The 288,358-nt window shown below is 37.4% G+C and overlaps 2 protein-coding genes and 1 long non-coding RNA gene across 4 annotated transcripts; 2 read left to right on the top strand and 1 right to left on the bottom strand.

Annotated features, from left to right (window-relative positions):
• The first annotated feature begins 81,549 nt into the window (after positions 1 to 81,549).
• Positions 81,550 to 92,173, top strand: LOC115430751 (uncharacterized). Its single transcript, XR_003936978.1, has 3 exons — positions 81,550 to 81,563; positions 81,967 to 81,970; positions 92,071 to 92,173. It is a non-coding gene; the product is annotated as an uncharacterized LOC115430751 (long non-coding RNA).
• A 2,928-nt stretch (positions 92,174 to 95,101) lies between these two features.
• ntf3 (neurotrophin 3) lies at positions 95,102 to 140,411 on the top strand. The gene is made up of 2 exons (XM_030150126.1): positions 95,102 to 95,225; positions 136,134 to 140,411. The coding sequence occupies exons 1-2, from the start codon at positions 95,208 to 95,210 to the stop codon at positions 137,019 to 137,021; spliced, it is 906 nt and encodes a 301-aa protein (XP_030005986.1). The 5' UTR covers positions 95,102 to 95,207; the 3' UTR covers positions 137,022 to 140,411.
• A 38,866-nt stretch (positions 140,412 to 179,277) lies between these two features.
• On the bottom strand, positions 179,278 to 280,366 carry ano2b (anoctamin 2b). Of its 2 annotated transcripts, XM_030150482.1 has the most exons (27): positions 280,122 to 280,366; positions 274,050 to 274,246; positions 272,826 to 272,867; positions 265,991 to 266,386; positions 248,777 to 248,875; positions 248,446 to 248,597; positions 248,292 to 248,346; positions 248,152 to 248,203; positions 244,298 to 244,353; positions 242,552 to 242,599; positions 241,708 to 241,772; positions 240,306 to 240,440; positions 238,737 to 238,897; positions 238,390 to 238,472; positions 236,501 to 236,587; positions 233,858 to 233,941; positions 223,823 to 223,897; positions 223,411 to 223,612; positions 222,559 to 222,670; positions 220,862 to 220,919; positions 220,673 to 220,773; positions 218,920 to 219,062; positions 211,744 to 211,896; positions 209,734 to 209,786; positions 205,574 to 205,752; positions 182,389 to 182,494; positions 179,278 to 181,579 (listed from the first exon to the last, which is right to left on the bottom strand). In XM_030150482.1, the coding sequence occupies exons 1-27, from the start codon at positions 280,156 to 280,158 to the stop codon at positions 181,226 to 181,228; spliced, it is 3,285 nt and encodes a 1,094-aa protein (XP_030006342.1). In that variant the 5' UTR covers positions 280,159 to 280,366; the 3' UTR covers positions 179,278 to 181,225. The 2 variants fall into 2 exon arrangements, with proteins under 2 accessions (XP_030006342.1, XP_030006343.1); XM_030150483.1 differs by lacking the exon at positions 233,858 to 233,941.
• Positions 280,367 to 288,358: the final 7,992 nt, after the last annotated feature.

Genomic DNA, 288,358 nt, shown 5'->3' with positions numbered 1-288,358 from the left:
TATACCTGTGTGTGCGTGTGTGTGTGTGTGTGCATGTGTGTGTGTGTAATCTCTGTGGGAGAGAGGAGCTGCTGTGTCAGGCATATGAATGGTTCGTGGGCTTGGTGTTACCAGGCAGCACTAAGCCAGCAACTCCACAAATAGTCATCTAATGCTGCACTGACAAAGCATTGGGAGTGTTAGAGGTATACGCACAGAGATGAAGCCATGTCATTTGCGTCCAGTCTACGAGGAGGATTTCTTTAACATGGCCATTTCATATTAGAATAAAACAGTCGGTTGTTTTATGGGTTAATTCGCTCTGGTCGGCGATAACTTGGCTTGGCCAGCTCTGTCTTTGCCCTATCATGACTGAGCCTGTCCCTCTCTATCTGATTAGCTCTTCCTCATTAGCAAGCTCACAGTAATCCTCTGTCTACATCACATATGAAGCACTGGAACCACATGCATGCTGAAACACACACACACAACCCAACAGGAACCCAATGACCCAAATACATATAAGTGTCCGAGTCTGCAAATACGCATTTATGTCTTATGGCTGCTTTTCTTTTCTGTAATCAGACGTGCATTAAGTCTTTCATTTTCTTGTAAAGACACATTAATTTGCACATTCTTTCAGGGGCGGATCTAAAAGGGGGCAAGGTAGGGCACGTACCCCCCTAACTTTTGGTAAAAACGAACCACTGCTATTTTGCCAAGTAATATTTTTTACAGAGCAGGATTTTTATTTTTGCTTTGTTTTCACTCTGGTCTTGTTGTTTTTGGTCATGTTATATGGGTGTGACTATAGCTGCTGTGATATAAGACATTAACATGGGTCTTTGTTTATTCCAGTAGCTACTTGTTTTTATTGGTTGACTTTCTTGAGTGGCCTGATTTGTAGTACTAACACTGGTCTCCACTTGTGCTGTATGTAGACAGCACTTATCCTTACACTCCACACCACTACATTTATTCATGTATTTATCCATTTATTTATTTATATACAGTACTTTATGGAGCAGAACTTTTACTTGAAGTGGAATGTTTTCATTTTTAAAAGCTGCCAAGTTTTATTGTGTTTGAGCACTGGTCTTGTTCTTATATTAAGAAAATATAGCCAGAGTGTTGACAGAGTGCATGATATAACAATAAACAGTTTTATTTCAACATTTTATTGGAACCATTTACATATATCTGGGGATTTTATCATGCTGCATCGCAAAGACTCCATGCTACGTCTTTGCCACTACACCTAAAATCTTCCAGACTGGCCACTACATTCCTCTTCTTTATATCAAGAAGAACTAAGGTGTTATTTTTTTCCATTTAATATTGTTCTTGCTGTTATTATGTAATATTGGCAAAATAAAAGTTGTATTGTGTCTTGGCATCAGATCCAGATCACATTTGTAGAAACTATTGGCGACCATAAATTGACAATTTTACATCTCTTTTTGTTCCAACATGAACCAAGGTACATCATATTCATAATGGATTTAGGACTACCCATTTTTTAGTGTCACATTTAGGGCAAAAGTGGCTGTTTTCACTCCTTAAACCATATTGTAACTGCAAAAGAATGAAATAATGCATTTGCTAAAAGGTAGCCCTGCCATTCTGAAAACTTTGTAGAGTATTACATTATCCAGAGGCATCAAGAGGGGCAGCGTATTGTTTGGGAAATCCCCCGAGAAGCTGAGCACCTGCCCTAGCCTAAATTCCTTCCTGATTTTTTCTCAGAGTGAAGTACTACATAATTGATGATGCAGTTTGTAGTCAATCATGATCAGTGTACAGGGAAGTTCCACAGAACTTTTACCTCTATTAAAGGTTTGAGTGTAAAGCAGTGTACTGCAGAAAAAGACTACGTGCACATGCTAAGGTTGACCTTATGTCTTTTGTTTCTGGTCTGTAAAGAACGCATTATCTTCTCAGTTCGTGCCGTGGAGTGAAAACTCATCCCACTGTCTTTGTGCAGCAGCCACTGACGGGGAGATTTTGAGCTCAATAGGAGGGATAAGGCTTTCAGCAGACCTTGAATGGAGCAGAGCAGATTAAATAGACCATGTGGTATCCCTGATTACAATGACGCTGAAAAAAAAACCCCTTTTACGTGATCTTCTGCATATTCCCATCAGTGACACAGATCCAGGTAGATTCCACAGACTGACTCTATTCTCATAGATTAGATTTTTAAAAGAGTAAGCCAATGTACAATATATGACAGGGTATATACAGGAGATTTACCTGATATCATACAATAAACATATCCATTTGAAATAGAACTTAGTAAATGAAAGCAGAGAAATTACCAAGTGTTGACAGCTAAAGGGAAGCATTTTTTAAATTGACTGTAACCAGCTGTAAATCAGACTAAACTTCCACTTCCTCTCTTGTTTTATATGTGTTATTCTCTGCACCCTGTCATCAGAGATCAAATCACTTTTCTTGACTCCTCTTTTTAGCACTTATTTAATTTTTCTTTACTTAAAAAACATGGAGAAACAGCTGGAAATTCAGTCAGTAACAGTAGGTTTGATCCCAAGGCGCTGAGATGAAAAAGGAGACTATTTTGGGTCTATTTTCCTTGGCCATGTTATATGGGTGTGACTTTAACAGCTACAATGCTGGAAATCAACAGGGATCAGTGTTTTTATTGGCTGACATTTTAAGTAACTTACTTTATAGCATTAAACATTGGTCTCTACTTATATCGTATGTAGATGACACTTACCTTTACCAGCTCTGGTCACTCACCTCTGTCCAGTTTAGGGTACAATCTCCCTGTTGTTAGGGGGTTGATGCTCATTGCAGCTTTGAACACTTTAAGTTGATGCAAAGGGGGTAAAGAGATTCAGGTATAGAGACACACATCAGTTATTGTACCACTTGGGGAGAAATGGAGATGTTTGTACTGTTTTAATGGTAAATCCTTGGAGGCAGATTGAAAATTGGACAGCAGTGATTAAAAGGAAATGTTATAGAGGAAGAAGGAGAAGAAGAAGGATCAAAGGTCCCTGATTGGGTTCTAAAGCAGGATGCTGTGGACACATGGGATCTGTTTTACTCTGCAGGGAGCCCAGGATACATGTAAAAAAGCTAATAACGAGACATATTTGAAAGAGCAGATGACTGGCTGCACTGAGAAAGGAAAATGTTGTGATCTGCTATGACATAAGGTTTTCTGAGAATAAATGGATGGAATAATATTAGTACATTTTTGTACATAGTACTTAGTGAATGAAGTAAGATTCTATGCCATCATTAGCATTAGCATGATCGGGTATATGAAAGTTAAGACTTACATTATAAAACAATGTATAGCATTCTTTAGAACTCCACTAATTCGTTCCAAAATAGATCCCAGTCAAACAGATGCATGCTCGGGGAAGTGTGGGGATGAGTCTGCAAACCATACAACCATTGGAAGTGTCCATGTTTAGACAATTTTGGGAGGGAGATATTTGATCTGTTGGACAAAATGTTTGCTTCTCAGCTGCCGAGGAACCCATTGCTGGCCATCCTTGGAGCCATCCCTGAAACAAAGATGAGCAAGAAAAAGACATATGTATTGCATATACTACTTACGGCAGCTAGGAAAGCAACAACTCTAAACTGGCTTAAAAAAGATCCCCCAACATCAGTAGTTAGGAGAATTTTCATTATGGAAAAGATAACTTTTATGTTGAGACTCCAAAACACACAATTTGTGGATCGATGGGCACCGTGGCTGGAGGTGGTAAGTGAGGAATGGGGTTGGGTGAGGGTGGAAAACCTGTACATCTGGGCTAGGAACTGTGAAAAATAGTTTATTTTACTTTGTCATTGTTGTCTTTGTCTTATGATCCAGTAGAATGTAAAAAAAAAACAAAAAACAAATGCAACAACTGGAACATGTGTTTTTCTGTGGCGGTGTTCAATAAAAATATAAAGTTGAAAACAAAAACAAAACAATGTATAGCATGTTTTTAATTAAAACTCTTTGGCAGCTTTTTGATCGTGCAGTCATCCTACGAAACTCATCAGCAGTGAAGCAGAAATCTAATTAATCTCTCAGACTTGATGCATGTTCCCATATCTGACACATTAACTTGAGCTGGAGAGGTTAGGGTTAGTTGCCACGATGGTCAAAGTGCCAAAGTCCTGTTGACAGTAAAAGCAGACAACGGCTTACTGCCCTTTTATATCAATGGCCAAGGATTTGCCAAGTTAGTGGGTTAGAAGTAGTTGACTAATAGGATCGTCAGACACACTACGTCAGGATGGAGAAGAGGAGGAGGAGGAGGAGGAGGAGGAGGAAGGACAGTAGACGTTTATAGAAATGTAAGAGGAAGAAAGAGCACAGAGTTGATGAAAAGCAGGGTAATAAAATTAAAACGGAGGAAACAGTGGAAAAGACGGAAAACTTTAAGTGTGAGCACAGTCACGTCCACCTGAAAACACCCGACTCACATCTGCCCTCCTCCGCCAGCCTCTCTCTTCATCCTTCTCCTCCTCCTTTTTTTCCTTTCCTCTTTGCTTGAATAATTGATGCCAGGGAGTGATGTGTGGAGCCTCACGTAGTCACAGCATGTCAGAAAATAACTCTCCAGGGCAGAGTAATACCACTGAGAGGATGAGTAAAAAGTATAGTCAGCAGTGACATGACAAAGTTAGACTACATGGTGGTATACACACATCTGTTTCCTCCTGGGCAGAGTCAGGGACAGTCAGAAACATACAGGATTTTGAAACACATGGGAGTAATGTACGACACACATGCACATTTATCAAAGGCAGAAATAACTGATTTCGTCCTAATTTGATGCAGCTCATGCACAGCAAAAACTGAAGAGTTGAAATTTCAGGGTTAAACATTTGAGAGTCAATTTTCACTCTCTAAGTGTAGTTTTAACTCACTGTGAGTTAAATGTCACGCAGAGTTGTGGTTAATGGAAAGAGTTAGTCAAGCCTGTGGAAATTAACTCAGGAGAAGTGTTGTTTTGCGTCTCTCCATAGTTAATTTGCCTGGCCCCTGCATTTCAAACCAGGTGAACTTCTGCAATTTCTATCAGACTGTCACTGTCAGAGAGAAAAAAGAGGAAAACTAAATTTTCTAAAAAAAAAAAAAAAAAAAAAAAAAATGCATCTGCTTTCTTTGAATCATCCTGTTCACGTTGAATTTTAAGTCATTTTTAATGGATTCACTTTTTTATGATTAAAATTAACACTACTTTCAGAGTGAAAATTAAGTAAAATGAGTGTTATTTTTGTTACTTTCATGGTGTTAATTTAACTCTGTTTGAGTTAAAGGAGAAACTCTGACAGTGTAAATAATAAATCCATATGGGTTAATTTACCCCAGGTGAGTGAGATTATGAAGGGTGGCTGTGGCTCAGTTGGTAGAGCAGGTTGTCCAATGACCAAAGAGTCGGTGGGTCGCATCCTGGCTCTGACTAACCATGTGTTGAAGTGTCCTTGGGCAAGACACTGATGTCACTGTATGAGTGTGTGTGAATGTGAGGAATTGTATAGCACTTTGGGCACTATGATGATGATGTAGAAAATGCGCTATATAAGTTCACTTCATTTATCGTTTATGAACTCTTGTGAGTGTTGGTAGTTAACTCAGTCAGTGTTAAGTTAACTCAGGTTTCTGAGTTAAAAAGGCAACTCTGGCATAGTGTTAAATAATTAACTCCAATGAAAATGTTAATTTAACTCTGTAAAGTGTGGACCCATATAAACTCTGAAAAAGAGTTAAAATCAACTCTGTGGGAGTTGATTCAACTCTCCAATTTTTGCTGTGTATATGAACTTTTTGCTGACTTTATGTTTCTGCTTTATTTGACTATTGGGAGCAATAGCAACTTATCATTGACTAACTTATGGCCACCTGAACAAATAAAGTTCAGAATACATTGTACTTTTACCTCTGATTTGGTATAAAAACAAATCCTGAAAGGTGCTAAAATGTTCAGTGGGCCAGACAAAATATTTGTGTCATGTGACTCACTGCCAGTTGACAAAAAAAAATCATGCTTATGTGGTTTTAAGTTGTCCATATTTTTATCATAATACATAATAAGACTAGAAAAAAGTAGTAGTTATGTTGAGCAGGTTGTGAATTACTTTTTTTGTTTTTTGTGATGTCTACTTTTGACAAGGGAAAGTGACAAATGATTTAGCAATGTTACCATGACAGCCAGTTCCACAACATTTAGGGAAGGAGCTGCCCAAGTCATGCAATGAAATGTCAACCAGGTGTTCCAGATATGATCCAGCCCCCCAACAACCGGACAAAAGCAATTACAGAAAATGCATGACAAAATGAGTGATGATGAGAAGTAGGGCTGTTATTTTTACCCTCAGCCACACTGGCCACAGGATATTGTCATCAGTTGGTCATTCGTCCGTCCGTCTGTCCAAACACTTTGGCATGCACTGATAAGTCAGACTGAGGGCTTTCAAGTGCACACATGTTATGTTTTCTTTTATAGTGGACAGGGTCTTTGGGTTTTCTGTACAGTGAACATTGCTGAATATGAAAAAGTGAAAATATGATACATTAGCATCTTTCTGACCACTTGACCACACATCTGAAAGTGAACATCCATTCTTACTCATGCATGTTTTGGTTTAAAGAGCAAGATAGTACTCAGTCAGATTATTTATACGTCTAAAATATGCAAGAATATCCAAAAGTACAGTTGTTGGTGACTCATTAAATATTCTCCAACTTCTTCTTTATTTCTTTTAATAAGGTGACTCTTGGTACTGGCCTATATAAAGAGACATTGTAAAGTACCACCTCTTCAGAAAGGCTCATCAGATTGTCTAGACTTTGAGTCAAAGCGAGGACAAACTAAATGTGGGCAGTAATTTATGTTTGGACAGGAGCCTCTGTGCGCTCACTGAGAGGAAAAACACTGGAATGAGCTGAATTCGTCTCCATCGGTGGCCCAGACAGACAGGGTGACGTTTCCTCAGTGCATTCTAAGAGGCCTCTAGCTGTTGTTTCTGTGTGTCTGTATGGGGCTTTTGTGATGTGTGTGCTGGAGTCCAGTCTCAACTGGATGACATGACAAGCCCGTTTAACAAGTATTTTCAGAACCAGCAGCCAAAACTATGACTATTACTACTATTATTTAACAAATAGGTATACAAATTGTCTACTTTAACACTTGTTATCCTGCCAAAGCTTAACTCTGACCTAGTCTATAAATACAGAAGTCTGTGAGTAGCACTCTTGAGTGAGGCAGATTGGCAGTGTGTGGTCTTATGTCACAGATCCAAAGCACCCATGGGTCCAAATGTGCCACCCGGTTGGTTGTTCTTTGTACCATCAGTGGCTGGCTGTTCATGCTTAAGAGTTAATGATCTTATGCAATAGGAGACAGACAAGTCTTTGAAATTGTGAAATTAAATTATAACACAGCTTAGTTAACAAGCAAACTGAGTAAGGTGATCATGCAGGGGCTGAAAAACTACCATTTTAAAAGGCTCCAAGTTATTGAGACTCCACACTCCTCAACCTCAGGGCAACTTCTCTGCAACGAACGCCTTTTTTGTTTTGACTGCTGTAATTGCACGTGGAAGACCAGTTGTTAAACTTCCTCCACATTTTTCTGAACATAACATGACGTGACATGACATGACATGATGAATAAGAAGGAGTCTGAAAGACAGCTGTGACAGTTTAGACAGAAATTTCAGAGGCTAAATTGTGCCTCTGAAGTTTTTCTGAACTGACTGTACTAACTGAGTGTTCACATTTCATTAAAGGATTATCACTCAGAGGAGTCATGTGAGGGAAACAGAAACTAAACACGTCTGTGATTTAGTGCAGCGGATTAACTTCAGAGATGCTTTTCAATCAGAAGGCTTTGAACCAAACACTCAGATTTGTAAAACTGTGTTTCCCATGTCTGACACAACAATACCTGATACCCAGCTTGACCTCTTGTTCACTGATGGCTCCTGCGTCAGTTGTGCTAATCCCCAAAATAACGTGATTCCTTTACAACTGAGTCTTATTGTTCCAAAGTACAATGCATCATTATTTTTTAGGAAGTGAAAAAATGGAACTGTGTGAAACACTTACCCAATGTGATGACTAAAGTGGAACCCTTTTGATGCTGATGTAATGATGATTCTGAATTCACAGATTCTTTTGTAACAGATTGACAAAACTAAATGTTCACGCTATTGCAACAAAGAACCTGCAACTGCAATGACAAATATAATTTAGAAATTTCACTTCACATCCTACAAGACCTTTTATAGCTTCCTTTTTTTTATCAGCTCTGAAATGCTTGTCTGATGTTTTCCTGTTTATCTCAGTGAAAGAATGAACTATTCTTCTATGGTGGTGAAGACCCTTGATTCTTACACCGAATACTAAAGTAGGGGCATAAACATCCAAAAAAGTGCTGTCTTTGGTTGATGATGGACTCTCAGCTGCATGGGAGCTGAGTCTTAAGGATCCTTTATAAACCTGCTAACAATCTGAATTTCCTGCTTTATCCCTGTCTAGTTAATTACCACCATGATTCCAAAAAACTTGGTACATTGTGTAAAGTGTGTTCACGGTAGTGCATAGAAAATATTTCACATAAGTGAGAGAATGTATCATTTTAAGAAGATAAAGTCACTTTGTTATATAAGTGAAACTGGTGAAAGGTATGAGAGTTTCAGTGAGAAAGTTTGGTTAAATGCTCAACCACTGAAAGCTAGACTGTGTGTGATGTCACTCCTGATGCTCTCCATTCATTTTCAATGGGACAAAAATAATGCTTAACATTTCAAAAAGGACAAAAGGTGGAAGTGTCAAAAACAAATAGTACTAATGTTCTAAATCTCCAAATTTTGGTGTTTGAATGATTTAAATCACACAGTGCATGCAGGAGGAGTTTTGTGCCAAAAAAAAAGAAAAGTTCTACAGTCAGATGAATACAAATATTAAGTTATTTTTGGAAACCATAGATGCCATGTTCTCCAGATTAAAGATGAGAGGAATCATCCATCTTAAAAAAAAAAAAAAAAAAGGAAAAAAGCACATTTTCTCAGTTTAAAAATTTGAGATATTCTGTGCTCTATCATGAATACAATATGGATTTATGATATTTGTAAATCATGTTATACAGCATTCTAGCCTTTTTTTCAAGGTTGTAGTTAGTCTATAGAGCAGGGGTGTCCAATCCTGGACCTCTAGAGCTACTATCCTGCATGTTTTAGATGTTTCCCTCTTCCAGCACACCTGACGGTTGTTATCAAGCTTCTGCAGAGCTTGATGATAGGCTTATCACTAGAATCAGGTGTGTTGGAAGAGGGATACATCTAAAACACGCAGGATAGTAGATCTGGAGGACCAGGATTTGACACCCCTGCTATAGAAGCTTCAAGTCTTATTATTATTATTTCTTTAATAAGAAGAAAGGATAGTAAGGATGTTCTGTTTCATTGTAAATATAGAATATGGAAATATTAGGTTATGATTCAAAGTGTTTGTTGCATGCAGCTATTTGACAGATATCTTAAACTCATATTAAAATCCACTGTTGATATGAACCATAAATTCAGAAACTGCTGCTGTACCTTTACATCCTCACAAAGTGCTTAAACGTGTGGCCTGCTGTACGGCTGCTGAGCGGAGACCTGTTCCGTATAAACACTGCTCTGGACATTGCGGTGATGGAGCTCCCACATCTTCATCATATTTTCAACAGCCACCGGATGAAGACAGCATCATGACAGACTCCAGTAACCGTGGACACTCACTGTTTGAGCCACTGCCATCTGCCAGAAGGTTCAGGATAATAACACTGAGGAACAGCTTCTTTCCTTGAGCTGTGACCTTCATCACTGCCCATAAGAGCCCCTCCTATCACAATTACTCATATGATTAGTGAACTTTGCCCACTTTTGCACCACACAGATTTACCACGTGTTATATTGCATCTCATTATTTATGTTTTGTTTGAGTGAAATTTTGGATTTTCTTTATACTTCGACACAAGTATAGTAAAGTTGTAGAGTAAAGAATATTCTGAAAAGAAGATAGAAGATATTTTCTTAGATTTTCACTCGGTGTGGTGTGAACTGGGGTTCTGTATCATCAAGTAACATCTTGGCTGCTGCTGTGCAGTGCGTTCTAAATGCATGTGAAACTCAGAGCTCTGCCCTGTGATTACATAATATGAAAATCTCTCACATTGCAGGCACAACATCACAGCAGATCAGTGAACATTCAGCAGTTTACCACTGCATACTGCTGGGTTGTTCCTCATCGTTATCAAGAATATAATAAACATAAAGGATAGTAATGAGAAAGATCACTGTTTCTGTACGTGTGTAAGGAATGTGTAGACATACAATAAATCAAAGCCAGTTAAATACAATTAAACTGCGAAAATGATGGATACAATATAGCTTCAGTAAATCCTTCGTCTACATACACAATGCTCCCAGACTAAAAGTAAAAATAATGTATCCACTGATAAAGAAACATTCAGTCTAAAATGCCCACAGGTTACAGTTTTAAAGATATATTGCTGGAAGAAAATGTGAAATTCTTTGAATTAATGGGAGACTGGCTTTTACTCAAAGGGAATTATTGTCTCAGAGCTACCAGATCTACTTCAAAACACTGTCTGCACATTATAATACATTCACTGTTACATAATACATCTATAAATCTGAATATATAGTCTATGCACTCACTCTTTATTGCATATCTTGAAAACATGCACTGTTTGTGTTAAGTGAACTTATCAAAGTGTGTAAGATTTAGTATATTTTTTATCTCTGGAGCAAATAATTTCCAAATTTAGACCACTGTAATTACTGAAATGCCTACCATGTCTTACTTTGATCAAAAACAAATGAAATGTAATATGATTTTGTTTATCTGTCAGGGATTCCATTTTTGATAAAATTTCCTCCGTTTTTCTTTTTTGTGCTGTATTTCTGTACATAACCGTTCATTTGTGGTTGGTTGTTATAGAGACGCCTAGATTCTGTTAAACCTGATGATATCCCTCATTACTATGTGATACAAGGTTATCTGTCTTGTGTGTGGGCTGTTGCATTTGACAGATACATGAGAATTTGGGTGACTCATGAGAAACATGTGCCTGCTGAAGTGTTGGATGGTCACCCACTAACAGCACCTCTGTACCAACTGTTTTTCCGGTCCATTTATTTCTTAGTTGCTGTAGTTAGTAAAATACAACACCTCACTCTTGAAGCTGCTTATCACATTAGATTGATCAATGTGAGTGTAATCTAAAGTGATCTGTTAGTATCTCTCAAAGATAGTGAGAACTGTTGTGATCAATCTGTAAATGCTTTGTGTCTCTGTGAACTTCACCTATACAGATATACATACAACAAAAAGGACCTTAAAATGTACCATAAATATAAAGGATTTTCCTAGAGAAAAATGTGTAATCAAGTATTAATGTCAGGGAAAAGCATTTTGTTATAAAGTCTGAATAATGTAATTTAAAGGAATAGATATGTTTGAAGAGATACGTTACGCAATCTTTTTTCCCCACAACAGTAATTTAATTTAATTTAATTTAATTTAATTTAATTTAATTTAATTTAATTTAATTTAATTTTGCTCATCACCAAATACATGGTATGGAGCACAAACACCGTATCATAACAGAAAAAAACAATACACATTCAACAATAACAAAATTCATTGAAAAAGAGGTAAAACTCTTTTCAAGAAGGTGCCCAATTTATGGATTGTCTTTGGTTGTTCAGACTGAAGAAGCATTACAAGTTTATTCATTGATGGATGCTGCAAGTAGTATTTTGGCAAATACTTTAGCCTAAATTCAACAACCTGGACAGAAAATGGAAGATCACTTTGTCAATCAATACACACAGCAAACAACTTAATTTGTATTCAATTTCAGCACTAATTTCAGATCAGATTTTGTTTATTTCTCATCAGCAGGTCAACACACAGTCAACAATGCAATGAAATGTTGTGGTCAAGAAGAAACCAGTCAACTCATCGTTTATAATAATATAGGAACACTTAATACACATGTAAATATTAAGAGAAATATGACTATGTGCATGTGCAGTGTCTGGAGCTACAAAATGAGAATGGAGACATTAATACAGAAGTGCAGATCAGATAAAATTGCACAGATAATAAGTAACATTACAGGTGGCTGAGTTGAGTTTTTGGTCATAATTAGAAAGTAGATCTACAAGGAGATATTATTTTCAGAGATTGAATGATTTGTAGGCGTTTATATTCCACAGATGACACGACTGGACTATTGACACACACAGAGGAACATTAAACCTGCTGCTCTGTTGTATCAGACACACATACATCAATCAGAGGAGGCTGATTAAACCAAACTGTGGGTCAAGGTGCACTTTATCTGTGACCTCAGTCATTTATGTGTGTCTAGGAGTGGCCGTGGTTAATCTGTGTGTCTGACTGTCAGATGGTCTGTCTGTGTTGAGATCACTGTGTCCTGTTAAATTCATAATGCTGTCTAATCTGAACTGAAAGCCTCACTCACTGAGCTCCTACTGGCTGAAGATTAAAATCTAATAACATGAGTGGGGAAAAAAAACCCACACATAGATGTACTTTTGGAGAAATTCCGGCATGACTCACTTTCACTGACCACGAGGATGAGTGAGTCAGCGTGTCATGTGACAAGAGGGGCTCCATTCTTCTGATTTTTTCCCCGGTATGCTTGGTATGCAGGCACTGGACGCCCTCTTCAGGAAACACAATGCAACACGGAAAACTCAGAAATCTGACTTCCTATTGCAAACTGAAACCATGCAGTACATAACAACAACTAAATAAACCATCCTGCACGTCAACAGCTCTAACTCTGCTTTGGTTTGTTCTGTATATTAAGATGGTGTCTTATGATGATTCAATTAATTAAAAAAAAAGGATAATTAAAATGCATTTATGACACCTGCAAGGACATAAAACCCAAAATCACGCTGAGGCCAGGAGGAGCCTCGGTGTGACTTTCACTTCCTTGAGTCACGTCTGCAGCTTCATTTGGAAACAAATGCAGAGAGGCTGCGGTTGCTGTGGTTGCATATAAAGTCATCATCAAGGTGACTGTGCAGCACCTTGACTGCAGACAGAATTTACAAAGGCAGACAGCAAATGTTCTAAGAGGATAAGGGGTCAGCTGTGTTGAGAACAGTGTCTGGTGCAATGATGTGCAGTGTTCAGTCTCCCTAATGAATCGAACAGAAGGACTTTTCAGCATAAGGATGTCTTTTTCCTTGAGGGAATTCAGAATTGTGGTTTCATTTTATTTTATAGTAAAAAGTTTAGTTTAAAGGTAAACTCTGAGGCACTGATATCCTTCTCCACTGTTTTATCCTCTCATGCAGATTCACCGAGACACATATGGTTTTTTACTCCATTACTTCTGTTCACTTATACCTCAGAAATGTTTAATTATCTGACTTTTGCTTTGCTATTTAAGCTGTCCTGCCAACAACAGCACCATCACTATACTATACTATACTATACTATACTATACTATACTATACTATACTATACTTTATGTGAGCTCAACAACTTAATGAATGTAAATATGAAAATTTGGACTCGCACCTCAAATACCCTTATTTGCCACAAAGTTAACTGCTGAGACACATCCTCCAGATTGCCTTAGAGGAAAAGCGTCATGAACTCAGTAACCCACAGTATGAGGACTTTTCCAACTGTAAGACAATCATGCCACCTACTGGACACACTATGAATTACTACTACTACTAGTGATATTTTTATTTACCACACTTTCACTGTGTTGCTCCAGAGCAGGGGTGTCAAACATATGGCCTGTGGGCCAAAACTGGCCTGCCAAAGGGTCCAATCTGGCCCACAGGATCAATTTTCCAAGTGGATAAATTGCACTGTAGACAGTCAAGGGTGTCACTAGCCCCTTCTACACAGCACCTCTGTTATGGGAATATTTTGCCTTTATTCTGGAATGACGTCTGTGTAAATGAAATGGTGGATCATTTGGTCCCACCTTTGTCACAGTTCTGTAACGCCTCTGAAGGTAGTAATGCCGTGTTTCCGCTGCGTGGTACCGACTCGACTCGACTCTACTCGGCCTTTTTGCCTTTTCCATTACGAGAAAGGACGTGGAATCTGGTACCCGGTACTAGTTTTTTGGTATCACCTCGGCCCAGGTTCCAAGCCATACTATAACACTGCAGATCACTGATTGGTCAGACAGTTTTCTCTGTGACCCACCGTTTTACTAAAAAACAACAGATGCGGAAGTGGACAGTAAATATAGCGGTACATTAATCCACATGATAACAGCCCCAAACTACACCATGGTCGGTCGAGGAGATTCAGTCTTTGGTGGCCGACGTAAAAATTCAGACCAGACAACACGCAACGAGCGAGTTTTCAGCAAATCTCAGAGCAGACGACACGGAAATAATGCGCCGCATCGCTATGACGTCCAGGTACTGTAAAGTCAGTAGTATCCTGTAATGGAAACGGTCTGCAGGAATACCGAGCCAAGCCGAGTCGAGCTGGTTCCATGTAGAGGAAACGCGGCATAACAGAGTCGTGATAAAGGTGGAATCGTGATTCTGGAACGCTATTTAAAAGGAACACCTCTCATTCCGCAACCAAGGTGTGACGTTTTGATGACGTATTGCGTGTACGAGCCCCGCGCGCTGTGGTGATTTGAAAAAGAGCGTGGGCCGTGTACAGTAAACAAACATATCAACGCGACCAGAAAGACGTTGAACTGGGGAGACACAGAGATCTGCCAGCTGTTGTCACTTCAGGCAGAGGACTCTATCCATGCTAACATTTGTGGAACAGTGAAAGACTCTGGAGATGTTAGCAACACCGCTAAGCTCGGGTATGTCCAAGGCGCAAATTATACGTCACACTGTAGAGGGTATGCCACGTGATGTCACCGCGGTTCCGCCCACTGAGTGGCAGAGAGAGGGAGTAGAGTAGCAGTGTTGGCTTCAATACCGTCTAAACTGAAGAACAATATTTAATTTTAAAAAAAATGGGGAAGAGCTGTTGTGCGATTGAATGTATGAACAGGTTTGAAAAGCAGTCAGAGCTGTCATTTTACAGGCACCAAAAGACAAAGAAAAGAGAAGTAGATGGATCCACAAATCCAGGAAACCAACCTGGATTTATGGATCCTGTTTCATGTTAGGTAACATTAATTCATGCTGTATTTTTGGGTAAAATCATACCTTAAATTACGTATTGTTTTGGCTAACGTTACTTCTTAGTAAAGCTCTTGGTTTCATGATCAGATCTTTCATGGTTTTTGTCTTCATTTTGTGATTCTGAACCTTGTGCTCCTACATGATTTGTAAACCAACTTAAACTGAGGCTGACCCAGTTTTTCAAATATGGGGGTTCTTGAGCACAAAGCTACGACGGCGTATTAGGGCCACATGAGAAAACAAAAACACTTGTCACTACAAGTATAAAGTCATAAAATATCAATATAAAACCTGTAATTTTATGATAATAAAGTCAAATACAAAAAGAATCACAATGTTATGAGAATAAAGTCGTAGTTATAAAAAAAAAAAAGCTCATAAAAATGTCAATCGTTTATGAGATTAAAGTCATCGTATTCCGACAATAAAACCATAATATTATAAGAGTAATGTCATAATTTAAAAACAGGTGGGAAAAATATCATAATTTAAAAGAATAAAGTTGTGCCCTGCTGGTCCACAGCAGTAGTATCTGTGTTGTATAAAGTACTTGATATTAACTAGACCTAAATCTCCTCAGTACCAGTAGATCATGCATATATTCACTGGGGTCAGTATACAGTCTATTGTAAATGGACTTTGAATCAGCTGGTTCTGGGCCCTAGTTTTGGACCCTGGTTGTCAGTAATGATGAAACCATGTATATTTATTTCAGGTAAAAATAGCGATGATACTTACCCTGGACGTCCAGATACGCCATTTCAGGTCACATGTCAATGCTCATGGACCACTTGTTCTTTGGTAGCTCGTACGGATCCATGTCAAGTCCAACTGTCTTTAATTTAATTTCATATTTCACATTTTCCTGGTCTTGCTGTGTTTAGTGCTATACTCCATCATGTTGAGCAGGTTGGTTTTTGCCACTCAGTCTGACTTAGAGGAGCGTGCCCAGGGGGGGAAGTAACGTAGGTGCATACCCTCCATACGCTGCTCTGTGTCACCGCCCCTTTGATTCTGGAACACAGGTCCACTGTGTAACAGTCCAGGCTGTCGCACCTCTGTTACTCCTTTGTCTTGGCTGTGGAAATCAGTCAGTGGTGGAAAAAAGGTGGGATCACCATCTCACCTTTTTTTTCCAGGATCTCTGTGTAAAAGTGGCTGTTGAGTCTTGACAAGTGGTCTTGATCATAAACTTAAATCTTTTTTTTTTTTTTTTTTTTTTTTTTAACAGATGTCTGTTACTAATTGTTTTGTGTCTTTGAAGATCCACTGTGATCTGTGAGTTGTAATGAGCATATGTAGAAATGATAAGATGAGGCATAATATTGTTAAATTATCCTTAATTTCTCATCTTATATAAAATTTCACCAATTTTTCTTAAAAATTTCAGGTTGTTCATGGATGTTCAGGTTATTCACATTTTCATAATGTTATTTAAATTTTTTCCACTTTTCAATGGTTTTACTGCCCATATGCATTAGATGGTGCTATAAGCTAGGTTTGGCATGTGAGCACCTCACATGACTGTACATTAAATGTCCTATCATGTCCTGTTTATAGAATATATCTAAAAATCATGGTGATGAAATAAGTGGATTCAGACTTCATCCAGATGTAAATAAATGTTTATTTAAACAATGTACTTATTTCAAAAGTTTATTTTCAATGGGATCTTAGTAGAAATCCTATTACAATTTGTTGCTTTCATTCATGGGATCTTAACTTTAAGGACTTCAGCTTTTGGAGCTGCAGTCCTTGATGCCAGTGTGAAAGTATCTTAAAGTTATAACACAGCCAACAGCGGTGGGGTCAGCTCCTAGTCCTGGATCCCATTGACCTGAACACTCAAGATGTCTCCAAAAAAAAAAAAAAATTAAGTCAGTGACTTTTTTCCAAGCGTCAATACAGTCTCATCCATTTTATGTGGACCCTCTCATAAGTGATCTGACGGTCCAAAGATAAATTATTGCTTCACTGAGGAAATCTGAGGTCAAATAAAAAGCTTTGATTGTAATATTTACTCTCCTGCCAAGTTTTCTTTTTGTTTAATAGAAAAAACATTTTTACAGACAGCTCCACTAGTTGGGATTAATCAATTCCACTAACATGACTGTAAAATTACTTTGTAACACACTGACATAAGACTGTATTCTTGAGTGTGTGCTGGCCTGCTGAAATCTGAAATATATTATCAAAGATGACTAACCCTTTCAGAGAACATTAATGTTATTTGGGGATCTCATCAATACTCTAATGTTAGAATCATTTACAGAACAACAGAAATAATAATCTGTATAAAGTGACATCTCTCTGGTTGTCTAAAACTTGGATTTGCTTTCTATGTTTTGTTTTGATGGGAACACATATGTTCTTTGTTGAGAGAACAATAATAGACTTTAAGTGATACCTAATATTTTTTTAAGTGATGCTTTGATATTCCTTTTTTTTTTTTTTTCTTTGTTTTTGTACATTTGTAGTTGATGTTTCAAATAAAAACACATGTACTTACTATTATTTTGTGGCATATGTGTCTGAATAAAGACTAATGATAATGTCATGAGTTCAAAAACTTATCCTGAACATTATGTGTCACATTCAGTATTACGTGTTTCTGTTCACTGAAATGGTTCCTCATCTCAGCTGCTTGAGAGTGACAATGTGATGCGCAATAAGTTTTCAGGTTAAGAAAAAAGTAGTTTGTTAGAAGTTAATTTTCACCAAAGTTTCTATTATATTAATTTGTTTGTCCACTTCCATGTCATAAAAACACTGGATGTACTCTCACTTTGCATAATATAGTCTGTCCAATGTTTTGGAAAATGCAGAACTGCTCCATTACAGCTGCTAAATGTCCTATTCCTGCAGACGTAGTAGCGTTTCAGTTCACACCCAAACCTAAGTGGTAGAATTTTGCTCTAATTTTAAGCTGTGAATTACAGTTTTTCCCAATTGCTAAAACACAAAAGCCAATTCTCTAAACCAAATGACCAGTCCTATTAACACATTTAATAAAAGTAGCCCCTGTTTGCCAAAACCATAAACACATTTCACATGAAGACACAATTCACAAAACACACCCTCCTTTTTTCATAAATCTAAACACATTTTGTCTTGCTAAAACACAAGTTGCAAAAAAACTCAGAAAAAAGACAGTGCAGACCTCCGCCAAGGCAGATCAGTGGGCCCCCCCCGTGGACCCCCCCACCCCTGATCATCACCAAAATATAATAATTTCTTCCTTGTGCCAGTATCAACATTTCCTGAAAATTTCATGAAAATCTGTCCATAACTTTTTGAGTTATCTTGCTAACAAACAAACACGCACGCACACAAAGCAAAGCGATCACAATTTTTACCTCCACCAGGAGATAAAAATATCACACCCTGAACATTGTTTTCAATGAGTATTGTTGTGTGTACTGGATCCTCTGTAGTGTTTGCATAGAGTTGTGATCCAGTACAGTAGTGTACATATTGTATTTTCTGTAGATTTACGTACTGTTCATATGAAACACACATCTATGAAGGCCCAATACTTTACAGTGATATATTCTGAGAACAGATGCTGTAAGGTTTCTAAAAAAATATGCTTTGGCAGTTGTGGAAAAAAGAGAACATTCTCACAGACTGAACACTGTGTTTTCAGTTGTTTTTTTGTAGTGTGAAATGATGTGTAAAGTGTTTAAATTTTTGCTGGCTTGAGCAGCTGTTTTGGAGTGAAAGTTTGAATTTTAAAGAGAGAAGGTGTAGTTGTGTTCATGTATCTTTAGAAAAGTGTGTTGTGTTTAGAGTTTTGGAAAAATGGAGGAAAATTTTGTGAAATGTGTTTTAGCAGTTGAGAAAAACTGTAAATGCACATGAATCATCACATTCTTCTCAACACAACATCCTTTACAAAGGTAAAAAAAAAAAAAAAAAAAGGAAGAAGAAAGATGAATCCTCTGTACCCTTAAATCACAACTGTTGATTTGTATCTTGTACATAAATAAGATTCAGAGTACATGTAGACTAGGGAATGTCTTAAAAGTACCAAAAAAAGTTAAATGATTATTTTAAATGGGCCAGGCTGTAATTATGTATCTTTTGACTAAAAAAACTGCCACATAAAATTTTAAACCATTTTTTCCACTACATTTATTGGTGTCGCAGTTGGATGTTATTTTGGATATGCATATACTTGAGTATGTAATGGATGTTGTTTTTTCCTTTATTACTACAAGAGTACAAAATAAATGTCATAGCCAGTGTAAAACATTCATGTGGATCTATTGGGAGCTGTGGGAGATCTGTGGAGGTGAAGCAGTAGCAGTAATGACAGCAGTAGTAGCAGCAATAATGACCCAGCACCACCCTGGGGCACAGGAGCCCCTTATATGGGGCCCTGATTCAGATCTGCTCCAGGTGTGGTGCCAGCGGGTGAAAGTCATTGTTCAGGATCTCAAAGTTGTCAATGATTGTGCAGAGAGGGCTATAAAGCTGATTCAGGATTTCAACCCTAAACAGGAAGAACGGCCACAATACATGCTACAAGTGGTTGAGGCCTAGAGGCGCCAGTATCCCGGTGTAACAGGGGGAACTTATCCTAGGACCCCCCCCACACCCAGATAGAAGACGATAGATAGGATAGAAGATAGGTAGATATTACATCAAAATTATATTATACTGATTACAGTGTACATTCCATACATAAAGACATGTACCTCCTAAAGAAAAAATAAATGAAAGGTGCCTTTAGTTCATCGGGGTATGATCCTGATGACAAGTAGTTGTGTACTTCCTGAATCTTCTCAGAAAAAGACAGTGCACTATGCCATGGTGGAGGGTGGGTGGGTGAGGGCTTGTCCAAGGGGAAAAGTTATTCTGTTACACCAGCACGGCAAAAGAGAAGCCCACCTAAACATTTCCAAGTACAAACATTTTGAAAAAAAAAAAAAAAAACTGTTTCAATGACACTAATTATGTTGTGCAAAATAATTAACTTAACTCTTTCATGCATGAATTATGAGAACCTTAGTTGAGTTTTTGGGTTTTTGGAGTGTTCTTATTCCTCCTTAAGCATGAAAAAAACAATACAATTGAGTTGTGTTTTTTTCATGGATTTACAAAAATGTCCATGCTACCCCATTCATTATATTCTTGAAGCAAAGACACAAGTATTTAAAATCCAATATCAGAAAATTATATGAAATCAATGAAATAAAAACATGTTTAATGCTGCTAATCTGATGTTTTCTCACATTTTAACATGTTCTAATACTAGTTATTACTTCATGGAGATAATATGCAAAGAAAACTGTTTAGAAAAAAAACAACTGTTAATTACAGTCTAACAATTAACAATTGATTTACACTCAAACATGTCAGTGCAGATCAGGTTTATCAAGAACAGCAAAGTTACAGTAATGGTATGGATTGCGTGTTAGGGATGATGCATAAGCGTTCACAGTGTTGGCTGATATGAAACTAAAACAACAAAATATAAAAATATAATAGACATATAAAAGTTTTTCCTCGCCACTGTCACCAGTCACAAGTGTTTGCTCCTGGAGGATTCTGTTGGGTTTCTGTAAAGTGGCTCAGAGTCTGGTTTTGACCAACTCTATATGTAAAGTGTCATGAGATAACTTTTGTTATGATTTGGCGCTATATAAACAAAATTTGATTTGATTTGAAAATATACATAAAATAAAGTATACAAGAGAACAGCTGTAGAATAACTGTCCACTAGAGTAACCATTATGCATGAAAGGATTAATAAAGCTACATACATTTTGCTTTATGTAAATCAAGCTTGCTGTGTGGCAGCACTTAAACAAATAGTGGTGCTATAAATTTTTATAAAACATGTGTTGTCATCATTTGAAACATTTTTGGTGATGACCCATAAAAAAATCCAGACTTGATTTTTAAGACACACTCCAATGTAGACTCTGCCCTGTGGGTCTGACATCTGATCAACACCATACTTTAACATTTTCTGGGAAAAATAATATCAATAACACTGTTGATTTGTTTTCTGTTTAATCATAAACTGTTAGTAGTAGTGTGTAATCTGTAGTCTGTCTTCATCCAGCCCATGCTGTTATAGAGGGTATGCACATACACTATAATGCCAAAAGTATTGGCTCACCCATCCAAATAATCAGAATCAGGTGTTCCAATCCCTTCCATGGCCACAGGTGTATAAAATCAAGCACCTAGGCATGCAGACTGCTTTTACAAACATTTGTGAAAGAATGGGTCGCTCTCAGGAGCTCAGTGAATTCCAGCATGGAACTGTGATAGGATGCCACCTGTGCAACAAATCCAGTCGTGAAATTTCCTGGCTCCTAAATATTCCACAGTCAACTGTCAGCTGTATTATAAGAAAGTGGAAGTGTTTGGGAACGACAGCAACTCAGCCACGAAGTGGTAGGCCACGTAAACTGACAGAGCGGGGTCAGCGGATGCTGAGGTGCATAGTGTGAAGAGGTCGCCAACTTTCTGCAGAGTTGATCACTACAGACCTCCAAACTTCATGTGGCCTTCAGATTAGCTCAAGAACAGTGCGCAGAGAGCTTCATGGAATGGGTTTCCATGGCTGAGCAGCTGCATCCAAGCCATACATCACCAAGTGCAATGCAAAGCGCCGGATGCAGTGGTGTAAAGCACGCCGCCACTGGACTCTAGAGCAGTGGAGGCGCCTTCTCTGGAGTGACCAATCGCGTTTCTCCATCTGGCAATCTGATGGACGGGTCTGGGTTTGGCGGTCGCCAGGAGAACGATACTTATCGGACCGCATTGTGCCAAGTGTAAAGTTTGGTGGAGAGGGGGTTATGGTGTGGGGTTGTTTTTCAGGAGCTGGGCTTGGCCCCTTAGTTCCAGTGAAAGGAACTGGGAATGCTTCAGCATACCAAGACATTTTGGACAATTCCATGCTCCCAACTTTGTGGGAACAGTTTGGAGCTGGCCCCTTCCTCTTCCAACATGACTGTGCACCAGTGCACAAAGCAAGGTCCATAAAGACATGGATGACAGAGTCTGGTGTGGATGAACTGGACTGGCCTGCACAGAGTCCTGACCTCAACCCCATAGAACACCTTTGGGATGAATTAGAGCGGAGACTGAGAGCCAGGCCTTCTGTCCAACATCAGTGTGTGACCTCACAAATGCGCTTCTGGAAGAATGGTCCAAAATTCCCATGAACACACTCCTAAACCTTGTGGACAGCCTTCCCAGAAGAGTTGAAGCTGTCATAGATGCAAAGGGTGGACCCACGTCATATTGAACCCCATAGACTAGGAATGGGATGGGACTGAAATTCATATGTGAGTCAAGGCAGGTGAGCAAATACTTTTGGCAATATAGTGTACGTCACTTCCCCCCCGGGCCACGCCCCTATAAGTCAGACTGAGTGGCAAAAACCAACCTGCTCAACATGACGGAGTATAGCAGTGAACACAGCGAGACCAGGAAAATGTGAAATATGAAATTAAATTAAGGACAACTGGACTGGACATGGATCCGTATGAGCTACCAAAGAACAGATGGTCCACGAACACTGACATGTGGACAGAAATCGCGTATCCGGACATCCAGGGTGTAGGGAATCATCACTATTTTTACCTGAAACAAATATACACGGTTTCATCATTACTGACAACCAGGGCCCAAAACTAGGCAGAGAAACAACTGATCCAAAATCCATTTACAGTAGACCGTGTACTGACCCCGGTGAATATATGCATGATCTACTGGTACTAAGGAGATTTACGTCTAGTTCATATCAAGTACTTTATACAACACAGATACTACTGCTGTGAACCAGCAGGGTACGACTATATTCTTGTAAATTATGATATTTTTCCCACCTGTTTTTAAATTACGACATTATTCTTGTAATATTATGTCTTTATTGTCGGAATATGATGACTTTAGTCTCATAACATTGTGATTGTTTTTGTATTTGACTTTATTATCATAAAATTTTTTTATATTGATATTTTATGACTTTATACTCATAGTGACAAGCGTTTTTAGTTTCTCATGTGGCCCTAATACTCTGTCGTAGCTTTATGCTTGAGTTCCCCTGTATTTGAAAAACTGGGTTAGCCTCAGTTTAAGTTAGTTTACTAATCATGTAGGAGCACAAGGTTCAGAATCACAAAATGAAAACAAAAACCATGAAAGATCTGATCATGAAACCAAGAGCTTTACTAAGAAGTAACATTAGCCAAAACAATACGTCATATAAGGTATGTTTTTACCCAGAAATACAGCATAAATTAATGTTACCTGACATGAAACGGGATCCACAAATCTAGGTTTGGTTTCCTGGATTTGTAGATCCATCTACCTCTGTTTTCTTTGTCTTTCGGTGCCTGTAAAATGATAGCGCCATCTGCTTTCCAAACCTGTTCATACAATCAATCGCACAACAGCTCTTCCCCATTTTTTTATTAAATATTGTTCTTAAGTTTAGACGGTATTGAAGCCAACGCTGTCACTCATCTCCCTCTCTCTGCCACTCAGTGGGCACAGCCGCGGTGACCTCTGCTAGCGGCAACGTCATGTGCATACCCTCTATTGAATATGTTAGTGTTTGTTATATTGCTCTTAAAATACATGTTCATCCACAGTGAATGTATGAGTGCTGACAAACAAGGAGACTCCTGCATCCCAGATATGCAGTATACAGAATAAGTCATGACAGAAAATAAATAAATACATAAATAGATCAGGTTGTAGGGGTGCCCCATGTCATATCAGTCCCCGGATTTTTGTCCGTCTTGTCTGTCATTTCCTGTTTTATTTTGTTAAGTTCTCCTCTTGTGTCATGTCTGGTGTCTTTGCTTCCCTTCCCTGATTGTTTCACCTGTTGCGGATTACCTGTCCCCGCCCTGATTTGTTCCACCTGTGTCTCATTGTCTTCCCTCCCTCTTGTGTATATAAGCCCTGTGTTTCTGTGTGTCTGTTGCCAGTTCGTATTCGCCCTTTTGGTGTGTCTACTTACTAGCGTTTCTTCGGGTCCTGTTTGTTTGCCTGCCTGCCTGCCTGTCTGTCTGTCTGTTTTTGACCCGGATTGTTCCTCGACGCCTGAGATTTTGCCTGACCCCCTGTCTGTGCTTCAGCCTCTTTGTCCACTCCCGTGTTCGACCTTTTGCCTGGATTTATGGTACGTGAGCTTGTTTTTTCCCCAATGTCCTGTTGCCTGTCTGCTTGCCTCACCGTGTATGACCTGGTCTGTCTCCTGACGCTCCTCTGTTTTTCCCTAGTCGGGTTCCCCTCGTGTGCTCCCGACCCGGGCTGTGGGCTTTCTCGTTTGGGTTCGGACGTCGTGACGAATCCGCGAAGAAGTTCCCCTGAGGACTCACCCAAGATCTTTTTGTGTGAAGTGTATCTCCTGTCTGTGTTTAATAAACACAATTATATTGTATTTTTGTCTGCGGGTCATGCATTTGGGTTCAGACCTCATACTTTCAGTTCTAACACCCCAGCGGCTCACCTGGAAGTGTACCACACATGGCTGAGTCTTTACTGCACAGGGACTTTCCACCTTCTAGTGTCTAGATCTTGTGATCCGTTAGTAGCTCTTGGCCACTTTCATTTTTATCATATTAGCTATTAAAGGGAAAAGAGCAGGACACCCCTGAATTGGAGCATTACATCAGTTTTATTACTGTGGATGAGGATACAGGGTGAGGACACATACTGAATATGTGTCTTACGTAATAATCCTGATAAATTAATCATTATCATTCCCCTGTTATTGCCTATCATTTTACTTAAACATTAACACTCCATTGTGGTTGTCTCCATGCAGGTGGCCTTTTTAAAGTGAAATTCAGTCATGACCCAGACGAGTACCCCTCCTCTTATACAGTTGTGCATGAGGAATAAGCAGTAGAAAGAGCTTATGCTGTGATGGATGTATTTTGTTTGGCTTTGAGCCCTCAGCTTCCTACTATGTCCCCATTTGGTGGTAACAGTTCAGAAATAGTTGAATGGCTTCCAGTGGAGATGGTTACTATCTCTTTCCTCTTCTCTCTTCATCACTTCCAAGACAAGGACCCAAACAAATTCGGGAAAAACCTCTATTTGTTATTTTCAGCATTTGTTTGTGTGCACAGTGGGCCAAAAACAGATACTTCCCACAACTGGACCATCAGGAGTATACAACAGTAAATAAAGCACATTTAGAATAGCGACAATGTGAAATGTAGACATGACAGAGGTTTAAATAAAGAGAAACCAGAGAGGTCGCAAACACACTGATGTTAGTTTTTGCTCAGAGGTCGAAGGTTATTGAATTCACATGATGAGGAGGGATGAGTTGTATCATGTAAATCAGTGAAACTTAATGGCACGAACATGCTACCGCTCAGACCAGGATGCTTCAGCTGTTTATCGTTGTCCAGGGAAAAATGCAGCACATGTAACAGCCGACATTGTATTGATGGTTTTGACATATGGCTGCATCAACTTATTTATAACTTATTCATAAACAGTGAAAAATACACATAACAGTTAGGTGTTATTGAATCTCAGTGTTAATGCTAATGAAGCATATAATATGTAGTTTCTAATTAATATGTAGAAAATGAAAGAAAATTAAAACATGGATACAGCAATAAATATGTACAGAATCATTTTTCTGCAATAATCCCATCATTTTGAATGAATGAATAAATGATTTATTTATTTTTTAAAATGGGACAGTTTGTATTGATGAACATATACATGTAAATAAAAGAAATTATAGCCATGCAGCTAATTTCCATCTCAAGTTCCATTGGCAGGTAAAAGAAAAAAAAAAAACCCAAACCAAACAAAAAAACCCAAAACAGCTTACAGATAACATAATACCATAACTGAAGTAAGATATACACAAAGAAAAACAAGCAACAATGCACAGTGCACACAAACAGACAAAAACAGGGACCAAGGCAGCCACCAAGCAAAAATTGATTTAAGTTTGCTCATGAATCATGAGTATCCCATTGTTGCTATTACACATGATTATATTTTAAGTATAGGGCTGTCAAAATTAATGGATTAACATGGATTAATCTATCATCATGATTAATCTGATTAAAAATTTTAACACAATTAACACATCTGCAGCACAGAATGACTTTGAATGTCTCTGCCAACGCATTTGGGGCAGTTTGTGCAAGTAGAGTTAGCGTCGCACGTGTGCAAATGGTCAGTTGATCCGGTAGAGACAGACAGCAGAACCAACCCATAAAGATGGAAGACACTAAACGGCACGATGGACCCTGGATGGAAATATGAGGACAAAAAAACCCCAAGATGGAACAGTTGTTTCAAGTCGTTTTGATTAAACTGTTGAGGGTGCTTAATAAGCACACTAAGTGCATATACATTCCCTTCTTTCTTGAGTCTATTTGCTCATACAAAATGAAACACGATTAATATAGATTAACAACAAAAGCACTCGGAGAGTGCAGACCTCCGCCAAGACAGATCTGCCCCCAGTTGCTATAAGACATGATTTTCAGTGATTTAAAGTTACTGTACATCTGCTTGTACATTGCAGTCCACCTGCAACCTATGCAACAACAGCTGCTTGAAGGTTCAGATGTTGCTAGATGCGGCTGCATATCTGTTTGAACTCCTCTCTAGAAATAAGTCATTCATTTTTTCTTGGAGTCATTTGTTGGAGACATAACCTGGAAATCCCCGTTTCAACAAAGGGCAGCTTTAATCTCAATCAACTTATGCCCTGGACCAAAATGGCTCATAAAGAGTAACAGTTTCATATTTACTACATCTCAAAGACCGTCCTGCCATAAATAACACACTTGTTTATCAGCTGGTGTAACCACTAAGCCTCAGTCTGCATTCCTGAGAAACACTCCTCAATTACTAACTGTAACCCTTGTTATGTAAGAGACGGCTACTTTTCTGTGCAGCACAGTCTGCACAACTCGTAGCCCCTGCAGACTTTGACCGTACAACATCAAATATATGAGGTCACGGATCAAAAGCCTCTGACATGTTACTAGTGTGTTAACCTGTGGGGATCCACGGGTTGTAGATGTAGTAGTTTTAATGCTGTTGTGTATTTGTGCTGCATTTGTCCAGCAGTCATCACTAAAGCATGCTGGCCATAGCAATGTGACTGTAAGGCTATTGTATTCCAAAATTACTAATATCTCCCAAAATGTTGGTCCTATCAACTTGCCGTTTTCACTAGCCTCTTTCTTGACCAAAAATGTATATGAATACCAAACTGCAACAGTCAGCTCTTTCTGGATTTTTTGTGAATCTATGGACACACACACATACACACACACACACACAGACACACACGACTTTTATAACATAGATTGACTATTTGAGCCAAGCTTTAGGACAGCTCAGCAGAGTCTCTTCACCCTAATCTAGAGTAAAGCATAAAATAAAATTGCACTATTTTTGATCAAAGGCTGACCATGTTAAAGGTCATTTACAACCCTAATGCTTGAATATTTCAGCCTTAACCCATCCAAATGGTGTAGTCTTTCTGCCTGATTTTTTGTTTGACCCTGAGAGAAACACAAACAGTTCTAAAATAAATGATTCTTCCTTGAATTGTAATATAGCACATGTGTATGTAATCTCTGATAGTTTTCTACTCAAAAAAAGGGTAAATGTCATAAAGCCCTGTACTGTAAGGGTTGGTTGTTTTAGCCCACAAATGGAAATATTCTGTGGTTTTGTAATTCCCAACACTTCTAGAAGGTTACTGGAAAATGTGGTTAAATTAACAACATTCCTTTTAATGCTGCACACAACTCAGTTACAAGAAAAGGAAAGTACACAGTCTTCCAATGCTACAGTTATACATGTCAGGAGTTAACACAAATTCATCTGGTTCGTACCAGTTTCTAAAATTATTTCAATCTAAACTTATGAGTAAAACAACACACGACAGATTTGTGTCATTACTGATTTAAGAAAAATTAAGCTAAAGATGAGAAGCGGTGAAAAACACAGTGCACCCCATGGTTCGGTAGGTGTCAGACAGATGGTCTCACATTAGAATCTGGACTCTATGATGGACTCGGTTACAGCCTGGGTCCTGTGGCTGCAAAACATGTCCTAATCGTCGACCCTCCACCACTGTGCCTGACAGTCAGTATGAGGTGTTTGTGTTGTGATGGTTTTGGTGTTCTGTGCATTATGACCACTTATCCTGCCTGTTCAAACATTGCTCCATAAGTCTTGTAGTTTGTTCAGATGTAACGAAAATGCTTCCATGTTCTTTTTAGTGAGAAGAGGCTTTCTCCTCACAACCCTTCCAAACCAGCAGTATTTGCTCATTCTTTTTCTAATTGTACCCTACTGAACCTTATCATTTAACATGCTAGCTGAGGACTGTCGAGTCTGAGATGTAGCTCTTGGGTTTTTTACAGTTTCTCTAAGCATTGCACTGTCTGACCTTGGGGTGAATTTGGAAAAGATCCAGTCCTGGGAAGAACTGCCTTAAAATGTTTTCCCCTTGTAAATAACACTGGTCTACAATTTTTTGAAATGATTTGCTTTAGAGATTAAATGTGCTAAATGTTACGTATTTTAATAAGATTAATTGGAAAATAAATGACAAAAGTGCCGGTTTGCTGATGTTTTCAAGGTATATGATTAAGTGTTATTACACATATATATTGGTTTATGTACATTTATATAATAGTTTTATAAATCTTCCACTAAATAGAACCCGTAAAGGGATTGTATTCTAATGTGCAGACAGTGTTTTGAAGTAGATCTTGTAGCTCTGAGACAAATATTCCTTTTGAGTCAAACCCATTCTCTTGTTAATTCTTGAATTTCACATTTTGACCCAAGGCTGTATCTTGGAAAGTTCAGCCAACCAGCATTTTTTACTTGATTTTTCTTTATCAGTGACTCTCATGTGGTAAAATTTCATTACTTTTATTCTGGAAGCATTTTCCTTGTAGACCAGTGCAATCTTTCTCACTATAGAATGATGGACTTCAAATTGTTTGTTACTTCCCAGATTGATTGCTTTTCTAAACTCACTGCTCATCAGTGAAACATCTACTTGGTCATACTTGGCTGATGATCAATAAATCAAGGGCAGCACCTACTTGCCCACTTTCTTCCTATGGAACCAGTAAGGTTGTACTTAGGTTTTCCACGTATTGCTTCTCCATTAAATCTTAAATTTTGTTAAATAAATAATGTCACAAAATTTTAGATCCTGCCCATAGAATTCAGTTTAATTTCTTTTTCTCATGATTGTATTTCGTTTATAACGCAAAACAAGGCAACAAAAAATATGCATCCTGAAAATGGATAATTACACATCCTCCTGAGACCCAGCAATGCATTTTTGTCCTCTGTAGGGGACAAAAGTTGCAGTTTTACTTAAAAAATAAATGCTGTCCATCGCAAAAGACATTCCATAAAAAAAATAAATAAATAAAAATAATTCTCCATTTAATCTTAATTTTTGTTAAATAAATAATGTCACAAAATTTTAGATCCTACGCATAGAATTCAGTGTAATTTCTTTTTCTCATGATTGTATTTCGTTTATAACACAAAACAAGGCAACAAAAAATATGCATCACTAAAAATGTATAAATGCACATCCTCTGTAGGGGAAAAAAATGCTGTCCATTGCAAAAACGTTCCATTAAAAAATAAATACATAAAAATAATTTTTAAAATGTACCTGAAAAAATGGTTATATAGTTTCCAATCAAGACAAATTCTTAATTTCAAAAACATCAAACTTTTACTTTCCTGGGTCTCATTGTGTTGCAGATGAGCAGTTGCATTTTTGTCTCTAAAACTTACCTAAAACTTCAGATTCTGTAAAATATATTGAGCTTTACTGAAGTTTAGATTTAGGAATGCACCGTCACAGAGAAGCAACAGTGTAGCGCTAACATTTCCTAACGGTACAGTTCTATGTGGGTCAGTCAGAATATGGTGGCACCTTCACTGCACTGCTGAAGCCACAAGCAGAACCAGGGCTTTCAACATCCATACATATGAACACTGCTATTTCCTTTCGTCTCCATTCTCATCCTATATCCTTGCATTTATTATAAGGAAAATCCGTCTATACGTGACAGACTGTCTGTGCAGGACAGACTTGTTGACGTCAGGTTATGGCGGCCCCCACTGGAACAACTGCTAGAGGATATTGCTGTGACGTGCAAACCACTTTATGAATGGATGTCCGTTGTTCAGCAGATGAAAAGGCCTCGTAATCCACATGTCCGATTTTAAACAGATCTGATTTTAAACCCACCCACATCCACTTGATCTCCCTCTTCTTCCGCCCCCCCTCCACGCTGTGTTCTTCTTGCTGTGTTCCCCCTTTGCTGCCCAGTTTTCCTACTCCATCAGATTGGCAGGAGCCAGAGTAAAGCCTAAACGGATGTATTCACTCCAGTGGTGCGGGCTTCCCTATGATGATGTTGGAGGAGGATTAACGGCCCACTCTGCCACCTCTCTGCTAGATTATAACCTTTGGATTATGTCTGCATCTACTCAGAGGACAAGATGAAGTGACTTTTAACCCTAAATTGTAGCACAGCTGTAACTTATTAAATCCAATTGTCCAGATGTTTAATGGTCAGACAGCTGTATGGAAATCACATGTTATAAATGTCGTGTTGTTTTGCAATTACAGCCCAGCCAGATTATTTTTTTGGCCACACACAGTTAATATATTGATTTATATGCCTCATCATTTTATTATATAAGTAACATCAACTATTTCTATTCATAATGTCTGACATTAAAAACCCCAAAAATGAACATATGCATCCTTGTGTGTGATTATGTCTGAGTTGGCGTATGGGTGTGTAATCTGTGCGTGCAGTCAGAGGAGCAGTGATTAACGCTCATCTCCACTTCCTGGTGGATTAGTGTCTGTACATCATGTGTATCGTCACGACAACAGCCAGCGAGATGTGACCTGTTATAGGGACAGAGCCACACCCCTTTCCCCATTTTTCAATCTTAAAAACATAAAATATAACTGTTTGGACAATTTATTAAAAATGATTTGCTTTTTGTCTACTAGTATTAAAGTAAACACACATCAAAAAGAAATTAAAAATATGGGCAGTATGGTGTAGGTGGTTGTCCAAGAAATTTCCATGAAATTTTCATTTCATGACTTTTAGATGCCAGTAAAAATTCTACTATCAACCTTCTGGACAAAGTTGTACTTTCTCAATAATTCTCAATCACTCTTGTTCTCTACTTTTCCTTATTTGCAGTTTTGAACTGAACAGAGAGAAAAGCTCTTCAGAGATGTTTCTGTCACTGCCAGAATTTATATTCTACAAACAGTTGATAACATCAGAGGAAAAATTTCTGTCATCGTGGATATACAGTGTCTTTAGGCCAGAAAGCCTGTTTAATGACTGTTCGGCTCATCATCCATAACATAGATGTACAGTGAGAGACTAGTTTGTTCAGGCTGGAGAAACACAGAAATAAGGATGGCTATTAAAATGCATGTGCTTTGGTTCAGTAAATGATTCAAAGTAATATACATTTTAAATGGGAAACAAGAAGTCTGAAAATGAAAAAGACACCAATTCCACAAAATTTGGGACACTATTAAAGGAAAATAAAAATTAATGAAATGACTTGCAAATCTCATTACCCTGTAATTTATTCATAATAGAACATGGGAATTATATCAAATATTTAAGACAAAATCTAAAAATTTAGGAAAAAAAGGGTCATTTTGAATTTGCATCAAAAGGCCTTCAAAAAGTTGGGACAATATCATGTTTACCATTTTGCAGAACCCCCTATTCTTTTAACAGCAGTCTGTAAACATCTAGCTGATGTGATCAACAAAAACTGAGAAACTGCTTAGACTTAAAGACTAAATTTTAAGTCACATTATCTTTGGTGTATTTTGGACTGTTTTATGGTTTTATGTGGAATCAACTTCCTCTCTGATGTCTTTATGTGTGATTATATTTTACAGCCAATGTAAATAGGCACTTGGCGCGACGGCAGCCTGAGGACAACACTATGTGGTCATGAAAGACACTTCTCTTTGTAATTGTAATTATGTAACACATACTCCATTAATGTCAACTGAGCCCTCCACAGGCACCAAATTCATGCCAGAAGCCTCATGTGGTGTGAAGATGGCATTAAAAACAGTCTTGTATTCATGTGCTAAGTGAGTGTCCCTGTAAACATCAGACAGCTTTATCATCTGAAGAGCTATAGTCAGCGGAAAGACACTAAATCAGGTTGGAACAGAGAAACAGAGAGGTCATCTTTGTTCTGCATTATGTCAATAGACAGAAGAGCTCTAGCATGCATTCTCAGTTCTCTACAAATTTGCTTTGAAGGAGTTGCATTCTTCAATAACCGTATTATATTCAATGACACTGCATCCACTATATGAGAAATTAAAGTGACACCACATAGTCAGCAGTACAAGTTTAAGATGTCCCTGTGATATTTTACTGTTGTTGTTACGAAATTATGAGCCTGTTTTGACACCTAAGGTTAAAGTGGGATGCTTCTCACGAGGTTCAGTAATGGTTGATAACAGTGTTGTGTTGTAATAAATGAACAGTACACTGGTCCACTGTTTCAAACCAACACTGAAGACAAACCGAGCTTTAATGTTATAATTTAATTTAAGATGGTACTTATCTTCATCTTACTTTTTTGTGGGTTAATTGTTGCCTGGCATTAAACAAGCTAGAAATTGAACTCCTCTGTTCTAATGACCTTACTCTACTTTAAAATAGTCAAAACACTAGACCATATATGTCAACTACAAGTATCAGAGAGCAGAGTGACAAATATTCAAAACTTATAGACTTACCTGGAGAAAATTATCAATGACAATGAGTGCACTTATGATTAAGCAGCAAACTGCTGTGAAAATGTTTAAGCCTATTTCGACTATAATGAAGGCCATGGCTCAGATGGTAGAGCAAGTTGTCCGATAACTGAAGGGTTGGCGGTTCAAATCCCGCTCTGTCCCAGTCATGCTGTTGTGTCCTTGGGCAAGACACTTAACCCTCCTTACCTCCAGTGCTGCTACTCACACTGGTGTATGAATGCGTATGAATGTTCGGTGGTGGTCGGAGGGGCTGTAGGCACAGATTGGCTGCCACGCTTCCATCAGTCTGCATCTACAGATGTAGTTTACCACCACCAGAGTGTGAATGTGAGAGTGAATGTACACACTTTGAGTTCGTAGAAATGCGCTATATAAAGTTAATCCATTAATAATGAAGCGTTTCCACTACGTGGTACCGACTTGACTCTGCCTTTTTGCATTTCCATTACATAATAGAACCTGGAATCTGGTACCCTGGTACCTGGTACTACTTTTTTAGTGCTTGCTCTGCTGAGGTTCCAAAATGGGTGAAGAGACACTAAAATGTGATACTAAATGTGTAAATACTGCAGACCACTGCTTGGTCAGAGAGTTGTCTCTGCATCATTGTGTCAATAATGCACGACATGGCATTTAAAAAGAAACAGATTTGGAAGTTTACAGTAAATATAGTGGTAGGCTAATCCATGATGACAGCCTACAAAATGACACTGTGGTCGGTCAAGAAGGTTCAGACATTTCTGTCCTTGGGTGCTGATGTAAAGATTCAGCGTGAGCTTGATGGGGCAACATGCAACGAGCGAGTAAATCAGTAACTCTCTGAACAGACATCATGGAAGTTACGCGCAGCATCTCTATGATGACCAGGTACTCGAAAGTCTTGGAACGGTCTGCAGGAACACTACCTGGTACCCGAGTCAAGTCGAGTCAAGTCAAGCCGGTTCCAGGTAGTGGAAACACAGCATAAGACTGTAGGCTAACAATCAGTTTACATTAAAAAAAAAAACAAAAAACAAGATGTTTTTGGCATTTTCCCCTTTCTGAAAAGATGCAAGGAAGACTGACAGGAAAGTTGGGGCAGAGTGAGCAGATGTTTTATAGCAGGGGGCCTCGGTCAGGTCCAATCCAGGTGTTCTACTGGCTGATCCACTACCCCAGATTTTTACATATTGAAAACTCAAAAGTGCTTAAAGCAGCGTATGACTTTCTTTACATTTTTTTTTTTTTTTCAAATGTCTAAAACCCCAGTAATAGCCTAATTATCACTAATCTATTAGTCTTTCCGTGTTTACACACCTGATTACTTCCCTCACGGTGAACAACTTTGAAGATGACTCCATCATGAACACAGTCCACTTGTTTACATAACAAACCGCAATGTCACTCGGGGTTTTTCAGAAATTTTGTTACAAAGTGCATTCTGGGAAGCAAAAGCAGTTTCTTACAGATTCAGCAAGAAGATGAGCCATTTCGCTACAACGTAAAATTCTACAGTCCACCAGTGTTGTTTTACAGAATGTCGGTGGATGGAGGTAAAGGTCACATTTGGGTTCAGTACTCACCAAGAGACAGACAAATTGCTGCTGCGTGGAAGGGTTTCAAAAAGTGGAAAAGAACATAGCTTTGATATGTTTTAAATCACATGGCCCTCAGCTTAACACAGATGGACTTAAAGACTAATTTCAATGCTTGCAGAAGTGTATGGACTTAGATGGAGCTTATGTTGAAAAATAAAAATCATAACTTAAACCATTTATTCAGCTGTCCTTTTTCCACAAACTTTTTGAAGCCCCCTCTTACATGCAAAGAAAACACAACCTGTAAAGAAAAAAAAAGCACAATTAACAAAAACATTTTTTCAATATTTATTTTTCCTATCTTGTGCAACTGAACTGTAAAGTACCTCTGTCAGCAGACAAGTTTATTGCTGACTTACTTAAGCACAGAGCTTTGCTCTTCACGTGTGCATGAAAGAGGTTCACTATTAAAGGCTTGATTACATAATGGGGACTGGACTGGCTAGAGGCATCAGAAACTATGATCTTAGGCCTTCTTTATTACCAAGATGCCACTAAACAATGAGACATTTGGGATCAGGAATGAAACAACAAATTGTCTTTGGCACCTCACAAGAGCATCACAGAAACTCCTCAGAAGTGTTGGTAAGTGGTTAGCGTGACATTCCAGAAACCATGGCATCACCAGGTTTGCTGTCATAAGAGGTTCTGCATCAATTCTGTATGTGTTGGATTGAAGAGATCTGTGTGAGTGCAGTAATGTGTTCAAGTAGCATGGTTGTAACAGGGGAGTTCCCTTGTTATGCAGAAATAACTATCACTTCAAATGGCAGCAGAAAACCGCTCAATACCATCTGAAAGGTTGGGTGGAGGTTGCATTTTTTTTTTTAAATTTTTTTTTATTGAATCCTTCAAAAGTTCGCAAGTCACATTTAAGAAAATAAATCAAGGACATCACAATTAGTCCACAGCCCTAACACAGAGCCGAACACATTGCATCTTGCACTAAATTGGAAAGAACACACATTAGTAACATGTCCATGTTGAAGGAACAACCCTTCCTTTTCCTTTTTCTCCCACAATCCCCCCTCTCCCCCAGCCAGTCAGTCATAAAAAAAAAAAAAGGTGGGCACATTGGATCTTCCAGCATGAGCTGAGTTCAATCAGCATCCCTCAATATGAGCCAATCTGTGTTAAGATGGGTTCCCACATACTTCTATATATATATCCATCTGTCCATTTATCTTGTGGATCAGTCTTTCAAATGAGGCGATCTCTGATAAGGCTGAATACCATTCAGAATAAGTAGGGTTGTTCTGCCCCTTCCAGTGCCTTAGTATGACCCTCTTAGCTGTAGTGAGTGCAATTTTAAGCCAATGTGATCTTTTGACTTCTAATGTAACATCATGTTCCAGGAAATTCAGAAGACACAACACAGGTGTCAGGACCAAATTCAAATTTAAAGTACTATTTATCTTTCCCATGACACTATGCCAGTAAGAGGTCAGACTCGGGCAGGTGAGAAACAAATGAACCATGTCTCCAGGACTTTGTATGCACCGCCAACAGATATTAGAATTGCATATTCCTGCTCTATATACTTTGACAGGTGTCCAGTATAGTCTATTGAGAATTTTAAATTGAATGAGTTTGGACCATGCATCTCTTATTGGCTTTAACATAATTAATACATCCCACTCACCCTCCCCAAATGTTTTCCCTAAATCCATTTCCCACACCTTTTGGAGCCCTAAATTAACATCCCTGATGTCTTCAATAAGGTAGTTATAAATGCAGCTTACTAAACGTGGTGAATCCCTTAATTTTTTAAATATAGAGTACAGTGGAGATTCACCCAATAGCTTTACTTCAGATTTATTTAATTTTGCAAGGCAATCTCTCAGTTGTAGAAATCTCCAAACATCAGTACTATTAAGGCCATATTTTGTCTGTAGATCTTGAAAAGACAAGAGGGTGTTGTCTCGAAAAAAGCAGTTTATGTTTTGACACCTTTATTATGCCAGCTCGCCCAGAAGAACATTTTTCCCCCACTGTTTAATTTTGGGTTGTTCCACACCAAAAATGTACCTAGAAGAAAGGGGCAGATATTGTCTTTTTTATGTAAACGGTGCCATATGTTTCTAGTGTGGTTCATAACTGGGTTAGATTTTACTTTATCATTAGGGTGTTGAGACAGATAGTCAGCAGCTTTAAATGGGGAGTTTATTTCACTCTCCAAGTCCACCCAGATCGGTCTGTTATCTTTTGTTGATATAAGTGTTGTTATTTATGCACTTGTAAAGGCTTCTTGGTAAAGCTGCATATTCGGTAACCGTAGGCCTCCATATTCTGTTTTATTCTGGAGTTTTTTCAGGGTCATTCTGGGTCTTTTCCCAGCCCAAATGAAATTATTTATCATTTTATCAATGGCCTTAAACACAGATTTGGGAACCTTAAGGGGTAACAGGTTGAACAAATAATTTAATTTTGGTGTGATGACCATCTTTATTGTCTGAACTCTGCCCCATAGTGAAATATGCATTTTATCCCAACCCTTCAGAAGTAGACTTATCTCATTTATTGTCGGCTCAAAATTGTCAGGTATAATATCTTCCAGTCCCGGATTCAAAAGTATACCCAGGTATTTAAGGTTTTTTGGAGTCCACTGGAATGTCCAATTTTGAACATGGCTCTTATAGCAAAACTTTGACAAAGGCATTATTTCGCATTTGGTCCAGTTACTTTTGTACCCAGATAGTCTTGAAAAAGCATTAATCAAGTCCAGTAAGGGAGGTAATGACTTTTGAGGGTCAGACAGTAAAAGCAGTACGTCATCTGCAAAAATCAGCATTTTATTGTCTCGGCCACCCATTATTACACCTTTTATTGTATCACTCTGTCTGACAGCTTGTGCCAGCGGTTCAAGAGCAATAATAAAAAGTAGTGGTGATAATGGATCCCCCTGCTTGCTCCCGCGTTCTAGTGTGAATTGAGATGATCTCATTCCATTGGTTGTTAAGACCGCTTTTGGATTTGCATAAATCATTTTAATAATTTCTTGAAATGAAGTTCCAAACCCAAATCTTTCAAGCGTATGATATAGGTAACTCCAGCTGACCCTATCAAAGGCTTTTTCCGCATCTAATGATAGGGCTGTTACAGGACAAGTTAAATGTTGGGACTTCCAGATTAAATGTAAGAGACGCCTTAAACTGTCAGAGGATGTTCTGCCCTTGACAAAACCTACCTGGTCCGGGTGAATAATTGATGCTATAACTTTGTTAATTCGCAATGCGAAAATCTTTGTAAATAATTTTGCATCACAACACAATAGACTTATTGGCCTATAACTCCCACACTCCAGAGGGTCTTTCCCTTTTTTCAATATAAGAGTGATCAAGGATTCGTTCATTGAAGAGGGGAGGTGACCAGAAGCAATAGCCGAGTTAAATGTTCTCAAAATTTCCGGGCCAAGTTCAGATATAAACTTTTTATAAAACTCATTGGGTATACCATCCAAACCTGGGGTTTTCCCATTAGGTGAAATTTTAATGGCTTTATTCAGCTCTTCTAAAGTAATTGTTTTTTCTAATTCGTTGGCGTTCTCTTCAGATAACTTTTGAAAAGTTAAATTTCCAAAAAACTCTTCAGCTGTATTTAAATCAAACTGAACTTCCTGAGAGTATAGTTTTTTGTAAAATTCTTTAAATGTTGTATTGATTTCTTTCTGGCTAGTGACTATGTTCCCAACACAATTTTTAACAGCGCTAATGTGACGAGCTGCTTGTTGTGCCTTTAGCTGACTAGCTAACAATTTGCTGGCTTTATCGCCAGATTCATACCACCTCTGTTTAAGTCTGAAAAGTGAATATTCTGCTTTTTTAGAAAATATTGTATTTAGCTTGTATTTTGCTCTGACTAAATGATTAAGAACCGAAGGATTGGAAATTTCACAATATTCCTTCTCCAATTTTTTTATATCATCTTCATATGTTTTAATTTTTTGTCGATCTTGCTTTTTGGTTAAGGAAGAGTACTGTGGCAAAATACCTCTAATGTAGGCTTTAAACCCATCCCAAATTGAGCCTTGCTCAGCAGTGTTATTATTTATTTTGAGGTTGCATTTTTTGATCACAAAGTATCTCAGCCCTTCTCTGAACTGTTGTCATACACCATCAGTCAATATTGTAATTTTTGGGGGGAGTTATTTTTAAGTACCAATAGTGTACACATTTCTATTTATCTCTTTTCAGTGGTCTTTTTTTTTTTTTTTTTTTTTTTTTTATTAAATATCCTATTACTTCCTTGTGCTTTATCATTATACTTCAGATACTATGAAACATCTTTATACAGTTACTGCTTCTAAAATGTCACTGTTTTCCATACACATATTTTCATTTCCCATCACTTCCTCAAACATAAATGCATGGACACACTCCTCTGGCATTACCCTGGTAAGACAGGAACCCATGCTGGTCATCTACATGGGAAAGAATTTATAAACTATTCCCAGCCGTGTAATTCATTTTCCTGTTTGTCAAAGTTTTGATTTCTTTATAAATGGTGGGGTGAAAAAGGATGCAAACAACTGAATAAAGTGGAAAAATCCATTAGATCTTATGAATTATTTTAATAGTGAATACTATTGTAATTATTGATGATCTAATGGTTGGTCAGCTGTTTTCAGTCCCATTGTTCTTTTAATGTGGATTCCAGATGACAGTGTTAACAGTAGGAGGACTAACTATAGCTCCTGGTCCCATAGCTGCTTCTGAAAATGCACACTGTTCCAATACTTCTCTCATGGGAAATGATTTATAATTTCCCTGTAGGACATATTCCCTGTAAAACACATTATTGCCGCTGAAGTATGTGGTTATCTGCAAAGACTGTTGTTAACTACTACGTCTGTAGGTGTGGCTTCAAGATTCTCACGCCTGGATAGAAGCAAGTCAAAGTTTTTCCCATACTTGTTTTACTGAAATAACAGAGAAATACAGCCAGAAAGTTGAAATATCTACATTGGGCAGTGTGCATGAGTGAAGCATACTCAAAATGTTAATTATCATGCATGTAGGTGCCATGTAAAGAACACGACGTTTGCTGGTGCATGTGAGGCAGGTGCATATGAAGAGAAAAACAGAATGCAATGATTGACAAATTTCATTAAAGGTGGGGTACGAGATCTTAGAAAAATGGTTTGAGGAAGCTACATTTTGAAAATACTCAATTCAAAAGTCCAAACCACTTTCTTCAGACATCCCCATGAAGCCACGCCTCCAGAGTACTGGCACACGCAATGCTTGTTCCTGAGGGTTCACGATTGCTGCACAGCAAAAATTCGCTGGCTCCATCCCCTGCTCCGGCTTCGGCTCGGGCTTGGGCTCCGGCTCCGGCCCCGATCCACGCATACCTCATTCAGTCTCCTCCAACACCTCTGCTCTTACAGAACAGCCCCAGTTCATACCGATCTGACTAACGTTAAATTTCCTCGTGATTTATGTTAGTGACAAAACAGTTTACAGGTGAACTTTCCATCCTAAAATAGCTAATATAGCCAAGCTCTGGCTTCGTTTCCTGAACAAGTGCTCCAAACCTCTGAGAATGCACAGTTCATGCACGAAGAGGGGTACGCACAGAGGGGGGAGGGACAAATGGCAGTTGAGTTTGATAGACATATCACCGTTCAATCATTTCGATTGGGCGCTGAAAATGATTGGATGGTGTTATTTCAGCCCTGTCCGTTCCAGAGGTGACTAAATTTTTTCATTTTTATGTTAGAGCATTTAATTAATTGATTGTAATCAGGGTGAGAAGGAGATTTTAAGCAATATAGTAAAAAATGCCCCAGGAAAACATCTCGGACCCCACCTTTAAGTACATTAAGAATATTAATGTGTGGACCCTCCTGTCTTCAAGCTCAAATGGTGAGCTCTGCCACTGGCTACTGTTTGTGAAATCACTGGTGAGTTATGTATCAGACAATCACAATTTACATTTAGGTTGCAAACAACTTGTCTCCTGTTGACTTCAGTCTTCAGTCAGACTCAAATGCTGACGAAACTTACAGAGACTTTCAGAGAACCTCAAGCAAGTCTTTTCTGGAGCCAACTTTGTTTTTGAGTTTAGTGGCAATTTTCCCCAAATTGTAACATATCACAGTGTATTTGTGCAAACCAACAACACATATTAAGACAAACAGGTTGGCTGTGTCATTGATAAAGATAATGTTATCCTGGAGTTAGCATTAATGCGATGGTTACTGTTGAAAGAGACACATTAGAAAGTATCACCAGACAAGTCTTGAGTATCATTTCTGATCCAATCTGATTTCCCTGCTAGATATGTAATAAAGAAACTCATCTATAGCCTGAATCACTGCATGCTCATTCTAGTCAAACAGACTGGATTTGTAAGGCAAGGGACGACAAGTTTATTTGTTCAGCACATTTTAAGCTCACTGTGCTGAACAACCAACGGCAGCTTATAAGGTGTTGTGTTAAGACCTTTGTGTTTGTTTTTATTAGCTCTCTTGCATGGCATATACTTTGGTGATGATTGGCTCTTTAAGTGCTCTATGTTATGTTTCTACTGGATTATGTAAACTGTGGATATTTTATTTCTTCACTGAGAAAAAAAGAGGGAAAAGCAGAGTGAGGTCAGACAGCACCACACACATTAACTACTCATAATACATTTTTGTGGGGTTTTGGAAAAAATTTAAGACATCTTTAAAACACTTGGTGGTCTAGAAAGAGCATGCCAGTTGAGTACGTAGTCCATCTAAGCATTGCAGAACACACAGCCCTTCAGACGACTAGAGGAAAGTGAAAAGTGACAGCCCCAGATGACTCCCAAATGTATCTTGAGCCATCAGACAGGAATCGTATGTTGAAACACCCTGAATATGCTCAGACTTTGCATTCAAGCTGTCCACATGTGATTGGATTTGGACAGATGGATGTTAATACAACATCTGAACAGGGAATAAGAAAGGATCCTAAATCATGTATCAGTTACTTGTGTTAGTTTACTCAGGGTGCTTTCAACACTATCTGGTTTGGTCCAGGGCAAAGGTGGAAGTAAAGTAAAAAGCAAAGCCAGCAAGTCTCAACCCTCAAATCTCACACAAGTCTGAAGTGTCTGGTGAAAATTAACAAAGACACATCCAGTTCCTGCTCAAAGCCAAGCACAGCAAGTGACTCCTCAGGACAAGCGACTGATGAGTCAAATCATATGAACTTTTGATGATCTCTACGTGAAAAAGCTGAACCATCAATTACAAGTCTCCCAAATGAATATCAATGTTGAGTGGTGCTGTAATATCCTACTGCATTCCTTCTCTCTCTCTTATTTCAATTGGAGGCTCCTTTACGATGATTGATACACACTGCATCAACAATCATCCATCACATTTCTACAATCCACTTATGGTCACATTGTTGTCATCTGCCACAAGACAATGTCATGGTGAATCAGGTAAAGACTAGATCGAAGTCAAGTCAAATCTCTTGTCAATGTGATTCAAGTATGTCACAAGTCATAAAAATTCTGAATGGACTCAAATCATGTGACATAAGTCAACCAAATTTGGCTCTGAGAATCAGCATACATTGATGATGATGGCAGAATGCAGGAGGAAGTAGGTGTATAATGCAAAGCTGTTTGTAATCAATGTAAATAGGTAAATACATAAATAACCCTTACTGCCTACATTTATTTACAATTATATATTAAAAAAAAAAAAGATTTGGCAATGGTAAATTTACCTACTAACGCCCTCGTTGTTGTGTCCCACCCCCGTTTGAAAAAAGAAGAATAAATTTCTGCTTTGACCAGGACTCAAACCCTGGTTTTCCATGTTGTAGTCCAAGGCATTACTTATGGAATTAAATCCCAGTTGTCTGAAGCTCTGACCTATTTGATATCTGATTGTCTTGGTGCTTTTCTGGATGTGAACTTTATATCTAAGTCTCAGGATTAATTAAGATTAAAATGTATGTTGTGTTGTGAAATATGACCGTACTGTACAGTATGGTAAACAAAGCAAGCAGTCCTGCTGAGCAGGAATATGACAATTCAGAGCAGGATATCACATATGTAGATGAGATTGTTAATTTGAATATAGCAGAGGCAAAAGCTATGATGGCATCATACTAATTAAACAAATGTTCCACTCTTAGGTATGTACATTATTTTATTGATGCTACTATTGATCAGTTAGTCCAGTCAACAATCCAAGTACCTTGATCCATGAACATCAGGGATCATAGATGACTAGATAACATATGTGTATTCACAAAGAGTGAGAAGCAGCACCTCATTACAAAAACAGTGAGTACTAAGCAAATTTGTGACAATAGTCTATGAGGGGATAAATAAATAAATAAACAAACCTTGGCTTCAGTTCAGACTGTGACACCTGGTTCAAAAGTTCAAAAAGTTTTTAAAAAGACAATGAATTATTATAACGAGAGAAAAAGTGTTACATTATTTAGTTGTGGTTTTCTTATTTAGAAATTACATTTAGAAAAACATTAGACTACAGAGTTTGATACATAGAGTTAATCTGAATGTAAAGCCTGTTTCCTATTAAACCCACATCACATGGATATCCCATAAATCCTCTCACAAGTTTATGTGTTGAACTGTCTGATATTTTCTTTTCAATAAAACGAAATCAGACCCTTTGTCTGTCAACACAGGGAAAATCACTTGGCCCTGAAAAAGAAATCAAACAGATTTATTTCATAAATAACTATCAACACCTTGAACTGAGAGTGAAACAAAAACCGAAGGGTCGTGAAACTGGGACATGCAACTGCTGTCTAACATATGAGGTGATGAACGAATGAGGACATCCAGAGGACAAACCTGCTCTCACGAGTAGGAGCTACAGGCTTTTTTTTCTGTCTCTAGCCATCAGTTTCCCACCAGACAAAGTTTTGACATTGCTGTCACTTCCTCTCCATTATTCCTTCAGCGTACCAACACTCGGATGCTGACTCGTCTCTCAGGTTCCTGATTGGCCCCTTTCTCCAGCCTCGATACTTTACATGGGTATTAAACTAAATAACAATGTTTGAATTTTATTTTTTCTTGCACAACATGTGTGTTTGATAACTATAAATATATAGTCAGGCATATGTCTAGCAGTGAAGATGGTTAAATTTTATGTTTTGCAATTTGCGGTTAGAGTTGGCAGAGGAACTGAGATGAAAAAGGCCAAAAGTTTTCTTTAAAATAAATTAAAATAGCATTACTTTTATTACAACATCAATAAAGTTTAGCTAGAACTGAAATGACAAGATGTGACTCTGCTGTCCTGAATCTTTCCACAACCTCTTCATACAGGACAGGACATGGAAATAATTTATGTTGTACGTCCATCCTCCCCAGGAAAAAAAAAATGCTGTCGACATGTCTGGAACGAGGGGGTGGGGGGGATGGGAGGAGAGTTAAGTCTGAAAATAGAGGAGGGGACGACAGAGAAGAGACAGATGAAGAGAGTGAAAGAGTGAGGGAAAAAGAGTGCATGTGAGACGGGGAGAGACTTGTCAAAACTTGGCCTCGTAAGTCCTTCACCAACTGTTTTTAGCATACCACTCGTACTCAGAGCGATGTATGTGTGTGTGCTTGTGTCCTTCAAGTCTGAAGCTCCTGCCATCCCATATCCAACTTCAGGCAAAAGTTTTAGATCAAGAAGATTTAACTCAGACCAACAAATAAGTAGTTTTATTAGACAACTGCTGATAAAAAGATGATGCATAAAAAAAAAAACAATTACAAAAAGGACTGAAAATTTTGATAATGCAAATGTATCCCTGGACAAGTAAGGCAGTAGCCTCTTAAGTCCAGTTTTCCACCTGAGGCAGCCACAGTTCCGCCTGTGTTACCATGGTAATGCTACACGTAGGGCTGGGTGATATGGAAAACAATCATATCACAATAATTTTTTTCATATCAGACGATATCGATATGTGTCACGATATAAATCAAATCACTATTTTTATCTAGCTTAAATTTTCTGTTACTCATAAGTTAGTTGTGAAAACATCAGAAGGTTATTTTTGATTTAAATATGATTTATTTTCTGTCAGAGGTTGAACACGACTGATGTGCTGAAGAACATTGTACACTGTTTCAGATAAATAAACAGGTCCATATATTTCAAACTAAATTAAAAGTCTAACCAGCAGGAACAAGCTTTCAAGTTTTAAAAGAGAACACAAACAAAACAAACCATCTTTACAAAACAATGCCAGGGGTATATATGTGGGGGTGCATTCTGTAACTGCTATAACTGCCGTAAACTGAAAATGAAACTTAACATGCTTTGATTGTCCGACTCCCAGCTTCTATGCCGCACCCTACTTTTCAGTAACCCAATCACCTGAGTTCTTGGTCAAATTTTTTCCCGAGGGAACACTCATTACCTCCCACTGTAGCCTAAACATTAGCATGTGTGATGCGGTTGCTCCTACACCCGTGTTGTGTGTGTCAACCTAACTTGCTGTGGCTCTAGCATGATTGGTTTGGTGCAGCGCTACTTAATTATGATTGGTTGCTCTTGTGTCTGTCAAAACATGGACGAATGAATTCTATCAAAATTGTATTGAGCATGCCTCATATTTCTATCGAGGAAAAGTTATATTGCAATATACATCGTTATCGTTTTATCAGCCCTAGCTACACGACACTTGTAGCAATATCCACATTCTACACAGCCACGTGACTAGAAGAAAGTTAGCAAAAAAACTCAATAAAAACAGCTGTCAAACAACAGAACACAATCCTAACAACAAGGACTTAAGTGAGTAAATACAGGGGTTGGACAAAATAATGGAAACACCTTAAAAAATCAACAAAATATAATTTAATATGGTGTAGGTCCGCCTTTTGCGGCAATTACAGCCTCAATTCTCCGAGGTATTGATTCATACAACTTGTGAATTGTTTCCAAAGGAATTTTAAGCCATTCTTCAGTTAGAATACCCTCCAACTCTTTTAGAGACGATGGCGGTGGAAATCGACGTCTTACTTGAATCTCTAAAACTGACCATAAATGCTCAATAATGTTGAGGTCTGGGGACTGTGCCGGCCATACGAGATGCTCAACTTCATTAGAATGTTCCTCATGCCATTCTTTAACAATTCTAGCTGTATGGATTGGGGCATTATCATCTTGAGGTGAAGGTGTTTCCATTATTTTGTCCAACCCCTGTACCTAAAACAAGCTAAGTGTCTGAGAGCAGTATATGTCATGAATAATTTCATAAAACAGACTAAGCAGATCCAACAGCACAAGTATTATTTCTCTACCGCTAAAACTCACCGAGCAAGACAAAGAAGAGCAAAAATAAATGCTTCATAAAACAGCAATCATGAATTTTATCCTACCTTTGCTGTTTTCTGATCATAAATGGATTTAAATAAATGCTGCTTCTGCTACTGGCTGCTAATCCATTGTTTTGTGTTACGTTGAAATGATTCCCTCCGGAAACAAATGGCCCAGGGTTTAACAGGTTCACATGTACAAGTATGTGTGTATAAATGTGTGTAAGCATCCAGTGACTGGAATCACTTAAACTGCCTCCTACTGAACAGAGTCAAGACAGAAGAAATGGTAATGGATTTGCAGAAGTCCCATCTTCAGTCAGTCATCATTCGTGGGGTGAACATGGGGTGACGTGGCTGATCCCTAAATACAGATGAAAGACTCAGCCCTGAGCATGGTCAGGTCCTCCACTAAGATACTGCACATATTTTACCAGTCAGTGCTCGCCAGTGTGCTACTTAACCCATAAAACCCCAGACTTATCCTTTCTTAAGTGATTTATCACCATTTATTGTAATATTGTTCTCTTAATTTTGAGTTTTTTCCCAGTGTAAATCATTTATTTTCCTATATTTAATTCACTGATCGTGTAGATGTTCATAAAAACTCACAGAGAAAACTGAAGAAAAAGTGTCTTTTTCAATGAAATATATTATTAACTGAATGTAAATCAAGTGTCTCCCTCCACTGTCATTGATCCGACTCCATGGGTTTTACTGGTGAATCAATGTTGAAGAAGATGACAGTGTTTCCATGTTCAGTACAGAGCCTCTGAACATCCAAATGGGTCATATCTGATGACCATGAAAAGATGACAAACTGTATTTTACACCAATTATTTACATGGATTGATAGAATTAGTGGATCAACAGGTATTAAACATTTTACATCAGTAGTTGGTTTTGGTTTATGGTTTAACGCTGTGGTTTTGCTAGGAGGCAGCAACAAGCAAATGGGTGTAGAACATTTTATATCCACAACATCATCTGACATCATCTGACAACATGCATCAGCTTCAGTGAAATTAAAGAATTCCCCAAAGAGAGAATTAAAAGTATCAGAAAATCCCCCATTTTTAACAGAGTGTCTGCCCTGGGCAAACTATAAGTATTAAGAATTAAGGAGAAGAACTAAACACAGAAAAAAAACTCCAGAAAAAAAACAGCAAACAGGAGCTTTGTCAAAAAATAAAAGTGATTATGTGAAAGAAACAGAAAAGCTGTCTCTGCAGATTAATGTATAGGGTTCAATTTGTATTTGTGTGGCATTCAGCATTCGGTCTGTCTGGGGATTAGATTGCTTTCTTGCTGTGACATGACTAATATATGTTTTATTTTACTGTCACCTCTTTTACCTTTATCAGAGAGTAATCACTGCTTGACTGTGGTTGAAACGTTAATTGAACAAGCAGACACAGACTTCCGACATTTTGGTCTGAAGTCTCTGACCACATTTGGAGAACCAGAACACTGTGATCCCATTCTAAAGCAGGAATGTGGGAGAAGTGTTGTGTCTGACATGTTAGCATCAGTGTATTATGTTTGAACCATTTAGCCATGAAACATGCCTGCTTTACCGCTCTATACACACACACACACACACACACACACACACACACACACTGAAAATGACCAGGGGGTAGCTTCTATAGGGGCATGATACTATACATTAGATTAAAAAAGAATAGGTTCATGTTACTGTCAAAAAATCACATGGCTCTGGTTACAGGCCAGACAGACTGTGTGTATGTGGGTGTGTGCGTCTGTGTGTGTCTGTATGTGTGTGTGTAGCGACTCTACATAGAGAAGAACTTTTGCCTATTTATGGTGTGGTATTTTGTGCTTCTTTAAATAAGAACTGCTCTCTGCTAATAGATGCTAATTTAATTACATTTGCTCTTTTTTTGTTATAATCTCAGATACTTGACATTGCAAGGAAAGGCCTGCTCGGAAATTTTGATCCATTTGATAAAGACCAGGCAGCCATGTAGGACAGGTGATGGGGGAAGTCACAAGGGAAACGATAATGGAAGGGGAAGAGAGAATGATAAAAAAAAAAAAAAATAACTCTCTGTTGTTCTCTCCCTCATTCTGTTCCTGGCACTCCAGTCTGGGATGCTAATTCAGTAAGTGATCCTGAGACGGTGTGCTGAGGTTACTCTGTTAGTGTGTGTGTGTGTGTCTGGGGTTACAGCTCTACTTGTTCTGAGTCAGGGATGTGGAAGAGGAGGGAGGGTCAGCCCCTGGGAAAACAAAAAGGGAGAGGAGGAAATTACAGAAAGAGAAAGACACGAAAACAGATAGAAGTTTATGTGAGAAGAGCTGAGCTGCCTGGGTTTCAAGGTAAAGGGAATGCAAAAGGAATGCATCGAAGCACGGCCGCAGACACAACAAAACAGGTGCAGGAGGTGAGTGAGTTCAGTATCGATTCAAAGACGCACAACACTGTCGACTCCATGACAGGTGATAGAAATATCATGACAAGATAGACAACTGACACAATTAATGTTTTGTTTGTGCTTACCGTTGCAAGCTCTGTTGCAAATAGAAGCCTATACAACAAAAGACAAACTGATGCACTCTACATGAGCATTAAAGCAGCTTTAAAGGAAACGGGTTGATGCCTCATCCATGTGACTTTAGACCCACTGTGAAAATGTTTTATTCCGTTGGTGCAGATCTGTCCTAAATGGCAAACAATAAATGCAGTATTTCAGGCTTTTTTTATTTTGCTGTGGAGACTGCAGGGCTGCTACTGGAGGACAAAGGTCAGAACACGAGTTCAAGGCTTCATTCAAAGTCAAAGGAAACATAATAAGCTTAAATAAGCGATTTGTGTGATTTAGTTACAGGGTCCTTTACTGGATATTGCTTCATTGCAGTAATAATGTGCACCATTTACAAGTGGTTTATATGGAAACCATAGCAACTATACATACATTTGCAATGGTATAGTACCAATGCTCCATAATCCTGATCTGTATATTCTTGCAGGAAATATATTACCTCCGCCAAGGAGGTTATGTTTTTGCCAGGGTTTGTTTGTTTGTTTGTTTGTTTGTCTTTCCGTTAGTGTGCAACATAACTCAAAAAGTTATGGACAGATTTGGATGAAATTTTCAGGGTTTGTTGGAAATGGGATAAGGAAGAAATTATTAAATTTTGGTGGTGATCGGGGGGGGGGGGGGGGGGGGGGGGGGGCACTGATCGTTAGTGTGCAACATAACTCAAAAGTTACGGACAGATTTGGATGAAATTTTCAGGGTTTGTTGGAAATGGGATAAGGAAGAAATGATTAAATTTTGGTGGTGATCGGGGGTGGGGGGGCCCACGGGGGGGGCCACGTTTGTCTGTCCGTTAGTGTGCAACATAACTCAAAAAGTTATGGACAGATTTGGATGAAATTTTCAGGGTTTGTTGGAAATGGGGTAAGGAAGAAATGATTAAATTTTGGTGGTGATCGGGGGTGGGGGGGCCCACGTGGGGGGGCACTGATCAGCCTTGGTGGAGGTCTGCGCTCTCCGAGTGCTTCTAGTTTTGTATATTCTTACAATTATATCTCATGTTTTATATATTTAATGCTGTAGCCTCACAGCAAGAAGGTCCTGGGTTCGATTCCAATCAAGGACCTTTCTGTGTGGAGTTTGCATGTTCTCCCTGTGTTACTCCGGCTTCCTCCCACCATCCAAAGACATGCACTGATAGGTTAATCAGTTAATCTAAATACTGGTGACATGTCCAGGGTGTACCCCGCCTTCGCCCATAAGTAGCTGGGATAGGCTCCAGTGACCCCTGCAACCCTAGTGAGGATAAAGCGGGTTCAAATGATGAATTAATGAATGAATGGATGCTGTAGGATGTCAATGCAAGCATACTCTGTCAAAACCAAGCCTAAATATAGAGCTGTTTCACATGTCTTTGGCTGCAATCTTCAGTTTGAGTGCACAATACAATATGGATAAATTCAACTACTGTTCTGTATTAGAATAAAACATAATATATATGAGGTATGGCATATCAGTGTAATTTTATTTTTGCATGTTATAATGTCACCTGTGTCCAGATGGTACCTTTGAATATGCTGAACATCCTATTACTTTAATAACCAAAAACTGTGATTGGAGAACTTTATTTTGGTGTATTTTTCAACATGTTTAGCAGCGGTGAGAGGAAGTGCAATAGGTATATCACATGCCACAACATCACACACCCATGCCATGAAACTGAAGATATTTGAAAAGCAGAAACATGATCCATGGGTTGAGGAGTTACTTAGCATGCCTAAGGCTATAGAAGGGGTCAGAGGTCAGGGTCAAAGTCAGGGTCACAGTGTGGGTTGAGGTGAAGTTAATGAAGGTGTGTGGTCACCTGCAGGGTAAGGAAAGATACTTAGAATTGAGTGATACACAACTTCTTTGCTTGTTCACATAATGGTAATGATTCCCAGCACTCGTCCCAATTATCCTTAATTATCAATACACACAGAGTAAACCACCATATGTGTGTGTGTGTGTGTGTGTGTGTGTATGCATGTGAAAGTCATTGAAAAGCAAGAGGAAAGGCTGTCAATGCTAATCAAAGGAACAGATATTAAATGACTCAATTCTGCTTTCAATTTACTGGCCCTGAATAATCTGTTTCTGGTCCTACACATATGTACTTGTCTGTTAGTGAGAAAGAAAGAAACGGCACAAAAGTAATCACGGAGGTCAGAGTTGAAAAGTATCATTTGGGTTTCACATTCATCTATTCACATGCATGCTGTTGGTAAAGAATCTGACACCGCACACGGTAAAATGTCTTCAGTATTGTGAATGGGTCGGATGTCTAACAGGACAGTTTTAAAAGTGAACTTAATAACATCATAATAATATTCCTCTTCCTGCTGTGGTGAGTGCACTCATACATAATGAAATTTATAACATTTACGGAAAGAATGCTCAAAGTCCTGACTCGTGTCAATGTTTTTATGGTAATGTCCTGCCACAAGTCAGGAGCATTAGCTGATGATTTTTTAATGGCTGGGGTGCTCGGTATTCAACAGTCATTTATTTCCTTGTATGGGTGAATAATTTGAATGTGAAACTGAACATTTAGCAGAAAAGCAGCAGAACTATGATGGGAAAAGTTTGAAATGTCAATGTGTCTGTTTTTGACAGATGAACTCCTGAGTTGAGTAGTGTCTGTTTTTCATCATTTGCCTCACTCAGCTCCAGTGTCGACCTATGTGAAGCCCGAGTGCAGGAGTGAGGGGAGGTCAACACAAGCCAGCAGCCAACCAAGTCATCAGCCACCAGCTGAGCTGAGAATTGACAGGAGTCTGGCCTGAGGCAACCTGGGGCTACCATAAAACTGCTGGAGACTGTTCACATGCTGAATCGTAACTGTGTGATGTGTGAAACACGGTTAACCTTAAGTGTCCTTCCTATGGTTCATCAGTTTTTGCTCTTGTGTGGCATTTTCTGCCTTGACATCATAATCGTGGTTTATATTTTATCTTGGCCTGGGATCTACAGATTATTTTCCATGTTCTTAAATATTGTCAGGGGCAATATTAAACAAGAGCCTGTCTTAATCTATTCCAATAGCAGACAGTTATGGAATATTAAGGGTTAATACAATGTATTACCCCTATTAGGAAATTCAGTCTCAGCATTTTACCCATCACGTAGCATTAGCACCAAGGCCACTTATACCAGCTACTGATGGACAAAACTGACACAACATGAGAGAGAATGGGCAAACACAACACAGAAGAGCTCCAGACCAATGGGGAATCAAACCAAGTACCAGTACTAGACATTGTAATGCTCCTGGTGAGAGCAGAAGACAAACACCAGTGATGTGACATAGGTCCTTCACTGCACAACTAGGGTAGTTGATATCTCTCTCTCTTGCCCTCTCTCTCTCTTTTTTTTTTCTACACGTCAACTAAATGCTTTTTTGTTTTGTTTTTTGCAACATTTGTATGAGTGTATTGGCACTGATTTTTGATTTCAACAATATGAAACACATGTAAACATCTGACCTCTCTGTCAGTTAATAAACACTCTAGTCCATGTAACTTGTTGCTCCTACATTTCCAGTGTCTGCTAAGGTAATAAATGTCCTTGGTAACCACACTATGCTTGCAAGCACAAGCACATCATCAAGGGTACTGAATGAGTCTTTGTGTGACCTTGCTGAATGGTAAAGCATGCAGCAGCTTAAAAAGGAACAGGACACCCAATAGACTCCTATTAAGTCATGCTAAATCTAAAGTATCACACTGTGTTAGGGCAATGATTCACACTGAGAAATAAATTGGATATTTAACCTACACATGACCCAGGTCTGATCTTTTTCATTTCACGTCTATCATGCAATACCCATCAGCACTGAATCAGAAAAAAAAACTTCCTGTTGTATAAATCCCAGTATAGATTAGTGGCTATAATCTAATTTCAGCATAACAAAAGTTCCAGGAGGCAGACTGACCTTCTATTGACCCTTTTTATCGGTTTTGTCTCGACTGAGTTGATTTCGCTGTGTGTGTGTGTGTGTGTGTGTGTGTGTGTGTGTGTGTGTGTGTGTGTAGGACTTACATTACACAGGCAGAATTTGCTATTGTAGCTCACTGGGGCAGAAGCCAATCTGGTCATCAGAAGAAGGAAACTCTGCAGTAATTTGTTTATAATATTTAAATGTCAGTCGATTGGTATTGTTCAGTCAAGTGCACTGATAAGATGGATCAAGTACCAATCCTTTGTCTTTATTGAAGATGAAGAACTGTTGCACCAGGGAGCAGTTCTGCATGAATTTATTTTTATAGCTCTTGTCAGTCCACTTAAAAGTTTACAAGAGATTCAGTACCCAGAAAACAAAGACTGATTACACAAGGATAAGAAATGACTGCTACTGTATGACAGAATGAGGCAGGAATGGAAAATGTATCACTTAAGTTTTCACTCGATGAAGCTAAAGTTGTGCAGTACCACTTTCAAAAACAAGAAACCATGAATGTACAGTGATTAAGAACAACCCCTACGGTCATGACGCACAGGTTTGTTTCAGCTGTTATGCATTTCATATGAATTGGAAAGTTCAACTTGTGTAGTCGCTTAATGCACTATTAGAGGAAATCTGTGAATCATTCTATTTCTTTAAAGTTTATTTAACCTCTGCACTTTCTCTCTCTTGCTGCACATTTTCCCTTCCCTTAAATGGAAATCAACTTCTAAATGACCTGAAAATGCTGTCTGAGATGCACAAGTTACTGGGGAAACAAACTGCATTGTGTTATATTGTCTTCTTTTTCCCGTGATGACAGCTTTGTGGCATACTTAGTGCATTTGGTTAAAAAAAAAAAAATCTCTTGATGTTGTGTCCCTTGATCACCATGATACTATCTGACATGCCACACACACTCCCTTTTGAAGCAATAGTTCTAAAAAAAAAATAGTACAGCCTTTTAAATTATTTTCTTAGGACGTTATGGACTTGATTGAGATAATTCACTGGCTGGTTCTAGCTCATAAACCAGATTATGTCCTTGCGTGTTCTAATATGAGGTTAATAAGATCTAAAAGAAGTAACGCAAAATACTTTACAAAACTCAAGTGCAAACTAAAAACATATTTAACCTAGCGTCTGTTGCCAGTTAGCTTTGAACTCTTCCTGTAAATGTTTCTTCTTTGTCAACGGAGCAGACAGTACATTTAGCAAAACCAAATAAATGCTCTGCTTGTGCTTGTGTACAGATTAAATGAGGAGATAACATTCAAGTAAAATGTTTAGAGTGTGTGGTCCTGAATGAGCCATGGAGAGATATGTATACGCATGGATGCATGTGGAGAGGCTGGTTTTGATCAGGAGATTAGAGGGGATGCAGATACGTGTACTTCTACATGCATGTGACTATCCCTGTTGACTTACAAATGGGTTCTATCTGTGTTAGTGTGTTTGCCTGGAGTATCAGTTCTACAGTCTATATGAGCCTATAGAAAAACCACTTGTAACATGTTCTTTGGAGGAAAAACCCATCTCCTCTACTCAGTAATACTGAAATAAGCCTTGAGCACCTCTGCAGTGCTGCCCTGCTCCTTATCTCTCATCAGCTTTCACAGAAGAATGAAGCATGTTATAATCAGTCTTGAATGATAAACCACAACAACTTACATCTGAAATGTTTATTACAGCAGAGGAATCTATGTAGAGTTTTCAGGTGGGTGGTGGGGCAGTACCGCAGCAACAGTTTTCTCTCAAAATACCCCACCAAATTTGAGCGTGCATTTGGTAGATATTGTGTGAAGTAACAACTGAAGTTACTGCCTGATCTTGTTTGCAGGTGTTTGTCAGTATTGAAAAATGGAGCTTTAGCATTTGGAATTTGGTGTCTCATTATTCCCTTTACATCACCTTACATTATACCAGAATAGAATAAAGTAGAAAAACTGTACGACTTTCAGACCAATGTGTGTTAGATGTTGATGGTAAATGGATCAGAAGTGCAACTGAGCTCACACACTGACTTAACAGTTTGGTAAAAAGAAAAAAAAATCTCAGTGCAGTCTTGCATTTCCAGACTGTCAGAATGGTGCCAGTGTAACAGGTTATTAAAAATAATTAATTCCAGTTCATTTTTCATAACTAATTAAATTCCACCAAATACGTGAAGTACCTGGATATAGGGAATGGGCTGTGAGCCGATTGTCCATGAACGCAGCACTGTGACATCACCTACGTTACCTCTTGCGTGTGTTAGTGGGGGAGTGGTTCAGAGCCCATTCAAACTGTACAGGAGGTAAGACGTCAGAAACGTGCGTTCCAATAGATGAGTGTCATGTGACGTATGCAAACATTAAGTCTTGGAGGCGGAAGTCACGCCGAGTTCGTAGCGTGTTAAACGATGGACCTGCTAAACTCCTGTGTGTCGTTTAGTACTTAGCTTTCACCAAGTATAAGTTAGGCAGAAAGACCGCTCGGTTCCATTGGTGGCAGCGGTGGTTCTGTTCTGCCGACCGTTGTTTATAGTTATTACCGCGGTTAGCCTAGCTTCTCAGTATAGTTAGCCTGTGTGTCTGTTGTAGTTAGCGGCGTGGAAAAAAAGAAGTCATCATGTGGTACGGTGATGAAGACCCCTTTAAACCTACCAGGAGGGCTTCCCCTGGCCTGTCACTCTATAGAGACATAGTAATTGTGGATCTACAGTACCTGCTCCCTTTGCCGGCGATGGCAGCCAGAGTTTCCTCAGCTGGAAGTGGCAGTTGGAGCTACAGCTGGCGACACCGGTGAGTTCAGCTGGAGCTGGTGACAATACTGCCCACCCGTCTGTGACAGTTTGCTTTTTTACTATGGGACAGCCTTCCCCATGCGGTCAAGTCAAATTATACGGTGTGGCATAAAATACGGACCTTGTAAAATTTGGACCTATTTGGAATTTGCGCGAGCGCAGCCTTGCCGGATGTCAGGTTCAGCGAGGCTTATGAAATAAGTACCTTGCGAGTAGAATTGTGCGCTTTTGGGTTGTTAGAGTTAGGGTTCAGGTTCGGGTTAGGGCAGGGGTACAAATTTTATAGGGGTCCATATTTTATCCAACACCGGGGCAGAGCCTGGAGGTGTACGGCTGATGTGAGAGGGCTGGAGCTGGTACTGGTGTTTTTGCCTCCAGGTTGCGCGCGTATTACTGTTGTTAGTAAACATTGAAACTCATCTATAAATCTTGCATTTAAAAAAAAAAAAAAAAAAAAAAAAAAAAAAAAATATATATATATATATATATATATATATATATATATATATATATATATATATATTTCACATGTGAATAGTATATTGTTTTTGAACTTTTGTATTTATACTGTGTTTATATGACCAAGTATTGTTAGAGTATGTCGATGTATTGTATAATTTTGTTTTGTAGGGCAGAGCTAACGGTCATTGTCAGTGGTCTTCAAGCTAGCTCCCGCGCGCTCTCTTTTTATTGTTACTTCCGCCAGGAGGTATTGTGATCACTTTGCTTTGTGTGTTTGTTTGTTTGTTTGTTTGTTAGCAACTTTACGGGAAAACTATTACAACCATCTTTACCAAATTTTGCCCACAGATAGGCCTAAGCCCTGGGACAAACCCATTAAATTTTGGGCCAAGTTGGCCAAAGTCCAAGGTCCTAGCAAAGTCACAAATTCTCAAATTTTCCTATCTCTCATCATTGAGCAATTTTTGAAAATTCATAAAAAAATTCAAAACAACTCTTGATTAACCTCCAATTTGATACATCAGTAGCTTATAACAATATCTTGTACCTGGCACAAAACTGTCTACAACCACTGTGGAATGTGTACTCTGTGGACATGTCAATTTAACATTGAAAATCCTATTTACGACACATTTTTCATTATAACTCAACAAATATTGATTGGAATGTAATATAATTTGACTTACACATGACTAATACCAAGCTTCAACTTTGTACGAAATATCGTTCCGCTCTATTCCTCTTCCGTTACGCTCGGTTGTCTTTTGTTATTTTTTATGCACTATTTTAAAAAAAATCATAAAAATTGCAATTTGTGAAATATCAATAGGAAATTTGTTTTGCACATCCATAGTTTAAAAAGAAATAGTCGATCCACACATGCACACCGTTCGGGGTGCTTGGTGGAGGTTTGCATTCTCTGAAAACTTGTAAGTGACATACTTTCATTTTTTGTTTTTTAATCTCCTAAGACCCGGCTATAGGTTTTCTGTCCATATTTGTGGACAAGAGTTTCACGACTTTATACAGAAAAAAAAAAAAAAAAAGAAAACTGTCCACCACAAAGGACATTCCATAAAAATTTTAAAAACTGCTTCTGAAAAAACTGTTGCTTCATGTTTCCAATGTATGCACTTATTTAATAAAAAACAAAAAAAGCTTGTACTTTGCTGACATTTCCTGGGTCTTAGGAGGATAAAGGATATGCAAGGGACTGTCACAGAACTCGGAAATCTCAGCATTGTGCATTGTGTCATCTCAGGCACGGAGAAATTATATGTGTGCGCGTGTGCCACAGTGCATTTTCGGCGGTGTACATGCTAATGTTCGTTGTTTGTGTAATAAGGGGACATGGTTCTCATGTCAACTTCATTTAATGTTTAACTATTTATGCGTAGAAAGGGTAACTATGGTTACTATGTTGATTTAAGATTGTTTTATTTTAATTCATTTAACTGTTATACTGCGAAAAAAGTTCAGAGCCGATTCCAACTATACAAGAGTATATGCAAGGGACTGTCACAGAACTCAGGAATCACAGCATTGTTCATTGTATCTCAGAAGGAGAAGGACTACAATAAATCTGAATTGAACCCAGAGAAGTCTCAGCCTCTTCATAACATAGCGCAAAGTGAAATGATTACACCCATGCTGTTGATTGGTCTGGTAGCATCCACTGTTCTTCTGGAATAGTGGCAAAATGTATCAGGATTGGTTGGCTACGATATGAAGCACTGTTCTGCAATGGTGAATTTGTAATATAGTGTTGGGAGAGAAGCTGAGGCAGTGTGTTGTGGTATTAAAATGCCTAAAAAAAGAGAGAGAGAAAACTGCTCATAAACGCATCCATTTCTTAGTTAAAACTTGCAATTGTTAAGGTGTAGTTGCAGCTTGGAGGTTGTTGACCGTCACTATAGTGAGGGAAGCCTTGAGAACATAATGCAGAGATAGGGAAGGAAAGAGAATCATAAAATGTTGCCACTGCTGTGAGGGGCACCAGACTATCAGTCACAGCAGTGAAACGGTTCAAACCAGGAGTCTCTGAACAAGCAGAGGACAATGGAAGTCAAAGGTTATGTTCCAGAGGTAACATCATCATTTCTATGACAGCTGCCTCGGAATCTCCATCTGCTAGGGAACAGAAAAGTGCCAGAGACTTTCAAAATGAAAAGTATGCTCCTTGCTTTATTAAATCTGGACAAACTGCTTTTAGTATCATGCTTTTTATTTATATAACACCTTGAAAAAACCAAGAAATGTTTGGAAGAAGTTTGGTGTCAGTTTATCTTCCAAAAGTGTTTGATAATGCCAAAGTGCTGTTGGCAGTTCATTTTGAGTCAGGCCAGTATAAAGTAATTAACAGAGGAGTCAGTGGATGCAGTGGCTCTCTCTCACACACAACACTTGTCTAAGTACTGCCAGTAAGTGCATCTGGGTCATTCAGGAAGCTGTTGTGTGGGCAGACAGTGTCAGCTGTGACTTCCCTTTATTAAACTAGTGGGTTGGGTGGGAGTGGGGGGGTGATGACGCAATTTGATGCACAGTGTCTCATCTGCCTTAATCACCGATAAGGATCCAGTACTGCAGCTGTTTGAACGTGTGTGAATGTGTGTGTATGTGTGAGGGCTCAAGGTCGTTGACTCCACATCTCCATCTCACTATCCCTCCATCACCTCTGGTTCTGCTTCTCCTGGTGAATGACTGACATTCAGATGTGTATCATTTAATTACATTCCCCTGTTTATCTATCTATAATACTGAAGGTTCAGTTGTTGTTTGGGTTTAAGGTCAAATTTGTTATCATATGCAAATTAGGTGTTTTTTTGTCCTTGTCTAACCATAATAAATACCCTAGAAAGGGTCATGATACCAATCAGATTTCCATAAAATTAAGTGAGAGTTGCACTTATAAAAAATAAAAAAAATAAAAAATAAATAAATGAATATGAACCAGGACTGTTGCAGATTAATTGGTTGGACTCAAGTATATGAGGCTATTCAGTGTCATCTGTAGGTTTCAGTGTAGGTTACATTAAACACGTAATAAACAATAGTAGTAGACAAGGGGGAGGCAACCTGTGGCTCTGGGGCCATATTTGGCTCTCACTACTACTACTACTACTACTACTCAGTAGTAGTAGTAAAAGTAGGCTACTTTTTATTGTAATGACACTGACAGTATTCATTTGTATTCTCCATTGTAAATAGAGCCTTCACACACCTGTACATTTTTGCTGCACAATACAATTATGGCAAATGTCACTGTTTTCTTTAGTGTAAAGTAAAGTAAAGTAAAGTAAATTTTATTTATAGAGCACTTTTCACAGACAGAGTCACAAAGTGCTTTATCAATTCAAATCAGAATCAAATTAAGTTTACAGAGACCCAACAGAATCCTTCAGGAGCAAACACTTGTGATTGGTGACAGTGGCGAGGAAAAACTTCCCTTTAACGGGCAGAAACCTCGAGCAGACCCAGACTCCTGAAGGATGGCTGTCTGCCTTGACCAGTTGGGGTTAAAGAGAGAGAGAGAGAGAGAGTAAAGGAGGAGAAAAGAGTGAGCGATAGAGATATAGAGAGACTGGGGGGGGGGGGGGATGACACATGGAGTACGTTATGATGAATATGAACCAGGACTGTTGCAGATTAATTGGTTGGACTCAAGTATATGAGGCTATTCAGTGTCATCTGTAGGTTTCAGTGTAGGTTACATTAAACACGTAATAAACAATAGTAGTAGACAACCACAGTAGTGTGGTTCTGTAATTTCTTTGTAGTTCTGTAAATGCACCAAAACTTTGATTTATTCTCTACATATTCCATACAAACTAATCTTGAAGAGCTTCATAAACAGTCACCATTTTGAGGTAAAACATTTAGGGATATGTTTTGGCTCGAGACAATTTAGTTTTTGTATTTCTGTCCTAAAATGGCTCTTTAGATAGTAAAGGTTCCTGATATATGGCAGTAGACCATTCCTTTGGTGGCCCCCATCTAAAATGACTTTTTTTTTTTTTTTTCATGGATAACACAAAGGAATAATTCTGTCTCCTCATCAGTACACTACCTATTGTTTCCACAGACATGGAGCCTGTGAAACAGCTGATCATTCACATTAAACTGTGTGCTGTTGCTGAGTCTCCTCTCCAAGTCTGCAGACTCTCCCATTGGTTGGCATTTTTTCTTCTCTCCTTCACCTGGTTCCATTTTATCTTTAAATGTGTAAAAACCAAAAGCATTATGGCCTACACTCTTCGAAGATTCTACAAATGATGGTTCCCAGAGTCATAACAGGGTTGAGTAAAACAGCTTTTTGATACGCTGCCCCTTCCCATTCATGGAATGATTTACAGAAGGACCTGAAACTGTGGGAACCTGTTACTCAAGGGGAATTTAGGCCCATTTTAAAGGCTCCAGAAAATAGTACTTTTAGTCAATGTGATTGCTTCTAAATCTGCACTGACATTGTTCTTTTACTTTTCCCAATTAATCTTGGATGTATTATGTAAGTTGATATTTCATTTCTATACAGTATTTGTAGTGTATATAGTTGTTTGTTCTGTTCCTTATTTATTGTTGTAACAATGACTATGCTGCTCACTTGGTCAGGTCACTCTTGCAAAAAAGATTTTTCATTTCAGTGAGGAGTTCAAGTTAAATATAGTATATTATATTAGAGTATATCAGAGAAAAGTTTAAAAAGGCAAACCACCTCAAGTTAATTTTTTTCTTTTTTTTGGGTGGGGGGGCATTGTATGTTGTTTTTTCCATAAACTTTTGTCAATATGATACTTACAAAGTCAACACAGAAATACAGGTTACTAATAGAAGTACAGCTGTAAATGCATGGTGCCTCTTATTATTATCAAAGCATCTGTACTTTTGTTTGCACTGTTTTATACAGTTGTACTAGCTGATGAGAGGATAATACACCATGTCACACAAGAGCTAAAATCAAACTTAATGAAATTTACAATGGTTTTGACAAGAACTGGTATAGAGTGATGTGTGTTTTCCATAAGCCATTTACATGTTGCACATGTGCTTGTCAGGTGGAACATTATATGAACTACAGCAAAACTCTGTGTGAGAGCCAGGGTGGGACTGGAAAAAAAGGTATCTGTGTAAGTAAATAATGCTTGAAAAGATGCATGATAATGTGACACAAAAACTATGATTGAGGCAAACCTGGCAGGACTGACTGAATGAATATGAAGCCCAAAGCTGCTCTTTTTAGCAGAGATGGAAAAAAAAAGGCTGGGTGTTCCTTAAGCCTTCAAAGATGTGCACTGCCACAGGCACTGAAGGGAAAAAGAACGAAGCAAAGAAAATAAAGAAGTTCGAAAAAACACCACAGATTATCACAGGTTGAAACACTGCAGAGAATACAAAGTGACAGAAAATAAGCCACAAAGAAAACATTGTAGTTAGATGAAAGCATTGTAAAAATGCTGTCAACTTAGTCACCAGGTCATCGCTAGGTCTGTTATAAGTAGAAGGAATTCCTCATGTGTTCACCGTTTGCCAGTAAGTTTGTCTCCACAGGACAGGATGTACACTTTAATTAAGATGTCAATTGTCAAATTTGTCTAATTTCTGTGTTCTGTCGGGACTTGCAAAAAATGTATGAAAGCATTCAAACACACACACATGCATTATGTCAGTCATCACTATCTCCTCTTGAGCATTTCACTGGAGTTAAGAAATAGAGGCCATGAAATGAAAAATGTGTGCATTTTCTCCTCTCCATTTTTTTTTTTTTTTTTACCCTAAAGTCAAAGAATTCATTTTGAAGCTTTTTGGAATGAAAAACAAATTAATGCAACGCCAAGAGTTAGTTCATCCAGTCAGCTCAAACTGCTCTGTTGTATAGCACTGTGATGTGCCTCCATCCCCACACATCATCTACCAAACGCACCTTCTCTTTTGGTGGTGCATTTTGCATTGACATTGACACTGACATGTCTCATTCTGACATGTCAGTTCTGCCACTGCACTGCTTTGCTGCTGGAAGCTCTTACAGCTCTATCCACTCTCCCAGCATCCACCTATAGACTCAAGGAGGAAGACACTTATTCATCTCCCCCAGTATCTGTATATAAACTTAGTGTCAAGGGAAGTGGTGAGCTGAACATGATAATAAAACATTATATTGGAGACAGAAGTTGAACTCTTATTAAAATATCGTATCGTAACACTGTGCATCACCTCTGGTAGTCCACCTTTAATGGTCTCATCGAAGGCAAAGAATGTGACACTTTCCTTAGAAACCTGTTCGATGGTAAACCTTCTCAATAATCCTTTCTGACCCTCAGTCTGTGTGTGGTTGTGTATTTACCTGCAGAGATCCAGTCCTCTGCCTGTGTCTTCAGCATCACAGTGTGTGCAGGCAGTGCAGTATGAAAACTAGGCTTATGCTGTCGGGGCCGACAGCAAGGGTATGTCCCTGAAATGCACCCTATCCTCTGCTGTATAATAAAGCAAATAAACTGCACAATGTACGAAAGATACCAACTTAATTGTTATTCAGACAGCAGATTGTGGATAGATTTAATATGAAATGTGAGATTGTATAGACATACCCATAACTGTTCATTTGATATTTTCAGAACATTACCAAACATCTCCCAATGTGCATTCCCCAACCATTTGGAAAAAACACACCACCTGGTGTCAAATATGACATATAAATTCAAGGTAGTAGCAAGAAAGAATTGTTAAACAATCGATATGAACTCAGTTTGAGGTACATGGACCTGGTAGTGGCAGAATAATGATCAGAGAACCAATTTTTCCCCACAAAACTCCACCTAGTGAATGAAAATGACACCATCTGAACTCTGGATGGTAGCCAGAAAAAGGACATTGTAAGCAGGGCCGGTTTTACACCGGCATATATGAGAGGGAAAACAGAAATGTGAAGGTGGTGGAGGTGAGAAGGGGGCTTGGGCTATTGGAGTGCACTTTGTCAGGCCTCTCCCCTAAGACCTGTCCAACTTGGGTGTTCCATCTGAAGGCTAAGCTTCTACTGGTGTAGCTGTTAGGGTCACTGAGGCATGCAAACCTCCTGACCACAATAAGGTGGTGATCCCTAAGGGGGAACATGGAAAAATAAAACCGTAAAATATTCCTCATCTGATAACTACTAAAAACATGACATTCACCTTCACTGGATGGCCTGGATCAAATATATTCAAACCCAACAATAACACTTCTCACAATTGCCAATATTAACAAAACTAAAACGGGTAGGTCAAGTTATAAAAAAGAAAAATTATTTCAAGTCTTGAAAAATAAAACTGAAAAATACAATTAAAATAGTAATAATAAAGAATAAACACCAGTTGATGCGGGTGGGACTTTTCTGTGTGGATTTTGCATGTTTTCCCTGTGTCTGCGTGGATTCTGTCCGGCTTCCTCCCACCATCCACAGACATGCACTGATAGGTTAATTGGTTAATCTAAATTCCCCATAGGTGTGAATGTGAGAGTGATTGGTTGTTTGTCTCTATGTCAGCCCTGTGATGGACTGGTGACATGTCCAGGGTGTACCCCGCCTTCACCCATAAGTAGCTGGACTAGACTTCAGTCACCCCTGTGACCCTAGTGAGGATAGAGTGGGTTCAGATAATGAATGAAAGAATAAAATAAAATATCCACCCAGATTTTGACAACCCACATAGAATTGATCTAAACTGGATGGCGTAATTGTCAAATAAATTTCCAAAATAAAGTAGGAATGAAATAGGACCTCTCTCTTAATATAGCTAATATTTACAAAATAAAGGGTTTACACAATAGTAATAAAAACAATTCACCATATCCAGTTTGTAGAATACAACAGATTTTGAACAGGACACAAGGAATATGCAAGGGTCGGGTGTGTTTATCTGTCTTTTTAGAATATAACCACAGAGCCTTCAATATAACTTTAATATCTATAGACTCCCATTGTAAAAAATGGTGGACGAAATATGGTCCTACTTCCGGGTTATGGAAGTAGTGTGGAAGTATGGAATGATAGTTCCAACACTGTTACGCCGTCAGAACACATTCAATTCTATGGCAGCTGATCAAGGAACTCCAGCGCTAAGTTAATAATATATCATCTTTTGAATTATCAAGTGTATTTCCTGTATTTGCGGACATTGTTGTAAATTCTGTTTTCTTTGGTAGGCCTATGTGTTAGTGTTTGTATACATTTATATCTTAAACAACTGTTATGTTGGATTTTCAGCTGTAGCCCTATAGTTTGCTACCTTGACTTGTTCAGCTGTTGAGATTTAACCACTGTAACCACAAATTATGGAGTTCTTAAGGTAAGGTAACTTTAGTACAAATTTTGTTGCTGTGCTAATGTGCACAGCAATATGATCATAAGGAGGAGAGTTGCTGTAGAACTGAGCTCTGCCAATAAAAGTTCATTAAAGTTGATATTCATGAGTTAAAGGAGGCAAAACTTCTGTAACTTTGCGTTTGTAAGATCTGACGCATCTTATAAGAATTCTGTTAAGTTAAGTTTTCAAAGTAATAAATGCACTTCTTTCAGTGGTCAACCCTACTGCTCAAAAGTATAACACACCCAACAATACATACAGTGGTGCAACAACAGTTGTGTGTGGTTTATTTTGAGATTTAGTGTGCAATAACGCACTCACTGCTGTCTGTCCCATAGAAGAACATGACAGTGCTCGGTTCGTTTGGAACTATTCAGGCTTACATGAACCATGTGATCACCGGAGTGGCAACATCAAAGCATGTTGTAACTCTCTACGGCTCTGTATAACTGCTGTGACAAAATTGGTAAATAATGTTTTATTTTTCTGTTTCACAGATTTTTATTAGCAGTTGCTTTCTTAATGCAGCCTTATGCTAGTTCTACCACTGCTGCTCTCTTTCTCATTTGCTGAGTGAAGAGGAGACGCTGAGTGTCCATACAAAAAATGTTAAATACCTTGTGTATTTAACAAGGTATTATGCTGGTATTAAGGCATAGTGTCACCTTTATTACTATTGTGCCCCTAGAACAAAACATCTACATATTGTAAGTCATTAAATAAAATTGTCTAAAACAGCCAGCAGTTGGTGGGATTCACACAGTAGAAATGAAAGAACCCTTCCAGTAACTTTCATGTGTGGATATTCACACCACATCCAATTGTTACTACATGCGTTTTAAAGTCATAGTCTAGCAAACATTAGCTGTCTTATTCATTTGTCAATTTGATTGGGTAATACCTAATTGGATGGACAGCTCAAATAAGTTTAATATACATTTATTGTAAATCAAGTAAATGTTAACTGCATGTCAAACAAAGACAAACACTGCAGTGATTCAACTACACAAATATCTTTCAACTTCTGTGAAACTGCCTCAGCCAAATGATGCCAATTTTGATCAACAAACTCCTGAGATACATGGGCGTACATATTGAGCTGCCAGTTTACCGTTTTTTCCCAGGTAGTTAATAGTTGTCAGATGACAATTAATCATGCTGTTTTCAGTTAAGTGTGCATACCACATGCAAAACAAACAGACTGAAGTTGGATAGTGTGCATTCTGTTTCAGGTTCTGGATGTGATGTGGTGCCAACGGATGAATGAGATATGACAAAATAATTGTTCTGTCAACAGATACACTGTTTCTACATCCGCCAAAGCGGTTATGTGATCATTCTAGTTTCTCAGTCTGTTTGGCAGCTGGACCATGCAAAAACTACTGCTTTTATTTTCATGTCACATAGTGGAAAGGCAGTGTATGAGCCAAGAATGAATGAATATTTAAATTATGGTGCAGATCCATAAAAAATTGTCATTTTTTCTAACATTGCCATGTACGACATTAGTTTTATACTACAGAGCTGTGCACTCTGAGTGACCTTTTCAAAAGTGTATTAGACATCCAAGATATGCTCCACAGATTTGTTCATGTAAATTATAAAAAGACTTTGCTGTCCCAATACACTAGTTGAATAATTTCTGTGGAACAGAAATGCCATGAGTGCTTTGTGACAATGACAAATGAACTAGTTCATTAATACTTCAGCTCTTTGTACTGCTTATGTCAAAGCACATAAAAGCATTAGCAATGCCTCAGCAATAACACAACCAGGGCGTTAACTTCAACCCTGCGACCGTTCTATACCAAGAGGACACTTCCTGTTCTCCCTGACCCTCCAGCAGGTGAAAACCCACACTGCCAGGGGAAGAAGAGACTGAAAGACACATCAACAATGGAAGCCTGTCTGCTTTTCTCCCCCTTTTCTTTAAAGTCTCTGTATTTTTCTTTATCTAGAAACTTGCACAGTTTTTGTGAACTTTTCCTACATGACAGCCACCTCACCATCAGCTTCCTATGGTTTATCCTGTCAAAGTATATGAAGCAAAATTAACATGTTTGGAGATTTGGTTTGGGTATATTTTGGCTGCTGTTATCCTACATGATGTGGTTTTCTGTCTTGATGTGATGACAGGATGTGCTAGAACTGACGCATTGTCTCATTTCCAATCAATCAGTAATGAAGATGATCACTTATCGCTTGTCAATCTTTGTTGTTCACTTGCACTGATTAACTGATTAAGTCATTTTTAATATTATTGTTCAGTTGCAGTACATGTCTGATGCAGTACTGTATAATTACTGATAAATCGCTGGCAGGCACAAACATATAAAAAGTAATAGCAGTCATTACCTTGAAAATAGGAGCGCCACTACATTAACTTTAAGTCACACTGATAATGTTTGACCATGTGACATTTGACCTTTTCACTACTAACTGCTTGACATCAATTTTAATGTTTTCTGGTTTCTTCATTTACAGGACTAATTTGTGCACTAAACTGACAGCTTCCCTTGCAACATAAATTTTACATGAGCAACGTTACTAAAGCCTTTTTTAACTGAAGCACATCTCACGCTGCCCTTAGGGGGATGCTCCACCCAGCCACACCTCGCAAACAGACCCCAGATGGCCAGCATCCCTCACCCTGCAGTGACACTGTGCCAAAGGAAAAAACAAACAGGTGCTTTATGTGCACTTGTGCATAAGTGTAATTTATAACAAACTTTTTTCTAGTCTTCTCAGGAGTGTGTATCTGTATACTTCTCCAGTGACTATTTTGTGAAATAAGGACTTTTTTTCCCACTAACTTAACAGCCTGTTTTAGGTGTCCCAAATTTCCTACTGGGAAAAATATGCTTACACTACCGCCCTCTGATACAGTTCATTCCTTTACTTTCTTGGTAAATTCCACAGGCATTTTCAGTTGAATAACCTCTCAGCTGGCATGTCTGTTTGCACATGAAATTTGGTACCATGGCAACATGGCTCTATCATTTATCTGTTGCTAGGTAACCCGTTTCAATTATGATTCTATGATTCTGGGCATTTATAAGGCTACTGTATTCCAAAATTACTAATCTCCCAACATACTGGTCCTATCAACTTTCTGTTTTCACTAGTCTCTTCCTTGACCAAAAATACATAAGTAAGCCAAACGACAGCAGTCAGCTCTTTGCCGCTTTTGTGTGATACTTGAGACACGCAGACGGAGTTCACTTCTTATAATATAGATCACACTTACGATATAATTTTCTGCAGAGAAAGTTAAAGTAGGCTGAGCACCCACTAAAGACGGGACTACATGTAACAGGTTAAAATAAGAATTGAAACACATTGTCAGGATGGTGGGTGAGGACATTTTATAATTCCCTCCCTGTCTTTCCTTAACGACCAGAACTATACAACATACTTTGTCTTCATGCATTACACCCTTCCTGTCTGCATTTACCTCTACTTTTGATTGCCAACTGTTTTGTCACCCTAAATTTCCACATTATTCTCAACAGGCAACACCCTCTTCCTCTCTATTGTATGTTCCCCCGTTCTCACTGTGCTGTTTATGACCTGTTGCTTAGTCGGACACAGTATCTATTCTGAGTTAAGTCACTGCTGTATGGTGATGTTGTTAATATACACTGATGCAATTAATAGCAATGAGGGGCAACAGGATGGTTTCACAACTCTGAGCTTCCTATTGTTCACAAAATGGCCTCTGATGAGATTTAATGCTGGTGAATCACTGGGTTAAAAGCCATTTTCCTTTCAGCCTTGGCTCCAGATTAGGAATATGTTCACTTAATTACATCGACATGAAACATTTACGATCTGTTTTCTCAGATGACAGGTGTTTCATGATGCCTTAGGAGAATGCAGGGTGGAAATTTGTGGCGTTTTGCCAGTTGTTGGCTTAATGATGGAATAATCTTGCCTAAAATGCAGACTTTAGACATCACATTTGTGGCATGGTTACGTCCTCAGGGATTTGTCATGTTAACATTATGTTCTGTCAGAAGCATATGCCACTGCCCTGTTGAGCTTAATAAGAATCTGCTACGGCCCATCTCTTGAAAAAATAACCAGACTACCTAAAAAGATGAACTAACCAATCAGAGGTCTCCTGTGGATTGAGCTGTCGAACAGCTGAGCAGTCGAGCAGCAAAACCCACCTGAACAAACTTTTCTTGTTTGTCAATGGCTTTGGTCCGACACAGATAAGTCTGCTGAAAGAACTAAAACTACAAACTTATAGCACCAACAGATAATTCTTCCACTATTCAGACACCAGGGCTATGTTCAGACTACTGTGTTTTTTCAGTGTGAGCTTAGCTGGGACAATCATATGAGAATTCATGCAACTTTTATGTAATTTTAAGATGAATTCTGTGAATGTGAATCTAAACAGTACTTATCCAAGTGTACAGGACTGAGTCTGATCATGAGTGTCATGTATGATATGGAAAGAAACATGAGATGATATTCTATGGCAAAGTTTATATTTATCCCCTGGCTACTTTACAGTTATTTTATGAACCAATCCCACCTCTTTGTATTTATTAGAATGTATCTACAGCATAATTCTTTACATGTCAAAATTGAGGTTTTTCAAATCTCCACCTTTATATCAACTGAACTCAACCAACATGAAAAAAAAATTGTGAAGAAATAAGGCTCTCCAGCAGAAATGCATTTATTTAATTTATTTATAATTCGTTTATTTTTGGAGTTTGTCACTCCAAAAAACAATGGAGTGACAAACTAAAAAACAAACAAACAAACAAACAAAAAAACAAATTACAGACTTTAGAATAAAAAGAGAAAAGTTTGGGCACTGATAATTTTAATTCTTTGTACAGTGGAACCACAGCTTTACTGCATCTCAAAGGTTCTGTGGTATCGAAAAAGTTTCATATCCTTATATATATTGTTGTATGTTTCAGGACCTTCACCTGTGATTAGGACCTTGGAGATGACAACATTTACCAACAAAATAGAGTCCATATGCCATGTAATGCAACTGAAAAAGTTTGATATGTTTTGTTTTTGTTGTTCTTTAATAAATTTAAATCACTGGGGTAGGATTTAATATGAACAAGCTGTTAGATTTTACTTTTACTTCACATATAAAACTCACTCAGCAGCTTCCTTCAGGTCTGTAAACGTTTCAATTGCCTTCCCAATTCTCCTTCCTATTCATTCAAGAGAAGCTTTTATTTATTCCAGGAGGACCACTTATTCTAGTGTTACCTGTTACTTTCCTACTCCCATATGGGAACTGCAGACTTATCGGACTGGGCAATCTAACCCGACAACTCTCTTCTGCTCTTGTACACTCTCTTACACACACACTCTCTCTCTCTCCTTCCTTCTCTCTCTCGTATCTGGCAGTGGGATCTAATGCAGCAGCTCTCCTGCCGTCTGGCTACCACGACAGGTAAACTAAACCTGCGGCCTTGAATTACCCTCCTCTTTTCCTCCACCTGCTCCCTGTCCTCCTCCCCCATTCCCTCCCTCCATTGATGTCTCCTCCTTACCTTGCTCCTTCCTTCTATCCTTCCCTCCCCCCATCTCTGTTCTCTCTCATTTCTACATGATCTCACATTTTAGGGTAGTGATGCATGTTATTGGACTTGGCCTTGACAACATACAGTCAATGTGGATGTAAATGAAAGACAGAAGGATACAAACAAAACAACATTTTCCAAACTGGGACAACTTGCTTTACAAATGTCAAGTTATGACATCATTTACTGATCTGTGGTTACTCATTTCACTCTTGTTCCTACATGACTTTATTAACCAGTTTGAACTGATTCTATCAATAACGATACAAAGCATTTGCATATTGTTAAACAGTCAGACATCATTTGACATGACAAAAGACTCTATGAAGGTGGTGCATGGTGCCTGACTGTCAAACAGGATGATTGAAGTCTGACCTTTGAGAGCATTTACTGACATTATCCCCCTGAGCCTGATGAAAGATAGAAAAAAGCTCCTTACTCTTGTTACCATGCATGTCATCCATCTCAGCGGCTTGTGAGATTTTACACTTCTGAAGGATTTAATTTTGTTCTTTCAGTAAATGAGTATAGGAAACAAAAACGTTGCAAATCACATAGATGTCTGTTTGCATGTGACTTACCCAGACCCTCTATTCACTGAAATCACAGTAGTAACACTGGTCTACAATTCTTTAGAAATCATTTGCCTCTGAGATTAAATGTCCTAAATTTTACAAACTTTCATGAGATGAATTGGAAAAGAAATTACAACAGTGTTGGTGAGCTGATGTATGTTTTCAATATATGATAAAGTGTTAATACACACACATATTGGTTTATTTACATTTATACAATAGATTTATAAATCTACCACAAGATAGACCCTGTAAAGTGAATGTATTGTAATGTGCAGACAGTGTTTTGGCGTAGATCCGGTAGCTCTGACTCAAACATTCCTTTTGCATAAAACCCATTTTCACATTTATTCTCACAATGTCACATTTTGACCTAAGTGTGTATTTTGGACACTACAGCCAAACAGTATTTTTGACTTAATTTTTCTGTATAAGTGACTCAAACTTGGTAAATTTTCACTACTTTTATTCCAGTGGTATTGTACGTGTAAACCAGTGTAATTCATTGTAGGATTTTTACTTTACAAATTACAAACATGCCATATTCACATGGTATAAAGATCACATATGACCTCTGGAAGAAGTTAAAGCTTTTCACTTTTCTACCTGAGATCTACAGATAATAGTAGTCCATTGCAAATAAAGCTTGATGCACAATAATAACAGGAACTCTTGCACCTTTGTTTTGAAATGTAATTAGTTGCAAATATAATCAGTACCTTGATTTTGTTGCAATGTAATGTAATTTGTCATCCAAATCCATCCTGCAAGTTCTTTATCTTATATACATCACATCTTTGATAATGTTTTTCAAACCCCGGTAACTTTCCTAAACCTGAGATTATTTTCACTTTTTTGGGTCTGATTAGCTACTGTATTTAATTTAATTTAACTACATTTTATTTTGAACATGTAAAAACAGGAAATAAAAAGAAAAGAGAAAGAAAAAAATACAAAGTGGCTGTAGAAAAAAACAACAGAAATACAAAACAAATAGAAAACAAAATACAAGTGGGAAGAAGTAATCAGTTATTAACAGTTAGTCTGACAGAAGCAGAGAGGTCATCTTAAATAGCTGCTTTTATTTCCATGGAAGTCTGTGATGTATGTTTATACAAATGATTCTATACTTAATCATAATATTACATATACAACTAGAAAAGCACTTGGAGAGCGCAGACCTCCACCAAGGCAGATCAGTGCCCCCCCCCCCCCCCCCCCCCCCCCCACGATCACCACCAACATTTAATCATTTGTTCCTTGTGCCAGTATCAACATTTCCTGAAATTTCCATCCAAATCCATCCATAACTTTTCGAGTTATCTTGCACACGGACAGACAGACAAACCAACGCTGGCAAAAACATAACCTCCTTGGTGGAGGTAAAAACATCTAAATATTCCAAAAATGTAGATTCGACACATGTGCATGGATGCCCTGGACACTGACATGAATTAAAGTAACCTTCAATAAACAGCAAAGCATCATCATGAGGTTAACTTTCAGTCACTGTTACAAAGCTTGGGCATTAACCATTCTTAGGGCAGGAGGGTCAAACATATGGCCCACAGGCCAAAACTGACCCACTAACAGGTCCAATCTGGCCCATGGGAGGAATTTGTGACTGAAGTTGTTTTGATCATAAATATTATATGTTTTTCAGTTCCAGATGCCTGTTGCCAGAGGTTTTGTGCATTTGTAGATCCACTGTGATATGCATGTTGGAATGTACATGTGTAAATGATAAGCTGAGGCATAGTATTGTTAAAATTCACTTCTTTTTCTTTCACAAATTTCAGGTTGTTCATGGCTGTTCAGGTTATTCACATTTTGTTTGAAATGATAGTTTTTAAATGTATACATTTTCATAATGTTTCACAAATGTTAAGTGATTTTCATTGTTCCTTTAACAGTGACAATAAAGATTCTATTCTATTCTATTCTATTCTATTCTATTCTACTCTATTCTGTTCTATCATTATTTTACTGGTCTGGCCCACTTGAGATCAGATTAGGCTGTATGCGACCTCTGAACTAAATGTTTGATGGATATGGCCCCCAAACTATCTCTTTTTGTAGCCTTTAAAAATGTCTTTTACTTAAAGAACATGAACTACGCATCCTTGTGTGTTTCAACACTTGAGTATCTGGCTCTGAATGTCACACAGTGTCCGATCTGGGTTAAACGACTGGAGCAAAAAGATAATAGACACTGTATAAGAACTTGCAAACCTAGAAGCTACAAAAATCATATATTGTAATTGTGCAGGTTCATTTATTTATTTATTTAAAGTAAAATCTATGGGTGTTATTAACATGTGCATTGACTCTGAGAGAATTTGTACTTGTGTTTCCCTTTGTTGTAAGTACATGGTAGACACACAAACATCAGTGGAGGAATATATTGGTTGCCTTTGATGAGAGGTTGTGGGTAAACAACAGTGCAGATTAAATGTTGCTCATGTAAGCGAGAGCATGTGTGTGTAAGTAAAAGAAAGACAGAGATCGAGAGATAAAGGCAGTGTGTGAGGGAGAGGGTGTTTGTGTATGTGTGTGTGTGTGTGTGTTGGATGAGTGTAAATATGAGACTGAGCCAACAACTGAGCCGAGGAATCGAGAGGCCCTGAGGGACAAGTCACAAACCTCTCACTGGGAAAATAGTAACTGAGCAGGTTGTATATGTCGGTATCTTGGCTTTGTTTCCTGTAATTGTGCCTTTTAAAACTGAATTGAATAAATGTCACCGAAGTTTCTCGAGCAGGTTCTTTTTCTAGTCTTCCGAAAGCTCCTGTGAAACTGTGGATTTGTATATTAATGAACCAAGCTCTATTTTGTGTGCCGCTGTGTGTGTTTTATGTGCATATATGTGTTCAAAACTGAGCTAAAAAGTCAAGCCATGACCCATGAAACTGGCTGGAAATCTGATCCTGTTAGGAGTAAAAGCTGCCCCCCCCCTCCTGCCTCTGTCCTTGCCTCACCTGTTTACTTAGCTTTTTCATCACCTCAGTTTACATACTCTATGCTCTTTTTCTTTCCCTGATCTATTTTCCTTCTTTGTCTTTCTTTTTCTTCCGCTTCCATTCCTTGCTGCATCTTCCTCTCCGCTTTCCTGTTCCCTTTCCACATCTCCTCCTCTTCCTCCTTTGCTTCGCTCCCTTGTCCTATTCAGCTCCAGGCCAAGGATCGCTGTCACTCGGCAAATACAAATTTACACTCATACACGCAGAAGAACACAGTGAAAGAAGGAGGAGGTAAAGGAAGTTCTCAACTCTACTTACAAAAAGATAAAGCATGGAGATGAAGTAAAATTTTGCCACTTATGTTGGAAAAGGAAGTCAATTTTGAAGATGTAATAGATCATCTTTGTTAATTAAAATGACAGGTACAAGTGTAGTTTTGTGTTTTATTTCAAATAATTGATAGTGAGTTGGTGACTCTTTGTGTATCCAGTCTCGAGCGTCTCAACCAATTTTCCCAAAATTCACTTTTATCTGTAAAGAGACACACAGTTAAAAAGGGAATCCTGAACTTTTATTGTGCATTTTTTCACCTGTCTCAAAATGAAATATGTCATTAGCTTTTTCACGAAGCAAATACGCAAGAAAAAAACATCGCTGTAGGCTTTTACTGGGTAAAAACACAAAATGTAGATGTTGGTAAAGGAGTCAGGCACTCATCAACGACAGGGATGGAATGCATGAAAAACAAAAGAGCAAAAAAAGAAGCACAGAAACAACAGAAATAAAAAAATCTTTTGATACTTAAAAAAGGAAAATAAAACTAACAAGGACACCATTGTCTCTGTGTTTTGAATACGTCAAGTCTTTGTCAGGGCATAATTCAAAAAACGTACCTAATTTTGAAACCCTGTTGCATCATGGGATGTTGATTGTGTGACACCAAACAATTGCCTTCAAGTATAGTTTGTCAGCTTGAGACACAACACTTCGAACACCTAGAATTGTAAAGAAACAGCCCAACAAATTGTATGTTTGGTCACAAGTGGCAAAGGTGTATGGAGGAACAGTGGTGCCTGTCAGCTCTTTACAAATGTCTATTTTTTTTCCCCCCCATTTTCTTTTTCCATGACCTAAAACAAAATCAGATTTTCATGCAAGTTGTAAAACTGTAATATGTGAAAACAAATAATCTAATGAGACAAGAAAGATTAAACTTATTCATTTATGCATGCGAAAAAAAATCAGTTTGATCAAAGTATTTGTAAAGTTTACGGTACATTTGAAGAGGACTGCTAAGTTAAATATTTCAGTCAACAGTCAGCCTTTTTGGAAGCATTTGATGTCCTGAACAATTAAGATTTACAAGTGCTTTGAAGGGCTACAAAAGAACTTCTTAAGGGACTGAACACTTGCAATAACTTATGTTTGTGTTAATGGGTCCATCATCAACATAAATCTGATCAATAATGTTGTACATTGTAGGGTTGTTCTCCAAAACAGTTTGCTAAATGTGATATTTATGAGCCAGAATGACATTAGAAGAATGTGTTTGAGAAGGAATGCCTGAACAATACATTGCTCCAGCAGTACCTTGTCACATCTGGACAACAAGGTGGCAACAGCATCAATGCAGAAAAACAATGACCCCAAAACAAAAAAATCATACCAAGAAATTCATAAATGACTACTGTGGAAAACTTATATCAGTGTCCTGAGCTTAGTCCTGCAGAAATACACGTTTACCCATAAATTTGGAGTAAAATATTTTTACCTTTTCTCATGAAATGATTGTGACAATATGATTTATTCTGAATAAAGTGTATTTGGGGCTCAGTATGTAATCATTGTACATGGTCAAAGGTGATTACTGATGTGTATAAATAGGAATAAAGAGAATAATGTGTCAGAAACCAACATTTTTCCAACTTTATGACCAATAGTGTACTTTGGAAGAACCTGAAGCAGGACGTTAATGTGAAAAAGCCAAACAACATCCCTAAGTTGAAACTGTTTCACTGAAGAGGGGGGACCATGCAAATCTCATACAAGACTGACCAGTTCAGGTAAATGTTTAATTAGTTATTGCTCAAAAAAGCCCAGATTCACTTAATGTTTTACTGTGCCAATATTTAACATTTATGAAGCTAATTTTCTACATTAAATGAACAAAAAAATGGCATTTTTTTGGTGTTGACATTGGGTTCCTATACGTACGTGGAGGACATGCATGAACTTTTGAAAATTGAAAATTCAAAGCCATATTTATATAGAGAAAAATCTAAACACTTTCAAGCTCCACTAGTGACATGATAAATCCTCAGTTTCAACAGGCCAAAGCTTTATTACTCAAACCATCCACCTCGACTGTATCTGTTGCATCAGTTTTTACTTTACTTCAACATTAACTCTTTAAAACCTGACGTGTCATCGCTGACACACTCTTTGCATATGCAGTTTGGATGGCTGTAACTCTTTCACTGTTTGTGCAATTGGAAAAATTCCAATGGTTTCTGAAACCTGAGATATTGCGCTTTATAGGTTTTATTGAGTCATTACGTTAATCTCACCCACACCTTTACTAGAAGCAGAAGAAGAAGCCGTTTTAGCAGTATTATAACATGCAGTAAATTGTAAATGATTGCTAGATTTTGAAAGATCTGGAGAAAATGTGCTCTGGAAAAATGGGGAAACAGACTCGGTCACATTGTATTTTCCGATCTTTTTACAGTCCAAAAAAGAAAAAAACATCCAGGCAGACCATTTTAGGCTTAGGGTTTAAAGGGTTAATGTACAATGGACTGGACAACAACTGCTAGGCAGGGATGTAAGAAAATATCGGTATTGCGATATTTCACTTTGTGATATTGTATCGATATTAAAAAGTACTGTATCGATATTCTTAGATATTTAGTCAAATGTAGATATGGCAGAGGTTCATTTTTGTTTTTTAATTTTCAGGCTCTTTTATTTCTATATTCACATGGGTATTTGTTCTGTTGTTTGTTTACTACAAAAGTACTATTGTGATATTGCAGGTCATAAATATAGTTTTTTGAAATTGATAACGCTTTTTTGTGAAATAATAGATAATTCAAGCACCCTAAAAGCACTTTTTACTGTATGAAAGAGGCAAATGTTTTTTTTAATTTTTTATTGGGAATGCACAAAAATAATGTTCTGATGTTGGATGATTCAGGGACTGAACACTATGTATTCTTTTTGCAACAGAATACGAACATTTAAGCAGGATCTTAAACTGTAATGTCTGTAAAACATTATACATTTATTGATTTATTTGTGTGTTTTTTTTGTACTGGTAAAGCTGCATGTTAAAAATGTATTTATCCAAATGCGGCACTATAAGTTTTTTCCAGGAAATAATTTTTAAAAAAGCAACAAAACAAAAATATCACCGTGTTAACAGTATCGTGATATATCGCAATATATCGTATCGTGATACTAGTATTGTGATTTGTATCGTATCGCCAGATTCTTGCCAATACACAGCCCTACTGCTAGGTGTCATTAGACAACAAATCATTACAATGGGATGCTTGTGCATGTGACCTATTGGTGAATTTCTGATGAATGAATGATGATGAATGGTTTTCCACATCTTCTTGCGTCTAACAGTGAAGAAGTTGAAAGATCAGTGCAGGCAGAATGGACATTTAGCCGAGATAATGGGAAAGTAGAGGAAAAATCTCTCCCAAACAACAAAACCTGTGGAAGAACCTAAAAATACTTTTACCTGAAAAAAAGGACAAATATGAGATGAGGTATGATTTGAAAAATGATTCTTTTTATCACAATTGTCAAACTGATAAAACATAAAACAGTCATTTAATCTTTTTTTTTTTTTTTATTATCATTATTTATGTACAAAGACAGCAACAAATTCCAGATTTTGTATCAGTCACAAAGTTTAATAGTCTTTTACTTTGTACTATGCTCCACTTTTCTGCTGTGAACAAATAACACCCTCCTTCCTGTAGTTCTTTCCCACCCACCACATCCAAATTCCACTGTAACCCAATGGACACAGTTACAGTATATCCATCACATAGTTTTCTGATTTATCCACTTTAATTGGCTGCAGATGCAGACTGACACTCAGTATCAAGAACATCTTAGAAAGCATGAGATGTTCTGAGAAGCATTAGAAGAAAAACACCTACACAAATTCTACAGTCAGGTTGGGCAGAGCACAAAGGAATATTGTCCTCTTGGCTGTGAATAGAGCACAAATGTAGGTGCATACAATAAAACCAGACAACGTATATAGCACAACAGAGAGACTGTTTTCAAGAAGTGAAGGAAATCAGAAGAGGTACTTTCCATTTGTTGGATCCATTATAATATTGAACATGTTGCATTATCATGAACTATCATGAACTCTCTTCTCTTTGTGATTTCAGCTCAGTTTACTGATCATTACTAAGTGTGAAAATCAAAACCAACCCCCCTTTCTGAACCTGATCCCAATTTAAGCCCAGCTCTCTTTCTTGCTCTAGTAAACTCATAAAATGTGTCTACATTGCAGTATTTCTGACCTGAGTTTGTTTTGACCTGACCTGCCTGATCTCAGCGTCACTGATATGTCCCTGATAGTAGATGGATAACACAGAGCCCCTTTTTCACGCCTGGTGTTGACAGTGAACCCTTGCTTGACTTGGCTTCAAAATCTTATGCTAACAGTCATAACTAGCAATTATTAAAGGCTAATAAATCTGTGGATCATAATTATTTTTGTAATAATAATTTCCTGAAAGGGGGTAAAGGGTTTTAATGAAAAAATACTTTGCACAGCTGGATTTCAGGGCATTAAAATAAGTGCTTTCTTGTCTTTAAAGGAAATTAAACTAAAATGGAATGTTGTAATATGTAATATATAGCCTAGTTACTGTACAAAACAGGGAAAGTAGTACAATTTTTCTGGTGCTCATAAAAAAGCCATGATATACATAATTACTATATAGTTATATACGGAGGGTGGGGAAGCAAAATTTACAATGAACATTTAGTTGTTTTTTCTCAGCAGGCACTACGTCAATTGTTTTAAAACCAAACATATATTGATGTCATAATCATACCTAACACTATTATCCATACCTTTTCAGAAACTTTTCCCATATGAGTAATCAGGAAAGCAAACGTCAAAGAGTGTGTGATTTGCTGAATGCACTCGTCACACCAAAGGAGATTTCAAAAATAATTGGAGTGTCCATAAAGACTGTTTATAATGTAAAGAAGAGAATGACTATGAGCAAAACTATTACGAGAAAGTCTGGAAGATACTATTAAAGAAGAATGGGAGAAGTTGTCACCCGAATATTTGAGGAACACTTGCGCAAGTTTCAGGAAGTGTGTGAAGGCAGTTATTGAGAAAGGAGGACACATAGAATAAAAACATTTTCTGTTATGTAAATTTTCTTGTGGCAAATAAATTCTCATGACTTTCAATAAACTAATTGGTCATACACTGTCTTTCAATCCCTGCCTCAAAATATTGTAAATTTTGCTTCCCCACCCTGTAGTTGCTAAGGTCACATTCCTTGTCTATCCAAGTGGGGGCACTTTAGCTGAAAATCAGCTTTTTGGACATAAATCAAGCAATAATAGGCTGATTGAGATCAGATTTGGTTCATATTGATCGTCTTACAAATGTCCATTTTCTGTCTACCATCCAGAGTTCATATGGTGTCATTTTTATTCACTAGGTGGAGTTTTGTTGGGAAAATTGGTTCTCTGACCATTATTCTGCCACCATCAGGTCCATGTAGCTCAAATTGAGTTCATATCAATTGTCTAGCAATTATCGTGGATAGATTTAAAAATAGCAGAGGATTGGGGGGATTTCGGGGATATACCATTGCTGTCAGCCCCCGACAGCATAAGCCTCGTTATTCTTCTACAAAGATGTCGACTGAGCATGCGATAAAATAAATAAAATGCTTTGCTTTGAGTAGTATGTAATTATGCTGTATTACAAATAGTTCAACAATGTCATTTATCTGAAAAATCCAAACATTGTGAATATGCCCTTTTTAACACAGCAAAGTTCAGTGTAAAACTTTGATCACCATGCCTATTTTCTTGCCCACCAAAAAACCTGCTGTTTATCAGAGCATAGTTTTTACCTGTCACACATAATACATGCCGTGTTATGAGGACCACTGTTATTTTACTCTACTTCTCTGCAAAAGAATTCTCAACATCTTTGTGTTGACATGGTGGACACGCACAGACACATATATACCACCACTTGTCGCTGAACACACACAAACTTACATCCTTTCTGTCTTCATATGCATTCATTTGAAAAGTAAGTAAATAGATATCGCCATTGACACAAAGCGGTCTGGTCCAGTCTTTTCTCTGAAGTTTCTCCACAGGCAGCTGCTTAAACCAACATGTCTGACTGGGCAAACAGAGCTCCGCTTTTGTTTCTAGACATACAGAGTTATTAAAGCGGGTGGTGTTATCAAAAGATGTTGAAGTTAGGCTGGAGCATGTCGGCTTTTTTTCCTTTAACAGTGAGCTTTTAAATCAATTATTTTGCATTCTTTGGAGTATTTACACTGTGATCTTCTATACACTGTTTCTTCAGAAAACACTGGTCTACAAAAAAACCCTCCAGAACAAACATAGTGAAATTTTACCAAGTTTGAGTCAATAATAGGTAGAAATGAAGTCTTAATGCTGGTTGGCTGTAGTTTCCAAGATGCAGTCTTGAGGCAAAATGTGAAATTGTGAGAATAAATGAGAGAATGGGTTTTACTCAAAAGGTATGTTTGTCTCAGAGCTACCAGATCTACTTCAAAACACTGTCTACACATTACAATACATTCACTTTACAGGTTCTATTAGTGGAAGATTTATAAATCTATTGTATAAATGTGCATAAACCTATATGTGTTTAACACTTCATCATATACATTGAAAATATTTGTTAACCATCACTGTTGTAATTTGTTTTCCAATTAATCTTATTAAAGTATGTAAGATTTAGCACATGAGGAAGATAATTTATAAAAAGTTGTAGACCAGTGGAATCACACATTTCAGCTAAACCCTGTTGTGTGCAGTTAGACACCACTGACACTAATGCCACATTTTCACTACGTGGTTCCGACTCGACTCGACTCTTCTCGACCTTTTTGCATTTCCATTACGTAAAAGAACCTGGAATATAGTACCCGGTACTAGTTTTTTTGGTATCTGCTCCACCGAGGTTCCAAAACGGGGAAAGAGATACTAAAACGTGACGTGTAAACATTGCAGACCACTGATTGGTCAGAGAGTTGTCTCTGTATCATTGTGTCATCAATGTGTGACCCGCCATTTTAAAAAAACAGACTCAAAAGTTGACCGTAAATACACTGGTGGGTTAATCCACATGATGATAGCCCACGAAACTACACCGTGGTTGGTCGAGGAGGTTCAGACATTTCTGTCCTTGGTGGCTGACGAAAAAATTGTCTGAGCAGACTTCGTGTCGCTATGATGGGTACGCTAAAGTCGGTAGTATCCTGTAATGGAAACGGTCTCCGGGAATAGAATCTGGTACCCGAGTCAAGTCAAGTCGAGTCAAGCTGGGCGGGTTCCACCTAGTGGAAACTCAGCATATGGCTCAGTTTATACAACAACTCTTGGGTGAAAACAACAAAATATTTGATCAGATGTGCCTTTCGTTTTGACGGCAGCTGCCTTTTTGGGGGCTGAAAACGCAAAAAAGTGAAACCACCTTCAAGAGTGGAAATCTTAAAAATGCTCCACTCTCGCATCTCTGTCTAAAGGGTTGAAAACACCAAACTGCGTTTTCTTGTGACGTAGAGTTTACATCACAGGCACGCACCAGTACAGGAAAACAAGATGACAGAATATTTCCCTGTGACAGACCTTCAAGTTCCCCTAGACACTCAAATTTACATCCAAGCGTCCTTTCCGCAACTGTCACAAATCTTTATAGAGAGCAGAGAAGGCACATGAACTACCTTCAGCAAATTACTGAGGCACTGTGGAGGTGAACCACACAGCTGTGGATGAGACCCTGGTGTGCATACTACATCAATAAATGGGAAATTTCACACACTTTTGCATGTCCAGCTGCATGCATAGTTTCCCCCCAAAACACACATCTAAACGCGGAATTAAAAGTGAGAATGCAACGCCACTTTTGGATTTTCGGTTCAGATCGTTACCGTCTAAACGTAGCCTAAATTCGGTATCTTTCAAGTACTCATTACATTTCAGCCAAACCCCCGCTGTACTGTTCAAATGAACCTTTTGGGGCACCACAAAACCATTTCTGGGTTTGAGGGTGAGAGATTCACTCCAGTCACGTTTGCAGTAGATCAGTTTGTCTTTTAGCCAAATTTTAAACACTAAAAAATATTACTGTTCACATGAAGTCTAACACATGTATTGTGTCTTCACAGCTGGTCTGTTGAGAGAATTCAGTGAAAGCTCCATAAAAAGGAGCTGTTAAAATGTTACAGTATCAAATCCAAGATTAAAACATATCAATGAGAGATTGTGTTTTAAAGATGAACAGCTGTTCAGGTTTTCCTTATCTGATTATCAAACAACCATGAATCACCAAACACAATCTGGGTGAAAGGCAGGGAAACACCTTTAGTAGGAAACCAGTGTACAGAGTTCACTGGATGCATTTAAACCACAAGAGCATTTACTGAAATATTCTAAAAAACTGATAGGATACCACAAAACAGAAGATGTCTGTAGATTCAAGCACACTCACAGTTTTAGATATTGGTCGTTTTTGCCAGGAGTTTTTCCAGGGGTAAAGTAGAATCATGCTTTAAAATGATACAAAACAGTTTGTGTGTGTCTGCATTACATTAAATTAACCTTTATTTACTTAAGGAAGGTTTACTTAGCTCAAGTGCTCCTTTAGTAACGCCCTGTTCCACATCACACAGGCAGCTGCTCAACACATCCACACTGATGCAGCCGGGCGGCAACTTTGAAGATCTGAAGGCCAAGTCTGCTCATGGGAACGTCAGCACTAGGAGGGCTGACCATCAGTCATGTCAAAGCACCTTTTCTGTGTATTCTTTGCTCTGTGCTATACACTGGAATATTTTCTATTTGTATTTATGGCTTTATTCAGCAGGGACAGTACGGAAGCGTATTGCATTCACATGAAAAAATAAATTTGGCTCTGTTTTTCTGAATTAACATGATAATTATCTGTAATTACGTGAAAAAAATAAGTTTAAAAAGTGGCTATGTTTTTCCGAATTAACGAGATAATTATCTTGTAGTTACGAGATACTGTTTTATGAAAAAAATTAAATTCGACTCTGTGTTTCCAAATTAATGAGGTAATTATCTCGTAATTATGAGAAAAAATAAGTTTGAAAAAAATTGGCTCGGTTTTTCTGAGTTAACGAGATAATTGTCTTGTAATTATAAGATACTGTTTTATGAAAAAATAAAAAAAATCAGCTGTGTTTTATGAAAAATTAAAATTCGGCTCAGTGAGATAATTATCTCGTTAATTCAGAAAAACAGAGCCGAATTTTAATTTTTTCATAAAACAGTATCTCGTAATTATGAGATAATTATCTCGTTAATTCAGAAAAATAGAGCCAATTTTTTTATAACTTATTTTTTCTCATAATTACGAGATAATTATCTTGTTAATTCGGAAAAACAGAGCCAAATTAAATTTTTTTCATTAAACAGTATCTCGTAATTACGAGATAATTATCTCGTTAATTCAGAAAAACAGAGCCGAATTTAAATTTTTTCATAAAACAGTATCTCGTAATTACGAGATAATTATCTCATTAATTCAGAAAAACAGAGCCAAATTTAAATTTTTTCATAAAACAGTATCTCGTAATTACGGGATAATTATCTCGTTAATTCAGAAAAACAGAGCCGAATTTAATTTTTTCGTGTGAATGCAATACGCCTCCGTAGTTTACTTCTCTGATGCTGTGATTGAAAAAGTGAACTGACTAAATGCATGTTGGTTTTTTCTAGGAATAATACAGTCTTTTCCCATGGTTCTTGGATTATTCTTATCTTTGTGCGACAAATGCCTGAAGTAGAAGAGCTGTGTTACGTATCAGTATTTGATCAGATTTTCCAGGCATTTTTTAAAGATTTGGCAGGCATAAAAGCTGTTTTAGTTTTTCATTCTTATACTTTTAATATAGTTGTATATAGCTGGAAATGAAACTTGAAAACATACATTAAAGAGTGAAACTACATGAACAGTATGACCAAAAAATGTCTGATATTCAACAAAAGCTGAAGTGTTTTTGAATGTTTCTTATCCTGTTTACTCAGTACAACAGCAAACATTAGTGACAGGTTTTACTTGAAGAAGGTCTGTGTAACCACAAGCATTACTTGCTTCCTGTCAGTCATCACACATTCCTTCTCTGTTCTCTTCCTTACAATTAAACTTGTCATTACAGGACAAACAGACCGTCCTTATATGTAAATCTGCGTCAGAGGCTGGAGAGCCATTCCAGTGATTTCACAATAGTCTATTATTTTGAAAATGTCACCAGCGAGGGCCTCATATACTGTACACACATGGCCTTCAAAGTGTTCTGCAGCTTAAAGGACTGTCAGTGTCTGCCAGTGATGGGCCCATATCAATACTGAGATGCTAGTTTTGGTGCCATCATTCATCCATTCCATATTCACTAAAGCTCCCTTCTAATGCATTACAGGTCACTGATTTATGAATAAATGTAAACGTATCTACAGCAATATAGTAGCCAGAACAAGTGGCTAAAAAAAGATTTGAATCTGTAAAAAACAAGCCCTTGGAAGTCATTGAAATGTCCTTTATTGACAAGTTACTAAACGTAAGACTTTATTTTTGTATTTCAGCTCCAGGTAGCCCTACCCCAACCAAACTCTGTGTGAGGTTTCAACATGACCTTCCATCATTACACTAATCTGATCATGAACTGTCTGTCAAACAGCACTTTACCATAGTACGACTGTCATACGAATCCTTTAGTTGTTCCTGTACTGACTTGTACTGAATGAAAATACACTTGCATCCCATCAGAAGAACCAGTGATGACTTTGAACTGGAGTGGAGTGGAGTTTTCATACTGTCATCTACTACATTTTTTTCGTCATTACATTTTTTTCATGTGTTTTCTTAACCCTTGTATGGTGTTTGGGTCTGTGGGACCCGTTTTCGTATTTTATTAAAAGAAAAATGATGAGTCAATATTTTTAGATTAATTTTTTCCTCTCATATCTTGACTACATTCCATTTTATTTAAAAAAAAACAAACTAAAAATGAGTAGCACTTTAATTCATAAATGTGATATAGCAAAGGCAAAAGGCAAATATTAAACTAAGTTTTTATATAGCTTCTAATTGGGATGAAATAAACATCTGCTGAGTATTTTAACATAAAATTGTTTGATTATGTTGAATTAAAAACCCACAAAGGCAGCGGGTCCACCAGACCCACGAACACTGGCTGAATAACAAAAACCTGAACACCATACAAAGGTTAAAGATGCAGTAAGGTAATGGAAAAAAAAACCTACTACATGTAAATACATAAAGCATGAATCTTACTAAACCTTTAAAGAAGGATTTGTTTATTATTATTATTAATAATAATAATAATAATGATAATGATGATGATGATTAATGCAGAGGGCTGGAGTTATATGATACATAATAGGCAGTCGGGGTGCAGTAACTGTACATTTATAATAACCACAACTGTAACACATCAGAAAACACTGGAATAACCGCATATTGTCTCATCAGCAGCTTTGTGTTCACTTACAAAATATCTTAATAAAGACCTGACATACACATGACAAGTAAATGCCTCTCTGCCCAAATTCCTTTGTTTCTGCAACTAGATAAATCACTACAGATACAGTACAATTAAATACATTTGGAAAATTCACAAAACTCACTCAGGGTGGGGTAGGGGGTATTTACTGACTCTATGCAGCATACTTTTGCCAATAATGACAACATAAATTTAAAGTATCCCACACACATTGTAATAAATTCAGAAAATTCTCTTTTTCGTCTTCTTTATTCAACATTTTTCATTTCCATCTTAAATTTGACTCCTGACTTTCTTTACTCATCGCTCCTGCTCTCTCTTCTTCCTCTCTTCTCACTCTCACCTATTTTCTATCTTCTCTCACTCCATTGCCCAACCCCAGAGACCTGGATGAATAATGCAGCGTTCTGCTCTGTTTGTCACCATCGTCGTCATCATCGTCATCATCATCATCTCTCTCTATATCATTATTGGAAGAAATCCTCCTTTCTTTAATGACCCACACATCATATTACATTGTGTGTATAAATCTTTTGCACAGGTCTGAACATGTACAGTTTTTACAGTGCTCTAAAGACTTTACTGTAGACGCACACACTTTCTAAGAAGACAAGACACCCTGCGGCACACCCACATTTAAAACTGACATCCTCACTGTAACTACGACTGTAAAGACCAGCCTTTTTGAATAATCGCCAACTTTATATTGCTGACAACAAAAACGCTGTCTTCTGTGAGTTTGTGTGAAAAAGTTCCCTATAAGCCAAGCCTTTTTTACTTGAGAAAAATGACCCCCCATCTGTAATAAATTATCCAATCACATTTCTGCTGAATACATGACAGTTTGCCCTGGAGTCAGCTACAATAATTATGAAGTTCTGAATATCTGGTAACACTATTTATAGGTAATGGATAGGACTGAAATAGAAAGGCAAGTTTGGTTTTACAATGCCTTTCAGTGCTTGAACAATGGAAGATACTGAAAATATCATTAATATAATTATACATTATTGACTAGGGATGGGAATTGTTAAGAATTTAACGATTCCGATTCCATTATCGATATTGCTTATCGATCCGATTCCTTATCGATTCTCTTATTGATTCTCATCGGGTGAGGGAATAAAAGAGTACAAACGGGTGTGTTTGCATTAACTGTCTTTTATATTTCCATCTCTGCACAGAAAATATAACATATACAGTATGTACAAATAATAATAACAGATGACACCGGGCCGGTTTGGGGGGGGGGGGGGGGGGGGGTACAGTGAAAGTGAAACCGCATTTCTACTACGTGGAACTGGTTCGACTTGGCTTGTCTCCCGTTGTTGTGCACCTCATTTCCTTTCCCTTCTTACTTCGGAAACTTGTACTTGAGGAGTTACGACGCTTGTTGCCTGCACCGGCCCGGCATTCACTCTGCCACTAGATTCACAAGCGTCGCTAAGTAGAGTGTCAAATACGTGACATTCCTATAAATTAATCACATGCTGTGGACAAATGTTTGAGGATATTGGAGGGATGCCACCCTTTTGAAGACATGGAAGCTTTGCAAGTGTTCCAAGTAAGTGGACCTGGTGTCATCTTTTAAGACCATTTCTGCCTCAACACCATGTTGGCCATATTCTGACCAAAACAATGCAGCCTATGTGTGACATCATCGTGCATGCACAACGAAGGTGGAATCGATAAGCAGGCAGGCAAATGATTCCAAGGAATCATGCTACTGGGAACCGGTTCTCAAAAAGAACCGGTTCTCGATTCCCATCCCTATTATTGACTATGACTAAAAGACAGTGCAGCTGCATTATAGACTTTAAAAATGTCAGTATATTTAAAGCACATTTATCTCTCCTTGCTGTTGGGTCCAGTTATAAGTTAAATGCTGCTGAGGCTCTGAAGAAACTCAAAGGTTAGTGGTTTGATCCCTGGCCCCTGTCCATATCAAAGTGTTCTTGAGCAAGTGTCTGAGTGTGTGAATGTAAAGGGCTGTGAGTACCATCAAGACAGACCAGCAGTTTAAAAATATAAGTTTATTTACCATTCACCATGGCTGCATGTGGGGTCACATAGAACATACAGAACATACATATGACTGTACACTAATGCTACATCCACTCAGGCCCGGTTACAGACTGCTTTGATGGGGGGGGGGGGGGGGGCAGTAAAAGGTGTTGATTGGAAGGACAATCCTCCCCCCCATGACAGCACACTTGCTCACTATAGCCTGGCAGCAGCAGTGTAACCATATATTATATGACTGCAACAAACACGATGCAGAAACGGCTGGAGCGCCGCTTCCCTCCAGCCGTTTCCACTGCCGCTGCCAGGCGGCTGCACGAACCTCCGCTTACCACAATGCATGTCGCGACAAAATTCTGAAGATGCCGGAGTTAATTCCCGGCTCTGTTTGTAAACTCATGGTTTGTTTATGGTGGATGACACTTTGAAATTGTTCACCGTGAGGGAAGAGATTCTAGTGAGTAATCACAGAAAGGCTTACGGATTCGTGATACTTAGGCTATGACTGGGGTTTTACAGATCTGATGAAAAACTGGTGACGAAAGTCTCCTGCGCCTTTAAAACTTGGCCCCCACAGTCTGGCGTACTTGACTCAGTGGACGTCTGTGCACATCAGTGTAATCTGAAGTGAGTCCTCCTTGTCCTCCACATACAGGTCCGTGGTGTTATACTCTTAGAATAACATATGTCAACACTACAAACCTGTTCAATCAGCTGAAGAGACAGCATCCAAACAGAATGAGAGTCAAACTGAATTAGAAGACCAGCCACACCACTGCCAGAGGAAACAGGTAGTTACACCAAAGCAAACAACTGTAATGCAAGCATTTAGTAAAGGCACTCTATGAGAAGAGCAGCAAGTACATTCCACATTGATCCTTTTTTGGAGTACCCAGATTTTTCTTCATCTCATTTTGGACTTCTTCCTCCACCCAAGACCACCCAATACACTGATTGGCTACCAGTTGAAAAAACAGAGCTATCAGCCATCTTTACTATGTTTTACATAGGGAAATTATTTGCACTGCTCAGAAAGTTGCGAATTAGTCTCAAAGATCAGTGTAAAGAATTGTGATAAAATCGAGAATTTGACTTTATTTTTTTAAAATCATGATACGATACTTTTGCCATATCGCCCACCCCTACCTTAAACACAAGTTGCAACAGAAAAAAAAAAAGACCAGAATGTATTGTTGGATGACGACCCAAATGATATACAGAAAATGAGTGAGCGAGATAGAGCATTAAACCTTTTTACCGACACCTTTTGGTCTAAGTCAGTAATCAGTTTTGTCAGATGTCATTTTTAACCCATGTATAGTTTTGACTGGGCTTGATATCTAACCTGAAGCAATAGACCTACAAGCAGCACTGACTTAATATTCTTTAAACATACTACTGATGTATTCTCAGTGGAAACCATTAAGTGAGTGGTAAACCAGTAGCAGCACTTCAAAATCTACTCTGTAACTAACTAGAAGCCAGTATAAAAACTTCCAAACTGAGTAATGTGCCCTGTTCTCTTTGTTCTTGATAAAACTCCAATAGGGCTGCAGCTGTAAAATGTTCTTTTTGGGGAAGTCCAGAGAAAAGGCCTGTCCAATAGTTGACCCTAATGGAAATTTCAGCATACTTTATTTCAGCATTGGTGGTATCTTAGTCATTTTGAAAGACCAAACCCCTGAAAATGGACATAATTTTACATTGATAGAAAACTGTTGTAGTGATTGCTTTGATATGTCCAGTGACGGTAAGATCTGAGTCATACAACATTTCTTGGTTTTTGGTTTTTAGAGCCCAAGACATGAAGACAGAAAGATGGAGCAGCTGGATTTAGTTTATGTCTTTTGTGACTTGCAGTTTGCTTAACATAACACTACCCCTATAGAGATGTTTATTCTGTCTCCACTCCACGGGACAGACACAGATGTCTCCTGTGTACATTCACTTATGTGCACTATGGAGAAGTAGTTAAATACTTCTAGCAGTTCATAGTGAGGTTCCCCGTTGCGTGTTCCTTGACATGTGAATAAACACATACACACACACACATTTCCTCTGTGTGTACGCTACGGCCTTGGTCTTCCTCTGTTTATTTGTCCAAATGTCTGGTAGAGAGCAAAGCAGAGCAGGAAGCCTTCCTCAGCTCCCTCCTTCTCTCTTATACCCTCCCTCTATTTTTCTTTGCGCCTCTCTTCCCTTTCCTCACCCTCCCTCCTTCCTCCCTCTCATTCACTTTCGAACCTCCTCACCCTCATGATTAATTTTCGTCTCTGTCAGGTGTGTTTGTTTAATGTTCCAGCGCACACCTGTCTCAATTAATTATGTGAGGTGCGTGTTGTCGTTTGTCTTCCTGTGGGAGATCGAATATTCCTGTGTTGTATTCAGCTCTTTTTAATACATGTGCATCCGTCAACACTGGTGTTTACTTTTCCATGGAACACAGAGCGGCAAGCTACGCAGAATGCCGTGACAAAAACATTGTCTCTTCAATTACTGCCTGTTGATATTTTAAACAGGGATGGTGTTTGCTGTTGGTTTTTGGTTTTATTGGCTGATGTCTATCTCAGTGTCAACACAGAACTAAATACACAGGGGTTTGGGCCGTGACTTCCTGGGATCTCAGCATAAAGAAAGTGAAATTGGCTGTTGACACATCTAATCCATTTCATATAATTTGGGATGTTGTGATCTTGTTAGGATTTAATATGTCAGTGAAGACTCTGTCTCCTTATTGAGGTTATCCAGGGTATCCCAACATGGCGTCACATTTCCCTGTTTGTGCAGAAACTCCACTGGAATCTAGTCATGTCATTACACATCATATTTATTTATGATTATGTTCAAACAAACATGAGACCAGACCAAACAAAAATAAATGTGCTCAATGGAAAAGAAAAGAAAAGAAAAGAAAAGAAAAGAAAAGAAAAGAAAAGAAAAGAAAAGAAAATCCTTGGCCCATAACTCATGTTCATATGGCGGATCCATCCAACTAGAACTAAGCAACTTTTTAACAAAACAACTTCACTATAGAGCCATCTGTGGCTGCAAATCTTTCAAAGATAGATGTTTAATCTAAGAAAAAAAAAAAAAAACAGCTGCCAGCACAAAAATGAGAGGCCTACTTCTGCCTTCCATCGTCTAAGATCAATGTTGTTTGAATATGTGGGATGGTAAATCTACTTGTCATTTTTAGTGGCAGAAAAGTTGATCTTGAAAGTCAGCAGTGAGAGATTTCGCAAACAGTTAACAGCTGTAATAACTGTTCAAAAAGCATATTCAGAGCAAATAATCAAAACATTCATACTTAAAATGTGTATATTGGTATGTATAAATGGATCAGTTACTATATGTTTTACTTTTTTTTTTAAATTAATTTTCTGCTGCTATAGGTTTCTCTGATGTGATGTAGTCATGCTAATGCAAACCATCATTTTGTGCTGATTTACGAATCAGCTAATGTGAAAAAATGTAGAACATAATGTAAAGGGAATCTGAGAGGCTTTTCTCACCTTATTTATTCACCATTCCTCTCTTATATCACTTTTTTTTCCGACACAAATATTGACATTTCCTTTTTTCCCCTCCTAATTCCCATTTCCCAAGCTTTCTCCTTTTGACAATGCTCAGCTCTAGATGCACATCTCATCCTCACAGCCCCACATCATCAGTATATTTTTGGGACTCTCTTCTTTCTTGTCACTCTCCCCAGCTGATGCTTCGTCCGCTGCCTCTTCACCCCCCCTTTACTCTAAAACTTTCCTCCTCTCCTTACATATTTGATGATTTCGCTGCAGTCCAGGATAATAATTACACAGTTGTCACATCACGTGGGAAGCCTAAGGGACTTGCTGGAGATGTGCGTTGCCATTGTGCTTGTTAAAAATTTAACACATCCTTTACAGTGATGATGCTGAACGAAAAACTGCCATTAAGGGACTGCTTGGGATGTATGACGCTGAGTGAATGCTTAGTCATAGAAATACATCATACAGTATGTTCCTCATTTTTTAAAGCAGCCATACAGCAGTTTGATGGATTTACATTTTGTGGAGAAACATGCAGGTTTATCTCACAATTGTAAGCCAGTTGGATGATCTGATTGCAGTGAGTTAACAGACCCAATTTTGAGTATTTATAAATATGTTTTCCTTATTGCATAATCATATGAGACTAATAATCTCTGTGTAAAGCAACTCACAATACACTTTTTCCCTTTTACAGCAAGTGTTCAGCATTAACCCTTTTTCGGGCAAGTGACTATTTTTGGTCATTTCTGCAAACTGAATATAGGGCCAATCCTGTGCCTCAGTGAGATCAAGAAGGTTTTTGTAACACTAGACAGTGATTCAGAGAGATTTTATCGACATTTTGAAGCTGTAAATAGTGACTACAAGTGATTTTTGTCAGTTTATAACCTTATAAGAGTCGTTTTATTGCATGTGTTCAGTTTTTAGCAAATGCTGCTCAGATGTTTTATGGCAAGTGTAGGGAGACTAACACACTAATATTAAAATTTTGTATTTTAGAGTATTTTAATGAGTGTCCTATAAAGGGTTAATATACATCACTGATTCCACACAGGGCATCTATGGAGGGATGGGAGTCTAGATTCTTACCCTTCAGCTGCACCGATATATTTTGTGTTATTAAAAACAGTAGCGGCCGGCCCATAGGGGCCTTAGGGGCACCAATACACTCAAGTATCTATTTGAACTACTTTAATAGAAAATTTGTTAAAACTATTAAGATATACAGGGGTTGGACAAAATAATGGAAACATCTTCACCTCAAGATGATAATGCCCCAATCCATACAGCTAGAATTGTTAAAGAATGGCATGAGGAACATTCTAATGAAGCTGAGCATCTCGTATGGCCGGCACAGTCCCCAGACCTCAACATTATTGAGGTTTATTGAGGTTATTTTAAGGTGTTTCCATTATTTTGTCCAACCCCTGTAATACTCTTTGTGTGTCCTGTAGCTTGTGTCAACATTTTTTCAAGTTTTTATCTGTATTTAGTTGAATTTTATTTGGATACATTCACTTCCTGGTAAATTAAATGTGCATGCGGCTCCTAAAACCTTTGCCGAGGTTGCTAATTTCTCCACCCTGGAGCCAGTCAGAACTGTCTTATTCTTTTTGTAGTGGCAACAAAAAGCCAAAACCTTCTTTGCCACTTCTTGCAGGATGTAAAGTTTTCTGACTCGTGCATTCCAAGTATAATCTGAAACCAGGAAGACAAAAAAAGGGCAGACAGATTATAAAGGGATTTGTCTCTTTATTCCAAGAAAAAAGGGAAAAATCAAAAAAGGTTACAAAAAACTTAGTTGACAGTTAAAATGTTCTTTACCTCTATATCAAATTAAGTTGCAATATTAACTAAACAGCGATTACTAAGATGACGATGATGGTTAGAAATACTGTTGCTCCTCGTCCTGCTTAATTGAAAGTCTCTGCCCTCAGAGCATGTGCTTTGCCGGTGTCTTCACATCACTTTGCTGCAATTAACTGTGCTTTACAGCAGAGGTTCAGCTTGCAGTAGCAGAACAGAAGTAACAGAACACAGATTGGCTGATTATTTACAAATACTACGCTAAATTAATATTAGAAAAAGATTACAAGTGAAACTATGTTACAGTTCTAATATAAAGACTAATTCAGTAGATTAATATTTAAATGAAGCACAACATGTAAAATTATACCTAAATTACTTCATGGCTCTAACACTTTTTGCCCTGTTATGATTGGATAATATTCATTGGGTTGCCATGTGGTCGTGAGTGAGATACAGACACTTGCAGGACGCCAGATTGAACGTAAAGCAGACAATTACCCTGCTCTAGATGTCACAGATAATAAAGGTTAGTCCTGTTCAGACTGAGATACGTCTGTTTATTCCTTTCTACCGCTGGGTTTTACACAGGGAGTGTAGTTTAAGGAGTATCAGGCAAAAAACAGCTTGACTATTTGGCTGCAAGGAAATGTAGGGCTCCATCACAGCTGGCAATCTGTGTACAAGAGGTTGTCTTATGAGGGTGAAAATTGGAAATAACCCCACACCCACCCCCTGCTGGAGAAAAAGTAGTCTAAAGGCAAGTGAATCAAGTGAACCATATACGATCCACCCTGTTAATAGTCATGTATTTAGAAGGAAAAAGGTAATCATACTTAATATTGACACATAATCTACATCTAAACACTACCATTTGAATTACAGATCTTGGGTTACACTTCACAGCAGGTTGTGCTTGCCAGATACTTGATCTCGTGCCTGCCTGAGTGTCAAGCCTTGTCTGCAATGATAAACTAGTCATTACTTTACCAGATGTGCTATTAAGATTGACAAGACTTGTTGGAAAGACCAGATGTGCAGCGAACAGAAAGCTGCCAAGTCTGTTTCTGATGTCCTGGGTTTATGAAATCAGCTCAGACACAGAAACAGAGGAGTGCTTAATACCAGTATGGCTTTGCAGGCTGTATGCACAAATACTCATGGGTGGTGTGATGTGGTGTGATGCAGTAAAAAAAACACTCCATGGCAGCGTCAGATGCAGCCGGAATGGCCGCGATGAATGATTCAAATGGGCTGATGCTCTGGCAAGATATCTCCAAAGTGACCATATTTGAACACAAATGGGATGTCATGACAAAAAGCCCATGTAGGTCTTTTCTAAATCATGTGATTGTAGGGAGGTTAGTAGATATGTTGCACTCCCTGGATTTTGTCTAGACATAGACAAGTGTGAATAGGAGTTTGAATCTTTGACACTTCTATACAAAACACTCTTAAACAAAACATTTGAACAATAAACTTATATTTTAGGGAAATGTAAAGGTCAGAAAATAATTCCACAGAGCTATACTATTAATATCCTACTAAATTGTTTCAAATAAATTACACTACACGAAAAGTAATTATACGCAATTATACACATTATTATATGCATTCACATACATTCAGCCAATTTTTAATGCGAGGATAAAATATTCAAATTCATAGTGAACAATAACAGACAAGTGGTCCCCCTGTTCATACTAAGATATTTGAAAATCTACGTGAAAATAATGTCAGTCAAAAGAAGTCTCTTATTCCAAATGTGTTTTCCTGTTGAGCTGCGGTTGAAAAAAAAAAGAGGAAAAAAAGACAGAAACTGCCAAAGCAAATACTTTAATTTTCACAGATTGATTTGATTGGGATAATTTATGTAATATTGAATAGTCTGAGGATAAAAATATGTCATCACGTGGTGAGTACAAGTCAGATTTGTTTGAGAAATCCAATTTTTGTTCTATTGAAAACAAGGCAATAATAGAACATTTAGTATTATTCAGCATTATTGTTTTTGCATGCAAGAGCCCTAAATATTCTGTTTAATTTAATTTTTGCCCTTGAGCAAGGCACTTTATCCCCCATTTGCTGCTCAGGTGCACTGACATGGCAGCCCACTGCTCCTAGTGTGCAGTGTGTGGTGTGTTCCTGCGTGTTAGTGATGGGTTAAAAGCAGAGGGTCTATATTGAAAAGTGTGTGTTACATGTCCACATGTTCAAAATACTAACAAATAAAGACTCTTTTTCTTTTTTTGCTTCATATGTGAGAGGCAGTCTGTCCCAGTGGTTGCACTGTATTTTTTGACCAATGATTTTCAAAGTATTCATCACAGCCCCATTAAGGATTTTTAAAGAGAATAAAACGAAAACAAATAAATGTAGTGATGCACTGACGTCATAAAAAACGACTTCTGTCTTAAAGATGTCATCACTGTAAATGATGATGATTGTGAAAGTAACTGATCTGCAATATAAGCACTACACAAAAAGGTGAAGGTTGTACTAGTACACACACTCATAGCGCATGCACAAACAGACAGACAGACAGACAGACAGACACACACACACACACACACACACACACACACACACACACACACACACACACACACTCCTAATTCGGTGTGGTGTCCTAATTCATGTCAGCAGGCTTGCTCCGCTGACAGACAGTGGCAGCATGCATGCAGGTCTTTGCAGTAACATGCGCCAAGAGCCATCTGTCCCGTAAGAGAGAGAAAGAGAGGCGTAGATTATGTTGTGACTAGAGAGAGAGAGAGAGAGAGAGAGAGAGAGAGAGAGAGCATTACGAACACTCTGATCCTCTGCGCACAGAACCGGTGTGGCGCACAGACAGGCGGCAACCCTCAGAAAGTGGGAAGTTTTCGCCAAAGGATTCTGTCTAAAAATTAATCACCTTCATGTCGACTCTGTTGGATACAACCCCACCGATGCTATGGTTACCTTTATTACGGTAGGAAGAGCTTTATTAAAAGTAATAAATACATATGTGTGGTTATTTTTGCTCCACATGGAGCATTTTGTCGCTGACAAGCTGTTTGGTTCTAATGGAATTTGACAGAAAATTACCCAGAGTGTTTAATATTTGTTAAAGACAATAAAAGAAGAAATAAAATTATGACTAAACTGTGTTTTAAGTGCATCAAATCTAGTGCTGAATTGCTCTGTGGCTGCTGGAGTGAGAAGTTGCAGGAATAGCTTGAGAAAGTTTTGAAGAAACAGATTTTGGCTCTGCAGTCGTCCAAATGGTCTTAAGTGCTCCAGAATAAATATTTACTTTATGTACAACAAGAGATGCGTGGTATGCTCGGGCACTTATTTCATCTCCTTTAAGATGGAGCTTTTACAGGTAAAAACGAACAGGATTGTTAGACGTAACGCACTGTGTGTTGCCTCAAGGCAAAGCAGTGAGGACAAACTCATTTCATTTACCCGTCTCACTTTGTGTGTGTGTGTGTGTCTGTGTGTGTGTGTGTGTGTGTCTGTGTGTGTGTGTGTGTCTGTGTGTGTGCACAGGTAGACAAAAGGGTTGGGCCTTTGCTAAACTCTCTTACGCACACAAACATTACAGACTTGCTGTTTTCCAACCCTCTCAGGAGTCGTGTCTTTTTTCTAAAGTGTGTATTAGAGGGAGTCAAACTGGCTGAATGTGCGTCCAAGCGGTTCAAGTTCATGTTGTAATTTTGGATCACATGTAACTGGACTTCTGATGTGTACAGACTTACTGTTAGAGGAGTGAAAGCTGATATACCACAACTGAATCCTCACACAAAACAGTGTAGAAGTTGGATCGCCCTTCTTTCCTTTCCTGTGCGTCCTCTGCAGTGCGTGCATGTCAGCATGTTAGTTTGCAATTTGTCTTTGAATATAATATTGAAGTCTACCAATTATTCTGGGTACAATTTGACATTGTTAGTTTTTCTGGTAATATTGAAAGTGTATGTCATCTCGGTGGGAGAACTTAAAGGTCACGGTTCATGGCTTCATAGAGTTTCAGTCATGTGAGTTGTGCGTAAATGCGCATGTTGGAGGGGGCTTTATACCTTGTGTTTCCCTCAACCGTTGGGAGCAAAGTTTCACCAAATTTGAGTGTGGGCATCCCGCGGTGGGATTAGACCCAAATAATCTGGTAATGTGTGCGTGTCTGTGCTTCTGTGGTAATAACACAGCATAACATAGAGTAATGTGCGTCATATTTCTAACAGCGTAGGTATGTGTGATGTGACATGTGGTCTCGGCAGTTTTGCGTAATGGCGCACATCAGCGGGCGTCTCGAGCCTTTGGTGAGTGTTTCTCTGCTGCTGTGGGAGTCCACTCCAGTATGTGCGCGTTTGTTTGAGTGTGTATGCGTGTGCGCAAAGGCCGCTGGAGCAGCTGTTGCAGCGGCGGATTTGACGCACAGTCCTCCTGACATGCAGGCAGACAGCAGGAGAAGGAAACTAGGACGAAGCAAAGGAGGCAAAAGAACGTCTGTTTCCAAACTCTAACTCTTTCAGCGGGCAAATGGTCAAAACTGGCCTCTCAGGCACTCCGTGTTAAGCGTACCTTAACCATGGGCAGTTGCGTTTATGAGTCCAATCCAGCTGCAAGGCCTCATTTAATCACGTTCATTTTGAGTTTTACTGCAGGAAAAAAGCGGAAAAATAACGAATGGACCATGTGAACAGATTAGGGCCCAGGCTCCAGGGAAGAACATAAAGTAGATAAGGGCCAAAAAAGGCTCCCAGGTGGTTTAGTAAACTGATAATGTTTCTGTGGAGAGTTTCTGATGTTTTCTTTACTTCTGCATTCCAACATGTGCTTTTATGTGCATCCAATTCCTCTCCTGACTTAACCTTTTTTTTCTGTGTCTGTTTCATATGCTACTCAAACCAGAAGCATGTTGCTGGACTTTTGGCACAATAGGAGATGTAAAAAAAAATAAAAAAATAAAACCCCTGCAGCAAACCAATCAGTGAGTCTAAGTCTGTCACTGGAAAAACAAAACAAAACAGAAATGCAGTAGTGTGGTGGTACTGCGCCATTACAGGAGTGACAATGACTGTTTCTGTTCTGTTGGGATTTTTTTTCCCTAGATTTTCAGTCATTGATAAAGTTTCGACTCTGCCAATCTAAGTATCTGTCAAACACTTAAAATAATGTCAGGTTTCTAGGGTTTTCATCACTCAGATGTTTAATTTATTTTGGAGTGACTTTGGTGTCTTCTCTCTTCTGGAAACCTGTTGGTACTCCATACTTCTGTGCCTATTTGTGATGGAATTGAAATTTGAGTCCTATTATTCCAGATATATGCCTAAATATTTGTTATATCAGTGTTTTCCAAAACAGGTAGAATCATATAGACAAATAAACAATTCTCATTAAACATGATTTCATGATATTATTCATTTGTTTATGGTTTCCACATTTCAGATTTAAAAAATCCAGACCTGTTCCTTTTGAGGTTTTTGCGTATTACTTCATGAACCTTTTAGGAAGAGCTGACCACTTTTAACTGGGGCTCTAATTTATGTATTTACCCTTGTCTGTCTGCAACTCCAGACACTTAACGAATGTTTCTTGTTGGTTCCTTCGTACTTTGTGAGATGTTGAAGGGTTTGCAATTAAAGTCAAGTGGAGCTCAAGTACTTATCCAATAGATTTGTGTCAATGTGGTGTTTGTAAGACTATGGGGTCAAGCACCTAATGGGGATGCAGGCCATGCTGGGCGTGCTGCAATTCAGGTCTGTGATACCTCATACCAGAGGGATGTGTTTAAGGAGAAAGTCTGGAATTTTTCCATTTTTTCTTTCAGCCGGGATCAAGCTGTTCAACTCATTCTATATAGCTGCAGTTTCACAGCCTCGCCTGCTCCAAGATGGTTTACACATTTAGCAGAGTGTTTATACGTTGCACATTCTTATGGCTAGTTAAAGCAAAACACACTCTGTTCCACAACCCTTACGGTTGTGGAACAGAAACAGCCCAGTGCAGAAGAGTTCAGAGCAGACGCTTATAAATGTCAAGGCATTCATTATGGAAATTCATACCTTTAACCTGTAACCTTAACACTTTGATCTAAGTATAAACCTAAATCTTGACTGAACTACTACTACTAAGATCAGGGCTGAGCGCAATCCCAAAAAACCAAAGTTTCTCCTTGTGTGTTTTATTATTTTTCCCACAATTCCCTGAGAGACAGACAGGGCAGATAAAGATCATGTGGTTTCAAGGTGAGGCCTGTACTTCCCGGCAGCCCGGTCATATGACAGGTCATCCCTCCTCTTTCTGTCCGTTTTGACCTGGTAATCTGCCTCTCTGTCACAACGATTTTCATTATCTCCCTCACACTCGCTGTCTGGATCTTTATGTCTTTAATTTATTCCTCTCTATACCTTTCCCCCTCCATCTTTGACTTTCCCTGCTATCATGCCTCTCATTCCACTCTGTGTTTCTGTATCAAAGGGGAAACTCAGTGGCTTCTGATAACAGGCTAGAGAGATCCCAATACAGCTGATCACTGATACAGGGCGAAGGGACAAATCTCAGTACAAAACTGTTCATTTAGTGTGTTTTGTTTTTGCAGTAAATGCATCCATTGAAGTATTTATTGTTAAAGTACTACATTAAAACCAGCCTGTGTAATCTGATGCACTTGGATTGTATTTGAACTTAGTATTAAAATTGTAAATGCATTCAGGACCCACAAAGAAATGTTATGTTACCTCCACTTGACCAAACATTAAACGCATTGTGTGTCTGTCAGGATGCTGACAGCACATTTAAAGGATGTAGATCACTGGCCAGTTACTGTTTGATATGGATGTGCATCCAAAAAGGATTGTGTTTAAGGAAATTCTACAGACTGTCTTTTTGGGTTTGATGAAATACCAACTTTTGGGCCTTTGCACACATGCAGGTTTGGACAGTTAATATTGTACATGGTGACACGTTTTGGCAGTGTCACAAGTCGCTTTTCCATTGATCCTCAAATTGTGCAAATATAATTTACGCATAAAAATTTACCTAATGGAAAAACGACAATTTAGCCAAAAGTCGCATTTTTCGATTAAAAGTTATTGCACTGGCAACAGGTGGTTTTTTGGGTGCATCGCAAATGGTATATCACGCAAAACTGCAATGGAAAGACCTTTTTTTGCAACTAGAGTCAGGTGAATTTAAAAAAATGGATGTTGACGTACGTTACAACAAGCGAAGAAGAAGAAACATGTCACGGTATGTGTGGGCACAGCAGGAAACCCAATCATTTTTTAATTTAGTACAAGATATAGGGGTAATATATAATAATAATGAACATATCCATAAATCAACACCATATTTACATTCATCACCATGTTTATGGAATGATTCTCGTGTCATCTCGTGATAATACATAAACAAATCATCTCGTGTGATTTAATGGAAAAACTGACATTATGCACTTCTGATTTTTTTACATTTAGTAAATATAACTGTTCTTCAGAAACAGAAAAAAACAATGTGCTGTGGCAGCAAAGTTTGCAAAAATAAAATTTGTGACACTGTGAAAACTTTTGATTGCAAATGTAAGTTCATTTTAATTCTCTTTGTCCTAAATGTATTTAAGGTGGAGTTTTCTGACATCACTCTGCATCTACTCCATGCATGTGTTTTGGGGGCTGTACAAAATCTACCCCCTGATTTGAGGTTTTGTCTGCTCATATGTGTTTTCAGACAGGTAGGGGTTAAATATGTGACCACTCTTCAGATTCTGTCACATATGACTCTACTGTTCTACACAGAAGCTTTGGAAAAGTGGCTTCGTTTTTCCACAGTGGCGTCAAACAACTTCTCATCTACAGTATATTTATAGTTTGCTGTTTTATTTGGACTAATTGGAGATAGCTGCATCAAGAAGCAGCCTTGAACACGCCAGTAACAGTAAATCTCAAAAACCACAATTAATTTCGGTTCATGAATTGACCGCATCAGACATCTTTATATTTTATACACCGGGTACTCTTTCCGCTTTGCTCTGACTTAAACTGTGGGCCCATGCGGAACACATGACCGCCGGTGTTTCTCCACCTTACTTCCGTAAAAACGGCTGTCCGGTTAAATCTGGGCTGCCCCAGAGGCAGGGTCACGTAATTTAAGTTAACTCACCGGTGATGTTTCGGATGGACGGACCAACCCAGGAGAAATGGAAGAACTCACCAAAAAAGAAGGTTTGAGATTTTAAAAAGTTAAAACAAAACTTGATTTATTTGCTTTAGGAAAAAAATAAAAAAGGTTACAAAAAAGAAAGAAGTCAGTTATCAGTTAGATCAATCATCAAACACACTATTTGTCTCTCGCTTTTTCTCATCTCATCATTACATTTTATAGTCTTCAGTCGCTTGGAAGACTTCCCATATTTGGTACATAATCTCAATGACTGGTTGAACACTTGTTGCTGGGTAAAACATGTCACAGCTTACGTCAAGAACTCCACGTAAGCTAATTCTGAGAAAAAACACATTTCAAAAGTTCACCTGAGTTAATCACACCTTGGTTTGACATTTGTACCAACAGTTTAGCTTACACTGCGTAGTTAAACCACAAAGAGTTTCCGTAAGTACGTCTAGTTCTAACACTTGAGCAATTCTCGACCACAGAAAGTCCCTAAGTTCATAATCAAGATTAACTCAGCTCGCTTTTACCACAAAGCTGCAAGATAAGATCTTTTTCTTAGATCTTTTTCTGACCTTTTCTCCAAGATTTTTAAACATGAACCTGACCTGACTGTTCAGTACAAAGAAGGACACATCTGCAAAAATAAAAGATTCTTCAAGCAAAACAACCTGCAACATTACTTTTTGTTTTCTCCATTTTGGTTCATGATGTATGATGTATGATATTCACCTGACATTGTAGAGCAAAATTTAAAGTCACATTCAACTCCCATTTAATATGATCCGTATCACAGCAGTATATTTTCATATTCTTTTTTCCTGCAGATTTCTGGTCCTGCAGCTTTAATGTTGTTATGTGTAACTCTAATCCAGTCACAGATAATGGCTGTAATTACTGTGTCAGTACAAAAGATCAGTTGTCGACTCGTCTTATTGGCGCCAATAAGATTTACAAACTATCAGTATTGGCAGAACTTGGCTCCGATAGTGGCTAATGTCAGGCTTTTCCACTGGAATTACAGACTTTGAGGGAAAAGAAAAGCTCAAAGAATGTCTCCTACATAGATTTTTTTGTGACTTTAATGTCCAGCCCCACATTCACTGATTAATTACATTGAGTGTGATGTTGAGTGATTCTTATTTTTTTGTTTAGTTATTTAATACTTGGATTTAGATTTCCAGTTTAACTGTTGTCCGGTTCCTTATAAAACTTTTGATTTCAGATATGGATAATGTGTTTTCAGTGTCAACAATTTAGGGAGAAATAGAGATTAATCAGCAATTGGCTTTTTCCTGCTCTAAATTATTATTACATCAGTCTACTAACACATTTGATCAAACTCTATTGGCTACCAAGTGTGCTCAAAACTACTAGTAGTAAGCTATTTGGTCAGCCAAATTCACACATACTCTCTCATTTCTGTCAGACTTTTAGCATATGTTTGTAAAATTATGTACATTTCTGTCAAATCTGATACAGCGTCACTGTGACATGGTGTCTGCAGAGGCTTTGTAGAGAAAGCAGCAGCTACTGGCCTGTGTCTGCACAAGATGCAGTCAGGCAAAGTACTGCTTGTTTGTCACCTGTGTTTTGGCAGGATTCAAAGCCCAATGTACTGACGTAACGCTCATAAAATGAAGGCAGATGAGTTTCAAGACAACAGTGGAGGCAGCTGTTGTGTATACGTGGATCTACATCTCTGTTCCGTGAGAGGACGAGAAAAGGAAAAACTGAAGAATTTGGCTCAAAACGCTTCACACGGTGACAGTCTGCAAAACAGTTTAGCACCAGATTACTTTAAGTGATCAACTCTGACTGGCCTTTTTTACAACATTCATATGGTCATAAAAGAAAAAGATGTGTTATTAATAACCTCAAGTGTATTCATGTGTCCCAGGAAGATGGTTTCCATCCATGAGTTATCAACCTCCATTTTAAATAAACAAAAAACGAAACCCAAGTATCACAAAATATGGCAATGAAAACAATGGAATTTAAAGTTAGTTTTAGTAGTGGAACAATAGATTGGAATGCATATTAATTTATAGTTATATTTGCAAGTAAATTTGATAAATGATCCAACATGCACAATATGAGAAGAGTAAAACTAATGCAGTATAGTAGAGACTTCAGCCACCATTTTATTTATTGCAGCTGTAGTTGTAGTAGTAGTAGTTGTTTTAGTAGGTTAATGTTCCAACCATTGTCCATGTTTATTGTGATTTATTGTCTTTTAACGTGTCTCCTTAAATTTTATGTTTATTTCTTTATATTTCCTCTTTTATCTGCTTGGTGACCTTGAGTGTCAAGAAAGGCAGCCATATGTAAAACTGTATTTATTATTATTATTATTAGTAGTAGTAGTAGTAGTCGTCGTCTTGTGTGTTTCATTACTGTTACATTTATGTAACATGAAAGATACATGTTAAATTGCAAGATCTTCTCTATTAGCAAAAGTCTTCTCAGCAACAACTACATACCCTCTGAGTGACTCTATAGCGCTTCCTCAACCACTGAATGACCGAAAAAAAAAACCTTGTCATTGGATTGGAATTACTTGTGGCACAGATTTAACTTTCCCTGCGTCACAATTCAACCACTAATACCAACTGTGTGTTAAATTACTGTTGTGCTTTTGCTTTTCTGAAAAACTTATAAAGACAATATTTACTCTGCCTTTCAGTGCAGGTAGTGAGTTGATATAGTAGATAAATTTGATAACCAAACTATAATATAGGAGCAGGCGTGCAGATGTTTACAGTATGAGATTCAGTCTTCGATAACAGCCAGGTTTTCATTCTTTACTGAAATGGAGGTGATGGTTCCTGTGTATTTCTGCCTAATCAGATGGTTGTGCTGGAACTACCTGTTGTATAATTGCAGCTCAAATGCACGGGAGCGTCCTTTTCTCTTTATAGAATAAGATGCCTATAGGTGACATCTGTATGGACTGATGTGTCAGGTTAGTGGACACCTTTGATATTTGAGCTGATAGATGCTAAGGAGGCCTGAGGGTGAAACCTGCTGCTTAGTGTCCCGACCACATATCCACACAAAGGCAGCCCATGCATGTGCCCACACAAATCCCAAACCAAACCCACCTCTGTGTGGTCTTTAGTGAAATAAATATGTTTATTTAGTCTAACCCTAATATGAGACTAATCTAGTTTAGACAGTCGAAAATGCAGTAAATGTGCATTCTGTATAATCAGCACAAATCGTATTTAGTCATCTTCAAGGCGTGGATTGATTTGGAAAAAAATGCTAGAGTGACGTGTTCATGTTTCCAAAACTTAAAGTAGCTTATGATGTTTGGCACCAATTTTTCATCAAATCTGTAAAACCTGAGAGATAGCCCAAGCCTTTCTGTGATTACACGCCTGAATCACTTTCCTCACAGTGAACAACTTTGAAGTTGACTCCATCACAAGCCCACTATTTGTTTGCATACCAAACCGAAACCAAACGGTCATTCGGGCCTTTTCGGAATTCCACACAGCCGCAGCAGCAAGAAGCAATGAAGCCGATTTTGTGGTTGTTACTGCTGCGGCCATACTGCAGCTGTGTGGAATTCCAAAAAGGCCCGAGTGATGCTTTGGTTTTGGTTTTGTATGTACACAAACAGGCGGCTTGTGATGGAGTCAACTTCAAAATTGTTGACCATGAGGAAAGTGATTCAGGTGTGTAATCTTGGAAAGACTAACGGATTTGTGATACTTAGGCGATCACTCGGGTTTTACAGATTTGATGAAAAATTTGTGACGAACTTCGTACGCTGCATTAAGTGATGTGAGTAGAGGTTTGAAGGTCTGATCTGTGATTTGTTTAATGTCACAACTAAGGGTCGACTGATCATTGATTTTCAGCTTTGTGCTGATGATTAACAGTGATCACAACATTGAGCTTATCAGAGTGAATATAGACATCTGTGATGTTTTGTCTTCAATACAACTGAGTAGAACTATTAAAAAAGATAATTCCCCACTCCTTACATGTTTGCAGTTCAGCATATATATTTTCTTATCTTCCTGAACAATACTCTAAATAAAATTGGTCGTTGTGACACAAAAGATGTATTTTCATTCATGTTCTCTTCACAACACTGAGAGAGTCAATATTATATATATATATATATATATATATATATATATGTATATGTGTGTGTGTGTGTGTGTGTGTATATATATATATGTATATATGTATATAGAGGATGATATTTTGCTTTTTGTTATTTATGTTGACGCAATAGTGTCCATACATGGTAAATGTAGATGGAAGAAGAATACACAAATGGAGGATTTTCAGTGTCATGGTACCGTCTTTAATTTCGGTACTGAACTGAAAGCAGCTCTAGGGCTGATAAAAATAATTATTGAAAGCAGAGGGAAAGAAAACATTTAAGTTTTGTATTGAATAGCATGACTCTTTGAGGCGATCTGTGTGGAGAGAAGGCTGGTGAGTTTGTTTGGAATTACCATAGCAAAACACAAATGACAAAACTGAGATTTGATGGTGGGAAAAGTTCCATGTCTATTGTTTTAGAAATATGATGCAAGCACAACTATGCGCTGTTGAACTCATGAGATGGCATATGAAGCTGATGCCATGAACTCAAATGACTGCAGTAAAAAATTGGTGATTGTTTTACAGAAATTAAGATTTGTGCTACCCTATGTTATACAGGTCTTTCCAGTTTGTTTCCATGCAAGATCCATTTGATTTATGTACATGGTAATTGATTCTTTTAAGTTTAAATTCAGTGTGCAGGTTTATACATGCTCAGACAATTTATGAACAGGCAATAAATGAGTGGTACACAGTTTAGACATGGCCTTGAGCCTGCACACACGCCTGCCTACTTGCAAAATACACTTTAACCAGCAGAGATGTAGAGAAAGCCTGATACATTAGCACAACGATCGCCGGAAAAATCTGCTATGTTGTTATTTTGGCATCAGACAATATATGTATTTAACAACTGTTGAACTTATTGATCTATAGATGCACACATATCTCATTTTTCTACTTTGGTCTTCATCATCTGCTGATGTTTTCATAGTTTCTACTGCAAAGATGAGCAGTGTTTTGACAGAAGAGAGAACATGGCAACAAAACAAAAAACAAAGACTGTACTGTAAACAAAATAGTTTAAAACAAAATGCAGCTTCTTTTATTATCATACGTCAGTCTTGATATTGCCATTATTCTTCCCTCTGGAGTAACAATGTGTCCTGGCATGAACTGCTAATGGAATACAGCCCATTGTGACATATTTTCCTGTGAAATTGCCTAAGTGCTGGTTTGGAATGTCACACAAAGGGACTGAAAGATGAACAGTCCTTATACTGGGATAATAGCACTTTTTTCTTCTGTAACTTAAACATCTTTTATGACATTCTAAATATTTTTTACTTGTGTATTTTTTTTTTTTTATTATGTAATCCCTTATCTTATATATTATGCCTAGTAAAATAAATTGAGAGATGGTGACAAGCAAAAAAAAAAAAAAAAAAAAGAAAGAAAAGAGAAGAGAAGAAAAAAATGTAAGGGTTGACAGGATGCAATAAATTTTCCAGGATGTGATGCTTCCTGCAGTCTGACATTAAAAAGCTAATGTGAATCTATTATCGTGGAAAACGGCAGTAAAATGTATCGTGTCTTCTAAAGTATTGATTGATATATGTTCAGGTCAGTATTTGACTCCTCTGTGCAGGAAGCAGAGAGGTCAAAGGCATATGCATGATAACAGTAGCTTCTGTTTGACCCCAATACATCGCATATCCTTCCTGGGTATGACAGTAACATATTAAGTCATTTTCGGACCCTGAAGCACCTAGAAATACTGTTGAATTTCAACCAATGTGTAAATAAAAACAGTGCTTTTATTTAAAGTGGTTTAGTACTAGTTTTTATAGAATAGAATGGCATGAAAAACCAAATCATTTGTGCACATGTTACTGTTGATGGCACTCATAATCATGTCCGTATTAATCATAACCTGATTTTTGGGAGAAAACATAACATTGTTAAAGCTGTGCCTAAAGTACTGATTACATGATCATAATTAGAAAAGCAGTCAGTCCTTGTGCCAGTATCAACATTTCTTGAAAATTTCATCCAAATCGGTCCATAACTTTTTTTTCTTTTTTTTTTTTTTTTTTAATTAGTGATAGTTAACAAGACAGTGTGGACAGAAAAACAACAACAACACATAAACAAAGGGAAACTCAAACAAATAAACAAACCAAAAACAACAACGACAGAGTATTGACAAACAACAACGTCATATTACAATGAAAGAGATCAGAAATGTAAATAGCAACTAAACCATATAGCTTGGTTAGGGGTGATAGGGAAAAGGGGAAGAGGGGGGTGTAAATGAAAGTGAGAAAGAGAGAGGGGGGAGTGAGGGGGAAAATAATAATTGTTGTGATAATACAAAAAAATTTAATAATACCAGTAGCCTAATTTGCTAATTTGCGGTCCATAACTTTTTGACTGATCTTGCTAACAGACAGACAAACAAACAAACCCAATGAAAACATAACCTCTGCCATTCCTTGGCGGAGGTAATAACTGCAGAAAAGCAAAACCAGCACTGGCACAAGTCAGGAAGCTTTAAGTTGGCAGTGATACCATACTATCAGTCATGCACCGTTATCTGAGTTTGTTAATGTTAGCAAAGATTAGTTATCACAAGCTACTGGTACAATTTAGGCTAATGTGGACTATCAGACTTGGGTTTTTTGTCCTTCTAAATGTGGAACATTCACTCTGAATTTAAAATGTCTGTCACTGCAGAGTTAATTTAGTCTGTATTTTACCAGCTATCATTCTAAATAGGTCAACATCAGTTTTGATTTCTGCTGTTTATATAGTATCGTAACTGATATGACTATTTTTGGTGATAAGTGTCAGCTGGTGTCAGACAGTGAAAGACTCATTCTAAGACAACAGTCAGATGACAGACGGTGCCTGAGAGACCCAAACTGCAGATCAGATTTCATCTTAAATGAATGAATCATGACTTATGCTCCAGAAGTTAAAATTATCTTCTAAACTTTTTTTGTAGTCATTTTATCACTCAAGAAAATGGTCATCACATGGGTTTGATTTTGTGAGGCAGATGATTTTTGTTAATTACCAAAAATGGATGTGCTTTTTTTTTGTAGTGCTGTTGTTTTATGATCTGATGATTTCATTACAACAGGTGAATTAATCCTCTTACCTTGAGGTAATGAGATAATAAACCTGTTGTGATACTTATAACAGATGATGAAGGAACATGTGAAGTAATAAAGCCACTGAAGTTGTTTATTTTCGCAATGCACCCTTAATGGAACCACAATTACCTCTTACTTCTTGTAAAGCTGAATCCACAAACAACGGATAGAGGAACTGAACAGAATTCAGACTTGCAATCTGTTTCATTTTAAAGTTCCACAGTATTCATTAATGATTTTGCTCTAATTATATCCTGGTGCAAAAACATGTCCATAAAGTTTTACACCTGAATACACGTCTTTAATGCTTCAGGTGTTTTTCCACATTTCAGCCATAGATGGGTTTGTAATGAAAACTGCAGAAACTGTGAAACTCCTCAAATTGTGTCAGATTGTGTGTCTTTAATGAGCAGAGACTCACACACAGAGCTGTCCATAACCACAAACTAATGTTCAGGTTTCTGCAGTGTTCCATGTTTCTAACACAGTTAAAATGTTTTTCAAAATAGGCTCCAGATATAAATGGAACTCAGGAAGGTCTGATCCTGTTTGATTATTATCTGAAAGTCATGTTTTGTATGACTGAATAGAAACATGAATATAGATGTTGTGCTTGTAGTCACAGATGGATTTGTGCCAAAAAAGGCTGTTTGTGTTTCCGCACAGCGCAGCGGCTGTAACTTCATTAACAGCAGATCGGTCTGGAGCTGACGGGCATTAAGGCGGTGCATCGTGCAACTGTTACACTCTAAGATTATGGGATATAAAGGATACATGGATGTGCAATGAAGAAGTCTTTAGTACATAAACTGAGAGATAACACACACATCGACATGATCCCTCCAATAGCTAACTGAAGATTTCCTGCTTGATTTGCTAAACATGAATTCAATATCCTTCAAGCCTCACACACTTGAAAATACAGCGAGATACTGAGTCCGAGGTGAGTTTGAGCAGTTACCACCAGCCTTCTGCAGGTGTTCAACACACCAGCTGAATTGTGTGTAATAATACTGTTTATGCAAAAAGGTTTAGGTCTGATATTTTGCATGAAATCTATGAATATTCCTTAATTTGCAACACAGACCCTCTCTGTTTAGCAGTGCAGCTCACATTGAATCCATTCAGAGATGCTTTGTGAATTACATGCTATATAAATAGATATTTTTTTCTCACAAACATCAGTTTTGCACACACAGAAGCTGCTTTGTACTCTCAAGCAAACAAAATAATTAACTAGTCTGAAAATACTGACATAATGCACGGTCATTCTCAACTTCCAAAAACTGATGCAGGTCAGTGAGATGTTATACTTTCTTTACTTCTGACAAAATCCACCTAAAATATCAGTTTAAGTGAGGGATAAACTCCAAGTGGACTTTTGGCATAAATGGAAATATAAGGCTTATGTCAAAATCTGATTTTTATATCAGTGCTTAGCATCCTGATATTAAGGTCCTTAAAAGGTTTCATATTGTTATGTAACGGAGCAGGAGAAAACCTCATCATGTGAGATTGAGAGAGGCTTTAGTGGTTCAGAGTTTGTAACATATTGTCTGTTTAAACGGACCTGCATCCAGTTACACCAGCGCCTATTGTGGGGTGATTCAGAGTGGAATACCGGGATAAAGAGCAACTAGGACCAGATAAACTCTGCGGAACACATTTGCAGATTTGGACCCTACAAACCACACAGTCGTGTCTTCATCTAAATAAATAATTCCGTGCTTCACTGCAGAAACATGCTCTGGTTTAGGTAGTGTCCTGTACAAAGATACACAAAACCATCTGGAGCATTTTTTGGGGGCGACTCTCATGTTGTGGGGCTCTCGTGCAGTTACTTAATTTGTCTTCTTTGCCTGTTTACAAATAAAAATGATAAAATAACTGCTAAAATCCTCTCTATACACACTGAAGCAAGGTCAGAGCCACTGTTGAGCCCTACACTATTCCTGTGTCTGTGATTCTATTAGGCTTGACACCGGATTAGCTTTCCTGATCTCTGCGGCTGATTTAGGCTGGTTATTATAACCTATTACTGCTCTCACACACACTCTTTACACACAACCTCTGATGTGCATTAACCACATTACATACCAAATGTGCAGATCACACAGTTGTAGCTGTCAACTAAATCCTCTGTTCGGTCTTTGTTTATTCTTCTCCTCAGGCTCCATTTCAGCCTCTGGAGAAGTTGTGGATTTGAGTGTTTGTGTGATATCAAGTCAAGTTGAATCAAATGTAACTCTAGACAGCTTGTAACAATCAAACATGTGACAAAGTGCTTGAAAGAAAACAAAAGATGCAGAAAATTGACTTTTAAAAATGTCGACAATAGAGAAGAATAAAAAAACAAAAACGCTGTATTCAGTATGTTGGTGTGAAACCTCAGGCGGGATGAACCTCATCAGATTCAGGGTATTATGGAAACCACATCAAAGTAATGAGGGATTCTTTTGCTGCACTTTTTGAGCAAACCACAGAAATCTAACACTGACATCCTGTGCTGCTGTGTCTGTCTGACCTGTTGTGTGAGACCGACATGAATGTAAGCTGCCTTTTGCTGTTTGGTTCTCTTCTATGCACACAGACTGAACAGACATGTCAACACTGCCACAGTTATCGATCCCGCAGAGGCCAGGATGGGACACATATGAGCCACTGTGGGCCGGCAGTCTGCACTTCTGCTCAGGCACCAAACACTTGAGCAGCTGGTTTCACTCACTGAAGTGTCGTCTCCATTATACAGAGTGTAAAAAAATAAATAAATACATTTTGAAAAATGACCCCCAGTTCTACATTTGATAATTTTTGGAATTTTCTTTTATGGACGTTGGTAGGTAGGGGAATGGTGGATATTTGTCCAAATTTACAGTCCCCAGGTTTTCATGCATGAGTGAGCAGGGGCAAATTGCACAATCCAAGTAAAAAATGGTTTGTGTGAAGAAGCGGTGGGATTTAAATCCAATCAAAGATCATGGGAGGGGACAATGGGCATCCATCTGGTTTTCCACAAAATTGCCAGGTTACAGCATTGACACTTTGGCCACCATGTCAATTTCATTTATTTACCCATTGCAGCTGTTCCTGCCTTTCAAAGTTAATTCAACTTGTTTAGGCCTGAAAATATCACTGAGGACAGGCCAAGTTATGGTTAGGGTTAACCCTAACCCTTACCACTACTTTGTGCAAACCAGTTTTAACTTGGATTGTGCGATTTGTCTCTGCTCACTCATGCATGAAAACCTGAGTCTGTAAATTTGGACAAATATCCACCAATCCCCAAACTACTGACATCCATAAAAGAAAATTCCAAAAATTATCAAATGTGGAACTGGGGGTAATTTTTCAAAATGTATAGTTGTTTTTTTTTTTATACACCCTGTGTTTTTAAGGTTTGAATAAATAATAATAATAATAATAATAATAATAATAACTTTATTTATATAGCACCTTTAAAAATTTAGTTTACAAAGTGTTTTGACAGACAAAGCAAAAGGGCACAACAGCAGAATAAAAACATAGAAAACAACACAATAAGAGATAAGTACAGCAAACACAAAAACATCACTAACTTTGAATGTATCGCAGTGGAGAGGGCAGAAGTAAGATAACATGATGCTGTCAGATCAATGCAAAATGAAGGAATGGAATAAAACAACATCATGTATGTCAATATAAATGAATAACCAAAACAAGGTAAAAGTAAATATTCAACAATAAACACATTAAAAAGAGACAACATCACATAAAGGCAAGTCTATAAAAATCCATTTTAAGAAGTAATTTAAAAGATGGCACTGATTCCACAAGCCTTATCTCCTCGGGCAGGCCGTTCCAAAGTCTAGGGCCCCAGTGAGAACACATAATTGTGAAAATACTGATGTGTGGTCCATGATTGGATACTGCTGGTACAATTTAATTTCAATTTTTTTACTCATTCTCTTTGAGTTACATTACAGGAAATAGATTCTGACACAATTTGTGTGACGCATACTTGGGCCTCAAGACCAGACCTGCCGCTGTAATTGTGACCGCTCTGTAAATCTGTCATTCACAAATGTCTCAGCAGTGGAACAAAGGTCTCCAAAGTTGCAGCCGAAAAGGTTATGGCAATTAAAGCAACAGCCAATGTTTTTTGGCACGACTGAACAAAAATTCAACGATACAGTCTCAGTATATTGTAATTCCGGTGATGCAAGCTGCTTTTGCACTTTAGTCTTGTTTTGAGGTACAAGGAAATTTAGCCTGGGACTAAAATTTGGCCAATCACAGCACTTTACAGAGTTGTGGAAATAAAAATGGTGTGATGTGAAGACCTAAGGTATCTGACAAGACTTGTATATTTTGTCATGTGCACAAATAAAGAAAAGCAGATCTCTATGCTGTGCTAATGTTTAATATTTAATGTTTAAAAGGATTCCCATGAGCTGCCACCAAAGTGACAAACTGATCTTCCTGAGGTCTGCACAGAAGGACAACACAAAACACAAAGCATAATAATATACGATATACATGACAATCACAATTCACATTATTAACAATGCCGATCTAAAAGCAATAACCACTATAAACATCATTAAAAACATAAAACATCATCAGAAAAATATGAGATTAGTAATTACATTCATGAATTGTATCCATCAAGAAAATAACATACAATACATATAATAACATACAATTGCTCAGATATGCAAGTAGTGCCTTCTCAGGTGATACTTAAAAGATGATTTACCATTCAATTTAAGTATGTTCAGGGGGCAATTATTCCAATGACTGATGGCAAGATAAATAACTGTCCTCTTTGAAGCATTTGATTTTGGATGTGGCAACATAATCTAGCCATCATCAGCTGACCTAGTAAAATAACTGTTACTTTTCTGTCTGGGAAAAGCCTGATGAGTGTCACCGAAACTCCCTGACACTCTGCAAATGCACTGAATACATTTCCTTAGAGATTAAAAATACCAAGCATTTTCTTTTTGTTTCTGAAACTTGAGTATTTACTTGGAAATATTGTGTTCTTCCTTGTCTGTGCAGGAACATTACAATATTTCTCTCCATGTTATAACATAATTACCACCACCTAGTATATTAGTAGAATTGCTTATAACAGCGGCAGGAGTGTGCAACACATCGACTTGGTGCATGAACATATCATTTGTTTGCATATAAACAAACTAAATGGAAGCCCACTCTGAAAACATTTGTCCCTTGCAGCGTTAACCTTTAAACAATGTCTCCACTGGACTTCCTGTTATAAAGTACCACTACTCAGCAGAGCAGGGGCTGTGTAGTAATGGTCAAGTTCTACCGCTGACGTTCAGTTTTCTCACTTACTGGTCATTGTCTTTGGAGCCACTAATGTGACTTTATCCCAGTACTTTTAAGCCTTGTTTAGTCTGAGATGAGGCACTGGGTAATATTTCTCTGGAGTTAGTCTTGCAGAGTTTGTTTGGTGCTTGTTCTTCTGTTGAATGTTTCATTGTGAACAGTAACCAGAAATGAAGCCCACATTTTGGATGGGACCTTGGATGGACTCACTGAAGATGAAAGTGATTTTAGTTAGAACTAGGGCTGGACCATAATGGAAAAAAACTGACATTGTCATTTCTTTTATATTGCGATATGAAAAAATACTAAGGAGGATATAATAGCTGTGTGGCACCGACGTAAAGGGTCAAACAAATTAGTTGTTTCATCTCGTTGTGGCAACAGGTGCATTAAGGCACTGTCGACACAGAACATGTTTCAGAATCATCCTTCTTATAGCCGAAATAATTCCAGATAACTGATGTTGCTTTTCTTTTGGCACCGAGTCTTTGTTTTCAGTGATTTTTTCTTGTTCGTTGCAAATTTTTCAATGTTTTTACCAGCGACTCACTCCACATGCAGGGCCGTGGTCTGCTTTGGTAAACTGATTAAGAACGACTGTGATTGGCGGATGTCTGCGCCCAGTGTGTGTCAGGTACTCTTTAGATTAGATGAGAAGACGTTGAGTTCATTTGACTCCTACATTGCAGAACCTGGAATGTGACTATTCCTCACACATTGCGATGACGATGCTCAGATGATATTTTGTGAAGCTCTAGTTAGAACACACTTTCAGCTCTTTATACTCTGTTCTATACTGGTTGCTTTGGAGTGTAATTGGTTTATGTATTTTATAGTTTTTGTAATCACCCATCACTTTGAATAGTAATAGTAGACCATACTGTTATGTACTTCAAGAGATAACAAAAATACACCTCCTTTATTCTCTCCTCGTCAAACTTGCTGCAAGGTGTGTGTTCCCCTCATTTATTTTTTTTTGTCAGCTGGATGAATGCATCGCTGTAGGTATGTAGGTATGCAAGTACTACTGTATAGTACTGTGTGTTCAGACACACCCCCATATTGTGTACTCACACAGCAGACTGTTAAACACGCACCATGCTTACAAATACAGCCGCATTCTGCCTCAGACTTTATCACTTGGTCTTGTCACTTTCTCTCATGAATGCACACACAAACACACGCCACAATGAAGGTGTTTGCTTTTAAAGCCACACTGGGGCACAAACTCGTTTTCTCAAGGAATAATCACTGTGAATGCTTATGACTCACCTGGCTTAAGGCAGTGAAACATTCAAAGGGTAATTCCCTGTTATGATTGGAATTCTGCCCTTCCCTTCACTTACCTTAACACCCCGGGGGTGAAAGGAGAGCTAGGTGGGAGGTGGAAGTAGACAAGAAGGATAAGCCACCTGTCTTAACAGACTAAATCACAAAACAGGATTTCAACAAAGGAAAGCTGTAAATTCCCCCTATTTGTCCAAATAAAACCTTTGGTTTAGTGTGGTCACTTCTTTCCACACAACACATGAAAAAGTTACCTTAGAAGGAAGATTTAGAAACGAATGTGCTTTTTCAAGGCTAAAGTGTGTCCAATTGAAAGACAAGAAAAAAAAGACATGGGTTTTGTTTTGACAATAATGTTTTATGCTGATAAATGACAATTAGCAGAACAAACACTTGGCTGGAAACTGAACTGCATACTAGATTTCTCTATCTGTCATTTTCTCTCTTTGCGCCATAACATCTGGAGGCAATTGGATAGTATTAGGGCTCAGACATTGCCCGATGAAAATCCCTTTGGAGGATTTAGTAGTTTGACACACAGCTCAGTAAGTCCTGACCACTAAGCGCCCTGACTGCATCATCACCGGGGTCTCCACAGTAACTGCCACAAGCACCATCCATTGTTTTTCACTGACACAGGTGTGGTTCCTTAAGCTTGTGGTTTTGTTTGGAGCGAAGAGGATTAGGAAAAAGAGCATTTGTGATGATTGAGAAACAAGTGCAATTTTGATCAGGGTTTGATTGTTTGAGCTACAATACACACAATACAATACACACAGCAAAGCCAGAAAAATGTAACTATGCAAATAGTTCAGATCCTACCATTGGATAATTACAGCAGTGATTGATATGTTTCAGCTTAAACATCCTTTGACCTCAACTGGTGCATTTCTTAAACAACCATCAGTTTGATATAAAGCATAAAGATTGGACTGTGCTTCAGTGGAAGAAGGTCATGTGGTCTGATGGGTCCAGACTGACCCTGTTCCAGAGTGATGGCTGCATCAGGGTGAGAGGAGAGGTGGATGAAGTCATTACCCATCATTTCTAGTGCCTACCGTACAAGCCTGTGGGGGCAGTGTTACGATCTGAGGCTGCTTCACTTGGGCCCGTCTAGGATCAGTAATGTTATTTGTTGAAAAAACAGCAGGAATAAATGTTGTGACACAGCATAAGCTCAGGCGGCTGTAGCTAAGTTGGTAGAGTGGGTTGTCCAATGACCTAAGGGTTGGCGGTTCGAATCCTGGCTCCGACTCTCCACATGTCAAAGTTTCCTTGGACAATGAACAAGACACTGAACCCTAAATTGCTCCCAGTAGGGCCTGGCAGTGCCTTACATGGCAGCAGCCGCCCACTGGCGTTTGAGTGTGTGCATGAATGTGAGGCAGGTGTAGAAAATGTGCTATATAAGTGCCATTCTGAAACAATACTATGGTGACTGTGTCCTGTAAGTGAAGTTTAGAGTTTGTGTTTTTGTGGCCAATCTGTGTATAAAATAAACCCTGAATTTGTGCTTCAGCTGTTAACTGATGAGAAACTGGTCACACAGTGTTGGTGGTCCACACCAGACGCACATTTATTCATTACATTGTTTTATTTTATATTTACAGAGCATTTATCAAAGACTGTTTCTGGGAACTTTATGAACTGGGTCAGGGTCATGATCTGCATTGAAAGCTTCATCATAAGACATTTGCAAAAACAAATCTGACAAGTTGCACCACTCAGAAAAAAACTATTATTATTCTGCATAGTTACAGTTGTATATTCAGTGATTATGTGTCTTTATTTAGAGACTTTTGGTGATGTGATCCAGAAATCTGTGGAATAAGAAATGGCAAATGAAAGACAAATGTTCCCCATTGGACTTGAAAAGGAGATGCTGTGGTTTATGGGAAATGCACTCAAACATGGTACCACCAGGCCAGTCCAACAGTGGAATATTTATTTCCTTTATAATCATGAGGTTGATATTGCAGAATCTAAAAAAAATGCTCTGTTGTATCCAAACCTGTTGGTGTGTACTTGTATCATGTATGAAACATTTCAATCCCACTGGTTCTAGTTAAGTTGAGTTTGAGACTAAGAACTAAATCCATCACAACCACGCTGAAAATATTCACTTGTTTTGGACATGATGTTTGTCTTTGTGCTGGTGTTCAGTTAAGAGTACATATCATCTGCAACCTGTAGAAGTTTGTGACACAATAAGCTCAGTTAATATTCATTCCAGTAGTGGTTATCACAGGTGTGAGCAGTACCACTAGTGAACCACACAGGTTATGGCTCAGCTTTAGTTACGGCACTAAAGGAAATGTTCATTAATGAGATTATTTCCTGTTGTTGTGTGACTGAGTCAGCCACACACCTGAGCAACTATGTAAAGGATTATAAATGTGTAGCATGAGTCTATGGCTGTGGTCACATCACCCTTTTTGCTGAAGCTGAATAGTACAACAGCATCCACTGAACATTTTGCTTTCGGGGATTTGGAGATCTCAGTGCTGTTAGCTGCAGCATTTAAATTTACGGTCCACTGCTCAGCTGTTTTGTACGATCATGATTTAGTGATTTTTGGAGGCTTGTTCCTCTGTGGGGCCAGTGGTTGGGGCATGTTTGTACTTCCACATGAAATGCTGAGTCACTAATTAAGAATCACTGAATCACTAGGAGCAGTTGCACTCACATTTTTGTCCAAGCTGTCAGAGAATTTTCATCTTTGGTCCTTGCATGCAACGTGAGTGGAATGCAAACCTTATTGGTTTCTGTAAAATTCCAGATGGAGCAAAATTAATTCAATGAGCAATATGTGCAATACGTGGCTAATTTAGATCTGGAGATGGTCCCTGGGCGCTGTGCAGAGGCTGCGTACTGGAGCACCATGGGTAAAAAACAGACAATAGATTTCACTATGAGGACAATAAATATCTTCTTCTTCTTTTTCATCTGTAGCTCCAGAGTCTGCCAGTCTAGATTGAAACATCTCAACAACTTCGATGCATAATTAACAAATATTAACAGTGACCAAAGGATGATAATCATGAGGCCAGTATTTATTTATCAAAAGATAAATACAAGCAAAATCAGAGGTAAACCAATTCATATGTCAAAAGATGGATTGACGTATGATTTTACAACAACTTGTGGTTAAGAATTAATTGAGGCTTTGCTGGAATATTAAGCGACATTAGATTTAGTTCAGACAACTTGTTGCCCTCAGGATAAATTATAATTACCTAACATTTCATCTGACACTTGTTTTCTGGTTTACGACATATCATCCTTGGCTGTATTTTTTCCTTGATGCTCAGCAGCGATTGTTCAAATTCTAACAAACTGGACCATGAAAGATGTTGCTTTTCATTATATTCGCATTGCAATGTTAGCTTTTGCCTTAAATAGTATTCTTTTATTCTCTTAACACATATACATGCCTTTTCCTGTCATGTATCAGTGTTCTTTTCTGCACAGGCGCTAATATGGCTGCAGACTCCTCTTTGTTTTATTTGTAGAACTTATATCACAGGAGACTATTTTAATTCTACTGTAAAACATTAAAGATAGACTTGACTGGATAAACATTTGAATGTGTAACCTCAGGCTTCATTATTTATCTATCTTCATTTGGACATTTAGTCTTTGCTGGCTGAGACAACAAAACACTGGGTCAGAGGTGCAAACGTCTAGGTTCCATTTCTCCTCGTCCTCCCTCCTTTCTCTCCCTCTCAGTATTTGACAGTTGGCTTGCCTTATTGAGCATTATTGCCAGTAGATTACTAGGTTGGTGTCCCAGTTACAATCAGTTCAGAGGGTAAATGCTGATTTGCTGTTCACTGTTGTTTTCAACCCCAGCTTCTTAAAATAGCTTAATCTTCCTTCACTTTTATTTCTCCTTTGCCTGCTTTTATGCTTCTCAAACCACTTCTCCTTCTATCAGTGCATTCTTGGGATATCAATAACTGAAATTATTTGGGTTTTGCTGCCTTGCATCTTGACTGTTCATGTATTCCATGAAAGTTTTGATTTCCAAATGATCAGTGAGATAAATGGGATCTGAACTTACAAATTGCAAATTCCATGACAGAAAACAGAGACAGATTGAAAAATACTTAGTTTTTCTTGGTTTTTCCCTGTTGTCTTAAAACTATCACATGTCTAAATTTGACTTGAAGTAATGAACGCATTGATGTTATTTCCAGGTTTGTGTTGAATCAACCTTTACAGTCCATGTCCTTCATTATCTTCCATCCACACAAAAACAGTAGAAGCACACACAGACACACACAGAGACAAAGGGTCTGCAGTGTGTTTGCCCTTTTGATGAAAGAACACCTATTCTATTGTTACCTTTTTTAAAAAAAAAAAACAAAACCCACCACTACCCTCTTCGGGGGACAACTTTATTTTTTAATTGCAGCTTGTGCTTAACAAGTGACTAGTTACAATTTCAAGTTTACACTTATGTTGTCATCCATTCCTTGCTAGTACACATATACACAGAGGGAGGGGTTCATATAAACAAAAGTGCACAGGGACAGGACGTAACAAAGTGACAGACTGACACATGACAGTGGGACAGAACCAAGGTTATTATCGTTAACGAAAACTAACGAAATGACAAAAACTAGAATTGTAAAAACATTTTCGTTAACTGAAATAAATAAAAACTATAATTAAAGGAAAAAAAACGATAACCAACTAAAACTGTATTGTGTGCTTACAAAACTAACTAAAACTTATAAAAAATTATGGCTAAAATTCCCTTAGTTTTTGTTTTTGTCGATGTCGGATTGATACGAAATCGATTTATTTCGCTCTAGCAATTTTAGCTGCTGGCACCTTATGGAACTTCATGGTCCGTCACTTCTCGTCACTTGTGGTTTAGTCGTCTTCTCGTCCCCACTCTACCTGGAAACATGGAGACTAAAGTTGGGAGAAAGCAGCAGAGTCCTGTACGGGATTTATTTGAATTCGACGGTGAGGACGATTAAAGATATAAAAAAACTAAACTAAAACTAAGCATTTAGAAAATAACAAAAACTATAAAAACTAGCAAATCTGCTCTAAAAACTAATTAAAACTAACTGAATTAGAGAAAAAAGTCAAAACTAAATAAAACTAAACTATAATGAAAAATCCAAAACTCTTAAAGCCTTGGACAGAACAGACATAAGACAACTGGACAGACACATGACATTCTATTGTTATCTTGGCAGTAGGGAGCATAAGCATGTTAGTAAAGCCTGACATAAGAATTGAACACCCATGCTGTATGATATCATGACCTTATGCCCTGTTTTTAAAAGGCCAAAGCTGTTGGATCAGTACGTTTCTTTCATGTTGTGTTACATTCCTCATATCACTGATAGGTACACGTACACTCATAAAACTTAACCATACATGCTGTGACATACAATGCCACAGGCTGTATTTGTGCAGGAAAGCAACACAGACGCTTGAGTGAAAACAGTCTTTCTTTCACTTGTTGAAAGCAAAGTTCAGTCGGGGTAAGACTCAAGTTTGTTTTGGTGACTTTTTACCTGTTTTGTGACTAAATACTTCACTTACAGTATGTATGTAAAAGGATAATAGAAAAAATATACAAACCACACTGGCTCTACGGCACCCTTTTCAATGTCAAACACTACTCATCTTTACTGTAGTTACCAATACAGAGATTGTGGATTCCAGATCAGCGGAAATTTTCCACTTTAAGCTTTGAGTTTGGTTGTTAAATGTTGGAGGGTGTCTCATGTTCACACCCAAACACTAGCCACTGTGTCATCACAATCTTGCACTTATGAGTAATAAGGCTTAGTTCACAGTAAAGGTTAAAGAAGCGAAGAGTACTATTCATGTGATTTATAAGTACAGATGACTAGTAATGACTTCTAACTCTAATTTCTATCAGTCATCATTATTCACTCTGAAAAATGTATATGCCTCACCCCCATTTTCTTGTGCTGAGGAGGAGTTACAAATTTAGTGTATTACTCCCCTGTACGCTCCTAATGCATCAAATAACTCTCAGGATAGTTTAGTACTATACTCTAAAAAGGTGTCCTACCTGCATGCTCATATGAATAAAATGAATAAATTACCACATGTGACCACAGTGACACACATTACCGTTACTGCAACCGTACACTCCTGCTGAGGAAACCTGTCTGTGCTCCTGCTAAGCTGCCGCCACGCTGAGTCTGATTATCTAAATCAATCCTTCTGGAGTTCAAAGCTCAGACATCCTTCACTACTTACCTGTGGCTTTCACTGATTCTGTGCAACCAGAAAGTTGACTTGTGGTCTCCCTTCTTATCCTCTATACCAGACCTGAGCAAAGTAAGTCCTGCGGGCCACATGATAGCTGACCCTGAGGTCACTGGCAAATTAAAAGTCAATGCAAATAATTGTCATGGTAATAGATGCAACCAATGCAACGGCACAGCTTTTATTTTGTAGGATCCGCTAAATTTGCGTTTTTTCGCACATACTTTCCGTACTCAGCATAAAGCTTATGGTTATAATAAAGCTTATTGGTTTGTTGGTCAGTTTCAGCCCATTAAGATGTCAGCTAACGCCAAAAAAAGAAAGAAAGTTTGATTAAGAATGCAAAGATTTTAACAAGACATGGACTTCTAAGTATTTGTTCACTGAAGTCAGAAAAGGAACTGAGATATGCAAACAAACAAAGCTGCATTTATGGTTTTTAATGTAAAGTTAACATGGAGCTGGTTTTGCACATTTTCGGAATTGTTTTTGTGAATATTCATTAAATAGTTATATTCTGTGCTCCACATTTTCATTATGTCATTATATTGTTTCATTTACTGTTTTTATAGAGATATACTGTATATTGAGCAGAGCTGCAAGTGCATTGATTCGACCCTTAATAATTGTCAAAGTTTCTCATGTGGCCCCATAAGAAAATGAATTGCCGACCCCTGCTCTATACTCATGTCTTCTCTCACATTTGCAGATGATTGCATTGTGTTTATGTGCATCACAGTGTGTAGCAGTGCTAAGCTTCAGGCTGTAAGAGATTAACAGCTTCAGTGAGCGTGGATGGCAGGTGAAATGAGGATCTTGGCAGTTTACCCAACTCTGTTTTCAGGGGAATGACTTGGACAAGTATTTTAAACACAGGGACAGATATAGACAACCAGACTGATGGAGGTTAGCACAGATGGAGACGTAGACGTCCGTTTAAGTACAGAATGATTAGTGCTGATAGTGGAGAATGCCTTCATTATCTCCATCAGGAGGTATTGTGATCGCTTTGTGTGTTTGTGTGCGTGCGTGTTTGTTTGTGTGTTTGTTTGTTTGTTAGCAAGATAACTCAAAAAGTTATGGATGGATTTTCATGAAATTTTCAGGAAATGTTGATACTGGCACAAGGAAGAAATGATTAAATTTTAGTGGTGATTGGGGGGCAGATCTGTCTTGGCGAAGGTCTGCGCTCTCCGAGTGCTTTTCTTGTTGCTGTTTTTTTCCGATCCATGTCTGGTACACATTACTCCTTTGACACCAGTATACAGTCAATGAACTCAACTATTGATGAGAATTTTTACCCCGCCCCCCGAAGGGCAGGCAAGGGGTATTGTTATTGGTTTGGTTCTTTGTTAACACTTTAGCAGCAAAACTATTTGTTGAATTCATACCAAATTGGGTTTATAGACGGCCAGTGACCCAGATTAGATGTCATTACATTTTGGGAAAAGTAGGCCAAAGTTCAAATAATAATAATAACTTTAATAACTTTTTTTATATTGCATCTTTAAAAACTGGGTTTACAAAGTGCTTTGACAGACAAAACAAAAGTGCATAACAGCAGAATAAAAACATAGCAAACCACGCAACACAATAAAAGAGATGAGTCCAGCAAACATGAAAACATGACTAACTTTGAATGTATCATAGTAGAGAGGGCAGAAATAACATAACATGATGCTGTCAAATGCAGAATAAAGGAGTGGAATATAACAACATCATGTATGTCAATATAAATGAATAACCAAAACAGGGTAAAATTAAATATTCAACATTAAAAACATTAAAAAGACACAACATCACATGAAGGGAAGTCTATAAAAATGCGTCTTAAGAAGTGACTTAAAAGATGACACTGATTCCACAAGCTGTTCCGCAAAATGTTTTATGATTTAAAAAAAATCTTCCCATTTACCTATAATATGTGAAATACGTGCGGGGGGTGGGGTTTGTTGTGCCTGGCACCACTTGTTTTTGTTGTTGTTGTTTTTTTAGGTATAGCAGTGTATGAAAAGGGCTTTGGAAGGATATATCAGCACATGGATAAGCAAGGTAACAAGGAGGATGGGGTGAGGATGAGTGTTAGCAGAGTAATAAGCTGTGTGAAAAGATGAGAGGATGAAGATGAGATAATCTTAGACGAAGGAGCAGAGACACTGATCTAATGGGTCTTGAGTATAAACTGAAGAAATGGGAAACCAACAGCAAGAGGGATATCTGGATCAAACTTGTTCACTAACATATGACCTTTTAATGGAAACATAAAATGTAATTTCATCTGGGAACATTCTCCCATGCATCAGGGCAACAAGTTTTGTTTTCATTTGGACATAAAGTCCCCTTAGCTGCCTTTGGTAATCATTTAGATTTGACCTGGAAAACGTCTGATTTATCTGTTTTATAACACGAGTCTTGTGATGGCAGTTCATTCTTTCCAAGCAGGCCAGATTGAAGTTATTGAATAATGGTAAGGGAAAACTCTTTATCCCAGAGCAAACAGATGAACTTAGAAAAAGACGTGTTCATTGATAAATAAGTGAGCATAAGGAAGATGTTGAGATATGAGAAACAGACTGAAAAATGGATGTAAAGTTCAAGGAAATGTATCCATGACTTCATCTAATCACCATTTAATGAAAAACAAAATACTCTCTATTGAAGCAACATGTAAACAGAGAAATGAAAATCTTAATCCTAATGTTTTTTTTTTTCTTTTGTATTCATTCATTCATTGTTTCATTTTTAAAATTCAGTGCTAGGCTCATACAAAGAAGGATGAAAACGACTAACATCCTCCAAAGCATGATTGAAAATCACAACTTTAACCCTTGAGCTTTTATTACTCAAACAACATTCAATGCTGCCCTGACAGTTATTTATTTATTACAAAATCAAAATGGTTTTACTTAAGTATTACAGTGAAATCATGACTTTGGGAGAAAAATTGTACCTGACAGTATTTCCTGCCTGTCAGTGCTATGATTCCCGGAAATATCCATCACAATATTCGGTTACATGAAATGAAAATGCCATTAAATAGTGATAGTGTTGTTTGTGTTGAGCTGAACTGGGTTGGAGCAGTGCTTGTCTTCACTGCTGCCTTCCCTTCTATATCCAACACCTTGTCTCCTCATGCCCTTTCTTTACCTGAAGTAAAAAGATTAGCCAAATTGTTTTGACATTTGAATAAAAGAAAATTTGCCAGGTTTTATGTAATATTTTGATATAGTAATGAGACTTAAAAACTGCCTAACCAAGTCCTGACCTGCTGCGGAACGACAGTGAATCAAAAAGGGTTAGGCTTAGTCATGCAATGTCATCATAGGATGAGTGAATGCAAAATGACTGTGTAGAGTAATTAAAAATTAATGCACTAAAAAGTTGGTTACGTGCAGATCTACATGATCGAGTTCAAGTTCATGTTGCATTTGATAATTTGTTCCGGTACACAGCCTTTCCTGGAAAACTAAATAAATAACTGATTTAAGTTGCAGGCTGCAGATGAACTGAACTAATTGACACGTGTCCAGAAGATTAAATCATAAAAGTCGTGACGTTGTTTTTCATCTGGTGAGCAGGTCATTGATGTCATTCATGTGATGTAGAGGGAAGGAGACTTTCCTGATATTTAGATGCTAGTGCAAGTAGTGATTCTGATTGGAACATTTCTCTCTGTGTGATTTTCAGTCCATCCTGCAGAACTCTGCAGAATAGAAGGCTGTAAAAGTACACAGTGCAATCTGTACACTCAGACTAATCAGCTAGTAACATAAAAACCTCACACATTTACACAAAGCTGCAGAGGCTGCTCATCAAATGGACTTTGCCTGTTGTAGAATGGGAAGATAAAGTTCAATGAGTTTTAGATCATTTTTAGTGTTAATAAAGTTGCAACTATCTGGCAGGTTTCAATACTTCCTGCCCACATTGGAGAAGACAATGTGATTAAAAATATTTTAGTTTCATATTTTATTAATCACTTAGGCATATTTTTGGTGTGGCCTAGAGGAAACAGAATATGCCAGAAATATTGAGCCAATATTCATGTTAAATTAATTGCAGTCACATGGAGTGGTGTGGTAACACAGGGTGACAAGGCCCCAAAACTTAACATTCCAGCTTCACCCAGTTCTCTGACTATTTTCAGGCCACAGGACCATCTGAATGTCACATGAAAAATATATTTTCCTTGAGCAATTACCCATTTAAGTGTGAAGCTGAGCGCTCAGAGGCATGCGGTGAAATACTTGTAAACACGTTTACTGATTTGTGTAGCCACTTCGTCTTCAGAGGAAAACATTTTGGAAAGTTTGAAGCTAACAAGAAAAGAAACAAATGGTCACCTCATCCCCAAAACTACAAGAGGTTTGTTATAAATAATGAATAGTTCACTATCTTGAGCTCATCAAATGATGACTGTAGATGAACATTAAAAACATTTTGATTGTTTATGGACGTTGTTTCTTCTCGCCTATACGTGGTTTTTTTTTTTTTACTCATTAATAGGATTTACCCAAAAGTAACCAACATCCTCTGATTCAGATTCACCAGAGTTTGGAAGATTACTGCAGAATGAGAAGTTGTTTGACCTTGGCTAAACACAACTGTTAAAATTATCTAGAACATCTGGAATCTCGGACTAGAGGCTTTTGTAGTTCCAGGAAAGCTCTAATCTGGGGAAACTTCAGAGAGCTGTCAACTACAATTTAGAACCTCATCTGATGCCTGTTTTTGGTAGCAAGGGCAACATGAAGAGGACACTTGTGTTATGTTTTTTCCAAAACAGTTTGACAAGAACTTCATTCATCAACTACAAAAGCACTCGGAGAGCACAGACCTCCGCCAAGGCAGATCAGTGGTCCCCTGTGCTTCCCCCCCACACACACACACACACCCGATCACCACCAAAATTTAATCATTTGTTCCTTGTACCAGTATCAACATTTCCTGAAATTTTCATCCAAATCCGTCCATAACTTTTTGAGTTATCTTGCACACAGACAAACAGACAAACCAACGCTGGCAAAAACATAACCTCCTTGGCGGAGGTAATAAAACAATCAAAGAGCATAGAAAGAACATTGAATGCAGCTCTACTGAAAATAAAAAAGGTAAAAGAAAACAAAGGGTTTGTATAAATGATTCAAGAATTAAAAACAGTTATAAAACAAGGAATAAGAAAATAATACAATTGCAGGTCAATTAAAAAACAGATAAAAGCCAAGCTAAATACATAAAAAGGGAAGATGGTCTCATCCAGTGCGTAAATGGTCTTAAAACTGTGGTACGCATATGGAAGTGAGGTTAGTAATTTGTCGACAAATAGGGAAAAAAACAGATGTAATGTGGGTTCTCCTTCTGAGTCTGGTCAGAATCATGCAGTAAATAGCTTTTTGAAGATAAAAGTAAGAGAAACTCTCACTAAACTAAACTTCAGTGCAGTAACAACTGTGGAATTTTAACTCCCTCCATGTTTTTTAAGTGCAGTCATGTTGACAGCTACCCCCCAGTGTTAGACATGATTTAAGCTGGTGTGTTTTAAATGACCTATATGTAGTGTTTCTGCATGAAAATAGTAAAAACAAATATCTAACATTATCATTAGACTGTTTAGAGTAAAGAGTTTTGATGTTATGCCAAAGATGTCAATGCAATAATGTGTTGCAGAGATGTGAACTGAATATAGTCACTGTGACTGTGAATGTATGTGACCACTAGAGGGAGTAGTGAGTCTCCCATTGACCAAGGCTGAGTTATAGGTGAGAACTGCTAAGAAATGATTTTCAAAGAAGTTAAAGAAAGGGACAAAAGGATCAAAATAAATAAATAAAAGTATTGCTGTTGTCTTCCGTGCTGGACACAGCTCTAAAGTAAGACAATGGTGTTTGGTGATGAAATTGCAGGGTTTCCTGAAGATATAAAGTTATTATGTGATGTTATTATCTTTGCTAAGTTTCCTCTTTGTTGATCCATTGTTCAGACTCAACTATGACAGTTCTGACCTTGTTTGGGTGATGCCAAACAGATCTTTAGTGCAGCTATTGACAATGCAAACTGTAGAGAAAACAGAGGTGATTTGTGATTTTACTGAGGCTGTATTTTGTCTAAAAACAGAGCTAAACTAACAGAGCTATAATGTAAACTATCAGCTGACACCACATGTGCAGATGATAATGCAGATGATAACAGGTATGTGTAATCACCTCCAGACTTTATTTGGTGGCTGATACAGTCTGCTGAGACCAGAGGTGTAGTGCCGCTGATCTTTAAAACAGAGGAAGCTCATCTTACGGCTCCATCATAAAACTTGTCGTATTATGGCAAAGCAATTCTCAAAGAAAGGAATGCTTAATTGAGGCTGTCATGCTTCATCTATACCAGGGGCGTCAAACTCATTTTCGTTCAGGGGCCACAAATTTGATCTTAAGTGGGCTGGACCAGTGAAATAATAACATAATACTATATAAATAATGTCAACTCCAAACTTTCTTCTATGTTTTAGAGCAAAAAAAGTAAAATTCTGCGATAAAAATGTTTACATCTACCAACTATCCTTTAAAACAATGTGAATAACATGAACAAACTGAAATTTCTTAAGAAAACTAAGATCACAGTGGATCTACAAATACACAAAATATTTAATAAAAGGCAGAATATCGTTAAAATTACACTTCAGACATTTCAAAATGTTTATGTTTGTTGTGGTTATTCGTGTTTTTGTGAAATGATAGTTTGATTTAGTGTAAATACAGTAAAATGACATGAAAATGTTTACATTTACAAAGAGAAAAATTTGGAGTTGTGAGTATTTATAGGTTATTATAATAGGATTTTACTGATCTGACCCATTTGAGATTAAATTGATCTGTATGTGGAACCTGAACTAAAATGATTAATATCTTAGTGTAATTTTTGCATTTCATAAATTCATCCCAGGGGCCAGACTGGACCCTTTGGCGGGCCGGATTTGGCCCCCGGGCCGCATGTTTGACACCTGTGAGCTATACCGTAAAACCACAGCAACACATACTTGCAGGTGTATGACTTGACCCTTTTTCTCTTCAGCTGATGTAGTCACAGCACTTTGTCAAACGACCTCTTTTCCACTGATATCCACATGGGACTGAGCTCCAACGGGCTCCGATGACGGTATGTTTTAACATCACTGTCAGTCAAAACAGGTTCAGCCTTTCAGACCAATACCCACTCTTTCCAAAAGTTCATCCAATCCAAAGTCCAAAGTCCTGGCCCGCCTACTGACCCATTCAACCCCAGAGACGCTGAACATCCATGGGAGCGTTTTGGGTGGGATGATTTGACGCATTTAGCCAATGACCACCATGCTTCCCTGCAGTGAAAAACACATCTCGGTGCTGCCTCATAGACAACCCATTAACACTCGACGCCAATGGGGAACTCAACAGTGTAGGCCACTGATACAAGAATATAACGGGGAATTTGCATCGGAAAGCAAATGATAAACAGCTGACCGGAATGACAACCATAAAATTACATGCATGTTTGCACTATTTTAATGTAATTGTAATTTGTATCTTTATTGTAAATTGAACAGTGCAGTTCTGCCCGTTCATTTCCTGAAATAATAGGGGAGGTTCAGCTTCCCTTGCTCTGTCAAAGCAGTCGCCTCTGTTTGAGACAGTTGTTGGTGGTTTAGGTAGTCATCAGTGCATTCTGGTCCCTGCTGTTGATAGTTTGGAATATCAGTACTACATATATCCACTTTAAGCATCCCTTTCTTTTAGCTGCTCCATTCTTCTTGCCGTCATATATGTTAAAGCTGTCAAGTCAAACTAGTGGTTTCTAGGAAAGGTGGATTTTACGCCAAATACAGCTGACTATAGTAACTATTGAGGTAAAATACCCTGTAGGTTACAATAGTGTAGTTCAAGGTCTGATCGCGGCTCCATAACTTGTATAATTATTGTGCTGACATGCAGCCAAGTATAGCACAGAGTGTTCCTATTAATCTTTCCACCTTGATGCCTTTGAAACAGGTGGCGGTATAATATCCTGACAGTCTGTGGTTGCACACTGATAACTTTTATTGGATTTTACTTGAGAGCACTGGCATCTGTCAGTAATCTTTTTTCTTTGTCTTTCAAGGTAAGACAAGTTCATTCATGTAATTGATTTCATATTGAAAGGCAATTCAATGTGCTTTTCAGAAACAAAACCATCATTGAGAGAAATATAAAAAAAAAAAAAGAACGAAGTCCTTAATAAACAATATACAAATTTAGATTAACTTTATTGATCCAGAGGGGAAAATTCACGTTTAATTAGACAATTATAAAGGGAAATACAATAATACATACAGCGTAGATCTAAAAATGTTCAGAGTCAATCTACTTAGTTTGAGCTCAATTATAATATAAAGACAAACGTTTCAATACATCTAATCTTTACTAGCCGTGTCTTTCAGTTTCAGAAAAACAATTATATGCTGCGGCGTATATGTTTGTAGTTGGACAGACAGAAACAGTCTCTGACTCTGCGAGATTATTTATTTATTCATTTATTTATTGCATTCAATACAGTTTAATCAGTTTCTTTTCAACAAGATATTTCATGTTAATAAAACCGCTGATTGAAAGCTGTACTGATCAATGACTGCACAAACCTGCACTCTAAAATGATGCCAAAACGCTATGTGGCATCTCCTTCACCTGTCAGTTCTTATTTTACGTTACTTCTTTGCTTATAGAGATGATAATACTTTTTTTTTTTTTTTTCCTAAACCCGGCATCACCACCCCTCTTCGGAGGACAACTTTATTTTTGACTACAGCTCATGTTTAAGTAAAAATCCGTGACATTATTTATGTCAAGATTCCCTCTCATTATTCTTCATTCATTTAATTTTCATTTTATTTATTCATTCCAATCTAAATGATTGGAAAGGAGCAGGATGAAGAAAACTTATAATACCTGCCCCTTTCTTGAAACATCTGCTTCCATCAGATAGGCTGCCATTACAGCTATTACAGTAAACAGTTTACATGATAGTCGATGCAAATAAAAAAAAAAATCCAAAATCCATAAGTTAAATTATTTCATGACATGGTTTTATAAAGCTTTTCTATTCTTTCCTTATACAACTGAAAAATATTTGTACAGTCCTTCTCTTCCACTGCCAAAGAATTCCACATTCTGACACCCACAAGAGAAATACACATTTTCTTTACATTAGTCCGAACCCTTTGCTGTTTAAAATTAAACCTCCCTCTATGTTCTTCATCCTGTGATACTAAACAAATAATCTCTGCAAATTTGCAGGCAAAAGTCTGTTTCTCACTCTAAACACAATCAGCAATGTCCTTAAATTCAGCTAACTCTTTAAAATTAAACAATCCTGATTTAATAAACAACTCATTTGTATGTTCCCTGAAATTAACATTATACATGATTCTTATTGCTCTTTTTTGTAATAAAAACAATGGCTTTGTGTTACTCATAAATGTGTTGACCCATACTTCAGTACAATAACTCAAATATGGCAGAATAAGTGAACAATATAAAATTTTCATTGCTTTATAATCCAACACATATTTTGCTTTACTCAACACAGAAATATTTTTAGACACCTTTTTTTAACATAAGCAAGATGTGGCTTCCATGATAATTTATCGTCCAGTATTACACCCAAAAAAATGTATTTCTGAAACTTTCTCGATTCTTGAACACATCAGGGATTTATTCTGGCCTTGAACCACATTTAAGCAATTTGCTGTAGCAACACTTTAGCATCTATTCAGTAACTACTACACACTGATCCCCACTGACCCATCCACCTCCTTACCTTAAACTTTGGTATTAAAACCTAATTATAAACCTAAACCAAAGTCCAGGTCCTGAAATAACCGGTGAGGTGAGGACGGACACAGTGTCCTGAATGGGGAGGCAGGACTATGTACGCTACACACACACAGTCTCATTAAAACCACTCATCCACTACATCTGGTTATCCCACTGTACTTGAACCCAAGTGTCAAAATCATAAAGTACAGGCAGAGATTTTATGGCAGTAAGAGCAGGGTGGAAAATTAATCTGTCAGGCTTCATGCAGTTTCACAGCCCAGACTTTTTGTTCAGAAAATGATTTGTACCTGTACATTTGGGTTCAATAACCAAATCTCTGCTAAAGAGATGAATAAATAAATGTGTAACATTACGGGAAATTGGAAAAAGCCATGGTTTTTACTGTGTTACATGCAGAGACTGGCAGTGTGAGTACGCACCAGGAGCGTAAGTATCAGCAGGTGACGTTAGTTAAAACCAGTCACATATGTGAGTCACTTTAGATGCAGATCTTTAAATGGAGCAAGAGGCGAGTTAAAGTCAATGACCTGAGTTTAAAGGCAAAAGACTATAGAATAGAAACAGAAGGCACAAACTTTTGCGTATTCCTTTTCATTTATTTTGCTTCAAATTAAAGTGAGAAGGTCTTTGTATGTGATCAAATCTCAACTATCCTGATAAAACAAAGATTTGAAGCATTTTATCATTTCCAAACCTATATTTCTAGCACGTTCCCTCTGGTTTGATGTGTTGGATATAGTGAACTGGATGCCTTTTTTCCATTTGACTTAGTTAGAAAGAGTGGCATGAGTAAGTTTTCTTTTCTCACCGACTGAATGGAACCAAAGAGTCTAAAGTTTTCATACTCTGCTCATTTACATATCATTTACTCAGATCAGTCAACGGTAACAGATTCAGTAAAGTTTCACTGCTGCTCTGGGTTCATATGTATTTTATAAGCACCCTCAAACTCACTCACTGCTTTATAAGACACACACATAGATTGGAAGCCAAAAAAAAGTCATCGGGTCACAGAATGTTTTGAGGGAATAGTAGTGCAGATGTGTGCGATACTTCTCACTGGACCGACACACAGAGAATAATGTGTGTTATGTGTGCATACTTGTATTTTCTGAGCCATTGGTTATAAGGTGACTTTGGCGCTGAACAGATGCCCCTCTCTCTTTCTCTCCATGAGACAGATGTACCATTCAGCCAAAACACTGCTGATGGCTGCAAGTCAGCCCATTACCCTTCACTTCTGTACCCTTTTCTCTTTCACATGCACTTAACCTTTACTTATTTAGGAAAGTTTAACATAACTTCTGCTTCTGCATCTGATTGTATAATAATAATAATAATAATAATAATAATAATAATAATAATAATAATAATAATAATAATAGAGCCCGACCGATATGGGATTTTTGGGGCCAATGCCGATACCGATACTGGGGGCTAAAAAAAGCCGATATCCAATATATCGGCCGATAACCGATATATTGGCCGATATATGAAATAAGAACACTGATCTACACAGGATATAATAATATTATATTAGATAATTGTGGACAGGTGGATAAACAGTTGCATAAATCTTTGTTTATTTCACAAATATAATTTACACAACTTTCAAATGCAAACTATGCAAAAATCACAAAAAAACGAGCAAAAAATACAAAAAATAGCAGGAGTGAAAGTGAAACCAACTCGCTTTAAAGTTCCTCTTATTCTCCGGGCAGCACACACACACACACACAGGAGCAGCAAGTGACAGAATCTCCGCGCAGCAAAAAAAGTTAATATATCGGCTACATCGGCTACATATCGGGTGATGTTGATTAATTGGTGAAACGCTATAATCAGCCCAATTAATCGGCCGGCCGATTAATCGGTTGGGCTCTAATAAATAATAATAGATTAGATTTCTATAGCGCTTTTCAAGCCATCCAAAGTGTTTTACATTATTGATCCATAATTCATTCACTCTCACATTCAAACTCTGGTGGTGGTAAACTGACGGAAGCATGGCTGCCAATTCGCGCCAAACAGCCCCTCCGACCACCACCAAACATTCATACACATTCATACACTATTGTGAGTGACACTGGAGGCAAGGAGGGTGAAGTGTCTTGCCCAAGGACACAACAGCACCTGACTAGGACAGAGCGGGATTCGAATTGCCAACCTTCAGTTATCTGCAATAACTTGCCTGGAGCACAACATTCTGTATATATTATTACCTGATAATGTGTAGGAATAATTACATCAGATGACACAGAAACACATTGGAGAGACACGCTGTTACAGAGTTTGATTAAATTATTGTATTTTTCTTAAAAGGAATGCATTAAATAACCCACAGAATAGAACAGAATAAAAGTGTCATGTCCAACATCAGACATGACCAACATAACAATAGTACCACTAAAACAATATTAAAAGGATCTGTCCATCAGGAAATTAATTAGCAGAGCTCTTTGATAAATGTAGCATCCAATGGCCTCTGCAGTGAGAAACAGACCTGCTTTTTTGGAAGGAAATGATTCTATTTTATTAAAGTGTATTTGTTGGCCATAAGTTGGCTATTAATTTAGTAGTGGTGGACCCCCCTCTACGCTGCTTTATTTGACACTTGTGCTGCAATTCAGTGAATTATTTTGCTCACAATAAAGTTGATGACAACCGTGGTGTTTTCATTTGTTGTTGAGGAAAAGAAAGTTGTTATAACGATAAAATCGGGTCCATATGTAAATACTGTAATGTTGCCTCTGTACACCACCACAGTGGATTGAAATGAAACAATCCAGATGTGATTGAAGTGTGGACTTTAATTCTTTAGTTTACGAGGTAAAAGAACAATATTACACAAATTATTCAGGAATTACAATCATTTTAAGCTTAGTCCATCCATCTACAGAGGCTCAAAAGTAAACCAAGATCATTACAAACATATATTAATATCAATACATTTTAAAACATGAGATGCATAATGTGGACAAAAAAACATCTGATGTTCATATTTAATGTGATCCATAAGCAAAACATTTTATAAGTGGTGATAAAAAATGAGCAGCTATATGGAAGTAAATCTGTCTCATCAGATTTTGAATTATAAAGCTATTGAATTTCTAGCACTGATTTTTTTTTGCACTGAAATTAAGTATCAGATTTTTTTTTGCACTGAAATTAAGTATCTGAATATTTTTTTGCACTGAAATTGAGTATCTGAATTTTTTGTCACTGAATTCAACTATGTTCATAAATTTAGAATAAAAAAAAATTCAGATGCAAAAAATTCAGATGCAAAAAAATCAGATGCAAAAAATTCAAAAGCAAAAAATTCAGATGCAAAAACTTCAGATCACACATCTGCGCTAAACGTCTTCCTGTATTGACATCACTTGACCAACCTAACGTAACTTGATTGGCCGGCTGTCGGTTCGACATGCGATAGAATCGATTGCTTATCCTTGGTGTCCCGGATGTGTGATCTAAATTTTTTGCATCTGAATTTTTTTTATTATTCTAAATTTATGAACATAGTTGAATTGAGAAACAAAAAAATTCAGATACTTAATTTCAGTGCAAAAACATTCAGCGCAAGAAATTCAATAGCTTTTATAATTCTACATCTGATGAGACAGATTTACTTCCATACAGCTATGATTAAATTGGTAAAATGTGTTAAAATGACAAATCTCATGTTATATCACCATTCGCGGAGGTAGAATAAAATATGTATTAAGAAATATCATGCTGTAATATTTGTCATGCTGTCCCACATCTATATTCGAACACATCGGTGCTCACATATGTGCGCATGGATGTGACTTGTCGACATTAATCTTCCTGATAAGGAGAGATAAGATTTTTCAGAGGGGAGGTTTAAAGGAGAGCGCAAACTATAGGCCAGTGCAATAAATAAGGAGTTTCTTAACTGTAAATCAATGAAACCCATGCCAGGAGTCTGTCAGAAGACTGAAGTGAAAACCTGCAGAAATAGGCAAAAGAATGAACACTTTTTCCATCTGTCTGACAAATAAGAAAAGGAAATCTGTAGAAGTTCTAGTAGACAGTATGAACCTATTCGGACTGTTAAAAAAAAAGTTCATACAAAGTTGTGTCAAAGCGTTCCACTGTTTAGAGCAACTTCATCTAAAAAGGACACGCAACCACAATCACCTGAAGTTCTCCCTAAAATGTCATGATGAAGGTATAACACCACCAAGCCTAAAATTAAAGAACCCTAGTTAGGTAAAAAAATTAACTCTTTTTCCATCTGTCTGACAAATAAGAAAAGGAAATCTGTATGCAGAATTTGTCTTTAAATTAAAAATAATAAAGATTAGAAAAGTCGTGTAGATTGAGAGTGATACAAGGGAAAGGAAATGAACAGAAACCATTCCCCTCAGTGACACAGTTTAATGGCCAACAGGAGAAGACTGCAGCTGGAGGATGTAAAACTCTATGAATTAGGCCTAGTCAGTCAAGCTTCCTTAAGGATATAAAGCCTGAAAAAAGAAAATTAAAACAGGTCTAGGAAGTGGCAGTAAAATGTCCCTTAGGCTACCAGAACATCCTGAATGGGAACAAACATGTGGCAAAGAAAACATCTGCTGTTCTGCACATACTTTATTTCTTGTGAGAAAAATGCTCAGTGGCATGAGGTTGAGCTGCTCGGACTGTGGGTCTCATCCTGACCAAACGGGGGATACGGAGGCTCCTGGGAACAATCATCCCTAAAACAAAACAACAAAGCTAACTGTCTGAAGCTTGAGCACATGACTGGGGGTGCCCATGTAAACTAAAGGAGCAGATATCACTGAGCAGAACCCAAGCTAAATAATGTCATTTTATGGAAGCAGAGATGCTGGGCACTGGTTAGAGCATGCCTCTGCAAAGCTTTTGGCTTATGCTTTGGCAGACAAAAAAAGATTAACGTAAGGCAGCGTTGGTGAAATGGAGGCTTTGATTTATGTGTCTGAAGCAACACTTCCTCTGGGATTTTAATGTTTTGGACCAGTTTTAACATTAGGGAACGCAAACGGAGGAAGAAATGAGTCACGAGGACAAGTAAAAGTTCTATCAAATCGCTTAGTGAGTCAGTTATAGCCCAGTGGTGTAAATGCTGATTCTGGGTGGCTTATTCCAGAGAAGTCTACTGAAAAACTTGATTATCATTAGATATTTAAAAATGAAAAGTGGAAGCTGTTCAATTTAATGACATCTCCATACAGCAGTGAATGATCATGCTGGTCATATAGCTTTCCAGATAAACTTTATCATATTGTAAACTATGCCTAAGCACTAAACAATTGTGTTAAAATTTATAATAAGATATTTTTATTTGTTCAACTGAATCAGAAACCAATGTTTTAAAAAGTGACAGACTAACAACATTAAGTATGTGCGTGCAGTTTGAATCCACTTATTCAATTCCTCTGCATTTCTTTTACAGTACCCTGGAATTTTATACATGTACAAGCAAGTTAGTTCCCATTACTGTATTCAAACCAAGACACATACACACACACACACACACACACACACACACACACATACACATACACACACACACATACACATTGCTGCTTTTATTTACACTGTGGTATTGAAACTCATACCAAATGCTACCACAAAGCTGCAAAACTTTGGCAGCTTTAGTCATCTGACACTGCAGATGGTCTAAATGTTTTGTTAACTGTTATTTTAAAAAAACAAGTGATTTAGATTTTGAAAGACAGACAGCTGGAAGCATTAAGCGCCCCTTAAAAGATTTTCTCCTTGTCTTTGCAGATCTTACAGGTGAATCTAGTGATGTCGATCCTGCTGTATGTCATGGTCCTCGTGTACCTCTATGGTATCCAGGCAACCAACATGGACAGCAGTCGCCAGGGGCAGCAGCAGCAGCAGCAGCAGCCAAGTCCAGATCCTTTAAACTCTCTCATCATCCAGCTGCTGCAGGCCGACCTGACGAGGGGAAAGAGCCGAGGGAACCACAGCCAGCAGGGGAAGAGCAGGGACACGGAGATCCAGGAAAAACTTCCTCCTCTACTCGGTGCAAACTCTCCTCTGGGGGAGCAGGGCGACGCAGAGCAGTGGGCAACAGGTGGACGCAGTGGTGGAAGCAGTGAAGGTATGGTCGACCAGCAGGTGATGCTGTTGAACTCTGACCTGCTCAGGCAGCACAAGCGATACAACTCACCTCGAGTGCTGTTCAGTGACCGCCCACCACTGCAGCCGCCACCGCTGTACCTAGCGGATGATTTTGTGAGTAGTGGACCTGACGGTGGTGTGGCAGGAAACAAAACAAGAAAGAAACGTTATGCTGAACACAGAAGCTACCGTGGAGAATATTCTGTGTGCGACAGTGAGAGTCACTGGGTGACGGATAAAACTCAAGCCGTGGACATAAAGGGGAACCCTGTGACCGTTTTGGCCAAAATTAAAACCATTACAACAGAGGACATTAAACAGTACTTTTATGAGACACGCTGTCGGAGCCCTCCACCTTTTAAGGGTGGCTGCAGGGGCATCGATGACAAGAACTGGAACTCACAATGCAAGACAACACAGACGTATGTTCGAGCACTGACACAGGAGCATAATAAAGTGGGCTGGCGGTGGATACGCATTGATACTTCTTGTGTTTGTGCATTGTCGAGGAAACGTCATAGGACGTAAACAAAACAAGCCCATCACAACTTCTACTTCCTGTTTGGAATTCTACTTCCTGTATAGGATCTTATTTCCTGTTCACAGTGCTCCCCACCACAGGATTATATGTCATGGTGGTACAGAGTTACATTTTACTAAAATGATACTTCCACTGAAGAACTTCTGGGTCCATTTAAATGACATTTCACTATGTTGCGCTGCCACATGCCAGTGAGGCATTGCTGTTTTGAAAGAACTTATTTGAAAGTTGACAGGGAGGGAGTGTGTGAGAGGGGAATGTACATATAAATTATTTAAATTATATGAAATGCATGTAGATCATACATGTTTATCTATATATATATATAGATATATATAGATATATATATATGACGTATGAATATATTTGTGTTATTTATTGAAAGAAATCTTCAAAATGTCTATAAAAACAGGAATGAAACAAGCTATGAACTCATTTTGAGACTATAACACAGAGCTGGGCGGCAAAGGTGCTTCACAGTAAGACTTTACATGTGCCTTGACCAGTGTGGCTGCAGAGGACACAGATAGGACATGGTAACTCACACACAGCAGTTGCCGCAATTGTTTTCATTTCATTTTGCAGGGTGAGCTCGTAAGAGCACTGCAGGGCCTGTCTTGTCCTTGAGCCCAAATACTGACCACTTACCACTGAAAGAGATAAATGACTATATCAGCAGGTGCAAGGTACTCTTTGACCAAAACTCATTCATCAATACAGAGCTGTAATATCATAAACATTCACACCTTCCTCACTGTAAATGTTATATTTTGAGTTAATACATCAGGTCTATGGGAACAGAAATTCCTCTTTTAAACCCAATTACAGTTTTCTTCAGACAGACTAGATTCTGGTAACTAAACATTTTACAGTTTACATTTTAAACTGGTTTCGTAAGTTGTTGGGTTTTTTTTCCTTTTAATAAGTAGTTCATTTACACATTTCCATACACTATACATTCCCATACACTGAGACAAGCAGCAGCGCATATTACCTGGGTTAGTTCAGTCCCACACTTGGTTTATTGTAGGAAGGTCTTGGGGTTGAAAAGGCAGCTTGTATATTTTTCTTTGTCTGACGAGGCAGTTCATTAGAATTCACATAGAAAACTTGAACTTCCACAACACAAGAGAAGTTAAATTATGCATCAGTGTGAGTTTATTCTTTGATGATTAAAATCTTCATTGTAGGGTTTCCACTCCTGCGTTTGGAAAGTTGCAGAGCATCCACAGTTCAGCCACTGAGAGAAGAGATAGTGTTGGCCAATCAGAGGTCTGATCAATATTCATTTATCTTGCTATTTGACCTGACGTTTTACACTCTAGCTATTTCCCCAAGTACAGTAAAGAGACAAAACAAGGTAAATATTTGTCTAATGGTGTCAGTGGCAGAAAGAAGAGATTAGATCGATCATATAGTTCAAGCAAACAAATTATGAGAAGGTGTTTACGTAACAGCGATGCTTTGGAGTCAGACAGTCCTGCAGAAAATATTGTCCTAAGTTGATCTCAAATCAATTATCTCCCAGACTAATGCAGATCAGATGCAGGAAGTATCAAAAGGGACTTCTACAGTGGCCCCTACTGTGAGACGTACTAATGCAGGATAAATGTGAGATGAAATGAAAGTCAAACTTCTGTATTGGTTATCAACCATATTATCTGTTCTTAGTAACAGTTTTGAGTATGTGGAAAAGTCATCAAGACAGGTTTAGACCAGCTTGATAATGAGGATGAAACCCAAGAGTACTAATATAAAAAATGTTTCAGAATGAATACTTAGATTTGGAGAAGAGTAAGAGATAACAAATAGTTACGCCTTTTAATACTCTTTGATTTTATATCATTAATCAGAAACAAACGGAGTAAACAATGCTGATGTGCCCTGAAACGTAGATGACATTTTGAAGCCCATAATGAAACTAATTTCATGCCAAGAATGTGCAGCCTTCATGTAAAGCCCTCATATTAAGAAGGATGAGCCAGAGCACAGAGTTGGAGATCACTGAGGACAGAGCGACATAAATGGATAGAGACACATCACAGGGAAACAGACGAAAAACAACAGAGAAACTGAAAAATCTAATTAAGTAAATCCCTGAATGTGCAGCGAGTTAGAAACAGACTGGAAGCAACACAGCTGACAAAGATATGAATCAGTCATTATCAAATTCCTCAGAGGTCACTGAAGTACAGAGAAATGTGTGTTAAGAGTATAGGTATGTTGTGTGTCAAAAGGTATGTGAGATGACAGAAGATGAGGGAGTTAAACAGTGATAAATAACAGATGATCTGTAGCGTGACAATAAGACACGCTGCAGGTTACCATGAGGTATGAGTCAGCTGGAGCATCAGTCATAGCAATGATGAACACTTTTATACTGTGTTGTGTCAAAATGAACAGATTGTCAGGAATAAAGGTTTTCCAGTGATGTTTTGGACTGTTTTGGATTGAACTAACCCCAGAGTGCCTGATCACATCACATGATTGCTGCTGCACTGAAGAGGAGATCCTGTTTTTCCAAGTAAATATCAAAGAACTGCCAACTTAGCATGCTTTTCTTTTCTGGCACCTAATCTTTGGTTTGGGATTTAAAACAAAATGGATAATAACTGCTGTAAATTCCAGAGTCTGTTTGAAGTGTTTATGCATAATTCTGTTTTTCACTGGATCATTAGTCAAACCTGATATGTTAAGATTACCAGGAAATACAAAAATGCTAGGTTGCAAAAGCTGAGATCTGAAAAGCCAGTGAGAGATGTTAAAATTAGGCAAAATGGTCAGAGATCCCATGTTAACTTAAACAGCTGGAGTTTTATTAGTAAGACACTGCACTGACAACAATCCAACAACTGATCACACTGCACAGCCCCCTCACCATCCCTCTAACTACACTTTACTGAACCTTAGTGTCCCTTTTGTAACTTTATTGTCCAGATGTGGGTGCAATTGACAATCACTGCTGCCCATTCTATTGACTCTAATTGACTGACTGATTTTCCCTTTAAAGTGCCTTGCTCTAGGACACACATGTGCAGAGGGTAGTTGCTTTAGATTCCTGACAGACTTTCCAAACGCTGTAGGATTTGGTCCCACCCCATGAATTTTGTAGGCCAGTTGTACTCCTCAGTGACAGTAAATGCCTGTGCTATAAAAGACAGATACTGTGCAGTCCATACAAAGCTCTTCTGCAACTTCTATTTGGTGTTGTAAGTGTCTGGTCCAGGCTTGTGCTGTTAACACTGAACTTTGTGAACTGGCAGTAAACAGACTGTTCTGCAAGCCATCAGGAACCAAACATAAGCACTGGTTTCAGTCATTCTGAAGCACCGGTTATCCATATGTACCAGATTAAAAAACATGCTGGGAGCACTGAATCCGAGTGTCTGTCTTCTTTTGGTTGCAGTTGCTGCTAAATGGTATGCAGCTTGCAATTTGTAATTAATTATGTATGTCTCATTTATATATTTATGCTATATTTTTATTTATACATCATCTCTGGTAGAAACGTACATGCAGCAGTTCTGTAGTTCTGTACTACAGAGGGTCAGAGTTGGCAAGGTTACATTTGTCCAACCACCCTCTTGTCATCACACATTTCACTGTTCATTCTGATCTAACTACATATTTTTTCTCAACTGTTACTGGTTAATATTATTTTTATTTTTAAGAGTGCACCAATTGTGAAATTCTGGGACTATGCTGATATAAAATACAAATTTTACCAATTGTTGATGCTTGTTAATTTTGTTTTTGTTGTTACACATATACACTATATGTGTATAAATGAATGAGCTCAAATTTAATCATAGAGAATTATGAAATATGTTTTAATGCTATTACTGGTGAAACGGGGTCTGATACTGATATCAGCAAACATTGGCTAATTTCAATGTTCAACTGATAAATTGATGCATCACTGTTTATTTTATGATATATTTAAGGAAATCTGTTGCACCTAACTACCTACCTCTAAAAACTGGTGTCAGTGGTACTTCTAGGACATTTTAGGAGTGTCTGAAATCACTTTCAATCTTTCGGCTTTGATTTATGATTTAGGCTGATGACAGCTCTGTTCTTACACAAGATTACAGAGCTTTGAAGTATTCACCTTCGCATATTTTGTTGGCAACCAATTTGATGGTGATGATGAGAAGCAGAAAGTCTGGCAGCGGTGCCAGCGATGTCAGCACCCTTTCCATCTGAGTCATGAGATCATCCACCTCTGATTATCTCTCCCCAAAGCTTGTCACACAATGTGACAACACCAATTAGACCTCCCATGGTTGCGCATCACATCTCTGCCTTCAGTATCTCCTTTATCCTCTCGTCAGAGTCTACTCTCCCAATTGTTTCCTTCATCCTGGATGTATGATCACACACAACCTTTATGAAGCCACAACCTGATATTCACACACTCTGGGGTACTTGATTTGTGTTTTCAATTTAAGGCAGGTGAGGGAGGGAGCTGCAGAATGTGCTGTTTCTAATGACCCAGGGGTTTTACAGAGGGGTAAAGCTGACTTAAGGAGATGTACATACATGCAGAGCCTGGATTTGAGGCTGTAATCTCCTATTCTAAGAGGAGCTTACCACTTGTCAGGCGTCAGAGGAGAGCAGATCAACACCATCTTCAATTGCTGACTGAAATGTGTGCTTATATTTAAAGTGGTTTAATGTGAATTTCATTGTAAAGGGCAGTGAATGGAGAGGGCTGCTCATCATTCAGCAACTGAAGCAATTATCATTTCTCTTATCATCACTGACAGAAAGAACTGAATTGCTTCAAGATTTTATTTTATTTTATTTTATTTTATTTTATTATTTAGATGTGCACTAATGAAAATAATGTATTTTACTGATATAAAATCACCAAATGCACACAAAGTGACTACAACCAGACTGGTTGAATCTGAATAAAAATGGGTTTGTTGATTTTTTTTTGTAACAATCAGCTATGAATGCATGATCTCTCTTGCATACGCTCTACTGTTCCCCACTGTCTCATCATTCCTCTTACACCCAAAGGCGCAGACTTCGCCAACTTCTTTAATCCATGATGTCACACCAACGCACAGCTCCAGACAGTATTAGTAGGAGAACATGGCAAAGGTGATTGTGAGAGCAGCCAGGACACTTACGTCTTACGAGGACAGGCCAATTCTCCTGTAAGTGAGAAAATGTGGTATTATTGCGGCGTCGATTTTCACTAAAACTCTGACATTTTCTATCTCACACCAGCCTTTTACTGAGGCTGTATAACAAAAGTAAGTTCAAGTAAATGCCACCTATTCTTTGCTGTGCCTGTCACCCAGTAAAAGTATGCCTACAGGTAGCATAGCTGCTTGGTCTGGGTGTTACTGTCTTGGCCCATATCCCTGTTGCATGCTTGACAAGCGAGAAAAGAAGATGGATTATATAAGAAAATAGGATTCTTTCAGTGTTGGACAACATTGACTTGACAGACGTGTGTAAAGACAGCTTGTGAAACTTCAAGAGGTTTTTCCGCTCAATCCAGTGTTGATACCTGTGTGGAGGGATTTGCCGGGGGTGGGGTGGGGGGTCTGTGTCTCATACTAGGATGTTCGTGCTGAGGAGTGCGTGAGATTCTTGTCTTGAACCAAAGCACTGAAAGCTATTTGGGGGCTTTGACACAACCCAAGAGCCTGCTGAGAGCCTAAAGGTCACAGGTCGCAAGTGTTTGCAGATGGCAGGATCACAAGGATAAGAGGAGTCGACGAGATTTGGCAACTGTCAATCAAGCTTGTTCTTGTTACTGTTTTCTTTCTCACAAAACATACCGACATCTTAAATGTATAGAAAGGTTTGCAGAAGACCTGATAAAGCTGTGATTTTTACACAAACCGACAAAGTTACAATTTTCAGCCGTGTCTGTCAATCTGAACATCCACAAAAACCTGATAAAGAAATTTGGCGGGACTTTGGTAGACAGATTGAATTCTGCTTAAAGATCATGTGATTAGATGTTGGTAGTTATTTGTTTCTGGGACTTCAGCCATAAAAACACTGGCTGTTGGCTGTTGCACTAGGCTCCCTTCAGAGCTGCTGTTGCGTTATTATGTTGTGTTATTGGAAAATGAAAGTCTACCAAATAACAAACAACTGTTATGAAAGATAAAGTCCATGAAACACGTTGAGGCGGTTTGTGTTCTGCTAAGAGTGGAATTTTGATTGAAAATGTTGAAAGAAAAAGAACAGCAAATTTGACGACTGGCCGACCTTCAATATCTGTCTATGCCTGAAACCTTTTTGTTTGTTTGTTTCTGTTTTCAGTTGATTTTTTTTTTTCTATGATACTGAATTTTTTACTCTATGATTAAAAAAAAAAAATCTTTCATTCCCATTCCATCATTCCAATTCCACATCAATTATAAAATTTGCAAAACAAATAAAGTTGAGAACTGTCTCTGACACTGTAGAATCAGTTACTATATCAGTTGAGATTAACCATCTGTCATTTAACCATGTGCTCCATGACCTAGACTTTTAAACCAGACTAAATTATAGGTTTGGATAAGTCTTGGTCCCAATAAACATATGCTTTTTTGGATCTTTTCACATCAAATGATTTACAAAGAAACTCTAAAACTCATTTCTATGTCACTGTTGACCTCCATTTTTTGCTTCTACCTGTGAAATTCTGGCAGAATACAAACTGATTGACCAAAAACTAGTCTGACATATGATCAGTAAGGTGGTTGGTGTTGTCAGTAAGGTCTGGTTCATTCCCTCACTCTTCTCCAACTCCACCCGCTTGGTTCCATAAAAACCATACGCTGATGGCCATGTCGCACATCTGAAGCCCCAAGATTTCAGATCACAAAACAATGGGCAACATCACGGAGGATTCATCCAAAAAGTGATTGACTTGCTTTTGGATCAAGCTCACAGCGGTTATTCACATGATGACAGATTTTGTCGCTTTGGCATGGGCTACATGTTTCCATCCTGGAGGTTGCTGGTTGGTGTAATTCTATTATATTCTGTTTCTATTCCATTTCAGTTCTAATATCAACTAGAACTAATAGCTCAAAGTACAAAAACAGACAAAGATCCCTCCGAGACATTAATGTACCAATCAACTAACCTCGTTTTCTGGTATTCTCATGTGATTTTATGAGGTTTATGCATAACCTAATACAATCCAGTAGGGAAATTCATGTGTCAAAACAGTTTAATACACAAGCCTGATATTTGTCATCTATCCTTACTCAAAATGTGTCTCATCAGGTGGCAACTGCTCTGAATAAATGACCATAAGTCCGCTTAGTATTGACCACTCCACTTACATTAGCCTCCTTTACCCTCATGTGGGTTTTGTGTCTGATACACCATCATCTTCTTGTTTGAGACACAAAGAATGATAAGGACAATATGAACAAGAAGGCCCTGTATGGACATGTCCAGTACACTTAACCCTTTAAAGGGCACTCATAGAAATACTCTGAAATTTAAAAGTATTATTAGAGGACAAAAAAAGACTTTATTACTTTGGTGAAATGTTTCTTTTTTTCTTAATTGTCATGTAGAAAATCAAGGTCAGTGAAGTTGTCATATTTGGTTCCTCGCTCGTACATGGCAAAAAAAAAATAAAAATCTAAAAGCTTTATATAAAAAAATACAAGAAAAACACTTGTAAGGTGCCAGGAACATCACTTTTCTAACATTAGTCCAACATAAGTGCTGATCCTGACTCTTGTCCACATCCACATTATCCCTTTGAACATCATTCCTTACATTAGTACCATTACTTCATGGTACCTAACAAAGCAGGTCCACTCACTGTTAATGCAGAGGTGGACCTTACAGACCCTGAAGACCACATTGGATCTGAGATTGTTGGCTCACTGTCCTCACTGGAACTGTCTTATAGTGTGTGTTGAAATTTAAAAAAAAGAAAGTCACTACAGACTCAAAACTCACCTTTTCAGAATAGCCTACCCACCATAAGTTTTACTGTCCATTTTACACCTTCATTTCAATATATCTTAATTATTCTTTTATTTGTTTCTTTGTATTTTATGGATTGTCTGTTTTATCTTATTGTACAGTGTCCTTGGGTGTCTTGAAAAGTGCTTATAAATAAAATGTATTATTATTATTATTATTATTATTATTATTATTATTACTAGCCAGGTAAAGAGTTAAATAGATTTGTGTAAGCCGAAATTGTTACAAACAGGTGATCAGCAGGAACCCAAAAATAAATGTAGCTTTAGGATCCAACAGCAGACCAAACTAAATGGTCAATGATTAAGAAAAGTGGGGGAAAAAAGAAAAAAATAAACAGTGGCCATTTGTTGTATTTGAAAGTTTTCACAGACACTTGGAGAATTTTCATAGCGTGTGGGAAGCCTATGAGATATGTATTTCGTCCAGCTTTCAGGCCAAAAGTTTGAGACTTTCAGAGGATTAAAGAGTGCTTTAGAGGGCTAGGTCGTACCCAGAGCAAGTGCTTCATTCAACATCTGACATTCCACAAAACGGATCCACTAATACCATGTTTCAAACTCCCAGCATTTCCAGACACAAGTCCAAATACGGTCCTCAGGGGAACTCTCAGTATCTCCCCAAAAATAGGCATGTCCCAACATAAATTTTAAAGCTATTTATGCAGAGACATTCATCAAATGCTGAAATAGGTCACACCTATATACTGAAAAACAATATAGCATTTGGTCTAATTTACATTTCCGCAGGACACCAGCGTTCCTGCAGTTGATATATTTGTATGTTTTTTAGAAAATCCGTATGAGTTTCGATTTACTTGAGCAGGATTCAGCATCAAAAAACCAGCTACTGCATACATGAACTCACATATTCTAAGTGCCAAGCAAAACAGGTTCCATGTTGGAGGCTTAAGTGTGTAGAGTAAATTAGGAAACGTGTTTTCCTCTCTATCAGCATGTCACACAAGCATGAGTTCAAGCTGGCAGAGGTCCTTAACATTGGAAGGCAAAAGAAAAACTGAGCTGCTGCCAAAAGCTTGATCAAAACAGAAAAAACACTCAAAGTCTTAAGGGATTTTTAAGCTACAGTACATTTGGTATTGACATTGGCAGCAGTTGACAGACACCGCCCCACACGGAGACTTTTAATTAGGTGACAATGGGAGGCTTGTGTAGACGGTAGAGGGTGAGCCCGTACACACACACCAGGGGACTAAAAAAAAGGAAATAGAGGAAATGAGAAGGTGCTTTACACAGAAATGATTGGCAGGTGAAATTTCCTGTGATGTAAGGTCGACTCTGCACTGGGTGTACATGTGTTAACATCTGGACTTAAATGCAGCATTGACCACCCACTGTGTCAGCGTTCACACGTTTTAGTGTGTGTGTGGGAGAGACATAGAGAGAGAGACAGAAGTGAAATGTACTGCTCTCAGTGGTGCATTTATGGAACACGTAAAGAGTGCTGATGTTTTTTACTCTTCTGTATATACGCACAAAGTCCCCGAGGTCATTTTTTAAAAAGCTAAATCTGCTGAATGAATGTAACAATAACTGGAGTAAATCAACAAAACTGAAAAAAGACCTGAATGCAAAGAATGTTTGTCGGAGTGTAGTTTGTTGATACATAAGCCTAACATTTATCTGTTTGAATTCACACTCATCCAAAACTATATATGTGTTAAATGCCTGAAATAACATCCAAGGTCATATTATGGACAGAAATAATGTGTGTACACAACGTGAATCTACGGAAAAAGTCCTTAATACAAATCTCACAAACACATCTGGCACATCTTTATGATAACAATTCAACATGTTAAAATATTAATATTATGTGCAAGAGATAATGCGCTCTAATTACTTTGAAATGAACCTCACCATGGTGATGATGTTAAATTTCACAATAGAGAGCAGTTCACTGTACATTATCCCTCTAATTATAGAGATATTTACTGAAGAAATCAATAATTTGACCAAAGATATTGATAGAAAAGTGATTGTATTGATTTAATATCAGAACTTAAGCCCATATCAACTGTGTGTTATACAAAAGCAACAGAGAAATACCAACCTTGACCAACCAAAACGAGAGAATTTAGAATCAGAATAGCCTTTATTGTCATTTGACAGCACAAAGTACATCAAATGAAATTAAGATCGACGATTAGGGACATCGAGCCGCTGCAACTTCGGTCACACTGCCACAGAACCCTTTTTCTTCAAAATTTGCAGTGAAGAACAAAGGATAATGCAAGCACAAATATAAGACATCATACAGTTTTCACACATTACACGTGGACACATGCTGGTACTTTTTCAATGGATTTGGTAGGATTTGGGGGATAGCAAAGCTGTGTAATAAATACTGCACTATACTACTATACTATACACATTGTTGCCCATAAAGTTGGAATAATTTTGTTTTCAGACACATTCCTGATTTTATTCCTATTTATACACATCAGTAATCACCTTTGAACAGGTAAAATGATTAGCTGTTGAGTTCCAGTTACACTTTATCTATCAAGAATAAATCACATTGTCACAATCATTTCATGAGAGGAAGTAAAAATATTTCATTCCAACTTTTTGACCTATATTCCTATTAATTTATTACTATAAATACCAGTGTGTGAAAAGATCACTGCTCTATTTTTAGTGACGATATTTAAGTCATGAAATGAAATAAGAGAGCATTGTTATCTGCAGACATATGTCTCAGTTTGTGCTGCCTACAGACGTCATTATCAGTTGGGTCTTTTTATTTGATTTGACCTCCTCTCCCACCCTCACCTGTCTGGATCATGTACCCCCACCCTACTGTATCTTTACAGACTGGAACTACATCCGCAAATGGACGTCCATCAGTCCTGGTTTCATCTACAGCCTGTCCGTCCATGGGAGTGGATCTGTCCTTCACTGTGGTTCTCCCTCAGGTTTTTCTTTTCCCACTGGGTTTTTTTGAGTTTTTCCTTGCTGAGAAGAAGGGTCTAAAGATGAGGGATGCTGGGCCATTAACCCATTTCCTTTATCTACTATTTATTTGACTGTTGTTTATTTTCATATTCAACTAATTCTGTAAAGCCCTGTGAAGCAACCTTGTTGTGATATAGAGCACCGCAAATAAAATTAAATTGGATTGAATTTGTTTGAACCACTTCAAAAATGAGTCCAGTGGGAAAGCATGGTTTTTATCTCTCTAATAAATACAATGTTAGAGCATCATTTTGTACTGTGTGTGTGTGTTCTCTTTGTATTCCATCCCAAACTTTTCAGAAATTTGCTGATAAACAGTACCCTAAAACGACGATCAGTCACGCTTCCAGTACAAAGACAGGATGTCTGCTGCTTCATCCAACCAAATGTGTCCCAACAACCGTCCAAATTAGAGGAATGTGCCAAAAGTAAAACAAATCAAAGGAGTTTTTGTGCATTAACCCTCCTCACCCCTGTCTAACCTCCCTTGAGCCACTGCAAACTCCTAGAGAGTGAAATTAAAGTGACAGGTCTCTATTTTAGGGAAGGATGTTTGTCTCTGTGTAGTTTGTTGTTTCGTGAATCCAAAACCCTCTATGTGTTTGAAAGTCCAGGGTCATATTATTGTTGGAGATCCTTTGAGTATTAAACCTGTCTAAGTGTCTGTGTGTGTCTGTGTGTGTGGATTTTCCACTGGCAAAAAGTTCAAAGGTGGCTCAGTTGTTACAGATGGACCCAACCAGCATGAACATGGATGAATCTGCATTTTGAGATGTAAAGTGAGTCGTATCTGGTTATGTATGTGCTTGTATGAATAATATGTTAATAGTAATTCATGTTGTTTGTTAGTCCTAAACTTTACAGAGGGGACGAGTTCAACAGAGAACAAGTGTCCTCTAATCCAGACTATGTTTTTCTCTGCTGGATCAGAATATACAGTAAGGAACACAAAATAACATCTTTATGAACAGATGCTTTCACTCTACTTTTACAGTACTATTTCCTCTCTGATATCCATTCTGTTTTCACATTGAACATATATGAACTTATAATAAGGAGAATAAGGGTTTGGCTAAAGAATAATATTGTGTTTTGGTTGTAAAATGTCTTAAGATTTTCTGTAAATCTATTTTAGAAGAATAACTCATAAACTGATCTAACTGCTTCAAGTATTCTCAACTGGTTATTAGAAAATTTGTTTTTGCATATAAAAGTCATATATTTGACAGTTAAAATGAATTTGTGTGCTAATCGCTAAGTACAGCATGTATTAGGATGGGTAAAATACAGTGGCCAAATTTCCCCGTGGGGACAATAAAGTGAATTAACATTTAATGGATGGAGCTGATAGAAAGTTGCATGAATACAAATATGTTCCCAGAGGCAGAGAGGCAATTTTAATTTAATTCTATTTCCATATGAGAAGTGCTCCTAAAAACAGATTTCTTGCTGACTGTCTAACCATTAACCCATAAAGACCTGAAACAGCCACCGACGACCAAAACCATCTACTGATGTAAACTGTTTAATACCTGTTGTCCACTCATCCTATCAATCCATATAAATAATTGGTGTAAAACGCAGTTATTCATCTTTTCATGGTCATCAGATATGTCTCATTTGGATGTTCAGAGGCTTCGTAGTTACCATGGAAACACCGTCATCTTCTATAACATCGATTCCTCAGTAATATCCATAGAGTTGGATCAATGACAGTGGATGGACACACTTGGTTTATGTTCAGTTAATGATAGATTTTACAGAAAAAGTCCCTTTTTCTTCAGTATTCTCTGTTTTTGATATAATCACCATCAACTTTAATCTGTGCTTGGATGAACATCCACATGATCAGTAAATTAAATACAGGAAAATGCATAATGTTTACTGAAAAAATGCTAAATACAGAGGATAATGTCATAATAAATGGTGATAAATCACTTAAGAAAAGTTAAATATAGAGAAAAAATATACTTTGGAATGGCCATAAAAATAGCACTGGGTCTTTATGGGTTAACGCAGGACAAATGGAGCGCAGTACATAAAGGAGGACTTCCATAATGCCATATAATTCATGGTTTAGGGGATTTCAATCTTTGCACTTGTTTTCATAACATCTCTAATAACCTGAACATTGATCATCAAACTTCTCTGATTGCCTTGAAAAATGACATTACACACTATAAATTGTTTTCACAGCCGGTCTTGCATCCTTTTTTCCTTAAGCTTGTTATGATATTTTTTACCCTCAGCGGAGTCGTCCTTTTGTGCGTGTGTTATCTTTCAGCTGTGAGGTGTTTTTGCAGTGGATCTTGTCCTATATGATGGGTTTTTTTTCCCCTTATGTCTCAAACAGGACAGAAGTGTAAGGTGGAAATGTGAGCCCTCTGCTTCAATACTATAGCAGAGATCAACTACGCAGCACTCCTGTTCCCATAACTCTGTGACATAATGTTATTTTAGTTCTCAGTGAAGTGGAGTCATAACCTGGTCACTCTAAATAATACCTCATCTGGTTTTCTCACAGCCTAAGTGCCCCAGTTTTGGACATAAAATTTTATGTTTCTCTTTCAGAGTATCTAAAATTCTCACAAGCAACTGGGTCGCCTTGAGAAATGCCATTCATTTCATGCACTTAGTCACTGAAAGTGGTTAGCAGATTGACTCATCTGAAATGTATTTGTTTAATAGTGACCAGAGGAGTTATGTTTACTCCCGTTTTCTGAGGAACATAAATACCCTTAATGAGTAGGTTAAGTTTCGCCTTAGTAGCAGTAATTGCATGGTGTTATTCTGTAAATTCCACAAAAAGTGTTGGTTTTCTCTGGAAGTTGTGTTACATTTCCAGCATCTTGAGGCTAAGATGATTGGGCAGGATTTCATGAAAAAAACAACAACAAAAAAACCTTCATTAGTTTTCTTATTTATTCATAGACTGTAAGAGCCCCTTTCAACAAGGAGTCTTAAAGAGGAACCACAAAGTCTGTTTTCTTCATAGGTTTGTACTTTTGCATAATGTTGTAAATAAACATTTATTTAAAATAACAAAGGCACCTCTTTGTCTAGACCATATACAAACACCATTCAGTATGATAACAATCAGCCTAAAGTACACACTCATAATTACTGGTATGTCAATATTGTCTGTACTAAATTAGGTTCAGAGTTTTTCTAAATTGTCAAAAAGCCTACTGAAGTTCTGTTTTGGCTTCCAGCTGTTTTGTGGTAAATGACCATCTGCAGAATCATGTGCAAAGAGGATAAAAAAAAAAAAAAAAAAAAAAAAAAAAAAAAAAAAATTCTCCAAAATAGGTCATGATCTTGGAAACTTTGTTAATTACCTCCGCCAGGAGGTATTGTGATCGCTTTGCTTTGTGTGTTTGCGTACGTGCGTGCCTGTTTGTTTGTTTGTTTGTTGGCAAGATAACTCAAAAAGTTCTGGACAGATTCTCATGAAATTTTCAGGAAATGTTGATACTGGCACAAGGAAGAAATGATTACATTTTGGTGGTGATCAGGGGGTGGGGGCGTGGGGGCACGGGGGCCCACTGATCTGCCTTGGCGGAAGTCTGCGCTCTCCGAGTGCTTTTCTTGTTTTTGTTTTGTGTTCATTATGCAACATGTACTAAATAATCTTCTCTAAATATCTATATTAAAATGTCACAGACTTATGGAACTGGGTCTTTCTGAAGCTGCATTTTCATTTTATGAAAAAGTAAAATTCTGATTGACTCCTGCCAGATGTAAAAATACAAAAATGTTTAACACAGTAAAGGTAAATCTGGAGCACACATATAAATGTAAAGTTCACCCAGTACATGAACTATAGATCTGTAAATGTTCTTTCTTAACTTGAATCTCTCAAAGCTGTGACCACAAACTGAATTCCATTTGCTGAAATTGGCAACGATTCTGGTTGGCAGTTTGACTAATGCAACATGTTCTTCTGAAGTAAATTCATAACCTGAAGACTTTTTTAGCTGGCAGACAAATTGAACATGTTAGGTCTTGATGGAATAGTTTCAACAGCAGTCATAAGGAACTCAAGAGACAATATTTGATGCAGCCATTTTTAATCTACTGTGTATAGAAGAACATCAAATACACATGTTAAAGAGTGACAAATTAAAGGGAAGGCTGATTCAAGTCTCTTCCAGGACAACAGTGTCTCCATATCCACAGGGCCTTAATGAACCTTCACAATGACCTTCACAGTGACCTTCACAATGACCTTCACAGCCCAACGGAGGAGTTTTGAGAACTTTTGGACTGGACACATATTAAATGTTTGCATTCTTTTTAGATGAAGACTTCCTCATTTGCAGACAAACACCCACACACACCCCTGAAGTACAATGAGCGTCCTGCTGATGGAGCTGAGCCTCCTGCTGGACGATGGGGACGTTAAGCCTCTTGCGTCGCACGACTTAGCGGCCCAAGGATCAGGCACTAAGACACAGGGCGTGTTAGGACTCCTTCATGACAAGAGCTTGCACAGAGTCACTCCAGGTCACCACTGCAGCCCACTCACATCTGATTTCACCCACTGATTAGATCGTTGGAATAAAACAGCATGCGATGTCAGGCAGGCATCGCGCCACAGCTGTGGTGCACTTGAGTGATGTCAGTCGGACTGCGCGCCTAGCAAAGCCTGTGGGAGTGTCTGAGGATCTCACTTTGGAACGCTCCAATATACAAAAAAACAAAAGAAGAAATCATTCACTCTGCAACAAGAACAGTATCAGTGAGCCAATATTTGTAGATGCAGCCAAAACAACCTCATCACCTCTCTGTGTCAACACGCCCATATAAGAACATGCTAACAGCAATTAAAATGGACTGAATGAATTGTGATGAATGGTTGTAGTGACTGTAATTAACAAAAGGATGGCAATCAAATAGATCTTCTTTCTGTGTAATACACCGTAAAAAATCTAAATCTTACCAAGTGTATTTTTCTCATTTCTAGTCAAAAAATCTCATCACACTTAAAATAAGACATAATCAGAACTCCTCTCCAAACACACAAGTATTCTGCTGAGTAATGTCTTGTCAGATTGTTGAAATTACGTGATAATGAAAACTCAAAATCTCAGTCCTTTCACAAATTCCACACGTTCACTGGAAAAAATCTAAATCTTGTCAAGTGTATTTTTCTCATTTCTAGTCCAAATATCTCATCATACTTTAAATAAGACTTAGTCATCTAAAGAGTAACTTTTCAGTGAGATATGAGAACTTATTTTTAGACAAAAGATCTTGAAAATCTTATTTCAAGAAATCTTACCAAGATAATTTTCATCTGTTCCATTGGCAGATTTTCTTGCTTGAATTAAGCAAAAAAAAAAAAAAAAAAAAAAAAAAATCTTAAATTAAGCAAAAAAAAAAAAAAAATCTCCCAATGGAACAAATGAAAATTATCTTGGTAAGATATCTTGAAATAAAATGTTCAAGATCTATTGTCTAAAATCTCATTGAAAAGTTACTCTTTAGATGATTATGTCTTATTTTAAGTGTGATGAGATATTTTGACTAGAAATGAGAAAAATACGCTTAGTAAGATTTAGATTTTTGCATGAAGAGGCACAGTGGTAAAATGTAAAGATGTTCGTAACAACGTTTTAACTTTTGGTTGAAAGAAATGTATGCAAAATCACATAAACACACACTTTTTGTTTTTCATTTTAGAAATATCTGCAATGGAGTTAATTTGGACGTTTTACTGTTTCCTGTTACAGACACTGGTGATGAGGGATGGAAGCTTTTAGGGACCAAACTTCAAAGGTCAGACTTTGTTGATCACATGAACAGAACCTGAGGGTTGTACAATATGTACTTGAGCATGTGTGTGTGATACCAATTTACATGTGTTTCATAGAGAATGTGTTGTAAATTTATTTAGTATTGCTGTTGAAAAAATTTTTGATTTATTGACAGATTTATCATAGAGTTGTTTATTGTAGTTTCATTAATACAGGGCTGTTTATAATGCATACTTTATTTTAGTTTAGTTGTTTTTTGAATAAAGGTGGATTTGCTGCGGAACATGTTTTTCTATCAGCGCTCTTTGTTGGTTCTGATTAAATTTTCTTCCGTTCTAAGCAGCGCTGCAACATTTCTAACCTCTAATAAGATCAGACATCAGACTCCAACAGTACACACACATTATACAAATGGATTCCATACAGACTTCAGCTTCTCATTAGAACAAGAAGAATCTTTATTTTGTCGGTTGGTTCACACATGTAAACATGCACCACACCGACATTTGTCCTCTGCCTTTAACCCATCGCTAGATCATGCAGGCATGCATCACACACTGCATACTAGGAGCAGTGGGCACGCCATATCAGGCGCCCAGGGAGCAAATGGGGGGTTAAGTGCCTTGCTCAAGGGCACATTAGCCAACAACTCTCCACCAGTCCAGGGAATCGAACGGGCGACCCATCAGTCACAAGCTGACTCTCCAGCCATCTAGGCCACGGCTGGCCCCCCAATTATGTGTTGATTGTATGGTTAACAGCCTATAAAAGCCTATGTAAAGAGTCCAGATGACCACACACTACTGGACAGAAACGTTAACATCTCACACCTCATAAAGAGCAAATATGAAATACAACTACATTTTTATTTAAATGTTTTGCCCACATGCAAATATGATTTTTGGCCATAACAGCATCATAAATCAAATCCTGGCTTCAGGTCTGGAACTGATTCTCCTGTGGTGAACTGGCACTAAACACACTCATTTTCATAATTTGTCTCAGCAGAACTTAGTATTTTTTTCTATTTAATTTTATTGAAAACATGTCCAATCTCAACAAATGACCGAAAAACTAAACTTGCTGTTTTTTAGGAGAGAAGAATTTAATCACTCTCTCAAGTTACAAATGAAGTTAAATATTTGGCTTCAATACATAACATGCATATTGTGATTTAGCCTTTTTATATTTGGTGTTTTGTATTTTTCAGTCCAGTCCAATCCACTTTATTTATATAGCACTTTTGACCAACAAAAACGTTTCCAAAGTGCTTCAAAAACAATAAAACAGCACTGCAAAAAATGCCCTGCTGGAAATAAGCCTATTATTTCTAAATGAGGTCAAATTGGCTTATATTGAGCAAAAAAATCAACTAAACTAAAAAAAAAACATAATGTACCTTAAAACTAGACAAAAAGGCTTGAATTTTAGCGAACAGTGCTTAGTACAGGGTGGGGAAGCAAAATTTACAATGAACATTTAGTTGTTTTTTTCTCAGCAGGCACTACATCAGTTGTTTTGAAACCAAACATATATTGATGTCATAATCATACCTAACACTATTATCCATACCTTTTCAGAAACTTTTGCCCATATGAGTAATCAGGAAAGCAAACGTCAAAGAGTGTGTGATTTGCTGAATGCACTCGTCACACCAAAGGAGATTTCAAAAATAGTTGGAGTGTCCATAAAGACTGTTTATAATGGAAAGAAGAGAATGACTATGAGCAAAACTATTACAAGAAAGTCTGGAAGTGGAGGAAGCAACAAAAAACGTACCAAAGCTTTTATTAAAGCTCTCAAATCCAAAATCCTAAAGAATTCAACCAAATCCATGAGAAAAATGGCAATTGAACTTGAGGTAGACAACAAGACCGTTAGAAATGCAGTAAAATATGATTTGAAGATTTAAATTCTCATGACTTTCAATAAATTAATTGGTCACACACTGTCTTTCAATCCCTGCCTCAAAATATTGTAAATTTTGCTTCCCCACCCTGTACAAGAAATAAAATCACACTAATTTAAAAGAGAATTACTTTAAATAAGGAATTTTAATTTCTGACTGAGCTGGCTATAAAAATTTAAGTCTTAAAATAAGAGGAACAAGCAGAAAAACATTCTTAAAATAAACATTTGATTCTCTTAATTGAGATGAAAATAACCACTTCAACTGGGAATCATGTGTTATCACTTTTGTCATATTTTAAGCCGGTAAATAACAATAAATGGTTAAAAAAAAAAAAAAAAAAAAAAAAAAGGTAGTTGCTGTCATTTCTGCAGATTCTTAAATTGAGAAGTTGTGCAAGTGGTTTCAGTCTTAAAATAAGGAAAACCATCTGGATCCTTTGCTGGGATAATTTGCATAACATTGCCATACCTTCCAGCTTGATATTAACTGGAAAATCTTATTATGAAAAAGTTAGATATGTTTGTTTTAAAATTAGAATATTTTCAATGTAAAAATTTCTTGGTAGGCTTTTTTTCTATTTAGATGAAAATGAAGACAAATGTTCTAAAAATAAGGCTTTTTCCCTTTTTTAGAAATCATCTTTGCAGTGAGTGATGGTGGTAATATAATTCTTTAAAGATAAATTCCCCTGCAAGTCTGAACATGTCATCATAAGTCTTTTGTTGGACTATAAACTGAACTAAAAGCAAATGATCATGATCACCAGGACTTTAATCTGTTTTATTTATATCTTTTTTGTTGGTTGCATCTGCTCATGATGATCTCAAGAACTGAACTGAACTGAACTGTAATAAATCCTAGACTTGTTTTTCATTAATCTATCAACCCTGTAATAAATGTGTTCACTGGAACACACTGAACATCTACTGTACATCCATCACATGACAGGTCACACATTATTAGCATCCTGCTGAAAGTGCTGTTAATTAAGATAAGAGGACCTGATGAGCTTTATTGATCTCAGAGGAGAAATCCAGCTGCAGAAAGTGGACTGTAAATAAAATCGAAGCTGCATGTTTATGGTGCCCAGTGATGGTTCATGTAAAAGGAAGCAGTGCTGACCAAGGTTATTATCGTTAACGAAAACTAACGAAATGACGAAAACTAGAGTTGTAAAAACATTTTCATTAACTGAAATAAATAAAAACTATAATTAAAGGAAAAAACGATAACAAACTGAAACTGTATTGTGTGCTTATAAAACTAACTAAAACAAATAAAAATTATGGATAAAATTCCCTTCGTTTTCATCTTCGTCAATGTCGGATTGCTATGAAATCGATTTATTTCCCTCGAATAATTTTAGCTGCTGGCACCATATGATATTTGACGGTCCGTCACTTCTCGTCACTTGTCGTTTAGAGTTGTCTTCTTGTCCCCACTCTACCTGGAAACACGGAGACTAAAGCTGGGAGAAAGCAGCAGAGTTTTGTATGGGATTTATTTGAATACAATGGAGAAGAAGAGAAAAGATATGAAAAACTAAAATTAAATTAAACTAAGCATTTAGAAAATCACCAAAATTAATAAAAAACTAGCAAACCTGCTCTAAAAACTAATTAAAACTATCTGAATTAGAGAAAAAAAAGGTCAAACTAAATAAAACTAAACTATAATGAAAAATCCAAAACTATTATAACCTTGGTGCTGACCTGGGTTTAAAAACAGAAATCCAGGTAAACATGACTCTAATCATCACTTTGCACTTAAATAATTAGGAATCATGAAAATACTGTGATTTGATATGTATAGAGAGCTGCTCTACAGGCAAGTGCACACACCAGAAAACTTCAAATATCATTATTTGATCTCGTTCAATTACGAGATAAGATGCAGAACCATTCATTATGCTGTTTTGGCTACTTGACTCTATTAGTGCGACTGTGGCACTTCTGTCACTGTCCTGTGGAAATAACTGGCATGTGACATGTGTGTCGTCACTGTTTGAGATATATGAATATGATCAAACTCTGTGTTTGGACTCTCAGAGGGTAGACGGCAGCATGCCTATATATATATATATATATTTCGCCTACAAATAAAATAGTAAGGAACAGTCACAGATGCAACAGGTTTGGATCTTCAAACTCTGGGCACTGAGCAGAGTGTGAACGGTTTCAGAGGACCCACTGACATACAGGTGAGTTTCAGATGTTTACCCTTCAAGACCTACAACTACTTTCATCATGACTTCCAAATGAATATTTTTCAGCATTTAGCCTTTTCTGTGTGATTTATCACCATTTATCACAATATTATCCTCTGCATTGTGCATTTTTCAGTGAAAATTATGTATTTTCCTATAGTTAAATTACTAATGGTGTAGATGTTCATAAAAGCTGGTTGGTTATTATATCAAAGGAGGAAAAACTGAGGAAAAAGTGACTTTTTCTGCAACATTTTTCACCGACTGAATATAAAAACAAGCATCTACAACCCCTGCCATTTATCAAACTACATGAGTTTTATTGGTGAATTAATATTTTAGAAGATGATGGAGTTTCCATATTCACTACAGAACCTCGGAACATCCACATGGACCAGATCTGATGCTGCTGAGAAACATTTTACCTGAATTATTGAAATGTATTGACAGAATCAGTGGTTCAAATATGTTAAATAATTTGAATCAGTAGATGCTTTTGGTTCCCAGAGGCTGTTGAGATTTATATAGGTTAACCCTGATTATTTTCTAAAAGCTAATCGGATATTTTTTCCCCTTTGAAATTACTTATGTTAACCTACTATGTCTAACATCATCAAATATATTTTAAAGTTTCAATACCAGCAAGATTTAACCAATTTTCTGTTGTTATCTGTTTGTTATGAACAGCACAGGCACAGTGGATTAAAATGACTCATGTGAAGAGGTTTTACGGAATTCCAATGTCAAAGGTATGTCAAAAGCATTAAAAGGAAAAGAAAAACGTGACTAAACATGAATGAAAATGTGACTACAGTGGAAAAAAATCTAAATCTTACCAAGTGTATTTTTCCTCCTCCTCTGTTTCTTGTCAAAATATCTCATCACACTTAAAATAAGACATAATCACCTAAAGAGGAACTTTTCAGTCAGATATAAGAAATTTTGAAAATCTTATTTCAAGAAATCTTACCAGGATAATTTTCACTTGTTCCATTGGCAGATGTTTTTTTTTTTTTGCTTAATTCAAGATTTTTTTTGCTTTTCCCAGTGTAAACAAACAAACAAAAAAAAAAAAAACAAACAAACAAACAAAAAAAGGTTATCCATGGGGATAATGTTACAAGTTGCAAACAGAACAGTTAAATATACAGCTGAAGCAATTTTGCAACTTCTCATTTATCAGTATCAGGTTGACACTGCATATCCTTCTCACATCATTCCAAGAGTAAACAAGTTGTATTTGTTCTTCAGGTGAGATCTGGTGCAGTGCAACACTCTCATTTTTGTCAAACTATCACATCATCTTTCTAAAACACACCACTTTTATATAATGCTTTTACATTCCAACCTCCCGATTTAAAAGTATTTACAGCTTTCACACATTCCCCTTGAAATTGCAGTGGCATGTTTAAAAAGTGTTGCTACAGGTTTAGTAGAAACAAGAGCTGGTTGTAATGAGAAACTTTGGGAAAGTACAAGAATAACTTTTTGGTACTTTGCTGTTTTTCTGGTTCCAGTCTATGAGAGGTTTGTGCAAAGAGGAGGATTATGCCTTTCTGGGAAAGTCAGAGAATATAACCAAGTATAAGACAGACGGAGCTGGAGCAGTAGAGGACGACTGGATAAGCAAAAAGGAAGAGAGGGTGAGAAATAAAATTTGAGCTGTTTTATTTGGTATGGGTTTATTACCTCCGCCAAGGAGGTTATGTTTTTGCCAGGGTTTGTTTGTTTGTTTGTTTGTTTGTCTGTCTGTCTGTCTGTCCGTTAGTGTGCAACATAACTCAAAAAGTTATGGACAGATTTGGATGAAATTTTCAGGGTTTGTTGGAAATGGGATAAGGAAGAAATGATTAAATTTTGGTGGTGATCGGGGGTGGGGGGGCCCACAGGGGGGCCGATTTCCAACAAACCCTGAAAATTTCATCAAAATCTGTCCATAACTTTTTGAGTTATGTTGCACACTAACGGACAGACAAACAGACAGACAAACAAACAAACAAACAAACAAACCCTGGCAAAAACATAACCTCCTTGGCGTAGGGGGGCCCACGGGGGGGGCCACTGATCAGCCTTGGCGGAGGTCTGCGCTCTCCGAGTGCTTCTAGTTGTTCTTATTTTTTGTTGTTTTTAATTGTTAATTGTACAGCTTTTTATGTTTTTAATCTATTCTTGTATTTTATTCTCTTATTTAGGTTTTATCTAATCTTCTGTATTTTTATTTATTTATTTATTTATTTATTTATTTATTTATTTATTTATTTATCACAGTTGTTCTATGTCTATCTATTCTTGTATTTTACTCTGTTATTTTGGTTTTTATTTATTTTTCTGTACAGGACTTTGGTCCTCTGTGGTTGTTTTAAAGTGCCTTACAAATAAAGTTGGATTGGATTGGGGAAAAAAAAAGGTTAAAACTAGAAGCACTCGGAGAGCGCAGACCTCCGCCAAGGCTGATCACTGGCCCCCCCCGTGGGCCCCCCCACGCCAAGGAGGTTATGTTTTTGCCAGGGTTTGTTTGTCTGTCTGTCTGTCTGTCTGTTTGTTTGTCTGTCCATTAGTGTGCAACATAACTCAAAAAGTTATGGACAGATTTTGATGAAATTTTCTGGTCTGCGCCCCCCCCGCCCCGTGGGCCCCCCCCCCCCCCCCCCGATCACCACCAAAATTTAATCATTTCTTCCTTATCCCATTTCCAACAAACCCTGAAAATTTCATCAAAATCTGTCCATAACTTTTTGAGTTATGTTGCACACTAACGAACAGACAAACAAACAGACAGACAGACAGACAAACAAACCCTGGCAAAAACAAAACCTCCTTGGCGGAGGTAATCAGTGTCATTCTCTTGTAATTGATTATTGAATACACTAATGTGAGAATAACGTGTGAATGTGTAACTATTCTGTATGTTTGTATGCTTCAGGTTCGCCGACGCTTGGAAAGAGAGCAACAGGAAAAAGACAGACTCAAAGCAATAGAGGAGCTGAAGAAGGTGATGCACGACAAACAAACACACTTATATATGTTTCCTGGCTTCATTTTCAGCATGTGTAGAATTTGATGAATGACTACCCATATACACATTAGAGCAGTATGTCATAATTTGTGGAATGTGGAAAAATAAAGTCTATGGATGTCATTAACTGCACACTCTTTTTAACCCATATAGACCCAGTGCTACTTTTGTGGTAGTTCCAAATTAATTCTTCACAAAATTTTCTCTCTATTTACCCTTTCTTAAGTGATTTATCCCCATTAATCATAAATTATCCTCTCCATTTTGCATTTTTTGTGAAAATCAGGTATTTTTCTATATTTAGTTTACTGATCATATACTTTAATCATCATGCTGAGGTTACATTTCAGGATTATTATATCAAAAACAGAGAAAACTTGAGAAAACTTTGACTTTTTCAGTCACATCTATCATTACCTGAACATAAACCAAGTGTGTCCATCCACTGTCATTGATCCAACTCCATGGGTTTTACTGGTGAATCAATGTTGTAGAAGGTGACAGTGTTTCCACCATAACTATGGAGCCTCTGAACGTCCAAATGGGTCATATCTGATGACCATGAAAAGATGAATAACTGTATTTTACAGCAATTATTCACATGTATTGATAGGATTAATGCATCAACAGTTATTTAACACTTTAGATCAATAGATGCTTTTGGTTACTGGTGTATATTTGGGTCTTTATGGGTTAACATTTAAAGACATAGCACTATTTTTGTGGTGATTTCCAAATTAATTTTTCTCTATATCTAACCTATCCTAAGTAATTTATTACCATTTATTACAATATTATCCTCTAAAGTCTGTATTTGTCAGTCAATATCTAGTATTGTCCTATATTTAGTTTTGTGATCTTTCTTTTTAACCCATCTTAAGTTATTTGGCACCATTTATTATAAAAATATCCAATAATTCAATGGTTATTAAATAATAAAAGAAAGAGAAAACTGAGGAAAAAGTCACATTTTCAGCAACAACATTAATAACCGAACATAAACCCACTGTGTCCATCTACTGTCATTGATGCAACTCCATGGGTTTTACTGGTGAATCAATGTTGGAGAAGATGATGGTGTTTCCACGGTAACTATGGAGCCTCTGAACGTCCAAATGGGTCATATCTGATGACCATGAAAAGATGAATAACTGTATTTTACACCAATTATTCACATGTATTGATAGGATTAATGCATCAATAGTTATTTAACACTTTAGATCAGTAGATGATTTTGGTCACTGGTGGATGTTTGGGTCTTTATGGGTTAAAATAAGTCTTTACTCAAACTTTGGCACCGTATAAAAGCAGTTACACTAAATGGCACCAGTTCTCACCAGTTTCCCTGAGGACAGTGCATGTAGATTTTGTCTCTCATAGAAACACACACACACACACACACACACACACACACACACACACACACACACACACACACACACACACATTTGCAACTAGAGTTGAATGGTGTGGTGATGGTTCAGGTTTGTCAGCACCAATTACTGGAAGTCTGTATTTGCAAGAAAAATACAGTAGTTGGAGAAAACATTTGAGATTTGGAGGTGCAGCCCATGATGTAGTTTGGATTAAATTAAAGACCTGTCATCACAAAGAGTGTCTCCATGATGTGATGTGAAACACACATTTTCCACATTTTGCACTACAACATCCAAAATTAGTTGTTTATTAGATTTTTTTTTTTTTTTTTTTTTTGCATCTCCCTGTTTCGGTGAATGAAGCTCTTTATTCAGATTTTCAGCTGTTTTGCATTGACAATTTTCCCCATGCCTTTATAATTAGCTTAATGGAAACAGCGAACAGAAAAATCAGGCAGCAGTGAGATACTGGATCGATGGGTGCTAATTTACCGTCAAGCTTCAGTTCATCGCTAACGGCAAAATCAGATTCACTTCCATGGAAACGTCAGACAGGAAAACACAACTCTGGCTCTTTGTCAAGGCTGCTGGGCTTATCAGTAGTTTCGAAATCTACTCACAGTTCACAGCGTTAAACATGCACATACACAAATATGTAGGGCTGCTTGATTTGACATGTGCACATTCAACTGAAAATAGTTGTGTATTTGTGCTAAAGATTCACTCAAACTTTACACACAGTTGCCAAAACAGATGGACATCCTCATGGACATGGAATGCACACACACTAAACAGCTGTGGATGCTTTGAGCAGCCGCCCCCTTTTTGACAACAGTGTGTGAGGTCAGTAAGGGACATGGGCTGTTGCTGTCAGTGTTTCCACTGCAGACAAACACAGTAAACGGCAGGAAGCTGATGACAACATTTACCCCGATAGGGAGGACAGTCACTCTCACCTCAATATGGAATGTACTTTCCGTTGAACCTGACTCGATCCCAGACACAAACACACAAACAGTATACACAAACACACACTGTCTCCTGACTTGTTAGTATAACCTTTGACACCAACACACACGTACATCACAAGGTCAACTAGTAAAACTTCGGATGCAAAATCTCAAATCCTCATGCACACATACCACCGGAACATCGCAGGCAAACCAGAAGAATTCCAGACACGTTGTAATGTTTGTAAACTGACACCCAGGTTAGAGCCAACTAGGTATAATAGGTTTAACTGCACTTCTGTTTAACCCAAATTACAACAAATGAAACCAAACACTTCAGAAAAAAACCCAAAAACAGACTACTACATAACTGTGGCGCCTTTCCATTCAGTTATCAGTATTTTGTTTATTTATTTATTTATTTTTAGGATGAAGGGAATTCTTTGTTGATTGTAAAAAAAAAAAAAAAAAAAACTACTAATGTTAGCAAAATCTAACCCAACCAAAAACCTTACTTCCACTGCAGAGTCAAAACATATTGAATAACTTACTGTCTAACTGCACTTCAGGCAAATTAGATAAACTACTGATAAGTACTGCTTATCATTGAGCTACAAATTATTATTAGACTCACCAAATGCTTCACACAGTTTTCTAAAAGTCGGTAAATTTGCAGTGCAAGACTTTTCCATGGCTCTGTTATCACACCTCTGCACACTGACACAACCATTAACATTAACATTCACCAGATGGTAAATTGCCACTGCAGAGCCATAACTGAAGGACAAACAGAAAATGAGTAATAATGCAATCAGTCAATAATGTCTAATTTGTTACATTTTCTCCAAACTGTGCTCCTGTTTACATTCTCTGAGGACCGACACATATACTGTAGAACATGAATGAGGAATTAGTGTCCGCTTGCTATTTTTCAACTCAAGGCCTTTTTTTTTTCAAAGAATGTCCTGATTGTTTGTCTGACCATCAGTGTGTGTGTGTGTGTGTGTGTGTGTGTTTTGTGTATGTAACTGGGGAGGCAATGGTTTAAGTGCTTTCACCTTCACTCCATATGTGTCAGCAGGTCTTCTACTTTAAACTGACTGACATTAACCTAAATGCCTCCCTTGCTCACATCGACTTCCTCTGCAGAGTACCGCTCCCCCAACACACACACACACACACACACACACCAACACACACACACACACACACACGCACACACACACACACACACACACACACACACACACACACACACACACACACACACACACACAGCATGACAGAAAAGTTAATTGATGACAGCCGCTGTCTGTCGAGAGGCCTCGTCCATCTCACATGTATCCCATCTGAACTTTCCTTCATGCACACGTCTAAAAGCTTTCTCGCTGCGTCTCACATACACATATAAAAACACACAGCTGGAAACTGGACACAAGTGAATAATACTGAGACCAATCTGAGGTCAGGGATACACAGCCAGTATTTTACACACATGAACACACCTACCTGAGGATCAGGGGTACGGCCTCAGAATGAACACACTGTTATATCATTGCACCCAGGGACCTGTTTAACCCTCAAAATCCTACTGGGCTTAAAGGTATGATGCAGAACCTATTGTGATGGATTGTGGGTGTTTTCTAGGTCACTGTTATTCTTTCTGATGAAACACAGTTTCCAGCTGCAAAATGTATGTCTGTGAATATGATACATTGTGTAGGTTGTGTTAGATGTAAACACAGGACATAAGAACTATGATGATTCTATAATGAATACCATTTGTCAACGGTGTTGGATTGTAGTCAATAATTATCATTAAACATAACATGTCATGGTCAGGTTAATTATATTGTACATGCAAAAACTAAGATGAAAGCTAAAACTAGCAGTGAGGAAATAATGCATTTGCCTGAAATTTAAAACAGAATGTTTTCATGGGAAGAAAACTAAATACAGATTACAAAGGACAATCTAACACAAACTAAAACAAAATGAATTACAGGTCAAATCAGCTTTGCTTTCACTTCTTCCCAATGTCAATGATTCATAGTGAACAAGAATAAACAGTTTTTTTTTTGTTTGTTTGTTTGTTTGTTTTTTCACAATTTAAAGCCTGAACGATTAAATCATTGACAGAAAATTCCAGTTCTTTGAAACCGGAGCCTCCATTGGTCCTTCTGAACAACCAAAAACATTTTTTTTTTTTCAAATATCAATTTCCATGTATGAGATTCAATTTTGGATCTCTCAGTGCTCAAATATCTTTATTTTTTAACAAACAAAACCATAACACAAACATGTCTAACAAATTGGAAATTCCTTTTCAAATTTGCAAAGTTCTTCCTCTTTCCTCATTAATGACAATCTTGTAGTGTCCCTGGAAAGGCCTCTGGTGAATGAATTTCTCCCCCCTGGTGGATTATCTGTGTATTGCATGTATCTAATTGTATACATTAGGTTTTTCAAGAAAAAATTATCACACTGATCATGTAGAGCGCTTCAAAACTCATGTATCAAATACGATACGTTTGGTGTTACAGGGTTACATGAACAAAGGCTCTATGGTTCATATAATATCTTTTGTTCCACTTTTTTCAGTTTCTGTACATCAGTACTTTCCTCATAATACCTGGAAAACACTGATACAACTTTAATAAAAACTAAACAAAAAATAGTAAATTCCTCAAAGAAAAAATACAAGTAAACCCACCAGTGCTCTTAGATCTAGACTGTTACATCCTGATTTACTTTGGAAAGCTTCCTGTTTGCTGGTCCACCTGTACCAGCTTGACAGCGGGGCCTACATAATCAAACCGCTTTGTTGTAATCATCCCTCTCTCTCTCTGATCCAGCTCTACAGAAAACCAGCATTAGAAGCATCAAACCGAATGTCATTTTGGTTTGATCTAGTGTTTTATTATTTTCACAAAATCTTAGTTTATCAGTTAATGGTAGTCTTGTGTCTGTTATTATGTTTGGCTCATGAGGCAGCTGTAACAAGATGAAAGAAAACTGAAGTCAAAAAACAAACTGAATGACAGGATGAACATAAATTACATGAACTATTATGATTATGATAATAATGCTGGTGTTGGATGAATTTCTTACATCTTTCAGCACAGGGAATAAGTAGCAGAGATACTCAACAGCTGTATTAGTACATGACAAAATATACAGGATCATAAGCATAAACAAAACCCAGCTCTAAGTGGTGTTGATAACCATTGGAACTGTGACTGGAAGAGAAAATTGAAGTCAGTTTGCAGGATTTAACTGGCCTTTGCAATTTTACAACAGCTAATTTTCTTAACAACTGCAACAGCGGCAACTTTGGCAATATAGGTGTAAGATTTTTCCAGCGTTCACTAAATGACACCATCTGTAACCAATGATCATCACTGTGTTAGAAACTGAACAGTGGTCAGTCTGAGGAACTGCTATAAACATGTTATTAAAAGAACATGAGGAAATTAAAATATCATTAAATGTAGAATCAATCAATCAATCAATCAATCAGTGCAAGGGGGCAATCTGTTGTCAACATACATCTAAATATTCCTTATGTTTTCTCATCTTTGGTCTCCTTGAATGCAGCGTCTGTTCCAAAGTTAAACATGAGTCCCTTTTCCACAGCACTTCTGTTACGGGAATATTTCGCCTTTATTCCAGAAATACGTCTGTGTAAATGAAATGGTGGATCATTTGGTCCCACCTCTGTCACAGTTCTGTAACACCTCTGCAGGTAGTAACAGAGCCGTGATAAAAGTGGAATCATGATTCTGGAACGCTATGTAAAAGGAACACCTCTTGTTCTGCAACCAAGGTGTGATGTTTGCATTAGAAGTATTCCGTGTGCGACCCCCGTGCCGAGGAGATTTAACCCTTTCATGCATACTGGTCACTACAGTGGACAGCTATTCTACAGCTGTTCTCTTATTGTATTTTCAAGGATTTTATTGTTTTAGTTCCATATCAGCCAACACAGTGGACATTCATGCATCATCCCATACACTGTAATCCATACCATTACTGACTCTTTGCTGTTCTTGATAAACCTGATCTGTACTAACATGTTTGAGTGTAAATCAGGTGCTTGTTATTGTTGTTAGACTGTCATTAACATTCTTTTTTTTTTTTTTTTTTTGCATATTATCTCCATAAAGTGAGTAATAACTAGTATTAGAGTTTGTTAAAACGTGACAAAACATCAGATTAACAACATTTAAACAATTATTTCATCAGTAAATACATGTTTCTTTGCTTAAAAAATTGTCCAGCTGAGTGGACATTTTTGCAACTCCATGAAAAATAGGTTAATAAAAAACTATTTCAATTGCATTATTATTTTTTTTTCATGCCTAAAGAGGAATAAAAACACTCAACACTCACACAATTAAGGTTCTCACAATTTGTGCATGAAAGGGTTAAAAATGAATGAGGTCTGTGTACAGTAAACAAACATATCAAAGCAACTAGAAAGATGTCGAACTGGGGAGACGCCGAGGTCCATGAGCTGTTGTCACTTTGGGTGGAGGATTCTGTCCATGCAAACATTTGAGGGACAGTGAAAGATGGGCCAACTCTGGAGAGGTTAGCAACACCACTACGATTGGGGTATTTCCAACGCGAAAGTTATACGTCACACTATACGCTGTGTCACTGCCCCTTTGATTCCAGAATGCAGGTCCGCTGTGTAAAAGTCCAGCCTGTCTCACCTCTGTTACTCCTTTGGCTTGGCTGTAGAAATCTGCCAGTGGTGGAAAAAAGGTGGAATCACCATCTCACCTTTTTTCTGGGATCTCTGCGTAAAAATGGAGAGTTATTTCACATTAGTTTATTAATTGTTCATTTCACCAACTGTTAAAAAGGTGCAGAAACAATAGTGTAACTCTAAAAGTCTGGTGGTGGACAGTCATTTTTCCTCTCTTTTAAACCCTGTGTTGCAGGAGAAGGATCAGCAGTGGCGGACTCATATAGCAGTGCTGACCTCTAACAGTGAGAAGACTCTTCAAGACCGACTGAAAAGACTCAAGAGATTCAGGGTATGATAGACACCATAAAGTGAAAATTATCCACAGACCCGCTGTCAAATATGCAGCTGACAAATCAACCAGCAGCTGCTCTTTGACATGTTTGACATGTTGAAGCTTATTGGACAGACTCAATACCGCAGCATGACAGCTTTAGCAGCCACAAAGCTTCTAGAGTTTCAAAGCTCCTGCAGAGGAGAAAAGCCTTTTTTTAACATCCAGGATGAGTTATTTATCAGGCAGCGAGGGCTCCTGCATGTCATCATCAAGTTACAGAGTGGTCAGAGACAAGGTTATTGATCAGACGATGGTTAAAGAGCCATGTCAGTAGTTCTTCAAATGAATGGATGCTTTGAAATTAAAGCTCACTATCACAATGGAGATAGTTATTTCATGTCACTCTGCTGAAAGCAATTATTGCTGCTTTTATTATCACTGGACTTTAAAATTTAAATATTTTAAAGAGGACTGAAGACATTTTTTGATTAATTCAAGCTTCTGTCAGTGATATTGTATTGGTTTTATATTGCATTTATGTAACATGGCATGTTTGCTCCATTTTTACCCCTCGACCATCTTCTGGCCAAAGGAGTATTGTAACCCGTTTTGTCGTCCATCCGTCTGTCTGTCCATTCAATGACATAATAGCATTATCTGAAAAATGCATTTAGATGTCTGCACCAAATCTATACTGTGGATGCATCTTAGCATAGAGCAGAAGAATATGGAAAATAGGTGACCTTGACCTACTTTTTCAAGGTCCAATGTCCTTGTGCAGTTATAAAATCTGAGTACTTTCACATATAAATATGTATGTAATAAGTTTTACACAAAGACAATCTAATTTAAATTATAGGGCAGTAACAGAATTTTACACTATATTTGGCTGAGGGGGATTAAAAGTGTGCAGCACGTCATGTTATAACCTGTTTTCTTTTACTACATGCAGTGCTTTTGTCTTTTTTTTGTCTTAATTTTAATGACGACATTTTTGTCATGGCAGGTGATTTCATGTATAGAATGTGTTTGAACCACAAGAATGTCATTAATTCTTTAATTAATTGAAGTGCTTTTGTCTTTTCTCTGCAGGAGTTTCAGAGGATGGTGCTGGTAGATGAGTCAGGAATGGAAGGCACATCTGCTTACCTTACAGTCAACCAGCTTCTCACCAGGATGTAGACAAAGTATGAGGCCAGAAAAAGAGGCATGGACCGCTGCATTATTTGTACATACTGCTGCAAATGTAATGTTAAGGGCACAGATGCATTATTGTGGTGCTTGAGTCTAATTCAGTGATGAATGCGTACACTTAAACATGAATAAATCTCCGCCATGTCAATTGAGACATTAGTGTTATTGCTCTGTACAGCTTACAAGGGCCATGGATTGCATGTAGCAGCTTCTCCACATCAGTGTTACCCTGATGTAGTGGCTGCTACTCACTTTTCTAAGAAGAAAACTCCCAATCCTTCACATGGGAAACAGCTCGGAAATGTGATGGAAATTCACTTCAGATGGAGGAAGGATCAGAGGTGATGAATTGTTTCTTTTAGTGGAAAATAAATCCAGATGCAAAGCAACAAAATGCTACCATTACAGAAGGTAATAAAAGTTCAAATCCACAAAGTTTATGGCATAATTTCTAAAGTTTTTATTGTATTTCAGCATACCAGGCCATGATTTTTAGTATGACTAGCGTTAAATGCTGTAAAGATGTATCCTTAATGTGGTGCAGTGGTCCTGCAAGCAATTTCCTGGGTGGAAATGTAACAAAAAAAATGTAACAGAACATTTTAGAGAACCAAATTGAATTATATTTATTTGTTGCTGAGTGTAAAAATGTCATGAACTGTGAGTCACAAGAAAAATGAGACCAGTGAAGCCCAAGTTCAGTTTTTTTTCCTTTTTTTTCCCCCTAAAAAATCTTGCAACCCATTTTGGGTCATAAAACACCATTTAAAAATGATTAACTGTAGATTTTTTCAGAATGTTTCATGACTAGAAAGCAGTTAATGAGTGGTGATGTATAAGTTCAGGTCCTGTCTGATTTATCTCTGAAGCACATTAATCCACAGCATCTGTGTCAGCCTTGGTGTGTTTGTTGATCCATTCCCATAAATGTTCATGTTAGCTTAATTAAATGTGCCTCTGTTTGTGCTTTTATCATTTGGGGATGTTTCAGCGCTTGTATCTATGTAACTACATGTGTACATTCATATGGCTGGAAAATATGTCTGTCTAAACAAGATTTAAGAGGTCCTGGGACTAGAGCTAACTGTGGCCTTCTATGGTAAACGTGTGGGCAGCAGAAGGAGAAAACAGCAGAAAATAGACAGTGACATTAATGAATGTGAGGCTGAAGCTTCAGGGTCACTCTTGAAGACACAAAAAAAGGCTCACATTCCCAGAGATGGTCGAGCAGTCGAGGTTCTTGTCTTCATCAACCTTTAGCTTTGTTGGTTGGAGATCCCATCTGTCACAAATGCATGTTGTTTAACTTGTCATGTCTGTCAAATAGCTTATTTCAGTCAACAGAAAACTACTATTACAGAAGAACACATGCACAATAACACACACATCCTCCTACTGTACTTTAATGTTACTGCATATACATAGACTGGTGTTCTGACTGCACTGCAAAAAAAAAAAAAAAAAAATCTGGTTGTTTTTACAGAAAAAAACTGGCAGCTGTGGTTACCAGCACAATACTGTAAAAAAACACATCAAACCATAAACAGATTTACAGAGTAACATGTAGATTTAACATTTTAAACATGTATATTTAATATTGGATATCAGTGATATTTACATGTTTAGAATGTTAAATTTACTTCTTTATTACTTTTTTTATTTTCACAAAAAGTATGAGAATAAGCTCTTTTTCCAACATTATGGTCTTGCAGTTTAAACGGTATCACATTTTTATTTTATTGATTTTATTTTACGTTTATTTAACGAGGAAGTCCCATTGAGATTAGGAATCTCTTTTGCAAGGGAGACCTGGCCAAGGTAGCAGCTATAAGTCCAAACAACATAAAACACATACATGATACACAATTAACAATAAAACACAATAATAACTGTTCAACCATAATGACATCAAGAAAAACAGTGACATTCCTCGTTCACTGCATTCTCCATGATACTTTTAAAATCATTCATAGAAATGAATGTATGTAGTTTTACAGTTTTACATTGTTTTTCAATTACAGTTTTATTCTCTAAAAACAATAGAAATACATAATTTCTATATACAAATCTAATAATAAATAAAATGGTTTTCTTAACATACTCTCCCTGTAAAAACTATGTATATATATATATATATATATATATATATATATATATATATATATATATATATATATATATATATATATATACATACACACACACACACACACACACATATATATATATATATATATATATATATATATATATATATATATATTTTTTTTTTTTTTTTTTTTTTTTTTTTTTTTTTTTTTTTTTTTTTCAAATAAGCATCTACATCAGCATATGACATATGAACTATTCCAAGGTGAAACAACATACAGACATCAAACCCCACCCACCCAAAGGCTCAGAGAGAAGGAAAAATAAATAAAGAGAAGAGGCGGCACACATTTAGAAACTACAGTTATATTTCATTTAATTTTTAACACAAAAATCTTTTCAAATAAATAATGGGCTTGAGAGTGGTTTGGACCAGCTCTATATGTAAAGTGTGATGAGATAACTTTTGTTATGATTTGGCGCTACATAAATAAAATTTGATTGATTTGAGTCATTGATTGAAATAAACAACTTTGCATTTTATTTGCAACTTTTTGGTGTTAATTCTACTGTCATTTTTTACAGTGTGTAGTGTCCATGTACTGTATAGTAGTATGAGCAATTATAGATGAGTGTGGTTGTTCCGAGTCCTATTTCATTCGCACATTTGGTATTTTACTACAAACAGAACTTACACATTGACACATTGATTTATATTCAGTTTTGTGCAAACATACAGCAGGTGTGCATGTCATTCTGTTTTTTTTTTTTTTATTATTACAATTATTGTTTATTCTATGTTCCTGAGTGTGCAGATGGTATATAAATGTGTGTTTGTATTTAAAGGTGTGGCTTCCAACATTTTTCAGAGGGACACATGAAAGTATTCACATCAGAGTTCTTTACAAGTCTTTCATCCTTATATTAAAAAGGAAAAAAGACAAAAGCTGCTGACAGATGAGGGAAAGACAGAGCAGAGGGAGGAGGAGGAGAGGAAGGTGAGATGAGGAGGAACAGGAGTTTCCAGTGTGTCAGAGAAAAACAGGAAGAAAAGAGGGAGTATATGACATACAATGCAAACTATAGTATTGCCTGAGGACACAGACATACAGGAACATGAACTCTTTCTCCTTTTGCTTTTCGTCCTCCTTTCTCCCTGCTACTGTCTCCCTTCAATACTTTTCCGTTTCCTTTCTTTCAGTGTTTACACCAACTAGGGCATCGTTCTGTTCAGTATCTAAACAGCATTAAATATGAAGAGAATGAGGTAATACACTCTGAAACAGATTTTTGCAGTTGATGTCCATTTCATATTTTGTTTTAATGATCAAAGAAGTCATGTTTTCATTATTTTAAATGTCTACCATTTAATCTCTGTGCACTGCAAATTATTTGGTTCTTACCGAGATTAAAAAAAAACTTAGATTTAGAAGAGTTTGATAATGTATCTTGTTTTAAGAGTTAATTTCTTTTTTTAAGTGTTCATACATCTGTAGACATGCTTATGTCTACATTTAACAATCTTTATTTAAGAAATGTTGTCAAGTGAAATTATTTTGCTGCATGGACAGATATCTCACTTGTTTTGTTTTTCCTCAGATTTTGTGTGTTTATCTTGTTTTTAGACACCATTTTTTGCAGTGTGGTTTTCTTCACCACATCTGATGTATTTACATAATAAAATGTTGGCAGAGTGTTTGCACAGTTGCTCCTCAAAATTTCTTGGTAACTTCCAATAAGAGTAAGAAGAAGCAATGAAGTAAGAGACAAATCAAGACAGGCCAGGAATTAGCCACAGGCATGTGAGGCAAACACAAAGATATGGAGACAACAGAAATGCACCACATGATGCCGTGTACTGTCAAAAAAAAAAAAAAAAAAAAAACCTGCTTCAGCTGATTTAAAGAGCAAGCAACAAGCTTTAGGAAAACATGAATGAATTCTTAAAATAAAATTTGAACACATATATACTGACAGTTCATTTTAAAATAAAATAGTTTTTGATTTTTTAAATGAAGTGTCACTTATGTTAAATGTCTTAAAGGTAAAGGGGCTTGTCTAAAGTTTCTATGTAGAATTTTAAAGTTGGTTTTGTGTTGCATAACTTAGAAGATAATACAATGTCCTGGCGGATTAGAAAGTACACTTGGAGATTCAGTTTTTTATATATATATATATATATATATATATATATATATATATATATATATATATATATACATACATATATACACACACACACACACATATATATATATATATATATATATATATATATATATATATATATATATATATATATATATATATATATACACACACATACATATATATATATATTTTTTTTTTGTTTTGTTTTTTTTGTTTTTTGTTTTTTTGTTTTTTTTTGTTTTGTTTTTTTGTTTTTATTTCTTCTCACTTTACACATATACCTAGTTAGTCTGTTATGCAAAGGGTATTCAGAAAATTGCAGATCCTGTGCAGGGAAATATGCGATAGCCCAAACCTGTTCTGTCTTAATGGAGATACGGAAGAGCAGCAGCAGGGTTTTCTTCTGTTTTAAGTCTCCCCAATACATGAAAAAAACAACAACCCATCACATTTTGACACATGTCTTTATGTGCCTTTTTACTTACATGCTTTTTTGTTGGTGGTGGAATTTAGTTATTTTACGATCATGATTTGCTTCCTTGTGTGCACATGTCCCACCAAAACAACTTTTCTCCCACCACTATGTTTGCAAATGCACAGCTGCATCATCCTGCTCTCAGTGCCGCCAAACACATTGTACCTCTTATCCAGAATGATAGTGGAGGGAACCTGACCTATTCACAGCACTGACTCAGTACTGATAAAGTGTGTGGACAGATTTTTCCAGCTTTCCCACTGGAAACTCACGCCAAAACCTACCATGCTGCTCTCCATCAAGGATGCTCCATCAGGTCATTGAAGGCTGGGCTTGAGTCCATGCTGATCATGATCACATCCATGACTTGTCTTACAGGTCTAAAGTTTGCAGGTTGTGTCTTGCAAACTCCCATTTTTCTTTGTAATTACAGGTATTACCCCACACCCCTGAAGGGGGGGCTAGGGGTATTGGTTTTGGTTTGTTTGTTTGTTTGTTTGTTTGTTTGTTAACACTTTAGCAGCAAAACTATTGGTTGAATTCATACCAAACTGGGTTTATAGATTGCCAGTGACCCAGAATAGATGTGATTATATTTTGGGAAAAGTAGGTTAAAGTTAAGTTTTTTTTTAGTCAATTTTTAATTTTTCTTTCCCCATTTACTTATAATGGGCGAAATTTCACATGTCTATAGAAACATAATTTTTGCTTCAGTTGGCTTCAAACTTGGCACATAGAGGCAATTGAAATGCTGACATCAGCACACACATAAACATGATGACATCAGCTGGATCAATGGCAAAATATGCGAAGGGTGGGGTTTGTTGTGCCTAACACCACTTGTTTTATAGATGGAAATGAAACACAAATTAAGCTGGAAACAACAACCATCTGTGCTTTTTAGATTTAAATCCATAATGCACCAGCAAAGTCACAAACCCTGTTTTGTGTAGCAGCACTTTTTGCAGCTTTGTGCATTGGATTGTGGGGATCATTTACACACTACAGAGGACAGACAGAAGAATCATTGAAAATCCTCCAAACTCTGACCTTTGTCTGAGTCTAGACACTGAAACTGTCCTGCAGGAAATTTTGAAACTATCATATCCTGACTATGAAGTTAAAGTAGTTTTCAAGGAATTTTACAAATTTTGTCAATCTCTAATCTGACACCAAATCGCTAAACCCTCATAGATTTATTTTATATCACTTGTCAATGCCAAAAAACATGTTATATAATTGTTGGTTCTAACGGTGGTTCAGGAACCACGTGTATTATTTGAACATCTCCATGCTCTTGTCATATAGAGCATCAAATTATCAACTTGTTTTGTCAAAAAGCATCACTGATAAAAAATGAAAACACTGTCAGGGGTTGACATAGTCCTTGGACTTGTTTCATGTACCATTTTAAATCCTCAGGGGCGGATCGCATGAACCTTGCCCCCCAGCTGCTTCCCTAACTCTTATGTTCTTAAAACTGAAGTTGAAAAAACAAACCACTACCATGTCTAAGCCCTTCTCACCGCATTTAAACAAACAATAAATCCATCAAAAGTGATTTTAGAAGTGTTTTATTCTTTGACTCCACTACATCTCAGAGGCACTGATTACAGTAAACCTAGTACTTGTAGTGGAATATTTTCATTCTGCTGTTAATACTTTTAATTTCTAAGAGCTGAGCACTTTAGTTTGGTGTGAACGCTTGTCTTATTCCAGCTGTGCATTAAGAACATATGGGTGGTGTGTTGATCCAGGGCATGATATAACAATAAATAGTTTTAAAAGTATGTGGATGTTTTGTGGAATCTGTTTACATATATTTGGGGATTCCCATATACTGTCTTCCCATGCCACCCTGCAAAGACCTCTTGTTTTTGCATTGCCACCCTGTATAAAATTTCTTTAGACCCACCACCAATGCAAACAGGCTTCCATACATCCATACAATGGTTGTTTTTTTTTTTTGTCAGGGCTTCCATTTGTAAACCAGTGTTTAATGTGACAATGATGAGGAACTATGGGTAATTCCCTCAGGAATCATCTATCGAAATGTCGTCTTATGGGAAATGCCCATATAGGGCTGGAACTGCCTGTGGGAGAACCCTCCAGTACTTCATGATTTGACAGTGGAACATCTCTGAGGCCTCACAGACTTAATGGGAACTCAAACATCTGAGTCGATATGAATGGACAACACAACTGGACCAAAGAGACAAAGAGAGATGTCATATTTGTTATTATATTTTGCATAGTGTCCATTAGTTAAAATATTTCACCACATTTAGTTATAAAATACACATAACCTAAATGAAGCGTCTCATGCGTTCCTTTGGCTTAACCCATAAAGATCCAAACATCCACCTGCAACCAAAACCATCTACTGATCTAAACTCTTTACTACCTGTCGATCCACTAATTCTATCAATACATGTAAATAATTGGTGTAAAATGCAGTTATTCATCTTTTTTTGGTCATCAGATATGACCCATTTGGACGTTCAGAGGCTCCGTAGTTACCATGGAAACACAGTCATCTTCTGCAACATTGATTCACCAGTAAAATCCATGGACAGTGGATGGACACACTGGGTTTATGTTCAATTAATGATAGATTTGACTGAAAAAGTCACTTTTTCTTCAGTTTTCTCTGTTTTATGGTAGAATAACCCTCAAGTTTATTCTGAGCTTTTATGAACATCTATACAATCAGTAAATTAAATATTGGAAAATACCAAATTTTCACCAGAAAGATACAAAACACAGAGGATTATTTCAAAAATAAATGGTGACAAATCACTCAAGAAATGTTAAATATAGAGAAAAAAAATCATTTGGGAACTACTACAAAAGTAGCACTGGGTCTTTATGGGTTAAAACACAGAATTGTCCTTGCACAAAAGTACCATAATAACCTCACTCTGTCCCACAACACCTTACCTCTTTCAGCAATTCACACTTTTTTCTATTCTCTCCATCTCCACCACCTTTACCCCCTTTTCCCACAGCATTTTCCCGTGTTTATCCTAATTATGGAAAAACCTGCAGGACTCATTCTCCTGTGTTGCCCTATCCTTAAAATATCCCTATCACCTTTATGTGTCGGCTGTGACTTTTATAGCAGCCCTCTTTACTACTATCCTTTCACCGTTTTGTTGTAACCTATTTTTTCCCTCACCTGCTGAAACAAAGCATCAAGAAACCCAAATATTTATGTGACTGCGGTCCTGGGGTAAAGATATATCAATGGTTAGACGACAGGCTTTAATATACTGTGAATACATACATGTACTTTGTCAAACATGCAGCCTATATAATCCTCTGCAGAGGCGCTCATGGACATATACCAGGAGATTTTAACTCATAATTGAAGGTTTAACATCAAGCACTGCAGCCTTTTTTTTTTTTCTTCTTCTTCTCAACAGGTAACTGAAGTAAGGTTTTCAAAATGTACTCTAAAACCCCTGCATAATATTTGTGGTTCCACTTTACTACTGAGGCTAATACATTATAGTAAAACCATGAGAGCATACAGTGGTTAGCTAAATCCCAGTTAAACATCAGGAATGTGAATCCCATAATGCTGCATTCACAGTTTGCATGAAAGCGTCCACCACCACCACCACCACCACCACCACCCACGGCTGAACAGCTGTTGTTGATCATGATCCTAATGGAACCTCTCATGTAAGCATCTTGTGATTGGACAGAGTTAATGCTGATCCCATATGTTGCTATTTATGCTGTGTCAATATTAATAATCAACATAACAGCAGATCTAATGTACATATACGTCTGTCATGTTCACTTGCTTTCATGTACTGTATAGATTACAGCTGTTGTGTGAGGGAAAAGAGAATGGAAACAAATCTTTTAGGACTCTTTCCACCCTGTTTCCTCTCATAAGTAGGGATGGATGTGGTAAATATGAAGGGTTGGATGTGGACCAAACCACAGGACAAACATTTTGAAGTGCAATACGTTGGTTCTCACACATACTGCACAAACACACACACATACGGTCATCTTCAGTCAAGCTGTTGGTGCTAATCTCTGCTCATTTTTCTGCAGTGAAGTTCACCCACCTATGGTTTTATGTCAGCTGGGTTTCATACCACAAAAAATCCTGAGGTACCATTACCCACAACCACATCAAAAACCCATGTAAATGAGTTTCTTCAGGCTCACCTCCTTCTGCCTCACACAGAGGTGCTAAATGTGTAGCTCTAAGCTGCTCTTTTTTCTCTGATTTACACCAGTATAAAAAATAAAAGCCTCATCCTTGTCTATTCAGTCTTACCAACTGATTTTTTTTTTTATCATTTCTTATACTTTTCTCAGTTCTATAACACTGACCCTTGTTTTTTCTGTCACATTTTCTACACATCTCTTTCTCATTTTTGATTTTGCTTAGACTTTTAACTCAGATGTTTATAATTTAATATATTTATGTATCAACATTTTGGGAAACTTGGACACCTCCAACTGAGCTGGTATAGTTAGAACGTCAAAGAGTTGGTTTCCTGCCACACACTTTTCACATAATAATGTACAAACTACATTTCATGAGTTGCTTATAGCTGATAATTGTAACTTTAACATAAAATGTAAAAAAAAAAAAAAAAAAAAAAAACACACCTTATGGTATACAACTGTAAATGCACTCATTTACTCTGTAGGGATTAGGAATTTTCAGTGCACAGTACATTTGACAACAATGTATTTCCAGTTTATATCCCTTTTGTTTTAATAAGTAAACACTGAAACCATAAAAATTGCTCTAAAATCTTCTGCTATCTGCTGAAGCCAACTTTGCAGGCATTAATCCATACTCCAACAGTGTATAAATGACTGTAAATAGCAACTTTTATTCTATATCCTTCCTTTTTCATGTCAGAATTCCTATTTCAAAGCTGCCTTAAATGGCAAAATGTACATTTGCAAGAATGCTAATCTCTGCTAATTTTTTGAAAAGTACTTATATTAGAAATTATTTCATATTGATCAAGTTAATTTTAAAACCAACAATAAGACGTTCCTGTTATATATTTGTATGTGACATGACATGTATGTGGTACAAGGCAAAAAGACACCTCATATACTAGTTAATAGGGGAAAAAAATGCCAAAAGACTGAGCCCAGGCAGAAATTTACTTTACTCTTAACCGTTCTCAAAAGGTTTGGAAGTCTACAAGTAAATGATTCTACAAGAGGAAACAGATACCTGAGAAAATTACAAATACAGTATGTCTGTACATCTCTGAATATATTGCTGCTAAACTGGTTACAATAATAATGGTTACAAAACATTTTAGCAAGCACAGGATCCTGTTTCAGCCTTGTTTATTATTTCTGAGGATTTTCTGTCTGTCACGTTTATTTCAATCTCACATGGACTACCTGGTAAGAAAAGGCCAAAGAATAGAATAAAAAACAACAGAAAATGAGAATAAAGCAAACAGTGTACCAAACATGAAAATTATTTCATAATTAATCCATTGCACGAAAATGTATTTAGGAACATCAGCTTAAATAAGGTGAGCATCAGGTCAAGGGTTAACATTTCTTATCTTGGTCGACAGAAGCCAAAATAGCCAAAATAACAAGTACAATATACCACTATCACAAGTTCCTTGTCCTAAAGTCCATGTACATACATTTAGAATAACAGTCTGACACGATCCTAAATGAGCACAAGGATGCTGTGTTATACTGGAAATAGGAGAGCAGTGCAAGGCCTCTGAAACAGAACTGAAAGTGTGCAGCGTGTTCGCATTTTAATATCATTTTAAAGATATATTATATAGTGCTCCAACATGGTACCTACTCCCTCTGCTAGACGTTGTTCATTGTGTGTATTTTTGGACGCAGTGGCTGTTCTGACTCTGCAACAAACCACTCAGATGTTCCACCACATCCATGGCTGACAAGCAAAAGCTAGGATAATTACTGTGCTAACAAGTTTACAACAACAAAACAGCGTTTCATAGTTGATCATATTATTTAGGTTGATTCAGATCTATCACGTACCTTCAGGAATGTCTGAGTATACATCTGGTATTTCATAAGTAATGCTGATGAAGTATTTGTTCTCTTTACTATAAGAACCATGACGTAACTTCTAACTCTCTATTCACAGTTAATTAACAAGGCTGACTTTCCCTCTGTGTTCAGACGTTAGTTATTAAGACTGGTGACAGTTGTAAAAGGCCATATGGCTAACAGGAAAGACTGTGCTTTACAGAGCAGCGAAGTGGTAAACTATAGCTTAGACTTGGATCTATGAGGGACTCCAGCAGAGTAACACATTGGCATATTGTACCACCATCATATACGGAGCGGAGGGTGTAAAGAAACAGCTCCCAACACTAGTGCACTGACTGAAAATACAATTTAAGATGCTTGAATGAAACATACTTTCAAATAATTTTAAAATCTACAGCTGCTTTCTACTCTGATAAATTCGCTGAAAGGATCTGTATGAGGTGCATGTTTGTAACAGAAAAAGAACAGGTATAGTTGCTACGAATTCTGCTTGAATATACGTTGAGGGTATAAGCACATAAAGCAGGGATATTCAGACAGTCCCCAGCCCTTTCAAACACTCTTAAAACCCATCCTCGGATCTTCCTTTGTTCAAGAAGTGCTCATTACAGAAACGTTCCAGTGTTTCCATTTTTCCTTGATCTCCGGTCTCCTCCAGGTTCTCTAATACTGAATTGTTCAGCCTATTAATGTATTTATTGCTTGTCTACGCTATGAAGCTAGTTTGCCTCACTATATCATTTTTTTTTACGAAAAAGTAAAAATGATAACACTTTATCGCATGAACAGTCAGTGTGAGTAGGAACAACACACATGCATCCATTCAGCTAGTGTGAACATTGCACATTCAATTACACTGAGATCAATGAGTCAAAATCCATGTTATGATGAAGCTGTAATCTGTATCACAGCACTACTGTGTCAGACTCACACCTGGACACAACAGACACAAACCGACTGAATCACCAACATGTGTGACATGTCCTCCAGTCAGTCCTGAGGCCCAGCTCAAACACCCCTACAGATACATGTGACACACGTCACACCGCTGTGTGGACTGAATTCTCATTTTCATTTGCGGGCTGCTTCCTGCTAAACTGGCTAAAGCTGGCAGCCCTACACCTTGCCCTTGTCCCGCCTTCTCCGTCTCTGGCCAGGCCGTGGGTGGCTAACGGGGGTAGTGTACTGTAGCGACCCACAGGGGGTGCGCTCTGTCCTGGGGGAACACTGGCATCCTTAGCAAAGAGACTCTGGATGAGTTGGAATTTTTCCTTCTCTTCCTGTAGAAAGAGGTCGACCAGGAGCTTCTTTTCCCGTTTAAGCTGTTCAACGATGGTTTTGGGAACATCAGGGATCACCCAGGCAACTACGAGGCTGAGGAACATCACCAGGTTCTGGAAAAAGAAGAAGGCAAATTAGAGAAAGATAAGAAGGGGAAAACAAAGGGATACAGCTTTTATTTTATAAGAGAAAAGTAATAGAAAAATGGCAGTTGAGGATCAATGTGTAATCAAGTACTAGAAAGGAGAGACATTCATGAAGAAGATTTATTTTAACATATAAAGTGTTGATTGAGAGACCCTTTAAATGCTCCAATAGCATAGCTTCATATTGAGTGTATAATCTTTGGACCACTTAGGTGCTGAATGAGAAATGATGCCAAAGCTTGTGGGACTTTTAAGGGACTCCTGTACAAGAACTTGTCAGCAGAGGTAATGAAGGAGAACATCTAGAACAGCTTTGGTGTTGAAGGACATTTGGCTTTGGATTTGTAAACATGCAGCTGTTTCTAAGAGCAGACTGATAATGGACTGATACATCTGGTAATATTCCTTATGCATGATTCGCATTATTAGAAATGACTGGCCCACACACACACACACACACACACACACACACACACACACACACACACACACACACACACACACACACATATGCATGTAGACACAACTATCCTGAATTATCTGACCTTGTATTGCATAAATTAACTCCACAAATTCTATTTACACTAACACATATGAAACCTATCTATGCAAAACAGTCAGTGCTTTAACTTTGTTGCATGTTCAAGACCCCTGACTGGTTTATATTTTTGTTTTTCTCTTCATATTATTTCTTCATATTTTTAGGTCTTGACCCCAGACCCACAGGCTGACTGAATTCAGTGTCAGTCTCCAAACAAAACTCAGTGAGCTCATACCTGAAACAGTATGACGAACGCCAGTCTTGCTGCGAGGACACACCAGTACTGTTTGGAGAACTGGTACGCATCTGCAGACCAGGGGGGCTCTCTGTAGTCCTTATACCTGAAATGAAAGACACAATCAAAAACTGAGTCATGTTCAGGATCTGAAACTCAATCCACAGATAATCTGAGGAGTGTAGCACCACTGATGACTCCAACACGTTTCATCAGAAGATGCCCATCGATGCTGAATCTGTCTCATTTAATCCATCAGGTGTTTGTCATCTGAACCCAGCTTTCCTCCTCCACCATCCTCTTGTTATCCTCCTGGGACTTTACCCGACTGAGAACAAGCATTACTAAAAACATGACTCCTTCTTTCAACATGAGACCTGACTCAAAGTGTAATAAACTTTATTAGGATTCCTTTCCTTTGACTTTTTTTTGTAGTAAACACTATATTCTGCTAACAAAACAAACCTGAACCACATGTTGTGCTATTCAAGACAAACTGAAAGACAGGGAGGGGAGAACGGACCACATTTTTGTCCTGTTATATTATCAAGAGAGACAGAAGAAATGATGGAAAAGATTATGAAGGAGATGTGCCTCTATATTTAATCTGCTGTATTACATTCTTTGCTTTTATTTATTGCTACCATGTTCTTTTTTTAATTATCTTTGAGAGTCTTGTGCAATATGTGTGGGTTATGTGATTGCATCTTTGTTCTATAATACTTCTGTGTTATTAATTGGCAGCTTCACCTGTGCAGCTGCTGGAGTCTAATACAAATATCCCTAAGGGAACAATAAAGTGTATCGTATTGTATTGTAACATATAAGGCCAATTTGTCAGATTTATCCTTTATTTATCCAGAAGGTCCTAGTAGTTGCTTTTCCATTGACCCTCAAATTGCATGAATATAACTTGTGCATAAAAATTTACCTAATGGAAAAACGACAATGTCACCAAAACTCTTGTTTTTTGATGAAAAGTTTTTGCACTGGCAAGAGGTGATTTTTTTGGGGGTGTAACGCAAATGGTATATCATGCAAAACTGCAATGGAAAGACCTGTTTCTGCAACTACAGTCATGTGAATTAAAAAAAAAAAAATACGGATGTTGATGGACATTACAACAAGTGAAGAAAAAGAGTTTTAAAAGAAACATGGCTCATTTGTGTGGACACACTAGGAGACCGAATCATTTTTAAATTTAGAACGGGGTAATATATAATAATAATAATAATGAATATATCCATAAATCAACATGATATTTACATTCATCGCTATGTTTATGGCATGACTTCTCATGTCATCTCGCGATAATGAATAAACAAATCATTGCATTTGTGATTTAATGGAAAAACTGACATTAAGTGCTTCTGTTTTTTCGACATTTAGTAAACATTGATAACATTTTGCGTAGATGTCCAATGGAAAAGCAACTAGTGAGACGCAAGATTCGGGTCAAAATGGTAGCAACAGATAGTTTCATACAGAAAACACACTAAATGTATAAAAGGGACATAAAAAAGATGAAAGAATAAAAGAGAGGTGAAAAAAGTAAGGAAGAGGCATATAATCTATGACTCACTCTACAGAGGTTTAGCCATGTTTCTATCATATTAATATAGAATTTATTTTCCTGGGTTGGTTGAGGATGTGGTCTCCTCCAGTAAAATATACAGAGTACAAAACAGCTGTACTGTATGTCTGTTTTAGTAATCTGAGACATGTGGAGTCAGTTCAAGGTCAATCTTTAGTTCTTATTTCCAAAACCAGGTCGCTATACAGACAGAAAAATGTTGAAACTCAAGTGTCCCTTATTTGTCACCTTTAGACTGCTGATTTTAAACACACCAGCAGAAGTATGAACAACTCATTTCACAGTGTTAAGTGGATCTGCAGGTTTCATGCTGCTTTGCTGCATGGAGATTATAAGAGGCCATAAAAATGAAAACAAGATGTAGTAATGTGCCAGGTCTACCACTGCAACAATAAACCTGCTGGTACGTAGTGAAACAATAAAGAATCATATAAAATAGTTAAGCTCTGCTAATATGGAGATGGAAAACAAATGTAAAATAAGTCCTATTAATAAATGCCTGGGTCGTCTGTGATCTTAATCCCTTTCAAATCTAGCTTGTAAGTTACAACTTCCATCACCTATTTCAGCAAATGCAGAAGTTCTTTGATTATATTAGTCCTGTGTGAATCAACATGTCTGTCATTTGGTGGGGTTTAAAATGTGTTTTCCTTTGCACATTTATTCTGCCTATTTCTTGGTCGAGCACTATAAAGACTAGCTAGAAGCGATAAATAAAACTTTTAAAAGTGTTTTGGGTGGAGGTTCAGGTGGCTTTTGCTGTGAAATAGATTAAACATTCACTAAAAGAACATAAATGTGTAAAAGAACATAAATCCTTCCGAAAAAAACGATGAGATGGATAACATGACAGCTATTGTGAAGAGCATTTTTCTATCTTTACTATTTCTAAGTGGTGAGCCTTGACATCAGAACAGGAGGATAACTTCAGTAATCTCTTGTAACAAACAGACTTTGCTTATGTGAATGTGCCACATCAAACACAGGGGTTAATTTCCAAATCACCAGAAGTCATAGGTTTTACTAGTCCTTCACAAAGAGGTCTTAACTGCAATATCTAGAGTTCCCGCCCTGTTAGTTTCTATTGCAGTCCACTGTAAACTCTCTAATGAAGAAAAAAACGACGAGACCCATAAATCCATACGGTAACAGCTGGTTAATGTACATGTGACAAACAAGCCAACTCACTGTGTACTTTGTGTTCAGTTATTTGTGACACAAAGCAAAACTATGAGAGATGTTCAAACATGCTGTTTCCTATTGAAAGCATTCACTCCTCTACATTAAGAGGGCCTCAGAGTTTATTTATGACATAAATGTTTGGAAGCAGTCAGTCATTCCCATATGGAAATACGAAGGAACGCAGGCGGATTCAGTCAAGGTCAACTCTTTGGCAAAGTCCATTGAGTTGACATTAGTGTGGGGTGTGGAGGTTCACTGAGGAAGTGCCTTCAACCACTTCAACCCTGCATTATGTAATGCAAACTATAATGACAATTTAGTTTTATTTTCCTTCTAACACTACAACACTTACTTCTGGGAGTGAAGTGTAGAAGGAAACCTCATGAAATTTGGTAATTATGGAAGGTGGGAACCATAAACACACCTAAATTAAAGTTAATCTTAAAAACTGTAATTAGAGCTGCAGAATTTGGAGTAATGTGATACTGCAATTATTGTAAGCAATACTGTGATTTTGATCTGAGTCTAAATTCACAGGTTGCTCATTTTGAAATTTGTGGGTTTTGTTTCAACTCAAATACACAAACTCAGATCAACATAAACAATAAAAAACTGTGTGTTTTGTAAATATCATTTTGCATGTTTTACACAGTGTACCTCTCTTCACTGAAGACTAAACATGCTGCATTTATTTTTCTACCCATTTCTGCAAATACATTTTTAGTTTTTTTTAGTTTAGTTTATTTCAGACACAAACATAATATAAAACATAGGGGAAAAAATAAAACAAAACAAAAATAAAAAATAGAATAATAGAAAAAGAACCGCTGTTGCGCCTGAAAGAGAGTAGGAAGAAGCCGATGCTTATCCAGTCCTACCCCCTGATTCCAGTCCTCAGATTACTCTAAACCTATCTTTACCTCTGCCAAGGAGGTTATGTTTTTGCCAGGGTTTGTTTGTCTGTCTGTCTGTTTGTTTGTCTGTCCGTTAGTGTGCAACATAACTCAAAAAGTTATGGACAGATTTGGATGAAATTTTCAGGGTTTGTCACCTCCGCCAAGGAGGTTATGTTTTTGCCAGGGTTTGTTTGTTTGTTTGTTTGTTTGTCTGTCTGTTTGTCTGTCCGTTAGTGTGCAACATAACTCAAAAAGTTATGGACAGATTTGGATGAAATTTTAAGGGTTTGTTGGAAATGGGATAAGGAAGAAATGATTAAATTTTGGTGGTGATCGAGGGTGGGGGGGCCCACGGGGGGGGCGCAGACCAGAAAATTTCATCAAAATCGGTCCATAACTTTTTGAGTTATGTTGCACACTAACGGACAGACAAACAGACAAACAAACAAACAAACCCTGGCAAAAACATAACCTCCTTGGTGTGGGGGAGCCCACGGGGGGGGCCACTGATCAGCCTTGGCGGAGGTCTGCGCTCTCCGAGTGCTTCTAGTTACCTCTGCCAAGGAGGTTATGTTTTTGCCAGGGTTTGTTTGTTTGTTTGTCTGTCTGTCTGTCTGTTTGTCTGTCCGTTAGTGTGCAACATAACTCAAAAAGTTATGGACAGATTTGGATGAAATTTTCAGGGTTTGTCACCTCCGCCAAGGAGGTTATGTTTTTGCCAGGGTTTGTTTGTTTGTTTGTTTGTCTGTCTGTTTGTCTGTCCGTTAGTGTGCAACATAACTCAAAAAGTTATGGACAGATTTGGATGAAATTTTAAGGGTTTGTTGGAAATGGGATAAGGAAGAAATGATTAAATTTTGGTGGTGATCGAGGGTGGGGGGGCCCACGGGGGGGGGCGCAGACCAGAAAATTTCATCAAAATCGGTCCATAACTTTTTGAGTTATGTTGCACACTAACGGACAGACAAACAGACAAACAAACAAACAAACCCTGGCAAAAACATAACCTCCTTGGTGTGGGGGAGCCCACGGGGGGGGCCACTGATCAGCCTTGGCGGAGGTCTGCGCTCTCCGAGTGCTTCTAGTTACCTCTGCCAAGGAGGTTATGTTTTTGCCAGGGTTTGTTTGTTTGTTTGTCTGTCTGTCTGTCTGTTTGTCTGTCCGTTAGTGTGCAACATAACTCAAAAAGTTATGGACAGATTTGGATGAAATTTTCAGGGTTTGTTGGAAATGGGATAACGAAGAAATGATTAAATTTTGGTGGTGATCGGGAGTGGGGGGGCCCATGGGGGGGGGGGGGGGGGGGGGGGGGGGGGGGGGGGGGGGGGGGGGCGCAGACCAGAAAATTTCATCAAAATCTGTCCATAACTTTTTGAGTTATGTTGCACACTAATGGACAGACAAACAGACAAACAAACAAACAAACCCTGGCAAAAACATAACCTCCTTGGCGTGGGGGGGCCCACGGGGGGGGCCACTGATCAGCCTTGGCGGAGGTCTGTGCTCTCCGAGTGCTTTTCTAGTTTAAAATGCTTTTTGTAGTTTTAAGATTACACAGGCTGATATTAAGATGACTAATCTGATGAATTGTCCAGCTCTACATTTGATAAAGTTTTTCAAGGTAATTTGAATATTAGTGACCCACAGGATACTGATCTGCCAAACCCTCCTCTAACTGCCCACATTGAGTGGTTTCTTATTACTCCTGTTTTAAATGTTATGCTGATTTACTTCTAGAAAACAGGAGGTTTGAGTGCAGTGTACATCTAGGGGCAGGGAGTGTGGGGTCTGCAGACCCTCATGGCTTTAAGTTACAGCTTTTTGGATTCATTTTCACAACAGATATTTTAGAAGAGTCAGCCTTTTCCCTGTGGGGTACAAAGAACACAGTATACTGTAGCATTTCTTGACAGGCGAGATCTTGGAGACAGTACCTCATTGTTAATCTTAAGAACATCTTTACGAAGAAAAATGCTTCCACCCACACGACTGAATGTACAGACGAGGAAAAAGCCATTGGGATTAATGAACAAAGATGTGCATTATCTGTAGCTATAAAAAGAGCAGTGTTTCAGCCCGCACTCAGCCAAATTCATACAGTGAGGAAATTTAGATAGACATCAAAGAGGCACCATTACATTAAGTAATAAGTATTAATAAGACTTTCTCAAGTCTTGGCTAACATCTGAGCTCCTCTAACTGCCAAATGGAACATGGACAAAGTAATCAGCACAATTGTTTTAGAACAGTTACAAATGAAAGTGCTACAAAGTGCTACCCTCCTCTTTACCTAGAATATATAAAATTACATTTGAGAAGACACAAAAAATATTTCATTTTCTTTCTACAAAGTTGAGCAGTACATGAGGAATGCAAGAAATTGTATTCAAGCTGGAAACTGTCCTGTATAGTAAAATAAATGTGGAGTAAATGTGATGTGATGGATCAGATAACTGACATGATGTGATTTCACATTCACACACATATGAAAAATTCCACTGAAGCCAAAATAGATGAGTTGGGCTGATTGAGCTGTCCCACAGTACTTGACTAGTAGTATAGAAATAATAGCGAGGGAGGGTAAAGTGTGTGCGTGTGTGTCAGTGGGGTCTCTGGGTGTCTGATTCCTTCTCCTTATACAGTCATGAGTGAGGAATGCTGCCTGTGAAAGTCAGCTCTTCTCCCTCTGTTTTCTCTTTGATCTATTCATCCTTCCTTTTGCTAACTCACTCATCTGTATTTTACAATTATTTGTTGTGGATCAATTTCCACTTTCTGCGAACTAAAATGTAAAAGAAGACACACTGTTCCCTTGTGCTTGTAATTCTCATTGCCTGGGTGGCACTGAATATAAATTATTATCAGGGAACATTCCTGTGTGTGTGTGTGTATACGTGTATAATTTCTGGACACTCCATGTTTGGTTATAATAGAGCAGCACTGCAGTAAATGGAGCATCTAACCCAATATCCTTTCATAAGAACTCTCAATGAGATTATAGTTGGCGTGTGTGAGAGACTGGGCCTGAGATTTCCTGCTGACAGGACAGTGCCTCCTGGGAGATTCAGGAACAAATTTACACATAAACAAAGGTCAGACCATTCCCATCCATAAAACACACACAAACTCTTCATCACATGGTATACTAGTTGACAGGTAATGGACTGAAAAAACAAACTATAAGTGGTGTATCAAGTTATCTGTTGTTGACAAGAACATGTGCGTTTCAACTGTTTCTCCATCTGCTTTCAGATACATTTCCTGTTTACGCTTTTTGGTATGGTTTTCCGCTCTTCTCTATCTCTCTCTCTTGTTCTCTGTTAAGAGCAAACCATGGTGACAACAGGTCTGCTCACTTTGATCCAAAACCACTTATACCCTTATGCAGTTAATTACTTCCCCTTGGCTGAAAGGAGAGGAGAAAGAGCGGAGAAAGACGAGAAATAAAACTAGATCCAGAACACCACCCACAATCTTCTGGCACTGTGACAACTAAACCTTTAAATGAAAAATATATAAGTATTAAAAGTTAGCATTTTGACACAATCACAAGTCAATATTCATGTTGTTTTGTACAGATGTGGTGGGGTTTCTTTTACTTTCACACTACATCTATATGTGCTGCATCTCTCGTTATAGAGTGTGAGTCTGCCTTCGGCATAAGGCATTCATTCAGCCAGTGATCTGACTGAAGAGGAAACACTCCAGACTCTGGGTGGAAAACCAGCATGATGAGACCAGAGGCTCATATTCACATAAAACACATATTTTGTAAATTAAAAAAAACAAACAAAAAAAAAGATTATTATTATTATTTTTTTTTTTTTTAATTTATTTACAGTGGCTACACAGTCTGTCATGAAGCCAACCTCATATGCAGTTTTCCGTCTATTTTATCCCATTAAAATCAAATTAAAAGCTACCCAAACATACAAAATATGCAAAATATTATTGAATCTCTACCTCCATGGATATTAAAATCTGCTTTGCTGGACCATAAGGCTCTTATATGCATTAGAAACATTGACTGATCTTATCCACTTGTTAAAACACGGCATCATTTTCTGTTTCCGGTTCCACTTCTGTTCATTCCTCTGTGTTCTGCTGCAGTACTGTGTCTCTGCGTCAAGAAAACACACCCAGTTGTCATTCTACCACTTTACATGTGATGATGAAGAGCAGACGAGGAAGATGAAGTTGTGTTGAGGAAGTAAAGTTGTAATGCTTCAATGAATGAGAAACAAAATGAAGTACTAACTAATGTTAGCATCTGGCAAACCTGATCTACATGGATTTACCTGATATAGAAGAACGTTTTATGAGGTGTGTTACATCTTCACCCTACTTGTGCCTTTATCTGTGTTGTCCAGTTCAGGGATAGATAAACATTTTTATGTTTACACACTGTATTTAATATTTCTGTGCATATGCATATTTTTATTTTAGTTTAGTTTATTTCGAATATGCAACAAGACAAAGTAATCTTTCTTAGTCCTTAGAAATAAAACAGGTGGTAAAAAGTCATGGAAGAAAACACAAAACAAAACTTATACATATACATGACTTGATTTGCACATTCGCAAAGGAGGGGGAGGAAGTAAAATTTATTTAATCCCACCCCTTCTCCACACAACAGTCTATCCTTTAGCTTCCTATCAGCAGGATATATGAAAAGTCAAGTCCCTTAGATCTTTTGTAAGTAATTAACCTCACTTATCATCCTCACATACACATACATACATTTTTGCACACAAAGATTATATGACTTGCGTGTGTGTGTGTGTGTGTGTGTGTGTGTGTGTGTGTGTATATATTTATACAGGGTGGGGAAGCAAAATTTACAATATTTTGAGGCAGGGATTGAAAGACAGTGTATGTCCAATTAGTTTATTGAAAGTCATGAGAATTTATTTGCCACAAGAAAATGTACATAATAGAAAATGTTTTTATTCTATGTGTCCTCCTTCTTTCTCAATAACTGCCTTCACACACTTCCTGAAACTTGCGCAAGTGTTCCTCAAATATTCGGGTGACAACTTCTCCCATTCTTCTTTAATAGTATCTTCCAGACTTTCTGGTAATAGTTTTGCTCATAGTCATTCTCTTCTTTACATTATAAACAGTCTTTATGGACACTCCAACTATTTTTGAAATCTCCTTTGGTGTGACAAGTGCATTCAGCAAATCACACACTCTTTGACGTTTGCTTTCCTGATTACTCATATGGGCAAAAGTTTCTGAAAAGGTATGGATAATAGTGTTAGGTATGATTATGACATCAATATATGTTTGGTTTCAAAACAATTGACGTAGTGCCTGCTGAGAAAAAACAACTAAATGTTCATTGTAAATTTTGCTTCCCCACCCTGTATATATATATATATATATATATATATATATATATATATATATATATATATATATATATATATATATATATATATATATATATATATATATATAATATATTATATTATATTATATTGTTACGTTCAGTGACAGTAAAGATTTATCTTATCTTAAATTGAAAACTGACAATTTATGCCAACACACACAGCTGAGCATGAAGTGAAGAAACAAACTGCTGTAAATGATCCAGGAGCTTAAAAAGTACTATAGCCCAAAGTAAAAAAATTAATGTCAGTTTAATTGTACACTATATTCAGATGATTTTCTGGGCAATGAACCACTGCAGGTAAAATACAGACTGTGGAAAATACTAGGAAAGAAAGGAAAGAGTTAGATAGAGGTGATGGTCGAAAGGATTATTGTGTTGTTTAAGTCTGTGTTTGTTTTTGTGTTCTTGTTTTAGGATGTGTCATGTTTTACCTTCAAAAAATGTGGAATTTGTGGAAAATAATGTCTGATTGTAATAAATGGACAGTACTTATATAGCGCTGCTTTACAAAGCCTCACATTCATGCACGCACACACACCAGTCAGCAGCTGCCACCATACAAGGTGCTGCCAGGTCCTACTCAGAGTAATTAAGGGTACAGTGTCTGAAGGAGGACAGTTCGACATGTGGACAGTCAGAGGCAGGATCCATACCGCAGACCCTTCTGTCATTGGACAACCCGCTCAACCAACTGAGCCACAGCCTCTCACAGTTGATTAATTTCTCTTTGGCTAATTGTCATTATTGGAGTGAGTTTCAGTGTGTTTCAGGGCCTCATGTTGGACTCAGCGTATTATTATAGAACTACATCCACCAGTCTGATATGTCCTTATGTTTGACACATTTGACCATTTGTAGGTACTGCTCATCTATTCACACAGTACCTGAATAATCCACGGTGCACAAATCTATTATCTTGTACAGGGGTTGGACAAAATAATGGAAACACCTTCACCTCAAGATGATAATGCCCCAATCCATACAGCTAGAATTGTTAAAGAATGGCATGAGGAACATTCTAATGAAGTTGAGCATCTCGTATGGCCGGCACAGTCCCCAGACCTCAACATTATTGAGCATTTATGGTCAGTTTTAGAGATTCAAGTAAGATGTCAATTTCCACCGCCATCGTCTCTAAAAGAGTTGGAGGGTATTCTAACTGAAGAATGGCTTAAAATTCCTTTGGAAACAATTCACAAGTTGTATGAATCAATACCTCGGAGAATTGAGGCTGTAATTGCCGCAAAAGGCGGACCTACACCATATTAAATTATATTTTGTTGATTTTTTAAGGTGTTTCCATTATTTTGTCCAACCCCTGTATATGCAGTGCTGTAGTCATAATCTGATGCCATGACTCCAAGACTGACATGAAAAAGCAAAGCTGACATTAAATCAGCACTGGGATCTGACCTTCTGGAGGAGTGTTTTCTGATTAGATGAGGTAAAAATAGAACTGCATTATGTATGGAGGGAAGAGGGGCAAGGCACCCAAACATGAGGCGCAGGGGTGGAGCATCGTACTATGGGATTGGTCTAATGCAAGATGGAATGACGCATCTCATAAAAAAGTCTGAGTGCATTTAGCTGAGGTCAGTGTAAGCCTGTGGCCTTGTTTTCACATGTGTTTACTAGTGATGAGCTGTAGGCAACATCCAAAGAACAAGATAATCCAGTAACTGCTTGGCCTTCATTTGACTTCCCGGTGGTAAGAGTGTGAACACAGCCAACTTCCTGTCAGCTCAGGAGATGACTGCTGCCTTGACATGAAGCAGGTAGAAGGCAGAAAGTCCCACTGTCATGATACCTTTCAAATTAATCCAATATGTTCTTTCCATTTTCTGTTGGAAGACACAATGATGAAAACTGTGTTTGTCAGTGTGAAGTCTGTTGTTTACTCTTCCTTTCTCCTTTCATGTCTGTTTTCAGTGAATCTTTCAGGCATATGTTTAAGGTCTGCAACTGCACAAATGTGGAGGAAGAAAGTGAACCCTTTATTGAAGGCCACCAGATGATGTGCAGTGGATCAAATCTGTCATCTTTCCAGACCTGAGCGTGGTTGAATGTTCATGTTTCTTAAACTGTTTAGTGATCCCTCATGTCCAGTCGATGGACAGTTGTCATCTGAAGGGACCACTCTTATTGTATAGGTGTGTGTCTGCTTTGTTTTTGTTATTTTGTTTTTACTTTTTTCTTCTTTTTATTCATCTGTTGGCATTATAGACAATACAATGAGCCTACTCTTTGTCTCTCTTATTTTGGTTTATGTTGAATGAGTCTTGTTAGGATGTATTCTGTTGAAAGAAGCCTGACATTTGTGTATTATTCCAGTCAACACTGTCCTCCCCTCCAACTTATCTGTACTTTTATGTTAAAAACTATTTTAGGATAAAGCCGGTTCCAAAAATGAATGAATGAATGAATGAATGAATATTTTACATTATTTGGCAAAATCACTAGATCATTTGCTTGGTTCCCTCAAGACTACTGCATTATAATAAAACATTTTTTCCTTATTCCAGAATGATAGTTAGTCTAACCACACAGTTTCTATGTAAGACTATGGGCAAAGTAATTGAATTTGCTGGTTGTGAAAGGTTTGAGTGTGACTATTTACCTTAATTTAATTTCGAAGACACATACCAAAAAGAATCAAATTATACAAAGCCATAGTGTCTCTGTCATATCAGTCAACTATTAAATTTCTGTGTAAAAATAGCACCTAGTTGAAAAGGTCGTCACAAAATAGTTTCTTGTCTCCACTCTTAATATGATCTAAATAAAGTCCTAGTCCACACTAATGTGGACTTCTGCAAAATGGATAATTTTTCTCTATGTTTGGGCTTCTCATCCACATATAAACTGTTTTATGACACAAAAACACGTTCTAACATGGACCTTTAAATATCAATGTGGACTGGGAAAACAGAGAAATAGAAAATGGTCACATCCTATTTTGCACATGTTTGTTATTACTTCATGTAATGAAGCTCCATCTGAAACATCAAATTCTGGTGTCTAAATTAGTGCATGACCTGCAGTAGACCAAGGTCAGTGTGGTGCATACTTTTGGAAGAAGGACTGGACTGGAGAAATCCACATATTATAAAGAATAGACTTTGACCATCCTGACCTATAGTGAAGGTAACTTGTTGTTGCTGCTCGATGCTGTGTCTATTATCCACTAAGTCCACCAGAAAAAACAGCTGTTATTCACTGTGTGTGTTCCAGGCTGTAGTCATTTTTGTGTTGTTATGTAGAAAGAGGCATTTTGTAAAACACAGATTTTTTTTTTTTTAAAGAAAATATCCATTTAAAAAGTGTCCATATTATGTGGATATGAAGTAAGTCTTTATTATAGACGAAGGTTTTATTGAGACAATGCATTGCAAATGTCTTTATTTCTTTGAAGAAAATCTCAGTCCAGACCTCTAACTTTTTAATGAAATCTTCAAATCCAAGTTTGGATGGATATCAGACAAAATGAAACGATAGTGGATTCTCTTCTCACTTTTAGACAATCTGCTGCCTCCAATATATCATCAGACTGGACAGGTTTATATGAAAAACAGGCTCTCATACTTCAGTGTGACGCACATGTTTAATATTATTTATCACTCCACAGACTCTCCAGTGCCAGGTATTAATCTCCTTTTGGATGTAGAGGAAGCTATTTGATTGAGTAAAATGGAAATATCTATTTCTTTTGGGTTTGGCAACACTATCTAGATTACCACATACAACTCCAGTCTCTTCATGTCTTACTCATAATATTTGGTCTAAACCGTTCTGAACAAGTTCTGGCATGAGTCAGGGTTGTCTGCTTTCACCATGTTGATTTGTGATCATTTCAGCAGCAAAACAACATCATTGGCTGAAACAAGCGTCTGTGTACTTCTTGTGGCTGTTGGATGGTCTCTCACAGACGTACATAAAAAATAGACATGGGAGGAGACAAACTGTGTGGACTTTCACAAAGCAAACCAGCGTTTCTGACCCATTTCACGATGGAGGTAAATGGAATGTTTATTTTTGCAATGAATGTCATGTATGTGTTAGTTTCTTGTTGTTGCCCTTTCCCACAGCCCTTATGCCAACCCTAACACAGTTTTTGAGCCTGACCCTTCGCCATGACATCGTGAAAGCCAATTTTTTTTTTTTTTTTTTTTTTTTTACTGTTTTATAATGTGATCAGTGATATAGGGATGTCAGATAATCTCCAATACATTCTAATCATTCAGTTAAACCCTCTTCACTGGACCAGTCTTTTGTGGACTGACAAAACATTTAAGTCTTTTTACGTACCTCTATTACAATATGTACAAGTCTGTACTCATATATGTAAAGTGCTACCTCAGTTCCTTTGTATGGGCCATGTAAGTGCCAGATAATATTTTCTTTGTCACATCCAGGGAGGAGTTATGTAAGGGTGGTGCTTATGTCACCGACGTAGTAAAATCAGCTGTTTGTACCTGTTTGAATGAATGAACTGAGGGGGTGAGGGGGGAAGGTCATACTTTTGCTGACCGCCGCCAAAGTATATTGTCTTGGGTGTTTTTAAAATATTTTTGGATTATTTCACTGTTTGTTTTTTACCTTTAATAAACGTGCGGACATTACTCTGGAGCTCACTTCCCCTTTTTTTATTGTTGAGCAGCGTGTCCGGGAAATAAAGATTTTTTCCCTTGCTTAGCCTCTCGGCGACATTGTTTTTTAAAAGGTCGCCCCAACAGGCCAGGTTGATCCACGCTTTGAGCCAACATAAACCCTCTTCTGGTCTAAAAGGAGGAAGGTCAAGATTTACTAAAGAAACGCAGTGCAAGTTAGAGCTGGAAAGGCATGGACACCTTTCAGAACACAAACTTTAAAGGGGGAGAGTACTTCAGTAAATTACAAAACATGATTTACTAGGGTTTGTGACTGCTTATTTAACTAATTGCACATTATTTAATTATTTATTAATTCATTCATTATCTGAACCTGCTTTATCCTCACTAGAGTCCCAGGCAGGGTGCGATTTGTCCAAAAAATAGAGGGGGGGATGTTTTGTTTTTCAGAGCGGGGGGGGGGGGTGTTATATACATGGGGGTGCAGTCCTTAACTAACATAACTAACGCTGGCGTGAAACGAAAATGAAACTTTACATACTTTCAACGTCTTACTCCTGGGTTCTATTCCTCTATTATACAGAGGAACTTACACGAAATTTTCACAACTTCTAACCTGTATCCACTGGACACACAAATGCTGGGCCTCATGAATTTGTCACGTTTACACCCCCCCCGCCCCTTTCTGGCGCCCCAGTGCATGGGGATGTTCACGAATTCTGAGACCACTGACAGTTCGGTTCAGGTGAACGTTAGTGCCACTAATGTAGGATATAGGTGGAAGAAAACTGTCACAACATGCTGTTATGTCAGTTGGTTGGTTGTCCCCCCTCCAAGGATAAAATTCATTGAGCAGAAGTAGGGATGTAAAACCAGAGGAGGGGTTGATCCCCCCCCCCCCACACACACAAATCGCACCCTGGTCACGGGGGTCGCTGGAGCCTATCCCAGCTACTTATGGACGAAAGCGAGGTTCACCCTAGACATGTCACCAGTTCATTGCAGGACTGACATAAAGACAAAAAAATCACATTCACACCTATGGGCAATTTAGATTTACAGATTATTCTATTAGTGCATGTCTTTGGATGGTGGGAGGAAGCCAGAGTACCAGGAGAGAACCCACGCAGATATGGGGCGAACATGCAAACTCTACACAGAAAGGTCCCACCCCTATCGACTGGTGTTGGAATTGAACCCAGGACCTTCTTACTGTGAGGCACAAGTGCTATCCACTGCACCACCGTGTCACCTGTTTCATTATTTAATCATTATTTAAGAAAAAACATGTCATGTCATTAGCGGCTGTGTGGCTGTGACTGTTATGCACAATGGAAATGCTCTGAGAACTGAGGGCGTGGCTTAGAAGGGACAACATTTTCCCACTCAAATTCATTTATTAGTAGTGACAGAAAAAGGCCATGTCAGAGCAGATCAACTACAGAACAGTTCATTTTCACATGCATTTTTTCTTAATCCTGAGATCATTATTGGAAAGAGCACGCTGAAATAACTTTATCAAATCACAAGGAGGCTCAACAAGAAGTCAAGCAGAGGTTGTACTTTCATGCCAAAACACTTCTATGAAACAATGACGTATTTATCTTGATTGTATTAAATTTTCATGTGTTTTTTTGGAATCTGTGACTGATATAGACAGCACACAGCATTTCCTCTTTAATATTGATCCTTAAAAACCTCAGCATAAACACTATATGTCAAAACAATAGCTCAGATTTCATAACTAAGTGTCCTGAATTATATAAAACAGAGTTCAGTGCTTTTGTGGCCGACAGAATGTCACTTCTTTGTGTGTTTACTTTACGTCAAGCACTGTGTCATGCTCTTAAAATCCTCTGTGGAACAAGCTCATCCTGTATTTAAAACAATTGCAATGGTGTTCCAAATACGTCTTTGCACTGGATGTTCTTATAATGTTTTAAGTGTTTCATGCCACTCATTGACTCTGTACAAGCTGTGTCTGTGTCTTCAATAAAATCCATGCACCCTCATCAGATCTATCTATGGCTATGTTCAGACTGCAGTCAAATGTGGCCCAAATCTAATTATTTGCCACTATTTGACCTGTATCTGACCTGTTAAAGACAGTTTGAACGGCACAAATCTGATTTTTTCAAATCCGACCCAGGCTACTTGTAAGAGTCAGTGTAACAGTGTAAGCATGGAAGAAATTTATGTTTTGTTTTAAGAGTTAAAATATTAGTAATTATGTTACTATCTTCATTTATGGAAAATATGTTTTGTTTCATGTATACGAGGCATTATTTGTTATATTGAGGTTAATGTAAAGCATTTTATTTACTTCGGTTTATTTATCGCTGTTATCGCAAGACTTGGTGTGAGTTAGAGAAGATTCAAGTTCTGTTTAACCCAGACATGCTAAAGCCTTTGACGAAGCCACGTCTGCAGTAGCTGCTAAGGGAAGCTAGCTGTATAAGTTATCTTGTAATACTGTGTACATTTGTATCATTGTATATTCGTAATCACGTTTGTTCTAATTAACACATGTTTATTTAGAGTGCGCAAAATGAAAAGACTGCTTACCTGAAACCTCCGAAGTGACAGGTGGTCACGAGGTAGGGTAGCCTTTTGTTATTCACATTTCATGTTGTTTAGGCTTCAGTTAAGTGCCTAAATCAATTGTATTTTATTTCTTTTAGTTTTCACGGCATTTGAGAAGCTAAATAAAAGCACCCGTCTTTAAGAAGCCCGTGCTGTGTTGTCATTTTGGAGCCACACTACTTTCATATGTGGTCCTAAATCCAATACATATCAGATATTTTGCAGTGCTATGTCAGTCTGGACAGCCAGATTTATCCGACCTTTACGTTATTGAAATGCCAGTACAGTCCGACTGCAACATGCTTGCAAACAGATATAGGTCGCCGGAGATGTGTGTCTTGTCATGAGAGTGTTACGAAGAGGCGGTCACAGATATATTTAAACGTTCTTCTTGTCATTCTAAAATTATGTATGAAGTCTGCATCATTGAACCTGCTAACATCACTATCCCATCACTCCTAACTCCGACTCCGCATCCAAATGCTCCGTTGTACAGACGCAGCAGCCATTGCACCATAAAAGGCCAGAGCAAAAAACCTGGCTCTCCTCTTTTTTTAATCTTTTACTTAAACTTATTTGACTGGAATGGTGCTGACCTCGGTTGTAGAGAAACTTTATCAGTGCCACACACACCGATACAAGATGCCTCCATAGTGCTAGAGAATAACTCAATGACTTGCACGTGTTTTCATAGGTTGACTTGTGCTGTAAATTATTGTATGATGTAACTGTATGTGTTGTGTTTTATGCTGCCTCTTGGCCAGGACTCCCTTGGAAAAGAGGTTCTTAATCTCAATTGGATTTTTTTCCTGGTTAAATAAAGGTTAAATAAAAAAAAATAATAATTAAAAAAATAATACAAAATTTACTTCCGTAAACACAGTGTGTGCTGCGTGGTCACGTATTATGTCAGGACCCCTTTTGCGCATGCGGGTCACTTCAGGGTCGCATTCAGTTTATACTGAGAACTGATAGACGTCGCATTTAATTTGTAATATGAACGAGCACACAAAAAATCAGATTTCACAAAAAAATCTGAATTTTTTAAGACCTGCTGTCTGAGTGTAGCCTATGTGCAGTCTGATTCTGTGCAACTTGCTCACTTCTGGGCTCATAGTTTTGAGTATTGTTAGTTGATCTCTTGCAAAACCTGTTCTCACCTCAGCACCTTTTTGTAGACTGTGGCCTTCCTAATCTGTGCTGCCTTGGTAAATCTGACCTCACATCCTCAATATAAGTTAAGAAATTACAATATGCAATTTAAAAATTTCTGAGCGGGAAACAGATTTAATCCTTTCATGCAAACTGGTCACTACAGTGGACAGTTATTCTACAGCTGTTCTCTTGTATGTTCATGGATTTTGTTGTTTTAGTTCCATATCAGCCAACACAGTGGACGCTGATGCACCATCCCATACACTGACATTGAAAACATTACTGTAACTTTGCTGTTCTTGATAAACCTGATCTAACATGTTCGAGTGTGAATCAATTCTTTATTGTTATTAGACTGCAATTAACAACAAAAGTTTTTTTTTTTTTTGCCATACTATGTCCATGAAGTGTGTAATGACTAGTATTAGAGTACACTACAAACAAAAAGTTAAGGATATTTCTTTTTTTTGTCATTTTTTTGTCATTTTTGCCATTTGTAAATAAAACTATGTCTGGTTATTAAAAAAAATGTGTTTCAATTCAATTCACACACAAAAAAAGTAAAAAGCATTGTGCAAGTATCCCAACTGAAAAAAAATAGCCCAAAAATTAAAAATATCCATAACTTTTTGTTTGTAGTGTATGTTAAAATGTGAGAAAACATCAAATGAGCAGCATTTAGTGTTTTCATTTCATAGTTTTCACACAGTAAATCAGTAAATACATGTTTCTTTGCTTCAAAAATTAAACACATGGTGTCCAGCTGAGTGGACATTTTTGCAACTCCGTGAAAAATAGCTTCATAAAAAAAACATAATAATATTAATAATAAGCACATTGTTTTTTTGTTTTTTTTTAAGTTCCCAAAGAGGAATAAAGAAAAAAATCTTGATTAATTTTCTAATAATTCATGCATGAAAGGGTTAAACACCAGTTTTTCACATTACCTTTGACATTTGATGTTAGGTCAAATTCATATACTTTCCATTTTTGTTCAACATTGTTTTAAGCAAAGTAAATAAAACAAGATATTAATCACTGCACAAATCAAAAACTGTCAAATGATGATAACTCAGTGTTTCCTGAGGTTACCCCAGTATGCTATCTCTATTTATTTAGCAATTTAGATCATCATCACATTACTACAGTGTAAGAATATGGGTAAATCATCCAAAAAAAAAAAGGAAAAAAAATGTTATAAACACGATTCTGTAAGCAAAACACTATTGTCTGCTTATTAAAACTCATTTTTTGGGTTCAGAGAGCAGTTTTCAGTCACTAATGGCAGAACCTGTGTACCTGTAGTTTTTCATAGTCAGTGTTTTACCTGCAGTAGATTGTGACTTTATGTGTCTTTAATAGGCCTTAAGCTCCTGGCCTGTCTACACCAGTGCATCGCTTCACTTGGTGCTCATCTGTGTGTGTGGAAATAAATCATTACCTTATTTAGCGTCCTCGAACTGGACAGCGAGAAGAAAGGGCAGACAAACCAATAAACTGAGTAAAACTGAATCTGAAGATGCAAAACACCTCATAAAAACCTCATTTTCAATCACGGCAATCCATAAAGGTCTAGTTTAACTGACGCACTGAGAACTGGATGTGTTTTATGGACTCACACACACACACACACACACACACGCACACACAGTACTGAAACAGGTGGAATACAGAGGCATGAGTAGAGTAAAACAGTAAAAAAAATATAAAACTAATACTGGTTACTTTGACAAATGTGGAAAAAAAGCCCCTCAAACACACATGTGTAATCCTGATCGTCCTGTTCTTTTTCTACTGCTGTATTTTTTCAGCTGTACTTAAATATATTCAGTTAATTCCTGTTTTAGATTCACTTTCATGTAACAAAGGTCCCTTGGTGGACACACTACATGTTACATAAGCAGACATCAATTTAGATGCAAACCCATTTTAATTTATATTCAATAAACTCATGTATGCATACCGTACAGATGTTATTCCGTTTTGCTGCTCTTTTCAGTCTGACTACTATTTTCTATCATAGCATCCCTGCTCTTCATACCGAAAATAAGACTAAGTTGAAAAAAAAAAGAAGTATCAAACTCATCTGGACTTCATCATTTCAAGGAAAGGCTCACTGTCTTCTGGAAACCAGCAGTAACTCACATTTGCTGACACTGGTAGCAGCAATAAATTCTAAGAGAAGCAGAAAGTATAGTTTACCCACATTTTTATTTAGCCCTTCAGCACTGGGGATACAGTAAAGAAAAACATGACAGCAGAGATGGACTGTGATGATCTGCCTACTGAAGCAAAAACTGTCTTCACCCTCCTCACACTGCTGTTTTTAAATGTGATTAAAGATTTAAAACCTTAGTGGTTGGCCTCTATCACACCATCCATCCAACTACAGTACAGCTCACAGGTCCTTCTATTGCACTGGATTATCGCCTCCGCCTTCCATTCCACTGTACAGCCAAAGCAGGTCTGATTTCACTGTGTTTGCATCGACGTCCACACCTTATCTTAGAAAGAAAGAAAGAAAGAAAGAGAGGGAGGGAGGGAGGGAGAGAGAGAGAGAGAGAAAGAAAGAAAGAAAGAAAGAAAGAAAGAAAGAAAGAAAGAAAGAAAGAAAGAAAGGGAGGGAGAGATAGAGAGTGAGAAAGAAAGAAAGAAAGAAAGAGAGGGAGGGAGGGAGGGAGGGAGAAAGAGAGAGTGAGAAAGAAAGAAAGAAAGAAAAAAAGAAAGAAAGAGAGGGAGGGAGGGAGGGAGAAAGAGAGAGAGAGTGAGAAAGAAAGAAAGAAAGAAAGAAAGAGAGGGAGGGAGGGAGAGAGAAAGAAAGAAAGAAAGATTGAAAGAAAGAGCAGAAGAGAGAGAAAGAAAGAGAGAGAGAGAGAAAGAAAGAAAGAAAAAGAGATAGAGAAAGAGAAAAAGAAAGAAAGACGGAAAGAAAGAGAGAGAAAAGAAAAGAAGGAAAGAAAGAAATAGAGATAGAGAAAGAGAAAAAGAGAAAGAAAGGAAGAAAAAGAGAGAAAGAGAAAGAAAGAAAGAAAGAAAGAAAGAAAGAAAGAAAGAAAGAGAAAGAGAAAGAGAGAGAAAGAAAGAAAGACAGAAAGAAAGAAAGAAAGAAAGAAAGAAAGAAAGAATGGAAGGGAGGGAGAGAGAGGGAGAGAGAGAAAGAAATAACAAAAGAAAGAAAGAAAGAAAGAAAGAAAGAGACGGAGGGAGAGAGAGGGAGAGAGAGAGAAAGAAATAATAAAAGAAAGGAAGAAACAAACAAACAAAAAACAAAGAAAGAAAAAGAGAGAGAAAGAAAGAAAGGGAGGGAGAGAGAGAGAAAGAAATAACAAAAGAAAGAAAGAAAGAAAGAGACGGAGGGAGAGAGAGAGGGAGAGAGAGAGAGAGAGAAAGAAATAACAAAAGAAAGAAAGAAAGAAAAACAAAAAACAAAGAAAGAAAGAAAGAAAGAAAGGGAGGGAGAGAGAGAGGGAGAGAGAGAGAAAGAAATAACAAAAGAAAGAAAGAAAGAAAGAGACGAGGGAGAGAGAGAGGGAGAGAAAGAAATAACAAAAGACAGAAAGAAAGAAACAAACAAGCAAAAAACAAAGAAAGAAAGAAAGAAAGAAAGAAAGAAAGAAAGAAAGACAGAAAAACAGACCCAGTCCTCCGCTTTGAGGTCTGATGCGTTGTCAGCGTCCATGCTTCAGTCTCCGCCCACAGTGGAAACAGTGTGGACGTTCAACACCACACTGATGACAGATACTCACCATTCTTGGGAAATCTTCCAACCAATTTCACGCCTCTAAACCATAAAGTCTTACAGTATGTCATCATGTTTTGGATGTTACAAATCACCCCACACGGACACAAAGACTGTATTCTTGCGTTGTCGTTTTTCTGCCGTGTTATGTAACAGCAGGTCAACATCAGCTGTCTACGCGCCGGCATTCATGACCTTTCCGTCTATGGTCCTTTATAATCACGCTGTGAAAGAGATGTTTGCCACTGTCATGAGTGGAATTGTAGTAAAGAAGACACAATAGTGTAGTGTGATGACGCTGACACAAAGACGCAGCACTGGCCTCTTTCCGTCTGTCTTCTGCACATGTGACCTCATCTGACTAGAATTAATAACTGCTAATTGGTCATGAGTGGCTTTTCCATTTCTGAGTAGATGATATGATTTCTATTGTCCACTTTCTCCACTTTGTTCTTGATTGTTCTGGTGTTTCTGGAGAATATGGATGACTGTAACAAATCAGCTTTATCCATGTAAATGTCAAAGTTTACGCAGATGATTCCCCCTTATACTGAAAAAACTGACCCTGAAAAACAAATTCATCTATGAAAGGTCTAGTAAACTGTACTAAAGTCATACCTTTATTTCAACACGCTGAATGCTAAATGCAGACCCTACAAACAATAGACCATTACTAGATTCAGTAGCGGCTGCTCGTCTTTCAGACAGGGGAAGCTCATTGTCGGCTTACATAAAAAAAAAATAAAAAAAAAAGTCAAGTTATTTAAACATAAATTCGGCCCTCCGTTCCTTTTTAAGAAAATGGTCAGTGACCTTATCGTACCTACTAAACAAGAAAACGTTGAAATTATGTTAAATTGAAATAAGAAAGTACCTTGAGTGTGTTTTATTCACAGTGCAAGAAATGAACAAGTAATTTCCTAGTGGTTTCTCTCGATTTCACAGCAGAATGTGCGACGGTATTAATCTGAACTGTGTCAGTGAAGGAGTAGATCTCAAAATAGCTGTCAATCAAACGGGATTCAGCCTTTCGACTGATCCTCCAATCAGCACGTGGAAGTCCGGCGTCCAGCCCAGCTGAGCTCCGCCCACAGCTCCATTCACCCCCAGAGAACCCGAGCGTCCGGGGGCAGGACAACATCTTGGCATTTATCCAATTACCGTCCAGTTTTGAGGCAATGAAAAAAACTGTTCCACTCAGTCCCAGTGAAGTGCATGGACGCTGAGTGTCTACAGGTAAATGCACTGAGCAGAGATCGTATGAGAAAACAGCGCAACGGGAATGTATGAGAAGTGAACAACATCGAGTCCGTTGATTTATGTTAAAGCTGATTGTGAACGAAACTCGTCTGTGAGATGAACATTTTTTAACACATTTGTATTCAATGAAATGTCAACACAACCATATTTGACCATTTAATTTCCGTAATTTTAGGGGAAGCCGAACTTCCCTCGCAGTCTATGAGAAATGGCCTCTGACTAGATTTGAAGATATTACAAATATTGCAGAGAGGAAACCACTCTACATTTTAACATTTGAGCTTCCAAGTTAAATATAGCGAAATAGCCAAGAAAAATGAAAAAATCCTTTATAATGAATTCACCTTTGACATAGGAGCCACAGTGATAGTCAGAAGGTGTTGATACAGAGCTTGATATATATGCTAAGGTCAAAGTTTTAGACTTTCACAAGACAAAATGATGCTGTTTTATCCACTCTAACAAATCCCCAAAGCTAAATTCCTGGGAAGTAAAAATAGGACTGATCTAAATGTCTTCTTGGACATGCACCAGCTACTTCTCTGACAGTCCAATGAAGAAAAATTAACCAAAATAAAACAACAACAGTGTGTGTAAAAAGTGCATGCATTTGCATCTTTGTAAAACAAGAGGAGGATTTGTGATAAATATCACAAAAAAGTAGATGAAAGAATTAACAACCTGTTAAATTCCAGTATTATTGTTCTGTGTACGCAAAATATTTACAGCTTTTATGGGTGTGAGTTTGTATAGGTGCGGTTGTGTTTTTACCGGCAGACAGTGATGTCTCCGTGTTCAGAGTTCTGCGGCGCTGTACCCTGCTTAAAGTTAGACACGTTGAAGTAGGAAAGTGTGTGGTCGATGAAGCCGTGCATGGTGCCGGTCTGGCTGTACATGTACTGGTAGACGAGTCGAGGAATGAAGTCTGAGGTGAATGAGATGACGAAGGCCTCCAGAGAGAAACAGAAAGAGAGATAGGAACAAGCAATTAGCCAAAGCATGATAATTACCCTAAAAAACTAATAATTTTACAGTTAGGTTTTGTTACATTTGGAGAAAGAGATGCATGAGGTTAAACAGTTAAATTCATGTGTGTAAAAGCACCTGGACAGTTCGGATAAAGTACATACCGTTCTAGGAAAAAAACAAAACAAAAACTGAATACCTGAAGACCATTAAAAAGTTTCTGGAAAGTCAGCACGAAAAAGATGGATGGTCATTAAACAAGTGTGCTGTGCTTGCATTTTTGTGCAAAGAGTGGCCTAAACTACACAAAAGCAATGTGAAGAAGAAACATTAAAGCTGATCTGGAGAATCAGGGAAACATTTGTATTAGTATAATGTTGATAAATTTATATGAACTTATTTTCTGTGCATTATTCAAGGTCAGAAAACACTGCATTGTTTGTCATTTTGTGTGAATAAATGCCCTAAATTACAATATTTTTAATAATGACAACAGTTAGTAAAAATGTTCATCGTAATCAAACACATGCATAAAACCATAACATATTAACCCATAAACACCCAAACCATCTACTGATCTAAACTGGTTAATACCTGCTGATACATTAATCCTATCAACGCACGTAAATAATTGGTGTAAAATGCAGTTCTTCATCTTTTCATGGTCATCAGATATGACCCATATGGACGTTCAGAGGCTCTGTAGTTACCGTGGAAACACTGTCATCTTCTACAACATTGATTCACCAGTAAAACCCATGGAGTTGGATCAGTGCCAGTGGATGGACACACTGGGTTTATGTTCAGTTCATGATATCTTTGCTGAAAAACTCACTTTTTCTTCAGTTTTCTCTGTTTGTGATTCAATAACTATCAACTTTAATCTAAACTTTTATGAAGATCAACATGATTAATGAATTAAATATGGAAAATACATGATTTACACAGAAATAAAACACAAAATGAGCAGGATAATATTATAATAAATAGTGATAAATCACTTAAGAAAGGTAAATTTTTCTTCCTGTCTTTTCTTTGCGCTTGTGTGTTGTATGTTACTGCGGTTAACTGTGAAATTTCCCCATGGTGGGATCAATAAAATCTTATCTTATCTTATCTTATCTTATCTTATCTTATCTTATCTTATCTTATCTTAAACATAGAGAAAAATTCCTTTGGGAACTGACACAAAAGTAGCACTGGGTCTTTATGGGTTAAAACCAGTGGTCACTTAATTCTTTCCAGAACTGTATGTCAGAAACTGGATACTTTGTGTGAAACATCGCTGTGTGTTCATTCAGCAGTAACTGAAACAGTCTGATGAATTTTCTAATGAAGTGATAGATGTAAAATCCATCCACTCGTGGGGTGTTTTGCCACTAATGTTCCTCTGTGAACACTCGTAGTCTTCCACTGTGGACACTGGGGCGGCTAATGCTCACCATGAATAATAACTCCCATTTTTGGGAATCCTCCATAAATCTGTTCAGTATTAAATGTAAACGGGAAAGGATTTGGTCTGCAGGCCTGAGACAAATCCTAGGCAAAACTTCAGTGAACTATCAAACACACTCAGACACACACATTGACCTCCATATATTATTATGTGTGAGTGTGTTGGACAACTCTGACATCTCATAAAAACATGCCATCACAGAGAAAACAAAGAGGACTTATCTGTATTAATATGAATACTTTTCAGTGGGAGAGATAAGTAAGTGTAAGTCTGTACTGGGCACTTCTGTACTGGTCAGCACTGGTTCAGTGTTGTCATGAGTTAACCATTTAGACGGTAACGATCTGAACCGAAAGCACAAAAGTGGTGTTGCATTCTCACTTTCAATTTTGAGTTTCGACGTGCATTTTGGGGGAAAATCTGCATGCAGATGGATGTGCAAAAATGTGTGAAATGTCCTATTTATAAATGTAGTATGTACGCCCGGGGGCATCACCACCACCAAGACCAAGCCCCTGGGTAGAACCTTTCCAGTTCTCTTCTTGTTCTCTCCTAATGCAAAATACAGGGTGTCCCATAAGTCTCCATACATAGGAGATATAATACATTCCATACATACATGGTTCTAACATGTATTTCTTTATATTTCAGATAACCCAAAGAATGCATTTGAATAAAGAGCAACAAACTGAAATCATCCTGATGGCCGGTTCAGCAAGCAGTCGTATGGTTGCAAGCGTATTTAACAGAAAACATGGGACGAGTATCACACACGACACTGTGGCAAAACTTATTGTCAAGTTCAAAAAAACAGGAAGTGTTTTGGATCAATTTGTTCCCGACAAAATGGCAGTCATATAGAGCATATTATATAAATAAAAATGGTTTATGTCAAGAAACATTTATTTTTCCTATGTATGGAGACTTATGGGACACCCTGTACAATCACAAAACAGGAAACAGAACACTACTCACTATAAAGATTTGTGATAATTGCTGAAATGACTCTTGGATGTAAATTAGAGCGGCTAGGGGAACTTGAAGGTCTGTCGCAGGGAAATAATCTGACATGTTATTGTTTTCCTTTACTGGTGTGTGCCTGTGATGTAAAGTGTACATAACATGAAAACACAGTTTTGTGTTTTCAACCCTTTAGATGGTGACGCAAAAGTGGAGTGTTTTTCACAGTCATTTCCACTCTGGAAGGTGGTTTCACTTTTTTGCGTTTTCAACCCCCCAAAATGCCATTGCCGTCTAAACAAAAGGCACATCTGATAAAAACATTTTTTCGTTTCCACCTGAGAGTGTTGTCGTGTAAACTGGGCCTTGGGTTAACCTTTGACCGTCTGTCATGTCAAAACTAAACTAGAAATGAAAAGTGACATTAGCTGAATTACTATGAGGGGTTGATTAGTTTCTTTGGTAGTTTTGTAAGAACATTATCTGAAAAATACTGAATGATTTTCTAATTTTGCAAAGAGAATAATGAAAAACAGCATGATGGACGACAGATACTACAGTAAACTACGTTACTACTCCTATAACTAAAACTGTACACAGTTTGGTGAAAAAATATGTAATAGTTTTCCAGTTATGCTCTGGACACAAAATGATGAGGGACAGAAAGACATGCTTAAGGACCTGATAATATTATGACTCATGATATTAAAACTAAGCTAAATATGCAGTTTAGAAACATTAAATGTTACAGTGGTTCTGACAGATGATACATAATCAATGAAATAAGTCTAAGTGATGAAGGAACAGCCCCAATGTTTAAAGTTTAAAGCATATAAGTGCAATTACTGCAGCTTTCATCATTTTTAATATGATTAGGTTTTAGTATTCACTTATTCTCCCCCACACACAGATTCACACACAGACACAGAGAGCTCATGGACTGCTCTAGCCACTAAACTGAACTGTCACTTTAATTTGCATCTTGTCTTGTCACTTTCAACTCATCTGTCACTTTACTGATGCTGCTTTATTGTTTTATAATATTCTTTCAAACCCCTGCTGTTTATAGTCACATTGTATGTTTATAGTAATATTCTATTTTTTCTATTTTACTTTATATTTTTCTGCTATGTTCCTTGTGACACCATGGGCCTTACATTGTTGTTATTTCAGTTTTCCTTTCTGTCCTGTACATATGGAAAAACTGACAAATAAAGCTAACTTTGACTTTGACTTATTCCTGCACCATACTATAAATTTCCCTCAAAGTTTGACCTGGTAACTCACTGAAATGCATTAGAGAGGCTGCAGTGGCTAAAATATGGGCCAGTAATTGTCCTATTATTTCACACTAGTGACATTACTGTCTCATAATGTAGGTCATAATTATTAACAGCTATTTTATTAAGAGTTAGGTTGCACGCTGGTCCTTGATACATTTAATTCGTAGTGCACAGAGGGGGAAAAAAAGTTTATTGTGCCAGGATGTCCTTCATTAATAATATAGTAAGCACATTATTAAATGTAAGACACTGAAAATAATACTTACATTTATAATGACTGAGAATTTCCCCATTCCACTCAGTATGTTGTACCATACACCTGTAGAAAGAGGGATGAGAGGAGAAAGATGAGAAGAAGAAACAAAGACAACAACCTATACAGGGTTATTTTACACTTAGACTAACATACAAATAAATATACAAATGCATGCCCGGATTGGAGAAACATCTGCTGTTCTTTTTGTTTGTTTGTTTTGTTTGTTTTTGTGAAAATTTTAAATCTAATCTAATCTAAAATTTTCTTTTGACAGACTACGAACACAACCATTATGCATCAGACTGTAATCTTTAAATTTCCTTCTTTTTTCATGATACAAGTCAGTCTAACTGTGTGCCCCCTTTTCTTTTTCTTTTTTCTTTTCTTTTCTTTTCTTTTCTTTTCTTTATTCATTTATTTTTCCTTCTCTCTCAGTCTTTGGGTGGGTGGGTAGGGTTTGATGTTTGTGTGTGTAGTTCTGCCTTGGACTAGTTCATATGCCCTACACCACAGGTGTCAAACATGCGGCCCGGGAGCCAAAGGGTTCAATCTGGCCCATAGGATGAATTTGTGAAATGCAAAAACTATACTGAAGATATTAACAATCAATAGTGTAAAAATCATTTTACACACACATATAAACCAGTTAGATCTCACTTGGGTCAGACCAGAAAACACTGTCGTAATAACCTATAAATAATGACAACTGCAGATTTTATCTTTGTTTTAGTGTAAAAAAAAAAAAGTAACTTTACATGAAAATGTTTAGATTAACAAACTATCCAAAAAATGTGAATAACCTGAAGAAATATGAACAACGTGAAATGTCTTGAGAAAAGCAAATGTAATTTTATCAATATTATGTGTATTTGTAATTGTAATGCAAGTTGTAATGCACATGTGCAAATGATAAAGTGATAAACTGATGCAGAATATTGTTAAAACTGCACTTGTTTTTCTTTAGACATTTCAAGTTGTTCATGTTATTCGGATTTTTTAGGAAATCATGTAGATATAAACGTTATCATAATGTAATTTTACTTTTTTCACTTGTATTTTTTTACTGGACCGGCCCGCTTGAGATCATATTGGGGTGAATGTGGCCCCTGAACTAAAATGAGTTTGACACCCCTGTCCTATGTTGATGTAGATGCTTATTTAAAAACTGAAACATAAAGTCTTTTTACAGGATTCTCCAGCCTGACAAGAAGAAAGTATTATAAGTACTGCTATCGCCCATGCATAGGATATATTGTGTGTATTGTATGTAATGTACTGACCGTTAAGGACTCAAGTCAAATCTAAAACAAATGAACAGTTTACATGTAAACCACAGTATAACAACTACAACTAAGACTTGATAGTTCTCTAGCCCTTTCATGCACGAATTATGAGAACCTGAATCAAAATTTTTTCCTGAGTGTTTTTATTCCTCTTTAGGCATGAAAAAAAACAATGCGATTGAAAATTTTCTTCTGAAAAATAAATAAATTAAAAAAATAATAATAAAAATAATTTAAAAAATGTGAAAAATACATTAAAAAAAAGATCTTATGAACCAATTTTTCATGAAGTTGCAAAAATGTCCACTCTGCTGTACACCACATGTTTAATTTTTGACGCACAGAAACATGTATTTACTGATAAATTGTGGGAAATCTATGGGGAGGGCTTCTGATTCTGGTGGTTTATGCTCAGGAGAGATCTACAAAATATTACCAATTCATGTCAGAAAAGATATGTAGTGTCTTAAAACTGTAATAAAGATATGTGTAAAAAAAAACAAAAAAAACAAAAAGAACAACAAAATCCATGAATATACAAGGGAACAGCTGTAGAATAGCTGTCCACTGTAGTGACCAGTATGCATGAAAGGGTTAAATACACAAGTCAGCACAATGATGCAAAGATTTATTATCAAAGTTTGTGTTATCCAATAGTGGACGTAACAAACAAAGGGATATTTATGGGTGAGTTTTGATATAGGCTTGTCTCTGATATGTGAGACATATCAGCTTACCAATATCCTTAGCACGTGTAGCAACAGGCCTGCGTAGCTCTGTAACAAACTTCTTGGCATCCAGTCTAATCTCGATGACATTATTCAGTAGGGCGAAGAGAGGAGCCAGAGGGAACGATGCCACAAACAGCGAGACGAAACCGAACTGGATGACTGCAGGAGAAAGAGAAATGATCACTGAAGATTCTGTAGGTGTAACACTGTTGAACGTCATCACAGACTGATAATTACTTATAGCAATTTCATTTGCACGTTCCTACTCCAGGGCACAGTTTTAACAAAGGGCTACGTTGCCGAAAACCAAATCAGACGTTTGTGATGCTCAGGTTTACGTCACTGTAATATAATTTAAGGCAAACATTACTAACGTCCTGTAACTACTTTGCAGCAAAGTTCACAGACAGTGGCAGTGGAAGGTCATTAGTTTATCCTGTCTATAACTGTTTTTATCTACGGCATAAAAATACACCCCTTAAAATTCCATGGAATGTTTTCAAGACCCAAGATGATGTCTGTTGATATCTATCCAATTAGCGGTCAGATACAGACATTCTGTTTAATAGCAGAAAATAAAAATACATAAAAAAAAAAAAGACGTGACTCATGAATACAGCCACGAGTCGACTGAAGTAAATTATGTAAAAAAAAAAAAAGACTGGCCTTCTAACATTACATTTAGAGACTGAATTTCTGCACAGCACAGGAATAGTGATCAGTGTAAAGTAACATTCTTTTTTTTTTTTGTAACTTAAATCTTTATGAAGTTTTATATAGAACTGTAACAGTATCCCAAAATAAAAAGACAAAGACAAACAAAAGAAACCCCAGAAAACTAAATAAATAACTAAATAAATGAATAAAAATAAAATAAAATAAAATGAAATAAATAAATAAATATAATGAACAGACAAACTAGAGCACAAATAAGTACAAATGAATACATTGTGCCCGGGTAGCAACAGTCAGTCTATTGATTTTGTGTAAATATAGTCCATTTATTCCACTTTATGGAAGGCACGGTGGTCAAGTGGTAAGGCGTTGGTCTCATAAACTAAAGTAACATTCTTAGATTTTTCTTGTATATAAAACTTTTATGTAAATGAAAGTGATTATTTTCTGCAGAGTCCAAGCTGTAATTATTCCTTGTTTGTTGTAAGGAAAAACAGGAAATCTACACTAATCTCTCTTTTGTCGTGACATCAGGAAAAAATATGTGTAAAGTCAAAGGATTACAATCATTCCAGACGTACATAGATCAGCAGTTTCTGTCAACTGGTGATGGACAACTCCTACTTTGACTCCCATCCAGTTATCAGGACGCTGTCAGATTGACATCAGTGAACGGTCATTTGTCAGGAGTCACTCTGCCCAAGTTCGCTCTCTTGTTCAGATGATGCCTTTTAAGGTTAAACGCTGCAGTGCGCCGGCTACACCAGACTTTTTTATGATTAGACAGAGAGTGGAAATATGTGTGTATCTATGCTGTATGTGTGTTATGTAAGTCAGGCTGATTAGATAACTCAGAGACAAAAATCTGTGACTAATTATGAAAACTAAGCTTAATCAGAAATATTCACCTCCACTCACTCCTGTTTGTCGGTCTATCATCAGGATTAAGCAAAAACTACTGCAATGACTTTTTGGGAAACTTAGAACGATCGGACACGAGCCAAGGACTGAATTCCTTAAACTGGAGCAGATCCATAACAAGGGGCGGAGCTACGACTTGTTTTTCACTTTCCCTGACATTGGAGACAAAGGTATTCTGACTAAAGATGAAAGATTCCAATGTTGGCTGTTTCCCCTTCTGATGAAAACATAATAACATCACCTAAACTGCAGCTGACTAGTTGAAGCTTTGGACATTTTTATCACTCTGAACCAATGGTATCTGTTCTCCAACGTCACTGAACATTCAACAGGTGACCTTGTAGATCAGCAGAGTGGATTTTTTAGTTACAATATGACACATTAGTGACATGTTTTTTGGTTATTTTAGGTTTTGAGAATACAGAAATGGAAAAAAAAAACATAAAAATGTCTGTGTCTTTGGCCCCATGACAGACTGTAGAGCTGTTCTAACTTGGCCTTACCTGTCTCAACACCTTAGGCTGACACGTAGCTCACTAAACAATTATGCCGTTAAATTTTAAAATTACTGTTTTGTGTTGTAATTTGCTTCTCTGTGAATAAGATGGTAGAGATCTTCACAGTATTTGTCGTTCAAATTCCATTCAAACCAACATAAAGCCAATGTAGAAGCCTGTGACCATCAGTGGATCATCCTCACTGTGTTGTTCTGTGTGTTTTTAGGATGTTTTGCATTTCTGTCTACTGTCTTTTTAGGATGTCTTTTACGATGTTTTGCCTTTTTGTCAACTGTCTTTCTTGCCACCTGCCTAGGGACTACAGATGGAAATTAGCACTGCTGCTACAATCTGGCATATTTACAGCTGCCATTATTGTAGACGTTCATTAATATGCACTGTCCCTATTAAATAAATTAAATAAATAAAAAATAAAAATCTTATAGTTGCAGTCAAAAACCAACTAATATCCTCCTTAGACCCAGCAATGCTTTTTTGTCCTCTGCAGGGGACAAAAGTTTGACAGTTTTACTTAAAAAATTCTGTCCATTGCAAAAGACATTCCATTAAAAAAACAATAAATAAATTAAAGTAATTTTAAAAACGTATCTGAAAAAAACTATTGCATTACACGGTTTCCAATCAAGACAATTGTTTAATGTAAAAGCTAAAATTTTCACTTTCCTAGGTCTCAGGAGGATATACAGGGGTCCTTTATTTGAAACCATCTTTAAATTATCAGTCCTTTAATTAGATCTCAGGTCAGTTAGGAGGTTTGATGTCTTCTGTATCAGATTTTGATTGACAGGTTTGTATGACAGCCCACCCACCTGCTGAGTTAAACTTTCTGAGTTTATTTTTATTTAAAAATAAAATACTCAGCATCATCTAGTTGTGGTTAATATAAAACCATAACATAACTTTGCTATGCAGTGCTTTATGACGTCAGCACTCTCTAACCCTTCATACTTTTGCAGCTCTACCCAAGTTGTTCAAATATGGTCACTTCCAGCTCCAAAAACCCAACATGCATGGCGACAGAAAAAATTAGCGCTATGAACAGTAGTTGAGGTTTGGGTCGACCAACTTTGTTTTGTCTTCAGGCCCTGAAAGTTCACAGGTTACAGCAGCTTTAATACATTAACATTTTCCTATTAGTAGACTGCTTTTTTTTTTTTTTTTTTTTTTTTTAATATGTAGAAGTGACATTTAGTGAAAAAGAAGCTGATCTTCACACTAGAGCAGCTGCAAACTCTTTTTTTTTTTTTTTGACTTGATCAATAAATGAAACCATATCTACTTCCTTCCTAAGAAATGTTACAGGGAAACATGAGAAAGACAAAGTATCTGGCCTGACATTGGCTGATGTACAGCTCTGATCAGAGCAGTGGAACATTAGCAGTGTGGGAACGGGGATTTCCAGCGAGATGGAGACTGACGGCTTCACCTCGGGACACCACGCAGAAACAAAGAGCACCGGGGAAGAAAATACGACTGCAGACCGGCAAGCGCTAGAGGGCAAGCTTAGAATAACCTCACTATCTACCTGAGCCGAGGTTGATGGGTTCGAGGCTGGCCCACGCACACGCAGTCACACCGAACATAAACAACACAAACACAAGCCACACACACCCCAACAAACACTAACATACATAATAAATGAGTTGACTTTAACCCAGAGCTGCTGATCTACACACCTTCAACTGTGTGTAACTGAGCTGGTGCATTTTCTTGTATAGTTGTGACATTTTTGTCATTCCTCGCCGTGCCCTGCAGCGACATTAGCCTGGGCTTCATTCTGTTTTTCTCTCTCTCAATTCCAACAGGTTGTTTTTTTTTAACAAGTCAGTAAAAGGAAAAGATAGTAGTGCCCAAACGATACAGGAAGTAGCTATAATGCTGAAATCCATTCATGTAAAAAAAAAAAAAAAAAAAGCTAAATTGTGAATGTTTTCTCTGTGATGAGACGTGGTTCATGTGTCCATTACACCGGTGTGTCTGGTACACTGTCTCCGGTCTGTCATTTAGAGGTTTCTGAGGTTTCCAAACTTGTTTTGCAACCCTTTTACAATGAAACATCCAAAACTATTTTATCAGATTCTTCCTCTTTTTACGTCTTTGACCTTTCAGTACATACAATTTGTTGAGTCATTCACAAACAAATGTTTCTGTGGTCATGCTTGTTGTTCCCTGTTTGCTAAAATACTGCTGTATTCTGACTTTATCCACTGGAAAGAAATACAGCAAAACATCAATTTGTGCTGCTGTAGATATCATTCTTCTTCTAAGACCACTGGGTGACCATCCCTCATTGTTTTTGTTCATGTGTCTTTTTCCTTGTCTTTTATCTTCACTTACTTTATACTGAGAAAGTCCTAAAAAGTTACATGAAGTCAGTGTATTTGCTGTAGGTTTTATTTTTTTTCTTATTCCACTTTAATCTACTTGTAAAATAGAAGTTATGAGCCACTAATTGATCAAGCATTATGGAACAACACTATAGTATTACCTGATAATTTGACTTTCAGACAAAATGTTTAAGATTTAAGATTCTTCTGTATATATTTTTTTCTGATTGTCAAAGCTGAAGCTAAATTTAATCTCCTGAGACCCAGTAAAGCATTTTGTTCACTATGGCGGACAAGAGTTTTACCAAAAAAAATGCTGTCCACTGCAAAAAATAATAACAATTAAAAAAAAAAAAAATTCTGAAAACACAGTTGCATCATGCAGTTCCCAATCAAGTCAATTAGTCAATCTAAAAAAAGCCAAAACTTTAACTTTCCTGGATCTCAGGAGGTTTAAGTGGCTTGACTGTGGCTTCAAAAAGTTCTAAAAATTGTCTTTTTGTAATAATTTCACAAACATCATGAAAGGGAATCTTTTCAACACACATAGATCTTAAATACTCAACAAATCATAAACTGTCATTTTACTGGTCAAACACTATATTGCATTATTAAAGCTATGATTCACTGTTTCACATAAAGTTGGAATAATGTTGCTTTCTGACACATTCCTCTTTTTATTCCTATTTATACACATCAGTAATCAGCTTTGACCACGTCCAATAATTACAAACTGAGTCCCAGTTACACGTTATGTATCAAGAATAAAACATATTGTCACAATTATTTCAAGAAAAAAGATACACCTATTTTATTTTAACTTTATGGTGAAGAGTGTATAATAAAACTACTGAATACAACTTGAAACATGCAAAAGTTTAATCTTCAATTTTCATTCCTCAAGGAAATGTTCAGTTAAACTAGTTCATTAAACACCACTAATTCTCTTTCCACGATAAAGTTATTTAATGTGTTGCTTGTTGTTAAAACCCAAGGGCTGTCTATAGCTGTGTATCTGTGTCTTCAGGCATAAAGACCCTGTAGCTCAGGCTGTTAAATTGCTGTCAGAGTGACTTTCACTCAGACCGTGAATCAGTTCAAATTTATGAGCACATAACTGACTTTTTTCAAAGTGTTTAACCTATGAATGAACTACACAGTCACTTCACTTTAACTGTTTAATTCAATTCATTTCGTAACTTGACTTTTCTTTTTAAAAATCAAGTTATTTCTTTGCATTCATTATTCTTGGTGTTTTTAAGGTTTTATACGTGTATTTTTGTAAACATCACACATGACATATCTTATCTATGATCTTGCCTACCAATGTTTTGGCACATAATTCATCAGCTGATTCAGGATATTTATTTGATTTTCTGCCTTTTTCTTCTGTCCAGTACAATTTGTTCCAACTGCAGTAAACAGTAAAGACTGACTTCACCCAGAGGGGAGGAATTCATTGTAAATAAAGGGGGAAAATGTTCAGATTTTGCTCATCATTTCTCACCGTGGCCTTGGTGCAAAATTGATGACTACTTTCTTTTCATGCAGAGATTAATGTGTTAAAAGACTGGACATTGTTTTATGATAATCACATTTTTTTACAGTCCAACACCCTTAATAATGCAAGAGTTGATAGGGACATTTTTATTAGCATCATAGCATGATTGTCTAAGTCATATTTTTGGCCAAATTATGATATTTGTGTAACTTTACTCTCCTAACACTGCTGCTCCATTTTGCATCACTTGCTATGACTTGAATATAATATGACTTAGGCAATAATCCTGTGAGGTTAACAATATATTATGTGACAGTGTAGATTTGTTGTTTGTTTTTTGATAAGTCAAACTATTCAGACATCTCTTAGGCACTTCCTTCAGACACTAAAGCTCACAGTTCCTCTTCCTTTGCCTTCAAACATTTTAGTATGTTCCTCATAATCACTTTAAAGCATTCGCTAAACATATTGTGGATGTCCTTTGTTATTACTCTCAGACAAATGAAGAACTACAAAAGAAGCCTTAGAAACTGAATTAAACTGAACTAACTCTTAGAAAAAGACCGAAAAAAAGATCAACAAATTTGCTAATAAATGCTCTAAATAATGTAAAAGAGAAATAAGAAATAAACCCAAACTACTTGTTGGCTTTCATATTATTGAATTTTGAACATCTGAATACATTGCTGGGTTTGATTATGCAGGCTGTGAGGGAGAACCTATTTGCTATTACTTAATTTCCAGTGTTTATTTGCTGAGGTTTTGGTGGCTCTTAATCATGCACAAATGTTCGTGTGCTTTATATGTGTTACTGGTCTTTAAATATGGAAAACAATCAAAAACAAATCTGTTTGTCTGTTAAAACAAAAAAAAAAAAAGGAAAAAAAAAAAATTAAAAATACAATTGAAAACCTGATGTCTACAGTATCGCCCTGTCATATTCATCTGGTTAGCGGGACTGAGCCTAAAACTCTAAGAAAAATAAAGACAGGTAATGTCACAGTTAATGTATTCAACAGAGGTCTGCATTACAAGCATGAATGTTCTTTTTCTCGTCATATTAAGAGCTTGTCCACAATAAGCAAACAAATACATCTTAAGTTTTTCAGTTTAGTTTTGCACATTTTGCTCATGTGACTATGTTATTGGTGGTATTCACAGATTACATAACAGCCAGTATAGTTACTCTTTTTCTCAAGGCTGTGTTTCAGTGTGTGTCTGTGTGTACATGCAGACTCACTCATCTCCATGTATTCAGGTGTAAGGCCTTCGAAAGGAGCCAGAGCGTAGTCTAGGTTCCACTGCTGTGGAGGCCTCTCCTCCTGCTTCTCCTGCACCTTTGATTCTTTTTCCTTCAGCGCACGCACAAATTTCTTTAACTTCCTGTTGGGATGAAGAAAACAGGGGTCATTCAAACGTTGTAATATGTTTAATATAAAGACTACTAACAGTGGAGCTATTATTGAAAAAGCAATTTTACTGATGAACACAATCAAAGATGAGGTTTGAAAATAACTTTACCAAATCATAAGCTTCATTATTGAGTTCTATTTAGCAGCCAAACAAACTGACAGCAATACCAGTGTACATCACTGTGGACAGGACAAATTCAAATAATGGTGGATGTATAGATCTATATTCTTGGATACAAATATTCATTTCCCCCTGTATCACACCTGGTGATTTCCACATGTGAGGCTTTATCATTTCTGTGTAAAAGCCTCATGAAACCTGAAGATACCATCAAATCCTGATTTTCTGTGACAGTGACGACAAATGAAACTCTCTGTTTTAACATAAAACCCATTCAGAGTGTGAACGTACACATGTTTATGGACAGTAGCTGTAGAGATTCTAAATGTACAGCTTGTATTTGTGCGTCCAGTATACGAGGGCCGTTCAATAAGTTCATGGCCTCACCCAGAACAGAACAACACAGACTGATAATTTATATTTTATTTTTCAACATAATCTCCATTTACAGCAATGCACTTGGTCCATCGATGTTCAAGCATCACTATCCCATCACGAAAGAATGTAACATCCTGTATTATAACAACCAGTATTTCTGGGTGAGGCCATGAACTTACTGAACGGCCCTCGTACATGTTTATTGTGTATTCCTTTAGCTAATGCTGTTGTATGTATGGAGACATAAAAACAGTAATTTATTACTTCAAGTCATGCCAAGTTTTACAGATCTTAAAATGGTCTGCAAATCAAAGATCAAGAGAAATAAACCAGGCTTGACCCACTTTATTCCATAGAGAGGCTTAGTTCTATCAACTCAATTCTGAATCATGTCCAGTTACTTTTAAGTATGTAAGGATTCTGATTTTGTGCTTTTTCTTTCAATGAACAGGTTTCATCCTCTTAGAAGTCTTACATCTTTGAACAGATATTCTGGCATCAGGTATGTTTTTAACTAGTGAAAACCTCTAATGCACTGGCTTCACTTGGCAGCTCCTAAGGTGCTGCTCCCAGGCACAAATAGTTTGAAATGGATGAAAGTGAAACCCATGTGTAGCTGGTATGAAGAAAGTGTGAGAATATGTGTTACGGCCTGCTGATCCCTGAGGACGTCGTAGAAAAGCCACAGCGTTTGATGGGATTTGCCTAATAGGTCAGGGGTCAAACTCTGCTCATAGCTACAGTAACACTTCAAGTTAACACCAAAAGGCATCTCTTACGGTGATAGTTGTTAGAAGCAGAGTAGACCTTTGACCTTTGGGAGTTGTATATAAAAGCAGAGCTGTTATACAACATGACATAGTGCTGTAAGGTTATGGGAAGAATGTTAATAGGAAGATAAAAGGAAGCAGAATGTGAGAAGTAAACCTGAGTCTCATCTGTGAGAAAGTTGCAGGTCACTGGCTTTTAAGACAAAAGCAAAAATATCCCACCTTGTTTACAACCTGTCATATTGTCTGATTGCCCAGAGGGGAAAAAAATGTAGGCTTAAACAAGCAGAAGGAGAAGTGCAGTCCACTTACGGGATGCCAATCTCAAAGATGTTGTTCTGAATGAGCTGCTTCCCCAACATGATGATGCTAAGCTGAATACACAACTCGATAAGGCAGCCTCCTGGAGCACACTGAGCAAACACACACACAATCCATTATTCATCATCATCTTATGTTTTACTTAAACAACATGAAATAATAACAGAGATACCGACAAACCTCTTCCATCCGATAATCGTTGAAGACATAGACATAACTTCCAGGTCGACCAGCAAACCTGCAAAAAGCAACACAGAGGGGTAGACATAAATAATGAGCAATGACCGACTACTGTTTTCTTTTCTAATAAGTAGTGAAATAAATGGAATGGTCTCAATTTTGAATAATCTTCCACTCACAGAGTTCATATCATGAGTAATAGTCATTAGTGTGAAAAGAACATTTATTTATTTTAGGGCTGTCAAAATTAAACCATTAACTCAGATTAATGCATCATCATGATTAATCTGATTAAAAATGTTAACGCAATTAACCCATCTGCAGCACAAAATAACTCTGAATGTCTCTGGCAACACATTTGGGTCAGTTTGTCCAAGTAGAGTTATTGCTGCGTATGTGCAAATGGACAGTTGATCTGGTAGTGACAGGCAGCAGAACCAACCCATAAACATGGAAGACACTAAACAGCATGTTGGTCCTCTGGATAGAAATATGAGGACAAAAAACCCCCCCGGACAGAACAGTTGACCGACATAAAATACACTGGGTTACAAAAAAATGTTTTTTGCAAGTTGTCTAGGTTTTTTCAACTGAATTAGGACCATTTTGCACCACTAAATCCAAAAATGACATCTGTTTTTCTCAATCAGGTCAGGTTTTTTTGCTAATCTGATTTTGAAAAATTTGATCTTCTCACAAAATTGATTACATTTTTGTGACTTTATCAGTTGATTTTTTTTTATATAGTTCTCACCCAAAATAGGTTTTTAAGAGAAAAAAAATCATTTTCTAACAGGATGTATTTATTAAGTGTTACAAACTGTAGCAGAATATGTCAGGTTTATTTTTGCCATTTCATTCACCTGTAATATTAAAAAAAACATTAATCATGAATTGGCAAAAGTAAAATCTTCAGAACTCGTTTATTGCAAAAAATATGAAAGAATTTTGTATCATATGATGTGAAAATGCCCATAAATGTAAGCAAAAATGTTAAAAAGCCAATATGTAGCATAGTTCAGAAAGTTGACCTGACTGAGCAAAATGAATGTGATTTTTGGATTCAGCACACCAAAATTATCCTAAATCAGCTCAAAAACTTAAAGAATAAATTTGTTGTTGACCAGTGATATTATGCACACTCTGCAGGAAGGACTTTTCTTTCCACCGAAGGTCTTTGAGCTTCAAATACCACATTAATGCGAAGCATATGTTAGTCAAGGACTCTGCTAGCACTTTGGCTAACATGTTGCCCAGTTTGCAAGAAACACGTTAAGTGCATATATATTTCCTTCTTTCTTGAGTCTGTTGGCTCATGCAAAATGAAATGCGATTGATATACAGTAGATTAAAAAGGAATGATATTTAATCGTGATTAATCGAAATTAATCCACAGCAATCCTGCAATTAACCCGATTAAATTTTTTAATCGTTCGACAGCACTCATTTATTTATATCACTTAGTATTGAGAATATGTTGGGATAATTTAGGATATTTGGATCATTACTAACAACCATCGACTCTAAGAAAACATGTTAACTTGTGAACTATAGTTTTAAGGAGTTTCTCTTTCTCTCCCTTTGTTGTTTTGTTTTAAGCAGTCCTCTTACCCTTAGTAGATTTTATTAAAAAACATGTTAATGTAGGTTGCAAATTAGTTTACATATAGATACACTCATACAGATATAAGACTTACCGCCCCTTGAAGAAAGCAACGTAAAAGATGGGAGCGTACGCATTCATAAACTTGAGTAAAAAGGCCTTCAGGATGAGACGCTCCTCAAAGTTGGTTTCTGTTTTAGGAATCTCTGAAAAATAAAATGAAAGTGTAAAAAGGTTTGGTATGATTTTGATGTGTGAGGTTAGAGGTCAACAAGAAACAGCATGGTAAGTCAGTAGGCAGTATTTTCAGGCAAAACTTCCATAATGACCTTTTAGTGTGTTGGAATTCAAGAAGTTTGGTTGCAAAACAAGGCCTGTCCTGTCTCTTATTCTGTTTTCAGCTCCCAATAGAATTTGGCTGATAACAGATTTTCAGAGAGGAGGGACATAAAAAGGTGACTGACAGCTGTGGTGACAAATTGCTATCAACGATAAACCACGAAATGGCTTCACTTTTCCATCATGTAACACTGTACTGAATCATCTATCCTATAATCAGTCTGTTTTCTAAAATCTAGAGTTTCCTTCCCTGATTTCTGCAGCTTTAAAGGTGAATGGAGGGGATCATGTGCAGAGACATTAACTTTGGCTAACGCTGTCAGATGACAGTACGTGTCTCTCGTTTCAGGCAGAAAGAATTGAGGCCGTCACTTTGGCTTTTAAAATGCAGTCATAACATGATCACTGTGCTGGAAGTAGGTTAAAATACAGGCTCTTTTCACATGGAATATCCCGTCTCCTCCGGAAGACTGATGGCATGGATGGAGCGTGGATCATCAAAGTTTCATCAGCTGTGGTTTCTCAAACACACAGACAAAGATATCCGACTAGGCTTTCGGCTCTCCCAGTCACTATACTACAGACATGAACAACTGTCTTTGTCTACCTAGTTCAGTCAGCCACACCGCTACAGCTCCGTAGATCTCATCGAGGATCAGAATAACCACAAGGTTGATCATGACTGCAGTGGCCGTCACCGTCACACGAACATTGGACTTGATTTCTGGGTCAGGGCTCATCGCCATCAGGGCTGACACTGTGATGCGGTAGATGATAACACCAAAAACTGCTGAAAACGTCAGCCCAAACTGAGAGCGAAGAGAAAAGAGAGGGAATAAATTAGTCATAACTGAACCATATTTGTCTGATACCCACAGTGCAGTGGCTAGAATTAATATTTCAAAGATCACATCCATGTAGGTCACTAATGCACTTATTTATGTACGTTATACATGTTTATTTTTCCATACGTTCTGAGAAAATGAAGTACAGCATTAACCTAATTTTTATATACTAACCATAAAGAGAATAGAGGAAACATTGATGCAGTATCCAGGAAGACGATCTTTCCAGGTCAACTTCTCTACTGCAGACTGACAGGAAATAAAGGATGGACCAAGAGGAGAAACAGAGACAACAGTTGTCAGTCACTCATGCAACGGCCAATGTTTCATTAGCTTTGGTTTGGAAATCTACAGTGTGTAACAACCAGCCTCTTACTGAGACACCTCAGACTAGAAACAAGGTGGAAAAAAAAGAAGCTGTTTCACATGGTGACACTGACTTAGAAAAGAAATCTCAAAGTCCTGATGTGAGGTCACCAGAGGTGTCAAGTAACGAAGTACAAATAGTTTGTTACCTTACTTAAGTAGAAATTTTGGTTATCTATACTTTACTGGAGTGATGATTTTTCAGCTGACTTTGTACTTCTACTCCTTACATTTTCACACAATTATCTGTACTTTCTACTCCTTACATTTTAAAAATAGCCTCATTACTCCTATTTCATTCCAGCTTGTCATAGTTCAAATTAAAAAAGAAAATCCAGATAAATGACCCCATCCGGATAGAGTGAATTTGAGGTTGGATTAGAAGTACAAACATATACCATTCTGACACCCTATTGGTTTGTACACGATCCATCCGACTTTTGCACCATTCCAATACTTATATTAAATACTCATCATACCTTCCACTCCATGAAACACATGTTAATGCACAGTAGGACACATATATGGTTCTTTAATACATTTGCATTGGACTAAAATGCCTTTATTTTCAATGAGTATATATGCAGCTGAAACAGGTAGACTAGTGCATCCCAAATGTTTCAACATTAACATTTTCATTTAACATTATAGTCATTATGGCCTTTAGAAACATGTTTTTTGGGGAGGTGGGGTAGTGCACTATAGGCCCCTGTGGAACCACCTGAGCTTTTGTCCTAATGGCATTTTTTCCCCTTACATTTACTTTGATATTTTAAGTAGTTTTGAAACCAGTACTTTTACACTGTTACTGGACTAAAAAGCTTGAGTTGATAATTCAACTTCCACAGAAGTCTTTTTAAACCCTAGTATCTGTACTTCTACCTGAGGAATGAATGGGAATACTTTGGACACCTCTGGAGGTCACAGTTCTTTTTCCGTTAAATGGTTTGTTAAAACTGAATGGACACTAAAGCAGCAGTACTCCTGTCATCTGCTGTTCACTGCCACCACAGGACACATTATTATTTCTCAATACCAACATAAAAGAGCCCAATAGCCATTTTTACAGTCCCTATCCTACATATGGAGACAAGCCTGTGTGAAGTTTCTATGGACATTTGGACACCCAGACATGTCATTTATCCATTTTCTCAAACAATAAAAAGTTACTGCCTATGGTGAATGTAATGTAGAATGAAATGTAAAAATATAACATTCTGCTCCAATTTACAAATTCCTGATCAGACCTTAGGATCACACCACAATACAAGAAAAAGTAATGGAAAATAAATAAATAAATAAATAAATATATATATATAAACTATGATTGTTAGAAACCACTATGTTTCAAAATAAAAAAACACTCCATTGTTATTTCTTTCCCACTCCTTTTTATAATACAGACATGTCTGACCAATTTTCTCAGTTTAAGACTAAAGCCACAGCCGATTTAAAGTCAGTGAACCATAAACCCTGAGGAACAAATACATGTATTCTATTATGTCTCATTCATGTGGTGTGGTAGAGAATATGGACCAATTACAGCCAATGAAAAAACAGTTCTGATCAGATTAACACAAAACCAATTCAAAACTAGTGTTATGAAAGTGACACACTATTATAAAAGCTCGCCAACCTTGCAGCCATCCCATAATTAGAAGAATAATTGTTTGAAATGATTTTTTCAACAAAAAAGCTGACTTCGTTCAATGAAAAACGAAATGTCCTATGAGTATTTTAGTTATATTTGATGTGGTCTCTGCTTGGACAAATGCTCTGTATGTTCAGGTATGTGACCTCTTTCACCTCTTTCACCAACAGACATTAAGTCTGAGGCAGAAGCAGCAAAGAAATGTTCCCACAAACATCCACACAACCAGAGTGACAGACAGGCAGCTGTGGAACAAGCTCAACTTTCCATTTAGAAGCACAACAGCACCATCTAGTGACTGTACTCATACAGTACACCTTACAACACCTAATGGAACTAAGAGAGAGTGATGTCTCAAAGGTGTAAGCTCATTCTACAGGGTATCCCAAAAAAAATTTATACACACTTTCAATAATTGTAAAGTAGGTGTTTATTAAAATTCATTTAATTTTCCAAATGTAATAGAATTTACAAACATCATTTATTGTTTTGTCACTTCCTGTTCTCAAACTGACATCCGTTCTGGTCCAGACACTGCTGACAATGCCAAGCAATGAAATCACACACATCACCAAACAATTCCCTTGGTATTTGTGTGCATTCACATTTCATGGCTGCTCTCAGTGGGCTCTATGCACAGCCCCACTACTTCCTGAACTTCAGGTGGCTTCTTTATTTCCTGTCTTTCATTATTGGACACACTGATTAATCCATGTGTGCCTGATTAATGAGTAGTCATAACAAGAAGTAGCAGGCACACCTGGATTAATCAGTGTATCCAATAATGAAAGACAGGAAATAAAGAAGCCACCTGAAATTCAGGAAGTAGTGGGGCTGTGCATAGAGCCCATTCAGCGACTGTTGCAGGTCTCATAGCGTAGACTTAGTCTTTTAGGTATCCCCATAAAAAAGTTTAGTGGTGTGAGGTCTGGTGAAGTTGCCAAACAGGTGGATTGGACGCAGGGGTTTCGTTGAACACCCTCTGCGTTCACCAGACCTCACACCACTAGACTTTTTTAATGGGAATACCTAAAAGACAAAATCTACGCAACGACACCTGCAACAGTTGCTGAATTGAGAGCAGCCATTGAACGTGAATGCACACAAATACCAACGGAATTGTTTGGTGATGTGTGCGATTCCATTGCTTGGCTTTGTCAGTAGTGTCTGAACCAGAACGGACGTCAGTTTGAGAACAGGAAGTGACAAAACAATAAGATGATGTTTGTAAATTCTACTACATTTGGAAAAAATAATGAATTTTAATAAGCACCTACTTTACAATTATTTAAAGTGTGTATATATTTTTTTGGGATACCCTGTATGTAATTGTGGTTTTATTTGACAACATATACATGAGAGCAGGTGTAGTATATGCACTACTACGTTACATGATGTAGACATCTGAGCTAATATCCATCCATCCATTTTCTGAACCGCTAAGTCCTCGTCAGGGTCATGGGGTCCTAAGGGTGGGGTACACCTTGGATGTGTCAGCAGTTCATCACAAGGCTGACATATATAGAGGAACAACCACTCTGAGCCAACGTTCAAGTGTGTTTTATAATAAGCATTTGTGTGGTGTGTTTGAGTCTGCGTCTGATATAGAAGCAGTGGCTGACACCGAAAATGCAGCTCCAGATCTTAACCTGAACCTCAAGTACTAACAGGAGAATTCACCAAACACTGTTACTGGAGGAAAACCCCTGCAACACACAAGCTCCACACTGAAAAGACCCAGTTTTGGATTTTTTTTCCCCATTTCATTTCACAGTTGAAAGAAGCTACAGTGCTTTATAAGTCTACAGGGTGGGGAAGCAAAATTTACAATGAACATTTAGTTGTTTTTTCTCAGCAGGCACTTCGTCAATTGTTTTGAAACCAAACATATATTGATGTCATAATCATACCCAACACTATTATCCATACCTTTTCAGAAACTTTTGCCCATATGAGTAATCAGGAAAGTAAACGTCAAAGAGTGTGTGATTTGCTGAATGCACTCGTCACACCAAAGGAGATTTCAAAAATAGTTGGAGTGTCCATAAAGACTGTTTATAATGGAAAGAAGAGAATGACTATGAGCAAAACTATTACGAGAAAGTCTGGAAGATACTATTAAAGAAGAATGGGAGAAGTTGTCACCCAAATATGTGAGGAACACTTGCGCAAGTTTCAGGAAGTGTGTGAAGGCAGTTATTGAGAAAGAAGGAGGACACATAGAATAAAAACATTTTCTATTATGTCAGTTTTCTTGTGGCAAATAAATTCTCATGACTTTCAATAAACTAATTGGTCATACACTGTCTTTCAATCCCTGCCTCAAAATATTGTAAATTTTGCTTCCCCACCCTGTATATGCAGTACATTTGTGTCACACAGACACATTTTATAGCTACTAGCACTACATTTACATAGGTGTAAATATGTAAACTATATTAATACATGAACATCAAACAGACTGTGCTTTTTCCTTATTGTGAATGGTTTAGGCCCAAAATACATTAGAGACCTTCTAGTCCAGTATGAACCATCCAGACCACTCAGGTCATCTGGTGCAGGTCTGCTCTGTGTTCCCAAAGTCAGAACTAAACATGGAGAATCAGCGTTCAGTTTCTATGCTCCATATATCTGGAACAAACTACCAGAAAATATCAGGTCTGCTGAGAGTCTGAGTTCTTTTAAGTCCAGGTTAAAGACTCACCTGTTCACTGCTGCCTGTGACTAAAAGGCTTTTGACTTTTTAAATTTTATATTCTCTTTGAAACTCTGCACTGCAACTTTTACTTTAATGTGTGTTTTTATTTTTATTTTATTTTATTCTATTTTATTTATTTATTTATTTATTTGATTTTATGTGTTGTTTTCTTGCTTGCTGTTTTTGATCACCTTTTATATGTTTCTTTTATAATGTTTTAAATGTGTTTCTTTTTGTTTCTTTTATTTCAATGTCCTGTGTGAAGCACCTTGAATTGCCTTGTTGCTGAAATGTGCTATACAAATAAACTTGCCTTGCCTTGCCTTGTCTTGTGAGCTTAGCCTATATATTAGACCTGCATTTAAGTGCTAACAAACCCCTTTGGCCCTGGTCTAATTTTTCAAGCATAGTAGAGGTACTTCGGGTGCACACCTGAGGGATCTATTTAATGAAGGACACAAAGACCTTCAGAATAAAAATGTGTCTGTGTATCTGTGTGTAACAGACGGTTAGCGGGGTAGATATCAGACACAACGGTGGTAAATGGGTCAGGCGTTATATTTGGACACCATAAGTCCATTGAGGAACATTTAACCAAGACATCATCTTGTGACAGAGGCTCTATCTGTATTCATTCTCCTTCCTCTTTTTTAGACCACCTTAACAGTCAAGTGTGCAAGATTCAGAGGGATTGTGAGGGTTCGAACAGCAGACAAGCGATGCTGAAATATCCACAGTTTTAAAGGATGGTCTGGCCACAGTACGGGGAGGGCGGGGCTTATTGTTAACTGCTGAACCATTCCATCCTTGGCTCTTTCTTACCTTTGTTGGTATGTGCTTGTCGTTGTTTACCATGTTGGTATGTTCCACTTCCATTGCCATTGTTGGTAAGTGATTATTGTTGAAATATATGGTATTATAAGTTATGCAGACTATCATCTAAGTGTAATATACATCAGTTTCCCTAATCTGTTTTCTATCAGTTATTTACATTATTAGGACTCCAAACAGATGTTATCATATCATTAAGGAAGCAAAAGTAATGTGTTATTTTGTATAAATGTGAGATGGGGCTGGGATTTAATTAGTTTTCTTCTTCCTGCTACTTTTTGAGCAATACATATTGAATTTATTTTGTTATTACTAGTGTACATGGCAGTTGCTATTTTGTCTTGATCATTTTTATTTATTAATGTATTTGCTCGGATATTAGTTCCTTGTACACAAAAAAAATGCTTAATTTTTTTCTTCTGCTCAAAACGAATGAATGAATGAATGACATAAAATGTAATATTCATAATTAGGTTTTCATTATACTATAATCACACAAAAATAAGAAACAGAATTACCTCGCCGAGTCCATGTAGTTCAGAATGGATGTTCTGTATTAAGGTGCATTACTGTGTACTTATTCTGCTTGTTTGACCTAGAGTTAAAAACCCTAAATTAAAACCCCAAATAGACAAAATAAACAGACACTAATAAAGTGACATTCTGCATTTTTTGATCTTTCATAAGGGAAGGACATGGGATAGTTCAATATGTTCAAGATTCAAGATTCAAAGTGTTTACCGTCATGTGCACAGTAAAGGAACAGGTTTCCCTGTACAATGAAAATCTCACTTTGCTGTCCACACTGAATTTAAGATAAGTATAAAAGTCTAAGTGTAAAAAAATTGGAATAGAATTATTCAACTAGGAAGCGGAGCGAGCAAACACGTTCACGGGGGACGCCATCTTGCATCATTAAATATTGCAATATCACCTCTAGATGTAACTAAATATTACAAATTGAACCTTTGATGCAAAAATTTTACAGATATTTTACTCTTCAAAATTCTTTGAATAATTAAAATGCTGAAGTTAATAGTGAATTTATGGAAACTTAGAGATCATGATAGCTGACGATTTTACAATAATTGTGATTAATGAACTCCAGTAACTGTCTTGTGTCTGTTCATTTCACACCACTAGTATAGTAAGAGCCTAAAGTATTTTATTTATGCTCATATAGTTTAATTAATGGAGAGGCAGAGCCATTTGTTGCCGTTGGACTCTGGAAAACATAAATAAAAACTGCATTGCTGTTTGCTCTTTAAACTGTAAACAGAAGTTGTACACTTCAGATTTCATATAAATAACTTAGATATTTACAAAACCTACTGCTGAAATAAACAAAGAAATTATTGAAAAGGTAGAAGTTGAGAAACCGAAGATGACGCGTCAATTAGAGGATGCCATTGAAAGAGTAATTGTCAAATGTCAAATCGAGGAAAATGTGTAAATGCAATGAAATTGGTCAGCATCAACTTGACTGAGCAAGATATGGTTCCTTTAAAATAAAATCTGAGATGTGATTTTTCTGCATATCTCACAGTCTCAGGTAACAAATCAATGGTTCAAGTGCTTGTGTATGTGAGAAACAGAGCGAGTTCTGTGTCGCCATAGTGACGGTCACTAATCTTACCCCTGGCTTCCTGCCCAGCGTGCCTACCTCCTACTCAGCCGCCCTCCCTCTGATTCTCCTCATCACTCTACTTCTCCAGTCTCTCTCTTTGCCTTTTTCTTTCTTTTATATGTATTAATGGCTTGAAAGTTGCTATAAGAACATTTTTACCCTCACCCCCGCAAGGGTACTGCACTGGAGTCCATCTGTATATGCATGCACGTACAGTACGTCTGCACTTTTAACTCAAAATCCATATCACTTTTCAGTTTGAAGATTTTACACAATTTAGGTCCCAACCATTTCTCTGTCCAGATTACAGACCAAAAGAACATTTTCATTTTGATATTTGCGCTATTTGATGGGTATTCATACTTAGTCTGATAATAGCACCAACAGTAATGACACAGAACCTCCCATCCAGTCCTCCCTAAGTAATTTCAAAGGGCATCATTTAAGGGTCACTGAGGCACAGAATGGGCACAAAATATACTCCCCATTTTCAAATACAACAAATGCACTGCAGACAGACAGCAGAACACATCTACTGAAGCAAACAGAGACCATGCAGATGGAAAAGCATAAATAAATGTACATTTAACTTCAGTAAATTTGTGTCTTAGTTGTTACTATTAAATTGCACTTTATGAGACGTAGAACAAAACCAGCTTGGGCAATTAAAAACAACCCATCACAGTCAAGCACTGCTAATAACAATAATGACTTGTTAAAGGAGGTAAGTCCTGCCATCAAGCATCAGAAGCTGTAATTAAGATTATTTTATTATGCATGACTTCAAATGACAACTGAATAACAATATTTTACATTGTACTGTTTTAATGCACTACATGGGTGATTCTTTTTCTTTTGTTCTGTGCAGTTCAGGTGCATTGTTGATTCACTGAGACCACAACACCCCCCCCACAAAGCCTGAGATTTACAAATTTTGAATGAATTAAAGTATGTATGAACATATGAACAATTTGTTGCCCGGTGTAGGAGGAGGTAGGGGAGGTGGAGGTGGTAGTTTTTTCACACATGTGTAGGTTGACGAATAAAGCAGTGTGCAAAGTGCAGAGTAGGTCAGATAAATGAACACAAGGGGTGGGACAGACTAAGGACTGAGCAACTGGACAGAAAAAGGACCTTATGACCATCTTAGACTTCCATACCTGTCTGAACTATTGCAAAGCTCCAATAAAGTGGGATTTTACTGCTATTCTGAGGCTTAACTCCACACACCACATGAATATGAACACATGAAAACTGCAACAAAGTCAGAAACAAGTTTAGAATATTGCTCAGTGTCTGATCGTACAGATTTGGATGATATCACTTGACTAGTTCAAGGACATCTGTATTATAGAGAATCACAAAACACCTATGTAGAATAGAGATAGACCGATATGTTGACCGGCCAATGTATCAGGCCGATACATTGATTTTTATGTTTATTTTTATTTTTTTCAATATCGCCCATCTGCCTTAATTTTTTTTTTTTTTTTTTTTGAAACCCAATATTTGATCAGTAGAAAAAATGTTATAAGATATTTGATCAGGCACCTGTGTGGGTAGGACTTTAAGTTGAATAAATGTTAAAAGAGCACTATGTGTATGTGTGTTAGTAATTTCATTTATATTGCTGCATGAGTGTTTCAATTCTATTTTATGGTCATTGCACTTTAAAAAAATATCGACCCCAAAAATCAGCTGTAGATATCGTTCATCGACTGACCAAATCTTTAAAAATTGGCATCAGCCTTAGAAAAACCCATATCAGTCAACCTCTATTGCAGAGGCTCTAAAGAGGTTTGTTGTTGTTCTTTTTTTGTGTGTGTGTGCTTTTTTTATGAACATCACTATCCCTTTATAATTTTAAGTGTGTTTTACATTTAGAATATTTGAAGCCCTGAAGTGCACTTAAACCTATTAGAGCTCCCTGACAAAAAGTGCAGCTCTGCAGCCTGTGTTAGTGTTGTTTTAATATGTCACTTCAGATTGAAACAGACAAACAAATAATGCATCAATGCTGAAACCGCAACTCTACGTTCATCATGGATGGTGGAAGGTCCACAAAAACTGTCAACAGGATTTTTACATATTTGTCCATTTTTATGTGCAATATCACTAGAATCGATGCATTTCACTACATTATGTCACAATACAGCTCATAAAACTTGTATTAGAGTTTAGTATCACTTCACAGACGAAAAGGCAGATTAGTCACACTTTTCCACAGTACTTTTTTCCTTATGTGTATTTTTGATGTCTTCCACACACACAGTATCCATAAAAGCGAACCACAGGACTTGATAGTCCCTCATTAGCACCAGTGGCTTCTCTTCAGGTTTGTCTTAAACATGTCATTAACTACCAGCAGGGCTAAATAAAGCCCAGCATCTCAACCACTTCAGTATTTCACCTGCTCTATAACAAAAATTCTCCATTTTCTAGAGTTTCCAAACACAGTTCCTCTGTGTCTCTGAGAATAGGTACGTTATGTTCCTCCACTGCTAGTCGAAAAAAATTCTTCATCTGTATGTACTGTATATAAATGAATGGTCTCGGCCTAACATTAGCTTCGGTAGACTGATTAAATTTAATAACCAACCTGCTTTCTAAAATAGCACTTCCTTGGAAAAAAAGAGAAGAAAACGGCACATGAATTATTGAGCGTTTAATTTCTAACTCATTAATAGAAAAGAGAAGCTCAGGCAGGACAGGACAGGAAATGTGGAAAGTGATATGACAAGGAAGTAATTAATATTTTTTCATGCTTTCATGCTTAATCCCACAGAGCAGCTTTAAAAGGTCACTTAACCCGAGTTTGTTGTCAAAAAAGATGTGAAATATAGAAAAGGATGCACAATTTACAAAAGAAATACCTGAGAAGTTGCAACTGTGGCAGTCAGAGGATGGGACAGGAAGAGAAGAACAGAGAGACAGCAGCCTGCAGGAGAAAAGAAGTGGAGGGGAAAATGGAAAAGATATGGGAAAAAGGGAAGGAACAGGAGGAGGAGGAGGAATAGGGAGGAGAGCAGAGGTTACCGGAGTTCCTGCAGCCATAGCAGCCAGCAGTTTTTGTCTCCATCTGTCCTTCCCTGTCACTGTCCCGTCCTCCTGCTTCTCTGGCTGCACGACAGAGGCAGATGGTTCAACGAACGAACGTGCATCCATAAAACATGTAGAAGACAGCAACCACGTGTCAATGTACATTACAATTTGGCTGGGAAATTTTGAAATTTCCTACTAGACAAGTTTGCTTTCAATTCACGTATTAAACTGGCTATATGTCGTGTTTCTATTTCAGATATTAGCAAATTACCTGAAATTATCATCAGAGTGTTTAGAACAAAGAGCTCTGAAGGTATGTAGAGATATGGATGTATGTGACCACTAGGGGGACTAGTGAGTAACTCTAAAAACTAAATCCACAGAGTCTGTAACTAAAGTGTCAGAAAGTGATGACATGGGATGAGAACCACTAAGAAACAACTTTTAGAGTCAAAGAAAGTGAAAATGTGATAAAAGCTACAAGTACTGTTGTTGTTTTCACCACTGGACACAGCTCTAAATGAAAAGAATGGAGTTTGATGCTGAAATTGCAACGTTTCTTCTGCACAAGTGACTTTGATTATGAGGCTTATGAATGTATGAAGATATTATGTGATGTTCTTATCTTTGCGAAGTTCACTGTTTGTTGACTAAACTGTGACAGTTCTGACCTTGTTTGGACGACTCTAAACAGATGTTTAGTTCAGCTAACAGAAAACAGAGGTGGTTTAACTGTGGCTGTTCTCTGAGTAAAAACAGAGCTAAGCTAACAAAGCTATAGTGTAAACTATCAGCTGACACAGCCCATGAAGATTATAAGATAGTCTTATAGTGTTATAGAGTGTTTGTTTGAAGAAGCTTAATGATACCATAATACAGGGTGGGGAAGCAAAATTTACAATGAACATTTAGTTGTTTTATCTCAGCAGGCACTACGTCAATTGTTTTGAAACCAAACATATATTGATGTCATAATCATATCTAACACTATTATCCATACCTTTTCAGAAACTTTTGTCCATATGAATAATCAGGAAAGCAAATGTCAAAGAGTGTGTGATTTGCTGAATGCACTCGTCACACCAAAGGAGATTTCAAAAATAGTTGGAGTGTCCATAAAGACTGTTGTAATGTAAAGGAGAGAATGACTATGAGCAAAACTATTACGAGAAAGTCTGGAAGATACTATTAAAGAAGAATGGGAGAAGTTGTCACCCGAATATTTGAGGAACACTTGCGCAAGTTTCAGGAAGTGTGTGAAGGCAGTTATTGAGAAAGAAGGAGGACACATAGAATAAAAAACATTTTCTATTATGTACATTTTCTTGTGGCAAATAAATTCTCATGACTTTCAATAAACTAATTGGTCATACACTGTCTTTCAATCCCTGCCTCAAAATATTGTAAATTTTGCTTCCCCACCCTGTACAGATGTGTGTAAACAATGAGTTTTTATACTTTATTCAGTGGATGATACAGTCTGTGGATACATAGTGTTGATGTGTTGGTGGTTTTGTTAGTCTGAAGTGTGTTCTGGTACATGATTTACTCCTATTAAAAGTTTGGAATATCAACACTACATAGAACCACTTTAACCATTTCATCAATTTTAACCATCTTCTCTTGATAACGACATTATGTAAACCTTAACATAACTGAAACACTTCTATATAAAAATGTATTGATATGTATTGTTTAATGTGCCAACACTTTCTGTTGTAGTCCACTGCCACTCCAAGTTCTTCTCTAATTGTTTTTTTTGTTTTTTGTTTTTTTTAAGATCTTTCCGTTACATTTTTGAAAAATATCCACTATAGGATTTCAAGTTATGAATAAGTTAGGAGTTAGTCAGTAATAGTAAATAAATGGTGGCAACGAAACATTCAACATCAAGTTATTTAGAGCTAACCAGGGTCAATATTTTCAGTTCTTTAGGGAACTGAAGCATATATTTTGGGTTTTTTTGATACACAAACAGCAGAGGGCGCATGCTGACACTTTCCCTAAAAATTACAATAACACCTGCTGGATTCTTTTGGTTCACTATTTTTATCCTGTTATCAGATTTCAGGATGTAGCCATGACCTCATATCCTGTGAATTAGTTCCTGCTTTTCCCTGGCTGTGGCAGGAAGCCATCTGTTGCCACTATGAAGTGTAAATGGGGCAACATGACTCAATGTGATTGACCCAATTCACAGAAGGGACCTAGATCTTCCCCAATCATTGTTATATTATCACACTGAAGTCTAAATCATCCAAAGTAAACTAAATATCAGATTGTCATCCTCTAGATAATCAGGAAACAACTACATTTATTTTACTATAGACTCTGGTAGGTGGAAGCCTCAGCAAAAACATAATTTCTTCCAGAGAATGAGAAATTCCCATTTTTCCATATTTGCTGCAACTGTGATAATATGTGGAGACACTAAATATGACTTTGAAATGTGGTTTTGTGGAAATAAATGTCATGATTTGTTGTACATGTCATGAATGAATGAGTCCCAGATCCACCTGAGAAAAACCAGTTCACATGTTGTTCATATATAACACCAACAGAGGACTTACTGAAGCAAACGTTATGGGAGACGTGGTTCTCAGCGCTTAAATAACTGAGGGTATGAATTCCTCCTACCTCGTTCTTTTTCTTCTTTTTCTTTTTTTGCTGCTTCCTCTGTCGTTTCTGAAGGACGATGTTCTCATATTTTGGTCTGGGGTGTTCCTAGCAAAAGGACAAGATAATGTCAAAATCTGCATAGTGTGTAGATGTACTGCATGTGTCTGAACATCTGTTTTTCTGTTATGAGAGTATGAACAGGTAGAGAGAACCAAAACAGTGAAGTAGTCGGCCAAAAGGACAACCAAGCGCAAAGATGGATAAAGCTACACCACTGGACTTGGATGTTCATTAACCTTAAATCTGCAGTGGTTCTACAGGGTGGGTGAAAAGTAACTAGGAATCAGAAATTGCTTATAGAATTTTTTGTATCACTGAAGTCATGACGAAAATACTTTTTAAACAGACAACACTAATGGGACTTTCCTATTTTCTTTTTGTCTTATTTCTTATTTTAGGGATTCAGGAGGTTCTCAATGATATCCCAGACGACGTCCTTCAGAAGGCTGTTCATTCCATGCCTGTCCGTTTAAGGAAACTGGTTGATGCCACCAGTGCTTACTTTGAAGTATGAAGATTTACTTTCATTTTCTCATGTAATAAAGAACATATATCATTTATTTCAATAAATTTGTAATAGGAATATGGATTCTATTACCAATTTTTAATGCCTAGTTACTTTTCACCCACCCTGTACATTCAGAAACACTGAGTATGTTTCCATGCACACTAATATTCCACTATTATTCTATTATAAATTTGATAATATTCTAAATTCAACTGGTGCAACACAAACAGTATTTCCCACTTGGATATTCTGAATTAGACCTTTTTCTGAAATGAGAAATTTCCAATTCAGACATGTGGGAAATTATGATGGTTTTAAGGGATTTTTTTGGAAACACATGGAAAATCTAATGTGGGTGTTTTAACTGCAGGTTAAGACCCATAGCCTCTGTTTACACTCAGCGAGAGGGAAGAAAAAGATCATTTCTGGTCTGAAAGAGAAAAAAACGTAATGGTAAATGTTATGACTGAGGTTACCAACAGGTCAACAGATATGATTAAATATTGAAAGGCTGACCTTTTCCAGAAGGGGTTTGAAGGAACAAGAGAGGGAGTTCTCACAGTGGAAAATGTGCCACCAATAGAAAGCTTTATTTTTAATAGAGCATGTATGGCTGCATGTAAACAGGATTATTAGGGGAGTATTTATTTTTATTTGAAATGAAAACAGCTGAAATTTTGCTTTTTCAGAATTAAGAAAAGACACAAAATATTGGTGTGCATGCAAATGTAGAAATGCCCCCAAAGATAAAGAAAGGACAAGAAAACTTGAGCTGTGCAGAATTGTTCTGTGTCAGTTATCATTTTAACCCGGTAAAGCTTGAACCATTAAATCACTGACAGAAAATTCCAGTTCTTTGAAACTGGAGCCTTTATTGGTCCTTCTGAACAACCAAAACATTTTTTTTCATATATCAATTTCCATTTATGAGTTTCAATTTTGTATCATATTTGATACATCAGGTCTCAATGCTCAAATATTATTATTTTTGAACAAATAAAAAAACATAATATAACAGAAACACATTTAACAAAGAGGCAATTCCTTTCAAAATTGGCAAAGTTCTGCCTCATTAATGGCAGTCTTGTAGTGTCACTGGAAAGGCCTCTGGTGAATGAATTCCTCCCCCCTGGTGGATTATCCGTATATTGCATGCATCTAATTGTATATATCAGATTTTTCAAGAAAAAAAAATATCACACTGTTCATGTAGAGGGCCTCACAACTCATGTATCAAATATGATACCTTTGGTGTTATAGGGTTAGTGTGTGATAATGTTCCGTGTTTAAATGTATGCGTGTGCTTTAGTGTGTTTCTTGTGTTTGTAATGGTAAATACCTCATCCTCCTCAATCCCTGTCAGATCCCAACTGAAGCTCAAACTGATCTGACGACGTTTCCAGTGCTCAAGGAACAGAACCGCTACACAAAAACACAAACATCAATACTTTATATGGCAGTCTATAAGAGTCACACTCTCCTGGTGGGATTTCTACTGATCATCATATGTAATTTAAAATACTACAGATACATCTATTTTTTGCTGTGCCCTCATTAACCTTTCATGTGACCTGTTGTTCCCAGCAGGACTGGAAGTGAAACAGGTCATAGAATAGTGATGAGTATCCCACCTTGTTCACACACATATGCATACACACATATGTCCTTCTACACACGTAATCTCACCCCACAGAGACATGAAGATGGCAAAGAAGACGGTGGCGGGGTTGTCGAAGAGGTGTGAAGCTCTGGCTGTGCCACACGCCGTGCTGAGATGCCAGAAGTCACAGGCTCCGTCACACAGAGGACACATGGTGAAATTAAGACGCTCGTCACACATCTCAAGACTGAGGATTGAGAAAATTAGGACATTAGTTACAGGATATCAGAATCAGAGTTGCCGTGCTTGGTGCTTTTTAATAATCACTGGGCAAAATTTCAATAATTAACTCATAGCATATTGTATTTAAATTAAAGAGGATATGAGAGTTCTGCATCTCCTCTCCTTGGATGTGTTTTCAGGCTGTAGAAAATGCACCCAATAAGGCAGGGTTTGTCTGAATACAAGTGTTTTCATGCGGGTAATAGGGTGAGATACATGATTGACAGCTGTAGTTTCTAATCACTGCTCAGATTCTGTAAAAAGCAACTTGAATGAACACATAGAGCTGTAGAATTCAGGGTTTTTTTTCCCCTGATTTCAGTTTTTGCAGCTTTAATGCACATCATTTCAGAATTAACCCATAAAGACCCAGTGCTACTTTTGTGGCAGTTCCCAAATACATTTTTCACTATTGCTATCTTTCTTAACAGATTTATCAACATTCTTTTTTTATATTACCCTCTGCATTTTGCTTTTTTTTTGGTGTAAATCATGCATTTTCCTATATTCAATTCACTGATCATATAGATGTTCATAAAAACTCAGAGTAAATTCAAAGTTAATTCTATCAAAAGAGAGAAAAATGAGCAAAAAATGACTTTTTCAATCCAATCTCTCATTAACTGAACAGTGTGTCCGTCCACTGTCATCGATCCAACTCCAGGGGTTTTACTGGTGAATCAATGTTGCAGAAGATGGCGGTGTTTCCATGGTAACTACAGAGCCTCTGAACATCCAAATGGGTCATATCTGATGACCATGAAAAGATGACAAACTGCATTTTACACCAATTAATTACTTGTATTAATAGGATGAGTGGATCAACAGGTATTAAACAGTTTAGATCTGTGGAAGGTTTGTGTCGCTGGTGGCTGTTTGGGTCTTTGCAGGTTAAAAATGGTAATCGTACCGAAAACAATAACATCTAAAGGTCTCCACTGCAGACATTGCATAAAGTAAAAAAAAAAACAAAAAACTCCCAGAGATCCTTGTGCCTGATAAATTTTTACCATTGCAAATGAATGGAACTTATAACACATTATCACAATACAAGAGTCTGTGCTTTGACCCTATTCATAGTCGGTGTAGGCTGAATTAATAACCTTTTGCCTTATGACACATTCGCACACACACATACAAATAGACACACACTGCCAGCCGTACCTTCTGTGTTCCTCCCACACAGCCTTACTACCCTCACTAAAGCCAGATACAGCAGAAATGTGGGTAATCCCTGTCTAGTTTGTGTACTGTGTATGATTTTACAACTGTATTTTCCCAGTTAAGTGTGTTACTACATTTTAAACTGTAGCTCAGTGTGTAATAAAATAATGACTTTTTGTGTGTGTTCACATAACTGTACATGTACGTACCTCGGTATATTAGTATCCACTGTAGCAACCCCATAGCCAAACACAATGATTCCCACGATGGAGGCTGGTATCAGCAGCTGAGTGTATACACCGAGCCATGCAAAGTAAAGTCCGATCTTCTCCCCAAAATACTTCCTGTGGGGTCAGAGGTCAGGGATTATGAAGTGAAAGTCACAGTAGAGTCACAATCTGCTCTGGCATTGCCACGGCACAGACATAAATAGCGATGAACAAGTATGAGAACTTTTACCGCTGATGTGACAGAACAGATATAAAGGGGTGATATTTTGCTTTTTTTTAAAAAATGGAATTATACATTTTAAAACATTTCCCTGTGGTCTGCATAAACTGTAAATGCTATGTTTGGGTCTGAATTCTTCATTAATTCAACTCCACAGGTCCATCTTCAACCCTATTTCTGAGTAATGACACCAGAAAGGTGGTTTTGAGCGCTGGCCCTTTAAATGCAAATGAGCCACTTCAGGCCCCACCCCCTCCAGGTTGTTGGCTGTGCTGCTCTATCCTGTTCAACTAACAACTGAACATTTTAGGTAATCAGTTCAAAGTTTGGACATATTTTCAGTATGGACTACAACGCTGCTGCTAACAAACAATTATGGTGTACTCTAAGAAATGTTCGTCGGAAATCTTGACCTTATATGTGCAAATGTCGTGATGTAACTAGTTGTAGATGTAACAAATTAAGAAGGAATTAAAACAGGTTGTAGAAATCCACCATGTACACTTTTGTCTATATGAGCTCTCCCTGTCTTTAAATGTATACAAGCAAGGAATGGGTGAACATGTGAATATAAAGTTTGAAATTGTTACTTAAACACAAGCTGTAATTAAAAATAAAGTTGTCCTCCAAAGAGGGGGGTGGTGACGGGTTAAAAAAAAAAAAAAAAAAAAAAAAAAAAGAAGAATATCAAGGGGAGCCTCAAATACTTTATGAAGTTTCCCTTGGCAAAGCAAATTTGTTCAGCACAACAAGGCAGCCAGACTACCATTCTGCTGTTATGATGCTGGACAAGACAAGTTAAAAAAAAAATAAATAAAAAATAAAAAATAAAATCCACTCGATTTTTGCCAAAACAAATATAAAGATATCTTTGCAGCACCTGGAGAGTTCAAATTCAAACTTTTTGAACTATCAGGGTCCCCGAATACATAAAATAAATGTTCCAAAGATGAATAAAAGTGGGTTTAGCAAAATATGACCCCTTTAATGATTTTTATAGTTTTGAGTCGAGTGTCTGTGACACATTTTCTTTTCAGATTTGCATACAGGTGACATTTAGTTACTGTCGCTGAACTGCATTAATCATAATGCACTCTATCAATGTAAGATGCTTCTGTTGGAAAACAAAATAAACCAAAAACATAAGCACATTTTTGATACCTGACGAGATCAATGGGCTGGTACTTGTAAAAGGCTGAGTATCTGGCCCACTCTTCATGGAGAACCTGACCATGAAGAAAAAAATGTGAAAAGAATGATGGAGATAGAGGAGTCAGCATGAGTACATTTTCATGTTGTGTATTTACTGATTCAACCCTAGAGCAGAGCTGATTGGTTGAGTTGAACCTCAGTAGGTGGAGGTCCAGTTAAAAAAAAAAAACAACTAGTGTTATTACTATCAAAGAATACTATAATGAGACAGAAGCATTTTCAGAAAATACAGTCAAATCCTACATACAATAACTGAATGAATAAAAAAAAAGAAGCTGTAATCTATTCATCCTTTCTGTTTTCCTATGAGTTTGATGCCCTTAGAGCTGCCCAGAGTTTGAGATAAAAGACGGTTTATTGAACCTAAACTCCATCTGCGACAGTGTTGGACAGATGGGGAGGAGGAACAGTCTAACACAAGAAAAACACAAAGATATGCTGGTGACATCCATCAAACTACTTTTATTTATTTATTTATTTATTTATTTATTAATTATTATTATTATTATTATTATTATTGGGAAATTTCGTGCTTTTCAGCGGCTGGAAGGGCCATTTTTCAGAGACAGTGCAGTCATACCTGCTTAATAAACACATTGCATTAAACATTTAGAATTGTAACCATTTTAAATATAGTGTATTTATGGACCTGACTGTATTTTCCTTATGTCTGTCTTTGCATCTCTTGTGAAAGATAAAAAGAAGCAAGAAAAAGACGTGAATGTTGAAAATGTAGATGCAGTTGAGGGAACTGGGATGGGAAGGTGAAATATCAGCTGAAGTGTTAGTCTACCTGTCTGTCATTCCTCTCCTCTGGGTGTCCAATGACCCTATAATCACCCTGGAAGAGTGAGAGGAGGAAGTGAAAAACATGAACAAAGGTCGTAGCCAGCAAGTACAGCTTAGAATAAATAAACACACAGACATACTAATACACATAAACTGTTCAAACATACTGAATACACTAACATTTGCATATGCAAAACACATGGTAGTATGCAGCACACTCCCACAGACAAAAAGACAACTGTTTCTGTTTACTTTGATGAAGTTACAAACATCCTCTCAACATTTAACTGTCATTTTAAAGCATCATGCTAAAGGTTTTTGCATTTTTAGCTCTACACATGGAAATGCAGTTTAAAGCACTGACAGTTTTGGGGCTGATTCCTTCTTGTGCTTTAGATCAGCGGTTCCCAAACTTTTAAACTCGCAACCCCCATAATAACGATGCCAGAGACTGGCAACCCCCACTATCCCCAAAGGGACTGAAACATTAAAAAAAAAAACAAAAAAAAAACATATGTACAAGAGTCATGCAATGATACTGTGGCATATTTGCTGCATTGCATTGTGGGTACTTGACATTTTACTCATTTTGTTCTGTTTTATGTGCAGGGGTTCAAAAGGGAGTTTATGTTAATGTTTATTTAGGTTAATGTGTCTGTTTTACAATGTTTATTGGCCTTTTTATGTTTATTTTTATTAACCCTTTGATGCATGAATGATGAGAACCTTAGTCAAGTGTTTTTATTCCTCTTTAGGCATGAAAAAAACACTCAAATGTCAACTCAGCTGGACAGGATGCGTTTAATTTTTGAAGCAAAGAAACATGTATTTAAAATGCAATATCAGAAAGTGATATACTTTGTGAAAACTATGAAACAAAAGCATTTTTGATGCAGAAAATCTGATGTTTTCTCACCTTTTATCATCCTCTAATACTAGTTCTTACTCACTTCATAGAGACAATATAAACAAAAACTTTTTGTTTGAGAAAACTGTTAATTACAGTCTAATAATTAGCAATTGATTTACTCTCAGTCATGTTACTGCAGATCAGGTTTATCAAGAACATAAAGTTACAGTAACTGTATGAATTGCAGTGTATGAGATGGTGCATAACTGTCCACTATGTTGGCTGATATGGAACTAAAACAACAAAATCCATGAATACACAAGAGAACAGCTGTAGAATAGCTGTCTACTGAAGTGATCAGTATGCATGAAAGGGTTAATATGACAACAATGCCTTACCTGTGTGTCGCTATCAAGTTGTTGTTCATGCTGTATTAGTGTAACCTTTGCTCTTTCAACATAAAGGTACTTTTTACGCACCTTAAAACTCACAATATCAATATTTGTCCTTCAAAGTACAGGAGCAACAATACTGTCCTTAATCAGTTGTAACCACCTCTGTGATCACATTAAGAGGTTTCTGAAAATCATCTTGCGACCCCCCCGCTGGTGTCCCGTGACCCCCACTTTGGGAACCCTGCTTCAGAGCATTGAGTTTCTAAATAGGTCTAGTACATGATAAATAAATAACATTCATTGATAATTAGTATTTGGAATTTCGTCCATTAGATTCCAAGGTAGAAAGTTTTCAAAACTTACATTATTATTACAATTATTTTCCTGTTCTCAGAAACCAGGGAGAATGCCACAACAGTCTTTGCTTGCACTTGCATCACCAAATAAATTACAACAAAATGGAAACTAACAGGAGCCTGAAAGATATTGCAAAAGTCTCACTTACATCATGAAGAGGGAAGGCAGCATCATACACGCCTTTAGCTATCAATGTGCTGATGCCTGGAGAAGAAAATAAGATTCAGAAAGTAAAGATAAGTCATGTTATTTTGTTATGTTGTTTCATGCTTTTGCTACACTATTTTGTTATGAGTTTGGACTGAAAAGAGGTCTTTGAATCTTGGTTACTGAGTAGATTAGAATATTGTTCATCAATAATTACTTTTGATAGTTTTAGTTTGCGTGTTTATTGAAATAACTTGTAGAGAGAAGACATTTTCTGCACCCATCTTACAGTAATGCACTAATTCCTCATGGTTATGACTTGCTTTAATACAGGGTGTCATAAAAAAATGGAACATTGTAGAAAGTCTGCAGCTGAGGAGTTTCCTACAAAAAAATGGATTGTTCAGTAGCAACTGTGCACAGGTAGTGAGACTCAATTACTTTTTCCAATTTCTCTTAAACATCTCTTTAATGTTTTTTTTTTTTTTTTTTAATTGGGATGAAGAGCAACAGACACTGATTCTCAGGCTACAAAAGACGACCCTTCATCCAGAACTATTCCTATCCTTTTACTGGATTGCTCAAACCTGATTCAGTGACACATTTTAACCTGCCAAACACATTTTCCTTGATTAATACTTTCCAACATGTTCAGCAGAGTCCAATAAGGTTGAATGAGTATGTTTTGTTTGCCTGTTAAGTACCATGTGCTGCTCTTCATCAGGACATAACCAATATTAGAATAAAGTTCAATATTTAGGTGAAGTGGAAAAAGAAACTGGTGTAGCGGTCGCAAAATGAAGGGGGGGTTTGCATTTAGTCGAGTGAATGACAAGTCTGAAATATTATAGGAGACACCTGTGATAAATACCCTCTAAATTATGCATGTTACTTAATATCCTTCCTTGCCTTTTTTTGATATTTGGTAATTTAAAAAAAAAAAAAAAAAAAAAAAGCTGACTGTTACCCTGTAGTTAGTACATTTTATATTTTTATATGAATACTTTAGATGTGTATATGTTGTAGCTGTGTGTTATGCAGATGTTTACTTTGTAGTCTATCTGACAATAAATAACAACCACAAGTTCAGTCAAATGCATCATAATCTATGCTTGCAGTTCTCTCAATTAACAGAGTTATGTTCCAAAGCAGGGCTCACCAACCCTGGTTCTCGAGATCTACTATCCTGCATGTTTTAGATGTATCCTCTTCCAATGCACCTGATTCAAATGATAAGCCTGATTACTGAATGTGTATGAATTATTACGTATTTAAAGACACTTGTGCTTATTTAAAAGTTACTGATAACATGAGACATTGTGCATCATCTGTCATGTGATATCACAATTAGTACTCTATATAAACAGCTGTGTGTCATGATCTGTCCCATGTCTGATGAAGAGCTGTGGCCTGAAACATCACTACTTGTGGTGAATAAATATGTTTTGGGAGCTCACAGGTTGTGCAGACCTTATCTGATTATTTCATCCATTGTTTTTTTGGGATCCTGCACACCTTTCAGTAACTGAATTCACGTGTCATCACCTCTTTTCAAATGATAAGCCCATCATCAAGCTCTGCAGAAGCCTGATAATGACCGTCAGGTGTGGTGGAAGAGGGAAACATCTAAAACATGCAGGATAGTAGCTCTCAAGGACTAGGGTTTGTGACCCCCGTTCCAAAGCATATGGAACCTTGACCTTTGACCTCTTAAATGTAATCAGTCTTTTGTGAATCCAAGAAGGAGTGTCCAGTCCTGGTCCTCAAGGGCCGGTATCCTGCATGTTTTAGATGTTTCCCTCTTCCAGCACACCTGACAGTCGTTATCAGTCTTCTGCAGAACTTGATGACAGGCTTATCATTTGAATCAGGTGTGATGGAACAGGGATACATCTAAAACATGCAGTATAATGCCCTTGAGGACCAGGATTGGACACCCCTGATCCGAGGGAACATTTGTGTCAAATTTGAACAAATAATTAATAACAACTTTTATCAAGCTAAGATCATCAGAGATGATATGTTTTCAAGGTAAAAGGGATTGATGGACACATGAAAAAAAATGTAGAAATACATAGATGCATCTAAAAATAGAGGTTAAATATAACTCCTGTTTTTTGGTGTCAGGCAGTGTGGGGATAGAGGAGGTGCTACTTTTAGTCATTGGAAAATCCCACATGTGAAGTGAAAGCCTGACCTGTGAATGTCAGGGTGGACACTGATACATCTGATGACCTGGCACACACTACAAGCTTTTTCATCCAAGTAATTAATCAATTAATTATCAGCGCCTCAAAGGGGGCTGGGAAATATGCAGTGATTAGCTGTGCTATTAATGAAACCCACAACCAACACACATGCACAAATGCCTGCTCACTCAACTGTGAGAGGCTAGAAACAACCACAATTCCCAGAGCGCACTGCTTCAATCTCAGCCTGACCCAGGAAGTATGACCCACTTGTAGGGAAAAAATGATAGAGAAGGAGGAGAATGGCAGACACAGTGGGAGTGGGTTTGAAGCGTGAAGGAGACAGAGAAAATGGAGGTTAAAGATATGTAAGTCTATTTTCTTCTCCCCCTCTTTCCCTGCAGCCTCCATCAACACCCGCTGAGACCTTCTGCTGTGATGGGGACGCCAAGCAGACATATGGTGGACACATGAAATGAAACGGGTGTCAGTTCACTTCTATGGGCCTCATGAATATGGAGGCAGTTGTCGTACATTATAAAATTCTATATGGATATTTAAACACTTTGTGAATACTGAGTAACCTAATTGCAGAACTACTAGCACTTCATGAAGAAAATTTAATTTACCCTGAAAAACACTGACATGTTGATTTCTTTAACCCATAAAGACCCAAACATCCACCAACAATCAAAATCATCTACTGATCTAAAATGTTTAATAAGTCTTGAACCACTAATCTTATCAATACATGTAAGTAATTGAAATAAAAAAAGCAGTTTCTCAGCTTTTTATGGTCATCAGATATGACTTATGTGAACGTTCAGAGGCTCCATAGTGAACATGGAAACAGTCATCTTTTGCAACATTGATTCAGCCGTAAAACATATGTAGTTTGATTAATAACAGTGGATGGAGACACTTACAGATGTATTTTGTTGTCTTTTTTCTAATTTGATCAAATAACTTTTGAACTTCCTCTGAGCTTTTATGAACATCTATGTGATCATTAAAATAAATATAGGAAAATACCTGATTTTCACAGAAAAATACAAAATACAGAGGGTAATATTGTAATAAATGGTGATAAATTACTTGGGAAAGACAAAAAAAAACATTTTGGAAGTTGTGATAAAAATAGTCGTGGGTCTTTAAGGGTTAAAGGGTCGAGTCTATTTTATGTCATCAGTGAAACCTTATGTAGATGTTTTCATTTTAAGAGATATTGCGAAAATGTTGATTATGAAAGTTAAATAATTGATGTCACTGCTGAAGCAAACATGCTATTCTAATTGTCCCACAGGACATCTGTCATTGTATGAAGTGTGAATGAGACGAGACTCTTTCTAAGAACAGTGTGGTAGGATCAAGGAGATTCTAGAAAAACACAAACAGACTCCGTCAGCTGAACAAACAGGTGTTAGGGGATGGGGTGGAGGAGGAGGATTTCTCTCTGTGTTGCTGCTTGCCAATACATGCAGTAATTGATTCATTTCTGCATCATTTTTCACTAGGAACAAGAAAATGGGAAAATCATTGAATTCTGCGTCATGTAAATTTTTCTTCCAAGCATTAGATTTACTCTGTATCAAAGTTAATGTAATTAATATAATCAGTGACACATATAAAGACAAAGTGTTGCCCATGAACTGTGAGGAGTTCATACCGATGGTCTGACAGGTTCGCACACACACTGTCCGCCTCAGGATCTCATACACCTGAAAAACAAGGGAGTCCAGATCAGTGAATCCTGGACAAACACAATACACATAGGGGGATCCCAGATTAAATATAAATAATACTTACTATTCGACCCCTGGTGGTGTTGTCAAAAAATGTGTCTTTAGATGTGATGTTGTACCTGAAAGAAACAATAGTACATATTCAGATATACTTACCTACGTAGAGTCTTATTAGGTAAATAATAGTGCACTAAAGGGTGTATGAATGTGTGTCTTACAGGTGAAGTTTATCCCTGGAGAAGCAGTGTGAGAGAAGTTTTGTACGTCCTTGCTCTGGATGTGGTACTTTGGGCTGGAAAGGCTGGTTCAGTTTCCTCCACACTGTGCTCATACTGGTGCTGAAACCACTTTCCTCTTTGAGTTCAAAACTCTGATAAAACAAAACAAAACAAAACAAAACACAGCAGTTGTTAAAACATTGCTGTCTTCTTGTCTCCTCCAAACTCTTTACAAGCAAAACAGAAATTTAAAAAAAACTCACTGTAAAGTAGTTTTAACAAAATCAGCTAATAAAAGGCAAACTGCTGTTGAAATGTGTTCAGCTCTCACCGTCTTTGTGGGGACTTTAATTTTGAGAAACTCTGCCTCTCTGCAGAGCACCGGCCAGGGCGCATGGATACGAGTGAAGCTGGGTCCGTGGGTCTTGAACTGAAAAACACACAACATTTTATCTGACAGTGAAATTTAAAACTCAGGTAGTGTTAAATACACTCCAAATTATTTGCTACTTTCCAAGATAAAAAAAAAAAACAACAACAAAACTTAGACTTAGAAGTGTTAGATAATTTTAGTTAATTTCATATTTTAAGTGTTCATACATCTGTAGACATGCTTATTTCTAGAACTTTAATTCAAGAAATCTTGTCAAGTGAAATTATATTTCTGCATGGGCAGATATTTCACTTGTTTTGAGTACCTTTTTCCTCAGATTGAGTATTTTTATCTTGTTTTTGGACACCCCTTTTTTGCACTGTAGACTCAATGTTAATGCAAATGGGTCAACCCTATTCTTAACATACTGGGGGCTTCTATTTGCATCTCAGTTCCACATTTACATTTAGGTTTCACACATATTTTTCTTGCACCACAAACCTTTATTTCTGGTGGAATTATATTTCCAGGCTGCTTGGCTGAAACTACCACCTCCTGTATAAAACAGGATAACCAGACCATCTGGCAGTACTGTTGTGTAATCCAATGTCACCAACAGATTTTCTTTCACCAGTAGATCTCAGTATATGTCGTAGTTCACTGGGGTCAAGTATTTTTCAGAGGTTTTGCCACTAAACCTCAAAATTAGCCTATGGAGCTAAAGTTCAACATCACACACAGAGCTGTATTCTACTATAAAACTCACTTTACATCTTAACCAAACACAAACAAGTGTTGCCATCATCCTGACCTAGTGAATCTCTTTGGCTCAACAGTTTGACCAGCAGCATAAGCCTGGTGTTTATAAAAGATAGATGCTGCTGCTGTCATTCATCCCTAAAGCAAAGCCTGGAGCTGTTTTCTTCACTGCTTTGCTCCTGCAGCCTGTTCCTGACAAACTGGGTGCTATCATTATCATTATCATCCAAACAGAGATGATGTATTTCCTGTAAGTTAAACAAAATACTGACTCATCTGGTTTTGCAACTGAACTGCCTTTTGCTCACATTAAATATTGCTTTACTATATAACTGCATTAGCAAAAACGTACATAATTGAATTCTGGATATTATCACCGTATCAATTCGGGAAATCCACCAGAAAACACGCTGAGCCAAACCAACTGTTGAAACACCATAACTGAAAAATGCTGTGTTTAACCCTCTCACCAGACCCTCTGTGTTCGACTAAAGAGCAATAATAAAACAGAAACAAACATACAAGTTCAGAGCAGGAGTCAAACTCCTCTTGAAAAATGTAAGCAGGAGCCATTATGAAGCGAGGCTGGATGTGAGTGAGAGAGCGAGTGGCCAGAAATGAAAGAGAGCAAAGCCAGCGGGGGACGACAGCCAGGTAACCTTACCCCCCTCAGACCCCCATCAGCGTCTGTAAGAGGGGGAGTGAAGAGAAAGGTGGCACTGCAAATTATGGAAACCTGAAACGATTCCCTTTCTCCTCTCTCGACTCCTACTCTCCTGAGATCTTTCACCCCCCCCCCCCCCCCCCCCCCCCACACACACACACACACACACACACACATATATTACTGTACCTTCTGCTGCCCGCTAGACACTGTTTCACTGACTGATTGACTGACTAGCTGAGTCACTTAACTGTCATTCTTACTCATCTTATATTTCATTATCTCCTCCCTCACTGTCCCCTGTCCCACACAGAGAAACAGATGAGCGCAGAGCCACAGAGATGCATCTTACAAACTTAAATTAAAAAACTTATATGTACGGCCTTCCATTAAGTTTAATTTGTCAACGCTGAATACCTAAATGAAGCCATTACCATGGACAACTTCACTGATTCTGACAGTGGTCATGTAAATGTGATGTTCTTTTTTTTTTTATAATTCAAGTTTTTATTAGAGTTTTCACTTGGATCATGACATTCATACAATGTTGCTTAATAATAACATTGAGGGCTTCTGTACATACATGAAAAGTATAAAATAAAAAACAAACAAACTACAAAGCGTGGAAGGTCTCAAGAAAAAAAAAGAAGAAAATTAAAGTAAAGTAAAAAGTAAAATAGATAAGTAATTAATTAATTAATTAAATACATGAGAGAGGTAGGTTCAACTATCATCCTGCTGACGGTCAGTCATAGTTATGTAAGACCAGAATGACTCCCAAACTGGTGTTGAGGTTCCATCCCTGTTATTGACCTTATGAAGCATACATTCATATGGAGCAGTCTTTATCACCCTGTTGACCCATTCTTTAAACTGTGGGGCTTTAGGTGTTTTCCAGTGCTTAAGAATAATCCTGACTGCTACTGAAACCCCAACCATGATAACAGAAAATTTTTCATTTGATACATTAGCTATCTGTCCTTTTTCACCCAGTAAAGACAGCCTTGGACAAAGTGGGACAGTTCTGTCCAACCAGTTATTTAGAGTATGAATTACAACTATCTAGAAACGTTTGATGATTGGACATTCCCACAGACAGCGGATCAGAGTACCATTATCATTTTGACATTTCCAACACAGTGAGTTATTCATCAGACCTAATCTGTGCAGTCTTACAGGTGTCCAATAATATCTTTGTAATATCTTACATTGTGTAAATTTGCCTTTACCTTCCTTTAAAAATTTACCACATTGTGAAATTATTTTCGTCCATTCCTCATTAATAAATGTGATGTTCTGAATGATCTCTAAGGTGATATTCACATTCAAAAAAATCAGTTTATCTATTATATAGATCATTAGATACATTTTTTGGGCTGATTTAAATAGAAGTAATACAGTGGGTGGGCATTTCAATTACTTTTTTAAGTAATATAATCAAGCCAATTTATTCCAAAATAATAAGATCATTTTCATTTTCATCATTATCATATTATCATCATTATCATCATAATCATCGACATCATTGTCATCATCATAATGACCCTCCAAGTAGAGGGCGAACACTTCAACAAGTTTTTCAGACTTTATTTAGCATATTTCTCAGAGAGAGTGTTAAATAAACATCCTTAAAAACAAGTCCTAAACAGATTTGACTTAAAATTTGCAAGTTGTTTTTTTTTTTTTTTCTGGGGAGGACATGTATTTTTAAGATGCAGCAAAGAAAAATATGCTGCATTTACTTCATACATTAAACTAAACTGAGTCGAAAACTTGAGAAAACACTGACAGTGCTGACAGTGTAGTAAAGTGGTGATGCACTCAGGTCCATTAATTGTCCTTAGGTCACTTAACACTTGTAAAGGAAAACAGGCTCACTGAGGTGCCCTGATGGCTCACCTGACAGAGCACATGGACCGTGGCCTCATCACAATGATCTCGGTTCAATTCCAAGCCCAATGCTTTGCTGCAGGTCTCCCTGTCTCTCCCCACTTCACACTCTTTTTTTAATAAAGGCAAAAATAGAGTTTAAAAGAAAAATGAGCATGTCCACCTGTTCACAAGATGTTGCACTCCATGCCATAAAGATTATTTCTGAATCTCTATAAAGTACAACATACCTCCTATCCTCACCTCTAGTAAAAATACAACATGTCGACTATGCTTATGATTTCAATTGATCGACTACTGAATATCCACGTAGATTCCCAAATAACACCAATATAACCATACAGTGGTTTAATAGTCACTGTCAAAACCATGTTAAAACCAGTTGTCAATCCCATCCCTCTCAGCACATTTCCACTCATTTGACTTAATTTCCTTGTTCCTTGATTTTCCTCAAAATGATTGTGTTATATTTCTGTGTTTCTTCCTCATCCGTTCTACACGTCTTTGATCCGCCTCCACCTTCCTCTCTTCTCTGCCTCCTCACCCGCCCTCTCTTTCCTTTCAATCGCTCCATCTAAAAGCAGAGGATATAAATACCTTTCAGCCTGGAGAAGGTTAATTAGTAGAGGCATTTTCAATTAGCTCTTTATCTCTGTGGGGGGGAACTAGGACGCAGCCAGGGGCGTCTTTGGACGGGTAGGGGGGCAGTGAGTAGGAGAGGATGATCAGTTGGGTGATGGGATATGGGATGATGGGGAGAGAGCAAAGCAGCAAGTGGAGAGATTTGAGATGAGATGATGAAAATAAGAGGAAGAGATGGGAGTCAGACAAATGGATCACATAGAGATAGATAAAGTAGAAGTGAAAATGAATAACATATAGACTGGTTATATAGTGATGCTTATCAGTGAAGGAGAGGAACTATTTGGGGGTGGGGGGGGTGACATTAAGACCCTCCCATAGTGGATGGAGGTGCAGTCAACATCCACCTGGATAAACTGACTGGTGACATGTGTGCAACTACCACCTGTTGCTGCATCAAAATCACTCATCATCCATTTCCAGCATTTTTTGTCAAAACAAGAGTTAAACAATAGTTCAGGAGTTGTCTGGAGTCAAACTCTGCCATAGGGAAATTATTAAGATAAAAATATAACTGAGGTCATGAATTCACACAGAAACGCTCTGCAAAGTGTTGATTTTAGTCCCACAATATCAGGATAATATCAGACTATCTGCTAATCAGACCGCAAACATCTGTGTTTTAGTGCTGAAAAGTGGGTTTTTTGATCATTTTTACTGTGACAAATGATAGAGGTGTGACAGAACTAAAATAGCAGAAAATCAGTTTGGCTGGTAGGATGATTTACAAACTACTTGAAATTGGCTTTGGTTTTGTTTGTGACAGCTGCATGATATCAGGCTTCAACTGGAGTTATGCAGGGTGACACAAAGAAACGGGAACTTTTTAACAATCCAATAAAACCAAGAGTGATGGAAGAAAAATATTTTATTCATAGTAATTGAAACCTTAAAACATGCCATTTAAGAAATGATGGAATTTTCATTTTTTTTAAAAAATTACTTCCTGTAGATGGCGTCCTCCTGTACGAATGCATTCTTGAAATCTGCTGTTGAGATTCCCCATTGACCGCTGCAACATCTCAGCTGGGATACTGTGAATTTCATCCTGAATTCTCTGTTTTAACTCATCCAGAGTTCTTGGTCGAGTCGTGTACACTTTACTCTTGAGATAGCCCCACAAGAAAAAATCACAAACGGACAAATCTGGCGATCTAGGGGGCCAGGGAACGTTACCGAATCTTGAGATCACACGGTTACCGAACAATTCTCGCACAGCCGCCAATGGTTACTAAAATGGGGGTGTGTTTACTTGCTCAAGGTCACTGTCTCGCAGTGCTGCCACTTGCTCATGTCTGCCAATACGCACTTCAAAAATTCCCGTTTTTTTGGGTCACCCTCTAATTAAAAAAAAAATGAAAATTCCATCATTGTTTCTTAAATGGCATGTTTTAAGGTTTCAATTACTATGAATAAAATATTTTTCTTCCATCACTCTTGGTTTTATTGGATTGTTAAAAAGTTCCCGTTTTTTTGTGTCACCCTGTATAATCCAATAAAAACTGTCACATTCACCTAGATCAGGGGTCTGCAACCTATGGCTTCGGGGCCACATATTGTTCTTTAGCATCTCTCTATGGCTCCTCTGGTCAAAAAACATAAGGAATATTTAGAAATGAACTGAATGAGTCATTACTTTTAAACACCGTTATAGGCCTAAAACTATTCTAACTTTGGCCATCTGCAGAAATGTGCAAGCTTTACACAGAATGAAATCATTTTTTGACAGCATAAAAACCAAAATGGATTATTTTCTTGCCAAATTCGATACAAGATGATCAATTTGCATTTGTTCGTAGTTTGTAAGTAAGCCGCTATACATAAAGTTGCACTTTTTCTACTTTACACAACGTAATTATGTTTTGGAAATTTATTTATTTTTTATTTTTATTTTTTATTTTATTTCGAACATGCAAAGAAAAATAAGACAAAACAAAGCAAATCAAGACATAAACAAAATAATATTCAAATGGACAGAATCTATCCTCAAGCACATACAAGTCTGAATATTGCATGGTCGAAAAGGAGTAGGAAGAAGTATAAACTTATTTAATCCTACCCCTCAGTGCTTTTACACCTTTATCATTAACTTAATACAACAATCAGCCTATAATATTTCCCTAATTTTAGCATCGAACCACAACAATCCACAATGCAGTAACTGAATTATACACAACAGTATGTTCATGTCAGTACAGTCATACAAACATACTCAACAAATCAAACATTCTCTTCAGTAATTACAGCAGATTTATCAGTACAACATAGTGTACAAATAGTGTCCATAATTAAAAAACTGTGGAAACCTTGAATGTTTTCTTTCTTGCAGTTTTATAATTTCATAAATGCACCAGATATTGCATTATTGTAATGGAAATACAAAGTTAAATAGCAAACTAATCACAAATAGGCTACAACAGAGCAGTTGCCTCATGGTAAAATGTAGATGGGTTTAAAAAAAATTATGGCTCCAGTCAGATTTCTTTCTTTTTCTCCAGACAAAAATGGCTCTTTAGGTTGTAAAGGTTGCCAACCCTTGACCTAGATGTTTAGGTTAGTTTAATTTTCAGCTCCAGAACCATGGTCAGCTCCATTATCTGTACGTTTTTACTAGTATTTGTCTGTTTGCACTCTGGAGTTTTGGACAGATCACTCTCATTTTTGTTAATTTTTGTGTGTGTGTGTGTGTGTGTGAGAGAGAGAGAGAGAGTTTCTGATGGTAAATGGACTGGACTTATATAGCGCATTTTATACACCTTCATGGTGCCCAAAGCGCTTTACAAAGCCTCACATTCACTCATTCACACACACACTTGCTGCCAGACCCTACTGGGAGAAATTTAGTTCAGTGTCTTGCCCAAGGACACTTCGACATGTGGACAGTCGGAGCCAGGATTTGAACCGCCGACCCTTCGGTCATTGGACAACTCTACCAACTGAGCCACAGCCACCCCAGTGATTAAATTTTGGTCTTTCAAGGTCAAAGGTTAATGTCGGAGAAAAATTCCTAAAATCCATGGTGCAAAATTTTAAGAAATCAAAACTCAATCAGAATAAACTTCTAGAATCACAAAAAGTTTGACAATGAAAGAGTCAAAGTCAATGTCAGAGTTGTTGATTTTGTAAAACTCAATATATCTTAAGATTTGGACCACAGATCTCATTCACATTTGATCTGATGCACACTATATGGACAAAAATATTGGGACACTTTGAATTCAGATGATTTGTAACTAACAAGGGTCTAGGCTACAAAACGCTGATGACGAACATTATAATATAGTTTCATACTGCAGAAAATGCCATTGCGATATACTTTTTTTTTCGTCTTTAGAGTTAATGTCACATACATTGTCATCTACAATGCCAACAAAAAGCTACAGTTTATTTTACACAACATAAACTAAAAAAAAAAATCACTTGTATTGTTTTAAATGTTCTATTTTCAGATTTTTGAATAATTGTCACGTTCTGACCATAAATAATCACTTTAAACCATAACTGCCTGGTTCGTTCAATCCTGATTCTGAAGGAAAAATCAGCGTTTAACCTTAAAAGAAATATTAATTTGACATTTAGTACAGCAATTACGGCAACTTATATGAACATTTGTACAGGAATGGGATGTCCTGTCGTTGTTGATCCCACTATTTCTCTCCATATATTGTCTCTTTAGAGCATTTCTGGACCATGAACTCAATTTGCACTCAGGGATGATTACTTTCTGCACTAATCACTGTTATTTAAGCCTTTAAAAATCCAGTGTCAGTCCACTTATGCTTTAGTGACTTGATTTACAGCTATTAAAAAAACATCAACCACTTACACTGACATTTAATTGAATCTCTACGTATTGAATTCTTCACAACATCTCCAAAAAGCCTTTCCTTCCAAGAAATTGAATTGAATTGAAAAAATCTTAAAGTCCCCGAAGGGCAATTTGATTTGCAACAGAAGTGTACATATCTCACATATCACCAAAACAATCAATCTCACATAGTACAAGAAATACAATAAATAAATAAATAAGTCGTCATAGTTAACAGTGCATTATTCCCAACAAGCTTGTCTACAGGCTATTTAAAAACTTAACAGCAGATGGGGCAAATGATTTGAGATGTGGGTTTGATTTGGCTCTACAGGGGAAAGTGTACCTTCTCTTAGATGGAAGAAGCTGAAACTCTGCATGAAGAGGATTGAGAGGGTTTGGCCTTTGCCCTCTGAGTGGAGTTGATACAAATGATCAAGATCATTCAAGCCAGTGCCAGCTGTTTTTTTGGCAGATTTTAACAAGAAGAACAACAAGAAGAAAGAAATGATCTCTTTCTTTTTGTTCACTGAGGAGACATATGTTGAACAGAGAGTGCTGCTCTTGTGTTGTCTCTCTATCAAAGGAAAGTCTTACCAACTCCTTAATCCTTTTCATTCTATTTCCCAAGCCCTCACGGACTGAACTCTGCCAAGGTCCCAGCTCTGCTTCTTCAATTAACATCTTGTTCTCATTTAATTAAAAGTGTTTTGTAAGAGGATGTCCCAAAGAGATCGAAGGTCAACTCAATAATCCTCAGACACAGTCAACAAGTTTGACATTTAGGAGTCTCTTTTTTCCACCATGCAATTAATCAAACAGGTTGACACAAGGTAGGGGATTTAATGTGGTACGGCCAAGAGTCTTTAAGAAAACAAACTCTAGGATGGAGCTGATTCAGAGTACTTTTTCGAAGACAACGCCACAATAATATTAATTAACACGTTGACAAATTCTCTTTGAGTGATGAACTGCTTTATCTTTTCTCTCATTTTCTTTGCCGTTCATTCATTCCCTTCTATAATACAGCCTTTGTCAAAGAAAAAAACATCTTCTTTTATGCAACACCAGGTCAAAACAGTGTATATTGACCTTGCAGATGAACAAAAATCCCTAAAAACCTAAAAACAGTGTTAAAAAAAACAAACATCTGGCACACATTTAATCCCCTAACAAGTCAACACAAAATCTGTCCTTGTGATTTAATTCAATTTATTCCCAGTTGAATATCTTGTTTCCATTGCATCATTTTTGTACCTAATATAGTTTACCTGAATTATTCACATGTATTGATAGGATTAGTGCATTAACAGTTATTAAATGTTTTAGATCAGTAGATGATTTTGGTTGGTGCTGGAAGTTTGGGTTAAACATGTCCAGGAAATGTTAAGTTTTTAACCTGTAAAGACCCAAACATCCACTGTCGACCAAAATCATCTATTGATCTAAACTGTTGATCCATTAATTCAATCAATACATGTAAATAATTTGTATAAAATACAGTTTGTCATCTTTTCATAGTCATCAGATATGACCCATTTGGATGTTCAGATGCTCTATAGTTACCGTGGAAATATCGTCATCTTCTACAACATTGATTCACCAGTGAAAACCCATGGAGTTGGATCAATGACAGTGGATGGACACACTTGTTTTTCTGTTCAGTTATTGAAATCATTGCTGAAAATAAATACTTTATCTTCAGTTTTCTGTTTTGATGTAATAATGTTTGACTACTCTGAGTCATGATCAGTCAATTAAACACAGGAAAATGCATGATTTGCACTGGGGAAAAAAATGCAAAATCCAGAGAATAATATGGTAATGAATGCTGATAAATCACTTAAGAAAGGTTAAATAGAGAGAAAAATTCATTTCGTAATGCCACAAAAGTCACACTGGGTCTTTATGGGTTGAAAGACACAAAAAACTAAATGTGGATGAGGTGTGGTTTGGAACAAATAAACCAGGCTGTGTTGTGTTGTGTTGTGTTGTCTGACGGCAGCAATGTGGGCTATGTTCCATGTGACTGTAATAAACAGAGAAGAAGTAAAGCATTGTATATCCGGGATGATACTGGGATCAGCTGATCAGTCTGGAGTTCCATGCTGCATTAATGTATTTATTCATTAATTTAGAACCTCCAAATGTCACATCTTACAGCAGCTACACATGACTGAACAAATGTTATACTGTCTGGAAATCATTTTGTTAGACAATCCATCACTGTATGTAAATGAGGGATATACAGTAACAATGCATGTTCTTCTTTCTACTGTCTATTCTCAGCAACAGATTCGATCGACTAATGAAACCATGAGATGAGATAAGGAGCTATCAGTCAGGCAACTAATCTCATCCTGGCTTAGGCTCCATTGCCACACTGTCAACAATCTGATTAATACTAGCCTACGGATCTAACAGACCGCCAGCTGGCTGCCAACCATCACACGCACATGTACATGCACATACACATACACAGTTGCATGTACAAGGAAAAGTATCACCCATACACCAATATACACCAAAACTAACACTGACCATGGGTACATTTGACCTGTGTGCACGTCCACATGAGTATAATGCCTTAAGAGTAGAGACATTCTAAAATGTAGTATTTTATATTAATCCCGGAAGACATAAACAACCACCAGCAACTGAATGAATCTGCTGATCTAAAACATTTAATAACCTTTGAAACTCTAATCCCATCAATAAATAATTCAAGAAAATGCAGTCTGTTGTCTTTTTAGTGACATCAGATATGACCCATTTGGACGTTCAGAGGCTCCACAGTGAACATAGAGATGCTGTCACTTTCAACACTGATTCACCAATAAAACCCATGTAGTTTGATAAATGACAGTGATTCTAGATGATTTTGTGTTCAGTTGATGATAAATTTTGCTGAAAAGTCTTTTCTTTTGCTTTCTTTCCCTGTTTTGAATTTACTCTGAGCTTTCATGAACATCTATATGGTCATGAAATTAAATGTAGGAGTGCTTTTCCTTGAAAAATTCAAAATGCAGAGGATAATATTATGAGAAATGATAATAAATCTTGCATGTTCCCCCCATGTTTGCATGCATTCTCTCTGGGTACTCCAGCTTCCTCCCACCATCCAAAAACATGCACTGATAGGTTAATTGGTCAACCTAAAAAACTGCTCATAGGTGTGAATGTGACAGTGATTGGTTTTTCGTCTCTATATGTCGGCCCTGCGATGAACTCGTCCAGGGTGTACCCCACCTTCACCCATAGGTAGCTGGGATAGACTCCAGCACCCCCCACAACCCTAGTGAGGATAAAGCAGGTTCAGAAGAAGAATGATAATAAATCTCAGGGGAAAGGTCTTGTAGGGCCTGTATCTTTTCCATATTCCGATTTTTTTCAGATTCAGATTCAAGTTTATTTGTCATTTCAGCATATAAAAATACACAGAAACGAAATATTGTACTCAGGTCCCCGACTGTCAGTAGCATTTAGTAAAAATAGTATAAACTACTGATAAAATAATAAAAATAATAAAATACTGATATAAAAAAATAGCAATAACAATAACACCCCCCCTAAAAATTACTTATAAATAACTAAAAAAAAGTTTTATTTATAAAGTGCACAGCAGTAAAGTACCAATTTAAAAGTGCATTCTGGGCTCAAAGTTCAGCAGGAGTTCATCATTCTAACTGCCTCTGGATAAAAACTGTTTTGGAGTCTGGTGGTCCGGGCTTGGATGTGCCGTAGTCTCCTGCCTGATGGGAGAAGGATAAAAAATCCATGTGCAGGGTGGATGGTATCATATTCGAAATAAATCAATTTTTAAAAAAAAAAAAGGTTAGATCTAGAGAAAAATTAATTATGAAGTGGCTACAGAAGAATCTTTCGATCCTTAAGGGTTAAGGATGCAACAATTCATAAAATGTACAGACCGTTATTTGCAGCCTCCAACAGCTGAAATGAGCAGCACTTTATTTTGCCAAGCACTTCTTCTTGGTGTGGGAGCCAGTGTACAACAGTAGGAAAACTTGAAACAAGTCAAGGCCCACAACAAGAACACAGAGCACAGGATGTGTGAGCTGCCAAGCGCCTACTGCATTACAACCAGTACTTATACACAAGCACTGGTTGCTATGTAACACATAATCACAACAAAGCGATTCTTACATGTCAAAACAAAATTACCCGTTTTAGTCTAAATTAGCAAATCGATACAAAGAGGTCAGAGCAGCAGCTGTGTTGGCCACAGTGACTAGAATTAAAGTGTGCCAGCTCCCATTAAAACACCAGGCCTTCCAGTAGAGTCATACATGGAAGCCACAAAAGAACAGAAAAATCACACATAAAAATATATACTTCATGATAACCGACTCAACACTCTGGTTGTAGAAAATCACTTAATAGCTCTTCTGATGATGAATATTTTCAACTGTCACCAAAAATCAATCATTAAAGATAATAAACACCACTGGCAGCTGTTGGGTAAAGATTCCCTTTGTCTTTGTGGCTGAAAGAACAGCCCTGAATGACTCACCAGGCGCAGATTTATGGTCCAACTTGCAAGAAGTTGTGCAGTTTTGTTGCCCTTGGATACAAGCTGAGCTGATGTAGAAATCAGCTGATCTTTAAATACCACCTTATGAGGCTTAATGTGAATAATTTATCAAGTCTCAATTGACTTCTGTTGATTCCTTTTTTTTGTTTTTAAAAATGATGCTGCTGTGACTCTTGGCGGCTTCAACTTTTGGTGTCATATAGAATAAAACTGCTGATTTTATACTGACACTTTTCATTTTTATTTGGCAAATGGGACTGATGTTGGATATGCTGTTTGCCTGCATATACATTTATTCATATGACTTCACATTATACGTGCCCGTATTGGTCTTTTCGCTGCTGGTTGAGATACAGAAGAAATGTTGCACCTGTGTCTTTTGAGCAGGAGCGTCTTTGACGTTACATACTGATCATTCACATCAACCTGCTGTTCTGGTTTGTGAATCTGTCTGTCAGAAATGTTATTTGCTTTGGTGACTAAGCACAGCAAAACAGCAGGAGACTTAAACCACATGCAGGATCGAGGAGGTACTTCTGATGCTTTAGTGGGCACATTCACAAGGAAAGCCTACCGTATAAAAGATATAAGGGATCATTCACCAACAAAACAATACAACATTTTCCCTACCTCTTTCCTCTATAATCTGAGCCAGATTCCTATGTAAGCACTAAACCTAAGTAGCTCATGAGAGTTATATCAGATGTGTCAGATTTTAGCATAAAAACTCCTTATCATCTGCATCCAGGCAAGTGTTGTTGGCTGATGCCTGACATTCTCATGCTGATTAATCTTACAAGTGTTGTGATTGCAATTATTAGTCATACGCATTCATTTTGATTTGAGGAGAATATAAAACAGCCAAATTCCAAATGCAAGACATCACCGTAATGAATGTTCTAAAATATGTTTTTCATCACTGGCAATTGACAAACAAACTGATTTGGCATCAGTGCTACACTATTAATGTAATCACTGATCACAGAGTAACACAACAAATCTATATCAGCATTTTTATAATACACCAAACACTCACATAAAACAAGGGACCATCATATCACAAGCATCACATTTTCCATAAAAACTGCAATGTCATTTTTTTAACCAGATTGGGCAATAAGTCTGTTCATATCCTCTGTAATAAAATTTAGTGGGTGTGTCTTTCCAGCCAACCAGATATGTGGACTTTTTTATTTGGAGCATCTCTATGAGAGAGGATCTTTGTCTATAATGAAGCTGATCTAAAACAAGGTTTGCAAGTCCTAACATGTAGCTGCAAATGGCATGAATAGAACATCAAAAGAACCCTCAAAAATAATATATATATATGAGCATATTCACTCACCTAAATCAGAAATTGATACATTTGGGCAAAAAAAAGGTCTAATTCACATTATCTGGACCGAATATGCAGTTTACATGACACTAGAATATTGTGATATTCAGAACAACAACTTTAACTGTACAGCTATGGAAGATCCTAACAAGCAACCACATTACATTCTCATCTTCATCTCGAGCTGAGAATGAGGTTATTAAAATTTGTCAGCTGGCTTGAAATAAAATTGATGAAAGTACTTATTTGTGTTCTCTGGATGTATACACAGGCAGCTGTTTACTCCACATTCACCACATGAACACTGTAAGGCTGTAAACCAAGACGACTTTTGCAAAGAAAAGCTAGTTATGACAGTGGCTTGTGAGCAGACATGGAGCTAAGTACCTAAGAATAGGACAGGGACTTGAATCCTAGGAAGTTTTAACAAATAAAGTAAAGCGTGTAGCATTTCTTGGTTGTGTTTATGAATAAAACTTCTTAAACTTAGCTCTTCATCTCAACTCAGTGAATGAGAGAGTGAGGGTGGTGGTCAAATGAGCAATGGAGGAAATAATAAGATCAAGAGGTGCAGTGAGAAAAAGCTGTGGAAGAGAAAAATAAAACACTATTTATGTATTCAGCCTCGCAAAACTCTACTGTATTGTGTGTGTTACCAACAGGTCTGTTAGAGGTGATCAGGTGTACGATCTGTGTGTGCTTTGGCCCAGAGTTTTGTCTGTCAGACAGACTGTGTAGTAAGTGAGAAGAGTAGACAGAGGAGGAACACTGCAAAAATCTAAAACTTACAAAGTGTATTTTTCTCATTTCTAGTCAAAATATCTCATCACATTTAAAATAAGACATGGTCACCTAAAGAGTAACTTTTCAGTGAGATATAAGAACTTTTTTTAGACAAAAGATCTTGAAAATCTTATTTCAAGAAATCTTACCAAGATAATTTTCACTTGTTCCATTGGCAGATTTTTTTTGCTTAATTCAAGATTTTTTTGCTCAGTTCAAGCAAAAAAAATCTGCCAATGGAACAAGTGAAAATTATCTTGGTAAGATTTCTTGAAATAAGATTTTCAAGATCTATTGTCTAAAAATAAGTTCTTACATCTCACTGAAAAGTTACTCTTTAGGTGATTATGTCTTATTTTAAGTGTGATGAGATATTTTGAGTAGAAATGAGGAAAATACACTTAGATTTTTTTCCAGTGAAGTCATAACTGGAGTCACTTAATTTTTTCACATTGTTCCAACAGTACATGCTGACCTGAGGCTGTTATATCCTGGGGATACAAACTAACTGCCTCTTGGACAACACCCACAAATGTCCTGAACACAGCAAAAAAGAGAGAAATAGAAAACACAGGCAGATGGGCAGGGTGTCTGTGGGTAAACAGATCACCCCTCACTGCCATAGGATCAGAAATGATGATTGGGAAAGTTTATTATTGTCTATATTGTGTTTTTGAGGAAAATAGTACACACTTTAACTTTAACACAAATCATGAACTGACATTTTACATAGATGTCACTAGGCTGGAGTGTCTAGATCACAGGTGTCAAACATGTGGCCCGGGGGCCAAATGGGTCCAGTCCTTAGGATGAATTTGTGAAATGCAAAAATTACACTAAGATATTAACAATCCTTTTAGTTCAGGTTCCACATCTAGACCACTTCAATCTCAAGTGGGCAGGATTCAGTAAAATACTATTATAACTAGAAAAGCACTCGGAGAGCGCAGACCTCCGCCAAGGCTGATCAGTGGCCCCCCCTGTGGGTCCCCCCACGCCAAGGAGGTTATGTTTTTGCCAGGGTTTGTTTGGTTGTTTGTTTGTTTGTCTGTCTGTTTGTCTGTCCGTTACTGTGCAACATAACTCAAAAAGTTATGGACAGATTTTGATGAAATTTTCAGGGTTTGTTGGAAATGGGCCCCCCCGTGGGCCCCCCCACCCCCGATCACCACCAAAATTTAATCATTTCTTCCTTATCCCATATCCAACAAACCCTGAAAATTTCATCCAAATCTGTCCATAACTTTTTGAGTTATGTTGCACACTAACGGACAGACAAACAAACAAACAGACAAACAAACAAACCCTGGCAAAAACATAACCTCCTTGGCGGAGGTAATAACATAGAAATAATGACAACTCCAATTGTTTCTCTTTGTAAATGTAAATATTTTCATCTATTTACACTAAAACAAAGTATAATTTCGCAGAAAATGTGAATCACCTGAACAACTAGAAGCACTCGGAGAGCGCAGACCTCCGCCAAGGCTGATCAGTGGGCCCCCCCGTGGGCCCCCCCACCCCCGATCACCACCAAAATTTAATCATTTCTTCCTTATCCCATTTCCAACAAACCCTGAAAATTTCATCCAAATCCATCCATAACTTTTTGAGTTATGTTGCACACTAACGATCAGTGGCCCCCTCCGTGGGCTCCCCCACCCCCGATCACCACCAAAATTTAATCATTTCTTCCTTATCCCATTTCCAACAAACCCTGAAAATTTCATCCAAATCTGTCCATAACTTTTTGAGTTATGTTGCACACTAACGGACAGACAAACAGACAGACAAACAGACAGACAAACAAACAAACAAACAAACAAACAAACAAACAAACAAACCCTGGCAAAAACATAACCTCCTTGGCGGAGGTAACAAACTAGAAGCACTCGGAGAGCGCAGACCTCCGCCAAGGCTGATCAGTGGCCCCCCCCCGTGGGCCCCCCCACGCCAAGGAGGTTATGTTTTTTCCAGGGTTTGTTTGTTTGTCTGTCTGTCTGTTTGTCTGTCCGTTACTGTGCAACATAACTCAAAAAGTTATGGACAGATTTTGATGAAATTTTCAGGGTTTGTTGGAAATGGGCCCCCCCGTGGGCCCCCCCACCCCCAATCACCACCAAAATTTAATCATTTCTTCCTTATCCCATTTCCAACAAACCCAGAAAATTTCATCCAAAACTGTCCATAACTTTTTGAGTTATGTTGCACACTAACGGACAGACAAACAGACAGACAGACAAACAAACAAACAAACAAACCCTGGCAAAAACATAATCTCCTTGGCGGAGGTAAATATGAACAACCTGAAATGTCTTAAGAGAAGTAAGTACAATTTTAACAATATTCTGCCTGCTACTCAGTGTTTTGTGTATTTGTAGATCCACTGTGATCTGTAAACTATAATGTACATGTGTAAATGATAAACTGAGGCAGAATATTATTAAAATTACACTTATTTTTTCAGTTTGTTCATGTTATTCACATCTTTTGAAAGGATAGTTTGTAGATGTAAGCCTTTTCATAATGTAAATTTACTTTTTTTCGCTCTAAAACAGAGAAAAATTTGGAGTTGACATTATTTATATATTATTATCTTATTATTTTACCGGTTCAGCTCACTGCAGATCAAATTTAGCTGAATATGGCCCTGAACTAAAATGAATTTGACACCCCTGGTCTAGATGAAACAGAAGGATGAGGACATATGGATGGGTGGAGCAGAACCACACACTCACCTCTCGGTCTCTCTCTATCTCCAAGCCGGCCTCCACCAGGCTGGCCTCAAACTCCAGTCTGATCAGATGCATTTCATGGTCCCCTGGCTCCACTGTTTCATGTCCCTCTCCATCTCCAAGCTCCATGAACACCTCACCGACACTCGCAGACGGCTCCTCTGGGACGCCCCTTCCTGCAGCTGGAGCTGCAGCTGCATCTCTGCCGGCTGGTGGGGGAAAGTTACCGTTGGACACGACGGATAACTGATCCTGTAAACCAGAGCTGCCGGGAGGAGAACGTATGGAGCTGTGCCTCCGCTGATGGAAGACCAGAACATAATCAACTTTCCGTCGGCCGTCAGAGAAGCAAAGGCCTCCTCCTCCACTGCAATGGGGGCTTGAAGGTGAACTGACAACCTGTAGGAAGCAGAGAAGCAGGTGTGAACATCAAACTTAGAAACAAATGGTAGACAATGTATGCAGAAGTCGGTACATATTACATATGCCCTACTGCATCCCTACTGCATGCCCTACCCTACTGCATCCTTGCAGACTAGAACTACATCTGCAAATGGACGTCCATCAGTCCTGGTGCATCTCTAGCCTGTCCGTCCATGGGAGTGGATCTCTCCTTCACTGTGGTTCTCCCTGAGGTTTCTCCCTTTTCCCACTGGGTTTTGAGTTTTTCCTTGCCGAGAAGGAGGGTCTAAGGACAGGGGATGCCCAGGACGCTACTCATCTTCTTGCTGTTTATTTGACTGTTGTTTACATCCAACTGACTCTGTAAAGCCCTTTGAGATAACCTTGTTGTGATATTGGGCTATACAAATAAAATTGAATTGAATTGAATTGAATTACATACCTGCTGCATTACATAAATCAACATGTCCTTATGTGTAACTCATAAAACTACTTTAATGATCACCACTATGAGTTCAAAGCAGAAGTAACCTCAAGTGTCGTGGACATAGAAGGAGGGTTAATGTGCGGTGTATTTCTTTATGTCTCACAAAAGAAGCCATAACTGATCCAATCATCTCCATCACACATGTATTTGTTTAAAGAAATTCCAAGGCTGACAAAAATCTATTTCACAAAGGCAGAAGACTGTCTACATGAAGTATCAGCAGTAAAACCTCTACTGCAGTGTCAGCATGCAGAAGCAATGTTTGGCAGGTTCTCAAAAACAATGAAGTGAAAATCTTCAGTAACAGAGTGGGCAGTCAGCTGACCTTTGGCAGTTTTAGTCTTTATTTAGACAGATAGAAAGTAGAGAGGGAGACTAAACACGAGAGGTAAAGCTCAATAGGCTCTGGATACAATACATTCACTTCCTGAGAGGAGTTCTCGAAAATCAGCAGGACATATTTCAACAATAGAATAGAATAGTCTTTATTGTCATTGTAACATGAAACATGTACAACGAAATTAAAAAGTGTCCACCAGTCAGTGCATAATAAAAACAACTATAACACAGACACAAACATCACAATAATAAATAAATAATTATAAAAAAAAAATAAAAACAAACAAACACTCATAGCCATTCATTCAATCATTGAATCATTGCACGATCTCCATTACTGTACATATGTGTTATGTTACAGACTGCTTTTTGTGGCACTGAGGGTGGTTATTGCTGTTGGGTAAAAACTGTTTTTGAGTCTGTTTGTTCGTAATCTGATTGTCCTGTATTGTCTGCCTGATGGCTGCAATTGGAATATGGAAAGTCCAGGGTGAGAGGTGTCCAAATACTGTTGTGCAGCTTTGATATTCTATCAGTTTTCTACTTGTTTTATGTCCAAATCTGGAACAACTCAAGAAATATTGACTAAATAAACTACCAGAGAGTTTTTCTGAGTGGGACATAATTGAATTGTGCAATTTGCCTGTAAATTTTCATTAAAAAGTAATTTAGTGAGATTTTCAGGGTTAGAGTTAAAAACATTAAGATTATCAATGAGAAAACATCAACCACCAGAGCTAAAGATACCACAAAACACTGATTTTATACAGATGTAGTGCTAAGGCTAGTAATTCTTGTTTTAGTCCCATCTCTGTTATATGTTCTTATGTCTATATGACATTGAGATCCATCGAGATGATCACTTGTTTAATTTGTATTTTTTCATTTTTCTTTTCTTTTTCTTTTCTTTTCTTTTCATGAGTTGATGGTGGAACCTGAATTCTCCTCCTGGGGATGAATACATTTCTGCATCTGAGAAAGCTGCATTTTGATTTCCCCATAGACAAGATCTATTGCTGTTCGAGTCCAGTGCAGTTGGATATAATCACTGATCACATCACAAGGAGCCTATACAGAGCATATGTGGACTATTCATTCTCTCAGTCTATTATTATTATTAATAGTAGTAGTAGTTGTATTGTTTGTGCATAAGTACTTACAAAAAACTAAGCCTCCATAAGAAGTCAGCTGTTAAAGCGAGAGATAGTTATGTTGTGGCATTAATGTTGGCTCTTGCAAAGACCTTTATAAAAATATTAAAATGTTCATTTATTTGTGTTTAAAAAAAATTCAGCCCAAAGAGGAATGACATATATTTAATACCATGCAACAAAAAAGATTAAAAAAATAAATAATAATAATTACACAGTATGGTTTCTGAATGTTGTGTTAATGTAGTGTTGGGAAGTGGGGACTATATTACAGTATTACAATATAAGAAAATAAAACAGCCTGTGTGACGTGAAACATACCTTAGATACATAAAAGATGTCGATTAAAGCTAGAGTTCTTGATACTATTTTAGCATCATTGGGCAAATCTTCAATACTTAAGTGAGAAAAGAAACTACACTTCTGCATCTCCTGTTTGCTTTTTCAGGCTGTAAAAACTCCACTCTTTGCTGCGTGGATTTTGTCTAATCACAGGTTTTCAGACAGTTAAATGGATGATTAAGAGCTGTAATTATCAATCGTTGATCTGATTCTGTCAGATCTGCCCTGAACGTGACTCTACTGCCCTACTTCATGTAACAACGTGGAAGCTCCGAAAAGGGGCTCCACTTTTCCTTGAATGAAACATGAAAACATATGAGGTTCATTTGTAGTTTGTATGTGTTTTTGTTTTGTTTTTTGGACTGAGAGGAGAGAGCTGCAGAAGAAAAGTGTGTATTTCATATTCTGGTGTGTTTTTTTTCCCTCTAATTTTTTTGCAGGTTTAATTGTTTTTAATGAAACTTTACTGTTCCTTTATTACTGAGTTACTGATAACAGCTCTGGGGATGATAGTGTTAAAGAAAAGCTAAGAGTAGTTTTCATTTTCATATTAGAAGTAAATGAGTTGAAAACTAAATCCATAGTCAAACCATCAGACATGCGATCTGAAGTATTTGTTGCACATGACACATATTGATGACTTGATACTAATGAAATGTAAGTCTTGACAATAAACACTTGTAATTCCGAGGGATGCTAAAAATAAAGTAATAATAACAATAAAATCCCCAACGCAATCCCCTTTGTGAACTCCATGAGAACATTATAATAGGATGTTTTTCACATGCTGTGAAAAATGGAAACGTTATCTGAGGACAAAATGGGAACACTCCCTGAAGGTCTGATTTACATCTCATAGAAAATGGGACCAAACAAGAATGTGTTATGAATGTCACAAATGTTCCAGTACAGTCCTACAGAGAACACTGCACTGATGACCAAAATGACCAGGGAGATACCTTATGTTTACCATACCCCAGAGGACAACATATTAAAAAGAAAGAAAGAAAGAAAGAAAGAAAGAAAGAAAGAAAGAAAGAAAGAAAGAAAGAAAGAAAGAAAGAAAGAAAGAAAGAAAGAAAGAAAGAAAGAAAGAAAGAAAGAAAGAAAGAAAGAAAGAAATCGTATAATGTTTTGAGATACTTGTCTTCAGTTTATTATTCATTCATTCATTAATAATTAATAGTCACTGGAACATTAAGCACTAATTGTAACTGTTCAGTGTAATATTAATTGTTTGTACAGTGGAGGCATATGGAGTGGACTCAACTCCACCCTACAGGACATATATTATTCTTATTCTTATTTTTATTTTTATTTATTTATTTATTTATTTTTATTATTATTATTATCATCATTATTATTATTATTATTATTATTATTATTATTATTATTATTATTATTATTATTAAATGTATTTTTATTTTAATATTATTACTATCCTACTAAGACCCAGCTTTGGGTTTTCTGTATCACAACTTTATACAAAAACAAAAACAACAACAAAAAAAAAACTCTCCACCACAAAGGACATTCCATAAAAAAAAACAAACAAACATGGATTTGAAAAAACTGCTGCATCTGGATGTTTCCAATATAGGAAATTATTTAATTAAAAAAAAAAAAAAAAAGCTAAAACTTGTACTTTCCTGACAATTCCTGGCTCTCAAGAGGTTAAATTTGTTTATCCATAGATACATGGTTTTGTGGGCCTACAGTGTGCACTCAGGGAATTCCCACAAAGGATCATTTCTTTGAAGATTCCCAGGAGGATCATCTTGTCAAGCCTGAAGAAACCTCTGGAGAATGATCCTTAGAGGTTCCCCTCAGGTTGTGAATGCTTCACGGAACCACTGATGCTTTCTAACAGTATCAGAGAGACCAGGTGGAGATGTAGTATTTTTATTTTAGCACCTGTATCTCACTTAATTTTAAGGCTGAAATCTCAAAGTTTTATTCAAGCATTTTAATCTACTAAAAATGGCACTGAAACATCAGCAAGAATATCACAGACCTTAGGAGTTAAAGTTCCTTAGAGAAAAACACAACACCAGAGGCCACACCATGTCATACACCCAGAGTATTTAACCCTTTCATGCATTAATTATGAAAACCTTAGTTAAGATTTTTTTCTTGAGTGTTTTTATTCCTCCATAGGAATGAAAAAAAAAACAATGTGATCAAGTTGTTTTTTTTTCATGGAGTTACAAAACGTCCAATAATTTTTGAAGTAAAGAAACGCGTTTAAAACCCAATATCAGAAATTGATATTAAAACAATGACATAAAATCTGACGTTTTCTCACATTTTAACATATTCTAATGCTAATTATTACTCTTTTCATGGAGATAATATGCAAAAAAACAACAACAAACAAACAAACTTTTTTTTCTAACAAATAATTGATTTACACTGTGACATACAGGGGTTGGACAAAATAATGGAAACACTTTAAAACATCAACAAAATATAATTTAATATGGTGTAGGTCCGCCTTTTGCGGCAATTACAGCCTCAATTCTCCGAGGTATTGATTCATACAACTTGTGAATTGTTTCCAAAGGAATTTTAAGCCATTCTTCAGTTAGAATACCCTCCAACTCTTTTAGAGACGATGGCGGTGGAAATCGACATCTTACTTGAACCTCTAAAACTGACCATAAATGCTCAATAATGTTGAGGTCTGGGGACTGTACCGGCCATACGAGATGCTCAACTTCATTAGAATGTTCCTCATGCCATTCTTTAATAATTCTAGCTGTATGGATTGGGGCATTATCATCTTGAGGTGAAGGTGTTTCCATTATTTTGTCCAACCCCTGTAGCACTGCAGATCAGGTTTATCAAGAACAGCAATGTTACAGTAATGGTATGAATGTCAGTGTTTGGGATGGTGCATAAGCGTCCACTGTGTTGGCTGATATGGAACTAAAATAACAAAACTCATGAATATACAAGAAAACAGCTGGAGAATCACTGTCCACTGTAGTGACCATTATGTATGAAAGGGTTAACATAAAAGAACCTCTTATATAGCATTTATGCTTAAAGGTTCAATTTGTGATATTTAGTGACATCTAGTGGTTGTGGATTGCAACCAAGTGAATGCCACCAACTGTCACCTACAGCGGCTGTGAGAAAACGCAGTCTCTCATTAGAGTCCGTGTCTGTTATCGGCTTTTTAGTTAAGAGGATATTAACCGTTCGGCATCAATCCCAGTATGTGACAGTAATGCACCTTAACACTGGATCCCATCACCATTAAGCAGAAAAAAAAAGCGGGGGAAGTCCTTTCAGAGCTGCTGTGGAAGCGTGGTGACATGACCCACAGCTTCTGCCAATATAAACACCTTCTTACAATATAACAAAAACACAATGATGCACTAATAAAAGCATACTTATTATAGTTTATTCCTGCAAGTACATCCTTGTAAACCCCTCTAAAGTATTAATAAAGACTTTTCTGAAACTAGAGCTGAAAAAAATCATACCGTGATCACTAAAGGAATGTAACATCACACATAATTTTAGCATTTTGCATATAATTTTAGCTGATTATTTTTTTTTTAAAATAATAGTCTCATTTTTCTGTTCCTTTGTGTCAGTAGAATATGATTAGAGCACCTCCAGAGCAGCGACCCTTATCTCACAAAGCACTTATTTTTTCACTCTATAGGATCTACTTGCATCTGTTTACAGCTTTGCCATCCATCATGTAGGATCAGGGATGAGGAAGATGAAGAGGCTAAACAATGACGTGATCATATGACTCCTTTCTAATCCCAGATTGTTGGAATTGCTGATATTACAATTGTGTCTCAACCATGCCCAGTCTCCCCTACTGTGTGATGAAGAAATTATTGAAATATTGGCCAAATTATAAAATATATATAAATAAAAGTAATGGTTTTATAATTTTGGAGTATTTTGGAGGGTTATCATGTTGTTTGAATACTATTCTATAATAACCAGAGGCTACCACATAGTCTATTGGACATTTATACTGAAGTGTAAAATGATCTTGTGTGAGGACTACAGTATTAAAGTTACTCTTTAACACAACAGGTGCATTAACTTACACTAACTCTCAACAAAAGGGGGAGGCGGATGTACTTACTGGGATCTTGTCTTCACTCGCAGAGATCTGCATGATGTTGGGCTTTAAAGACACGCAGCGCAGCAACAGAAGAGAAGAAAAAAAAGGTGTGAAAGTTGTCGCTTTTCGAAGATTATCAGCGCCGGATTCATCATCATCATCATCTTCATCATCATCTTCTTCTTCATCACCACCTCAACCATTATCCTCACATCAGACTTGTTTGAGGTCAGTCCAGTTAGTCCACAGTCCAGGACAGACACGGATCATCTGCACCTGCTTTCATAGTTTTGTCAGAGACTTGTCAGATTTGCGTGGCTGTGCGTAAACACCAGCAGCCGCCTGTGCTCTGGTGATACCCATCTATCCCACTGTGTGATCTGGAGGCTGAACGCACCACCGCCGGCGCCGAGCACTCCACACTGTAAAAAAAATGTCCACCTTCACAAACCTGATTCAAGTATTCACCACTTAAATTGTTCTGAAATATAATGTCAAATCCCTTCAAGTATTCTATAAACTTCTTTATAGTTTGTTTTTATCACAAGTGCGTCTTTCCCATGTTTTTTTGGCTCTAAAAATAGGTTCAACTGGATATTTTTTGCAGTGTGGAGAGAGCGAGCAGCACTGATGTAACTTGGAGACTTGTATTTTCCCAGCACAGTGTTGTTTTGTTTTTTTGGCGTTTTATCTGTTTATTTTTATTTATTTTCAGAGCTGCAGTACCTACTGTGGTAATGAGCATCAGATATAGTCTATTTCTGCCAAACTGGGAGAGTTACGACATGTCTTAATAACACAGAGAGAGAGAGAGAGAGAGAGAGTTCTGAGGAATTTCATAAATCTCTATCAGCCTATTTAACACTGGAATAATTTATTTAAAGTAATATAAACTTTAAACCCAAATGTTCACACTGTGTACGACAGTTTGCAGACTTTTATTTGAAAAACTGACAGAAAAATAATCCTGGATACCATCATACCCAAGTATTAAAATTACTGAATTCATTTTAATGAGACTTTTTTTTCTGTTTCATGCTAAGTCATAAAATGATGCAATGCCATGAAACTCATTACACACAGGAAATATTACATTATTAAGTTAGTTTTATAAGATCTTCATTTGGATGTGAGCACAGACCTTAATGAGGGTGGTCTGAAGCCAATGAAGATAGAAGGTTTTGTGTGCGTGTGTGTGAGTAGGTTATATATAGACACTTATAGACTCTTCTGTCTTTTGGTTACCTGTAGAAGACTCTTTGACTCTTCACCCCATGGTTCTTGTCTGTAGGGTTCAGGTTCCAGGATGTTGTAGGACATAGGGTCCAGCCCCATCCCAGACACATCTCTGGCCAGATGGTACAGGGCTTCACTGTGGATCGATGATGACTCACTGAGCGCTGTGGCCACTCGGATGAAGCTCCCTCCATTGGCCCATGATTCTTATTAGGGTGACATGAAAGAAAAAAATTCTTTAATCCATGCCAATGTCTCTTTTTCAGTAATTATGGAGCTCAGGGTCAATGTAATCTAGAATTGCACAAGAAAGCATTGCTGTGACATGAAAGAGTAAATATTGCAGGTGTGAGGATTTATTTGCTGGGGTAAATCTACCACTACAAACCTGAATCTGAGTATGACTCCAGAGCTTCTCAGATGATTCAGTTTTATTGATTCAGGTGTATTTTCAAATCTTGCTCTGCACTCTTTGTCAAAGTTTGCTCAGTATTTCTGCACTTCCTCATAGTCCCATAAAACATAATAGAACTATAAGGTTTCTTCATGAAATGAATGCAAATGTAATTTTTCATGTCACTACAAGTGCCTCCTTCTGGTTCATTGGTCTCATTAGTTCATTCAGGTGTTAAACGGATCATTTAAAATAGTAGCTGAATGTGACTTTAAATTTTACAATGTCAGGTGAATATCATAAATCATGCATCATGAACCAAAATGGAGGAGAGGAAAAGTAACATCATTAGTTGTCTGCTTAATCTTTACATTACAAAGTTGTTTTGCTTGAAGTGTCTTTTTATTTTTGCAAGTCTTAAGTTATTTTCTGAGTTATATTTTCCGACTGTATCTTGTATTTTTATTTTAAGAGGTACTGAACTTTCAGGTTTGATTCATGTGTGTGTGTGTGGTTTTGATTGAACTAACACCTGCCTGCGATGAACTCAGAGCAAAGGTCATATTCTACTTAAAAGATCTATTTTTACAGCTTTAGAAAGTAGTTGTGGTAAAGAGAGCGTAGAGCAGATAAAACAGAATACGAACTAGGGGATTGTTGTGGTCAAGACATGCTAGCCTAACAGTGCAGGTGCCAAGCAAAAGCTTGAACATGCAAAAGCATGTGTTTTTCTTAGAATTAGCTTATGGAGTGACTGACATGTTCTGCCAAGTAACTATGGTTAACCAATAATAAGCCTATGACGAATAACGTCATTGAATAATGGGAGTCTCCAACAGTCACTAAAGACTATAAAAAGTAACAAAGGAAACTCTTAAAAAAAAAGGTGTGTCCTCCTATTTCCTTGTTTTTTTGACAAGTGTGTGTTTTATAGAGAAACTAGTGGTAAACTGCCTTCTCTGATAATTCACAAGTTTTGATTTTTTATAAACTTTTGCTGTTTGAATAAACCAGATTCTGGACTAAACTTTTTTTAAAACTCAACCCTTCTCTTGGTGAATTTTTCTTCATTCTCCTGTTGTGTTCCCCACACTGACTTCAAAGGGTAAGTCCTTTTTAAAATGTAGTGTACCCCCCTATCTCGCAGCAGTTGGGGTTTTTACCCTGGCTCTTTAGATTCTAAAGGGCTCCTGGGCAGATAAAGAGACACTGTCTTTGTCCTTTGCATCACGTAGATGTTTCCTAATTTCGCAAAGGTACCCTTTCGGTGGAACAAATATAAAAAATTTTGGAACAACAGTCTCTTCCTGAGATCCTTGAGTCTACGTGTTCAAACACAGGTTTTTTTTATTTTTATCTTTTTGATTGCATTGCCTTACTTTTATGCGTGCAAATCTTCCAGGTGGAGAGATGGATATTTCCCACTTTATTATCACCCAACTTAATGCATAGTCACATCAAAAATGCTTCAAATTGCATGACACCAACCGTTTCATTTGCATGTTTTCACACCTGTAATCCACCCACAATAAATACAGTCGTGTCTTTTCACTTTTAGCCAAGCATGAAAGAGTTAAGTGCCTTGCTAAAATCTGTCCTTAAGAACAGAGACAGCATTACTCCTCCACTTTCCACACATATTTTCCAAGCCAGGGATGGATGTTCAGTGTGGCAGATATCCTATCAAACAAAGGACCATTTTGTTATGAAGCAGTCTCAGGTTTTCTATGTTTTGAGGTGCAAAATGTTCTTCTCATTGCAATTTGAAGCCATAAATATGCAAAGCGGCCAAATAGAGCTCAGTTTCAAACTGTGCAAATTGATGTGTGTGTCAGTCAATCAAAACTCCTGTCTTAAAGTACTTTACGTAGGAGAAGTCAATATTGAAGTTCTGAACAAGGTCACTAAACAGAAGGATGCAATGTAACATAAAGTTCATCATTATCAATCTGATTGCTCTGTTGTCAAAACAGCAACAGATTGCCATTTTTTGTAATAAGGTTACTGTGAATGTGTATGGTTATTTTAGGGATACAGACAGCTGTAGCCATAGTAACGCACCAGGCCACGTGCTGTGCTCTCATTTCAGCACCATGGACAGCTCTAAGTCTATTTCTTTCTATTTTTCTCTGATTTACACACATCAACATATGACCATGAGAAATGTCAGTAAGGGCAAGAGAAGAACATGTTTTATTATATTTTTGCAAAATGCATGGAAAAACATTTATGGCAACAGTTGTGTGTTCAGCTCAGTTGACAGCTGCACAGTAGCCTGGAGGTTAGAGAAGCAGGCCTGGAAGGTCGCCAGTTTGTAGGAGGGGAAATGAATGAGAAAATCCCTCTTGTATAAATATAAAGCAGGGCATCTCTGACATGTGTCTTTGCTTGATATCACAATAAAGTACACTTACCAAATGCTCTTTCTACATTAAGAGCAGAGATTCCTAAATGTTTTAGGAATGACAGCTGTTTTTATTTACCAAATTATTCTAAATCTATATGCAACTATAAACTTTTGCGTCTTATTTGAAGTGCATGACATATAACCCTGTCTTCTGTTTGCTTAAAATGCTTACATGTTTGCTCTCTTCCCCTTGAGTTACGTCGTATCACAGACCTGCCCACTTTTAGAGCAAAACTTAAAAACTATCTGTTCAGAATGGCCTTTGACACTTAATACTGCTGTACTCAGTTTTAATAGGAAAATGTTCTGTGTTGTTGTTATTGTTATTTATTTGTGATGCTTTACCTTCGTTCTTCTACTGTACAGGGCTTTGGTCAGCTTTGGTTGTTGTAAAGCTCTTTAGAAATAGAAATTTATTGACTGAAATGTTGTTTCATATCAGCGCTTTTTGCAATATTGCTCAGCTTCTCAAAATGATTGTAACACTGTCTCTGACACTGTTGTTAATTTCTAATGGCACAGACAAAGGGCATCTTTCACAGAACGGCTAATGGGCAGCGACACAGCACAAAGACTTAATGCTGAGGCTTTTATCACACGTCTGTGCTCTGGCTCACAGACTATGAAAGCTTCTGCCAGTTTAATCCACTTTTAACTCTTTTATGTTTTTACAAACTAGAATCAAACTGAAAATTCCAAAGCATCATAATTAAGATTCATTTTTAACATTTTCAAGAAGTCGAAAAAGTCTAACATAAGATGTAAAACAACAATTTGTGGTAGTGGTAATGAGTGGTTAAAAGTAATCACATGTACATCCATCAAGAAGTAGTTCTGACATACTATTTATTACTTTCCTTTAATGTGCCTTTGTACTTCTTTGCATTACAGAGGCAAAAATCATATTATTATTCTAATGGATAATAATGATGATTTTTACAAATTGTCATTGAAAAAAACTCAACTTTGCATTGGCCAAATAGTCAACTGAGATGTTTTTCTGCTTCTGATCTGTCTGTTCTGTCAGATTTTAGACTCAAATTAATATTATCCATAGCTTTTGGACTGTTTAGGGACAAGACATGATGTTGGAAAACATTAAAATTAACTGTTTTTAATGACTACGTATGTTTGTCTTATGAATCAGAATTCTTTAGATTCATGAAAAATGGAAACAGTTTTTGGTTGAATCAGTACTTCCACATTTAGAAATCCAATCAGGAAAGATATTGTTAGAAGATTTATTTTCAAAAGCTATTTCAGTGTCAAAATTACACGAAGGACACAAAAAAACCACACAGCGCTATTTTAACCCTTTATCGGGCAAGTGACTATTTTTGGTAATTTCTGCACTCATTTCAAGACAGTGACAGCAACAGTTACAGTGAGGACAGTGAGTCAACAATTTCAGGTCCAATGTGGTCTACAGGGTCTGTAAGGTCCACCTCTGCATGAACAGTGAGTGGACCTGCTTTGTTAGGTACCATGAAGTAATGGTACTAATGTAAGGAATGATGTTCAAAGGGAGAATGTGGATGTGGACAGGGGTCTGGATCAGCACTTATGTTGGTCTAATGTTCTAAAATACATGTTTCTTTCACCTTACAGGGTGGGGAAGCAAAATTTACAATGAACATTTAGTTGTTTTTTCTCAGCAGGCACTACGTCAGTTGTTTTGAAACCAAACATATATTGATGTCATAATCATACCTAACACTATTATCCATACCTTTTCAGAAACTTTTGCCCATATGAGTAATCAGGAAAGCAAACGTCAAAGAGTGTGTGATTTGCTGAATGCACTCGTCACACCAAAGGAGATTTCAAAAATAGTTGGAGTGTCCATAAAGACTGTTTATAATGGAAAGAAGAGAATGACTATGAGCAAAACTATTACGAGAAAGTCTGGAAGATACTATTAAAGAAGAATGGGAGAAGTTGTCACCCGAATATTTGAGGAACACTTGCGCAAGTTTCAGGAAGCGTGTGAAGGCAGTTATTGAGAAAGAAGGAGGACACATAGAATAAAAACATGTTCTATTATGTCAATTTTCTTGTGGCAAATAAATTCTCATGACTTTCAATAAACTAATTGGTCATACACTGTCTTTCAATCCCTGCCTCAAAATATTGTAAATTTTGCTTCCCCACCCTGTACATATGTTTTTCTTGTATTTTTTACATGTACTTCTTGAATTTTTTATTTATTTATTTATTTATTTATTTTTGACATTTACAAGTAAAGAACTAAATATGGTAATTTTATTGACCTTGATTTTCTAACAATAAAAGATTTTGAAAAATTTCACAAAAGTAATTGTGTCCTCCACTAATGCACTAAGGTTAAAATTTGGAATTTCAGAGTGTTTCCATTAGTGCCTTATAAAGGGTTAAGGTTCCATATCTTCTGTTTTGGATTGGACAGTATGCAGATGCTTGGTTTGGATGTAAAGGATGAGCAGTGTAACAGCTGGAACAACATTACTGGTCATCAACTGGTCATGATTTCTTATCAAGAAGATAGTATGACAATCACTTTGGAGCAAATTTCCTGGAGGTTAAATGGAAAATACTTATATCCCAGTGTTGCCCAATCATTCCCTGCTGATGTCAGTCATAGCAGTTTGTATCGTTTTCACAACATCTTCTCCAAAAGAAACCCAACATATTCTGAAGTCGCAGCTTCAGGCGCTTCCTAAACAATACGTTCTGCTCACTATCTTCCAGGGGCTATGATTAAGTTAGGTTCGGACTCTCCTGTATATTTCACTAAACCAAAAGATCATCTGAATTGAATCCTCAGAGCTTCACCTGCAGCCAAGCAGAGCAGCAGTAAGCCATGAACACTAACACGGATTACTGCTCCTCCTGAGGCTTACAGCAAAGAAGCACATGTCTGAGACTCAACCTCAGGAACCTCATTAGTTCTGTTTAAATGAGACAATATAGCTAATTTCTTCTTCCAGGAGACAAGTGGAGAATTAGCACAGAGGGGTCTGAGTACACAATAGCGTTAAACTGCAGCACCTCTCTATGCAACTGTACACCCTGTGTGTTGACGGCTGCCCCACAAGGCCCGCTGACACACACACACACACACACACACACACACACATACACACACACTGGGAGAACACTGATGAGACAATAGGTGGGTTACTCTACAGTGGTCCTGTCTAGTGTGTCCTTTTTGTTGGCTGAAGATACAGGAGAGACAGGCAGGACAGGCTGCACAAAGGAGGGTCCTGTTGGGTTTCCTATACGTTACTCTGGCACTCACCTGCACGAGCGGAGGAGGGGGATTTGCGGAGAGCCATTTCAACCCAACCCTGAGTGACTACAGCTCAGAACAGGTCTTATTTCTCTTCGGTTTCCAGACAGTCAGTCAGTCATGCTGGTTTGCTGTCAGTAGCAGGTGGAGGAACAACAGCAACACTCTGACTCACTAGAGCAATCCTCAGCTCAGTGGAAGCTTAGCTCTGCTGGGATAATACTCTCCACCAAATGGTTGGCAGGGAAGCACAAACTCCACAACTCAGCCTTTTGTGTACACTTACTTAATGCACTACACACCGGGCTCATGGGTAACAGACCGGCTGTCTGATTGGGTATTTGGCTTGAGAATTACAGCCACACAGAGACGAGCACAGATTATTGGACCCACTAATATGCATTAATTACTGTGCCTTCTGGTTAGGTTTAGCTCTAAACCTATGGAGTACAAAGGTTAAGACTTTAAGAAAGATGCATGGCAATTAAAATTATACTGCGCAGGAGTTGAACCTCATATGGGTTGCATGTCGTTTAAGAACAGGATGCCTATGAATCCTTGAAAAATCTTAAAAAGTCTAAAATCCACTCATCTGGATTGTGGGTCTTAAAATACCATAAATACAAGTGTCACCGGTCACAGCTGAAGCCTGTTGAATATGATCACAAACATGATGACATTTCCCCAATTTTAGAATCCCTTCACTGGCTGCGTGCATTTTTGGATTGATTTTAAAATTCTTATATTTGTTTTTAAATGTCGATATGGTCTTGCCCACCCAGTATCTGTCTGACCTGATTCAACCATACATTCCCCCTCATGGTCTCAGGTCAGCAGATCAGCTGCTCTTAATTATTCCACACACTAAGAGGAAACTAAGATGGGATCAGGCTTTTTTCTGTAGCCGGCCCGTGACTGTGGAATGAGTTACCTGTGTGTGTGAGACAGACCGACTTCTTAAATGTGTTCAAATCCAGACTAAAAACCCAATTTTTCCTCTTTGGTTTTTAACCAAGTATGAGATGTGGATTGTATTGTTGTCTTATCCTTGTTTTTTATTGTATTTTATTGTGTTTTTTTATTGTTCTGTTTCTTAGTAATATGTATATGTATTTGTTTCTTAGTAATATGTATATGTATTTATTACCTCCACCAAGGAACGGCTGAGGTTATGTTTTCTTTGGGGTTTGCTAGTTTGTTTGATTGTTAGTAAGATAACTCAAAAGGTTATGGAAGGATTTTGATGAAATTTTCAGGAAATGTTGATACTGGCCCACGGAACAAATGATTAAATTTTGGTGGTGACTGGGGGGGTGAATTGTTGTTTGTTTGTTTGTCTATTAGCAAGATAACTCAAAAAATTATGGAAGGATTTTGATGAAATTTTCAGGAAATGTTGATATGTTGGGGGGGGGGGGCGCCACTGATCTGCCTTGATGGAGGTCTGCGCTCTCCAAGTGCTTTTCTAGTTGCAAATGTGTACAGCACTTTGGCCAACGTTGCTGTTATTACCTCCACCAAGGAGGTTATGTTTTTGCCGGCGTTGGTCTGTCTGTCTGTCTGTCTGTCTGTGTGCAAGATAACTCAAAACGTTATGGACAGATTTGGATAAAAATTTCAGGAAATGTTGATACTGGCAAAAGGAACAAATGATTACATTTTGGTGGTGATTGGGGGGGGCACTGATCTGCCTTGGCGGAGGTCTGTGCTCTCCGAGTGCTTCTAGTTTTAAAGTGCTTTACAAATAAAATTGGATTGGATTGGATATAATGAAGTGATGAAAACCAATACATTTTCTGAAAGAATATGCCAAAAGAAGGAAATTAGGGTAGAAAAGCACAAGAGTCAGAAAACCATGAGACAGCAGAATACCTGACACCCAACACTGGCCTGTATTCACATCAAAATTCGCCTCCATTGTGATGGGACAGTGAAAAGGGCTAAAATTGCATTAATAACAGTCTAAAACAAAGTCTTAAAAACTGATAAATTGCACTCTTTGGAATCTACAGAAACCCAAAGGACATCTGAGAATTCTGCAGCTGGATAAAAATGAGTATCTAACATTACACACAGCTGAATTTTATCAGAGGAACCTGGTCTTATGGTAAAGAAGGAACTTTATCTTTAACTTTTTAATTCAACTTTATAAAAACTAAGCCAACCTGGATCATAAATCCCCCACAACCACAGCAAAAAATTCACCAAGCGTTTCCTCGTTCACCCGCTATTAGGGGATGTGAGCTGGGTTTAGATCACTGTGAGACAGGTTAATTTTATGCAGCTGATGATGTGTTGTTGCAATAGTTGCAGCAGCTTTTACTCGTGGAGTTCACAAAAACTTAACACTGTGACATGGAAACACATTATTATAACATATATTACGTCATTAAACCCATAATAATACAATGACAAAACATTCAGACAAAACACACTTCTGACAATATAATAATTCACATCTTTTCACCCACTTTTTATATATGGAGAGGATCAAGAAAAACAATTAATATATTTTTGACATTTTTAGATTAATTCAATATCATAAGTTCATTTATACGGAAATGACCAACTGAGACTGTCCAACTTTATTTTCTTCTATACATAAAATCCTACATCATTGTGACTGACCCTCTTCTTAACTTAACCTATAAAGACCCACAGATACTTTTGTGCCAGTTCTCAAATGCATTTTTCTCTCTATTTAACCTTTCTTAAATGATTTATCACCATTTATTGTAATATTATCCTCTGTGTTTTGCATTTTTCAGTGTAAATCAGGTATTTTTCCCTATGTTTTAATCACTGATCATGTAAATGTTCTAGGAAACTTCATGTAAATTCAAAGGTTATTATTTTACAACAAAGAAAATTTCAGCAAAAGTGACATTATCAGCAAGGATATTAATGACAAGTGTCCATCCACTGTCATTGATCCAACTCCATGGGTTTTACCAGTGAGTCAATGTAGTAGAAGATGGCGGTGTTTCCACGGTAACTGCGGAGCCTCTGAACATCCAAATGGGTTGTATCTGATGACCATGAAAATATGACAAACTGTATTTTACACCAATTATTTCCATGTATTGATAGGATTCATGGATCAACAGGTATTAAATATTATAGATCAGCTGCTTGTGGATGTTTGGATTTTTATGGGTTAAACTTCACCATTTTCGTAACTCATCATAACTTTACAATATTACTCATTTCACTCCACTTTCTACAGCCTCAGACAGACAGATGTAACACAAAAGACAAATCAACACAAATATCTCAGTATTAAAAGTATTAAAGGGACTCTGTGGATTTTTTTTGACCACTAGTGATTCTGTGGACAAATGCCTGATGAATGTGTCCCAGTTCTGTTGATATCTAACCCACCAGCATGAAGAAAAACATTGATATGCACAGGGAATAACACATTGACTGTTACACATTTTCATCATTCATTCATGGTAAAAATGTGCCAAGAAATTCAGCATGCACCAATGGCAGCAACGGAAACTACTAATGAAATAACTGATCAGATTTTCTGTGGGGTTGTGTGTTCCGTGTCCTACTTCCTCCCAATCCAACTGTTTGGCCAACCTCCTCAATGACTAATTGTTCTACCTGATGGTCACCGATGCTAAATACAGGCAGAGTGTGAGAGGCAGCGTCAGGTTGCACACATGCAAGACAGCACAAACCGACACACACCCCCGCGCTCTGCTGTATTCTGTCAGTAAAGCTATCTGATGTGGCACACGACAGGCAGCAAGCACACACATGCATACCCAAACACACCTCCACACTCAGTCTCTGGTTACAGCGGGTACAGATATGCCCATGGTGTTAAATATTAAAGGCTGTAACATTAACGGCTAGGTGTTGTAATCAAGGAAACTGCAAAGAGGTCAAGTTCAGACTACAGGCTGTTCTGTGGTCTTGTGGTTGACACTTTAATGAGGCTTCATTTGTAGTCGTTTCTCAAACTGTGACTTGGAGGAAAAAGCAGAGTTCAGTCGACGCTCATTCCCACAAGCCTCCGTGGGAAGTGTTGTGTTTTTGTCAGTGTCAGTTAGCTAACGTCTCATTGAATTAGTCATTGACTGGCACGTCTACTCCTCTTTTTTCAGTTTCATAGACTTGCTTTAAAGTTAAGACCTACAATATATCAAGAAATCCCATCCTACAATTCTTGTGAAAACACAAAACCAACAGTATATTAGACCTCTCATATGTTTAAAAGTCTAATTCAGAGGTGTAAAATTCATTTTAGTTCAGGGATTCAGCCCAATATGATCTCAAGTGGGCTGGACCACTAAAATAATAACATAACCTAACATAATAACTTAACCTATAACTCCAATTCCAAACTTTTCTCTATGTTTTATAGTGAAAAAGTACAATTACATAATAAACATTTTTACATTTACAAACTACCCTTTAAGAAAATGTGAATAATATAGACTTAGACTTTATTCTTCCCAGAAGGGAGATTTGTTTCTACTTGACTGTACATAGAATTGTTGCATAAACACACACATCAACATCAAAAAGAAGAAAAGGACCAATGGCCCTGTAGCTTACCGGCCAAATTAAAAGCTTTGGGAAATGTATCCAGATGCCATTTATTATCACCCAGTTATGTGTATTTATTATATTACAGAAATTGCGCATGTTTTGGTCATATTCCAATCAGATCTGTAAAAAATGCAAATTCCAACTTATCATTGATACTTACTGATTTATTGGATCAATCCACTTCCTATCTCTTATAATGGGAACATTTTTCAAAGTCGCACCAAATCCAGAATCAGATCTAGATCAAAATAATTTCAATACCTTGTGTTGACATCATCATAAAGAAGCTGTATACCAAGTTTGAAGTCAATCGGAACTGTAGTTTCAGAGAAAAAGACGATTGAAATTTTTTCCCCATAAGAGCCCATGTTAAATTTTGCGAAAGTTCCCGGATCCAGAAGAAGATCCTGATCAGCATGTGGACATTATGTTTTGGTCATCTCCCCATCAGGGCTGGACTGTAGAAATTTACACTGGATATCATTTATATTTACTGAGTTATTGCATCGATCCACTTCCTATCTCTTATAATGGGGAAATTTGTCAAAGTGGCACCAAATCCAGAATCAGATCTGGATCCAAATAATTTCACTAACTGTTGTTGACATTATCATAAAGAAGCTGTATGCCAAGTTTGAAGTCAATCGGAAATGTAGTTTCGGAGAAGAAGACGATTGAAATTTTTGTAATGGACGACGACAGACGACGACAGAGGACGACAGACGACAGACACCGCCACCAGATGCCACATGACGACAATAGCTTACAGCCTGTCGGCCGGTAAGCTAAAAACATACAGAAGAGGCAGACATATCACAAACACACTTAGCTGTGATGGGCATGGCGACAAATATGGCGACAGATATGAGAAGGAGGAGAATGCCAGCGGGGTCTGTTGTTTAAAGAGGCTGTGGCTGCAGCGATTAAACGCCTTCCCAAGCAAGAATTTGAATAGCCATGAACAACCTGAAATTTCTTAAGACAAATAATTGCAATTTTAACAATATTTTGCCTCAGCCTATCATTTACACATGTATATTACAACTTACAGATTACAGTGGATCTACAAAGACACAAAACATTTAGTAACAGGTAGAATAGTGTTAAAACTTTACTTACTCTTCTTAAGACATTTCAGATTGTTCATATTTGTTCAGGTTATTCACATTTTTATGAAAGGATAGTTTGCAAATGTAAACATTTTCATGTAATTTTACTTTTTTTTACACTAAAACAAAGAGAAAATTTTGGAGTTGTCCTCATTTATAGGCTTTTATCCAACCCACTTCAGATCAAATTGGTCTGTATGTGAGCCCTGAAATAAAATGACTTTGACATCCTTGACTGTTGATATCTTCAGTGTAATTTTTGCATTTCACAAATTCATCCCCTGGGCTGGATTGGACGCTTTAGTGGACCAGTTTTTGCCACATGTTTGACACCTCTGGTCTATGTGTAGTGTTCACCTGTACTTCATTGAAGTCTGTGCTGTGCTCGAAGTCATTAGTTGATGTTCGCTGACTCCATTTCTATTCTAATGTTCTGTAGCTAGAGTTGACACTGTGGAGGAAAAAGAGACAGAGGAACTTTGAGTATTAACATCAGCTCCTGGACTTTCAAAGAAAATTCAGCCTCTACATCACACTATATCAGGCTGTTACTATGGATGTAGACAACTGAGAATCTGATCATTTTTATTCAAATCCATTCAAAATATTGGAGAATAGAGTCATTCAGAGAGCGCAGACCTCTGCCAACTCTTGTTCCACAATATTAGAGTTTTATATAATCGTTTTGTAATTTTATTTTTTAACCCTTTGATGCATGAATTATCAAAACCTTAGTTGAGACTTTTTTTTTTCCTCAATGTTTTTATTCCTCTTTAGGCATAAAGAAAATAATGTGATTGACATTTTTTTAATGAACCTATTTTTTTATGGCGCTATAAAAATGTCCACTCAACTGGACACCATGCGTTTAATTTTTGAAGCAAAGAAACATGTATTTAAAACGGAATATCAGAAAGTGATATACTGTGTGAAAACTATGAAATAAAAACATTTTTTATGCTGCTAATATGATGTTTTCTCACATTTTAACATACTCTAACACTAGGTATTACTTCATGGAGATAACATGCAAAAAAAAAAATTAAGAAAACTGTTAATTACAGTCTAATAACAACTATCAGTTGATTTATACTCAAACATGTTAGTGCAGATCAGGTTTATCAAGAACAGCAAAGTTACAGTAACTTTTTGCAGTGTACGAGATGATGCATAAGTGTCCACTGTGTTGGCTGATATGGAACTAAAACAACAAAACTCATGAACATACAAGAGAACAGCTGGAGAATAACTGTCCACTGGAGTGACCAGTATGCATGAAAGGGTTAATATAACTGATGTCATTAGAAATTTCAACTGAACCTGAGACTCTCTTATGCTAAAGAAATAGTGATGGAAAACTTGGATCATTTAAGAATCTGGATCATTCTGAATCACTCACCGATAGGATCTGAGTTGTACGAGTCACTTGAGTCATTTGATCCAGAGTTGCCCAGTCACACCTGAAAGGATGAATCTGAAACAGTTTATTTGTATTGCAGTGGATCCTCTGGGCAACCAAACCTCTGTGTGCTGAGTGGTTTTTCTGTCTACAAGTGAATCTGGGGTTAGAGATCCGAGTAGGGATTCACTGGATCATCTCTGGCTCAGACTGCTGGGCTCACACATAGATTTGGTTCAATCAGTCCCTTTCATCCCTACAAATCAACTCCTTACTGTCATTTATGGGACTTTTGGCGGCCTCTATAGGGGTATGTGTTGTTACTAGGTTGTAAAAGTGCAAAAGGTTCATGGGTGACATCATTTGGAATTCAAATGTGGTTGGACTCCACTGATCCAGGTAAACGAACACACAGATCTGTAAGTTGTGAGTCATTTTAGGGATTCGGGTAAAAGGTCAGAGTAGGGATTCACTTGACCATCTCTATAATTTTGGTCTCCACACCTTCTTATGGATTTCAAAAGGAATTTAAGGGATTCAACACTTGTCCATTCACAACCATTTGGTATCATGAAAATCACTGTAGCAGTTTTTGTGTAACCCTGCTGACATACAAATATATAATTTCTTTGTTACAGTTCTGTATCCATACAAATTTATGCTCATCTTTAAAAAGGCTCCGTAATGTTTTAACCCATAAAGACCCAAACAGCAAGTGATGACCAAAATCATCTACTGATCTAAAATGTCAAAATTTCTGAACCATTAATCCTATCAATACATGTAAATAATTGCAGTAAAATCCAGTTTGTCATCTTTTCATGGTGATCACTTATGACCTATTTGGATGTTCAGAGGCTCTGTAGTGAACATGGAAACACCGTCATCCTCTACAACATTGATTCACCAATAAAACCCATGGAGTTCGATAAATGACAGTGAATGGAGACAGTTGTTTTTATGTGCAGTTATTGACCTTTCTAAAAAAAAAAAAAAAAAAAAAAAAAAGGACCCTTTTCTTCTAATAATCTAATAATTAAATAATTAAATAATAATAATTAAAATAATTCTAATCTAATCCTCTATGAACATCTACATGATCAGTAAATTAAATACAAGAAAATACATGGTTTTCATCGAAAAAAACCCCACCAAATACAGAGGATAGTATT

Source organism: Sphaeramia orbicularis, chromosome 12 (assembly GCF_902148855.1).
Source record: "Sphaeramia orbicularis chromosome 12, fSphaOr1.1, whole genome shotgun sequence".
Lineage (NCBI taxonomy): Eukaryota > Metazoa > Chordata > Actinopteri > Kurtiformes > Apogonidae > Sphaeramia > Sphaeramia orbicularis.
The sequence above is the reverse complement of the archived record's forward strand: the minus strand, read 5'-3'. Positions and strand labels throughout refer to the sequence as shown.

What these genes read in the sequence shown, in the direction of transcription:
- ano2b (XM_030150482.1), bottom strand. Translation starts at nt 280,158, where the DNA reads ATGGCTCTCCGCAAATCCCCCTCCTCCGCTCGTGCAG. An exon ending in CAGCCCATTGATCTCGTCAG is followed by an intron (nt 240,441 to 241,707) that starts GTATCAAAAATG and finishes CTGACCCCACAG; the next exon opens with GAAGTATTTTGGGGAGAAGA. An exon ending in TTTCCTCTATTCTCTTTATG is followed by an intron (nt 223,613 to 223,822) that starts GTTAGTATATAA and finishes CTTCGCTCTCAG; the next exon opens with TTTGGGCTGACGTTTTCAGC.